The following is a 232783-nucleotide window of genomic DNA, read 5'->3' on the forward strand; positions in this document are numbered from 1 at the left end:
AATTCTGTGGCTTGTGTTATGCAGGAGGTCATATTATAATAGTCCCTCCTGGCCTTAAAATCTAGCATCTATTTCACACATTTTGGACAGAGCATAATTTACTGCTCAGTCCTCATGGATTATTTTCAATAACCATCTTTGCATCTTGAAAGAGGATGGTTTTAAAATGTGGAGAAAAGCAATTTGCGCACAGGTGCACACACAGAGCCAGAGACACATGGTGTTCATATGTATTTAAGCACAGGGTGTTGAACCCCAATTTCCATTCATTAAAAATAACTCCTGCAGTACTTAACACAAAGGTACACAGGACTATCCCCACCTCCTTCTGGAATCCCCTGGCCTTTAAAGACAAATACGCATCCATCTATCATAGATCAAGATTTGCTAGTGCTCTGTAATCCCAAATAGGGCCTGTTTGTACCATACCATGTTCTAGGCAGTACAAATGTTCTGGGGCAGACCTGCTTTTGATACCCCAACAGCCACTCTCCTAATCAATTCCTGTCCCTTGGGGTCCTATCACAGTGCAAATATTTAATAATAATAACAGCTGTTCTCTGATATAACCATCCACTTGAGTGGAGAAGATCATTTCGCTTACCAGATGGAAGCCTGTGCTGCATTTAGGCTTAATGCAATGGGAAGCATTGGCTGATGACCTTGGTATGATCTCTCTCTTAAATCCCTAAGTGACAGTATGACTAGGTAAATGACAAGAGCTGATTTTTTTAGTTGTAAAAAATTAGCTCTTAATATTACATTTCTTTTCCTTTCTACATGTAGATAGTAAATTCTTGCCGTTTCAGTCAGACCAGTGGTGCTCAACCCACGGGATGCTTGTGGCCTAATCAGCACACAGCTGCAACCCATGTGACCTCCTTAGGCCATACAGGTAGTATAGAGAGAGAGTGGATGCGGCCCACATAACACATGGAGAGCTGCATGTGCGGCCCACAATGATAAATAGGTTGAGAACCACGGAGTCAGACACTCATTTAGCAATGCTGTGAGCTGTTAAACAGCTGCTGTGTTCCAGAGTAGACTGAGTTTCAGGGATAGCTGAAATGGAGCCTGTGCATGAATGAGTTGTTAAGTGCTCTGGGATCTGGTTTGCAGGAACTGGGACTTCAAGGAAAACAATAATTCGCATGAGACTCATGACAAAATCATGAGAGCTGGTAACACCGCTGCAGCAGCATCGTTTAGCAGGGATGTGCTGCTTCCCACAGTTCTGCAGGGGGGTGGCTGCCCACTGTGCCAGTGCTGGCCAGGCGTATAGGGCCCGTGGGCCCCAAGAGGATGTGGGTGTGGGGGGCGAATATGCCGAATGCCCACGGTTACTATGGCCAGTGTGCAGTGTTCACGATGAAATACTGTCTCTGGGCATTACCAACATGTGGCTTGTCTTGGAGGGGGGGGAGCATATTCCTGGAGGGCACCAGAGCCCTAAACAGCTTGCCAGCACTAAACATGGTCCAACACCTATCCCTTCCTTTGAACCTAACGCAGTGAAGGCCATTCCCCTTCTCTGCCAGGATCCAATATGGCCTCCCGCAGCCTTGTCACTGCTGAGGTCCGCCAGGCCCTCATCCAAGATGGCGGCGCCCCAAGTCAACATGGCAGCTCCCACGCACGCGGTTGCCAGTAACTGACATGGCGGAGAGAACGTGTGGTTCAGACGGGCACTGAAGCCTACGAAGGAAACTGCCAGGACTTAAGATGGCGGCAATAGAGATCCGGCTGCCGGTGGCCCGCAAGCTGGTGGTCCAGAGCCTGGCACAGGGGAGCGACAAGCACTTGGTGGCTCCCGGGGACACGATCACCACAGACACGGGCTACATGAGGTGAGGGGCCTCTCCCAGATTTCTTCTTCTACTGGTAGGGCCCTCCCCCCCATCTCAGAGACTGAGGCTGTGGGGCAGGGTCCCTTGTCCCACCAAACTTGAGGCTATGGCGCCGCCACACGCCCCCAGTGCATGGGCTATGGGGCAGGGTTCCTTATCCCTCCAGACATGTAGCTAGGATGCAGCCCAGCCCCCTTCCTCAGGGCGTGGGTTATGGGGCAGGGTCCTTTTGCCCCCCTGCATCCCAGTGGCAGCCCTCCCTCTCCCCCCCCATCCCAGCAGCTAAGGCTATGGGGCAGGCTCCCTTATACTGCACAGAATGGGGCTATGTTGCAGCTTCCCTGTCCCCGTTCCGAGGGTTTGGGGATAGGGTCTCTTCCCCCACAACATCCCAGGGGCAAGGGTTACTGGGAATTAACAGAGGAGTTCTCCTTCAATCCCAGGTTTTTTGGGGGGCTGCTCATTCCTCCCTGCCCTTGCTTCTACCCCCAGAGTCGAGTTGCAGAAAACAGCTTCTCCTGGGGGCTGGGGCCGCAAGCAAGAGTCATTGTGGTTACTCAGGGGACCCCTGAACAGTTGTTTGTCCTGCTTTGGTTTCCCCCCACAGCTCACCTTGCCGGCGAGGAGTGGGGTGAGGTCTGGTGGGTCTCTTTTATCTGGCTGTAAATTTCTCAGTGCCCCCACTCTGTTGCTCGTCTCATGCTTAGAGCTGGCCCCAAGTCACTCTCCCTATCTGCAGTGTTGGGAAGGGGCTTATCAGTCTCACTTAAAGCTGGACCACTAGTGCACATGAGGATGGAGGCTGAGCTGTGTCACCACCTGCAGGTATCTTTATTTTACAGACTCTTCGCTGCGAACCGGGTAGAGAGAGAGACAGACCTCAGCCCTAGAGTGGTGGGGAAATAGCCCCCTTTCACTTTCCTGTTTTAATTCTAGGGAACTTGGGAACTCTTTTCCTAATAATTCTGTGACTGCTCTAAGCCTGGGATGCAAAAACGTGGGTGGGCCAGCCTCAGGGTGGTCGGGATGGCAGATGGATGTTTGATGTATTCTTTTTCGGCAGGGGCCATGGCACGTATATGGGAGATGAGAAACTTGTCGCATCGGTAGCAGGCGCTGTGGAGAGAGTGAACAAACTGATCTGTGTCAAAGCTCTGAAAACCAGGTGAGAACAGGCTTTGAGTCAGAAGCCATTTTCTGAACCTATTTAGAAATCAGATGTTCCTTCTGTGTAATTCCTAGCACCGCGTTTCCCACTTAACGACTTTAGAGCGGGTGGGCATAAACCAACAGATGGTCTCAGTGTGTGTCCAACAGTGGGAGATGTTTGGAAATGAGTTGGGGTGAATGTAGAAATTGTCAGACTTTATCAGATCAATGCTTCCATCTACACCAGATTGGTGGATTTCATAACCATATTATTCATGGATTGTTAGACCAGAAGGGACCATTCATAGATTCTAGGACTGAAAGGGACCTCGAGAGGTCATCGAGTCCAGTTCCCTGCCCGCATGGCAGGACCAAATACTGTTTAGACCATCCCTGATAGACATTAATCTAACCTACTCTTAAATATCTCCAGAGATGGAGATTCCACAACCTCCCTTGGCAATTTATTCCAGTGTTTAACCACCCTGACAGTTAGGAACTTTTTCCTAATGTCCAACCTAGATCTCCCTTGCTGCAGTTTAAGCCCATTGCTTCTTATTCTATTCTCAGAGGCCAAGGTGAACAAGTTTTCTCCCTCCTCCTTATGACACCCTTTTAGATACCTGAAAACTGCTATCTGTCTTCCCCCCTGTCTTCTCTTTTCCAAACTAAACAAACCCAATTCTTTCAGCCTTCCTTCATAGGTCATGTTCTCAAGACCTTTAATCATTCTTGTTGCTCTTCTCTGGACCCTCTTCAATTTCTCCACATCTTTCTTGAAATGCGGTGCCCAGAACTGGACACAATACTCCAGCTGAGGCCTAACCAGAGCAGAGTAGAGCGGAAGAATGACTTCTCGTGTCTTGCTCACAACACACCTGTTAATACATCCCAGAATCATGTTTGCTTTTTTTGCAACAGCATCACACTGTTGACTCATATTTAGCTTGTGGTCCACTATAACCCCTAGATCCCTTTCTGCCGTACTCCTTCCTAGACAGTCTCTTCCCATTCTGTATGTGTGAAACTGATTTTTCCTTCCTAAGTGGAGCACTTTGCATTTGTCTTTGTTAAACTTCATCCTGTTTAACTCAGACCATTTCTCCAATTTGTCCAGATCATTTTGAATTATGACCCTGTCCTCCAAAGCAGTTGCAATCCCTCCCAGTTTGGTATCATCCGCAAACTTAATAAGCATACTTTCTATGCCAATATCGAAGTCGTTAATGAAGATATTGAACAGAGCCGGTCCCAAAACAGACCCCTGCGGAACCCCACTTGTTATGCCTTTCCAGCAGGATTGGGAACCATTAATAACTCCTCTCTGAGTACGGTTATCCAGCCGGTTATGCACCCCCCTTATAGTAGCCCCATCTAAATTGTATTTGCCTAGTTTATCGATAAGAATATCATGCGAGACTGTATCAAATGCCTTACTAAAGTCTAGGTATACCACATCCACAGCTTCTCCCTTATCCACAAGACTCGTTATCCTATCAAAGAAAGCTATCAGATTGGTTTGACACGATTTGTTCTTTACAAATCCATGCTGGCTATTCCCTATCACCTTACCACCTTCCAAGTGTTTGCAGATGATTTCCTTAATTACTTGCTCCATTATCTTCTCTGGCACAGAAGTTAAACTAACTGGTCTGTAGTTTCCTGGGTTGTTTTTATTTCCCTTTTTATAGATGGGCACTATATTTGCCCTTTTCCAGTCTTCTGGAATCTCTCCCGTCTCCCATGATTTTCCAAAGATAATAGCTAGAGGCTCAGATACCTCCTCTATTAGCTCCTTGAGTATTCTAGGATGCATTTCATCAGGCCCTGGTGACTTGCAGGCATCCAACTTTTCTAAGTGATTTTTAACTTGTTCTTTTTTTATTTTATCTGCTAAACCTACCCCATTCCTATTAGCATTCACTATGTTAGGCATTCCTTCAGACTTCTCGGTGAAGACTGAAACAAAGAAGTCATTAAGCATCTCTGCCATTTCCAAGTTTCCTGTTACTGTTTCTCCCTCTTCACTGAGCAGTGGGCCTACCCTGTCTTTGGTCTTCCTCTTGCTTCTAACGTATTGATAAAAAATCTTCTTGTTTCCCTTTATTCCGGTAGCTAGTTTGAGCTCATTTTGTGCCTTTGCCTTTCTAATCTTGCCCCTGCATTCTTGTGTTGTTTGCCTATATTCATCCTTTGTAATCTCTCCTAGTTTCCATTTTTTATATGACTCCTTTTTATTTTTTAGATCATGCAAGATCTCGTGGTTAAGCCAAGGTGGTCTTTTGCCACATTTTCTATCTTTCCTAAACAGCGGAATAGCTTGCTTTTGGGCCCTTAATAGTGTCCCTTTGAAAAACTGCCAACTCTCCTCAGTTGTTTTTCCCCTCAGTCTTGATTCCCATGGGACCTTACCTATCAACTCTCTGAGCTTACCAAAATCCACCTTCCTGAAATCCATTGTCTCTGTTTTGCTGTTCTCCCTTCTACCCTTCCTTAGAATTGCAAACTCTATGATTTCATGATCACTTTCACCTGAGCTGCCTTCTACTTTCAAATTCTCAACAAGTTCCTCCCTATTTGTTAAAATCAAGTCTAGAACAGCTTCCCCCCAGTAGCTTTTTCAACCTTCTGAAATAAAAAGTCTACAATGCAGTCCAAGAATTTGTTGGATAGTCTGTGCCCCGCTGTGTTATTTTCCCAACATATATTTGGATAGTTGAAGTCCCCCATCACCACCAAATCTTGGGCTTTGGATGATTTTGTTAGTTGTTTAAAAAAAGCCTCATCCACCTCTTCCACCTGGTTAGGTGGCCTGTAGTAGACTCCTAGCATGACATCACCCTTGTTTTTTACCCCTTTTAGCCTAACCCAGAGACTCTCAACACTTCTGTCTCCTATGTCCATCTCCACTTCAGTCCAAGTGTGTACATTTTTAATATATAAGGCAACACCTCCTCCCTTTTTCCCGTCTATCCTTCCTGAGCAAGCTGTACCCATCCACACCAACATTCCAATCATGTGTATTATCCCACCAAGTTTCAGTGATGCCAACAATGTCGTAGTTGTATTTATTTATTAGCACTTCCAGTTCTTCCTGCTTATTACCCATACTTCTCGCATTAGATCATTTAATCTGACCTGTGTGACACAGGCCAGAGAATTTCATCCACTTACTCCTGTATTGAGCCCAATTACAAATCCCTGGAAATAAACGTTAGTACTGGAAACACTGATGCTACAGTTTGCACAGACTCCAGTGCTATGACTCGGCCCTGCTTTTTTTTTAATGCTGTGTTTTTAATCAGTGTCATGCTGATACATGTACCTGAGTCGAGCGATGTATCTGAGCCAGTCCGGGAAGAGGTTTGCATGAACAGAATTTCCCTTTTTGTCTTGCTCCCAGGTATAACGGGGAAGTTGGTGACATTGTGGTTGGGAGAGTCACAGAGGTAAGGCGAAGGAGATCCCAGCCGCTGTTTCCTGCCAATGACTCGTTTTCCCTGACAACGTACTAAAACCAGAATTATGCTTGTCCTACATTTAAAATGTAAGAGTGTTAGTGAGAAGTACGGTTCAGTAGTGACAACATAGGACTATCATTGGTGCGTCTGTGTCTGATGGATGACATTTCTAGTGCGCCCAGCACCTTAGCATCCAGGCTTTTTAGGGCCTGCCACTGGGCATTGAGGGAATTCAGCATCGTACTGTATTGGACTTTCCTTTTTTAAGATCCTGAATCCTATTCCAGGCTGTGCTGCTGTGTGACATTAAGGAAGTCATTGCCCATCTGTAGAATGGAGATGATATCAGCCTTCTGGATTAAAGGGAGACTGTTAATGTAACATTTAGTTGGAGTCCTAAAAATTGAGTTAAAAGTCGTTTTGTGTGCTACATCTGTGCCTGAGACCCCCTGTTAATGTTCTTAGTGGATGTATGTACCAGGTGGGGTATGTTCACATACACAGAGAACGGGACAAATCTCGTCACTTACTCCTCTTCATGAAGTTCTTCGGTTGGTGTGGATTGGTGGGGACTGTGGTTCTACTGGCCATTGAAAGTCCTGCTCCACTGGTAAGCACATGCTTGATGTTTCAGAATAACAGAGGAATTTCTCTTACCTCCCACTCAGGTTCAGCAGAAACGATGGAAGGTGGAGACCAACGCCAGGCTGGATTCAGTCTTGCTTCTCTCATCCATGAACCTACCAGGAGGGGAGCTGGTGAGTGAAATCCCAAATAGTGTGTTGCTGGATTACTTTCTTGCTGCTCAACGGCAGCAGATGTGAGGAGCTAGGCGCTGAGATGAGCTGCAAGGCTGTGTGTCTCTTTCCTCAGTTGCTGTTCAAGTGCAACATTGGTGCCCAGCTAATTCATCTATGCGTGCAAGTCTGCAGGTTAATCTGCTGTACCTCTTTCCAGGACCTTCTGCACGAAGGCAGCTCATCCCATCAAGTGTCATTCCTTCTACATACTGATACCCTCAGTGGGTAGGACTACACTTGAAGCTGGAGATGTAATGCGCAGCTGGGGGGAGACATACCCACGTTCGCCCTGATCAAGCTAGCATGCTAAAAATAGTGTGTAGCTGCAGCAGCCTTGAGTGCGTGCCTGCCAGAGGCACTAGGTATGTACTTGGGCCAGGTGGCCCCTCCTGTTGCTCGTGCTGCATTTTTAGCATGTTAGCTCAATCAGAGCTAACACAGGTATGTCTGCTCAAGCTCAGAATCCCATTCCCAGCTTGACGTGTAGACGTGCATCTGTTCATGTAGCTGTTGCATGTTTTACACTTCTGGGTTATGGGAATCGTGGCACTCTGAGATAGAAGAGACGTATTGGGTCCCATCCAATCAGCTGCCCTCATCCTGGCCAGGCAGGATTGTTCCTACAGTATATTCTCCAGTGCCTTACCCTACTGCTGGACACATTTTGATTGGGTATCCCTTGATCTATAGAAAGAAGCAGGTGGTAGGATTAGAACTGAAGGACAGGTGCTCTACCTGCTGGTCTAAGAAGCCGTGCCCCCTAGCTTGTGGTGGCAGAGCTTTGAGAGGTGGGCGGAATTAAAATGGATGGTGATCAGTTACTTTTTCACATAACTTTTCCTCCCTTTGTGCTTTTCAGAGGAGGAGATCAGCGGAGGATGAGCTTGCAATGAGGGACTATCTACAGGAAGGGGATCTTATCAGTGTATCCTTCCTTCATTTGCATTTAGGCAGGAGATCTCTGAGGGTCTTTGGTGGATAACCAAATGTCGGCAGATTAACTCTCTCTGTTAATCAGAACATGAGCTGTCTTTCTTCATATGTGTGACCTGATCCACGAGTTCTCTCCTCCACCACTGACTGAAATAGGTGGGACAGGAAGGCAGGACATGAAGGGTGTTTATACTCACCTTTGTTTCCACCTGACATTTGTCTGCCTCCCCAGTTCTGTCTGGCTTTAGGTCCCATTTTTGCCTAAACAGTAGGTGTATCATGGTCAGGAGCACTGGACAGCCTCTCCATGAGGCTCTAATCCTGTTCTGGGATACTTGCTTGAAGGAAGCATCTGTCCTAGGATGGCTGCTGGAGGGGAACAACTTTCATACACCATCCCTGAAGGCAGAGATCATCTGCTGACCATTGTGAGAGACACTCAATCTTAGACTTTATAATTTGTCTTATCTGGCGGTCTCCCAGGCTTATCAGGCTGATCTTACTCCCGGTCTGGATGCTGTTCCCCAAATCCTTCACCTCCAGTTTGCTTCTTCTGCACATTTGCCCTCCCTCCCCACTTCCCAAGGACTAATTGTTGGTGTGCTAGCTGGGGGATGGACCTGGGCTTGTGGGCCTGTGTTGTCTTGGGGGCAGATATGCCACTTTGTCACTCCGTAGCCAGTATTGCATGGTCCTGTGTGAGGCTACCAGGCCGAGAAAAAAGACTGAGCTTTGAGCCCCTAGGCTGGCCTGAAATGACAAGGAAAGTGCCATCAGACAGCAATGCTGGAGATTGGTGGAAAACTATGGGATAAAGGGAAACTCCACCTGAATATTTCATTTGGGGGTTGCACAGTGGGAGGGATGGGAGGTGGGGGAATGAAGGCTGGTGGGGCTGGTTGGAAGCAGACTTCTCTTTTCCTTAAGCAGCACTACCAGGCAGAAGTCCAGGCAGTATTTTCTGATGGGGCTGTATCACTGCACACGCGGAGTCTGAAATATGGGAAGGTGAGGTACCGAGCAGACTGCTACTTTTCCTTGTCACTGGAATTTGTACAGCTGTACACCAGCGTAACTGAGAGCAGAGTTGACTCCCGAGTGAGGGGTCCTTCAGCATGAAGGGTTCTAGATAAGAACAAGATATGGTTACTAACCTTTATCTTCAGGCTGGGAAGATGAAGGGACCGGGGCCCAAAGTGAAATAAAATGCAGAGTCCCCCCAGTGTGAAATGAATCTTGTCCATTTGCCCTTTAACCCTCCCTATCAGCAATTACAGATTGTGAACCCCTTCTGGGTATCAGAACCCTGGGGAGAAATCGCCCTTGGCTGAAACTTCCTGATAGCTCTTCCTGCCCAGAACCGCCTGTGACTTTTCCTTCTCTATCTTGCCCCAGGACTCTGGGGCTTTATGTGCCTGGCATTTATCTTTGGTCTTGAGTGTTGAAATAAGCCAATGGGCCGTTTGTACTTAGGCTGCAGTTCAGGGTTATCAGATCCGGGATATTAGCACTTCAAAGCTGAAAGCGGAGCGGGATTACTGTACAAAGGGTGAAGGACGGCGATTGGATCAAATGTGCCGCTAAATGGAGCCTCTCTCATTCTTTGCCTTTTGGGAAGGCTGGATGGCGTGTTGGTATGATCATGATATATTCTGGTTTCTCTCACTGAATACTTCCATAACACTGTGTCTTCAAAGCGCTGCCTGGGCATTAGTTAACCCTCCCAGCACGCTGGAGGCAGGCAGGGTTGATATCCCCATTTCCCAGATGGGGACAGCAAAGCACTGAGTTGAAGTTGGTTGGCTCCCAGACCACCAATGGAGTTGGTGTCAGTGGTCAGGCCACACCCCTCTCACGTGAAGTGTCACTCTCCTCTTCAGCTTGGCCAGGGTGTGCTTGTTCAGGTCTCTCCCTCCCTCGTGAAACGCCAGAAGACTCACTTCCATGATCTGCCCTGTGGCGCCTCTGTGATCCTTGGCAACAACGGCTTCATCTGGATCTACCCAACGCCCGAGCAGAAGGATGAAGAGGCAGGGGGCTTTGTCACCAATCTGGAGGTGAGGAAACAGTGCTTCAGCGGTGGTTGGGTTCGTTAGTTGCTCGTCAAAAGGCCTCTTTATCAAGCTGTATTTCAACAGCCTGGCACCAAGCAACAGGACCCTGGTATCCACGGTAAAGGGAACCCGTGTCCAGGGAAAGTGCTTACCTAAGGGCTCTCTCACATTTCATAGCATGGCCCACACCTGAATAAAGAGATTGTCACCGCAGCATCTCCCCTTCTGTTCACAATCACGGAATGCCCCGGGGGACACGACAGCAGTTGCTTTTATGTGGAACACAATAAGGAAATATTTATATCCGTAGCTGTCTGCTAGTGTGAATTAGCAGTTGGAAACAAGGAAGGGAACCACCACACGTGGCTCAGTCAGCATCTCTGTGATTTGTTCATATACCTAACGCACGGTGAACTGCTAGCCGAATTCCTCGCTCTTTAATATTGACCAGCAAACCGCATGCATCCTCGCTGAAACACTGGACTGTTCCATTAGTACTGCCTGTGTGGAGTGAGTTGGCCTGTGTGGGGAGATGGCCAGGGACTCTTCCTTGCACAGACAGCTGCGTAGCTTCATGGTCATAGTCTGTGCTGCCCTGTGGGACGCCCGGGTTTAGTGCTCGGTCCTGATCTCTCTCGTCCCTCTGGTGTGTGCTGCAGGCATGGCGCACTCAGCCAATGTAAGGAACAGCGTCAGTGGGCTACAAAAAGCTGCAGTTCCACTTTTGGATGGCAGAACAGTGCCCGAGACGTGGAGTTTTAGGTGGGGAAGTGGAGGGAGGTACAGATGGGGAATTGGGGGAATCTTCAGACAAAGAGTTGTCTGTCTGAACATCCAGGCTTCTTTTATAGTGGAGCATATCATGGGCATTGAGTAGCTGTTGACCAGAACTGATAGACCACATTCCTTACCTGGCAGTGTGGAAAGAACCCAAGATTCCTGGCTCCCAGTCCTTGCTCTAATCACTAGTTCCCTTGTCGCCTTAGACATTTGAATTCACTCTCAGGGAGAGAAGTTGTATTACGTAGATGATGCAAGTAACTGGATGAGGTTTTAGGTTTGGAGTGACGCTTGCATTGTCCTAGACCTCCAGTATTTCCTTGCAAATTCATCCCTTTCTCACATTCCGTGTCTTTTCCTTTTTATCCTTGCTTCCCTGTCAGCCAGTCTCCTTACATGACCAGGAGGTAATCTCACGACTCCGGAACTGCATCCTGGCTCTGGTTGCTCAGAAGCTGATGCTCTACGACACCAGCATTGTGTACTGCTACGAGGCCTCCCTTCCCCATCAGGTATTGAGTCCAGTTGCTGCTTTCTTCACTCCCTGCTGCACAGGCCACACTACTTTACCCCAAAGCCAGTAGGACAGTGCATGATTTCATTTCCTGGGATCCACCCAGAAGATCCTTGTCGTAAGCGGCAATATGATGTCCTCTGTCGTAGCGTGAAGCAGATAGCTGTGGAAAGGTTGGGATGGGGATGGGTTGAAAATCCCTACATCAGGTAATGTTCAACTTGGGCTCTATAGAAACAACTATCTCCTTCACTAGCAATGACAAGTTTTCTTCCCTGGGTGAAAGAACAGCCCCTTCCTCTCTGATCCCGGTCAAACCAGGGTTTGGAATTGCACCAGGGTAGGGTGAGGTGAGGAGGAGGTGTCTCACATACAATGGAAGGTCAGAGTTTTGTCTTCTCTTTCCCATATGCACATCCCCTGCCAATGCTGGAAGGTTCCTGGTGCTAGACTTTCTGTAGCTGGATATGGTGCAGTCAACACCCCTTTGCCCCATGATTTGTTAATGATTTTAATGCCATATGCTATCACTGAGATCCCATCAACAAGCCTTCGTTGTTCTCCTGTCCTCACCAAACAGACAGAGACTTAAAAGGTCTCCTGCTTTCATGTCCGGTGTCAGCCTCCCAGGCACGATGGGACATGCAGTCAAGCTCCACCTTCAATATAATGGTCCTTCTTAAGTACCGAAGCATATGATTTCGGAAGGGTTGTGGTGTCTCTGTGCCCTCAACTCCTCAGTAGGTATAGAATCATAGGACTGGAAGGGACCTTGAGAGGTCTTCTACTCTAGTCCCCTGCACTCGTGGCAGAACTAAATATTATCTAGACCATCCCTGAGAGACTAGGCACGACTCACTTAGTTCCCTTCTCCTGGGTAAGTTTGCTGTCAGGACTTGGGGCATCTGTCGGGATTGTTGCCAGTAGAGCGAGTCTGCTTGGGCCACAGCCCCCGGTGTTTCCATATGCTGCATTAACCCCTGCCTGCAGTTCATTGCCCTGTGCACCTGGCAGGGCCTCGTCCACTTCATGTGTGGGGGGTCACAACTGCAAACGTTGCTCTTCTCCTTTTCACTGCAGATCAAGGACGTTCTCAAACCAGAGGTGATGCAGGAGATTGTGCTGGAGACCCGGCAGAGGTTGTTGGAACTGGAGGGTTGAGGGAAGGAGACATGGCAGCTTGGAGTCCCACCAAAGCAGCATTGACTCCCCAACTTCCTGCATCGCCCCAACCCCCTAAATGTCTTTCCAGAGCTCAGAAAATACCTGACTCTCCCTGTCTCACTTCCGGATTCCTTTGGTTTGTAGGGCAGTGTAAACCCCTCAACCTGCAGACTGGACGTATGGTCTTTGTGAAGAGCAGCTGCCACTGGGACGTAGCTCGCTAGACTAGTTGCCATGGTGGGCAATGTGCTTCTAAAGTGCCCCTAACGTGGTCCACGTTGTTAGAGGACAGAGGAAACAACATATTTTTGTTTTGCCTTATGGTTTCTCCTCCCTCACCCCCACCAAGATCGGGTTAGTGGTTGACCTTGACAGTGATAGGAGCTCTGCCAATGTGTCCTTTATTCAAGATGCACATTTTACCCCTCAAGACCCACATTGCGGCTACCCATCTCCAAAGGACAGGACTCGTTGCCAAGCCTGTGAATGGTTATGTCAGCGTGCTGTGCGGATCTCTCTGCCCCCTTCCAAACACACACTGGATTTGGATGTTCAGTTCTTGCATTTTCTGTGCTTACACTATAGCTCATAGAATGGTACAAAAACCCGCTGGTGCTGGGTGGCCATCTCACTGCATATTGAGTGCCCATAGGTAGTAGTCAGGCAAGGTGCCTTGATCCTCCAGAGCAAAAGGCGTCTTCCCATCCCATGCGTGGAAGTGATGATCCCAAGCGTTTTATTTTGTAGGTCTGATACTGTGAGCTCCTCTGGTCGTGAAGGATTTAGCTGTTGTTTCCTACTAGAGGTTTTTTTTTTTTAAATCTTCAATAAAGAATGGTTTTTGAGAGAGAATCTGAGAGTCGTTTGTTTGGATGAGCTTGTGTCCCACCATGATGAACTGGGTCTCACTAAGGAACCACTCTGAGGTCAAGGCCTTCCTGTACAAGGACATCAGTGGCCGCACTACGTCCTGCTGGGTCCCATCTCTTCATCCTGCCTGTGCAGAAGTGGCTGAAGCATCCCTTGCTAAGGTGTTGCTGGCTGCCTTTCCCTCCACTCTCCATCAAGACTTTGCCCACCTCCCTCCACGGGGCATCTTGCCCCGCATGGTACTCCTGTGTGGTGTTCGTGTGCTCAGCGTGGCCTTGCTTGCAGTGGCTCCTACACAGTAGTTGCTTCCCTGAGATCCCTGGGGGAATTAGGTCAAGACCATCCGTGCCATCCTAAGGGAGGTGGGAGGACACCTCACCCCTTAAAATGTGGGTCCTCCCTGGGATCCTCAGGAGGGTGTGAGGTTAGTGGGTAGAGCAGGGTACGTTGAGTCAAGACTCGCGTTCTGGTTCCTGTTTGGCCACTATCTGCCATTTCTCTGTGCCTCAGTTTTCTCTGTAAAGTGGGGATGATGCCAGTTTCATAAGGGGGGTCAGAGACTGAATTAATTGGCTTGTAAAGTGCTTGGATATTCTGGCTGCGATGGGCCCATTGCAAAGTGAAAAGCCATTGATAGAACCAAGAAACTTGTCCTGTTTGTCGTTTAATCTAATACTGATATTGAAAATCCTCAGCTGAGCCCTTTCCTGCAGGAGCCTTTGCTCCAAGACTTTCCATGGGAACCAGAAATATGCCTCAATTTGCCTTCCATCTCCTTCACGTTGCCCCCTGCAGTTGCCTTTCACTAAGCGCTAGGTGGCAGTTTCCACTCAAGTTTGCAGAATTTCAGCCTGCTGCACTAAGCTTTCTATTGCATCTTCCAGCTCACAGCTGTGAAAGGAGTATGTTGCCTGTTCCATGTAACGCACGCCATGCAACAAGGCCCAGGAACCTTGAGCGACCAGAGCTACTATCTGCAGCTGAGGTTTGAGAACATTTCCTACTACGCACTGCGGCAAACACATCGTCCAGCTGGGAAGAAAAGTCTGGAGAGATTACCTCCTTAAAAGCTGCAGCCTGTGAACGATGCAGGCACCTCTGCCATTCAAGTATTCATGGAGAAAAACAACCCAAGAAGACTTAACCACAGGGGTGTCCTTACACCGTTACCCTGCGCATGTTAGAATTGGTTAGCAGCATTTCTGTTCCTTGTATGATAGCAGATTGTATTTTTTTACCCAAGTCACTGAGTCAAGATTTTGTTTGTTGCTGGAGGGAGGGAGTTGGGGGATTTTTTGCCGAGCTTTAGTACGTAGCTTTCAAATGCTATTGGGTGTGGAGCAATATAAGTAGCAAGACAGTATTCAGCAATGGTTCCTGCTTTCCAAGGGGATTGACTCAAGTAAAAGGAGGCCAGGTGAATTACCCACATTCTACCCTGTATCCTTATCTAGTCTCTCTGCTTTTAAACCACGTTCAGCACCTTAACCTGGTTTAAAAGTGGGCTGAGGGATGAAATTACTGCTCTTCCCTGCCTCCCAGGAGGGTTGGGTCAGCTGACATCCAGACATGGCTTGATTGGAAATTGTTATGTGAATGTAAAATATTGCCATGTTTCTGGACCTCTGGCAACCTCACACTACACCCCGTAATGGTTCTTTGAGGGAGGGGGAGTGCAGATGGGCTTAAGCCTTTCTTGAAAGTGGTTTAGCTAATCTGGTTGAAGGATGTGAGAGAAACCAATTTCCAAATGAGATTAGTGCCAGTGGAGACTGACTTGCTTGGCTTGAATTTAGAGCTCAGGACTATCTTTCTACTGTAACCAGGGGACCTCCTCTTGTCACCAGCAGGCTCGGGTTCAGGAATGGAGGAAGCAAGGAGCATGTGATGCCTCTTCTTGAATGGCTCTCTAATCAAAATGGCCCATGTTCAGGCTCAATTTTCAGAGGAAGTACAAGGAAGGGCATCTATCTAACAGAAAATGTGCAATGTCTTTGCCTGCATGTTATAAGACCATGTTCCATGCTCCAGTTTGTCTTTCACCAGTCCCATCTCCCTCTCACATGCCTATGTGGGTCACACAGGTTGATATGCATGGATCTACAGCCAGAGATGGGTGAGAAGTTAGTTAAAAATCCAGCCTGTCTGTTTCAGATCTGAGCTTTTTGTTTCCTTTTGGTTTTAGCAGAGGAAGTTTCTAGCTCTTAGTGAGATTCCTTGGACATGTCAAACAGGTGAAGGTGTGTGAACATATCAATTACTATGAAGCCAAGTAACTAACCCACATGAGCACAGGTAAGGGGCTATTTCCTTTCATGTGTTCTAAGAAATATAATCGGATATTTTTCTAAATGGCCGCTAGAGGTCTCCAGTGGTCTATGCAAATCCTGCTAGTGCACCAACCCATAACTAAACCCTGAAGGCTATTTGCAAAGGGCATTTCTGGGGTTCACATAGTCTCTTTATTCAATTCCTGAACCGACATGTTCCCTTATCTGAGTAGGTCACTTTTGATTCCTGCCCTTCCCCATCACTTGCACTGAGAGGGAGATGAATCTAGGCTGGCATTTTCAAAAGAGTCTGAGGTTGTTAGGTGCCCAACTCCCATTAAAATGGGGTACCTAACTCCCTTAGGCACAATTGAAAATCCCAGCCTTCGTGGGACGAGGATCCATCACTGTCTTCTCATGAAGGACCATGAGTCTGCCCTGTCGGCTACCCTGGGGGATGGGCAAAGAGTTTAAAACTCGGAGCGGATTGTTTCAGAGACTTGTCGCTGTGCTTGTCCCTCTCTGAAACAGAGATGGAGCAGTCCCTGCCCCAAGGAGTTGACAGTCTAAATGACTGAAATAGCCAAGAACAGGATTGATATATTCTGCAAACAGCATTGAAAAACAGATTGGCTTAAGGGGATCAGCTGGATGGCTGCATTCAGAGAATGCTGCCAGGTTCCTGAACTTGTGCTTTTGGAAAAGAAACCTCAAGCTTGCAGCCCATCCTCTGGGAAGAGCAAATAAGCAGCAGTGAGATAAGAGAAATAATCCCATGCAGGACTTCATTGAGATCTCTAAATCAAGGGAGGAAAGCTCATGTTGCCAGATGCCCAAGACAGAATTACAGGGAATAATGGGTAGAATGTGGTGGGATACAATGGAATTTGTTGGTACATGGTAGACAACATAGATGGGGTTAGTCATTTTACAGAGTCAGTTGTAACCTAATGGGAGAAGGTGACATTTATGGCTTGTCTACACAGGGAAGTTGTCCCAGAATGAAGTAGAAGGTGAATTTAAAACAGGATAGCTATTCTGCAGTAACTCCCTGTATGGATGTTCTTTTTCCTTGAAATATAAGAATGTCTTTTCCTGGTTTAGCTTAATCCACTTCCAAAATGGACTATGCTAAATCAGAAGAAGGCAATCTTTTTCCAGCATAACAGTGTTCACAGGGGGAGTTCTTCTGGAATAGTTTATTCTGCAATAGTTGTTCTGGTCAATTTCCCCATGTAGACAAGTCCTTTGAGGGAGCAGTGAGCCAGCAAGTACGATGGGTCAGATGAAAGATTCAACCTGGGGAGCAGTCTGAGCGAGAATTGCCAGGAGGAGTGGAGTTGCATGGGGTTGCCTGGAGGAGCAGACAGGAACAGCATTGAGTGAGTAGACATAGAGAACAGTGGGCACCATTGAAAACAAATGATCATTACTGCTTATGTAATTAGGTTTATTGTAATTAGGCCCACTCAGTGGGCCTGATCCTGTGCAGTGCCAAGTACTCTCTGAGAGCAACGTCAACATGGCACGCACCTGGGTAAGTATAATGTCAGAGAGGAAGGCTCAGAGTAGGTCTGTAAGGAGGTGTCTGGCAAGCAGGAGCCCACCGTTGTGCTGGGCGCTGTGTGAACACATAGCAAAAGTCCTTCCCCCACACATCTTACAATCTAATCCCCCCCGCCAGCCAAAGGGGGAAAGGAAGGAAGTGGTATTGTCCCTATTCTACAGGTGGGGAAACAGAGGCATGGGATAGTTTGACATGCACTTGCTCAAGGTCCCATAGGAATGGTAAAGTGGTGGTGGGGGGTCACTCCCACTAGAGACCCCCTCCCCAAACTGAGGGGGGACTGTGGTACAGTTCCTCCCTATCGACTCTGGTCTCCCTCCCCCCCGCGCCACCTCCCCTCCCCCTTCTGTTACCTCCTCCCCTTCCCCACTTCTCTCACCCCTCCTCCCCTTCCTTCGCCCCGCCCCCGCCCCTTCCCTGCCCCGCCCCCGCCCGCTGCGTGCCCCGCCCCTCGCAGCCTCGCTCGGGCGCCAGCAGGTTCCCGTCATGGCCGCCGTGTGCCGGGGGCTCCTCTCTCCCTGACCGAGCCGGGAGCGGACTCCCCCCTCCCCCCCCGCCCGGTGCCGGTGAGAGCCCCGCGGCGGCGAGCCGGCCGGGAGGCGGCAGGCGGCGGCTGGCCGGAGGCAGGGCGGGGATGTGACTGGCCGGGGGGAGCCGGGAACTCGCAGCCGCCCCAGGGGGGGCCCCGGCCCCTTAGCCCGCCTCACCCGTCAGTGCCCCCGCTCCCCCCAGACGGCAGCCCTGCCCCCATCCCTCTGGGGTTCCCTCCCCCCAGACTGGGGCTTAAACCCTGCCCTGTCCTCCACACCAAGGGGCTTCCTCCCTCCTCAGACTAGGCCTTGACCCCCCGCTTTGATTCCTCTCTATCCCCCCCCCCCCGGGGTGTTTGATCTCCCCTCTCCCCCACCAGCGCTGAGCGTCCTCTTTCTTTCCTCCCCCCAGCCCAGACTGGGGTTTGACACCCTCTCCCCGAGGTTTCTGCCCCTTGTCGTATTGGAGTTCCTCCCCACACCATTATTCTGGCCCCTGGGACCATTCAGGGCATGTGGGGATTAGGGTTCTTGGCCTCTCTAATTCCCTTGCCAAGATTTGGGATGATCAGAAGCCATAGCCTTGCTATAACTCACCAAGCAGGCCTTTCAAAGTGTTAAGCTCCCCAATTGGGATGAAGCCTGCCCGGTCACCTCAGCTTGACCTTTTCTGGCTACTGTGCAGAAACCTTCCTCCTGGAGAGCATCACTGGACTAACGGCGCTTTCCTGCCACCAGCATCGAATGGCCTGAGTAGAGTGGCATCTATGTCCTTCATGAAACAATAAGGAACAAGCCAGGGTTGGCTTCTCTGCCTTATAAGCAGCAAGCTGGTGCAGATGGGTAATTCGTTAACCATGTTATCGTGATGATTGTTATTGCTTCTGTTCCAAAATGATCCTGAAGTGCCCCATCACCTGCTTCACTTTGCCCAGAGCGTCGGAGAGGTAGCAGTGGTAAGAGTGGCAGAAAACTTGTTCTCGGAGAAGGCAGATCTGTTGGGCTTGGATGACTGCAAGTTTCACTGAAACATCCACCTCACTCAAAAGTCATTATGGATCCTCAAAGACTTTGAACTGTCTGCACCTTGTTTGGAAATCTAAAATGACTCTAACACACTTGACTCTCTCCGACTTTAGTAATACTTGAAGCCAAATCACTGGCTTTTTGGCCTTTATTAACTAAGTGCTATGCAAAAGAAAAGGAAAAAAAGAAACCTTGACACTGATTGCAATGGGAATGACTATTTCCTGCCTGGGTGACCCTATATGTGGTTTTCTTATTGGTAAGATGAACTAGTTCCCATTTACTCAGTGGAAGACTCATTACAGACAAGAACTTGAAACTTTGGGAACACTTGTTGTAGCTGCTAAGTAAATGGAACATCTTATAACTCACAGCTTTGCATAAAGCCACCTGAAGAGTCTTGTTGCAGTTTTTAAAGTGTAGAAAGAATCTGTGCAGCTGAGTGAACTCTCTGCTTAAAGTGATCCGTTTGCTGATGCAGTAAACGCAACAAACGCACACGTCTAAAATATTATTTTACTTCCAAATTCTCTGCCAACCTGGAAGATCAGGGATCTCCGTCTCCACACCCTTCTTGTCCTGGGAAAGATTGCCTATCGTTACTTTATGGGGCAGCAGCCTGGAAAAGTTCTTGGGGACCAGAGGAGGCCAAGTCTGCCTGCCCTGCACTTTATCAAAGGAGCAGGGAAGAAAGAATCATCTAGGCATGGAGGCCCACATTGCAATGTCTTCGTGGAACATGGTAGGTGTTTTGATTGGTGTCCCGTTTGATTTGTAGTTAGCCTGCAAATTAGTATTTTGTTAAATTGTATGAAATGGTTTTAAAAAGAAGGGTATTAGCTGTTGTGTCTTTCCTCTTCTGCTCCCTAAGGTTGCTGGTGACCCCTCTGTATGATCAGCTGGTAAGATGTTGCTGTTTCCCAGTTTTGTGAAACCCCAGTGGGCATTCTTATATAGCTAACTGCAGGGAAAGCAACTTCTTCATAATGTTATCCAGGGCAGACATTTTAGAAACTTTTTTTTTTTATTTTAAATCCTTTGAATTTTGTTTGTGAACAATTTGGACCAATTGACTCTAGTGAGGATGCTATGCTTAATGTCATGACTAATCTTTTTTGCATCTATTTAAAGGGCAACTGAAATATCACGCTTCTGTTGAGACACTTGTATTTACTATAGTAGTAACACCTAAGACAAAGAGAACTGCTTTTTTTGTTTTTTACTTTGTGTATTTGACAACTTTTGTGGATGCTCAGTTTCATTGTGCTCCTAGGTAGCCGGTGAGGCCTGTATTATGATGCTCATGGAAGCAGAGGTGTTAGCCTGTGTGAAGCACCTTGCAGGACTGGGAGCTTAGTGTCACCTTGTGTTTATGTGGGCCTTGCACCCAGTAACAGGGAACAGAGAAATGTGATTTTTAAAGCCTCCCCCCCCCCCAAAAAAAAAAAAAGGGGGCAGTGGGTTTCAGGGGCTGTTTAAATATATTTTTTAATTAGTTTTTTTAATTAGATTTCAAGCTATGGTTCCCTGTTTAAAAGACAGACACAGAAAGAAAAGTATGTTGCTGAAATGTTTTTTACTAAATCTCTATGCTGCATTTACTTTGAATTCAGAAGTTCTTCTGAGACAACATGCCACAAACTGCTTTCTTAGGCTTGAAAATATGATTCTGACCATGGCCATTTAGCATTTTGATTCTACTCAGGGTAACTTTATTCAGGCATGAAACAGACCAGTGTTTGTCATCTTTGGCCATTAGATAACTTTGAAAGCTTTGCTTTCTCTGGGAACACAGTTAAATAGCAGGTGAAAAAGTTTATTAAAATAAATGTGCCTGAGACTTATTTTGTAAGGGGACTTAATTTGTGAAACTATTCTTCATCCTGAATTTCCCAGAGAGTTCAGGAAATTCAGTAGCATTCTTAGTATTATTTCCAGATGGCTGCTGTAGAAGTTTTGAGTGTGTTAAAATAATCAATGATTAAAAATGATTTGTATTTCTCCCCTCTTCCCACCACAATGTGTCTGTGCACTGATTGTTTGTAAAGTGAAGCTAATTCTTGGGAAGCTGGATGATAAGTCTATGACAGCTGTGGTATCAGTGGCCTGTTCCCACTGCAGAAACACTCCAAACCAAGTATTTTATTAATTTTTAATCAAATATACACATCTGCCCCATCTCTGTTGCCTCTGTGCTTCTCTATACAGAGCTTCAAGCTTAGATGGGTTGGAGCGAGAAACAGAGCACTAAACTGCAAGTAACACACTATTCCAACCAAGTTTGGTGTTTTGATCTGGGAGACAAGGCAGAAATCCTGCTTTTTGATCATTTAACAGGAATAGACAGAAGGTAACTTTTTGTTAGGATGACATGAGGTCAGAAGAACCCAGCAGGTTTACAAGAAAAAAATATTGTCTATAATGGCAATACTCCATATGTCCACAAGAGACCTCAGTGTCTTGATTTAAAAAAAGAATACAACTTGAAAGGGAACCTCAAGACTATTACATCTGTTAAGGGGACTGCAAAAGTTCAGTCTCACTTATCCACATGAGGAAAAGCTTCTTCCCTTATAATCTCTCTGAGTATATGAAGTGGCTCTCAGTAGCACAGCTAGTATTTAAGACTCTATTGCTGTTTCTAGTTATTCATCCCCGTTTTGGGCTTGGCATAAAAACATAGCTCGTGGCTGAAACCTTGCCTACAAAATCTTATCTTGGGAATGAATTATATGTAATTTAAAAAAAATAGTCTGGCTGTTTAGGTTGTGGAGAGGAAAAAATAGCTTCAGGTGCTCCCCATCTCTCTAAAATTGCATATCAGTAGTTTTCTTGCCATGTAAAGAAAATAGTCCTTAATCTGTCTTTACAGCCTTTTTGGTATATGGACAGAGAATGATTCATATTTCATATCCTATTCATAAAGCTGCTGTGGCTCGTATTGTATAAAAACAAATTGGGATTCTTTTCAGGATTTTAAAATCTAATTGTTTTATGTAATTTTTCTTTAGTATTTTCATTACATGGTTTCCTGTAAGATCTAAATCAGTGTGTGCATGTTCTCTGCCATATTGTGTGCACCAGCTTGTCCGCAGAAAGTCGGGTGTCTCGTTTTCTGTCAGATCTAATGCGTTTTTAAAGAAAAACTGAAGGCTGGGCTACCCAAGGAAGGTCTCAAGGCAGGCACCTATGTCAGGAGATAGTTGAGAGAGGAGCAGCTGGAGTGGCTTGTCACCCTCAGCATTGTCCGTTTAAAAGAACATTATATTTGGCCTTGGCACAAAGGTGATCTACTGAACAATTTTTAATATTCTTTTTATAAATCTCTTAGCAAAGTCCATGTCAGTCTGTGTCTTTTAAAAATGATTCTGTCAGTCTTAAAGTTCTAAGGAAGGAAAGCTTATAAAAATAATTAATGGCAAAAATGCATTGATAGGTTTAACTCCTAGAATGTCCCCAGGAGAGAGCAGAATCCCATTGAGTGGACATTATGTATGGGACATCTGTCACCCTTACGTCAAGTAGTGCCTTATTTAATAAGCTGTCCCATTGATTTCAGTGGAGCCACTTTCAGAGCTAAGTTCTATTTAATATAAGACTGACAGAATCACACCCATATGCAATGTTTAAAAAAAATCTCAAATGCCTGAGTGTTCTGCACTGTTAGTTGGTTAGCAATGTGGTTAAAGTGTAAGTAATTTTGGATATCCACAATGTACATCAAAACAGCCTTCATGAGAGTAACTCCATTTTTTTAGCTATTGTTAATTATTTACTGCCAATAATGTCCTACATGCTCTCGACATGTAAAAAGACAAATCATCAGACCCTTGGACCCACTAATGTCCATCTGTTCTACTGGAGTGGTGCAAAGGGGCCTTAAATCTCCCCTAAGTGGGCAGTTGAAGCTTTCCCCACCATGGGGGAATCCTCAGCTGGTGTACAGCCATCAGAGCTTCTCACCTTTCCTTCTTCCCTCCCTGCCCCGATATCGGAGCTGTTCTGTGGGCTGGAGTTCATTGTGATCCTCACCAGCATAATGGCTTCTAGAGTGGGCAGTTCCAAGCCAGTTACAGCATCCCTTAGAGTCAGGGCCGGCTCTAGGCACCAGCCCACCAAGCTTGTGCTTGGGGCGGCACCTGGACGGGGGTGGCACGGTGCTCCGGCCGCCGGGGAGAGTGGAGCCCCGGCTGGGCTCTCCGGCCTCCCCCCGGCACTCTGGCCGCCGGGGAGAGCGGAGCCCTGGCCGGGCTCTCCGCCCTCCTCCTGGGGCTCCGGCTGCCAGCGGAGCCGCGGCAGGCTCGCCACCCTCCCCCCGGCACTCTGGCCGGTTGGGGAGAGCGGCCTGCGGCCGGGCTCGGTGCTCTCCCCTGCCGCCCTGGGGGAGTGGGGGGTGGCAGGAGGCTTTTTTGCCTGGGGCGGCAAAAAAGTCAGAGCCGGCCCTGCTTAGAGTACTTAAACTTGCACCATGAGCTACTTCAGTTCCTGGCCAGCCTAGGATTAGGGGAAGTGGAAAGGCCACCTGTACCTCTCCTCCTCATATGTTGAGTTTATGCTTCTTTCAACTGAGTATTGAGCCCAGGGTCACTCCCCCTGAAGAGTGTACAATCCATGTCTGCTCTCTCTATTAAGAAAAGCTCATTCCTCTGAGGCATGCAGTATTTTGTACAAAATGGAACGACATATGGCTTTTTTAGCATTGTAAGACAGTTGTACATAATAAAACAACCATATTATATTAAGTACAAATGACAGTTAATGGAATGCTAAAGCACTCATGTCAAAAAAATGCAAAATTGAAGTTCTCATAATAATCTTAACTTGCCCTTTTTGCACTCATGGAGCCTTCATTTACCCTTGGTCTACAGTTGCTCAGCTCCTTTTCAAACGAACTGAAGTGCGAGTGCATATCTGAGGGCAGAACTACGCCCACAGAATATTAAAATATACATTTGGGTTAGTAATAAAAAAAAATCCATATGTATGATGGGTGGAACTTAACCTTATTATGAGACCTTTAACCTTTGTATTGTTTTACTTGAGTGTAATGTAAGATTATTAATTGTAATTAGTATATATTTTTGGATTTAATTCCCTTGTTTTTTTCCCGAAGGCTAACGCTACACACTTTTTATTAAGAAATGCTAGGATACAGAGAGATACTTCATTTTTGTTAGTATCTTTACACCTTGCCCAGAAATGTACATTGAACAAGTGATTATGGGACTTCCATGTTTTCCTGTTCATGCAAGTAGAAGACTTCCATGCACTTAGGTAGCTTAAAGTCTACTTAACAGCAGTTTGAAATCTACTAGACTTGTGAGATAGTAGTTAATTTCCAGCTGCTATTGGGAAAGTCCTGCAGTGCAGTGACCATGCATGGTTGTGCTTCATGAGCCTCCTTTGCTGCAAGGCTCATTTAGAAGTAATTGAAACTAAGGGTGGGGGTGGAGGGGTGGGGAGAGGCAATGGTGGGGAACTTCCCAAAGGAGCCCTGAATCTGAGACTTTCTCTTCTGTCCTTCACCTCATTTTAAGTATATAAAGAGCTCCCTGGTAGACAAGAATTAAACCTGGGCTCATGATATTTTCATTACCTTTCATGTTACAAATCTGTGATTTATTTTCTACCTCTGACGTATCCTGTAGTTAATGCAAACATGTTATAAAACTGAGCCTGCCTGTTTAAACCCCCGGTTTGTGTTGAGGGAGAGGGTTTTATCTGAAAGGGAGGTAGGAGGGAAGAAACATTTTAGTCAGTATTGCTTTATTGTGCTAAAAGGGCTTTTCACCTCATTTCATCTGTGAGCTTTCTTTCAAATATCTGTTGACTATACTTGGGAAACTGAATATGAAATGAGCTCATACAAGAATTAAGTGTTTCACGTCCTCTGGTAGTGGTAAAATATGCTGTCCTCTTTTCCAAGACTGGACAATGAAAACATGGGAAGGTAATCTACAAGAGTTCTTTCTAAATAAAGAGGTGAGCTGGTGGAACCTGTCGTGTTTTTTTTATTTGCTGAGATTGTGGAAAAGACAGGTGGGAAAGCAGAGTGTTATAGAATCTTTGCTGCTGGGTCTGGGCTCTTGTTACAAGAGAGCACAGAGAGTGTTCCTTGGTATTTTAATCAGGAAACCAACCACCCTACTAGCTGGACCTATAGCACACATTCACAGAAGGCATCCAGGGAGAGATCTGTCATGGAAAACTGCCATAAAAATTCATAAAAACTCTTTCAAAGGGATGATATCAATTTAAACAAAATTCTTGTTACTGATAACATTGCTTGTATTTTTAATAGTCGTTCAGCTTTAGTAATCTGACTTCTTTTACACCACTTAGGCTGTTTACATTTTATATTTCACTCAGTGGTGGGCCATGAAAATGAGCTAGTTCCTCCTTCAGTGTTTGGTGGGTTGACTCAGCATATCACTAGCTGCTGTGCTACATTTAGAGTCTGCATTGGTTATGTTCTGATTTTACAGGAGATATATTGACCTCTTGTTTTGCCATGTAGAAAAAAAGGCGTGATTTTGAGTTGTACAATTATCATCATTTTATTGTCATAAAACTCATTAAAGTTAATATTGAGGCTATTGTAGAGAGAGAATGAACTTTCAGAGGCCAGGTGGTTCAGATCAGGCAGTGATCAAACAATTATATAAGCCCTTGGCGGTACATTCTAGGCAGTACATCCTTCATCCTAATAATTCATTGGGCTGTAATGGAATGACTAATCCTTTTCCTGAGCAAAAGCTATTCTGTTTTGCAGACTAACTAATCTCCAAGAAGTTGCTATGTTTAAGCAGTTTGTCTCTATCATGATGAATAGGTAGTAGTTGCCAGCATGCTAGACTTTCATTAATAGATTGTGCTGGTTCTGCATTCTTTTTATGTACCTTTTGTCATAAAAATCTTGTGGGACAAGATCAGTATGGGATGGCAGGAGAAGGCTGCAGATCATTAGAATGGGAATTAATGTATGTAAGAGATCATTTTACCCACTGCATTTCAGAATATGCCAAAACAAACTTTTAGTATTTTAAATGGCAAAGTTAAAGCTTAAGCTTTTACATTAGGGAGGCAGCATGATCCAGTGGATAGAGCATAGCACAGGTCTGGTGGCTTCCTGTCCACTGTTCCTGGCTCTGCAACTGACATGCTTCGTACTTTGGCAAATCACTTTCACCTGTTTCCCTTGCACTTTCTGTCTGTTTTGTCTATTTAAACAGTCAGCTTGTTGGGGCAAAGATTCTCTCTCTCTCTCTAAGCTGCACAGAGCTCTTTGCCAGAAGCTGGGAATGGGCGACATCGGATGGATCACTTGATGATTACCTCTTCTGTTCATTCCCTGTGAGGCACCTGGCATTGGCCACTGTTGGAAGACAGGATACTGGACTAGATGGACCTTTGGTCTGACCCAGTATAGCTGTTCTTACAGTGCCTAGAAAAATGGGTCCTCAATCTCAGTTGGGCCTTTAGGCACTATTGTAATACAAATAAGAATAGATTGCAGCTGCTGGAATCACTACCACTACTACTGCATAATCATGTTAAACTTATCACTTGTGAATGTAAACAGAACTCCTTTTAGTTGACTTCAGATAATCTAAATGTGTATCTGGAACAATAACACTTCAATTTTCAATAGCAGACCTGTGCTAATTGAATATTCAATGAGTGGTAAATTGATAAATCTGAAGCCTTGAATTACAGTATTGTTGACTCATAATTTTTAAATCTCACAACTGTTTGTAGAATGTTGCTGCAGTCATGTTGATATACTCCAAATGTGTAGCATTCTAGGATTTAAAGTATTTTAGTGTGATGCCAATGACATTAGCCTGTGTTCACAATGTTTCTTCTACACAGTGTTGTGATTGGTTTGTTAACTTTTGCTTCTGTCTGTATGAATGTAGTAAAAGGCCAAATATACTCTTGAAAATAGGAATTTTTTTAGAATTATTTACTGTTTCATATATCTTGCACTTTCCATATTTTCTGGCCTGCATTTTATGTACTATACCTATTGGTATCATTATAAAGAGAGCCACTGTCTTCACCTAGTAGTGTTTTGTGATGCGGATTTACTGTTGCTGCGCAAGTCTTCTTCATGTGCATGCCAGATGTATTAAAAAATCTGTTGTGAATCACTGAGGAGTATTGCTGTAGAAATATAAAACCAATTTAAGCAGAAGTTACAAAGGGTTTTGTTGGATATTCTATCAAATCTTGTTTCTGTACTGATGGAACTCAAATTAAACTTGAACTGTAGGAGTCAGTCTGCTTATCAGTACTTGCAGTTCTAGTTTAAAGGAAGGTGAAGGACTAAATATTGGACAGAAATATTAATCAGTGTCCAGAGAATTTTAGTGAACAAAGCTGCATAAAACCAAATTATGATAGCTCTTTCCTACTCTAGTTCAATTATTCTTCTTTAGCTACTGTATTTGTCCCCGGTTCTGTTCTTAAATGCTCAGTGTGAGTTTTGTTGAAGTTGATAGGAGCTGCAGACACTGGAGGGCACCATTTGGTACAAATTGTCTAACATTGGTTAAGTTTCTCTTTTTTTTTTTTTACACTCTAGGAAGATTCCCTTATCCACATACTTAGTTTATCTGTCTAGAATGACATTCCTGCTGTAATGACAGGTTTCAGAGTAGCAGCCGTGTTAGTCTGTATCCGCAAAAAGAACAGGAGTACTTGTGACACCTTAGAGACTAACACATTTATTTGAGCATAAGCTTTCGTGGGCTACAGCCCACTTCTTCGCATCCGAAGAAGTGGGCTGTAGCCCACGAAAGCTTATGCTCAAATAAATCTGTTAGTCTCTAAGGTGTCACAAGTACTCCTGTTCTTATTCCCTGCTGTGTGTTTACTAGGAGTTCTAAATGCAAGTTTCTTTGAGATTTAGCCTTCAGTGCTGCCTAAAGTCTACAAAGTCAGGTCTGCCCATACCTTGCTTTGCTGTTCCCTTTCTAGGGTGTCTGTCTTTATAGTTTCTTATTGTGTGTGGAAAGCATGATTCTGGTCTCTTACAGCAATTTAATTCCACTGTTTTAGTGGGGTTACTGCTAATTTACACAGAAGTAGGGGAGATCAGGATTCACCCAGGAATCTAAAGGCTAGCTGATCAGTATTGTAACATATCTCTGCTCTGTCATTTTTACTGAGTGATGGATTTTCTTTGTAGATTAATTACAAAGACTTCTTTTAATTACTTGTATTAAAGAACCAGTGTTGCTGCATATGACTGTTTTGAGCAGTCATTTATCCATAAATGCAGGTGTGCTGATGCACTGCAGTGCATTTATATTCTGGTCTAACTTTTCTTCCTACCTTATCTCTGCCATGTCAACTAAAGCATTCTCCATATTTATGTTCAGGGACTTGAGTATGTCCAGTCTGCCTCTGAGTAAATTCCTCCTGTAAAATGCTTTCTCAGGCATCAGTAAAGCAAATCCTGATAGCTCTGTTCTCTTAAAGCTCATCAAATAGTTTCTGTACTGAGCATTATTGTATTCTGGTTTGTGTTGCATATTTACATAAGGGACAAAATAATGTGAGCATTACATATGATTAAGGTGGTGCTGAATTTCATGTGACCACTTCCCTTTAATAGTACATGCTAAAAATTTTTTTGGGGGGATACTGAAGTTTGATAAAATGCAGGAATTCCCCCTTCCCTGCCGTATATTTCCTGTGTGTGTCAGATTTTTATCACAATTGGGAGTGTGAAGGGAACTGCTGTGCATGCTCCCTGTATTTCCTGTCATATAAACACTGTCCAGGAAGAAGCTTTATTTACTGTACCCATCCACCATCTAAAGTGCTGAAGGCAAAAACTATCTATTAACTTAGCACTGTCAACTGTTCAGTACAGTATAACCACTAGTCTGATCAGCTCCTGATTTGCAAAGAAAGATAGAAATTGGCACAGCTGTTGTAGAAATTGCTAAAACTTTTAATCACTGGTAATTCCTTGTCTATATCGAGAACAAATACTGCTATTTTTCAAGCATTTGGGAGTGTCAGTGGTAGATGGCTGAAGATCTAAAACTAACTTGGAAGTCATTCAGATTTCCTGAAAATATTTCTCTTTGTTTGTTGAAACGTCATGTTTTCAAAAGGCCATCTCTACTGACTGCTAGATATGTTTAATGACCCACTAAGATGCTATGTGTTATGTTCTTGATCTCATCAGTTTCTCTTATAACTGCAGCAATTGTCAGTGAGGATATGCTGTAGAAAACTCAACTACAGGTGTTACTTTTTTATTTAATCTATTGTGACATTTTTTAAATGAACCTGGAGAAATTTTAAAACCTAGCCACTAGATGTCTTTTCTGGATCTTGAATAGTATTGTAGTTGGAACAATTTCTGTTCTGATAAAATGGTCTGTAGCCCTTTAATGAGAGGTATATGCCAAAGGTGGTATCAAAAACTAATGGTAAGATCTGGGGGCAGAAGTGACAATCCTGAATTAGAAGATGGTGAGCAATCAGGTCTTTTAAATTAAACACTATTATTAAAAAGTTGCTAAAATAATATTGTAGCACTATTGATCTTAAAGTCTTATACAAGAATTACTTTTAAAGCCCATAATCCTGACTGGTTTGAGGCCTTCTTTCTGATGATGCATCTCTCTTTGATATCCCTTGCACTAAGGGATTGAACTGTGCATTTTAGGTTGTAAGGTGATGGTGCTTTTTCACTTATCATAAGGATTTTTTTGTGGGGGGGAGCATGGGAGCACAGCATTCATTTCAGTCTACACTTCCTTGCTTTAAACAGTAGAAACACAATTTTGAAAATATTTTTTCAGCACTGTCTTCAGTTTGTTATTGCTACCTCCTGCCTAGCGTCTCGTCTCCCCATCCTATTCAATTGAGCCACATTATTTGACTTTTAAAATATTGTGCCTGTTTCAGTATTGTTTCATGTTGTTTGTATTGTGTATTAGATTGTTTTTAACTCCTTTGAGGAAGTTAAAAACAACTCTTTTGAGGAAAGCGGCTTTGTAAATATTTTTGTAATAATATGTATGTTTAGAAACTTCAACAATTCCGAAGACTTAAACTTTTGTCTGTAAGTGGGATTCATGGGGGTTATCTGGGGAGCACAATTCAACCCATTGTATTAATATTGTCTTAAAGTCAGAAGTCTGATCATAGGTAGGTAAAGGGACAGTGAAGATATTGTGGGGTTTTACTCTTATTAGTGTTGTTTTATGGACTTAAAAAATTAAACTCTGTAGCCTGGTAATATCCCCATCTTAGTGAAGTTTTTTTTGGAGAGATAATAGTTATGAAAAAGATGAATGCATCTAGCAATGTAGTTTGGGCTACAAATATGCATTCTCGAATGTGTTTGTATGTTGTTTTTCTAACTGTAAGCCTTCTGCATATCCTCTGTAAGGCTCTCCAGGTATAAAGTTGTTTTAAAACTGTACATTCCAGGTTAGTGAGAGTGATTGCAATGGCTGTTAGAGAAAGCAATGTGTATTTTATCTGGGTATGTTTAATGTTTGCAAACAGCTTTGGAATGCTCCAGTGAAAAGTACTAAATTAAATGTGAAACTATTATTTCTATTAAGATTTAGATAATTTGACAGAGGCCAGTGAGTAAACTCAAGGTTCTCTGCATTCTAACCTTTATGTAATGATGACTCTTGGTGGATCCTACTAAATGCAATTCCTATGTACCTTTTATGGTATTACTGACTGTACAGTTACTTGTAGGGAGTGAGAAAAGCTTTTTGGGCAAGGATCATCTCTGTTATGTGTTTGAACAATATGTAGCACAAGGGGGATGCAGCCTCTAGGTACTAGCATAATTCAAATAATTACCCCTACAATATGAAAGGCATGATCATATATGTCACTTTAGATGTTGTTTACACCTGTATATGCCACATCTGTGAGAAAAAACGTATATTGGTAGAGCCGTAGTGCTCCATTTTTGACTCAGACCTCTTTCCAGGTCCTCGCATCCAGGCTATATCAATACCTTGCCAATTCTTTCTATGTAACGTGTCTAAGAGATAGCTTGCATCTTGTTTACTGCTGCATCCTTCTCTCTAGCCTTGACAAATGCAATCTTGCTCCCCTCATATTCTTTCAGAATGCTATTGCAATGATGATTTTCCTAACCCGTCGCTTTGATCCTGTTACCCCTCTCTTTAAATCCCTCCACTGGCTCTCCTTTCTCTGTCACATCAAACATAAGCTGTTTGTATTAATTTGCGAGGCCTTTCACGGTGAATTCCCACCCTACCTATCATCTCTCATTCGCTATACAGTTGATTCTCCCCTCTGATCCAGGGGTGCCAACCTCCACTCTCCATTTGTTTCTGTCAAATACCTTCATGCTTTTTTCCCATGCTGTCCAACATGCTTGGGCGTGCTCCATACATATTTGCAAAGCTACCTCATTGTCTATCTTCAGATTCCAGAGACCAATGGGTATAATGCTGACCAGTATTGTCTCATTGTTTACTTATACTTCCCCATCTGTCTCTGAGACAAGGTGGATGAGGTAATATCTTTTATTGGACCAGCTTCTGTTGGTAAAAGAGACAAACTGTAGAGCTACAGCTGTTGTCTTATAGTTAGATTGTTAGCCCCTTAGGGCAAGGACAGTCTTTCTCGTGTCTGTTTGTACAGCACCTAGCACAATCTGGTCCACAAGTAGGACTCCTAGATGGTGCGGTAATACTGCTACTGCCGATAATAATGAAAACTACTATGGAATTTGTTGACCAGCATAGTTAAGTCCTTAGAGAAAAAGACTATCTCATTTTGCCCTGCTTTGTCTCTGGATCAGAGCTGAAGCAGCAAGGTATTCTTTGAGGATTGGGATGATGTAGTAGTTCCTTTGTTGTTTTCCTTGTGGCTTTCTGCATTAGAATTCACAAATTTAATCTGTGGATTCTGTCTGAACCTGCAGCAGAAATAGGTCTGGAGGAGACCACAGAGTGCTAAAGCCTATTGGACTGGTTAGCAAAATATACAGTGTTAATAACATTTTTTTATTTAAGTAGGTAATCTTCTGAGCCATGCAGAGGGCAGATTAGAATAATAATGGTTGGATTTTTGGAGGCAACTGCTAGCTTTAAACACTTTAATCATTTTGGTTGCTGTAATTAGCAAAGCACAGGCTTCTGCATTTCAGCTGAATAACTGCTGTGGTGGTGATAAGCAGACATCACTTGATGGTACTTGGGAACTTCAAAGAGGAGGATAATGGCTTTGCCTAGCTCTGGGTAAGAACACAGAACTTGAACATTAAATATAAGTGAACTCAACACTGTTTAATATCAGGTAAGGACTCAAAGAAGCTAAAGATGCTATATTCAGTTTAATGTAGTAAATAATGTAAGTAAAGTGAGAACCATTAACAGAGTGTTTAGTTCTGTTTTCTTCCCAGTAGATCAGTGTTAAAACATTTTGGTCCAGTTCACATTATTTAGCCTTACCTAACAACAAAGGCGTTAAGAATGCACAGGTCAAGGTAAAGCCTGCTGTTGCTCTCTGGCTCAGACAGCCCTGTAATGTGCAGCATTTCCAAATTAGGAAGTGGTGGGCCTTAGCAGGACCTTTGAACCTGATGATCTGAAGGCCCTGGAATGATGCACATATCATGGATGCTAGTTGGGTTTGAATCATCCTGTAGTAAGGATGCCTCATCATCCTAACCTTAGTGAGTCATGGAAGAGATGATGGAACATGGTCTGTCTATTGATAAAGCACAGATTTTGTGGCTGAAATGTTGAAATTATGAGTGAACTGCAGTTGTAATAACTGTATCGTGGATTATTTGGAGTGCATGGGATTGATTGACATATTATAACCATTCTACTATTAAGCGGCTTTAGATGGTTCCCTGGGATGTCACCGTTTTTAAACTCGGGCAGTAAAAGACAACATTTGTATGGCTATGGTGCTTTCATCCACTAAAGTTGTTTCTAAACGTTGATGCAGGTTGTGAAATGCTCCCCCTAGGCAAATGGAGCCCTTTGGGGAGAGCGACTAAGGACTATAGCAAATCAGACAGGCATTTTAGGTTTCAATTATTAACACAGTACATTTTTATGACTCTGAAATTGAAATTGCTAGCAGCTGAATTTTAAAAATGTACTACTTTGAAAAATTTTAGAGGCAAAATTGACCTGTTTAAAGTAAAGGAGCACCTGGCCACCTTGGAGACATTTTGCTGCAATCTTACAGTGTGATTGTGTGGTTTGAGTTCACCTTCCATTTACTTTGGTTTGTATGATGGCTCCATCCTGCACCCCAGCAACAATCCGAGTATACCAAGATTGTGCTTACATAACAAGTGGTGCTGCAAAACTATTGCAGCTTCCTTCTCAGCAGTGTGCTGTCAGAGCTATATCAAGCAAATAACTTTAGGTGAATTGAATTCCTTGATGCTTAAATCAAGAAGAACAAACAATAGGATTTATTAACGTTTTACAGAATGATGTTGAATGGGTAGTTATAAAAATGTGCCTCTTTGGACAAAAAAAATTGGAGGAGAGGATTCCATGTTTATTTAAAAACCCTTCCAACCCAGCCATATGAATCTGATGCTTTATAAGTGAAGTACTGTTAGGCATGGGGAGAAGGCTCTGAGCAAGCATTTTCTACCCAACTCTCCGAGTGCACCTAATTCCTGACATGTTGTTCCCCTGTTATTCTAGTCTTGGGTTCACGATCTTGCAATGAGATCACATGAGTGCAGATTTCTGCCTGAGTACCTGTCCCATTAAAGTCATTAAGTCTCTGCTTGGGTGTGGGTTCTGCATGCATGTATTTCATTGCAGAACTAGGACGTTGGACCTCTCTTGAATGGAGACTGTCACTAGGGTGAAGCCAAATGCAACCCCTGATTCGAGAGGCTAATGCATTTGATCCAGTTCACATCAAAGCTTCTCTATTGAGAGAATTATTATTTTAAATCATAGTCCTGTTTGAGTTATTTAAATAAGTTTAGTTTAGGAGCTTGACCCCTGATAGTACTTTGCGTAGAGCTGTAATGTTCAGGACTTTTCTGCAGAGCTGGTCTCCTGTTTCCTGCTGTGTGGGTGGTTATGAGCCATCCTGGATGATGGAGCTCCCTGTTATTTTGTTACGTTGTGTTCCACAAAAACAATGACAAGGTCCTTGATTCCTCCTTTCCCCTATTCCACCTACACTTTCCCTCCCACATCTGAGTCTTGCACACACTAGAAATGGAAATTCCTGCTTTGGGGGAAAAAAATCACTTCCACATTCAACTGTTCCTTTCTTCACCTCAAGTTCTGCTTTTGAAATTGTTACTGCTCTTTTCAGCCTCTATCCTCTCCCCATTCTTTTTAAAAAAAAATGTCCTTGAATAGGTAAAATGTGCATATTGATGTTGAGAAGTTACAGTATTTTTGTAATGCAAGGAACTCAGCAGTGCTCAGTTGTTTCTGAAGTGATTAAGATTCCATGTCCCTGCTTGTGGTGGTAAGAAACACCAATACGCACCCCAGAATGTTAATAAATGGCCCTGACACAGGGCTAAATATTGATTTTTAAAAGTAGAAAAAATCCTTTTCTTTCCAATCTCTCTTCAAAACGACTACTTCTACAAACCCTGCAATTCTGACCCTACGATATATAGAAGGTGAAAAACAGTATGGCGGGGTTGTACTTCCCCCGTACAGTATTCCATGTTGAATTCTCTGTTCCTCCCAGTGCACTTTGTGTTGTGTATTTAGATTGGAAGCTTTGTGGGATGTGTCGTATGTCTTTTATGAAGCTGAGCGTGTCAACACATAATAAATAGTAACATGGAAGGAAGTCATGGGCAGGTCTGTTGCTTTGATTTTCACAAAGAGAGCTCCAGCTTTGCCAGCCTGTAATGCTCTCACTAGGTGCCCCCCAATCTCCAACTATCCTTTTGCATAATGCATCCCATAATGCTTCACACTTGTCTTGCAGTTCCCTACCTCACGTTATCTTTGTGCTAAAACTTTCTCTAGTCTCCATTTCTCAAACTGCTGCTCCTGGAGCTACTTCTTCCCATCCTCCAATTTGGCTGCTTTTTCTAGGTTGACCAGTTACTTTCCCATTTTGTTCCTCCAGGTTAGTAAAATAGGAGTGGTGAAGGAACTGAAACCCCATCTAGAAAAAAAAAATCTTAATTTTTTACTGTCTGCTGAAGATGATACTGATCTGCACCTACAGGTGACCTGCAAAGCATTTAAAAGGCAAATTGGGTGTGTGCTCTTTTTGTGCTGTTGCAAGAAAGCAGGCCCTAAAGGTGTGTTTTGTTGTGTTCCCTTCCCTCTGCCCTCCCTGCTTATATTTTACTTTAAAAGTATCAGAAATGTGAACTCTGGTCTTCCCTGTTTTTTTTCTGGAGGCCTGTATGTCCCAAGGATGTATATTGTTAGATCTGACATCTTCATTAAAGGATTTGAGGGCATTGAATCTTTAATAGGCCTCGTTTCTCCAGAATATTAGTAATTGGACTTAAACAGATGTAAAGAAAAACTGATTTTAAATAGACTTGACTAAAAATCCCCCCCCCCCCCCCCCCCCCCCCGTTGGTCAGCTTTCATTGTCTTGACTCTTGTATTGTATTGTCATCATTCCACAGTTTTCCAGTTACTGCAGTGTTTTTCAGGCTAGACAGGACCTGAATTTCCAATGTAAAAATGCCTCATTTTTTCCCCCCAGAAAAACCAACCATAAAGCTTTTCATACATCTTCAAGAAGCGCCCCCCCCCCCCCCAAAGGAGCGGGGAGGCCCAATTTTTTCCCTTTGCAGGTAACCTTTAAAGTTCCTGGGTGGATTTACTGAGTACTGAATGTAGGGTAGCAACCCACACCACTTCATTTGTTCTACCTTTGTTGTGACAAGGGAGCTAATGACTTACCTATCCAGTCTTATTGCAAAGTCGTATATGAGATCTGGGTTGACTTTAGACAAGTCTACATACGTTTCTCCTGTTGGTCTACATCTTTCAGACTATTGATCTGTGCAGGATGAAGTGGTTGTACTCTCAACTTGCTGCTTCCTTAATTAACACACAACTCCAACAGGTTCCTTGTTTTTGGCCACTAGCTGAGTTCTTAGTGTGTATTTGTTACAATATGCAAGGTGTGTTACTTTTTATTTACAGGAAGTAAATTCTAAAGCGTACATATGACGCTAGCCTTCTGGTTCAGAGGTATTGATCAAAGTTTTCTTACCTTGACTCACGTGTATGGTTGGATTATATTGTCTGGGTAAAGTTCAGAGTGAGTTAGATGGACTGAAAAATGTTGTGCTTCATAATCAAAAGCATAGTTTTGAAAACGTGTATTTTTCTTTCAGGTTGCAATTACACTGGATGAGTCTTTGATTTCCACTTTGTTCTTGCCAGTTGTTGAGACTTGACCTAGAGTTCACTCGAAGGATGACAGTGTGATTGCAGCATTTTAATGTAGAACAAACACTTAGAGTTCCAGGACAGATACTACTTTTCTATTCAGTCTATTGATTTTTTACCAACAATAACCGAAATTGAAGAAGTGGTAGCACACACATCCAACCCTCACTCCCCCTTCTTCACCTGCTCAAACCAAAACAGTAGAGAACGGAACGGGGGGTGGGGGGGGGGTGATGGGAAGGCACTGAATTGTAACTAATAAAATGTTAGGTGGCGACTTCAGAATGTGATCCTGAATATCATGGCTGTGCTTATCTGATCCCAAAATGCACTCTGGATGACCCTTGGACCTGTCCATCTTGTCACTAGTATATAAATCATATTTTCATAAAATGCCATCTGAGTTAATGCTATCCATTCTTCCTTCCTAGGTGAATGTTTATCCTTCCAGTGTCATAAAATAATCCTTTCAGATGAGATCAATCTTATCAGCCAGAATCCATGTTCAAAGGAAATGTCTTAAACATCAAAAAATGTATAGGAGGCCATCTTGTTCCTCTGGGCTTTGAGATTTTGGTTCATAGCAGTTGGTGTTTTTGTACCTCATGTCTAGGGACTTTTTATCTTCCTCCTCCTTCCTGTTCCAAGCAATTACCATTTATTTTTTATCTTCAAGCAGCAGCCTGTGGCAATAAATTTTAGGAAATTCCTTCCCACCCTTTATTAAGCTCTACATAATAGCTTCCGCTACTCACTCATACATTCATTAAGAAGAATTAAATGAGTGCTGGCGGCCATTAGCAGAGCTAATAACCTCTCCAAGGGAAGGTGCAGCAGATTGGAATAAATGAACAGGAGCAAAAACAAATGAAATAACTTTGTAGAATTATGCTAAACTAATTTTCTCCTTTTAAAAATGACTTATTTACGTGAATTTAGTGCTCGTGAAAGGAGAGAGATTGACAGTTCTCACAGACCAGAGTCCTCTCTTCATTAAATGGTCATGCAACAAGGCGGCTGCAGCAGCACTCGCTTACCCATGATGCCCTGTGCATAAACGTCACACATGCCCCGAAGCGACCATCATTTGGGGTTAGAGGGCATTTTGGTCTGTTCCTACTCATTTGCCTCACTGCCAGCTGTCTCAGCAAGGGTGATGGTTGTGCTGGTGTATTTTGATGAAGACAGCTGTCTTGTAGGAACTGGACCGTGATCATCAGTTTATTTCACATCTGCTACAGACCAGACTTCAGATGATAGTGACATTTGATCTCTTCCCATCAGGGCTAGGTTCTAACTGATGAAGTAGAGATGAAAGACGGTATATTCTGTTATCAACCCATTCCCTCCGCTCCCCCCCCCCCTTTTTTTTTTGGTTCTAAAGCAAACTTGCTGTGAGCTTGGCTTACAAGGGATCTAAATACTTGCATTAATCCTTTTCTCTTTTAATTTATTTTGTTATGAGCATTTAAAAAAACCCCAAGATGATATTGGAAAACAATTTGTATAATGTATTTCTAAACTGGCAAAGCATCTAAACCAGGCCTACTATCGCTACCAATGTTTACGTATTAAAATATTGAAAATATCTTTTGCTGGAAGTTGTGGCTCTGTCGTACCCTCTGTTCACATTCTAAGGCCTGCTCCTCCAGTCTGATCCAGGCGGGTGGACTGTAGTCATTGGGGCTCTGTGTGGATACAAAAGTCCATCCTCTTGGATCCCATTACAGGATTGGAACCCAAATGTGCATCGAATAAATGCAAAAAAAATTAGCCTTTAATACAGCATTAAGATTGAAAAGTAAAACCATCAAAAGCCAGGAAATTCCTAAAGTTAAATTTCTACAGCAGTGTCAATTTAATCATGTTTACTCATAAGGGTAGAGACTAAACAATGTATTACTGATGGTGGTTAACAGGCAGATTAAATACAACATGATGATGATGGAGTCTGATGTTGATTTCGACGTACAAGAATTCAGCAAACAGTGTTGCGTTCTGAATCAGCTGGACTGTGATTGGATTATAGTGTGAAAGGTGTGTGCAGTTCCAGTCCCACTCTCTCCTCCAGGCAAGTCACTTGCTATACTGGTGCAGAAATGCAACGTACTGTGTGTACAATGCAATTTAAGTTAACATTGTGGCAAAAATCTTAAATTTTGGAATTTCCTGACTTTTGAGTGCTATTTTTTTCAGATTTGACAATACATAACCATTAATTCAATTAGTGTATATTAGTAATATTAAACACTGATCTTACACTAGTGTGCACCAGCCCCAGTCAGGATTGAGTCTCCATTATTCTCGATGCTGTATAGAGATAAAGAGACGGTGCCTGCATTGGAGAGCTTTGTTTCTGCATTGCTAAATTCCAGTGCACCTATAAGAGATACATTCTTTCTTTGAGGCTGCAAAGAGGAATAGAAAAATGAAGGTGCCAACTTTAAATTCTTACAACTTTAACTGCTGCAATTAATTTTTTTTCAACTTCTTCAGTTGTCTCAGTGAGGGGCTACAAAACCAGATTCAGCCATTTGTGTGTGATGAGGGTGCAAACCTTTCTCCTGGGACCTGGGAGTAAAAGTGTGTATTTGGCACGCCTAGCCACAAAATGAATGTTGTTTTAAAAAAAAAAGTCACTTGTGAACTGGGACAAAGCATGAGTAATTTTGTATTTAAAATAATCTGCCTAGGTCAGTTATGGACTAGCAGGAAAAGGGTTTAGAATAAAGATGAAAATCTTTTTGTTCATTTGTATTTTGCGGGCATAGGGAAGGAGATTAGTTGCTGACCTGCTACTTCAGTGTTTCATGTATTGTGTGGGGTTTTTGTTTTTGTTTTGCTGTTAAGGATTCTGGGCCCCAACTTCTTTAAAAGAGCCAAGCTTCTTCATCTTGAATTGATTTCACATGGAGTTATAGGTGCTCTTCTTTAAATGTCTTAGCCAGATCTTACTAAAATCAGCGGGAAATTTTTCCTTTGATGTCATTGAGCTTTGTATCAAGTGCTCTTTTTAGTTATTTGTGAGGGTGTTTAGAGCCTGGGGGATACATTTTTGTTTTGGATTGTCCTGAAATAAACTCAATCTTAAGAAGAGTGGATGCTACCAATGACTATTTTACATGAATACAGCTGGAAACAGTCATGTATGGAGGGCACTGAAGTTTAATCTGTAAATATGACGGTTGGGCGTGGTAGTTCAAAGGACCACATGTTGTACAAGTTTGGATTTTTGTTGGAGCAATATTGATTTCATTTCACATTTGTTCAGGAGTCATTTGGTGCATGAGGACCTAACTCTGCCATGTTGTTTCAGTAAAATAATTCATAACTTTTTACTAACCCTTATTTTAAACATAAAAAGTCTAGTAAATAGAAAAATGCTAAGACTTTCCAAATGGTGGTTTTTATGACTGTTTTTTCATAATGGAAAAGCTGACAGCCTTAATTCCATTTCATTGTTTCCTGGTTTTAGGGGTATAAATATCTTGATTCAGAAGTAATTCAGGTACCAAAGATGAGATTTTTGTTGTTGAGGTTTTGTGTTTTCCGCTATAGTTATTTCTGATCTCATTTGAAGAACTCAGCAAGTTGAGAACAATGACACAATAATTGCTGCTATTGAGGGAGAGATGCAGTTTGAGGTTTCTACCTGGATCGCTACATTTGATTGATATTTTAATTTGTTTTTTTGGCAGATGAAAGATAATGAAAATCATCTTGTAGTTGGAGCAGTTGCAGCAGAGAATACTTAATTTTTTATTCCCTTCCCCCCCACTTCCTAGTACATACAGTTTCCCTGCCTTAAGTGGCCTCATATAGCATTTCAATAATTTGTAGGACATTAATGTCGTTAACCTGTACAAGTAATTTTACTCTTCAATGCATTGTTAATATTTTCAAAGGTAGCTTACTCGGATCTCTGTGCCAAACGTATCTACAGATTTTCAGATCTGTTATAAATTGAATTGGAGAGATGGTATGGAAACTTAATTTTAATGTATAAACGTGCACATTAGCTTGATCGTTTGTATCTCTTAAGTGACCTGATCACTTTTAATTGAAGAAGAGGGTGACTGGGGTTGAGGGATGGTTTCAGCTTTGAACGTTCTTTTTGTGTGTTGCCATATTAATATCACTTGCACAGAGTAGCCTCTAACCCTAACATTAAAGAAACCAGTATGTTGCTTAGCAGAGGAATAGGCACAAATGTTGGTGACAAACTGATGAATTCAGACCTGGTGACTTCTCTGTTTAGCAAACGGCAGCTTTGCTAATTCGTGAGAGCTTTGCAATCTTGGCTGGTGGTCAAGTCCTAGCACCTGAATTTGAGGCCTTGGCTACACTTGCGGATTCACAGCGCTGCTGCGGCACCGCTGTGAAGCGCGAGTGTAGTCGCGCCGCCAGCGCTGCGAGAGCTGTCTTGCAGCGCTGCAAGTACTCCACCTCTCCGAGGGGAATAGCTTGCAGCGCTGCGAGCGAGCGTGCAGCGCTGCAGGCGCTGATTACACAGGCACTTTACAGCGCTGCGCTCAGGGGGGGCTGTTTTTTCACACCCCTGAGCGCAGCAAGTGCAGCGCTGTGAATTGCCATTGTAGCCAAGGCCTGAGAGAATATCTGTTTTCATTAAAAACAAAACATTCTGCCCCTCATTGTTGTGGAGAAAAGCTTGAAAACCTGAACCCTAAAGGCTCAGAAAGCAGGCAAAAAGAGCCTAGCTGCTGCTTCTTACTCTTTTTAGATGTCTTTTTTTGTTGTTAATGCTTCAAGTTGGAAATACTCTGCCCCTTCTGATTTTTGCCAGAAGCTTTTGTCCTAGATCTGAGAAGTTTAAGGGAGGAGGAGAATAGGGACTGGTTGTCTTCACACTTGTAAAAGCTAAAAATTGTAATACTCTTACCTGTGGGAAAAAATTCCCTGGTCCTCTCATCCTGCTCATGTAATATAACCCACTCTGCTCTCTGACATTTGATCTAGTGGCAGGGGTAGAAGCAAGCACAGCTTGCTAATGGATTTCCCATTGTTCTCATGGTTCATTCTCATATTGAGAAATGGTGCAGTGTGTCTGCTCCTACAGTCTGGGGAGTTGATAAAAACACTTTGCCATCATCATTACATTTTCTCAGGAGAGGAAAGGAGCAAGTTCTGTGTGCTGTCCAAGTATCTTGTTCTGAGACTAGCACAAGGGCTAATATTCAGTCTCCCTCATCTGGCCAGGGGAATCTGTCCCTTGAACAGGAGAGAGTTTGAAAAGGCTTTCCTAGTTTGTCTCACTTTGTGAGGAGCAGTAACTCAAAAGCAATAATTTCAGATAACTGGCTGCTGTTGTGTCCTTCACGGTAGAGAGTAGGTGGAATTTGGGCAATTCTTTGACTGCTTTCAGAGTAGCAGCCGTGTTAGTCTGTATCCGCAAAAAGGTGCCGCAAGTACTCCTGTTCTTTCTTTGACTGCTGGATATCTAGTGCTCACCTAGTTCTGCCAGACTCTCTGGGCACATCTACACTGGGGTAAAATAACCTGCAGCACGGAGTCTCAGAGCCCGAGTCAGTGTTGATGCTCGGCCTGGAGCCAGGCTTTGAGACACTCCTCCCGCACGGGGTCTCCAAACCTGTGCTCTAGTCTGAGCTTGAACATCTACACTGCAAATTTATAGCCCTGCAGCCCGAGCCGAAGTCAGCAACCCCGGGGCAGCCACAGCTGTGCCACGGATCTTTTATCACAGTGCGGATGTACCCTCTAGCAGCCTGTGCTGCTTAGTGTCACTACACAGGGTCTCCCCAAGTTCTGGTTTGGACAAAGCGGTTATGGAAGGGGCCACTGACTGTGCTACAACTAATAATTTATTTGTTTACACTTTTACGAACCGGGCTGTAGACTTTAGGTGCATACTTTGATCTCAGTTTGAATTCAGTGGTTAAAGCTCTATATAAAACATGACATTTTAAAATAAAATAACAAGCTAACAAAAATAACCCATGGATTTTAAAATGGGGGGAGGGGGGTGTAGGGGGAAGGAACCCTCACAACCTTTCCTGCCCCAAGCAGCATTGTCCAGCCCAGCCTGTCCAACCCTCTTAAGCAATCAGTTCCTTTCCCCCAGGATGAATTGGTAGAGTGAATTCCATACTCAGCAATATTTAAAACCTTGGTTTACTTCTGATTTGCCAACATGATTGTGAAAGAGGCCGTGCTTTATGGCTCCTTTCACCACAGTGCTCTTGTACATGCAGGCATTTCAGAGTACTGGAAACTTATCTTTATTGATATGAGTAAGTGGTACCGGTATGCAACCCTTAGACTGCTGGAATAAAGCCACATCGTGGACCAGTGGGATTCCCTTAAGGCTGCACTTGTGTTTTTTGTTTTCTGCAAAATTCCCATTTCATTTAGACATCGGCACTGAACTTGTAGAAAATATCTAGTGATAGACTGCTGTTTAGCAGACAGACATAACTATTAATGATAGCATACTGTGATCCCTTTTACTCCCATGCTGTTTGAGAAATAGCTGTTGAGTTAGCATTGCTTTCTAAAATGTGATCTTTATGATTTTTCCACAAGCTTCCTTAACAGCGTTTTCTAAATAGTTGGCTTGGTGCGGTACTGTTGGCTTTGAACTCCGATTATATTTTCTATTCATGCACACACCATTTTATTATAATCAAGGGCTATCTACATTCGCTTTTTTCAAATGAATAATATTGGTTTATAATGTAAACTAGTCGCTGAAAGCCTGTGCTATTGCACGGGTGTAAATAGTAAAATCATATGTGTAAAAAAGCCAAAAGTGAGAGTCCTGTTCAGGGTTATTGTGTGTGGTGGTGGTTGGGTGATTGTGTGTGTGTGTGTGTGTGTGTGTGTGTGTAGGCTGTGTTGTGCTGTGCTGAGAGAGTTGTGTGGATTTGTGCAGGTGGCAAATAAGGCATGTGTACTGCAGTGCAGGGCCATGTGTGTTTGGGGTTGTTGTGCATGCGTGTTGTGTTATGTGGGTAGTTCTCTTTTGTTTTTGGGCATTATGCTGGGAAAGTTGCATGGATTTGTGCAGGTGGCAATTTTACGCACCGGTATGTCAGGTGGGTCAACAATCCACCACTGTGTTGTCTCCCTCATACCAATGAAATTGTTGCATGCAAATTAGCTGTAGTGCAAGGGTGCTGACTGGTTGAGTTACTTCTGATATCACAATGGTTTAAACTCTTGGCATCACATAGATACACACATTACTGTAGCTGTACACTGCATCGATGTAATTCGTAAAGTCAAAATGCTGAGAACTTAAAAGTTGGGTTGTAACTGAAACCCAGTGATTCATCCTGGTGATACTCTGAACAAGGAAAGCTATCGGTCATGTTTGCAGCTGGTTCCATCACTTCTTATTGATTCTACAGACATTCTAGGCTTCGGAGTGAAATGCAATGACATTCCTGGAAACTTCTTATACGGATATAGGATTGGACTTGATATTGTCAGTCTACAGGGGCGCGGGCCAAGGGACATACTGGCTGCCGCTTCCAGCAGCTCCCATTGGCCTGGAGCGGCGAACCGCGGCCAGTGAGAGCCACAATTGGATGGATCTGCGGACGGGGCAGGTAAACAAACCGGCCCGCCCGACAGGGCTTTCCCTACACAAGTGGCATCCCAAGTTTGGGAAACACTGGTCTACAGGAAAGAGAAATTGTAACTTGGTTAAATCCAACTCTACTGCCAGCTGTCCCCATGACAGAGTGAACGTACAGTATAGAAGTGCAAAATAGTGTATACTGTGTTCTGTGTTTTTATCAGGAGCAGTATTTATGGCGAGACATATCCTTGTGGTATGAATACTGTTCAATCAGCGCCTGGTATCTTCTGTTGGGCAGTTCAAATGATGCTTCTTTGAAAGTTTTCCAAATAAGAGAGCTCCTAGTAAACTCAAGGCCAGTTTATTCTCCTTTCTTGCTAGGTTAGACATTCATTGTGACTAGCATTCTTGACATTCTGATTTTTTCCCCTCTTCTCATGATCTTCCTGCCACTTCATTGTCACCGCCAGTAACTACAAAAAGTGCAAGTGAGTGTGATTTCCTGCACATCAGCTTCAGTTGTTAGCGTGTTGATTCAGAGCCACTGTTTGAATGTGGACCCACTGAGCTCTCTCACCACAGGAGAGCTAATGTTCATGAGCAATAAGTCAATTAAGCCACATTGCCTAATTCAGTACCTACTTGCTGGGACACTGGGCTAGAATTCTCCATTCTGTTCTCTCCTGTTTTACGTTTCTGATAGTGACAAGTTGATTGTTTCAACTTCTGACAGTTCCATTACAATCCTGAGGACAGGTTAACTGTCGAGCTCTGTATTAGCTTAAGTCTCTCTGCATTTGTGGTGCCAGAATTTTTTGGGAATGTGGTTCTGTTTTCTGTGGCTCCCCAGCACTTAGTTTTGGTTTAGTAACTTTACTTGGGTCATGTTCACTGTTTGGACCCCTGCTGTTTGGTGAAGGTTAGGTTCTTTTTTGAAAGGACGCCAGCAAAGTGCATATTCAGATGTTTCCAAACTTTCCCGATTAATTGCTCTAAGGAAAATAAACCGCTGTGTCAGAACCACCAGGAATCTCTATCATCATCCAGCCTTTTTCTTTGGTTACAGTTTAGCTGAAGGAGTGTATTTTACTTTACGCAAATGCTCCACTTTACTTTTCCCAGAATGAAATGTCATTTTATATTGGATTTCAGCAATCAGTTTATCCCCATGTGCGCTGGAATAGGTGGGACACAGCAGATCATCTCTTTTCTTTGTTTCCTACTAAACTATTAAGAAATAATATATAAATTTATTTCTGCTTTTGAGCCCCCTAGGGAAATTATAGCATATTCCTTGTCCTGGAAGCAAAGGCAATAAGACCTTTGAATATGTCAGGGGGAATGTCTCTTCATCCGTGTTAGTACAGTGCTCTGCATAACGAGGTTCCAGTACGGGTCCCTTGGGTGTTACCTTAATATAAATGAATATCAATAAACTTGCCTCTTCAACATCAGAAACTAGGTAATGGTCAATGTTGCCAGGCATCTAAGTGTTAGATCCCTGGCTAAGAGCAGCAAAGGGGCTGACAAACTAGGACAGTATTTAGGTGTGCTGCCTAATTTTCATGAGAAGCATCTTTAGTACTTTAATAAATGCATTTATTGCAATTGCAGGTAATTTACTGCCCATCGGAAGCAATTGGGTTGTACCATTACTCAACAGATGGCTGTGTTGTGGTTATGGGATTAGTGTTCAGGTTTATTGCTTGCATAATAGCTTGGTCTTCAACTGTTTAATCTGTTTAGTAGTAATTTAAAAAGGGAAATGCCCAACGTGAGGACCTTATTGCAAATCTGAAATGACTCTGTAGAAAGGTGGAAACCTTAATGACTGCAATGCATTAGCACACCAACATTGTGTGTGCAAGGCTAAAAAAACCTTCTCATTATATGGTAATGCATTCTCACTTTTGATACAAGACAAGCGTAAAGTATAATGTTTTGCATGAGGCTGGAGCAGTGGACGGAATTACAGAACATCAGCAGAATTATTGAGAAAAATATCACTGAGGAATCCCATGGTAGGCTTGAGGCCAATCACAGTCATGTCACAAGCTGTTTTCTGAAGGAAAGCGGGCACAGCAAAGAACTGACTTAATTCATCCCATTGTATTTGGGATATGCTAAGCATAATGAAGATAAAGTGGGTGCAGGTCATCGCCTACTGTGAGTTTCCCAGGATTTCAGAGAAACCTCCATCCATGAGTTGCAGAATGCTGAGGGGCTGAAACGTGTGGCATCTGCTGGTACCAGTTCTGGAATGTGACCCCTGCTGCATTCCACAGGCTAATTCCAGGCATAACTTGGCCTTTTTCTCCCCACCCCCTTTCCCTAGCTTGTTCATGGTCATGCTTGAGAACCGTGGTAACCCAGCATGGCTGCTACGTGATCAAGCCTGTTGCAAGACAGACAAGTTAACTGTTTGCATGAAGACTAGAGATCATTTTCTTATTTGAGTATTCATCATAGCACTGTAGAAATACTGCTATAGGGTGGGCCCTATCATTATATATGAAAATCTATTGCAAGGGTGGCCAAACTGCAGCTTGCAAGCCGCATGTGGCTCTTTTAGTTAAATTGTGGCTTGCGCAGCACCCCACGCCCCTCCATTCTCCACCTACCAGACGGGGGGTGGGGTGGGGGAGAGCTTGGGGCTTCTGCCCTGCGGTGGGGTGGTGGGGCTAGGGGCTTCTGCCAGAGACAGCTGGTGCCTGCTGAGGGTGGGGAGGCAAAATTTAAAGGTTCAGCCACCCCAGCAGCTTGAGTCACATTCCTGCAGGCAGCCCCATCCTGCAACTTCCAGGTGTTAGTGCCTTGTGGAGAGGCAGTGACTGACAAACAGCTGGGAGCTGCAGGGAGAGGCCACTGCTTTAGCTCCATGGGGAGAGGTAGCAGCAGCTCTCCCTGCAGCTCACAGCTGTTTGCCACTCTCTCTCCCCAGGGCCTGCGGCACCATGCGACCAAGCGGGGCTACTGTGTCACCTCTGGCTTCTGCCCAGCTGGGAGGGGCCCCCTATGGGGCTGAAGTCGTCACCCCTGGCAGGTGCACCCTGGCTCTTGGACTTCTGAAGATTGTTATATGCGACTCAGAGGGCCAATAAGTTTGGCTATCCCTGATCTATTAGGTTTATTTATAATTTGTACTGTGCATACAGGTCTGCCAAGTGCCTAATTGAACAGATGTTTAGACAACATCCTTGCACGAGGTCTATATTCCATTTTAAATTCTCTGGGGGCAACAGCTGAGGGTCAGAACAGGTGAAAAGTGGGACAGAGTAATGCTTGACAGACTTACAATGAGTGAATTTAGGCCTTGTCCACATGGGGAAAGTTTTTGGTCTGTGTTGCTTCAGAAGGGGTTTAAGCTACACTGAAAAAAAGCCACACTATATACTGGTTATAGTTATACTACCATAACGACTCCTGTGTAACTGGTAAAAAAGTCCCTTATGCTGGAATAAGAGTGGCCAGATGGTGGATGATACTGATTTAACTATACTGGTTTAAATTCATACCTTAGGCTATACAAAAACATTTTTTTCTGTAAAGACCAGGCTGTAATTTGGTCCCTGGTTTCCTCCAGAGGTACTCAGTGACATGGGAGTAGATGTTTGGTGTGAGGCAAGTTTTAGGTTTGGTGGTATTGATCAATAGAGGAACAAAGGAATTAAGACTGTTGGAGAGAGTTCAGAGGAGTGTAAACCTTGGCATTGATGACCGTGAATGTAAGGAGAGAGAGGAAGGATTAAGCCAGGGGATCAGCAACCTTTCAGAAGTGCTGTGCCGAGTCGTCATTTATTCACTCTAATTTAAGGTTTCGCGTGCCAGTAATACATTTTAACATCTCTTTCTATAAGTCTATAATATATCACTAAACTACTGTTGTATGTAAAGTAAATAAGGTTTTTAAAATGTTTAAGAAACTTCATTTAAAATTAAATTAAAATGCAGCGCCCCCCCGGACTGGTGGCCAGGATCCAGGCAGTGTGAGTGCCACTGAAAATCAGCTCGCGTGCCGCAGGTTGCCTACCACTGGATTAAGCAATGGGGAAAGTAGAGTTGTAGGTGGTGAGGAACCAGACAGGAGTGATACTAATGAAAACGAGTTGGTGATCAGAAAGCAGGAACTCATGAGATGGAGAGGTCGGAAAGGGAGTAGGGGTTGTATTGGTGTGTGCGAGAACTGGAATGTCCGTATGCAGGTTGGAATCCCTTTCTGATGAGGGTGGTGACGTGACCTGAAGTTGGAGAGGAACTGGGAAGTAGAGGAGTGAGGGCATGCACGTGACAGCAGTGTGTGTGGAGAGGTGGCATAAGAGTTGATGGGGTGACATGAGGAGAAGGAGTGGTGGAGTAGTTTTGTTGAAGGACTTTCTGTAGTTCTCAGAGGATGTATATTAGCCCTCATGCACTAATTGAAGGGGAGAAAGTGTTGAATCTTTAACAAGAGGTCTTTTTTCCCAACTGTCACTCATTATGTTGCATTAATGTCATAGTGAAGTTAAACGGGAGTTAGCAAAAATAAGTTTTAAACACTCTCACTAAAATCCCTTCACCTGTCAGCTGCTCAGTCTTTGCTCTTGTGATGTTATTTCTCTTGGGTCTTGTCTATGTTAGGGATTTTTGTACTATTGTAGCCACAACAAAGTTGCTACACAAGAGCAGCCCTGCAAGCAGATGTATAGCTCTGTTAAGCAGTGTTTGCACATCACTTTTTGCAAGCACCTACACTCATGGCTTGAACTAGTGCAGCTACATCAGTGCAGAAATACCCCAGGTAGACAATCCCTTAGCCTCATATGGGGAAACTGGGGCACGGAGCGGTGAAGTGACTTGCCTAAGGAAGTCAGTGTCAGAAGTGTCCATGGACTGGAGGAATCCCCCAGCTCTTCGTTTCAATTGTATTGGATCTCCTAGGATGTATAGCCCAACAGAATCTAGCCAAAATAAAAATCGTTCCTTCAGATAAAATATTTAGGCAGAATATGTGTAAAACATCCCCTGGAGTTTCCTTTCCTGTAAATCATATGCTGAAACAGGTTTGAAAATTCTGCTGCTGAAAGTTGAAAATGTAGTGTTCATCTTGCATGCTAGCAGTCTTTGTAGAATTTCCTAATTATGAGCAGCTGTATTTTTGCCTTCAGAGTTTTCATCAGAACTTTTGTCAAAGCTGCTTCATGCTTTTTGGAAGAGAAGTCCCTTGTTCTAAGAACCTTATCAGAGCTGAAATTGTGAGAACAGATTGAGTATCGTTTGAAGAGAAGGTTAGGGTCTGTAGCCTAGTGCACAGGCTCTCAACCTTTCCAGACTACGTACCCCTTTCAGGAGTCTGATTTGTCTTGGGGGTATGTAAGTTTCACTTAAAAACTACTTGTTTACAAAATCAGACATAAAAATACCAAAGTGTCACAGCACACTGTTACTGAAAAATGCTTATGTTCTCATTTTTACCATATAATTATAAAATAAATTAATTGGAATATAAATATTGTACTTGCATTTCAATGTGTAGTACATAGAGCAGGATAAACAAGTCATTGTCTGTATTAAATTTTAGTTTGTACTGACTTTGCTAGTGCTTTTTATGTCGCCTGTTGTAAAAGTAGGCAGCTATCTAGATGAGTTGATGTACCACCTGCAAGACCTCTGAGTACCCCCAGGAGTACGTGTCCCCTTGGTTGAGAACCACTGGCCTAGTGCATAGAGCAAAATCCTGGGAGCTGTAAGAATCCAGGGCTGTAACGCTCGTTCGAGCCTCTAACTTTCCTCAGTCTGACGTCAGACAAGTCCCCAGACCTTTTTGCCTATTCATCAACGTAGCTGGAAAACTCAGGGCTTGTCCATGTGGTGCGTTAGTCTGCCGCAGAGTGGTGTAAATGCTAGTGCACACTAGCGTATGGTGCACGAGCTGGCCCATGTGGACCCTGCTGGCATGCTCTAAAAGTTCCTTAGTGCACATTAACATAGTACAGTTTGAAACGGGACTACATTAATGTGCACTAGGGAACTTTTTGTGTGTGCCAGCAGGGTCCACATGGCCAGTCAGTGCACAACACACTACTGCACACTAGCATTTACACTGCTCTTGAGTGGACTAACACTGTGCAGACAAGCTCTCAGTAGACAAGCAGGAACCTTGCTGGAAACCAGAAGCCTCTGTCTGAGTTACTCTATGGAAATAAGAAAAGCAGAACTAATCATTCTGCATTAGGATTAGATGAAGAACATACTCATCAGATTGGACATAATTAAAAAGGAGTTTGTTCAGAAACTATCCCGAACCCCTTTAATAGGATTTGGTTTGAAGTAGTAAAGCCAGAGTGATTGCTCAGTTCTACTCTAGAGCAGTGGTCTCCAAAGTGGGGTGCGCGAGAGGATCCTGCGGGGTGCGGAGCAGGAGGAGCACTTTTTTGTTGCTTTGGCAGTTCGAGCGGGAGAATCCGAGCGGCCTTTTTTTTTTTTTTTTTTTTTTTTTTTAAGAGCCAGTGTGGCAGGGGGTGCGTGCTCAAAATTTTTTTACTGATAGGGGTGCACGATCCAAAAAGTTTGGAGACCACTGCTCTAGAGCAAAAAGAAATCTTTATCTGTGCTTGCAGTTTTTTTCTTTTATCCGAGTTTTTATTTATAGTGTCTGTAGAACCCTAGTTAATCAATATTTCTGTTAGAGGCACATTTGGACCGCATGTCACACACAATCATTTTCAGACTCTTCAATCTTGTATCATTTATGGAGAACATATTGTCAGAAATGTTGGGGCTCTAAATAATTTATTTTGCTGTGGGTGCTTTTTCCAAAGGCCTGGATGCAATATTACATTGTGCCCTGAGGAGTTCTCAGGCCTCCAGATCTGTTTGCTTTGGCTAAGGGATTTTTTTCTTCTTCTTCTTTTTTTTTTTTAAATTGCATAAAGGGTTGGATGGTTCAAATAACTGGTTATTGCTTCTAGGTTGCTAATTCTAATTCAGACCAGGTCAGTTAATGAGTGGAAATCATTGCTCTCTGATGTTTCATGGTCTATGTGGAATGAATTGGTGGTCTCAGCGCAGATCTTTGGCCTTGTCAGCAATGATGTTTTCAGTCATCTGTGTAGCTGCCTCGGTGCAAACCTCTAATGTAGACTCACTGCACCGGTATAAACTATGCCTTGCTCCAGTGTGACTTAACCCCTTTTGAAAATCATGGTTTACATAGTGCAGTGTGTCTATAGTACGGGTTTGTGTCAGTGCCCATACACTACTGGCTAAAATGCGCAGACAAGTCTGTAGTGTACAGGAGTCCACGTCACAAGCACAATTGACCTACTCTTAAGCAAAAACTCAATTCAATTTCCAGGCCCTTTCAGTCCTTACCTTCATTTTGCTAGAAGTGGTTCTTTTGGGTCTGGATTGAGGCACACTAGCATGGTATGAAAGCTTGCCTGCCACTGTCTGTGCTTTATCCTGTGGATAACTGAACATCAGTCTTGAGGACTATCTGTCACATCTTTCAGGAGACCTGAACTCCTATCTCATGTAGAAAGTCTTTAAGGAGTCTGCTGTTTACTCCTTGTCTATGTCAGGGGCCTCAACCTTGGGAAAATGGAAAAAACCTATTTAATTAGTATCCTTTAGACCTGGCAGTATTAAACCCTGACCTCAGTAACTAGCTTAGCACTTTCACTCCCTCATGCTTTTTGATCTGCATTGTGGTAACAGTCCTCTTCTCTGGTTCTATTCAGGTTCACACACTACACTGTCAGCATGGAGATATTTAAGAGTAGGTTAGATAAATGTCTATCAGGGATGGTCTAGACAGTATTTGGTCCTGCCATGAGGGCAGGGGACTGGACTCGATGACCTCTCGAGGTCCCTTCCAGTCCTATAATCTATGAATCTATGAGTGCCAATTCAGAATCGGGGGTAACTTTGGCCATAAACCCAGTTGGGCCCTTTGCTATTCTGTATACTAAGTTTCAATGCTTTTTTTGCCCATCTGATTCTCTAATACTTCCACCTTTCTCTTAAGTGATGTTAGTCTTAATTAGGTTCTTAGTTATTGAAGAATGTTTGGCACCCTCTGTCACTTGCCTTTTCTGGTTCAGACTTCATGGCCTACTCCTGCCTCTGTACCAGGCAGCTGTGGAAGTTACTCAGCTGGGCAGACATGTTTTCAGTTGCCCTCCACACAAGTAACAGAAGACTGAACTCTGTCATGCTTCTCCTTCAAGACCTCTATTATATCTCTTGGGGAACTTTGCTTATTGCGAAGCAGAAGACCCTATAGCATGGCTAAAAGATAGCATCTGAGCCTTATGTTGGGGAAAGGTGGCTTAGAACAGTGGTTCTTAACCTTTTTGGCCCAAGACTCATTTGTAAATGCTGATGGTTTGTGATGACACAGAGATGCTCTGAGACCTGATTTTCCTCCCTCCACCCCCCGCAGGGGTCCATTGGGGATGGGCAGCTTGGAGCTAAGATTCCATACACTCCAGCTAGATATGAACAGCTGAGGGAACTCCCCTGTCCCTCACTGGCAACTAGGGGGAGGGGCAGTGATCCAAGACACCCCAAAAATACACAGGACCCCCCCAGGCAGGGGAGTAAAGAAGGTAAGAGGTGGGGGGATTTGGGGTTCTGGAGGCAAAGAGAGGGTAGCTGGGGGGAAGGGGTTGGGGATACATTGGAGGAGGATCTAGGGGGCTTGGGGCCAGGATGGGTTGTATGACGAGGGAGAGTCTCCCACCCATGGGCGAGGGGTACATTGGGGGCCTGGGATGACAAGCAAGGCAGGAGATATGGAAGATTGAGCATCATCTGTCTGAGGGGTGCAGGGCATATTGGGGGGCTGGTACTTAATGCAGAGCATGACACCCACTCCCTCCTGGCTCCTCTTCTCTGAGGCTGGGTGGGCTTCGCTCCTTGCTCTGGACATTGTGACCTCTTAGGCTTGCAGCGCCACTCAGATTTGACCAGCTCCCCTAATTTGTGCAAGTGCTATTGGTGCATGGGGTCTCAGAGGCACTCACTCAAATTTGGCCCTGTCGTCATGACAGAAGAGCAGCTTGCTCAACCCTGAGCAGTGCTGTGGCCTCATGCACCAGGTCGCTATGCCTGGAGCGGGCAGCTGAGCCCAGACAGCCCCATGACCCTTTAATGCATTCTGGTGACCCCATTTTAGGCTGCAACCCTATGGGTTGAGAAACAGTGGCTTAAGAAATTCACTATGTTTAGAAAAAATCTTCCAGAGATCATGCCAACTGAAGGGGTTTATTAGAGTTCCAGGGGAACTACCAAAGAGAACCAAAATAATTCCTTAGAAGTTAATCCACAAATTGCCCTATTCCTGAAACAATGAGTGAGTCTTGAAATGTAGAAGTCAAGGAGCTAACAACCTGCTTTTTGGCAAGCATTTACACAGCTTTTAGTTATTTAGTTGGGGATTGGTCCTGCTTTGAGCAGGGGGTTGGACTAAATGACCTCCTGAGGTCCCTTCCAACCCTGATATTCTATGAGCACAGAGTATCCCTGCAAGATTAATTTACTGACTACTCAGAACTAATTATCTAAATTAGCTTTTGCCATGTTATGCCAGTGCTGTTTAGAACATTGCACTAATCCTGCAGACACAGTTAGGTATGAGCAGGCATGCGCCATCGTTTTCAGATTTGACTTGCAAAGACAACACTGATTTATATTGCAATAGCTCTGTAGATTTTACTCATTGCTGGACATGTCCACGCTGGAGTTTTACCTTTTAATTATAGACCAATAGAAATGTAGGGGTAGAAGGGACCTTGAGAGGTCATCAATTCCAGCCTGCTGCACTGAGGCAGGACCAAGTAAACCTAGGCCATCCTCAACCAAGGGGACACGTACTCCCTACTATCTAACCTAAATCTCCCTTGCTGCAGATTAAGCTCATTACTACTTGTCCTACCTTCAGTGGACATGGAAAACAGTTGATCACTCTCCTCTTTATAACAGCCCTTAACATACTTGAAGACTATTATCAGGTTCCCCCCTTAGTCTTTTTTTCTCAAGACTAAAGATGCCTAGTTTTTCAAACCTTTCCTCGTAGTCAGGTTTTCTAAACCTTGTATCATGTTTGTCGCTCTTCTTTGGACTGTCTCCAATTTGTCCGCATCTTTCCTAAAGTGTGGCACCTAGAATTGGACACAGTACTCCATCTGGGTCCTCCCCAGTGCTGAGTAGAGCGGGACAGTTACGTCCCATGTCTCACATACAACACTCCTCTCAATAGGGGTTTGTTGTCTGAGCCTGGCAGTATTGCCCAGTGGCGTGGGTCTGAGCCATGTCACCCAGCATGAGGGTCTGGGTCCACTGGTAGGAGAACCTGGGCTCTCCCTGCTCCACTGGATTCCAACCCAGGGCTCTGTGACTGGCTGGTTGGATATGTGGCCTGCAGGAGTGAATGCCATCAAACCTACTCCCTTAGTTATTTCTTACTGTGTTTACAGTGCCCTCCAAAGTCACAACAGGGGTTGGCTTATGGATTCTTGCCGGGGATGCTCTGACAGTGATGTAGAGGCTCTTCTCTTTCACTTGTGGTCCCCTATTCCTGATCTTCACAGGGACCTTCAGCGGCTCTGCAGCAGGGTCTGGTCGAGTAGGTGTGGAGCTCCTGTGGCCTCTCTGCAGGAGCTACCAGTGTAGGACTACTCCCTTGCTCTGACCGAGCTGGGCCACTGCCTTTTTGAACTCTGCCTCTATTGCGAATATTCTCAGCAGTTGCAGCTGAGCAGGGCTTGCTGGGCCCAGAGCTGCTCACTAACCCTTGGTTTTGTGCTGTGGGGATTATACACCCCATCACACCACCCCTATATTTTTATATATATATATATATATATATATATATATAATATTTTGCAGCTGCATCACATTGTTGGCTCATATACAATTTGCGATCCATTACAACCTCCAGTGCCTTTTCAGCAATACTACTGCCTAGCCAGTTATTCTCCATTTTATAGTTGTGCATTTGATTTTTTTCCTTCCTAACTGTAGTACTTCATGCTTGTCTTTATTGAATTTCATCTTGTTGATTTCAGACCAGTCATCTAATTTGTAAAGGTCATCTTGAGTTCTCCAGTGCTTGCAACCCCTCCCAGCTTGATGTCATCTGCAAATTGTATAAGCATACTCTCCATTATCCAAGTCATTAATGAAAATATTGAATAGTACTGGACCCAGGACTGATCCCTGCTGGACCCCACTAGATACAGTCTCCCAATCTGACAGGGAGCCATTGATAACTGCTTTTTGAGTGAGGTCGTTCAAATGTTGCACGCCCACCTTATAGTAATTTTATCTAGACCACATTTCCTTAGTTTGCTCATGAGAATGTCATGTGGGACTGTGTCAAAAGTCTTACAAATATCACGATGTATCACATCTACAGCTTCCCCCCCATCCACTAAGGCAGTAGCCCCGTCAAAGAAGGAAGTTAGGTGAATTTGGGATGACTTGTTCTTTATAATTCCATACTGGCTTTTGCTTATAACCCTATTATTCTCTAGGTGCTTACAAATAGATTAATTTGTTCCAGTATCTTTCCATGTATCAAAGTTAGGCTGACTGGTCTATAAGTTTCCAGATCCCCTTTGTTCCCCCTTTTAAAGATAGGTGTACTGTGTGTGTCCTTCTCCAGTCCTCTGGGACCTCACTTATCCTCCATGAATTCTTGAAGATGGTTGCTAACAGTTCCAAGATTGCTTCAGCTATTTCTTAAGTACTCTAGGATGAATTTCTGGCTTAAATACACTACAGAGGAGCCCATGGGGTCAAATCCCTTAGACTGTAGGCACCTTTGGGTCATAGATCATGCCTTGCTTTGTGTGTGGACATACCTGTGTGTGTGGGTGCTACTGTATTATAAAAACGTAGAACTGATCGATGCTTCCTAAAGGAAACCGTGGTGTGTATGGTGGAATTGAGTAATCTTCCTCATTTTTGTGTTTGATACTTCTTATGGGAAGCCCTGTGTGGCAGGTGGTCTTTTGTTAACAATTTAGGTACCAAGACTAAGCAATAGTTTCTTTAAAAAAAATAAAATCTACAAGTTAAAAGCTGGTTTTGCCCACATGTAAGCGCTTTAAAATATCATCACCTTTCCAGTAGTATGGTAGAAGGAAGACATAACAGCAGGAAATAACTTCTTTATTACAGCATATTATATACAGTACATTGCATTTTGACTGGCAATGTGGGCTAGAGTGGAAAACTGTTACTTTGCAGATTGATAATGAGAACTGACACTGCCCCATTTGCCCTCTCAAATGTTCCTCATTTCAGTCCCAAAGTTACCTACATTTCATACAAATGAGGTGTCTCTCTCTTTAACTGTGGAAAACCATTTACATCGGAAGTAAAGAATTATGAAACTGAGGTTACAAGAGTTTTTTACTCTAAAAGAATGAATCCCACAGGATGTTTCCTGCATGAATAATTGTTTTGCCTTGCTCATTTTGTTTTTTGTCACACATTGTGACATACATCTGGGCCTTGGCAGGTTGAGAGGTATATGTCCCAAGATTCAGACTTGTGTTTGTGCATATAACATGTTGAGACGTTGATTATTTTGATCTTTATGCTCCCATTGGTGCTACGTGGGGTGGAGTATTTATGCCTCTTTTGTTTCAAAGGTGTAGAATGCTCAGATGAAATTTTGTATTGGTCATTTTATAGTGGCAGTTCATGATTTCTACCACTTGGTGGCATCCTTCAAAAATAAAAATATCACTACTTTAAAAGACATTTTGAACAATGCAATATTGACTAGTGACAGCATAAGCCTTGAGTTTGTACCTTCTTCCTAAACAAATCAAATCCACAATATTTGTGCCTAGAAAGGGAGCAAGGGAGGAAAATTAAGTGTGGTCATGTTTTTATATCATGTAAAATATGTCAACAGCACCTTAGTCCTTGCACAGTTCCGTTGCCATTGCTGGCTCTGTTTGAAAAGCTCATAACCGATAAGTTACAGCCAGAGGAAATTTTTAGCTAAACTTATCTTTTTTTAATTAAAATGCTAATGGACCCTTATGTAGAGCAATGCAGATGAGGCTAGGGGTAAGTTTCTGTTGTTGTTGGAATCCCCACTGATGGTGAGGAATACAAGCTCAGAACTTCTGAATAGCAGTGTGTGTTAGGGTGCATGAGCAGCTTCATCTAGGCCCTTGCATTCCCACTCAGACATATATAAATGAATCAAGGCTCAGCTGCCACCGAGTTCCTTCTGACTATCGGCAGTGAGCTGCGTCCTGTCTGTCCCTTTCCCATTGGTCCTCTTTTTCACTTAAGGAAAATATAGTCTTTGTTGTACTAGTAGTTCTATAGTTCGGATAGCTATTGTAGATGATAGGATTTTCAGTTCTGATGGTCATTTAGTCTCTGTTAAGGATTCACTGAGCTGCTTCCGTGGCAATGGAGGTCAGTGTAAAGATGACACGCACTAAATCTAAGGCCGGAGCCTCAAGCAGTGCCCCTCTTGCAATGACAGTATGTCCATCCCTGATTAACATACTTGGAACCTGTTTGGTCTCCAGGAGGGACATATTCCCAGCAGCTGTTCAATATATGAATTGTTTACCAGTGACACGCAGCCAGGCAGAGGTGTCTCAAACTTCACATACAGGTGGCTATGAGGGAATCGTCCTCTGGCATTGGTCTGTGTGAGGAGTCGGCACTAAGATCTCCATACAGAAACTTTTGAATGAAGGCACCTAAAATTAAGCACCTAACTTTATATTTAGGCACCTAAATAAGTATCCTGATTTTCAAAGGAGGGAGCTGCCGGTGGTGGAACAAGTTGCTCACCTGGGATTTGAAAACTTCTGTTCACACCCTGATCCAGGCTTTCTTGTCATCTTTTAGCTTTCAGGCGCCCTCATTCAACGCCTAAGGATAGAGAATCAAAGGGAATGGGTTTTTGTTGGGGAAAAGTCATAATATGTTAGCTACTATCTAGTCTAGTATGACTTTCATGTATTGGACATCATGTGTCATTACTCTCATAAGGAATCATTTTCTCTCTGAGCAGGAGAATGCTGTCCCATTCTGTAATATTTCTTTTTCTATATCCTCCAGTTTGATTAGGAGGAACTAGCAAGCATATGTTTAACTGGACAACTCCAAGCAAATGAGAGGTGCATTCTGCAGTGTTGCCATCACCTCTGGGGCTTTAATTTTTGTGCAGAGGGCGATTATCCTACTACTTACATTTTTCTTGAGGGAGAATTTCTATTTAGCTGCCACTGCTATTACTATATCACTTCATCTTCTACACCCTTCTGTTTATCTTCTGTTCAGTCCTTCTCCCTGCCATTTTGTTTTTCATCTCGCTTCATTCTGCCCCCCCCCCCCCAATATAGTTTGTCTCTCTCTCTCCCAGATCATCCCAACAGTAGAAGAAAACCAGCATTAGCAGTTCATTCATGCCCGTGCTTCTGCACTGGAGCACTTTGCTGGCTGTCCCAGCATTTATGAAACTATCTTGGATGGTGCTATTCTCATTAATTTCATGCTGTTGGTGCCAGGAGAGCCCTACTAGCAAATACAATCCTGGAGCAAATCTGCAATCTCAGGAATTTAGGAGCAAATTACTTGAGATCCTACAATCTTGTGTGTTTAAGAATAGTTACCATACCAGAGGACCGGTGTTATGTCAATTACAGTGCAATATCCTGCAGCATGTCAGTAAAATCAGAAAACTGCAGAGCTCTCTGAAATGTATATATGCCTCACATGACTCTAGATGACAAGAATAATTGTCTAAATATTAAGGGCTAAGTCTCAGCTGATGTAAATCAGTGTAATTCAATTGAAATCCATGGAGGGACACTAATTTACATTAGCTGAGGATCTTGGCCCTAAGATTTTTATTTATATATGAAAAGTTCTCAATTTTTTTTTTTTTAATTTCCCAAACTCCCAGAACTGGTGCCATTAAATTTCTGGAATGTCAGTGTAACTGGGATTCCAGTTTTTGGAATCCCAAGATCCGATTCTTTTACGCTGGATGATTGAGGAGCACAGATACAAGCATACCGATGGCCAGTTCAGCAGGGTTTTCTCACTTAAGTAGGGTCCAGATTGCAGGAGGGCAGAAAAAAACTGGGATTCCTGTGACCCCGCAAGAGCAATTTTCTTAAGTTTCCATCCTATTTGACTCCAGACAGAAATTCATCCCCATTAAAACTCCAGGAATTTTCTTTTTGCAGCCTAAGATCCACACCAGCCTACCCTGATGATGTCCAGAGCCTGTCCTCTGATAATAGAGGCTAGCTAGTTTTAACCTGCCCCTCTGTCTCTAGCATCACTATATTCTCTGTCTATGCAAAGACTACTGTCTGCAGCGCGTCTTTTTCAGCTGCTGTTTTCCAACAACATCAATTCTTTGCTCCTGACAATGTTATGGAAAGAACAAAAGAAGATGGGTGGACGGAGAAGTCCTGTAACTGCCATGGCACCTGATTGACTTACTCCTCCTGGTTGGGACTTACTTCATCTATGTGGAGTTTCTAGCTTAGAGAATGTTACTTAGAAAATGGATCTTATCTGTATGGTTGCAGAAGATTCTGGGATTGTCTCTGTTTTCCCACAGTGTCTAAGGAGGTAAAGTTTCTCTGAGCCCTGGATTCCCCAGCAGCATCAGGTTCACCAGTCTGAAATGCCCATTTCATGAGGTTTATTCTCAATTGCCAGGTCTCATCCCTCTCTGACTACTTGAAATGTGTAGTTTTAGGTATGTTTGGAGTATATATGTTGTTGCTAGAATAGGACAGTATACTATCCCTGCAATAGAGTGAGGTGATTTATTATTGGAAGAGAATTGTATTTTAGTTCTGCTCATCCCATTTGTCTCAGGTAGGCAGATGAATAGCCCTTCAGTTTAAGACCAGTGCTGCTCCAATGGGCTGAAAGCACAGACAATCATGCCATTGCCGTATCGTTAGAACCCAAGTAATACATATCCACAGGATGCCTGAATTTTCCCTTCTCTCTCCTTTTTTTCACTCTTGTTACTGAGCTGATCCCTTGAAGTATTAACAAGTCATCCAGATTTGAAATCAAAATCAGTTACTAATCACTGATGTCAATGAAGCAGTTCCCCATCACTGGGGCATGATGACTTTCTTTGGCCTGCAGGGCTGCCAGGTGAGTGAAAGTCGATCTGGAGTTGTGGAGTGAGTGGAAATAGCGTGGCCGGAGACATGTGTATGCAATTTGTTCAGATGATTCAAGTGGCAGCCATGGCAACTGAGATAAACAGAGGAAAAGATACTGGAAAAGCAGCAACAGCTTCATTTTAATAGCATAGCCAGTATTCCAAACTGTTCAGATGTTTACTAGGAGAGCTCAGCCTTCCTGCAAGGTCTCCTCCTCTCTCCAACTTGCTTATGCTTTAAAGTCCTGGGATTAGATGGCTTCTCGAGTAAAGTGCTCTGGGCCAAATTCCTCAGTTCCTCTTTGAGCAAAAACACCCTTTGACTTCAGATGACGTTTTTCTTGAGTCAGGCTTGCAGAATATGGCTCTCTGTTTCCAGCTCTGGGATCGAAACGTTCTTTATAAAATTTTCTTCTTCTCAGAGTCCACTTTTCTAAAATCATCACATGTAATTTGGCAGTTTGTTGTCCCTGCTTGGGTGAGACTTGAGACCATATTGTTAATGGAGATGAACCCATCTCCTAAGTGTGGAGTGTTTGCTATCTAAATGTCATTCCTGATGTGAAACTGAATGAGGTAAACCACACCACAACTGTACTCAATGTTTGAATTTAGAAGGGACGTCGGTTTCCATTGGTGGCAGCCCCTGGACCATCACAATCATATCTGTTAACACGGTTAATTTAAATGAATGTTCTGATCAGAGAGGATCTGGAAGGATTTAAAAAAAAATACTCCTTTAAATCATTACAGGACTACTAGTGTCCTCATAGTTTATGAAGGGAATTTCCTTTAGCTTAAGATATAAGCAGTAGATGAAGAATAAAAAATGTGTTGACTTAAACTTGATCCTAAGTGACATAATCAGTAGTATATACCAAGGATTATGGGACTTGTTTAGTATTGGACTACCAAACTGCAGCCACAACTGGGGTTTTATACTGTGTGTAGTCTACACCTAATACATTTGAGTACCTGTGTTGATGATGACAAAGGTGACAGGCCTGAAACTTCACCAATGCCGATTTGTTGTTTTTAAATGGTGCTAGTCATCCTTCTTCTAGCCTCGAGCTGAGTGGATTCACAGAGCTATCTAAGTTACCTTACAGCACTAATGCTCCTCTTCCTTAGCCCTTGACTCTGGGGAAGAAGTTGTTCCACCTTGTCAAGTTGTGAGGCTCCCAAAGAAACTTTATATTACCCAATCCCTTCATGTTTCTCTCTTGTCCTTGGACCTTCTCTTGGAATACTTGAGTGCTCCAGTCACTCCAGTTTAATCATTTGTATTACAGTAAACCCTAGAGGCCCAACAATAGCTCTTTGGTATTTAGGTGCTGTACAGACTCATAGTAAGAGACAGTAATTGTCCTGAGGAGCGCATGATCAAATAGACAAGATGGACAAAAAGTAAGAAGGGAAATGAAGACACAGATTTAAGTGACTGCCATTAGGTAACAGCAGGTTGGTGGCAGAGCTAGAAATAGAGCCCAGGTCTTTTGACTTTCATTCCAGTGCCCTATACACCAGACCACACTGTGTCCATATAAATGATCCTCAACCCTGCTCTGAATGATTGGAGTTGCATCATTTTATAAGGCTACGGTTGTGGTGTATACTCATACTAAATTCCTCCCAAGGGTGTTGATGGTGGTGACCCACCTCCATGAATCACGCTTTCCAATATTTTTCTCATCACTGTCCTCGGTTAGCCTTGCTTTACAAACTAGATCTGAAAATATCCTTTGAGTTTTGACTGGAAAAGACGTAAGTCTTTAAGCATTGAGAAAATCCATTCAATTTTTGTTTTTTGACATCACCATGCTGTGCTCGTGTCAGAGAGTTGCACGTGTATTTCTAACTGCGTTTCTCCTCTGTGTTGCTTTAAAGGTGGGCTAGGAGACTCCAGATTGAGTTAACTACAGAAATACATAAGTATCTCAGTAATCAGGATGTGGGGAGGGGGATGCCAAGCATATAGGTTTTAAACTTGACTTAGAACTATATACATTTAGCTTCTAGGAAGTCTGCTACTTAGTTTTGAGTTGGTTTGAGTCGGGGGGGAGGGATAGCTCAGTGGTTTGAGCATTGGCCTGCTAAACCCAGGGTTGTGAGTTCAATCTTTGAGGGGGCCACTTAGGGATCTGGGGCAAAAATCAGTACTTGGCCCTGCTAGTGAAGGCAGGGGGCTGGACTCGATGACCTTTCAAGGTCCCTTCCAGTTCTAGGAGATGGGATATCTCCATTTATTTATTTATTTTTATTTGCCCCAGAATGTATCATTCTGGGTTATTGCAGATTCTGAGAAAATGAGTGGTTGCATGAAGGTCTGAGGCTCTTATAGGTGAATAGTTTGCATTTTTTAGTTTCTTACAAAGCAGTTTCTACAAAGCTAACTTTCACCAGCATCTGGCATTCTAGAGTGCTGCATTCTGGGGCACTGAACTCAGAACAAAGCAGCAGGTCTAATGGAAGATTAAGAAGAATTTTTAAAAAGCCACGGTCATTTTAAATGTATTTATTCTAAAAATCCTTCCTTTCTTCATTGCTTGATGTTCAACTTCTTGACACTTTTAATGATGTTGTTTGCAGGTCTTGTCTACTCTGTGGTGACTGGATAACCAGAAGTCCTCATGTAAGAAACAAGCAGAGTCTAAAACTTGTCAGGCCACCTTTATATAAAATATATATAGTAAAGCAGCAAACAAAAAGCAAAAGCCCAGTATTTTTCTCCCTTTGCTGTTGGCTGTAGGCAAGAATTCTTACACCTGAGATATAGTGAGTAGAGGAGAAAAGCATGAAAAATTTAATAAAGGGAAAGTGCATAGGATTTAATCTCTCTCCACTGAAGATTCCACCTCCCTCCCACTGAATTCACTTCCTGAGGGCTTGACAGGACTTCTACAGAACCCACCCATCAATACGTCTCCCCAGTCTACCAGAAAGGTGACTATTGAGGGACACAAGGCACAGTGCTTCCTCCATGTACAGAACCCCCTGCTTCCTCTCCCCGCTTCGCTGATGAGTAGAGTGAGAAACTGGGAACCCAGGGCTCACTCACTCTCTGACATATCAATGCAGAGAACTCAGGACAGGCACTGTACGTTTATGGAAGGATTTGAAGAGCAGGCACGAGTTGGAAAAAGGGCACTATGGGTATGAGAGAAGTGCAATTGGAATGGCGACCTACTCACCCCCCCCAAGAGAAGCTAGGGTGAGAGGATGGATATGAGGTCACTGGGTGGATGGCCAAGATGGTTAGGTGTTTCGGGACCCGTAGGGCCATTTTTGAACAGGATTTAGGATTTCAAAATGAAAACCTGAACAGTCCTAGTAGTGTTTCCCAGGAGTAAAAGTGCCACTGATCAATAAGTTTCCAGTAAAGGAAGAAACTTGACTGCTCCCTGCCTGATGGGGACAATGCCTGCTCAACAAGATCACCCGGATTATCTGGCTCTTCAGCGGCCAACTTTTGACTGGAAACGTTTGCAGCCTGTTTTGAAGTTGTGCAGAAAAGCACACTTGCGTCATCCAGAAAATGCTGTGAGTCAGTGCAGTCCCAAGGGAGCTGTAACAGCCCCAAACAGAAACTTGGAAAAGGAAACCGGGATGGATTTAAAGATACAGTATTTTTGATTATTGCTTTGTTTAGGGGTGTTTATGCTGAATTCACAAAAATGTGTTGGTGACAAAGAAGTTTAATAGGGACTTTACCATTCTAAACCTAAATGAAGCTTTACAACATAGTGATTCCCCCCAGGGGCAGGGTGTGGAGCTGGAAGAGGGTGTTAAACTTGTTATACTTGCTAATATACTCAGTATTTTGGTATTCAGGAAATCTCTGTAATTCTTCTTAATCATTTCTCTTCCATTGCGTGGGCCTCTGTCCCTCCTGTACTCTGCCTGTGGCACATAATAGTCTAGTCTCCTGAGGGCTGTACTACTTTGGTCTAATTTCGGTTGTTGGGTTTAGTGTGTGGTTACTGGGTGCTATTGGTGGCCTGTGATATGCAGGCAATCAGACTGGATGATCTGATGGTCGCTTCTGGCCCTACACTTTATAATAGGTGTGTTTTGGTATGTAAATGAATGACGGGAGGCAGGGTGCAAGGGAGGAAGAAAGACAAACGGGCAGTCCTCTGGGCTTACCATTTTCTCCTCCATCCCTCCTTAACCTTTTCCATGCACCTTCAAATTTGGAACTATTTCTGCAATGTATGTAACCAGGCTGAGGCACGCGGGGCTAAGCTATGTTTCACAGCCATAGTACAGCCCTGTAAAGACGTACATAATTCCGTACCATGGTTACAGCAGCAGATGAAGCTGTTGCTTGAGGCACCAGTGTTTATGGTGCCCCCAACACAAGAACATTTGCTGTTTGCATGGGTTCTTGCTCCTCTTTACAACAGCCTTCCTCCATCTAGCCAAAGGGGTTAGATGCCACTTCCTTCAGATGCAGTTGCAAATGTTGGCTCATGAGAGCTCATTTAAGGCATTTGACCTTCAAGGGTTGAGCGGATAGCTACTTAAGCATTCCCAGTCCCTGCAGCTAGAGAGGGTGAGGGACCCATGATTTTATCCCTCTGCTGGCATTCTCAGTGCATTATTTATTATATTTCATTTTATTTACAGGCTTTATGATGCTCATCACTGTAGTGTCTGAGTACCACACAGACATAAGCGAATTTATCCTTGCAACACCTCTGATGTAGGCAAGTATGATCCTCATTTTGCAGATGTGGAAACTGAAGCATGGGGAGGTTCAGTGAGTTGCTTGAGGTCAAAGGTAGGCAGGAAGACTGGCAGAGCAAGGAATTGAACTCAGGTCTCTAGAGTCCCAGTCAAGTGGCCTACCCACAAGATCATCCTGCCTCTAATTATGCTGCCACCTAGCATGTATTAGCAAGCCTTCCCTAATTCACACAGACTGGGAGACCTATTGCAGGTTAGCAAGTGAATAAAGAAATGCTCTAAAAATAATTTGACAAGCATAATTTAGTTGAATTTCTGATTAAGATAGGTTGGTTGCTGTAGCAAAAAACACGAGAGTCATAATTTTGGTTTTAAAAAGTCAGTGTTTGTCAATGGAAATCATTAGAAAAGACAAATTCTTTAATAAAACACAGTTCTTTAAAGCCATTTAATAATTTTAAACACTTTTTTTTTTAAAAAAAAGCCTACTCCAGTGGACACTTGAGACAAATTTGTAATAATTCATGGTGTAGTTGTTCTTCATATCTGGCTTGTTGAGGCGACAAAGACCATGATTTTATTATGAAAACCAAAAAAAAAAAAAGTCTCTTTTAGAGGTTAGGGAAGTTGTTGTCATGGCAAATACATAGCCACAGTGATAAATATTTTATATAATTGTGTACTGGTAAATGTGCTCTAGCATATTTTGTAAATGTAACGAAGTTCTAATAATAAAAGACCTCCATTGGAGCACTGTTGCTGCTGCTAAATCTTTGATCAGTGGGGAGAGCCTGCAGTGTTTCCAGGTGCAAATTATGGTATCTATTGATTAGCAAAGTGTGGATCTGTGAGGTCCTCTTATGATAGGAAGGGCAAACAGTTTGTAAATTGCCAGTATTCTGACCTCACCACTGACCCTGGACATCAGGTCGCAGATTGTTAAAAGCCTCATATGGAGATTATGGTTGGTGCAGCACACAAGTTGCCCTCCACCTAAACAACAAAAACAGACACATCACATGTTGCTCCACAAATCCCACTGGCTCCCTATTAATTTAAAATCCAAATTCAGAGCCCTTTTCCTAATTTACAAGGCCCATATTGAGTCCACCTCATTATCCACAGTCCACTGAGGCTTGGTCTACACTACCCCCCCTAATTCGAACTAAGGTACGCAACTTCAGCTACGTGAATAACGTAGCTGAAGTTCGAAGTACCTTATTTCGAATTAGTTGAAACTTACCTTGGTCCACACTCGGCAGGCAGGCTCCCCCGTCGACTCCGCGGTACTCCTCTCGGCGAGCTGGAGTACCGCAGTCGACGGCGAGCACTTCCGGGTTCGACTTATCGCGTCCAGACTAGACGCGATAAGTCGAACCCAGAAGTTCGATTTCCAGCCGTCGAACTTGCCGGTAAGTGTAGCCAAGGCCTGAGACTGTTCCACCCCATGGAGATAATGGAAAACTCCAAGTGTGTTGCTTCCTAGGCCTATGTAGGGTTGCGAGGCACCTTGCTACCACCTGTGCTTAGCATGAGGAAGTGTTGTCTCTGTCTGCTGTGGATCAGCTCCCCGAAACCACCAGCCTCTGGCAACACAAGCACTATCTTTCAGCCCTCCAGAGGCCTCATTGTCTGTGTACAGGTTAGTGATAGGGATTTACCAATCCCTTAGTCCTCTGAGAATCCCTCTGAAGTGCTCAACCACTGTTGCACTGAATGCTCACAGAACTCTCATTTGCTGCTCCCAAGGGAATAGTATACCCCAGCTTGCAAGATTCAACTTAGGATCCCCACTCAACTTAACACAGCGCATGCATATATACACGTGTGTGTGTGTGTGTGTATACATATCTATATCTATATACACACACACACACACACACGCTGTGTTAAGTTGAGTGGGGATCCTAAGTTGAAAAAATATATATATAATATGAGAGAGAGAGAAATTTATTATCAAGGCACAGATATTTAAGTGATAGGAAGTTAAGAATATTGGATATACACACAACAGAATCATAGTACACTTTCTAGACCCTAAATTTAACTAGCAAGGTTTTCTCCTATCTTCTACCAGATGCTTACATCATGTCCAGTGTTTTCAACCAGTTTGGCTGAGATCCCTTCTCATTTAAGATCGAGCCTCCTGGCAGCTTGTCCTCACAGACTGAAGGAATAACTGGGGGTTCATCTGCACCCCCTAAACAGGATAACCCCTACTGTTTGTGTTGGTTCCTCCAGCCCCAGCAATCTGCTGATTAGCATTTTGTTAAGATTATAAATGGGCATCCATTGTGAACCATACAATACTTTAATATCCACATGACCTGCCAGAGTGGGATGAGCATCTCTTCCCACCTGCCTGACTGGATGTGTGGATCACCTTTCAGTCACTTGCCTTAACGCGCCAACCTAAAGAACGTAATTTTTAGTCTATATACATCTCTTCACATATTTTCTGTACATACATATCGCAGTGATTATGATGAGCATGACACAGGCTTTCGTTAGAGACCTTACTTGCCATTCTTCGGTGGACTAGAAGGTAGATGCCAGATCCCGGGGATTTCTGAAACCCATATGTATCCCTGTGCCCTCTGTCAATTGGCATCAAGAGGTTCTTGGGTCACGTCAAGAGTAAGGCTCTTTCACTGTTGGGGAAGACTATTCTTGGTATAACTTCATCAGTTGAAATTTTGCTGGGGATCAGAGTGAGACCAAGTCTGACTGTTCAGATCAAAATGTAAGGCGTTGTTGGCAAAGCCTTCCTCCAGAATAGAATAACTTCCTTCCAAAACACAAAACCCCCAACTCTCTGAGGAGCAGAGAGAGAACTTAGTGGATGCTTTGGTCCTTGTTAAATAAGACTTAGAACTTCAGGGAACTTAAGGCAGTTAAGCATGGTATTTGGGCTCCAAACTCCCTTAGGCGCCTTTGAAAAATCCCATGTAAGTGGTAGACCCTTAATCCTTAGATATGAAGGTGATGTGCATTTCATAGGAGTTTCACATAGACAGATATTTCCCCCCTGCCCCTTAAATTCATCAACATATTTTTCAGCTCACTCCCCATACCTATCTAAAACTAGACTAGACTTATTTCTAAACCACATGGTTTGCCACAGTCCCTCTGCCCTTAACTCATTTCAAATCCCACTTCTTTTGAATACCTGGCACGTGACCCCTAACTCTCTCTCTAATAAAACAGTCTAAATATCTACTTGCTGGGCTTTATAGTTTTTCTGTCCTCATTGATTCTCTGAATCTTTGTCCATTTCAAATGTTTACCCCTGTCCTATCAAATGTACAGATACTCCCTTTTGGATATACCAATCTCTGTACTTACACTGTGTTATCAGCATTACAAAAAACATTACACTATCGGTTTTGTGATTGTACTTCATACTGAAATGTGTGTACATCAGAGATTGGGTTTAACTGTCATGCTGAATTCATATAATCATGCAACCTTACTTGCTCATTTTGATCGAGGAGTGATCTGGAGTGCAGGAGTGTATATGCAGCTCTATATGACTTTTTAAAATATTTTTGGAGCAGAAATTAAAAATGTATAAATTGAGATTTATAGAAGTAATTGAAATATACTTTTGCACCTTCTGCAAAAGGTTTTTCTTACACCTAAAGCCAAATTTCAAATCTGACCTCATGATAATCGAAGCGATTTCATTACATCATAGCTGTGCCATTTGACTTTGATGGTTGACGCTTGGATTTATGTTGGATCCATTAAATATATATCTGCTTAAAAATCTTCTGGCCTTAAAACATGTTGGCATGTAAATGTAAAAATATGGGTATTCTCCTGGCCTCCTCTTTGCAGGCGGTTTTGGTGAAAACAAATGAATCACAGCTTTCATTTCCGTCGTCATCCTTACTTGGTTTCCCGAGTGAAATGATTAATGGTTCTCTCTTCACAGCTGCAGTGCTTGATTACAGTCTGACTGCATTGGTGAGCCATACAGAAATACTTCTCAAGTTAATTGGACATTATCTGCTCCAGATCACAGGACTCGGAGTATGTACAGATGCAGTTGCCAATAGGAAGCCCTGCCGTAATAGGCAAGATCTTGGATAATTCCCTATGAATAGTAACTTTGCCACTCTTTGGTCAGTGGTACTCGGGTCACCATTAGTATTGTGCAGGTAAATATTTGGATAGTTTAAGGTGTATATAACACCATCAATACCACTCTGAGCAATCGAGACCACAGACCAGGGAAATAACCCACTTTCTTCTGACGAACCAAGGGACGCACCCCACCCATGTACTTATTCGCTACACCGATGCTAACTTGGACTCTTAATACATTCCATGGGTGGCGTACCCTAGCCCACTTATCCAGTGACGCTCTAAAAACCTCCCGCGCCCCAATCTGGGTCTATCCTGGTTATGTGATGTGTATGTATCTCTTCATCCTTGTAACAGATACCTGTAATCCCTCATAACTCAAGCCTGACCCCAGATGTACAGTACCATCCCTCTTAACTTGTGTATATTTAATTTTAAACATTAACTTTAATAAAAATTGTATATCTTTAAAATGCTACAGTGGCACAGTTCATACTCCGCAGCTGCGCCGCTGTAGCTCTTCAGTGTAGACACTCACTACAGCGACAGGAGGGGTTCTTCCATTGCCATAGTTAATCCATCTCCCTGAGAGGCAGTAGCTAGGTCGACGGAAGAATTCTTCTGTCGACCTAGCACTCTCTGTGCTCGGGGTTAGGTTGGATTTTTCACACCCCTAAGGGGCATAGCTATGCTGAGGTACGTTGTCAGTGTAAACCAGCCCTTAATAGCTGAGGTTTGACGACGTTCATGGTGAAGAGATTCTATAGAGTAATAAACGTAGGAATTGTTATACTGGATCAGAGCAGTGGTGTATCTTGTCTCTGACAGCGGCCAACACCAGCTGCTGCAGAGGAATGTGGCCAGAAATCCTATGGTAAGGAGTTATGGGCTACCCGGCTACCCATAGAAAGTTTCTCCCTGGTCCCCAATAGCTGATTTATGCCCTAAAACACTGGGTTATATCCCTTACAAAGCTCTTTATTCTATACTTCAAAAATACTTAGTATCCTAACTTTGTATGAATATTATTGTTATCCATGTAAATGTCCAGCCTTGTTTTGAGTCCTGTTCCGCTCTAGTGGTAACAGACTTTGGTGAAATTAGTGTAAATACATTCTTAATTATTTTATGTCTCAATTTTTTAAAGTTTGAAACTAGTCAATTTTCCAGTCAATTTAATTAGTCAAGTCCCTTTTTGACATCAGGTCTTATGAAAGCATCATCCCATATAATGCAAGTCAACTGACCAGCAGTGTATACTGAGCCAATCAGTAGAGACTGCCTCTCCCTCTATTGTGATGAAAGAGCTAGCAACCTTTGCATAACCCCCTCCTGACTATTTGTTGTACTAGTAGGTAGGATGATCTGTGAATGGCGTTGGGGAAAGCATTGTGCTTAGAGGGATGAAGTGGGCAATGACATTATTAATACAATTTTTTAGCAATAAGATGAACACATTTTGATAGCACACATAGAATTGCCATAGATACGGGCATTCATCATCCAGCCAGTCCCTTTAGTAGTACCACCATACAGCTATTATTCATATTAAATGCGAGGGATAATTACCCAAATGTTGTAATCCAGCTAGTTTTCAGCATCCAGTCTCAGATGGCATTGACCCTTAATACAGCTGCTTTCACTTAATACATTTTGTTTAAACAAACCCTGTTCCTGGAAGTGGGTTCAGAATAGGCTGTTCCTCATAGCTGTTCTAGCTTCGTATAGTATTATAAGAAAAAGCAAACATGAAGAGAGCAGACTCTGAAAAGGGCATTGTGAAATCACTATTGACAAGCATTTGTGGAAGCCTTTGTATTTTCCAATTAACCGGTTGCCATTTAATTGACTTCCTAAAATCTTCAAGAATGAAGTGAGCTAGAGCAGTTGTCATTACAGTACGAAGTCCACCAAATTTCCTTTTAGTCCTCAGCGTATGTTTATCAAATTCAGACCTTGGGGAGCCCAATACATTCATATAGAACAGCTTGCTGTCTGAAGTTTAATATATCTGCTTTCCACTTTTTCCCATGGCATTGTTTTCTAGGGGTTCTTACATATGAAAATCTTCCCTCCCTCTTTAGAGACAAAAGAAGCATTTTCATAAGAGAGAAATAGGCTGTTATCCTTGGATTTCAGATCTTCTGATTGTCTGTTGCAATTTATAAATCTGAAGGCTTTTTGAAGCTTATGCAGTGTTTGTTTCAACATAATTCATTTAAGTTCTTATTGTTCTTTATATCCTGTTCTGTGTCATAGTCATGTAGCTGTAGCAAGAAGTATGTTAACTTCTTAAAAATAAAAATTCCATTTGAGACGTAGATAGCGGAAAGTTTTGTTTCAGCTGGAACCTGGCATGTAGCGCAATACTTAACATTTATAATGCTTCACGAGCCTATAACGCCTTGCCTCCATGGATTTCAAAAAGAACAGGAGTACTTGTGGCACCTTAGAGACTAACAAATTTATTAGAGCATAAGCTTTCGTGGGCTACAACCCACTTCTTCGGATGCACATGGATTTCAAAGCACTTTAACAATTGTTAGTGAAACGGAAAGGGCAATTGATTTGCTTAAAGGCACACAGGAAGTCTGTGGCAGAGCTGGGAACCCAGGTCACTTGACTCCTAGTTTTATGCTTAATCCATGAATCCATTTTTCTTAAAACCATGGCCTATTTGGGGCTTGACAATCTAGGCAACAAAGAGCCAAGCTCTCCAACTTGTTACAAACAACCTAGCTAATCTTCACAACAGTCCTGTGAAGGTGCCAGCTGACTATGTAAGGATTCAGTGCCGGGGTGTAATTTTATTTTTTTAAACGATATATCACTTTAAATCTGTAAACATTTCCCTTTTTTGTTAGATCAGGGTAAAAACAAAAATGATATGTAACATGATTTAATTGCTTTTTACTTCAGATCTCCAACAGTTTTCATCAGCCCACACTAGGCAAAGTGCTGGCTTCATCCCTTCTTGACTCCAGAGTTCCAGGAGTTTTCTAGTAAATTTCTGTTCTCTGTCCTCTCCTATTCCTTAGGCGGAATGTTTTTGAAATGGGATTGCCTGGCACCCTTAATAAATCTCCCTTAAGATGTACTGGATGTCACTCTATGAAAATCCTTTGGACATCTTCCAGGTGTACAGTCTTATAAAGGATCTGAGCTGAACCACCAAAGCAAGGAAATCCAGACCTGAGCTTAACAGAGCAGTTGTCCTTAACTCTGGATTTCCTCACTTTTGTTGGTTTAAATCAGAACCTTTATTTCTTCATAATGTTGCATTTTTTTCTTTTCCCAGGAATACCTTGAGACAATGTGCCCAACTGGGCTTTGCAGGTAGTGGAACTGAAGTACAGTGAATTATTATAATATATGACTCAATGTTAAATCTGTATTGTAACTTTGGGCTTTAAATGCCATATAAGACATGCAAACCATCCATACTAGACCGATTGCGTGGCACTGGAAAGAAGGGGCCTGTAAACTCAGGCACAAGATTCAAAATAAGCAATTGTATTTGCAGTAAAGCCCTGCCATTAAATTCGAAATAGTAAAAGTTGATGTGTAATTAGAAACTGCTTTGTAGCCTCACATTGCACTGGTTACACTGCGCTCTGTCATTTCTTCAGACACTCAGGAAAAGCATGATAAATCTCCATCTTTTTGTAGCATGTTGGCAGGGAGATGAATACACTCAGCTTCACAATGCATTGAACACTGTATTTTTGAGAACATTTTAAAGATCATTCTTATTGGAAGAAATGAAAGGTGAGAGAGGATTATAAAGAATCAGTTTTCCTGGTAGAAGTCAGTGTTTCTCTCTGCTTGTCGTGGTTAAATTGAACGCATGCAATCTACTGCTATCCAGTGGCGTTAACTTGACTGAACATCGTTCTGAGCACTCCAGATGTTTGGCTTTGGAAGAGAACTTAAGACAAGTGTGTGTTTTTGGGTGGGGGGATCCAACGCACCCAGCCAGATCGTGAGCTACAGTCAAGGAGTGCTTATTGCAGCTTGGGGGTGAAAGTTGTGCAAAGGAGGCCTTAAGCCACCTTTGTGTGCTGTCCTTCCTATGGTAAGCTGTGCTGGGTTAGTTCCCAGATCCTCTGTTTCAGTAGCTGTAGATTGCTGGAATATAGGGAGACCCTTGCTTCTCCCCCTTCCAACAGCCTTTCCGCTTCACCAACTACAGACAGGGGGTGGTGTTAGAGCCATTATGACAGCTCTGTCATTGAAGGATTCCCCTACGCAGAGGGAATTGTCCAGGGGGACAAAGACACCGTTAGTGCAGTATTGCATCGACAGTGCTTCACAAAGCTACCCCAGAGCTGCTGAGGGCCTGACCCACTGTGTGTTGTACTAATTTTTATCATGTTCAGAACTAAATTAACTGTTTGAAAAACCAAATGTGCCTGATGCACGTCTGTCCCACCAGTAGTTAAAATCTGTAGGCTGATTTGTCCATATACCTGGATTTGTGATCGCCTTTTAAGAATGTAGTATAGGTGATACGTGTTAAGAACAGCAAGAAAGCATTAATGAAAGCATACACTAGTGGTTTACAGCTTTTCCAGAAATGAGTTTCTGCAGTTTACCAGAGCTTCATGTCACTGGAATAAAAACTAGAATAAATATGCGTTGTATTTTGATCAGAGGTGGAAAAAAGCTGTGCATTTATTTATACAATTGTTATATATAATAATGAAACTTTTAGACAATATCTGCAGGGATAGTTGCAGGTGGCACTCCTCGTTTGAAAACAGGTCTCTCACATGTAAGTACTTCCAAAGAGGTTTTAATAAACAGCACCCCTCTCACAGATCTGGATTTCAGTCACACAGCTCTCTAGAAATTCAAGCAATTTCCTTCACCATACTTGGATTGGAACAATGTAAGTCACTCAATTCTAGCTGAACTTTGCATGCAGCTTCTTGTGATTCAGATGGAAGTAGGTCTGTAAACACCACAAATGTTTTATCCCCTTGAAATTCTCTGAACGGTTGATCAAATGAGTCTTAATCTTTCTTGGTCCGTTCATATAGCAATGACTATCAGTCTCATGTTTCTGTAGGATTTGTGGGCAAATCTACAAGCAGGATGCTGAAGCTGTCTATTTGAATGCTGGCAGTTGCATTCAAAGGTCCATGCTTCCTTGTCTCCTTCAGCTGCAGCAGGTAAAGGTTCCCTACTTTGAAGTTTAATATTTTTAAATATTGGAAAATAATATTTTCTCAGCTGTTTCAAAGCCAGGAAGTGGCTTCAGACTGGCAGAGCGGTGATCATTGCTGAGTTTCAGAACAGCTTCTCTATCAGCCTGCTGCAGCAATCCCTAAGTGTGCTAGACAGGCTGAACAAAATCAGGAAGTCTCATATACTTCGTACCTACTCTCTCCTTTGTGGGTTGTATACTGTAGAACTAATGAGTCTTTTCCATCTCTAACTTTCGGGATATCCAGCCATTCTGGATAAGCACAGTAGCTGGGAATTTCTGCTAAAATGATAAGCAGCAATGTAGTTAATACTGTTTGCATATAATTGGTTGTTAAAAATCAACACCTCACCATTGAGGGGAATGGATTTAGGTCACCTATATAAAAACTTTGGTTTGAAGATGGCTGCCCACAAATTCAGGAAGAGAGCATTGCACTCGTGTATTCGAAGGTTAGCTTCACTAGACTATTTTTTAGAAGAATGAATTATTGTGTGTCACCAAAAATAGGTGCACCACAGCTGTACATTTTACATTTTAGTCTCAGTTGAGTCACTTGATGGTTTCTAAAAAAGCAGATTTTTGAAATCTTACACAAGTAATTAGAAATAAACTAGTCAGGTAAAATGTCTAGATGCATTGTTCTGAATACTTGATTAATATAAATCTATGAATCAAGTATCCAGAACAATTAATCTATGAATCAGGTATTCAGAACAATGATTTAGGCATTTTACGTGGCTCGTTTGTTTCTAATTACTTGTGTAAGATTTCAAAAATCTGCTTCTCTTGGAAACCATCAAGTCACTCCATTGAGTCTAAAATGTAAGACTTGGCAACTATTATTAGGCCAGCATGGGAACAGAGTCAGATAACCTCTGGGTTGCCCGATGTTGCTATTCATTTATACTTCTATACTTTGCTTTATTTTCTGTGTACGATGTGGACTGGAAGAATCGACTATCTCTATTCATACCAACTGCTGTAAACCTCTGACCACATGTAACGAATCTGCCCTATGAATGGGTCTAATTAATGGTAGATAGGTAGGGAAAAGAAAGAGGGTGAAAGGAAAGAATCTCATATTCCTTGTGAGCTGGAATACAGAGTTCTGACTCTCCAGAGATCAGGAATGTTGATTTTTTTTTCTTCCTTTTTTCAGTCTCTATCCTTGCCTTTCTTATTCTATCTTTCTCTGCCTTATTTTCTGTATAGTTAAGATCTTAAGTGGACATACTGCTTACCCTCGTGCAATTTTTCTACATCTAAAATCAAAAACATACTCACTCCCATCAAAGAAACTCATCCTGGAAAGAGATTAATTAAAGAACTTTTCCCAGTTATGTCTATATTGGACCTCCGTTTCATTTTTAACAATGCACCGCACAGAAAACAATGCTAGACAGGATCAGTTTACTTTTGCAAAAGACTGCAAATTAGAACCTGTATTTTTCTTCAGTGAGGCTTTGTTTAGAGATTTAAAGTGTATTCTCTTGATTTTTATTTTCATTGGTTCATTTTTCCACATTTGAACTGCATCCCTTGTGTCAATTCACTAAGTAATAAGGAAGCATGATGGACAGTTTTTCTTCCGCACCAGTGCCCCAATTTGCACGTGAACAAGAGTTGCCCATTTTTGCTATTTGCCTTTGACAATAAAGTAGCTGCTATTTTTCTCAAATTTCCCCCATTTAGCTACAGTCTCAGTAACATTACCAATCAAAGTGAAATACTAGTCCTGCCCCTACTGCACATTCCCGGCATGAATCCTACAACATTTGTATTGTCTCCAGCCAACAAAATAAAATGCTGAAATATTTGAAGGGGAGCATAGCCACAGGCAAGTCTATTTAACTGAAATCTTTTTCCTCTAAGGGGTTTTTATTCATTTTCTCAAACTGGAAATAATGAGTAATTAATACTTCAGGTGAACTGGGATTTTGTAAGTAAATCTGTGGGAGTCTGAGACAAAATATATACTGTGGTTTAAAAAAAAAAGTCACTGTAGGGGGAAAAAAATCTTGAAATCAGGATGGTTGTAAACTCACCTCTGTTTTCTCATAGAATGTACGCACACCTCAATTAAAGGCTTATCTCAGCCTTGAGTTTCTGGTTGGAAAGCACTGGCTTGTAAAGGAAGCCATTTTGCAATCCTCATAAAATGTTAGAAAATATATAGTCCCTGGTCTGAAAGGCTTCTGTCCAGGGATAATGTTACTCCATGTGGGAGTAACTGCATACCCAGGTGTGAACCTTTGGAGCCCAAGAGAATAATGGCCCTTGTGATTTACTTTTTACCATAAAGTCTCCAGATACTGATGAACTATGAACAGATTGTCTGTTTGTGGGATTTTTAAAGATAGAAAAGAAATTGAAATTTGCTAAAATTAGCATTGTGTTTGTTCTTAACTCTTGCTGGATTTGCCAGCAAACATTGCATTAGTGTGTAAGGACTAATTTGAGTGGAATATTGGCGAGCAGTGAACCTGCGCTTGGAAGTTGCTGTTAGCTACTTGTAACCCACCCTTTTGCTGTCATGAAATATAGATGAAAATGTTCATACTGTACTTGGAGATATAAAGTTGTCTATTCCTATGTGACTTAATTTACCTTGAGAATCTTCAGGGCCAAAGAATTGAACCAACACTAGAAATGGTTATTTGCTCGGGGAAGGTGGAAATATATAGACTATTTTTTTTCTGTATTTTAGGAATTTAGGCAATGAGGTCTCTGAGCAGTTGGTGATTAAGAAAGTGCAACAGAAATGTTTAGACTGAAACTATGCCCCAATGGCTTATCATTGCGGTCACAGTCTTCTCAAACCTCACAGCTGTTTATGCAGTGCGTTTCTTTGCAAGCAACTAGCCACTGACGAGGTTATTTCCTCCTGAGGTGGCCAAAGGTTTAAATCAGGGGTTCTCAAATTGTGGGTCAGGACCCCATTTTAATGGGGTCGCCAAGGCTGGTGTTAGCCCTGGGCCTCAGCAAGGCTGAGCCCAAGCCCCACTGCCCAGGACTCAGGTTACATGCGCCCTCTCCCCCACCCAGGGCAGAAGCCCTTGGGCTTGAACTTTGGCCCCCACCTGCTGGGGCGGCGGGGCTCAGGTGGGCTTGGCCTTCGGTCCCCATCCTGGGGTCATGTAGTAATATTTGTTGTCGGAAGGGGATCACGGTGCAATGAAGTTTGAGAACCGCTGGTTTTAAATTAATGAGAAGGTTCCTAATGCTTCTCCAGTGTTGACCAAGGTCTTGGTGTGCACGATTGATGATTAGGTCTGGATGCGTTATCAATATGTACATTCTCTTGATCACTCAGGCTACCCTTCAAATGTTATTGCTTTTCGAAACTTGACTTTCTTGTGTGTACATGGTAATAGTGCTATTGAGCAAACTAATAGCAGAGCACTCTGCTGGTTTCATTTCCTCCTTGAGTGTTTGTTTTTTTAACCTTGAGGACAAAATGAATAGCAATTAAATGGGTGGGGGTGGGGGATGGAGATCCTCAACTGCTCAAACCATTTTTAAAAAGTAATTTTTGTACCATAGTTGTCAGTGCCGGCTACAGCCGGTGGTTCCTATCCATCTGAAAATATTTTAATAAGAAGAAGAATAGCATATATGTTTACAGTCCATTTCAACTGTGCTGGAGAGAACTTGGATAAATATTGGCTCCTCCATGTTCCTCTAATCCCTGCTGGGTCTAATACTGTGCAGAGGTTCAGAATACTTGTTTTCTTTTCTTATTCTCCCCTTCCACCCCCTCCTCAGATGTAATTTGATCTTTCAGGCCTGGTCTTCTGCTTTGGCAGGTTTTTCAGCCCTTGACTAGAAGAAATTAACTACTTCCTTACCATCAAGAATCAACCACACTTTTACAGACTTGCTGCTTGTTGTGTGTGCTGTTGTACTAAAAATCATGCAAGGTTAAACGATGATCCTTACATGAACCCATCTGTTTTGAACAATGCTATTTTGGTTTCACCCCTGTTGGTGTGTTTCATTTAACCCTTCCTTTCCTTTCTCATTTTCTTAAATTACAAAAAATGTTCCCACAATTACCAAAGAGTCAGTACGTGGTGGAAAAGCTTACTTTTCATTTTCTGGATTTTTCCAGGTATGTATCTGTTTTGATTATGTCCTTGTTGCCTTAAAATATGTTCCATGTTCTCTGATCTGGCAGCAAATATTATAGTACACACTTAAATAAAATCCTCAAACTAGCAACAACTCTCCACATCACTCTCAAACTCCCAATTTCCATTCCCTTCTTAAAACTTATTTGATAGGCTGTCCAGATAAAGAAAGCAAAGTCAATACAACAAAGGTGTGGTTTTGTGATTTTTGCCTTTCAGAACTACTTCCATCTTGATGCTAGAAATTCCAAAGATCCTCTTTCCTTTCTTTGTTTACAGATGTTTCAAAATCTTTCAATGGATGCTAAAAGGTTTTTCATGAACATAAAAAGCCTTGTCTGATTTGGGTTTTAAAACCATAAAGGGTTCAAACGCTGATACTAAATGCAATTTTATTTCTTACTGACACTCTGAAGTTAGAAAGGAGGATATCATTAAGTGGTGACTTCAAGATCTTACGCTTCAGGCACAGCCCCTTTGCCACCACCTTGAAGACAAGGATTCTGGCATGTTACTTGAAAGGAATTTCAGATAGTTTAACAGCCCATGTCTCTAATCCCACCATTTGTCAATTGACTCCTTCAGTTGTGAGAACTGCAAATAACAAACATCTGTTAGATGAAGGAGGTAAAAGCAACAAATACACATGTATTGCAAAAGGTTTTTGTTTTTCAGTTGAACTGCTTGGTGTGCTTTATTTTCATGATTATTAGCCCAGAATTCTTTTCTGGGCCTCATCTATTTTATCATAGTGGCTCTTGGAATATCTAACTTGCAGAATTGCTAACATTTCATTATGCTTGTATGTGCTTTTATTTATTTTATGTCTTTCCAGAAGTACCCACAATACAGTTTTCAACAGTAAACAAAGCATTGTCTTGCCCCATGGAGTTGACAAACTAAAGTCAGACAGACAGGGGGAAGCGGTACAGCACCTCTGTAGAGTGGTCAGAGTAGAAGTATGCGGTTATGCTCACTAATAGACTATATGAAGTATTCAGTATTACTCCTCACACTTCTTAGTCATCTATTTTTTTTAGGCGTTGCAGCCAAAGTGGGTCTATGAAGGGTCATAATGCAGAGAAGGTGTAATGGCCTGTGGATAGGCTTAGGAAAGGTGTTTCATGCATGTAATTGCATACAAGGCATAGAGATGTCTGAATGAGAGGCTGAAGAAAGGTAGACAACACTGGCATCAGGCAGAATGGGCAAAGCTGATATGAAACCAGACAAGGATTCAGGGGTGCCGGAACAGGAGGAGCCAGGGGGCCATGCCCCCTCCCCCCTTTTTACTGGTCATAAGGGCGAGCAGCAAAGGGCAAGAGGAGCGAACAGAGCATGGGGACTCGGGGAAAGGGGCTGTACTGGGGCTCAGGGAGAAGGGATGGGACCTGGGGATGGGTGGGTGTGCTGTGTGGTACGGCAGGGGGTGGGGCCACTGTTCAGGTGCCTGTGGTCCCTAGGGTTGCCAGTTTTGGTTGGAGGTATTCCTGGAGGTTTGATCACATGACATAATCTCTAAAGATTAATCTGTGATTCCTGGAGACTCCAGGGCAATCCTGGAGGATTGGTAATCCTAGTGCTGCACCCCACACCCACTTCCACTTCCACGGCGCTTCTGCCGCTCCTGCAAGGATGGAGAAGTAGGGAGAGGTAGAGTTATGTAGTACTTTGAAGGTGGTGGCAAGAAGCTTCAGTTGAGCAGGTTTTCAAGACATGTTGGAAAAATACCTGAGCTATATCTACACTAGTGCATACACCGTCGCTACCAGTGATTTTCAGCTGCACTGTTCCAGAAATGGTACTAAACTTTCTATTATAGACAACGCCAATGTGGACAGACCTTAAGTATAGCAGTGAGAGAGTCCCATGTTTACCATTATGGGGAGAGATTGAAAAGAAGGATTCTGCCATGTTATTCACAAGGAATTTTTCAGGTAGATTAACAGGCCTATAGTCCCTCTGCAATCTACTGCTGCTGACCCATAGGGTAAAACATCTATCGTATGAATATTCTTGTTTTGGTTCCTTTGTGGTAGTGTGGGGATGTGAATTCTAGAAAAAGTGGCATGTATGGAGAGTGTGATGTTTCCTAGTGATGATTCCTCTGCTCAGCTGTATTAGATTATGGGCCTGAACCAGCGAGGCGATGAGTTTGTATCTCCAACTGAAATCAGTGGACGCTGAGAGTGCTCAGCGCCTTGGTGGATTGGGCCCTATTCTTGGGCTTGCCCTACGCTACATAGTTAAGTTGACGTAAGGCAGTTTGTCAGTCTAATTAGGCTGTGGTGTGTACGCTGACATTTCCCCCACCAATGTAAGTGCCCTACTACAAGGACATAATAACTCCGCTTCCATCAGAGGCATAGGGCTTATGTTGGTGTAGTTAGGGCAACGCAGTGTCCATGTAGACACTGCGTTACTTATATCGGCTGTTGGCTGTCATTCTTGTCAATTTCACAGCTCCAGCATGAAGCCTGGCTGGCCCCCTGGCTCCCCACTCCCAGCCAGGCCACACGCTCTCCGTTCTGAGCCAGGCTGCTCCCTCCACTCCCGGGTCCCAGTTTCCCCAGCCTGGCTGCTGCCTGGGCTCCCCACTCCTAGGTCCGAGCCGGGCTGCACCTGCCCAGAGGCTCCTAGCTCCCCCTGTGGAGCCCGGCAGCTGCACTGAGACTCCTGGCTCCGTGCTGGGAGCCACCCAGACTATGGGTGCAGTGCTCCCTGACTGGCTCCCAGCTGCAGCGAGGAGCTGGGAGCCGAGAGCCTGGGGGATGGGCAGCCCAGTCTATGGAAGCACTCCTGGTGAGGACGCACACCACTGACGGAAGGAGGGTAGTGTGGACATGGGTTGTATGTCGACCTAAGGGCTAGTCTACACTACCCGCCCGGATCGGCGGGTAGAAATCGATCGCTCAGGGATCAATTTATCGCTTCTCATCTAGACGGCTAAATCGATCTCCGAATCGACACGCGTTCTCCCATCTTGTCAGGAGAAGTAAGCACTGTCGCCGGGGGAGCCGCGGCAGTGGATTTGCCGCCGTCCTCACAGCGGGGTAAGTCTAATAGGATACGTCGAATTCAGCTATGCTATTCGCATTGCTGAATTTGCGTATCTTAAATCGATCCATTCCCCCCCAGTGTAGACCTAGCCTAAGATAGGTTGACTTAACTTTCTAGTGTAGACATGCGCTAGCTCTGTGAACAAACCCAAAAGGTTTGGCTCAGTAATATATGCTTAGCATGTTAGAATGCTGAGAGAGCCTTTTCTCACAAACTACCTGTGCTAGGTATTAAAAATAAAACATTGTCTCCAGACATAATTGCCTTTTAGTATAGTACAGCAATTGTTAGGGAAGCAGTAAGCAAGGAATGTTTGAGTATGCATTAAAACAATAGTCTTATGGGATACGTTTTGCGTGTTAACAAGGTGTCAGTGAGTAATGATCAGGACTAGAAAATAATTGAGTCAAGAGAGATTGAGATTATCTTTAAGGCCTTGTCTATACTACCAAGTTTTGTCACCAAAAACTGCTTTTTGTTGACCAAATAGTGCGTGCGTACATTCTGCAATGTGACTTTTGTCTGGAAAAATGCCCCGTTTTGGCAACTAAATACATCCACCACAACGAGAGACTTGCATCTTTTTCCTCTACATTTTTCTCAACAAAGTGCCAGTGTAGACATCACGCTTGATCTCATCACTTTAATTGACCTCTAGGAGGTGTCCCACAATGCCCATCCTGACCACTCTGGTCAGCGGTTTGAACTGCACTGCCCTGCAGCCAGGCAAAGGACCATCTGCCACTCCCTCTTAGAAGCCCTGGGAATTTTTGAAATTCTGTTTCCTGCTGTCTCAACGTGGAGAGGTCTCATCGCGTTGTCCCAGGTGACCATAGCAGGTTATTGCACCAAACACTCTCCTGCTTGGACCGCTGCGGAGCTGTTGGATCTAATCAGTATATGGGGAGAGGAGGCTGTGCAGTCCCAGCTGCGCTTGAGCCATAGGAATTGGGATACCTGCTGGCACATTTCTCGAGGCTTGTGCAAAGAGAGCTATGTTGGAACCGGCTGTAGGGCAGAGCGAAGATAAAGGAGCTGAGGCAGGCGAACCATAAGGCAAGGGAGGCAAACTGTCGCTCCAGTGTTTCACCTAAGACCTGCCGGTTCTATAAGGAGCTGGACGCTATCCTCGGTGACAACTCCACTGCCAAGAACCCTGTGGATACTTCGGAGGGAACAGAGGCGGCGGAAAGAGGACCTAACCCGGAGCACGAAGTTATTGATGAAGAGGTGGAGTTAAACGAGGATGTGCAGCTCCTGGTGGGGCAGGCAGTCAGGAAGTGTTCTCCACTCCAGAGGTGTCTAGCCAGTCTCAGCAGGGAGCAAGAAGTAGGAGATGAGATACCTGATAAATGGCTGTGGCTTGTGTAGCGTGGAGATGGGTTCAGGATGTAGAAATGTGGGAGGCTGGCTATGTTTCTGTGAGGTGGACATTTCCCTGTGTAGCTAATGGGTACGGCAGAATGGTGTTGATGCACACAGAGATCTCATGGGAATCCTCCAGCGAGATCTCCAGGAAAGTTTCCTGGAGGTACTCTGTAATCCTCCGCTGAAGGTTCCATGGCAGAACAGCTTTGTTCCTTTCCCCATTGTAGGAAACTTTCTCGTGCCATTTGGCAATCACTTGTGCAGGGACCAAAGCGGCACATAGGTGAGCAGCATAGGGAGCAGGGCGGAAGCCACAAGCATGGAGTAGATGTACCCTCGTTTCCCTGCTTACCCTTAGCCGTGAGATGTCTGCTAGAATGACTCCCGCCTGTGGAAAAGTGTGGGAGAATTTTAGAATTTTTTCCATAGAATGCTGCACCACAACCCTTGCAGAGAGAGTGCGGTCTTTTCCCCATACAGAGCAGCCCCTCCCCTCAATCCCCCCCCCCCGCCTCACCAACACTCACTATGCTTTGGCTGTTCACGGAGATGTGTGCCTGGCTAGGGTCAGTGAGAAAGTGATTGCAGTGTTTCAAAAGGTATATTTTACTGAAACGTTTCAATGCTGTGCGTGAATTTAACAATCCCGCTTCTGTGCATTGTCCCCTGTGCTTCACCAGATGTGGCCTTCAGGAACACCCCACGCACTGCTGCTGAGCGTCTCCGCCAGATAAGAAAGTGCCCAACATGCAGCAAAGAAGACATGTTCTGGGAGGTATTGCAGTGCTCCAATGCAGAAAAAAGGGAACGTAAGGCGTGCTGGGAAGCTGAATGGCAGGACAGAATAGAGAATCAAGCATTTGTTAAAGATGCAACTGAGAGGATGATTACTGTAATGGAGGAACAAACACAGATGCTGCAGTCCTTAATAGGGCTGCAGACTGAGCAGATCTGTCTCGCCCTCCCCTGCAGCACATTCAGAACACTTTTCCATGACACCCCCCCCCCAAACTCCGCCCACACATTCCTTTTCACTTTCTGGGAGTTGTTGGTTTCCCCTTCACTCCACCCCCTCGAACAACTTTCACAATGATAGCCGGACCTACACATAGTTGTGAAAGTCTGTCCTTCCGTGGTTCCTCCTTTCCCATCAGGCATCTGTGTGTGTGTGCTGTTTCTTGTTCAATAAAAGCAAAGTTTTCTAATGGTGAATCACCTTTATTTTTTTTTCTACAAATGGAGATTGCAGGCACTACCACCAATACATGCACAGGCATTGTTATCCTTGTCTTACAGGAATATAAGGCCCAAAATGACAGCATTGTGTCCTAGGAAAACTAGCACCTCTGACAGAGATATACATTACTGGTGCTTCTTGTCAAAGTGCTGCCTTAAAGCCTTCCTGATTCGAATTGCCTCCCTCTGGGCTCCTCTGACAGCCCTGGTATCCTCGAACAAACCTTTCACCCTTATCTTCATAGATGTTATGCAACGTACAGCACACGGCTATGACCATGGGAATATTCTCCTCATTAAAGTTTAGCCTACCATAAAGGCATCGCCAGCTCGCCTTTAATCTGCCAAAGGCACATTCAACTGTCATCTGGCACCTAGTGAGCCTGTAGTTGCTGCCAGGTGTCCCGTGGCTCATGAGCCACGGCTGTAAAGGATATGCTGGGTCTCCCGGGATCACTATGGGCATTTCAACATCCCCAACTGAAATCTTCTGGTTTGGAAAGAAAGTCGCCGCTTGTAGTTTTCTGTCCCGGTCAGTGTTCCTGAAGATGCGGGCATCGTGCACCTTCCTGGACCACCCTGCGTTGTCAGTGAAACACCATGGAGAAGTACCCCTTCCTATTGATGTACTCTGTCGCAAGATGGTCTGGTGCCAAAATTGGAATGTGTGCCATCCATCGCCCCCCACACACAGGTAGGGAACCCCATTTCTGCAAAGCCATCCACTATTTTATTCACATTTCCCACAGTCGTGGTCCTTCATAGCAGGATGCGATTAATTGCCCTGCACACTTGCGTTAATGCAGTCCCAACGGTCGACTTCCCCACTCCAAATTGATTCGTGACCGACGGGAGCAGTCTGGAGTCACCAGCTTCCACATAGCGATTACCACACTCTTCTCTACCGAGAGGGCAGCTCTCATTCTGGTGTCCTTGTTCCGCAGGTCTAGGGCGAGCTCTGCACACAGTTCCAGGAAGGTGACTTTCCGCATCCGAAAGTGCAGTAGCCACTGCTCATCATCACACACCTGCATGACGATATGATCCCACCATTCAGTGCTTGTTTCCCGAACCCAATAGCAACAGTTGAACCTATGCAGCTGCTCTGTGAATGCCAAAAGCAATCTCAAGTTGCTCCTATCCATGTCACGCAGAATGTTGGGTGCCTGCGAGTCGTCTTCAGTTAGGAACTTAACGATTAACTGTCTTCATGACAGTTAACAGAGCATGGGAGATCAGTGTGGGATTCATCCCTTCCCACAAAGATGCCGGGGTGCAGAGCAGAAAATGGCCGATGCAAAACTGCGGCGAAAGCAAGCTGGAAGCCCATGGACTGCTGGGACACAAAGCAGTGCATCATGGGACATTTAACCAGGTCCCAAGATGCGCCTTCCCGCAACAGCTAGCAAAAGGAGGTGTCAAGCTGGACTATAGGATAGGTACCCACAGTGCACTGCTCACATTGTCAGTGGTGCCCCCACTGTGGATGCAAGCTGCTGACAAGAGGGAGCAAGTGTGAACATAAGATCTGATTTTATTATGTCGACTTTTGTTGACAAAAATTGATAGTGTACACATAGCGTAATTAGCAGGCTCTATGATGACGGGGGGGGGAGGGGGAGGAATCCCAGCTCGGTGAGCCACATGCGGCTCTTGTACAGTCGAAGTGCAGCTTCATTCTCTGCCTGCCAGACTGGGTGGGGGCAGTTCACGGCTTTTGTCCTGCAGCAGGATGCTGGGGCTAAGGCAGTGGTCCCCAAACTTTTCAGGGGTGGAGCTGCAGCCAGGCCGTTGGGGGGGGGGAGCGGGGAAGCTGGGCCCGCGGCCGGGTGTAGCTCTGTTCCCAGCCCCGCCCTGTCCCTGCCCCCAGGCTGGGAATGGAGCCGCAGCGAAGGGCCAAGGCTGGGGGTAGGGGCAGGAGGGGAGTGGCAGCTGAGCCATAGGTGGGGGCCATGGCTGGGGATGGGGCCAGGTGTGGGAGCAAGGCTGGAGCAGAACTGGGGGCGGGGCTGGGTGGTGCTCCCTCCTCACCATCCGTGGGGGCTGGCCTGGACCCATTGCGCCCCCCCCCCCCCCCCGAACGTTCATTGCACCCTTCTTGGGAGGCGCGCCCCACAGTTTGGGGACCTCTGGGCTAAGGGCTTCTGCCCAGTCTGGAAGGGAGGTTGGTACTTCAGCCCCGCGGGGTGCACCTGCTGCGGCTCAGCGCTTCAGCCCCAGGGGGTGTGTTCGGTTCTCAAACGTCTGAAGATTATTGTATGCAGCTCGGAGGGTCAGTAAGTTTGGCCACCCCATATGATCTGCGCTAGCTTTAACTTTACTGATCGTGGTGAGTCCAGTCTAAGATTTTTCCATGTTTTCCTTGGCATATAAAAGTGAAGTTCTTGTTACCTAATTATGCATAGTGCGCTGAAGTTTTATTCATTGCAAGCTGGTTTAAAATTTGGTCTGCATCAGACAAAGAATTCTGTGCTGCATGGGACTGATGACATCGCAAGTCAGAGTTAACCCCACCAGAGCTCCTCAGTTGCTAGTCCCCAGTATCAGAGACCTCGGTATCTGCCAAAAAAAATTGACAAATGGAGACCACCACAGCAGTTTGAGGACCCTGGTTGACCCTTACAGTTAAATCCGTGTCTAAAAGAAGGGTGGACTAGCCCATGGAGGGGAGGAAACATTCCATTTGCGCTGGGATCAAAATTGTACTGGCTACAATTGTATTTTAAAACATAGTGGTTGCTCACAAGATCTAGCATGTTTTCCATGATCAGTGTGGACAGTGACTTTTTTGTGGGGGAGGCGCTAGGGATGGTGTTAAATTATGTTATAAATCCCATTTTATAGGGTCCACCTGCACTGTGAAACCTTCCATGTCACAGCAGAGCAGTCTAACACGGTAATTCTTTGACTGTGCTATAATGCAATTTGGTCTTGCTTGTGTGGATCATAAACCAGGAGCAGTGGCATATTAAGATGTGTATTATTAATAAAGCCTTTCTAGTTCTGTTGCCCTATCCTTCCAAGGATCACAAAGTGCTCTCCAATCAATGAATTAACTCTCCCTAACACTTCCTGTGAAGTGATAAGCCCCATTTACAGATGGCGTAACTGAGGCACAGAGTTTAAAATGACACCAATCAAGTTTGCACCGAAGTTGGGTACAGGATGTCTGTTTTCTCATTCAGTCCCTTTCTTTATCCTCTAGCTTATGCTGCATGTCTTTCAACTGACTTTTTCCATCCTTGTGCATTTAACACATGTGTTCAAAAAACAAACAAACAACTGCTACTACTCTGGGGACTCAAAAGCTGCTGCCTTTTTAAAATCTCAGATGCGGATTTTAAAATAAAGTTCAGCTGCACTTGAAAATGGGTGAAAAGCACGGTCTGCTTTTAATGTGATCATAGCAAAATTTACGCCATCTCCTCTTTACTGTGAGATCATCCCAGAATTCACTTTCTGCTTATGGAGTCTGATCCTCCCATTGCAGCCATCATGCACGTTAGTGGTGTTTAACTTGCATGGTCTTCTGGAAGAATTGGTGCCCAGACCTCCGGAAGTAATTTTAAAAAAGTAAGAAATAAAATAATAATTGCATATTACAAAAGCTCATACAAGACTTGCATGAATGTTTTATGCTCTTATGTCGTAGAACAACTGACTTTACGGTTGAATCGGTCACTATAATCCTGAAATCAGCACACTTCTGTTGACCAGGTTTTGTGTGTGTGGGTTTAAAAGGGGTTAATTGGTTTAACAATTAGAAGATCATTGTGCATGTAATGGCACCACTGTGATTTTTGTTTATCCAGTACCCATTATTTTTACAGCACAGTATAAATAGAGACTAAGGTCCTTGCCCCCAATGCTTACAGTCTAGTTTGTCCTGATCCAAGTGAGAGTAACACACAGTAGGGAAAATGAGGAGGGAACCGATGAAGTTGACAATAATGGGATCACAAAGGGCTTGTCTATGTGGGAAGTATAGCCAACTTAACTATTGGGGTGAATTGAACGTGCGTGAGTAAAAGCACATTAAACTCTCATTCAGAAATAAAGTTGTCTTAGGCCAGATCAACACTACAGACCTATATCAGTATAACTATGTTGCTCAGGTGAAAAATCCACACTCCTGAGGGACATAGTTAGCGTCCTGCCAAATTCACTGTCAATTTTGGTCAGTTTCACGATCGGAGGATTATAAAAATTGTAAACTTCATGATTTCAGCTTTTTAAATCTGAAATTCCATGGTGTTGTAATTGTAGGGGTCTCAACCCAAAAAGGAGTTTGGGGGGGGGGGGGAAGGGAGGTTGCTGTACTGCCATCCTTACGTCTGCACTGCTGCTGGCGGCGGCGCTGCCTTCAGAGCTGGGCAACTGGAGAGCAGCAGCTGCTGGTCCGGAGCCCAACTCTGAAGGCAGAGCAGCTGCCAGCAGCAGCGCAGAAGTAAGGCTGGCATGGCATGGTATTGCCACCCTTCTGTGCTGCTGCCTGCAGGGCTCGGCCCTCTGTCAGCAGCCACCACTGTCCAGCTCTGAAGGCAGTGCAATAGTAAGGGTGGCAATACCATGACCCTCCCCCCCCATAACCTTTTGACCCCCCCTGCAACTCTCTTTTTGGGTCATGACCCTCAATTTGAGAAATGCTGGTCTCCCCTGTGAAATATGTATAGTATAGAGTAAAATCACCCAGAAGACCAGATTTCACGGGGGGTGGAATGGGGGGGGGGATCAGATTTTGCAGTCTGTGATGCGTTTTTCATGGCTGTGAATTTGGTAGGGCCCCAGACATAGTTATACTGAACCCTGTGTAGACGGTGCTATGTTGACAAGAGAGCTTCACCTCTCGACCTAGCTACTGCCTCTTGAGGCTTTGGATTAGCTACACCGTCGGGAGAAACTCTCGCGTCGATGTAGTAGTGTCATCAGTAAAGTCCAACTATTGGCTACTCAGGCCTCATCTATATAGCAGTGTTACATCAGCGTAATTGTAATCAGCTCACCCCGAAGTGCCTCTCGTCCGCACACAACCTCTTTTTAAACCAAAATGTCATAGCAGTCTTGGAACGGGGGAAGTCCACTTCATGATGAGTGTGTTCATTCCTAACTATATCACTTCTGGCAGTCCCTCCATTACTATTCCACACTGCATTGCTTCACACCTGAATCGACCTGTCTGTGTACCTCTGTGCCCCACCATTGCTTTGGGATCATCTTGTCCTGATGTCATCTCTTCATTGAAATGGTGGCAGGCAGCCATGAGTAATCCTTTCTGATACCAGGTAGTAATGAATTTACGTATCCGATATAGCTACCATGGCCCCCTGTGCCTTTCATGTAGACTCCTTCAGAAGTCCTGGACTTAATTGCCCTCTTTGGAGAGCAGCATATTTAATCCAATCTGGAGAAGAGTCACTAGAATGCAGATATCTACAAGACACTGTCAGAGCAAATGAAGACAAGGGAGCACTCCTGGTGCAGGTCCCATTGCCAATTTAACTATATTTGTATGGAAGCACTTCAGATCACTTGGTTTTGCTAGTGTACTTTCCTTGTTAACCAAATGCACATGCATCATCTTGTTTGTATTAATTACTGCCATGATCACGGCACTCTGCAGTGGGTCCTCTACCCTATCTGATAGAAGTTCAAAAATGGCAGTGGCAAAATTAATGAAAGCCAGGATATGAATCATGGGAATTTTAGTTTGACCCTGCCCCCATCAGTCCCAGAATTCCTCTAGTTTCCAGTAGCCATCCCACAATGCCCTGTGAGAAAAGTCACAGAGCTGAGCTGAGGAACATTGCACCATGGGATATCTGCCCAGAATGCTGAGCAGTTAATTAGAACAAGGGTAGAGCTGTGTGGATGCAATGATTAACAAGGAAAGTACCTTAAACCAACATAACAAAGAGGTTTAGGCTGGGTCTACACTACCCGCCTGAATCGGCGGGTAGAAATCGACCTCTCGGGGATCGCGACGGGAGTCGTGACAATCTATCCCCGAATCGACGCTCTTACTCCACCAGCGGAGGTGGGAGTAAGCGCCATCGACGGGAAGCCGCAGAGGTCGATTTTGCTGCCATCCTCACAGCGGGGTAAGTCGGCTGCGATACGTCGAATTCAGCTACGCTATTCACGTAGCTGAATTTGCGTATCTTAAATCGACCCCCCCTGTAGTGTAGATGTAGCCTTAGATGCACTTCAGTTTAACATAGTTAAATCACTGCATAGAGAGCAAACAAACTAGATAGCTGTAATATCATTGTGTCAATATGGTCTCATTCTTTGTATATTAAATGCATAGTAACAATGAAAAGGAAAAGCAACTACATTAGTTGACAGAATATCCATGCCACATACTCCACTCAATCACTAAAAGGACTGTACTAGATGGAAGTGTCTGTAATCTTGACAAGGAAATTTAAGAAACTACTCAGAAATCTTGAATATACCCACCCATTTTAAATGTTCAGATTTTAGTAATAGGGAATTGAATGTGCTCTCTTCAGAAGTATGTTTAGGTGTTGATATAGCTATTGCCTGTATCTAAGGAAGGGAATAAAGAGAATTTGAAACCTGGCTTAAAAGCATTGAGCACGAATCACTTCACATCATAAATGTAATCCTTATTCATTCCATTGGCATTGCTTGTATTGCCTTATTCATAATGAGGCTGTTGAGTGTTAATGGAGGCAGTCTTGGTAATTCCACTGGAATTCTGCATTCCTGCAGCTGCAGTCGAAAGGATAGGATATTAGAGAAGATTCATGACATGGAAAAGTAGAATAGGTCAGTATAAGTAAACATTACAACATGAGATTCAGATCCGTTATTTGCTGCTACTCCATCATAGTTCCCTAAACATGATACTCCTAGCATCAGCACGTGATGACTGGGTCACTTGTGTGTCTTGCATAACCCTCCTCGCAATATTTTGGTTTAATCCTTTTCACAATTCAATGGCTTAAATCTTTCAAAAGTGTAAACTCGGTGCATACAATATCTATTTGGAAAATAAATGGTCTCTGAGTGAGTAGATAGCAAAGATCCAAGAGCAACTGAGGGCTAAGTTCATTTACCTCCAGAGCACAGCTCAAGCAGAGCCTTGAGTGAATTGCAATAATCTTTTTTCCTTTTTAAGGGAGGTAGCACTGGGCAGTGGGCTGGGCACTATACTTGATGTGAAGAGATCAGAGTTTTGTCCTTGTCTCTACCACTGACTGTGAACTTGAGGAAGTTACTTAAACTGAGTCACAGAGTTAGGGATAATAGTGCTCACCCATTTTTTTTTATTTTTATTTTTTTACAATGTTTTGAGATGTGTGGATAAAACCAGAAACGGGGGTGTAAAGTGATTTATGCTATAGAAATAATGCATCTGGTGGTGTGATCAGTAACTGTTTCTTACAGTTTTAAAAAATGGCATGGGTTGAGGGACTGGTGATTTCTTTCCAAGCTGTGCTGTTAGGAGAATGCACCTCCACAGACCAGAACTCTGAAGCAAACCAATGCTCTAAAATAATGTATATGGAGAATCTGGACTTTGTGTTTGCTGTGTTAGATACATGCTTCTCAGATGCTGGAGACATGCAGAGTTTCCCTTTAAATATTAAATATTTGGAAACGTTAGAGGGAAGGGAGAAGTGCAATAGTTAGTTTATTTTGGCGCGATTACTTATTAAAACAAATATGGAGAGACGCTTTCAGGGCAGGGAACACATGGAGGGAAAATATGAAGTCATGCTGGGGTCACTCCTCTTTGTGAATCCCAAGAGCTCTAGTCATGTTTGCATGGTGTGTACCTATGTGATCTGCTGAAGTGTTTTTTTGTTTTTGTTTGTTTAAGAATTAGAAGAATACATATTACATATATTCCATTTTATGTCTGCTGTGGTTTTCAACCTGTGGTCCACGGACCTGTGGAGATCCACAGACTACATCTAAGGGATCCACGAAAGGTGGCTGTTACCATAGAACAATGGTTTTCAACCTGTAGCCTGGAGACCCCTGGGGGTCTGCAGATTATGTCTGATTTCCAAAGGGGTCCACACCTCCATTCAAAAACTTTTAGGGGTCCGCAAATGAAAAAAGGTTGAAAACCACTGGTGTAGAACAATGTAAAAGCATGTATGTATTTAAACAAAGGGAGGTACATCAATGTAGACAACAGAGGAGCCGAGCCACACATGGGTTGGACATACCACAAATACAAAATTGGGGAGAGCAGCAAGCAAAATCATACCCTTCACAAACCTGCAAAGCAAAGCAGAGTTAAGGGTGGGAGAGGCCATTGGGGTTCTCAGAAGTATTGCCCCTCTGTGTAACAATTATTCAGAAAGTATCATTACTTGAGGTCTAGGTATGTGAGTCTATACAACCGTAAATATCACAGTGGTGTCAGAATTGTACGTCCTGGGGAATAATGCCTATTCCTCTCCTGCATTCTACTTAGTGTGGTGAATGGGAATGCCTGCCAGCGTTGCTCCTCTGCACAGGAGTAAAGTTCAAAATATTAGTGTAAAGTGCTGTTGCTCTTTGGCACTGGGACATTGTCCTTTGCCAGTCTGTGCATTCTTACTGCTGTAAATGCCCATATACACCTATGGGGTTATATAAATAATAATAATTAGCCCCTACTTTGTTTTGCGTTTCTTTGACTCTAAGGAAATGCCTCAAGTGACGCTGTCGTTGCTCCCAGGGCAAGGAAGACGTGTTGATTTGTTCTCTGGACATGACTGAAGAAATATGTTAGTAGAATCCTGCTGTTGACCTGAATCGTAGGCAAGTTGGAACAATGAGGGGTTAAGTATGCTGTGGGCGTTACTAGCCTATCTGATGTCATGAAGTCAGACAGCCAAAGCCTGAAGGGGGCCCTTTGTTGGCAGTTTAACGTAAGCAGCTCTGCCTGCACGAAGTGCCTAACGGAGTGAGAGTATGAGGGAAAGAATGGCAGAGTTTTGGAGCTGCCGCAAGAAGTAACCGCTTCCAACTTTGTAGGATTTTTTTTTCTCTCCCAACAAAAGTTAACAAAAGGGGAGCAAAACTTGAGTTAAGTTTCTGGGACTGGTACTATGGGCCCTGTGGATTATCTGTCTCTCTGGCTTATTCTTTTCATTATTTTAAGAGTGCTGGATTTTTAGATCTCTTAACGGGAAACTCTTTTTTGTGTATGTGAAACCTAAGGGGGAGGGGAGAGAACACACAAGCCGAAGCCAAACTAACAAATGAAAATGTTGGAGATTTGCTTGAAATTGGTGGGTTGCAAATCGAAAAAAGGACTTTCCTCTTCCTCCAGCTGCTATTTGGAAGGTAAGTTCAAAACTGTGGCTGTTTGAAGTGGATTCTGGGGGAAGTCTTGGCTCCTTTAGGCCTAACAGCTGGATTCCTAAAGTCTGGAATCCCTTTGCTTAGGCCTCTGGTATATTGTGTGACTCTGCGTTGTGAGAGGAGCAGCCAGATTGTGTGGTCGTGGACCTTAACAGAGAAGTCCTTCCTCCACTTTTGAGTTGGAGCTAGAACCGAGAGACTTCTCATTTTCAAAGTTAGCCTAAGCTCATCAGTTTATTCTCATTTACGGGGATGAGGAGAATTTTCATGGTATATGTGGCTCCATGTGTTTTCAAAACCAGGTGATTTTCATTAACTACAGTATACAAAGCGAACATGGCTCTACCATTTATGGTTGTAAAATTTCAAGGGATCATACTGCTGATAAAATAAACAAAGCCATATCTGCAGGCCTTGAATTTAGTTTTGCCTGCAGAAGGGTCTCTCTTTTGGAGGGGAAAAGGGGATGGGGGAGAAGCCACTCTTGAAGTTAAGAATGAAATCTAAAGGAGCCTAGATGCTTGAAAAGAATCTTACATTTAATTTAGATCACCAGAGCTGGTTGAATACTGCAAAATATTTTCTTTCAATATTCAGTTGTATTGTTTTAATTCATTTTGATCAGACCCGTATGCCTTTTGTGTTTGCTTTCCTCAAGAGTTCATGCAACTGAGTTTCGCTTCCACGAATGCTCATGGAAAGCGAATTTCCAAGTCACATGTATAAGTATTTGTGGAAACCTGAATTTTAAATTTGTATGCATGATTAGATAGAGAGGATTGGCCTTGTGGTTAAGGCACCAGATTGGGAATTGAGAGATCTGGTTTCCTGGCTCTGCCACAGATGTCCTGTGTGACCTTAAGCAAATTACTTAATTCCATCTGTAAAATAAGGATAACATTGCTTTTCTTCTATCTTTGTCTGTCTTATTTATTTCCGTTATAAACTCTTCAGGACAGGGACTGTCTTTCACTATGTATTTGTACAGACACCAGTGCAGTGGGTCCCTGATCTTCTTTGGGGCCTCTAAGTGCTACTGAAGTTCAAATAATATGCATTCCAGAAGTATGTTTGTTCACTCATCAAATCAGGGAACAGAAACCAAACCATGTGACTTAACTTGACCAATCACGGCTAACTGTTGCTCGAGAGTCAAATATTCACCAGAGAAATGTTCCCAATTAATTTATAGATGAAAAAAATCACAAAAGACATGAATAATTTCTAATACATCAAATTGAAGAAATTGTGATTTGCTTGTAGATATCTAAATAATAGAGTGCAAATTTGTAAAATATGGTTGCTGGTTCTGAATTACTCGTTCAGCTCTAATATCAGCAAGAACAAGTGGCAGAAGCTTACTTTTCCCTGCTTCTTTCTTTTTCCATCCCTTGTAAGATTTTTTCCCCCCTATGTTAATTAAAAACTATCATGTTGGGAGATCCAGTAGTGGCCAGACTTGGATATAAAATAGTTTTATTTTGCCTGTGTAGACAGGGCCGAACCAGTCTACAGAACTACTAATTCTATGCAATGCAGGTCTGTGCCACTCTTCTTTAATACTGTTGTCATTCATAGACATTGATTTCAAGGCCAGAAGGGACCATTGTGATCGTCTAGTCTGATCTCCTATACAACACTGGCCATAGAACTTCTCCAAAACAATTCTGAGAACATATTATTTTAGAAAAAAATCCAATATTGATTTTAAAATGGTCAGTGACGGAGAATCTACCACAATCCATGGTAAATTTTCCAATAGTTAATTACCCCTGCTGTCAAAATATATGCCTTATTTCCAGTCTGAATTTGTCTGAATTCAGCTTCTAGCCAGTGGATCATGTTACACCTTTCACTGCTAGATTGAAGAGCCCACTATTAAATATTTGTTTCCCATGGTAGGTACTTACAGACTGTCATCAAGTCACCCCGGACCTTCTCTTTGTTAGGTTAAATACATGGAGCTCCTTGAGCCTGTCACCATACTAGATGTTTTCTAATGCTTTAATCACTCTTGGGGCTCTTCTCTGAACTCTCTCCAATATATCAACATCCTTCTTGAATTATGGGTATAAGCACTGGACACAGTATTCCTGGAGTGGTCACACTGGTGCCAAATACTGGGGAAAAATAATTCTCTACTCCTACTCAAGATTACCCAGTTCATGCACCCCAGGACTGCATTATCTCTTTTGGCCACAGCATCACACTGGAAACTCGTGTTCAGCTTATTATCTGCCAAGACCCCAAATCTTTTTCAGACTCACTGCTTCCTGGGATAGAGTCCCCATCCTGTAAGTATGGCCTACATTCTTTGTTCCTAGATGTATACGTTTAGCTGTATTAAAACACACATTGTTTGCTTGTGCCCAGTTTACCCAGAGATCCAGATCCCTCTGAATCAGTGACCTATCCTCTTGACTATTTACCACTTTCCCAATTTTTATGTCCTATGCAAACTTTATAAGGATTGGTTTGGATTTCTTCCAGGTAATGGATAAAAATATTAAATAACGTAGGACCAAGAACTGATTCCCGCAGCACCTAACTGGAAACATACCCTCTTGATGACAATTCCTGGTTTACAGTTACATTTTGAGATCTGCAAAAAGAAGAACAGGAGGACTTGTGGCACCTTAGAGACTAACAAATTTATTAGAGCATAAGCTTTCGTGGACTACAGCCCACTTCTTCGGATGCATATAGAATGGAACATATATTGAGGAGATATATATACACACATACAGAGAGCATAAACAGGTGGGAGTTGTCTTACCACCTCTGAGAGGCCAATTAATTAAGAGAAAACAAACTTTTGAAGTGATAATCAAGCTAGCTCAGTACAGACAGTTAGATAACAAGTGTGAGAATACTTACAAGGGGAGATAGATTCAATGTTTGTAATGGCTCAGCCATTCCCAGTCCTTATTCAAACCGGAGTTGATTGTGTCTAGTTTGCATATCAATTCTAGCTCAGCAGTATCATCATAGGACCTAATCACATCAGCCATACCATCAGGGGCTCGTTCACCTGCACATCTACCAATGTGATATATGCCATCATGTGCCAGCAATGCCCCTCTGCCATGTACATTGGCCAAACCGGACAGTCTCTACGCAAAAGAATTAATGGACACAAATCTGACATCAGGAATCAAAATACTCAAAAACCAGTGGGAGAACACTTTAACCTGTCTGGTCATTCAGTGACAGACCTGCTGGTGGCTATATTACAACAGAAAAACTTCAAAAACAGACTCCAACGAGAAACTGCTGAGCTAGAATTGATATGCAAACTAGACACAATCAACTCCGGTTTGAATAAGGACTGGGAATGGCTGAGCCATTACAAACATTGAATCTATCTCCCCTTGTAAGTATTCTCACACTTGTTATCTAACTGTCTGTACTGAGCTAGCTTGATTATCACTTCAAAAGTTTGTTTTCTCTTAATTAATTGGCCTCTCAGAGGTGGTAAGACAACTCCCACCTGTTTATGCTCTCTGTATGTGTGTATATATATCTCCTCAATATATGTTCCATTCTATATGCATCCGAAGAAGTGGGCTGTAGTCCACGAAAGCTTATGCTCTAATAAATTTGTTAGTCTCTAAGGTGCCACAAGTCCTCCTGTTCTTCTTTTTGCGGATACAGACTAACACGGCTGCTACTCTGAAACTTTTCATTTTGAGATCTGTCAGTTCACCAGTTTTTAATCCATTTAATGTATGCCATGTTAATTTTATATTCAAGTTTTATAATCAAAATGTTGTGTGGTACCAAGTCAAAGTATGTTATATCAACACTATTACCTTTACCAACCAAACTTGTAATCTCACCCAAAAAAATCAAGTGAGTTTGACAAGATTTATTTTCCATAAACCCATGTTGATTTGCATTAATTACATTACCTTCCTTTAATCTTTATTAAATCCCATATCAGCTACTTCATTATCTTGCCTGGTATTGATGTCGGGCTGACAGACCTATAGTTTCCCAGGCCATCCCATTTTACCCTTTTTTTTTAAATTGGCACAACATTAGCTTTCTTCCAGTCTTCTGGACCTTCCCCAGTGTTCCAAGACTTACAGAAAATCAACATTAATGGTCCAGCAAGTGTCTCAGCTAGCTCTTTTAAAACTCTTGAATGGAGGTTATTTGGGCCTGCTGATTTAAAAGTTTTAAACCTTAGTAGTTTCTGTTTAACGTCCTCCAGAAATACTAGTGGGATGGAAAAAGAGATATCATTATCATATAATGAGACTATATAATCTTTTTCCCCCAAATGCAGAACAGAAATATTTATTGAACACATCTGCCTTTTCTGCATTATTATTTGATAATTCTACTATATCCATCTAGTAATGGACCAATACCACTGGAGGGATTCTTTCTGTTCAATATATTCATTCATATATATAAAATAAAACATCATATGGTCCTTAACAGTGCTGGCCATAGATGTCGTCTTGTGTCCCTTTGCTTCCCTTATCAATTACCAACTTCTGATTTATATTAATTACTAAGAGTTTCCCGTTTCTTCCATTTGTTTTATTTATATATAAAATTCATTTTTATAACTGCCTTCACTTCCCCTCTAAACCAGGTCTTTTTTTAAACCAGTCTGGCTGCCTTCCTCAGTTGTGACTTTTTGCTCATCCAGTAAGGTATTCTTAAATGATTCCTAATTATCATACACATTTTTCTGATTAAATTCTTCTTCCCAGCTCAGTTCACTCATAATTGTTTTCAGTTTTGTGAAACTGGCTGTATTAAAGCACCGTGTGTGTGTGTATGTATGTGTGTATATATATAATATAAATAATGTTTGTACTTTATTCTGCTTGGACATTATAAATATGATCAAGGTTAATTTTTAGTTCTGTGGTCAGTTTCTCTTTCTGTTAGGACATGGTCTAATAAAGAGTTGCTTGTTTTGGCTGGAACACTTTTTGAGTTATGAAATTGTCATCTATACTGTTTAAAAAAATCCAAGGATGTTTTAGTACTGGCAACATGAGACCTCCAGCACGTGTCACTCAAATTGAAGTCCCCACGATCACACAGTTTTTTCCCCCTACACATTATAGATGGGTGCATAAGGAGATAGTCATCTTGTTCCCTATTTTGATTTGGTGGTCTGTAGCAGACACGAATACCCTTGTTTTTATGGGAAGACTTGAACAATGTGGTCTTACATGTGTGGATCCAATCAAACCATGTTAAAAAGATGATATGGAAATGTACTGCAGCCTTTGTCTTTACAGTTCCAAAATGGGGTTATAACACAGTTTGACTTGGTGCGCACAGGCAAGACCAAATTGCTATGAGGTGGTCCCCTGATACTATAAATTATGTCTTTACTTCAGTTTCTCTAAAACTGCATCTATATGCTCATTTCCTATAGTGGACTGGGAAATGAGTTTGGAAACAATGTTTAAACACTCTTCCAGCAAACTGATATCTAGACAAATTTATTTCCCAGCCCAGGATAAAGCTGAAGTCAGCATCCGAAGATAATGATGTAAACGAACAAGCATTGCAACTGTAGTTTTAATAATCTTTACTCTTCTGCTGGGACCAAAGAGTCAGGGAATACAGATAGCATCATAATCCTGATCAGTTCTGCATCTCTCTTGAGAAGGGGATTGAAGAGTGGAAATATAACAGCATCATAGGGAAAAAAATAGGATTTGTGCCATCCCTTTCTGAAGCTTAAAGCCTGATCAAGTATTTTAGATACCTTTCAATTCTATTGTAATTTTAAGACGAAAACTACAGCATCTGTTCTATGCTGTTCCATTTCTCTCTGATGGACACACTTGAGCACCAGGTGTGCTGATCCAAACCACAAATTCCAGAGGGACAGGTGCAAAGCATTTGCTTATATTACACAAAGAATGAGGACATCTGTTCCGCACAAGGACTTGATCATTTTGATGGAAGCAACAGGTCCTCACCTGAGCCTATGGTCTAGTAAGACTATCTTTGTAAAGAGCACCAGGAGATAAATATTCCTCAAGGGCCATAAATTATGGACTGTTGCACTTGAATCCTTACAAGCTGTGTGCCATCTTCTATTCCTCCCCAATTACATTGCTACACAGTGACACAAGACTCTTTCCTCCGCCCCTCCGCCCCCGGGATCTTACTGTGCTCTCCCTGTCTTAGCAACCTGTGGAATTATAGGGGAGAAAAGAGAGGAAGCAAGTGGCAGTCTTGTGCTTTCATGACTAACATAGACTATAAAGCAGGGGTGGGCAAACTACGGCCTGCGGGACCGTCCTACCTGAGCTCCTGGCCCGGGAGGCTACCCCCTCCCCCTCGCCCGCAGCCTCAGCTCGCTTACTCCGCTGCCGGCGCAAAGCTCTGGGCGGTGGGGCTGTGAGCTCCTGGGGCAGCACAGCTGCAGAGCCTGGCCTGACCCGGTGCTCTGTGCTGTGTGGTGGCGGCAGTGCGGCACGGCTGTAGCACTGCCAGCCACCAGTGCTCCAGGCAGCATGGTAAGGGGGCAGGGAGTGGGGGGGTTGGATAGAGGGTAGGGGAGTTTGGGGTGGTGGTCAGGGGGCGGGGTTGTGGATGATGGTCGGGGGGGGAAACGGGGTTGAATGGGGGCAGGGATCCCGGGGGGCAGTCAGGAAGGAGGGGGGGTTGGATGGGGTGGCAAGGGGCAGTCAGGGGACAGGGAGAAGGGGTGGTTGGATGGGGACAGGGGTCCCAGGGGTTTGTCAGGAATGAGAGGAGGGGTTGGATGGGGCGGTGAGGGTTCGGGGGCAGTCGGGACAGGGAGCGGGTGTGTGTGTGTGTGTGTGTGTGTGTGTGTGAATGGGGCAGGGGTCCCAGAGGGGCTGTCAGGGAACGGGGGGGGGGAGGGGTTGGATGGGGCAGGAGTCCTGGGGGGGGGAAGGGGAGGGCAGATAGGAGGTGGGGGCCTGGCCACGACCCCCCTCCCCTAACCAGCCTTCCATACAATTTACGAAACCTGATCAGGCCCTCAGGCCGAAAAGTTTGCCCACCCCTGCTATAAAGTCTCATTGGTAGTTGAGAAATAAAATTACCATTAGTTGTGTGGGGAAACAGTTGCAGCCAGTTACATCTGAAGATGCATTTCCTACTGCACTATTTGTAGAGCTGAGTGCACTTACTTTCCAATCTCTTTGCCTAGGATGAGGAGCAAGTAGAGGACTGCTCTGGGAGTCCACCCAGAAGGGTGGCTGTGTTTGGAAAAATTGTGATAGTGCCCACACTGACAACCCCATTTTGTTCTCTCTAACATTACCAGATGCTCAGCAAGGAAGAGAATCAGTGTAATTGTTTTATGCTTGTATTATAGATGCTGTGACTCTGAAACTGCTGTTTTTAAACTAATGAAGGTTAGCTTAAATGTCACATTTTCCCTAAATCTGCGTTGTTTGAATCATAGTCGAACAAAGCTGTTTGGTTTGGTTTTGTAAAGGGATTCTGGTTGAAAACCATATCTAAAATGGTGTGTTGCTAAGAATACCTGGAAAAATCTGACAAACTGAATTCACTTTTCAGCACTGATGCTGTTTACTGTCTGCATTTCTGTCAGCTTGGGTAATGAAAATAGACCAATCGGTTAACTTTAATTTGCAGTTAGTTTCATTTAACTTTATAGTTCTCATGCATTAGCACAATGCTGCAGTGTGTTGCTTGCAAGCACTACAGGGGAATATAACAGAATAAACCTGTATTCATTCAAATTATTAATAAATTCATGAACATATTTTATATAACATAATAGTCATAATTTTTTTTTGTAAAAACAAAGCCTAAATCTTGGACATACTACTGTGAGGAAGTTTACTACCTTAAGGCCTGGTCCACACTAACCCCCCACTTCGAACTAAGGTACGCAAATAACGTAGCTGAATTCAAAGTACCTTAGTTTGAACTTACCACAGGTCCAGACGCGGCAGGCAGGCTCCCCCGTCGATGCAGCGTACTCCTCTCGCCGAGCTGGAGTACCGGCGTCGACGGCGAGCACTTCCGGGATCGATTTATCGCGTCTAGACAAGACGCGATAAATCAATCCCAGAAGATCGATTGCTTACTGCCGGACCCGGAGGTAAGTGTAGACCTACCCTAAGTTGGAACCATTCGCTGTTATTTCTGTTGTGCTCTGTGAATGCATCCGCTCATGTGTTACTACTAAACAATCAGACATGTTGTGTCACAGTGGTCTTGTCCTACAAGACTTGAAGTTGTAGGAGACTTCTGTTATATTGATCATTTAGTTTCTAGGAATGAAGATCATTGAGAGTCTTTTTTGCATGTTTGTGGGTAGGTGGAAGGGGTTGAGTATTGCTTCAAAGTGCTTTGCTCAGTAGGGATGGGCTTAAGCATGTGCTATAAGTAAGCATGTGCTTAAAGGTATTGCTGAATTGGGACCTCTCAGATTTTTCCTTGTTTGATTAACTAAGTAGTTCTTAAACTAGTTTTAATGCCGATTTCTCATTTGTGATTTAAGCTGGACTTTTTTCTCTCACACACATTCTTCCCACTGGGAAGACAAGGAGACTCTGTCAGGGAGTATGTCTTCACAGCAAGCAGGACCCTGTGGCCACTAGTCTCAGAACCTGGGTCTACAGATTCAAGTTCATGGGGCTCATGCTACTTCGTTAAAAATTGCTGTGGAGATGCTCAGGTTGGAACTCCGGCTCTGAAGCCGAGCCCGAACATCCACCCAGCTATTTTTAACTCCGTAGCGTGAGCCTGTAGACCCAGCTTCTGAGACCCACTGCTGCAGGATCCTGCTTGCTATGTAGATATACTCTGGGGGGCCAGCCAGTACCAAAGGTACAGATTTTCATGTATCTAGATTCAATACTATAGGATAATGGTGAACTCAGCAATGGACTTACCTGTAGAACTGGAAAGCATGGACTAAATGGAGAGAAATGAGTGGAGTGATCTGAGATAGAAGGATGCCTATCAAACTGAAAAGGTCAGATCTACAAGACCGTAATTAGGCCTGCACTTTTGTATGGCTCTGAATGCTGGCACTGAGGAAGAGACAGGAACAGATCTTGAACACGGTGGAAATTAAAATGTTAACATGCATAGATCGTGTTCAGAACAAATGAATTAAGGGAAGTCTAAAAGTGGTACTAATTATAGAAAAGATGAGGAATCCAGACTTAGAGAGTTTGGACATGTATAAAAAAGATCTGAAGAATGTATAGGAAGCAGGATATTAAATTTAAGAAGTGGAGGGTAAGAGAAGGTTTGGGAACCCAGCTGTGGAGATTCTGAAGAACTGTTTCAAGACCGACTGTAATGGAGAAGAACTCAAAGAGCTGACCCCATATGAATGAGACTAAGGCTATAAGAAGATATTATTCTCGCTAGGAAATATTTTGAAGTGGGAGGAGAAGAAACGTTTGTCATCTGCTCCACCTCTCCCCCTCACCCATCCTTATTTTTGCCAGTTTGCAGAGGCATAGTGAGTACGTGTGCCAATCTGATCTGAAAAATGGAGCGAGTCCATGTCCCAAATTGGGTCTGAAATATTCTTGCTTCCTTTTTTGGAAGGCTGCTGGTTATAATGCTATAAAGCAGAAGCCTTACTTAAACCTGTAAACATTCTCTATAATGTGGAAAACTATTTTGTGCATGCTGGTAAAATCCTTTGTTTTCTAAAGTAACCAAAGACGTAATTTCTAAACTTCTAGCCATCAGATTATGTGGATATTTTTTTTTTTTTTTTTTTTTTTTTTGTAAAATGTCTTTTTTTTACAGTTGCACTAGACCAGCCTAGGTTTGGAGCAGCCCATAGTCATTGTCCTATTCTTGGAGAGAGCTTCTCTTCATGCACTTCATAGGTACCAGGCCAGATTCTGATCTCAGTAACACTGACTGAAATCAATGGATTTACTTGTGTAACTAAGATCAAAATCTAGCTTTGTGGTGAATACATTTGGAACAAATAACGTGTATTAAGTGGCCATTGCTGCTCATGGAAGCTCTTTCATTTTGTTTTACCCAATCAAATAATTTTGGCTGCAGACCAATACAGCACGTGCATTCAATCTGTCTCCTCCTTTCCCATCCTATCCCCTGGCCTCTCTTCTCCCACTGACAGTATGGTTCTTTGCATCACTGTATGTTTCTGGTTTTGTTATGACCTATTAGTTATCCACTAACTCCAGTTGTTCCTGCCCTGTTGCATCTTTGTTACAGACCTGGATGCTGCTTGCTACCCTTCCACATTGGGCTGGGATGAGGAAGGTGGTATAATTTCATGGGAAGAGTTATATTTGATTTCAAATATAAAACTGATCATCCAGGGGCTGGTCACGCATATCCACACTTTCTAGGAAGTATGTTAAGTGCTTAGCTCTTACGTAGTGCTCTCCTTCTCCACAGCTCAGATGTGGATGAGCATCATTGTTCTTCATCTTAGAGAGGAGGAAATTAAAACAGATTAAAATTTTCAGAGTTGCCCAAGTCCCATTGACGTTCATTGAGAGTAAGGCACATCTGAAATGTTTTACCCTAAGTGATTTATCCAAGATCACATGACAAGATAGTGCCAGAGCCAAGAATGGAATCTTGGTCTCCCTTGCTGTGTCTTATGTCCTAGCCTCTGTGCCATGCTGCCTGTCTAAAACTATTAATGCCAAGAGTTAAGAATTCTTTGCCATGGTATCAAGGGTCTATAAGCAGAATTAATGTGATGAAATTAAAAGGGGAAAGTGCCAGGAAAAAACACACCCTGATGATGAAGCCTATTAAAAACTATAGAATTATCTCCCAGAGGAAGTGGTGGAAGCAATAGCACTGGGAAGGCTCTGAGGCTGGACTGGAAAGAATACTAGAAAGTACACTGCGTGGCTCATGCCTGCATTGTTGAGAGAGGGAGGGGAGGAGTAGAAACCCTAATAGGACTCGTTTGTCAGAGTGGGAATGCTTTCACATATCTCAGAACATGACCATAGTTAAATCCATCTATAGATTTGGGGCTGTGGCTTTTTTTTTTCTTCTGGACTCATTCCAGCTGTCACCCGCTTGGTTAGTAGGGCGTGCTGTGTTATAGAAAGTACTTATTGAAATGTATAAATCGTGTGTGTTCTGTGGAAGCTCATTTTTAATCTCTGGAGTGTCCAAGCCTTTTTTCTGACTGTGCCGATGAGAGCACGCTGGGTCTGACCTTCCCCTTGTGAAAAAAGGGAATGACTTTTTTAAAACGTATCTCTCAGCCAGTGGAGTTATGATGGAGCAAATATGGAAGAGTGTGACCAAATGTAAATAAAATAGTTTAGGTTGAGAGAGTTTGGATCTGTGCTGCTATTCGTTTAGAAATAGGTGACACTTCAGGTGAACGTTTGTTGTTGCACTGACTATATTAGACTAGACTAACGAAATGTTAACTAGCAGCACAAGTTATGGTAAAAAGCCTTTGTTGCAGAAGGTTATATGAGACTGTGCTATAAACTGGTTGACAGAACAGGCTGAGCATGAACTCGCGGAGTGGGATGGGTTATGAAATAAAAACTGGAATCTCCCTTCTCTTTGGAAGGATCTGTTTTACAGATTTTTTTTTTTTTTAAAATACAGATTCCATGAGGCATAGAAAATCTGTGAGTGGCCACTAAGGAAATAGTGGGGATAAAGAGGCAGCTATTCCAACAGTCATCAAGTATGTGCAAAACTCAGGAGTATTTAATCTTATTCTGTCTGTGTATCTATTCTGGCTCAGAGTAGAAGTTTTTGGGGAGTCGGGAAGGGGGAACCCTTCAGATTGATTGACAGTGTGACACAAGGTGATTAATAATCTATTCTGTGTCCTCCAGCTACTCCTTCACTCACATGCCCATGTGAAAAAGTGCTGGCAGAGTTTGGAAGTTCATGGGATGTTTGTTTTGTTGGAAGATGTGGTGTCTCTTCCTCCCCAAGGGACTGGCCAGCTGTCAGCCTTGGAAGCTTGTTATAATGCTTTGCTTCCCCCTTTGTTTTCCAGTCCTGTGCTTTAATTATTAAGGAAATCTGCTCACTTTGGTCTAGACTGGAATTCTTTGCACCCAAGAACTTTTTTTTATACATGGTCTCTAAAAGTGACTCACTACCTGAAGTAAGCAGTAATTAACGAGACTGCTAACCCTTCTAGATCTTTTAGTGTATTAACATGATTGACTGCTATGTGAGAGAGACACTTCTTTTAGAAGAGATGGGGAAAGTGTTTCACCAAATACCTGACTCTCAAGAACTGCAGCAACTGTTAAAATTTATTAATTTAGTCTATATGTGGGCATCTATCCCAGTACAAGGGTGCTATAAAGAAGCAAGTAGTTGTGCTGGTCACAGCGGATATTTGTACAACAGTAGAGCCCAGGGGCCTGGGGCAAGAATCCGGCATCACCGTGCAGGACACTGTACAGATAGATAACAACAAAAAAGCACTCCTACCCCAGAGAATTTGTCATGTAGGCCTATGACAGGACACCATTGATGAATGAAATAGAAAAATGGGAGGGCTTGGCACACCAGTGCACGACAAGGTAGTAATAAAGCGAGTTCTTGCAGAAGAAGCAGATGTCTCCACTCACCACCTGCCTTGTTGTTGGCAGCTGACAGCATTCAGTCGGCATCACGGCAGAGGTAAGTTGTGGAGGGATCTGACTGGCTGAATGGCTCAGTAATGCGTTATAAAGTTTTTCACCTCCCATCATTGGTTCTAGCCCAGAATGTTTGTGACTGAAAAGAGGGCTCAGTGCTTTACAAATACAGTGAGATGTAGTCAGTGCCCCAAGAGGTTCTCATTTGGAGAGGTACAGTGTGGATATTTAAGGGATTTTGCTGTACAGTTGGAAATGGAAATCATGGTAAAAAGAAGATGATTGTTCCAAGTGTAGGGAGCAGCAAGCAAGACAGGATAAAGGCCACAGCCAATAGAGGAGCAGAGAGAGTAAACGAAATCTTTAAGGAAAAGGGAGAGTGGCAGAGTGGTGCTAATAGGACTTTTACTTCTGCTGTACACCCTAGTAGAAGCAGAAGCCTGAGTGACTGTGACAGAGAACTTTTTTTTAATCGATTTTAAGCCCCAATAGGAGAGAATGTGAATAGGTTGTGCTGCACTGAGTATCAGAACATAACAGTGTCTTGCAGAGAGAGTTTTTAGACATTCAGAAGTCCAGACAGGATATGTCTATCTCTGTGTCAGGTATGGATAGTTGAAGCCTGTCAGCTTTGTTTTATATTTCTTTCACTTATTCCTTAGTAAGTTAGCCCCGATGTTCTTGAATTGGAGTTTCATTTTTTTGTGTGCTCTGTGTGTCTCCCATTGTAAAGTTCTGATAGCTAATGGGTCAAGAAGATACCAAGGGAGTGGGGTGGTATTCATCTCATGTGTATAGCATGTACTGTGTGATCTGTGCTGGTTTAAGCCATAATTGTATGGTCCGGGAGACTCTTTGAAGTTTCCTATTATAATAATCTCCCAGTTTAAAAGAAAAGAAGAAAAAAAGCCCAGCCAACAGTTTACATTGTTCAGTAATCCCATTCTCACCAATCTCCAGGCTTGTGGAATGTTATCCGTGAAGGTTTGAGGCATACCCCACAGAATAACTTCTCACAGGCGGTACTTGCAAAAATGTATTATCAAAAAAACTAGTCTTCTAGACTTTAGCACTGTAAGTTGCAATTGCTTTTAATGTTTTGAGAGTGTCATCTGATGGTCTAAAAATAAACAAGTAACTTGGTATCTATACATAAAGAATCAGTTTTGACATCACTGTGGACTGGGGGTGAGAGCAGGACTTTTGTGGGGTACTGTAGCCTCACTCCAGTATCCTGATTCATGGACAGGCCCAAGCAAATCCCCTGCTCGGCCTCAGTCATGTTCTAATTGGAGGTGAGACTACCTTGGATTTCCTGCCTTCCTGTTGAACAGTCCTCAGTGGGAGGCCTTTTCCTTCCTATCTGAGGTTATGGTACATCCCTCAGCATAAATTGCACTGCCTGCACCGTATTTGGGGGGAGCAGCTCTTTCATGATAGAACCACTTCTTACTGATGCTGTGTATCAGTCACCTCCAGCTGTTTGCTGTCTGTTTATTCCAGGTGTTTACCACTCTGATGATGTAACTCACTTTGGAGTAACTCCAATCAGTGCAGCACCCTGAGTTTGATAAGGGGATCTTAATGGGCTTAACAAGATCAAACTATTTTCATGGTAAAATGACTATAACTTAATTTTCTGTTTCTTCCTTTTATTGTCCCTATTAAAGCAGGCCTGGAGCATTAAAATATGTATCAGCATTACACAAAAAGGAAGTATCAAGGTAGCCGTGTTAGTCTGTATCCACAAAAACAACAAGGAGTCCGAGGGCTTCAGATCTGCTTTTTCTAAATCTGTCGTTTTTTGACCTTTCAGCATTTTATATTTTTTCTTTTGTGAAGAAATATGATTTGACTTCTTGATCTGCTACATAAATATACTTCCCAATAGCAAGTATTTGGCTAAGAAAGGAGGCTTAATTATGTGTGTAGATATCTTTGAATTTAACCAGTCCAAATAATAGTAAACTCTGTTAATACTACAGACTCTGAGCATATATGGATCTATCTGGCTGACTTGCACCAACATGCTGAGATTACTGAATTTTTGTCAGTTGTTGAATAACTTTTTTACCTCCACATACCCTAAAGCAAGCAGACCTAACTTGATGAAGTCTGGATTTTAGCCATTCTCCAATGTAATAACAGTCACTGCACTTTCACTCCACTCGTATGTAGTATCTCTTCTACACAGAGTTTGAAACCTCCTTTCCACTAGTGTTGGATCACTTTGTAAATAGCTCCCAGCTTTTTTCAAAATCATGTTTCTAAAAGTTTGGAGTGATTCCCAAATTACTATTCCCCACTTGCATCTGAGAAACTCCAGCTGGCTGTGGTAGTAATGGTCAATCCATGATCATTACTGAGCAGGAAAGGGGACCTGAACAAAAGATTTCTTGGAGCTTCCTGCATCACAAAAGGGAGCCAGGGAGGATGTGAGAACTGGTATTTTCTTGGAAATGTAGAAGTTTTCTTCAGATCAAGGGCATTACACTCCCTGTCCTTGTCTTGGGCATCACACAGCTGGAGCTCGACTCTAAGGCCTGATCTACCCTAGAAAGGGTTTGCCAGTATAGTTCATACTAGTTCCGCAACCAAAATAAGCAATACTATCAGAAGGACTCTTTTGCTGTATAACTGCATCTATACTAGGGCTTTTTGCTGTTATAAAAATGTCATGAAGAATCACACCCCTTACTGGCAAAAGTTTGTGGTATAGTAACTCCTCGCTTAACGTTGTAATGTTCCTGAAAAATGCGACTTTAAGCGAAACGATGTTAAGCGAATCCAATTTCCCCATAAGAATTAATGTAAATGGGGGGGGGGGGGTTAGGTTCCAGAGAAATTTTTTTCACCAGACAAAAAACTATATATTTTTCTTTCACTCTTTGCACATTTGTAGGTGTCTGTGATGCTTTCAAGCGGAAAATTCCTGACAGTTGGTCTTCACAATGAAAACAGAGTTTCAAGGCCTCCTGTACGAAGTGGCACATTATACTGCTAGTATTCAATAGAAAGAGCAACCCAAAATTTCAAGCTAGTCCAAGCACAGCAAAGAACCTTCAAGCTGCTGCTGCAAATGTCTCCTAACTATTGTAGAATGGATTAGTTCAGCATACACCCAACCCCACCTCTGCTGCCACAAATAAGTTCTACGCCTTTCTTTCTGGGGTTCACATGGCAGCAGCTTGGAGGGGGGCGTCTCAGGCCAGGAGTATACAGTAACTCTTCACTTAAAGTCGTCCCGGTTAACATTGTTTCGTTGCTGATCAATTAGGGAACATGCTCGTTTAAAGTTGTGCAATGCTCCCTTCTAACGTCGTTTGGCAGCCGCCTGCTTTGTCCATTGCTTGCAGGAAGAGCAGCCCGTTGCAGCTAGCTGGTGGGGGCTTGGAACCAGGGTGGACCGGCAGCTCCCCGCTCCCCTAAATTCCCTGTGCTGCAGCTGCCCAGCAGGCTATCAAGGCAGTTCAGCTGTCCCTCCCCCCACTGCCATGTGCTGCTCCTGCCCTCTGCCTTGGAACTGCTCCCAGAGACTCCTGCTTGCTGTGCAGGGGGAGGAAGGGGGGAGCTAATGTCAGGGTGTCCCCCTCCCCCTGCTCCTGCACCCCGCTTACCCCTTCTCCATATAGAGCAGGGAGGGGACATGGATGGAGAGAGACAGAGAGAGCTTGGGGCAGCAGCTGCTGTCTCAACTTCCTGATCCACTTAAAAAGACAATGCACGTAAGAGTGGGTCAGCTTACTCAAAGGGGCAGTGTGCATCTCTCTCTCTCTCTCTCTCTCCCACACACCAGGTGTGTCTCTGTGTCTGTCTGCTATGCTGTCTCCCGTCCCTCCTGTTCGTGCTGCCTTGTGTGAGAGGCTACATTAACAACAATGTGTTAATCCTTGAGGGCTCAGCCGAGTGCTAGTTCATCATTTAGCAGCAAGGCATTCCCTGGGAAATAACCCTCCCTCTGACTCCACCACCTCAACCAAGCTTCACAATCATCATAGCTGTGAACAGTATTAAATTGTTTGTTTCAAACGTATACTGTGTGTATATCTATATAATGGTCCCATCTCTGCTTTGTGTATGTCATCAGCTGCTGTCGGATGAAACACAGCCTTGTACTCTGAACTCGTTAGGTAAAATAATGAAGAGGGAAGGTAGTTTATAATTTTTTTTAAAGTAGAAGTATTTGTAATGGTAACCTCTGTATATTGTGCCCCATAATCATTGTCCTGTGTGTCTTATAATGATTTGGGATCTTTGATGTTTTGTATTTATTAGAAAAAATTAGCAGATTTACCTCTGTTCTTAAATAAATAAAATAAATAAAGAAATAAATCTGACATCCAGTTAGGTATTTGAGCTAAGACAAACACCTGTCAGGGATGGTCTAGATAATTTGTCCTGCCATGAGTGCAGGGGACTGGATTAGATGACCTCTCAAGGTCCCTTCCAGTCCTATGATTCTATGACTTGCAAAGCAGCAGGCAGGTTGCGTGAATAGAAATTTATTGAGAGGGAGAAAAGATGTCTTCTCTCTTCACCAAGGCAGGGAAAATGCCTGTTACAGAAAAGAATGTGGGGACCCTGTTGCACAAAGCTTTGGAATGAGAATGCTCCATATGCTCCATAAGATTTGTATTAAGGTAATGACCATTTTTGCCCTCTGCCCATGTACATGAGGACCACAGATGTCAAGAAATGAAATAAACGAGAAACTCATAATGGGTGCAAAAAACAGATGGCTTTTATCAGCAAGATTGAACCTATTTTTTCCTTTTTTTTTTTTCTCTTCTCCTCCAGAAGCCCTTCAGAGGCCAGTAGTATCCGATTTTGAGCCCCAGGGTCTGAGTGAAGCAGCCCGTTGGAACTCCAAGGAAAACCTCCTGTCTGGTCCTAGTGAAAATGACCCCAATCTTTTTGTTGCACTGTATGATTTTGTGGCAAGTGGGGACAACACTCTCAGCATAACTAAAGGTAAGAGATCTCCAGGGGGTGTTTTAGAGCATCTGTGCCAAGGAACAAGAAAATGAAGTCAGTCAGGAATATTTGAGTTCATAATCCTTATGAAACACATCAGTGTAATCATTGTAGTGGAAATTGTCCTAAAACAAACGAAGACACAAGGAAAGAGCCTTTTAAATGGGATAGTCTGCTTAAAGTGTGCATTGGAGGAAGAAAATTGTATACTAAAATTAAGCCCTTCAGTGGAAGCAAGGATTTAAAGCTGGATTAAACCTTAACTGTACTTTTAAAGTACTTTTTAGAGTATGGTCTGTAGCTTTATAACTGTTTCATTAAAATGCAGCTCTTCTCTGAAAAGTGACTATATAAAAATATCCCCTCCTTACTCAGAAGTTCTATGCCATATGTGTACTTGAAACCACATCTGCTTGCCTTGCTAATCAATACGTTTTTAACTCCTTTTTCTCCCACCTGTTAGCCCTGCAGAGCCAATGTAGCTCAGGTAGAGTTTGTTGGATTCTATTCTGGTTCATGCATTAGCAAGAGAGTTGTGAACTTTAGGCCTTTAAGTCTACCAAGGCATTTAAGCACGTATGTAACTTTAAACATGTGAGTAGTCCCATTGGCTTTGATGAATATACTTGTGTTTAAAGGCATGCACATGCCTAAGTTCTCTGCTGAATCAGTGCCTATATTCTGATTGCAGAACTTTGGATGGTGATGTGTGAGCCAGAAGGGAACGTAGCTTTTCTCTCAGATCCCAGGTTTGCCATGTCTAATTATATTTTGTTTTTATGTGAAGGTGAAAAGCTCCGTGTCTTGGGCTACAATCATAATGGGGAATGGTGTGAGGCCCAAACAAAGAATGGGCAGGGCTGGGTACCAAGTAACTACATCACCCCAGTGAACAGTTTGGAGAAACATTCCTGGTACCATGGACCAGTGTCGCGCAATGCCGCCGAATACCTGCTGAGCAGCGGAATCAATGGCAGCTTTCTGGTGCGGGAGAGTGAGAGCAGCCCAGGACAGAGGTCTATATCACTGAGATACGAGGGAAGGGTGTACCACTACAGGATAAACACTGCATCTGATGGAAAGGTAGGAGTTAAACCTCACAAACAGCAAAGGAAAAACCATTCTGGTCCACTTCAACTGCTTGCTGTAGAAAGGGCCCAGTGCAGATCCCACTGAAGTCAACTGAGGGTTTGCCATTGACTTCAGCAGGGTAGAATCGGGTCCTACATACTGACCTACAACATCTAAACAAAGAGCACTTCAGATGATGATATAACCATTTGTCAGCAGAGTTTTGGGAAAATGTCTCCTTTTAACAAGCCCCTAATAGGTGTTAGTCTGTCTCAATTGTGAAAACCTTGGGCCAGATTAATCGTGCTGTAACTCCATTGATGTCTTTAGTGGAGTTATACCAGGAATGAATTTTGCCCCATAGGTTCAAGTAGCATAATTTGGACTTAAAAGGACACTGTCAAGTTAAAAGTCATGTCTTTTAAAAATAGTCTCTGTATCTATGTTACTAACAACACTTCAGGTTATTGGAACCAAAATAATTGAAAAGCTATCATGTTCTATCATTACAGAAACAAGGTGGGGGAGGCAACATCTTTTATTGGACCAACTTCTGTTGGCAAGAGAGACAAGATTTCAGGCTTACCCCGAGCTGTTCTTTGGGTCTGGAAATCCCAGTTAAATGACACTTTTAAACAAACTGGGAATCCCAGACCTGAAGAAGAGCTCTTTGTAAGTTCCAAAGCTTGTCTCTCTCACCAACAAAAGTTGTTCTGATAATCCACCGTGTCTTTCTTATATTCCGGGTCCAATACAGCTATAACAACACTTGATGTGCTATCGTTGATTACTTTTTGCCTCCTGTTCTTCATTTCGTCTTGGGTAATGAAAGGAAGGTTTAGCACTGTAGTTTCACTTTTTGTATATGGCCGGTTTCTCGTCTCATTCACTTTCAAGTTCTTGTGCACTAGCAAGTGCTACTGTAAGCAGCTTGTGAATGCTGCAGAGAAATGTTGGTTTTAAAGTGTTATTTTCCTTAGGTTTTTGTTTGAATTGCATCAAAACATTTCTACTGGCGCTGGGTTTTGGAAAATATTGTTTTTAATTAATCTAAATTTTAGGCCCTGTTGGATCATGCGGTGTTTCTTTAAATCCAGTCTACATGGGATTTTGCAGTATGGCTCGGAGGGCATAACTATTGCTGTTCTCCGTGAGGCCCTTTCTGCCAACAGCTGGTAGTTTACAGATCCTTGGCCATTTAAAAATACATACATTTTAAAAAATCAGCAACATGGTGTTCCATGGTCCTGGTCCAGGCCAGCTTTCCTTTGCCCAGTGAGGGCCTGTTCCCGTTGACTTCAGTGGCAAAACTCTCTTTGATTTCACTGGTGCAGGGTCAGGTCAGTAAAACAAGCTCTAGTTTCTGCAGTGCTGAGTATTTAATGACTTCTCTATTTGTCGAACTCATCGCTGTGTAAAACCATTTTAAGACACTTCAAGTATGAAAGAAGCTTATATAAAAGCAAATGTTCTGTAATGAAAATGCTTCTCAGCTGCTTTAATGAAAAGCTTTGTAATTAGGGTAATGTTGTAAGGTTTGTCAAGGCAATGTCTAGGTACTGTGGTCTTTTCCCTTTTCCCGTGCTCTTCTCTTATTCAGGATGCAGCCAAGCTCTGCATGGTTGAAATTAGCAAAGTGAAATGGTCTGTGCTATCTATATAACACTTAGTTTGTGGCAAGCTGGGGTTTGTCTGTCTCAGACTAACCTGCCCCCACTGTGTCCATGTGGACCCTTACTCCCACGCACTAAAAGTTCTGTAGCGCTCTTTGATCTACCACACTTCGAAATGGGAGTAGATTAAAGCGTACTAGGGAACGTTTAATGCACGGCAGGCTCATGCTAGGTAGATTTATGTCCCAGCTTGCCACGAACTAAGGATGTGTCTACACTGCATTATAAGTCTGGGTCTGTGGAACCTGGGCTTATAAACTCAGCGTTTCCAAGCCCGCACTTGAGCGTCCACACTGCATTGTAAACCTGGGTTACAGTTGTTGGACCTGGGTGTCTCAGCCCTGCTAACGTGTCCATACTGCGCTTCTCAGACCTTCTGACTCAGGTCTGCGGCTTGAATTGTGTCCACGCTGCAAAATGATGGGGCTTGGACCAGAATCACAGAAGGACTCGGGCTCTGCCCCCTTCCCCCCCTTTCCATAGTGTCCTAGAATCTGGGTCCTTCGTGCTCGTGTTTGGACAGAAGTGGGGCTTGGGCTCCAACCTGAGTCTGAGCCTGTAGTTAGAGTGCAGTATAGACATACCCTAAGTGTTCATATAGACAAGCCCGCTTAAAGGATGGTCGGGAATATTATCCTTTCTCTGTGTCTAGAAGTTTGATGTTGCTTCTTTCCGAATTGGTATTGGGGCGGGGGGTGTTGCTTGTGAAGATGTCGAGCCAGATCCTCATATGTTGCAAATGAGCATAGCTCTGACCAATTCACTGCAAGGCGTCATGCCACGTGATCCCCATGGTAGCGTTTGAAGGGTTTGGTACTTGGAAGCTTGCTGTGACGTTGTGCAGTCTATATGGTTTTATAAAAACATAATAAGAAGTGAATATAACGTAACTGGGATATGCTTCATGCAAAAGGTCTCTTGTAAGGTATCATTACAAAGCTTATCTACTGAGTGTGATCATCCCATTTGTATAAATGTACCTCTCTTGTATCTAAAACTAGAAATATGAAATATAACTCTGAGGACCTACTGTAATTATGTAAGGTGTGGGCCATTAATGATGGTTTGGAATCTTGATGACTCCCATTAACAAGGACCATTGTCTGCAGATGGCTGTTTACACCTGTTAGTCTTCCTGTATATGTGTGTGCTGGCAAGTGGGCAATGAAGTCTTGCAGTGACATGTGATCATGTCACCTGAACTGGAATCCATCTTTAACCTGGTGCTTTTCCAGTGGGGGGGGGTGGAAACCCAGAGGGACAAAGGGTTCCCGCCTTATGCAAAAGATATATAAAGGGGTGGAAGAGAACAAAGGAGAGAGAGAGAGGAGCCATCATGAAGAATCCCCTAGCTATCACCTGAGCTGCAACAAGAGCTGTACCAGGGGAAAGAATTGTGCCCAGGCCTGGAAGGTGTCCAGTCTGAGAAAAAACTTACTGAAGCATCTCTGAGGGTGAGATTATCTGTATTCAGTTTGATTAGACATAGATTTGCGCATTTTATTTTATTTTGCTTGGTGACTTACTTTGTTCTGTCTGTTACTACTTGGAACCACTTAAATCCTATTTTCTGTATTTAATAAAATCACTTTTTTCCTTATTAATTAACTCAGAGTATATATTAATACCTGGGGGAGCAAACAACTGTGCATATCTCTCTATAAGTGTTATAGAGGGTGAACAATTTATGAGTTTGCCCTGCATAAGCTTTATGCAGGGTAAAATGGATTTATTTGGGTTTAGACCCCATTGGGAGTTGGGCATCTGAGTGCTAAAGACAAGCACGCTTCTTTGAGCTGTTTTCAGGTAAACTTGCAGATTTGGGACAAGTGATTCAGACCCTGGGTCTGTGTTGGAGCAGACGGGAGTGTCTGGCTCAGCAAGACAGGGTGCTGGAGTCCTGAGCTGGCAGGGAAAACAGGAGCGGGGTAGTCTTGGTACATCAGGTGGCAGCTCCCAAGGGGGTTTCTGTGATCCAACCCTCACACTTGCATCTTGGCAGCGCTATTTATCCAGGGAAAGAGTCAAGCAGAACTCTGGTAATCAGCTCAGATCTCTACTAAGCAGGTTAATGGTTTCTTTTCCCCAGAGTTGTTTTAATCGACATTGTTGAGAATAGGCACAGACAAGCAGAATTCATTAAAACAAACCTGTAGCTGACAGTCACATGAAATCCAAAAGCTATGGTGGGGGAAGGGAGAAGGTGATGTGGTCTCTACCAGGGACAGCGCTAATGTCCAAGTCCTTACCAAGTGAACTGGCCAGGCCGGACGCCTGCATTTTGAACTGCTGAGTATCAAATTGTATTAACCATTAATCGTCTCTCTCCAAAAGGAAAAGCAAATGGCAAAGCCCTTCCCCATAGCTCTCTGGGCATCTGGGGCCTTCTCAGCTTGCTGTATCATTAGTCAGCCCATCTGAGGAATTTAATACTGCAAGCGCTACAGTTAGGATGAATGGTGGTGGTGGGATCATATCCTGTGACTGAGTGAACACAGTGTCAGGAGAAGGAGGTATTACAAAAATGTGTGGAACAACTGCTGCTTGGCATAAAAATGTGCCTTGCATAGCACAGCTTTTATTCAGCTTTTTTTCCAAAGGAAAATTGAAGGGTATAGGAAAGGTCAGATAGAGATGACTACTTTTTAATTTTAGCACCATTTAAATCAAATCCACTGGGGTTCCACAGCTTAGAAAATAAGATCTTCAAGATGTTTTCACTTCCCACTTCACTGGCTCATCTTCACCCAGACCACATCTGCCTTACTTTAAGGAAGGTATTAAAAATGTTCCTTCTTGGCTGGTTGGCATAGGGCAGCCAGGTTCAGGGTATAAGCCACTTCCGTGCTCCAGAGAGTTTGATTTTCCTGAGTTTGGTTGCACTTGAGGCCAAGTCCTCCTATTCAGTAACCAAATCAAACAAACAGCATTGTCGTACTGGCTTTAAAATTGCGTCATTCTCAGCATATAGGGTCACAGGACTGTGTATCTTATATGGTTCTCTCTGTTTCCTCTTGGACTTCCAGTAAGTGACCTTGACGGAAACCCATCACTGAAACCCTGATAGTTTTATCATGGCTACCTGTGCACTTTTTGTTTTGTGGTGATGTTTATATATTTTAATTTTGTTTTTGCAGTTGTGGATGATGAAATCTGTTGAGGTTACATATGCATCAGAAGGCAGGGTGGGTCAGCCCTGGAATCCAATGAGACTTTCCTGGGAGTGGGTGAATGTTAAAAAGCCTTAGCCAAGAAGGGAATGCAGCTTGGTGAGCAGCTAATCTGTGCAGGCAGAACAGACAGGAGACCCTCGAAGCAGGACCAGCATCACGGTTTTTCTGAGGATCTACAAGAATTGCCTGGGCAGCGTATCAGCAGTGCAGCCAGTAAACAATTTATATGAACATTCCATGTGACCCCCACACATTGCAGAAGCCTAAAATCCATTATGTCTATACAAGGACTGCTGTCAGCAGCAACAGAGGGTCCCTGGTGCAATTTCTTTGACAAACAGGTGGGGTGAATATTTGGGGAAAGAGGTCTGAGGAAGAGAGAGGTAGTGAATATTTGGTCAGAATGTGTATGTGGCTTATTGCATAGCCTAGCCATTCATAGCTGCTGTTTGTTTCATTTTCTTCTGATGCATGCCACAAATTCCAGATGTAGATTTGAACACACCAGCATAATTCTGGTTTCCATTAGTGCTGATGGGAAGTAAGGCGTTCAGGATTGAATTTAGGATTTGAGCATCAGGATAGAAAAGCCCTGTCTATAGAAAAGTTGTACAGTGAAGTTTTTATTTTGGATCCATTCGTGAATAGTAAATTTTGTGCATGCAAAAATGTGAGGAAGTATAGTTTTGGGGTCTGAGCTGAGGACAGAGGAATCTATTTCCTGCTTTGCTGTGGACTCTGTGAAGTCATTTTAACGTCCGTGTCTCACTTTCCTCATCTGGATTTAAAGAAACACTGTACCATCCAATTTGGCCTAAAATTTAGATTAATTAAAAACAATATTTTCCCAAACCCGCTGCCAGTAGAAATGTAAAATGGGCATATAATCTGCCCCACAGGAATATTGTGAAGTTCAATTCCTATATATGAAGTGCTTCGAGACTGTAAAATGAAAACCAGCAGTATAAGACCAAAAGCACAGTTTTTTAATGCAAAGGACTATCAGCACACTGTATGCCAGAGGGATCTTGAACTATGGTCTAATTACATTCTTTGTTGCACCCATCAATGTGGTGTCTGAACAGTTAGTATCAGAGGAGAAGTTGCTTTCATACAGATACTGTCTGCTTAAAACATTGGTTGTAGTAGCTTGGAATAGTTGCTAAAGGAGTCTGAGTCCCACTAGGCCGCTCCACTAACAGCTGGCTGTTTCTTGCTATGCTGCATTGCATCATTTATGTTGGTTCATTATTCTCTGCGTGCGCTAAAAGTGCTTTCACCTCTTCTGTTCTGAAGGTTTTTTTACACTTCACTGAAGAGTGTTGTCTTGACTTTTGTAGGGGGTTAGAAAATGTCCCCTTTTGAGCCAACTCTGCCTTCTATAGATAGACTTCTTGCATGAGCCTTACCAATGGCGAAGGCAGCTAAAGAAAAGGAAGAAGGGACTGTAGATCTCCACAGTTCATTGTGCAAAACTCCCCAGCTCAAAATGTCTATATGCGTCCATTAGTCATTGTGTTATCCCCTGAACGGTTAATTTTGTGGCTTCTATTCAAATGATTTAATAGAAAGACTAGCAGTTGGGCATGTACGTATGCCTCTCTTCCAATAGCTCAAAGGATATTTTCCTCAGAAGAAATGCCATTTTAGACAAGGATTATGGCCCCATATCAGTGGAGGAGGGTGTCTCTACAGCACAATTATTTTCTAGGCACCAAATTTTGCATAGATGTTACATTTCCCAGAAACTTTACGGAGGACAAGACTCCTGTAATTCTTGTTTAGCCTGAAAGATAATAGACACAAAGGGCTGCAACAGCATAACGTATTTGTGACTCATGCTGCGGTACAGAGACAGACAGAACATGGGGCCATCACTGCAGATTACACATTTCAGTTTTGCCCTCTGGGTTATGCTGTGTCTGGTTGAGCTTTTACCTTTTTTGCATTGTTTCAGATAAGTCCCTGGAGCACTGGAAGCTTCTGCCCATTGTGACTAACCTTAAGGGTTACTATATGTATTTAACCATTTGGCTGACCTGTTTGTGTGTTTCATGAGATTTGGGGGGGAGGAGGGGATGCTGGGAGAAAACTTTTCTTGCACCATAAGGCTTCCTCGTCTTATGCAACTGCTGTCTGGTTTCCCTTCTCCTTATTCCCAATCTCTTCCCTCTCACCTTCTCTAATTCATTCAGAGACACATTCTGTCATCTCCAGTCCCCAGCCCTCCCCCTGCTTGGGTGCACTGAACCAAACACAAATCCAGAAAGCCAGAGCCTGCATAGTGGGATGAGCAGGGTTTAAACTAGAGACTACGCTAGGCCTCACTTTCCCCATCTGATTCCCGTCCGCTTCCCTGCTGCAGATGCATCTCCCTTGTCTGATAGGCACACTACTGCTCCTCCTCTTGCTAGGCTGGTGATGATGTTCTTTGAATTGGCTCCATGACAAGGCTCCGTCCTTCAGTTGAAAAGAGGAACTCTGCCACCTTCAGCATGCTGCTTCCAGCGCAGACCAATATGCTGGTGGAGTGAAACGTTCCCCTTCTCTACTTTGGGGATTATCGGCATCCTTTCCCCATGTTACCAGCTTCCATGAGCCCAAGGGATAGAGAGTTGGGTTGGAATTTGAACACTGGGAATGCAGTGTGTTACTCTGGAGTCCCTTATCCAGCATTTTTAAGGGATTTTTAGTTTCAAAATGCATCAAGCTTGCTAAATGTGTAAGAGACCTAGAGAAAGGCATGTGCAGCATACTGTTAGGGTGTTCCACAGGAGGCTCACGTTCAGTGGCAATGGTCTTACATCTGTGTAGCATCTTTCATCCAGAGTGTGGTGTTGCTCTGCAGCCATCACTGGATTGGAACAGCCCAGCTGTTTAATGCCACACAGCAGCACTACACAATCTTGTAGCACAAGAGTGAAGAGGAATATGGTGTTCTACTGAAACTTCAGAGGGAATTTAGGAAGGTAGAAATTTGGTCAGGACATTGGGGCTAACAATCCCACTTTTCAGAAAAGTGAATGGGATCTTAAATGACCACAAGTGGCCAGGGCCTCCTTTGAAAGAGAGCACTTCCAACAGCAGCAGGGTGACCCACAACACTATTTGAGGCCACTGGATCCATATTGACTCAGAGGAAAGATTATTGCCTGCTCAGTCATCTACACCAGAGGTTTTCCCATCCGAGTGTTGGTCATTCTCAACTCTGCTTAGCTTGTGAGATGCTTGAGATGGTAAGCAACAGTAAAACAAAACCAAAATATAATGTCAGGAAAGCAAAATATGATGTGTGTGCATGTTAAAGCAATTTTATCAATACCCTGTTTGTGTTGTGTGATGAACCCTCTCTCTCTCGTGGTTGCTTTTCAGCTGTATGTCTCCTCCGAGAGCCGCTTCAACACTTTGGCAGAGTTGGTCCATCACCATTCGACTGTAGCAGATGGGCTCATCACCACTCTACACTACCCAGCACCCAAGCGCAACAAGCCCACTATCTACGGAGTGTCTCCAAACTATGACAAGTGGGAGATTGAGAGAACCGACATCACCATGAAGCACAAACTTGGAGGGGGCCAGTATGGAGAGGTGTACGAAGGAGTCTGGAAGAAATATAACCTTACAGTGGCTGTGAAGACCTTAAAGGTAGGAACTAAAGCTTCTATTCATAGCCTTCCAGTTGGAATGCAAGTTTTATGCAACCCCTTCTTAAGCCTGGTATTGGGTAGTGGTCTCTGTCTGTCTTCCTCCGTCAGGGTCAGATGATGCAAATTGTTGAAAATCCTTCCTTTGATGACATCTGGTCTAGAACATCTGTGACTGTTAGTTAACTGTATTTGTCAGCCTCTTCTAATTATTTTATGTTTATGAGAGAGTTGGACCATTTGTACTGTTAGAGCCCTACACAACTGTGGATATCTACTTTATATCCACAGACCAAATTTTGTATCAGCACAGGGCTCTGTATTGTTTTCCAAGGCTCCATCTACACAACAGTTACAACCAAGTCAGGGAAGCGGCTTACAATGTTGTTCCGACTTGTAATATAGGCCGGACCTTATTGTGTCCAATAACCAGGCTAAAGTCTTGGACATGTGTGTTTCTCACATTTTGGGGAAGGAGAGCTGCAAAGGTGAGCTGTCACATAACTGACACAAATAGTAAAGATTACTGTGGGATGTGAAACAGGCAATGTAATGAGAGATCATGCTTCACTGGTACTTCAGATACATAATTGTTCTAGTCACATCATGTGCCTTCCCCAAAAGACGAGCTCCTTGTCCACCTAGAAAATAGGCATTTCAGTAGCTGTTCACTGTTAAAAGATTTAGGATGAGGGGAAGGAACTTTCTGGATTAATTATCCACAACCAAAATAGATTAGACTCTTATGCCTGGTCTACACTGGGGGGGATCGATCTAAGTTACGCAACTTCAGCTACGTGAATAACGTAGCTGAAGTCGATGTACTTAGATCGACTTACCGTGGTGTCTTCACTACTGTGAGTCAACTGCTGCCGCTCCCCCGTCAACTCTGCCTGCGCCACTCGCCGAGCTGGAGTACAGGAGTCGACGGGAGAGCGCTCGGGATCGAGTCTAGACATAATAAATCGATCCCTGCTGGATTGATCGCTGCCCGCTGATCCAGCCGGTAGTGAAGACCTACCCTTTGTGGCTTGGACTGAAAGTCAGAGAATCAGGTTCTGTTCGTGCCTCTGCTACTTAGTCTCTCTATGCCTTGGTTTCCCATCTGTGAAATGGGGATAATACTTACCTAGCTCACAGAGGCATTGAGTTTTGATTTTTATAAACCAAAAAAAAGCACATTGAGATCCCATAGTGCCTTCCATCCACATAGCGTAAACTCTTACTATTAGGAATTCAAATGCGAGCTTCAGACTATGCCATCATTGCTGGAGTTGCAGTGTGGTGTGGTGGGGCGGAAACAATAACAAATGAAAGCTTTCATGTTGGAAATCATTAAATGGAGAGGAATGTATATATGCTTTATGTCTGTGAATAAAAATGTGTCCTGGACCTGGGGAAAGTGATTTTTTTTTAACTCCTTGAATTCTGGCTACCAGAGTGTTCCTGGGTTATGGTTTCAGAAGGTGATTATTTGGGCAATTAGTTGTTTTTGAAGGTTCCTGTTATAAGTTACTGTTCCCCACTTGGTTTCATCCAAAGAAAAATAACACTTCAAGTCCCCTTTCCTCTTTATATATGGAGAGAGTGACACCTAGTGTTAAAGTGTGATTCTGTCTCATTTGCACAGGAGAATGCTGGGAAGAACTCTGCCTTGAACCCCATAGTGTTGCTAGAAAAGGGATTTGACAAGCAGAATGAAATATCTATTTAGAGGAATAATGAGAGACCAGTTGTTTTCCTGAAACACTGAGTTTATTGTAGCCATCTCCAGTCTTGCTGATTTTGTGGTATTTGAGGGTTAAGGGGTGTTTCAAAGATGTTTTTTTCTCCCTTACCTCAAATAATTTTGCATTCCTTTCTTGTTTGCTTTGATGAAAACCTCTAGCAGCAAAGGCACAGTGTGTTATCCCGCAAAATCTCCGTGTATGTGCGTCAGAAAAAGCTACCTTGATAAGGACCGTGACTGTTTCAAATATGCCAAGTAAATATTTTATGACTGAAAATGGTTCATAATGTAATTCAGAGCAGCATCCTCCCCTGGGAAATGTTCGAACACCCTAAAAGAGACTGAAGAAGTGCTGTAATCTGAAATTATGCACACTAAACCATACTTAAAAGCAAATTCATAATCCACCTTCCTTAAATCCATCAGTCTACTGTCTGACAGATGGGATTATGACTATCTTCAAAGTTTCAGGGAATATTTGAATACCTCACATTTATATTCCAACTCCAGCAGGAATACCCAAGTGTTCAGTTGCTTCTTTAGGGGAAACCCAAAGCACTCATTTTATTGTCCGTTAAGAGAATATTTTCCGAAGCTCTCTTGCCTTTCCTTGTCTCCCTCCATGCCCTGGATCTGTATATTAGAAATAATAATGAAAAGAAAAACTAGGGGAAAAACATCCTTGGTTCTTCTGATATCCTTAGTGCTTGATGAATTATTTCCCTTGCATCTCACTGCAGCCCGTTTGTTACCCAGTCTTCTTTAAACTGGTTAGAAGTAGTTCAGAGCCTGCTGAACCAAAGTAGTTTATACAGAGAGAAAACAAGGGCCTAAAGTGACATGTTCTGTGCTTCTATCGCATTTAATTCATGGTGCTAGAGAATCTGTTAGTGCTTGTGCATTTCCCACTAGCCTATTCCACTGTACTTGGGTATAGTAATGTCCCACACAGATCTGAGATAACAGAAACACAATGTTATTGGTGGAGGATAGCTCAGGGAATGGATTGGCAATTGGAGACGAAGCTTTCTAACCTCTAGGCCATTAGTTTGAATCCAACCTGCTGCTGATCGTGACCAAAAATTATTGCTGTGTGAGGGCACTTTCACGTCCCGTTGTAAAATGGACTGATCATCTCAGTCCTTTTCATAGTGCAGAGATATCTAGTTTACATCTGTCATGACTGACGTGATGAAATCTTTGTTGTTTTTCTTAGCAGAGAGGCTGGTGATTTGAACTGGTCATGCAGCCTTAGCTACCCTGATGCCCCTGGAGGTAGTCTCTCCAGGTCAAGGTTGAGATATTACTGTGTTGTGCTAAGGAAGCACGTCATGCTGCTGACGCTGCTGTACCTGATCTGTGATGTGATCTAATTGGAAATTGAAATTGGATAAATCTGGTACTTTTCATGAGCACTAGATTATCAAACCATTATTACAGTCATTCTTTGTTTCCTTTCTGTTACCTCTTTCTTTGAAGAGATTTAACACAAAGGAACAGTTGCAATCTTCTGTACAGAGTGATCCTGGTGGAGTTCACATATCAAACATTCGATGAACAAGTATTTAGGATCATTTGGAAACTCTGATTATTAACACAATTTCCTTTGCCAAAGGAAATGGTTTAAATTTCTGTTCCCAAGAACCTCACAGCTGTGTAGTATTGACAGTGTCAGGAAACTACAGCTGCCAATCAAACAGTACCAATTCGTAAAGGAACAGTAAATGATGGAGTGAAACTGTTTGAATAGATTTCATATGCATCCGAAGAAGTGGGCTATAGTCCACGAAAGCTTATGCTCTAATAAATTTGTTAGTCTCTAAGGTGCCACAAGTCCTCCTGTTCTTCTGTTTGAATAGAACGATCAGTGCTAACAATGAAATAGGTCTACAATAGCAGCCAGACCTGTGTTATCAGCCTTACCAGCAGCAGCAAATCCCTTGCAATCCCTCCTTAAAACACTTCTTCTATGAAGCCTATCAGCATTAATCCACCAGTGAAAGAAACATTGATATAGGAAGAATAGTTGTATTTAAAAATATATTTTTGAACCACTTTGAAATGACCTTTTGGCCTTCCAGTGCACATTTGTTTTGAAATATTTATCCCGTCAAATAAAGATAGTATCTTCCTTTGTTTTGTATAATTGCGAGCAACTTAATGACACTCAACAAATACGCAGCAACATCTAGCCAGAACATTTACATCACAGATTAGACTCTAAAAGCCAGGAACAAATTCATAAGCCATAAAACCTGCACTCTTCAGTTGTGAAGCAACCACCATCAGTTGTCACAGACCCAATCAACAGAGACGACTCTTTGAGTCGTTGAAATGGTGGTCCATAATGGATGCAGATAGCCTCAGGCATCTGCATGTGTAGCATTTTGCCTTTTGTTCTCATCTGTCATCTTGCCTCATTCACCTCTTGTCACCCTAATACTATTTCTCGTGGCATGAGCAAGTGCCCTCAGTCTTTTTCTAAAGATGTGAACTCTAAATGGGCTTCTCTAAGCAGATAATCTCCCTGCAGGAGAGGGCCTACCACAAAAGGGGAAATCGGTTTTTTGTGCCAAAAGAGGTGGTATAAGAATGACAGTAGACCAGTTAAACAGAGGATCGAGCCCCACCCAGCAGCGTGATGCAGCTGCAGTAAGGAGCAGTAGTTTTGGGACAGTCGCAGCTTTACCCCTTCAGTTTGCAGTGATTCTTCAGTCCACATGCTAAAATCTGTTTCCACCTTGTGCATATTATCCTTGCTGAAGCTTTTCTTTTTCCATTCAGGAGGACACCATGGAAGTAGAAGAGTTCTTAAAAGAAGCCGCAGTCATGAAAGAGATCAAGCATCCTAACTTGGTGCAGTTATTAGGTAAGTGATAGAAATGCCAAGCAAAGGGATTTGAATTAAACCCTTGTGCAGTGATATGGCTGTTAAGGAGCAGATAAGCTGCTTACTGTACCAAGGCTGCAAATACAGATACTTATTCTCTCGCAAAATTCACAATTTGTAAAAGTAGTACACCTCTACCTCGATATAACGCTGTCCTCGGGAGTGAAAATCTTACCGCGTTATAGGTGAAACCGCGTTATATCGAACTTGCTGTGATCCTCCAGAGTGCGCAGCCCCGCCCCCTCGGAGCACTGCTTTACCGCGTTATATCCGAATTCGTGTTATATCGGGTCGCGTTATATAGGGGTAGCGGTGTATTTGATTTCAATTATTTTTTCTTCCTTGCATTTAAGATACAAGAGCCTAAAGCAGGAAATCTAAAACAAACTGCTAACCAGTTTGTAGGAAACTCTCTCCTCCTTCACCCCTCACCCGCCCTCCCATATACACACACTTATAAATTGCCCAAAGAGCAGAATCTGCAGACATCAACATTCCAGAAGAAACGCAATGTGTTCAAAACTGTGTTCCGCAGGGGTATGTACACGGGAACCTCCGTTCTACATCATCACAGAGTTCATGACTTATGGGAATCTGTTGGATTATCTGCGCGAGTGTAACCGGCAGGAGGTGAATGCGGTGGTGCTACTGTACATGGCGACTCAGATCTCCTCAGCCATGGAGTACCTGGAGAAGAAAAACTTCATTCACAGGTAAGAATGACACTGAGAGCTCGCCCACTTCTCAAGCTCCAGAAAGCCCTTGAATTTCAGAGTGTAGCAATATGGGATCTAGGTGCATTACATCTTATAACTTACACTAACACCTTGATGTGTTGCATTCTGATATGGGACACTGCACTGTAGAAAACCCTCTACAAGAGGCAGTCTCAAGTCTGCCATGGTGGTCGTTCTTACCCACACATGCTGTGAAGGTATTGCCGTGTAAGGTGAGGTAGTTAAATTGGCCCATCTGTCATTTAAAGGTACAGAGATTCCTAAAAATCATGACTCTTTGTGAAATAGATCATCTCTCATTCCTGTTAAGCTAATGGTCAGCAGAATAACCTCTTCCCCAGAGCTGTGGGCATTGTTATACTCAGACTGGGGTTCCCAGCAAAGCCACCTTGCTGCCTTTTCATAGTGCTTTGATTTGTCCCTCTCCTTGTTTGCATCTGCTTTGGCGATTCTTTTCCTTTATTGCATGAATTGCGTGTATCTCTGTATTAAGCATCTTTGTAGTCTTAAAGTCTGGCGATTTTGACCTTTAAGTGTGCTGCAATTATGATCAGTGCTTTGCATTCTTTGTCTGAAGAAATGACCTCCTAGCAATGTAATGAGACAGCCTGGATGGAGGCTTGAGAGTCTTTGCTGTTTTATTTAATACAAGATCTTCTCCATGGCACAGTTGTGACCTTTCCCGCCTAATTAGCTAGAATATGAAATCTGTACATATGACTTCATAGAGACGAATATAAGGATCATGTATGAAATGCTAAAGGTTCCTTGTAAGACACACGTTTCCTATGTTGCATGAGAGCTGGGTTCACGTGCTCCTGTCCATCAAAGTTAACACCTATTTGCAGCATCAAATCAAAGTTTTGAGCTTTTTGCGCTGTTGTAAGATTGTAGTCCCCTCAACATGTAGCAAGTGAACTTTACAAAATGTTTTGCAGAATCCCGTTTACATGCTCTTGCACTTCGTTTCCCATTATTGCTGATGACCCAGATCTATTTTCTGAATATGAGTTTTCTTCCTTATAATCTGCCACTCCCGCATCCTCCTGCCCAGTTATTTCAGAGGTGTTGTCACAGTCCACATCCATGGATTCAGATGCTGGGCTGTGACCTCATTGAATGAATCAGGCAGGAGTAGGAATGGGGTTATAAAGAGGAGTTTTTATTTAGACAAACATGGTAGAAATCAGCACTGATATGGGGATATTCAGACCACTGCCTGACAGCTTAATGGGCCTTTGGTAAAATGTACTATTTTTTTTTTAAGTTCTGAGTTCTGCAAGCGACTTTTTAAAGAGTAAGTATCAGAGAGAGGCAGATCTTGCATGGATCTGAAGTAGACTCTTACTTTAGCTTTGTAGTGAAATCAATTTCTAACATAATGTGACAAAATCTGGTAGGTTTTTACAAAATCTATTACTAGCAGAAATGCTTTCATGTACTTTGACCATTTTAAACACACAATGCACTTTGACCATATTAACATTATACATGACCTAGTGAGCTGCAGTCGGTACATCCCTTACTCACTGGTATATAAATAGAAGGAAGATTTCAGTCAATTGTTGCCCACTGTTCTGCAAATCAGAATCCTGCGTATGAGGCATGGGGAATTGTTCCATAATCAGATTTCCCTAGATTATGATTGTCCATGTTGACCACCTTTGACCGTCCAGGTCATCAGGATACACTTTTTGTAGTCCGTGTTAAAGCTCCTGCCTGCCCCCTAGGTGGTGGTAGAATTGATGTACCTAGTGAGCATATTTCCAGAATAAAGGAGAGTGTTGTGTCCTGAGGAGTGCACTAGCTGTTTCACCAACTTCATTCCAGGAAATACTATTACACCATGACACACAACTAACCTGTGGAACTCATTGCCACAAGATATTGAGGCCAAAAGCTTAACAGAATTAAAAGAAGACTTCAGGGGTAACAAAAGCATACAGGTTTATTATAGTAAAGTTTTTAAGCGATTTGAAAGGTTGAAAGCTTGAACCAGTTGCTAACTTTTAAGAGGAAATTTTCCCTGTGGGCCAGTTATTCCTTAACTATTTATGCAGAGATTCTTGCACCTTTCTCTGAAGCAGCTAGTGCTGGCCACTGTCGGAGACCAGTCCTGGACTGGATGGACCCACTGGTCTGATCCACTGTGGCAGTTCTTTGGTGTGCTCATTCACATCAGAAAGAGAGACACTGTATTTCCAGTTGCTTGCATTTTGTACAGATATTTTCCTGCTTTTTACAAATTATATTGTATACTTATGGTAAAATAAAACTTCTTTAGTACAGTATGAGAAAGCACTGCGTTGTGTTGTATATTATGTGAGTTGGTATGTTTGGGGAAAAAAATAGTTTGTGCGGTTGAGATTTAAACATGGTAAGCCTGGGAACTGTAGTGAAATTGATTAGAGATAGCCCTGAAACTGATTAGTACATTTTCATTGTCTAAGCTGAGTGATATGTAAATAATAAACCGCAAAACTGGTGAGGATCTTAAACGTCCTTTGTTTCAGTAATCTCAGATCATTGTAAAATGAGCACTGACACTTGTCTTTATTTTTAAATGATTTTTATCCTGACAGTGGCAGCTTTTAATTTTTCTAAAAAGTTTGTATTCTAATTAAAAAAAAAAAGTTTTAATGACAGCTTTATAAAGTGGAGAAAACAAATAATCTCCCGCTTTCTACATCTCTAATACAGAAAAACACATACAAAGACTTGGGTTTCTTCAATAATAAGCCATGTCCTCTCCGCTGCTAAAGGTGTGATATTGTGAAGACCTTTCATGGCCTATTTTTTCTTGTCTGCTTTCTTAGGGATCTTGCAGCCAGAAACTGCCTTGTAGGGGAGAACCACCTGGTGAAGGTGGCAGATTTTGGTCTGAGCAGGCTGATGACAGGTGATACATACACTGCCCATGCTGGAGCCAAGTTCCCAATCAAGTGGACTGCACCAGAAAGTCTGGCTTACAACAAATTCTCCATTAAGTCTGATGTCTGGGGTAAGAACTTACATACGTGCACACGAGACGACAGCCTTTTTATTTCCTGGCTATAAAACCAAGACATTAAAAACTGTTTCTTCAAGTAGATCCCAAAGAGAGAGAGGATGATTGGTGGCTGAACCACTTTGGTCTGTGGCCTGGTCACAGCTAATCAGGTGGTTCAGTGTTTGAATGGAAGACCTAAAAGGAAAACCCAGGAGCTGCACACTTTTAGTCGGTCAGGACTTCTCCTTCTGAGGTTGCAATCCTGCAGATAGTTAAATACATGCTTAACTTCACGCACGAGAGCGTAGTCCTCACATGTGAAAATTAAGCAGATGCGTGTTTGCAGGATAGGTGCCCGAGCTAGCTCTGAATCAATGCTAAAGCACAGTACTTTGGGGCATGATGCTGTTGAAGGTTACTGGCTCTGTAAGCTACTTTTAGGATGAGGATGAGAGTCTGAGATGTTTAAACATGATCTCTATGTACCTAGTGAGAGCTGAGCTCATTTTTCTACATTTTTAAAAGAATCCTTTGAATGAGATGAGAAGCAGAGAGAGAACTCGAAGACATGTTGATACTCTTGAAGAGCCTAGAATACTTTTGATAAGAACAGGATAGATAGCCTGTATGATATACCCTAAGACTATCCATTCAGACTCCCTAAATTCCCAGTGCACTTTCAGTCTGTCTGTCTCGAGGTTTGATGTTGCTGCTGATCACCACAGTATCTGAGGGGCAAATTTTCAAAAGTGTCTAAGTGACTTAGGGAGTTCAAGACCCATTTGTATAATTGATCTTAGGTATTTAGGATTCCCGGCATGTAAGAATTTCTGAAGATTTGACCCCAAGTGCCTTCCATATAAAATCAGTTTGGCAGTAGTGAAGTGTCTAGTGGACTTCTGGCTGTTCTCCCTTTTCATCTTATGGAAAGTTCTGCTTGGAGTGGAGTTTTATTCTTAGGACGTTGGAAAGGGATTGTTGAGGCTGTGAATGTTCTGGTGATGGCGGCAAAGCTCTGGGTACTGTATTATTGGTTGAGGTATTGATTTTTCTTTTTGCTGTCCTAAACCGGTGTGTGGTGTTGCTGTCAACTGCTGAACAGCTGCCATGATCCAGCAAAGATACTGCTGTACTTGAGTGGTGGTTGGGGTGATCCCTATGTACATTGAAATGATAAAGCGCTTGGGGAGAAAAGGTATTCTAAAAATGTAAGGTTATTTTTAATTAATATTGGGCAAAATCCTGATCAGTAGGAGTTAGGGCCATGGTCCTTGGGATCTGACTCAAAATAAAGTGAGCCCTTTCCCAGTCACTCACTCACTCACTCAACTGCAGTGGTGCAGGATTTTGCAAACTTTCATTCCACTGCCTGAGGACAGAATTCAAACAGAGATGCTGATGGAAGTGTCTGGTTTAAATTGCCCTTGGTTGTTTATCATGGAATATGATGTGATTTCCGTACTTACGCAGGATTGTAATTGCCTTCTCTTTAGGCTAAAAACAGAATACAATGACTGAACTAATTACATGCAGGTTGTTGAACTGGTGCTAGGTCTATCGTTTGTACTCTGAATCCCAGTTTAGTTGTCTAACCATGGGACTCTCACACATCCTCACCACAGTTCAATACAGAAAGGGCATCCCGATCATTAAAGTTATTTTTATTTGACTGTGGTGCCTTCTGTTAAACTTTCCTTGTAACCAAACTGTCTCACTTAGTTCTCGCCTAGTTGGCAGTTATCGCTGTGAATTCCATCACAGTGTTGGGACTGCAGCTTTCTCCTCTGTATATCTTGATACTTCTAGAATTGGGGGCAGCCCATAAACAGTGAACCAATTGGACATGGGAATCCTAAAGAGAAAAAGGGGAAATAAAGATGAGAAGAGCTGTCAGATTTACAGCGAGACTGCAGTGCAGCAGAGAAGCAGTTTCAATTAATCCACAATGGCGTCTCTTAATTGTGCCTTTAATAGGACTTGAAGGATATCAAAACATTCAGGTTTGAGACAGCTTAGTCTAATTCTATCTTGTCGTATTGCAGGAGACTTGTCTGTGTTGATGAAAAAGCTCGTTACGTTACTTTAGTTTCTGAGCTGCTGCTGAGCGTGGAATTTGAGCCACCCAGAACAGGGAGCTTGTTTAAGTGCCAGGGAATGTTTGTTTCGTGCATCTACCGAAAGCAAACTTGCAAGATTAGTGGTTTGTTGGTTTTGGTTTTCTTTTTTTAAAAAAAACAATCCTAAAGCCTTTTGATTTCTCTATTTCAGCCTTTGGCGTCCTGCTATGGGAAATCGCAACATACGGCATGTCCCCTTACCCTGGAATTGACCTGTCTCAGGTGTATGAGCTGTTGGAGAAAGACTACCGCATGGAGCGGCCTGAAGGTTGCCCTGAGAAAGTCTATGAGCTCATGAGAGCATGTGAGTCTTCTAAAAGCATATAGAGACAAATGTCAAAGCTGATTAAGCTCTGCAAAGATGTAGTAGCACTATACAAGGGTATGGTTAAAACACTATGGCACAAGGAGCCTTCGTTAGTTTTCCATTAAAGTTGCAGCACTTAGTTACAATCTTAAACTGCGCTGTCCCAGGAAGATGTAAATGTTCCGGAGTTACCCATGCTTGGCTTGGGGGCATTTCTTCTCGACTAGGAGTGGGAATTGTCCAGGTCTTGGGGAAGGTGTTGTTTAACTCAAGTTTCTTTGTCTCCTCTTTCCTGGGAATCTAAATAAAGGATTGTGCATCCACGTTTGTCTAGGATGGGGAAGGGAGCCTTGTTAATTGTCTTGGGAACGACTTTTCTTAGTCCCTTGGCCATTAGTATGTCATTTATGGTTGGGTTTTTTTGGAGGCATTGAGTAGGCCTAGCTCCCACTGGTGTCAGTGGGAGCTGAGGGTGCCCAGTATCCTAAAAATCAGGTTGCTAACATCTAAATCTCAGCTTCCCTGTCTGTAAAAGGGGGCTGATGATATTGAACTTGTTTCACAGTGATAGTGTGAGGCTTAATGAATATTTTTAAGGCTTGTTAGAAGTCCTGAGTAGTAGTATTCTTTCAGGCTGGCAGTGGAGCCCTTCTGATAGGCCCTCGTTTGCTGAAATCCACCAAGCATTTGAAACGATGTTTCAAGAATCCAGCATATCAGACGGTAAGTCCACTTGCACCATTCATCACGCTGTTCCTAGGAATGGGGGCGATGGCATAAGTGCACTGTAACTTCGTTTATTGCTTTATCCGAACATCCCCACAAAGTTGCTTTGCAGTGAAGCTTTGTTTGTAAGTTGTACCTCCCAGTGTAAAAAACATGGAGCAGGCAGATGCTTGTATTATTTTTGTTACCAACGGGCCTTCCCTCTGGCTGAGCCCCCTTCCCCTGGGTGCTGTCAGCTTGTCTTTTTTCCCCTGTTATCCGTTGATAGCTTAGTATTTTTACCTTTGATCTCTACCCCACTGCCACCCCCCACTTTCCTTGTGATCATTCGTTTCCTTGCCTTCCAGAGGTGGAGAAAGAGTTGGGGAAAAAAGGCATGAGAAGCGTCGTGAGTAACTTCCTGCAGGCTCCAGAACTACCGACCAAAACGAGATCGTCCAGGAGAGCTGCTGAAAGCAAAGATGCCAGTGAGAACATGGAGTTGGCACATCCTAAAGGACAAGGGGAATGTGGTATGTTCTAGCTACAGCCATTATTTCTCTCCTGTGAGACAGATTAAAATAAACTGGAGGCCCAAATCCAGAGAGAACATGGGAAAAGTGCATAATGATAGGTACCTGCTCTCTGGATGTGTCCTCTGTCATTAGACACTTCTCTTCCTAGGTTCGCTATGGGTTTGGGACTCTATTCCTGTAGCTCCTGGCACTTCTTGTAGATGGCTAGCACTCAGTATTACTCTTGGGGATTCTGAGCTGCAGCAGCCGTGCAGCCCAGGAAGGGGGGGGATATCTCCTCTGTGTTATCTCTCCACCTCCTGAATTCCTAGTTGGTTCAGGGAGTGGTGCAGCCCCTACTGAAAGTTAGAGCAGCCCCGAGGGCTGTTTTTAGCTTACAGCTGCTGCCCATGGCACCCAGTGGAGCAGTGCCAGAGCACAGAATACTCTGAGCACACCGTCTCCCTCACCCCGATAGATCCCTGTGCCAGGAGTTACCAAAGGGATAGGGTAGGACTGAAACTGCTCCAGTGCTGGGGGAATTCCCAGCAGAGAGGAAGCTGCCTGGCTGCCAGCCCCTTTACATCACCAGAGTGGTCTAAAGAGGCTGGCTCACTGCTCAGGTTCAGAGCTCTGGTATATGCGGTACAGACTCCACCCCTACATCATACCAAGTGTCTGTTTTGAAACACTGAAGAGGATTACTTTTGGCAGATATCAAATATAGTTTCAGCAAGGGACGCTGAGGTATTTACAAAATCTACCATGAAATTAAACAACCTTTCAATCAGTTTTTCAAAGCGTGTAGTTTCCATTTTGAGGCAGTTGAAACAATGAGAAAACATGGAGCATAGGCAGTTAATTTGTACCCAGAGCATTTTAAAATGCAAAGTTTCAAAAATAAAGAACTCAATACGAATTTGATCTCTTGGTTCTTGCCAACTCCTGTTAAATGTGCCTGCTCAGTTGTCCCATCGGGAGTAAGCAGGATGTTCTGTGGGCTTGGGATCTCTGAGATCTTTAGTACACCTCTACGAGAAGTAGCACACGTGTGCATATGCAGATGTGCATAAGAGAAAGAGAAGGTCACCACTGAAACTCCTCTTTGGGGTGGCTTTTTATTTAATACAGACACTGGATGGTTCTTCTGGAGAAGGTGTGTCTTGGTGCCATATCTGAGCCTGGAAGCTGTTTACTGTGCGTCAGCTTCACAATAGGTGCCTATAGAAGGTCCTTTGTCCCTTCCTATTTCCAGTTGCTTACAGGTGTCCAAGACCTGTGAGCATCACTTCCCATCAGTAGCAAGCACTCCAGTGAGAAATTTTGAGTTTAGGTCTTGATCACTGAGATGTTGGTCCCTGGGAAGGGATGTTAGGGACCTGAGTCATTGTTTTCTTGAAAAATCAGTGTTGAGAAGAAACATCTTTCATGTTCGTTCCTAAATGATCAGAGAGGCTCACGTACCCATATCTGCTCTCAGAAATGGGTGTCCCCTTCCAAATTTTTTAAAAAGCCCTTTTTGCTTATGCCCCTCCAGATTTGTTCAGGTGCATGTGAATGGTTTAAATATACAACGTCCAAAAAAGTGTAATTTTGCAATCCTGAAATTACCCTTTTTTTCAAGAATTCCTCTCAACCCGGATCCAAATCCCAGAATATTTTCCAGTATATGACTATGTAGCATCCTCTTTTCCCTATTTAACCCTGCTCCATCTCCCCCTCTTGCTGCCTACTCAAGCTGTAAATGTATACAATACCCTGAAGGCATCTCTTCTGAAGTGGGGTGCTGTCTGAGCACTCCTATTCTAATGCCTGACCTGTGAACGAGAGACCCTGTTGTTCAAATATTGGGACCTTCAGGACTCCTGACAAATGTATTATAAGCCGCTATTCATTTTTGAAGTATTTCTCATGTAAGTGGGAAAAGGGTCACCCCACTCTCCTTCCAGAGCAGTTCCTCTGGAGCAGGTTGTTCTCTCTGGGTTCCTCCATTGTGCAAGGCTGCCTGTCTTCACAATGACATGGTTAGGGGTATTCTGCTGCTGGAATGACCTTGATTTCTGCTTGTGCCATACACTCCACCAGAGGATGCTATCAGATGGGGATTATGGACACCTTAGAGTAACCAAACAGGGAGATGAGTGTGTGGGTACAGACAAACTTTTGAAAAATGAACCTTCAGTTACATGGGAGAAAACAAAGGGACCAAAAGAAAAGCTGACCTTAGTGTTCACTTACCTCTACAAGGCAGCAGGGCTAGAGAAAACTCCAGATGTGATGTCAGGAACTCTGGGATAACGAGGGTTAATTTGTGTTTGTCTGAATTTCCAATGTAAATTCCTGTCTGACTTACTTAGTCAGAGGCCTGCTTGAGAAAACAGAGGGTGAGGTATTCTGGCAGGGCATCCTATAAACACTCCCCTACCCCCAAGAATTAATGTGTCCAAAGATTCTGGACCAAATCCAACCTTGGCTTCGGTGGAGCAGCGCCTGCTTGCACCACGTCTGAACTCGGCCCTGTTTACAGAGCCTGCACCTGTTAGGAGGTGCTGCAAAGCGACCCTGAAGGAAAGCAGACTGGTATTTCTTTAAGCAAAGCTCAGTAGAATCTTTTGTTCCTTGCAGACCCTCTGGAGCATGAACCTGCTGTTTCTCCCTTGCTCCCGCGGAAGGAAAGAGTTGCCCTGGAGAGCAGTTTAAATGAAGATGAGCGGTTGCTTCCAAAAGACAAAAAGACCAACCTCTTCAGTGCCCTTATCAAGAAGAAGAAGAAGACTGCCCCTGCCCCTCCGAAACGCAGCAGCTCCTTCCGGGAGATGGACGGCCACTCGGACCGCAAGGGTGGGGGGGAGGAGGAAAGCAGGGATGCCAGCAATGGGGCTTTCATCATGCCCCCTGCAGATGCCATCGATGCCTCAAAGTGCCAGGGCCCGAGCAATGGGGCTGGAGTCACTAATGGAGCTGTCACTGGGAACTCGGGCTTTTTATCCCCCCACCTATGGAAAAAAACCAGCGCCATGACGAGCAGCCGGCTGACAACCGGTGAAGAAGAGTGTAGTTCTAATGCCAGCAAGCGCTTCCTGAGGTCCTGCTCAGCATCGTGCGTACCCCATGGAGCCAAGGACACGGAGTGGAGATCCGTGACGCTGCCCAGGGATTTGCAGTCCACAGGGCGGCAGTTTGATTCCTCCACCTTCGGCGGGCACAAGAGCGAAAAGCCAGCCCTGCCTCGGAAGCGGGCGAATGAGAACAAGACGGATCTTGCTGTCAGGGGGACGGTGACACCCCCTCCCCGGCTGCTGAAGAAAAACGAAGAGACAACTGACGATGTATTCAAAGACACAGAGTCCAGCCCTGGCTCCAGCCCACCCTCTCTGACACCAAAACTTGTACGCAGGCAACCTATAATCGCTCCTTCCTCCAGCCTGTCCCACAAGGATGATGGCATCAAACCCAGTGCCTTAGGTACCATTGGGATGGCAGACCAAGGTCCTACTGTCAAACCCAACTCTGCTGGGGTTGTGGTTGCCAGCAAGGCTTCCACGGAGGAGCCAAGGATGAGGCGGCTCAAGCAGACTTCCGAGTCGTCAGGAAAGGACAAGGTGAAGTTATCAAAGCTTAAACCGGCCCCTCCGCCTCCACTCTCCTCAGCTTCCATTGGGAAGCCTGGAAAATCATCCCACAGCCCCAGCCAGGAAGCAGCAGATGCAGGGTCTGGTACTAAATCTAAACAGTTGACTCAGGTTGCAGACACTATAAGCAGTGATGCCACCAAGCCAAACCAGTTAGGGGAGGGTGTAAAAAAGCCTGGGCTCCCCTCTGTACCAAAGCCACAGTCCTCCACAAAGCTGCTGCTGACCACAGCGGCCCCAGCCCCCTCTTCCTCATCTGCCTCATCTGCCCCGAGCGGAGACCAACCATCGTCAACCGCCTTCATCCCTCTCATATCCACCAGAGTCTCCTTGCGCAAAACCCGCCAGCCTCCAGAGAGGATAGCCAGTGGCACCATCACCAAGGGAGTGGTATTGGAAAGCACTGAGGCCCTGCGCATTGCCATCAACAAGAACTCCGAACAAATGGCGAGCCACAGCGCCGTCTTGGAGGCCGGCAAAAACCTCTACACGTTCTGCGTGAGCTACGTGGACTCCATCCAGCAGATGAGGAACAAATTTGCCTTCCGTGAGGCCATCAACAAGCTGGAGAACAACCTTCGGGAGCTCCAGATCTGTCCAGCCACCGCCAGCAGCGGCCCTGCAGCCACGCAGGACTTTAGCAAACTTCTCAGCTCGGTGAAGGAAATCAGCGATATTGTTCAGAGGTAGCAGAAGCCAGGTAACACCCTTTTTTTTTCTTTTATTTTTTTTTCCTTTTTTTGTTTTTAAAATAACGGGCCAAAGCCAACTGCAGAGAGAACTACAGCATAAGCGCCATGGTAGACTGACAAAGGACCCAAGGGCCTTCAGTACAGGGATGTGCAAAAGGCACAGACTGTGGAACAGCCCTATTGCCTAAAGTAGGGTGTTCATCAAGATGCACTTTCCTCCCTTTCACCGAGGTGCCCTGTCTCTCTCATACTCCAAATCCTCTGGTCTGTGGAGTTCTTGCCTTGTGGACTACAGGTCTAAATGCTGAGGTCACACCAGGCCTTTTTATAATATTTTATTGTTTTGGACAAAGCTTTAAGATGGAACCCGGACTGATGGACACGGATACTCTGCCCTCCTCCTGGAGGATTTCCTACTGCAATTTGATTCCCTCCCCCTGCCCCTGGTGTACATGAGGATGAGTGTTTGAATAGCAATATACACCCTGCTTTCCTGGGGTCTCAGTGTCCCCTCCCCCGCAGACACATACATGACACTAACACCACACATTTGGAGGTGGCGGGGGAGTTGTTAATGAAACAGACCGCTACGAAATACGTTTACGAAAATCCTCCCGGTGGTTCTGTCGGTGACCCGTAACTGCTGGTCAAGGAATCCATTTTCCTCATGTCCGAGAGCCCCTGACGAATGGGTTCGGAATGGCGTGGATGGTCCCTGTGAATGCAGCGGTACAGGAGTCCAGTTGTGGATCTCTTCTGGTAACGATAAAGGAGTGATGTTCTAGAGGAAGAGCACAGCCGTGCTTTGGAGATACACAACACTAGCCAGGCTCAAGCTTGGGGGAGCGGCAGATCCTTTGTGAGAGCAATGAGCCGACTGCATCAGTGAATGAGGGAGAGAAGGGTGGCAACAAGGGGAGGTGGATTAGGATGAGTTTAAAGATACCACTGTGCCTCCAGTAGTGGTTTTAGTTGTTTGTGCATCCCAAATGTGCATCAGCAGAGCTGTTGTCTAGTTCAATTTCCAGCCACGTCAATTACATGGGAGTAATGAGCTCAGATAAGGGCTACATCAGACCTGGACGGGGCTCACTCATACAGTCTCTGTTGGAAGAGGAAAGCAGCTCGGCGAGCTCTTCCTTTCAGTGTCCGTACAAAATACCACGGACGAGTTTAAAATCTATACCTAGGGGTTTGAAGTAGTTTAATTCCAGTGGAAACATTGATCACCCTAATGATTAGGTGGTTCTGTCCAGGATTAAGCAGGGATCGGAGAAGCCAGTGGACACCTTTTGGCCTGGGTGCACCTCTCAAGGGAGCAATCTAAGGATGCCACAAACTTCTGAAACCATGACTCCTGGGCAGCCTTTCCCAGTTCACTTTGACCTTCCCAATTAATCCAATGGATTTGGGGACTAACTGTGACTCATTGTGTTATTGAAAGGACGAGACTTTAAGACAATTAACAGTGCAATTTAACTCCTTTCAACTCTAGACAAGAGAAGAAAGCGATCTCCCCACCCCTTTCCCCCAGTATCTCCTGTGAAACCCCACCATGTGTATCTTAAACACTAATTGCTTTGGATATTTTATTTTTCCTCTTACGAACTGTTTGTTTTGTAGATGATTTGATTGTTCTTTTCTATGCTCACACCATTCTCACCCCCACAGATCACCTTGGCTTAACTCGTGACCGTAAAATTAAAAAAAAACAAAACACCATAGGCTGCCTTTACAAAATACAAACATACCTGCAACAAAAAACCCACAAGCAAAAAAAAAAAAAAAAACCACCCCACCAAAAAACCCCACCCCTTGGACTATCTCTTTTCTGAGGTACTGTTTTAACTTTGTTGATAACATATTGTGCCACTATATTATACATTTGTATCTCAGTATTACACACTTTTGTAGACTTATCTTTTTTACAATGTGTAAATAGCTCTGTCCTTCGTTTCTGTAATACCAAAGGGGCTGTTTCCCCTTTATTTTGGTCCAATACAGATTGTTTCTGTACGTGGCGCTCTCTCTGATTTTTATTTTTTTGGGTTTATTTTTTATTCTGCGCTCTCTTGCATAGTATATTTAAAAATAAATCTGTGTCAAAGAAAACCAGGAGTGCATTGGTCTACTGACAAGGCTGCTTCAGCTTAGATGACCTCTGTCTGGTGTATGGTGCAAGCATTTCACAAAGGCCTTTCTGCTCACCATGCTGATCAGAACCAGAGGGCAGCGAGTTACCAAAGTCTTTTGAACTAGTTCTGAAAATCATACAGGGGGAAAAAAGATACAGAATAAAGATCTGAATGTGGTCCCTTTTTGAAGTCAGGGTTTTGCCACTGACTTCAGTGAGAGCAGGACTTGACCCTAGACTTTTCTTCTTCTGCCGTGTGTTTTGCATTCAAGACCTAGTCTCTGTTCTCTCTTCCCCTTTGATGTGGAGTGGCCAGTGTCTCCGTTCTTCTAAAACAATTTCTGGCTACTCCATAGTTGGTTCCAATGTATGTGCTCATGGTGAGGCAGGCATGGTTTGGTGGCCTGAACCCAACATTGGAAACAAGGATCTTCTGCCTCCTAATCCCAGTTTTAACACAGACTCACTGTGATACCTTGTTGTCTGTGCCAGTTTTTCTCTCTGAAACTTGGGGATGATACTGCTCCAGAGAGAGCAGCTGCCAGGATTCTCCCTCCTGGCTCTCAGATTCTTAGCGCGAGATTGGCAGAAATTCCCAAGCTCCTAAAGAAGGGCATGGAGTGAGGGACGAGCTAAGACCTCTGTTGACCATCGTGTGCTGCCCTCTGAGCTTAACCACTGCTGATGGAACAGTCCAGAGGATTCCTTCTAGACCAGTCAGCAAATCTCAGCTTTGTCATATCCTTATACCCATTCTACTAGGCGGCATGGAGACACAGAGATAGTCCCTGCCCCAGCTAGCTTATACTCTAGACAGACCAGATCAAGGGTGAGAAGGCAAAGAGAGGTGAAGTGACTTGCCCAAACTCACATAACAGGTCAGTAACAGAGCTCAGTAAAGGACCAGAATCCTGACCACCCGAGAGATCTAGCTTGCATGATAAAGGGAGTGGAAACCTTTATATGGAGCATAGGGGTTCATCAGAACGTTTGGCCAGCTACAGTCGCTGATACGCAGGTGAGATCGGACCATTACGTTCTTTAATGAGCAGAAAGTTGTTTTAAAACAAATAATAAAAACAGGGATGTGCAATAGGTAAGAATAAATGTTATTAGTGAAAAAATTGGTGTCACTCTTAGCAAGTCCTGGATGAATTCTTTACTAGACTGATGTCGTCTAACAAAAAATGCACACACAAGTACAGGAAGTTCACAATTACTTTATGACAATGGCTCTTGGAGAGGTCAACACCTAGAATGGTTTAGATTTACATCTCTGACCTAACGCCATGGATACAGTTAATAGCAGTCCATTGTGGGTCGATGCTGCGCTGGCTTTGGATTGGGGTAGGAAGGGTTGTAGAGCAGGAAAGAGGTGGTGGGGCTTCATGCCAAATTAAATCATTCCTGAAACTCCTTATCTGCCCTAATGTGGACCATAATCCTTGGGAGAGGGGAGGTCAGTTGGCTGGGTGGGGAAAGCACCAGGAAATACGGGATTGGAAGAGGGAAAAGGAGGTAAAACACTCAGGCCTGGTCTGCACTAGAAAATGGGGTCAGCCTCACTACATCACTTTGGTGTGAAAAATCCACACCCCTGAGCAGTGTCTAGGTCGATGGAAGAATCCTGTTGTCCAAGTTACTGCCTCTTGGGGAGGTGGTTTACCTACGCTGTCGGCGTAGGGACACTGAAGCGCTACAGCTGCGCCACAGTGCTGCCATAGCGTTTTAAGTGTAGACAAGCCCTACATTTAGCCAGATACAGTGGGAATTGATTTAACCGATTGATGCATTTAACAGGTTGATTGCTCCAATTTTCAAGGTTATTGAACCTGAAAGTGTGAGAGTGCTCTGGGGAGAAAATACGTTTGTTTTGTTTGAAATGGTAATGCTCCCTGTCAGGTTTTCCTCAAATGCATCTTGCCATTTTAGGGGCAGCTTTGCTGAGGAAATCACTCGTCGCAAGATCCAAAACATGGTCAATGTTCATTTACAAAAAATAAATAGAAGTCCCTCTACCCGCACAAAGCCTCCTAACCTGCAGAGATGCTGCTAGACAAGCACCTCTCCCAATGGGGGAAAATGTTGCCAGCTACAGGGAAATCTTGCTGCCAATGCTTCTCTGGCAGTATCCCACATTGTTTGGCGTGAATTCTCTGCTGATCAGAAACTCCCGAGCCTCTATTACCACCTTTCCAGCAGGGGTTCTAGCCGTGGGGAAAGCTTTTCTGAGAACGGGCTACCCCAGCTAGTGCGCCGCTTAGGACGGATTTTAATAACACAGTTCTCAGATAACAGTGCAGAGAGACAACGTTTATACCTGCCGCTGTATCTTCCACTCCATGCATCTGATGAAGTGGGTTCTAGCCCACCAAAGCTTACGCCCAAATAAATGTGTTAGTCTCGAAGGTGCCACAAGGACTCCTCGTTGTTTCTGCTGATACAGACTCACACGGCTACCGCTCTGAAAGTTATAACACAGTAGCTCTGCCCTTCCCCCACAACACGACTGAAACGCTGTTGGGGCTTGCTATGCGGATGGACCCATCTGGGATCCCAAACTCTGCCACCTCCTTGGACTTTGCAGGGCTTCAGCTCTGCTCAAACATGGTTGGTTAGCTCCAGCTTACCCTGCAAGAACAAACCCAGAGGGGGGGGCTGTGACTCGGTCTCCCAGCAGTGTAAAAGGGACTTGGTGCAGGAAGTCTGTGGGTTAGCAGTGTGTGTAAACCAGCGTTGACAAGGTCTGATGTGTGGCTATTTGCAGAAGAGGCCAGGAAAGTGAATGATCAAGAAGGGGAGCAGGGTCTGAGATGAATTTGAAAGGCCCCAGGCCCGGTTAGCCAGAGTGCCCCGGCTCTAACAGAAAGGCTGGGCCGCACTCTTCCCCTTGAAAAGTCTTCCCGCGGCGTGAGGTCAGCCAGTCCCCGTTCAGAGCAAGCTCCTGACGCTTGAAAAGGCTCTGGCAAAGCTGTAAACTAGCCTCTCCCTTGCATTGTCGATCGTTTTTATGGGTAAGGGATTTCTTTAAAGAAAAGGGCCCTTCCCTGGCACTTGGCACTGGTGCTCTTGCTGCCACCAAAGGCACGCTGGCCTTGGCCTAATGGTCAAAGGCGCTGGGTGCTTCTGAACACCACCACCAGCTGTGCCCCTGTGCTCTAGCGCCATCTGGTGGTCTCTACTTGGAGCAAAGCCCTCCGTTCCCATCAGCAGTAAGGAGCCGCCATAAGGAAGTGGGGGAACTGGTGTCCCCAGAGTGAGTAGGACTGGGAAGAAAACCTGAAGTTAAGTGACCCTTTAGGATGAGGGGCAGTGGAGGTGGGCCCTTCCACTGTCCTGGGAATTGGCCGCGGGGAGAGGAATAAAATGTTCCAAGCAAATACAAAACCGTGCTTCAAGGAGTTATTTTCCATTCCACTGGTCCCCGCCCCCACCACACACTTCCCCCCAGCTGGCCCCTCCATCACTATGTAGTGAAAACTAACCTGAAGCAAGAATGACCTGCCCGGAGCATCCCTTTGAACCCAAGCCAGCGAAACACTTGCCTATCTCCCCTCCAAGGAAGCACTGCTTAACCAGCAGATCCTGGCCAGCATGTGGCACATCGCAGCCATGCAGGTGTCTCTTTCCTTCCTGCTGAAGATGACAATGCAGCTGTTGCCCCTGCAGGATGAAGCTGCCTGAAACCAAGCTCGGACACACCTAGGTCTGCTCCACTCACCAGGTCAGCAAAATGAAAGTCTCTGGCTTGTCAGAAGTTGCCCTAATGGCAGGTAGTTTTGTCCCTTTATAATAATCTTGTTGTACAAACATATGCATACAGTCCCCTGTTCAAGCCACTAGATCCTGCTTCCCTCCCAGAGCTGGGAAGAGAACCCCCGGAGTCCTGGCTTCCAGCCCCTGCTCTAATCACTCGACTTCACTTCCTCTCCTAGAGCGGGCAAAACTGCTCTTCCCTGCCGAGTGTCACCGCTGCAGAGTGATGGGTTTTCACTGCCAAAACGCAAGGTTCTAAGGGTGGAATATTTAATGCTACCGACTCTCGCTGTGTCGTGTGTAAAAACGCAGCTGTCCCCCGGCAGCTCTGCATAAAATTGACGAGTGGATATTTATTGAGGATTTGAACATTCACAAAGGAAAAAGAGAGCGGGGTTGCCATAGTAACATCAATAACCGCTCCCCAGCTCTGCTGTTCAATCAGACTGGTGCATGCGTGTTCTCTGAACTCGGGGCCTGTCGTGGGATAGGATTAGAGAAGGACCAAAAGTGCGTTTCTAAATGTATCTGACGCCTTTCCCCCGGTTGAGTCCGTTTTGGCTTGGACCCGCTGAATGCTGCTTGCAGTGAGAGTTCAGTTACAGCGCTGGAAGGTGAGGAAAGGAAAAACGCCCTGCCTCGCCTCGCCCCCGAATAGCAGCCGCCGTCCAAGTTAATCCTGAGGGTGACCTGGGTGTGGGTAATGTGCATATTGTACTGGGCGAGGGGGGGGTTCTGCCCTCACATCACTGCAAATCCAGTTTTACAGCAGTGTAATTGAAATTGGAATCGGGTCCACTTGTCTAGCCAGAGCAACCTGCACTAAGCCACCTCCCGTAGCCATCCCCAGGCCTCGGGTAACCCACTGGAAGTATTCTTCCGCCGTTTCTCCACTAGGAGAGCAATTTGTGCTGGCCTCTGAGGGAGGCGCTGCTTTTGAGAGGGCTGCCTGCATGATGTGCGTTACAATGCCCCTTTTGGAGCCTGGCTTTTCAGCCAAGTCTCAACGTGCTCTCTGCTTTTGCGGGGGCAGCTCAGCACCTGCAAATAATTGCCGCTACTTTTTGTGTGCCTGCGGTGAAATATTAGTAGCCATTAGCCCCTTAGCAGCTGCAAGCCAGGTAATCAGACCTCTAATTATTCATATTTGTGCCTGCCGTTGGTGGAGGGCACAGAAAAGCTTGCACAGTAGGTTGCAGTTACAAAACACTGTCTGCAAAAACAAGAGGCGAGCACTGAGAATCAGGCTCACTCTGCAGGGCCTTTGCCGACACGGTATTTTTTTGCTAAGCCCTCCCAATGGTGAAGCTTCACTAGTGGTAGAGTTGGCGGCTGTGCTAGTGTGCACCAGCCACTGGCATCTCCACCACAGTGTCCCGGGGGTAGATGACGCTGTGCTTCAATGTTTAACAGCCAGTAAACTGCATTGGGGGCTCTCCGCACTTTGCCAGCACTGGGAGCGTTTAACCACATGTAGGCAAGGCCCAAAGGGTTAAAGCGGGAACAATTCAGCAGCAAGGCAAAGATCTGGGTTTGCTCTGCAACGCGATTGTCCGTCAGCTGGTCCCGCATCGGTATGCTGGCGGGTAACAAAAGCTGCCCTAGTCGGGTCTGGGAGACAGCAATGCTCCGGGATCCAGCCGCTGCAGGGCGGGAGCAGTTCTGGCCCCTATCCGATGCCTGGCCCGGCATACTCGCTCGGTGGGATTTTGAAGGCTGACCGTTTATTGGGCCATTTTGCCTGGTCCTGGTTTGCACGCAGGAGCAATCCTGTTGTAAATGGCATCTTGGCACTGAACAGAATTTGCTGCCGGAGGGAGTTTGTGTTCATGAGAGGGAGAGAGAGAGCAGGAACTTTTAGAATTGTATCCAGTGCCCGGTGGGACCTATTCCTCATTCACAGCCATATTCCAGATGCCAGCTCCAGGCAGTCCCTATGGAGACTGTCAACACTTTGATTATCCCCCTATAATCATTCAGTCTCTCTACTTTAACTTACAAGCGTGGCAGCGCCGGGTCTGCCGATTCTTATTCATAGCAGCGCGCTCCTCTCAATGCACTGACAGCGGCGACGGCTCAGAACAATCGGGGACAGCGTGAACGCAGCTCGGCCCACGGTCGCTTTTAGTGAGCTCCAGCAAAGGCAGCACAACGTGCGGGGGTTTTAAGGCCATCTTTTATAAACACCCGCCCTCCTTTTCTCCCCCTCCCCACCCCCAAGTCCCCGATCAGGGGCCTGGCCTAGCAGGGACATGGACAGTGAGGTGGGGATGTGAAATCTGGGACAGAGTTGAAAGTGATGGAGAGAGCGTGGTACCAAAAAATAGCAACCTCCCCCAGCCCTCTTCTCCAAGGGAAACTAGCTGGCAGGGTAGAAAAGGATGGGACCTGGAGCACTTCTTTGGCTGGAGATGGCAGGAGTTGGGAAGGGCAGAGTAAAGGGTAAGATCCCCCCCGGGGGTGACTCAGTCAAGTCCAGTCCTTCATCTTCTGCCAAAGCGGAAGCTGAATCCCCCTTTCTTCCTGTTGTAGCCATTGAGCTCCTCCGCCAGGTTCCCCAGGGTGCCGCTGCGCTTCTCGCCGTCCCCCCGCAGGAAACTGACCCCTTTGCCTTCCTCTTCCCGGCTCTCCTGCCTCCCGAACCTGAACCTGAAGCCTGCCCTCTCCTTGCCAAAGCCCTGGAGCTCCTTGGCCACGCTGAACAGGGAGCTGAGGTCTTCAAATCTCCGCTGCCTCAGGCCGCTCGGGGAGGTGTCGTCTGCCGTTTCCTGCCAGCTTGTCTCAAACCGGACCCCGTCCCCTGGCTCTCCCGTCTCCTTTCTGGCGTCGGGAGGGACGCAGGCTCCCAAGCTGAAGAGGAGGAGGCAGGACAAGGAGTAAGGAGCCTTCATCTGGGTGGTGGGAATGGAAAAGAACAACGGAGGCATGTGCCGGTAAGTGAACCTCTCCCCAGATATCAGCACCTCCTCTGAAAACAGCCACAGCTTAATGAGGCCCCCAGTGCAGAAGAACTCCCCAGCCCCAGCCAGCCACTCCCTGCGCAGGGTGGGAGAGAAGCAGCACCCGAGAGTCCAGCAGGGGACTGGTCTGTCTGAGCCGAGACGCCTTCCTGTCTAATGTGGCACCTGGCAGAGCAGGATCTGGCACAACGGTCCCTAGGGGCCTATTTGAAATCTTCCCCAGCATCCAATGGCTCGTGCTGGAAGTTCCTCGCCGAGCCCCGCTTCCAAGAGCCACTCAATGGGGTCTGGGGTCGGATGTGTGAGGGGCGTCTCTTTAACAAGCTGACTGGCCTGGTGCCCTTCTCTGCTACACTCGCATTCTCTCTAGGGGCTTTGGCCTCTCTGGGTATTGACTACGCGGCAGCCGAGAGCGAGGGAGATAGAGCACAGCCCGAGCGGTCGTGTCCACGCTCAAGCCCTGCTAGGGCGGGTCTGTGTTCCGAGGAGACTCTCACCCAGCTGCAGTGTAGCCGTCCCCTGGGTACTATGAATTCAAATCCTGCTGCACTCGCCTGGTTTGCAGCGTGGGAAGAGCACAGCTCGGCCTGGGCGAGGGTTGACTGAACGAAGGCCATTACCCTTTCACTGGAATGATGGGATTGCAAGCTGTATGCTCCTCCCAGGGGCACTGCAAGGAAAGTTGAAGTGCACACACCTGAGCAAGCCTCCGCTTTCTACTAGCACCTGCTAATGGCATTCAGTAAAGATGCTCGATGTCCCTTTTGATGAGGCTCTGAAGCCCCCTGCTGACATGGAGGCAGCATGTTCTAGTGATCAAAGCAGGGAACTGTGCCGTACGTACTGGAGAGAGCAGGAGACTGAGATGGCATTCTTACATCTACTACTGTGTGACTTTGGGCAAGTCACATGATCGCCCTGTGCCTCAGTTTCCCTCTCTGTAAAGGGGAGGGGGAGGGTTGGTCTAAGGGGGAAGATGTCTTCCCAGGAAAGCCTTTCAATTAAAGTCGCTGCACCCGGAGCCAGGTGGGGAAGCTGCGGCTGTCTAGGGCTCTGTCGCATGGGCGGGTGGCGCATCTCCTTTACAGGTGAGCATCCGTGCCACAGAACCCAGGCTCTGCTGGGCCGTGAAGGCTGAACCCCCATGTCTGCCTCTGTGCTGCTTCCCCCAGGATTGTCAGGCGGCAGGGGCAGGGGGGGTGAGGAACAGCCGTGGCTGTACAAGCCGCACCGGGGCTGTGGCAAACCCAGCCGGCAGCAAGAGGCCACGCCCACTCCTCGCTGGCTGTTGCAACTTCAGAACGCTTAAAATCAAACCACGAGGACCTGGAATTAACTGCCCAGGAGCTGCTGGGGAGGAGACAGGCGGAGGAGGGCTCCGGGGGCACAATGCTTTCCCGGCTCCTCATTCGCGCCCTGGGCTCTGGCCCTCCGGTACCGTCAGCCACTTGCAAAGGAGCTCACCAGGCTGCCAGGTGTTGATGTAAAGGCTGGACTGGCTTGGAAACCTCCTTAGGGACTCTACAGCCGGCCTAATAGCACCTCGGCTGAGGGCCATGAGGATACGTGGAGCTCTCTGCTCCTTACCCAGCCCAGTGCCATGGACGAGGGCCCATCTGGCCTGGTCCTGGGAGCTTGCAGCTCCCTCACTGACTCCAGCGAGATTGGAGGCTGCTCAGAGCCCCCAGGGCCTACAAGGGGAAGAGCATCTCCTGGAGCAAGTCCTTTCTCCCAGGGCGGATCCCTGCTTACCTTGCTCTTGCTGCTTGGGCGGCCAGTCTATACGGAGCTGCACTGGAGACCAGGATGAGCCAGGCTGCTGGGCTTTGCCTCCTTTAAATAAGCTGCACCGTTAATGACCAAGTTTCCCCCCCCAGCCACGCCGGCTCAGCGGGTTTATTGCTGCACATTCCAGAGGCTGGGATCCCATTGGGAAGCCGGGTGGAGATGGAGCGCGGGACCGCTGACTGATTGGGCCTGTCTGGGCAGCCACAATGGGAGCAGTGAGCTGGCTCTGATTAGGGTCCTTAACGCACTCTCTTGATTTGCCACCTCATTTGGAGAAAGCAGCGTTAACTAGCTCTGAGTCACCCTCCGTGACACCAAAGGCAACGGGCAGCCCTGGCCAGTGGAGTTCCTGCCCTGTGCTCAGGGATCCGAGAGTTACTCCTGGATTGTACCTGCCTGCTTGACGGGTTCTTGTCGTCATCTCTCCGAAGGGGTGAGCAGGCTCCAGGTGTTCATGAACCGTGCGACGCACCCCTGGGACCTGAAACTACAGCAACTAATGGCAAGAGAGATCCCTTCAACTGCTATCTGGCTGGGACACCCACTGGCCACCCATCTGGAAAAGCCCCCGTGGCTAGTCGGACCTCGTGTGCCCAGATGGCAAACCAACTCTGCTGGGCCAAGGAAGAGAGGCTTCCAGATCAAGGGACGGTCCATTCCTACGTCATGGCTGGGCTAGAGCATGAGGAGTGAAGCATCTCTCCAAAGCACGCAGCACCCACACCCTGAAGGGATTCGTGGTTTCAGATCACCGTAAGGTATTGCACCTGGAGAGCCGTCTGGAGCACAGGGTGATGTGTGTCCAGCCACGAGCCGCTGCGAGGCGAGCAAGCCAGCTGTGTTCTGCACCAGTTGACGTTTCCAAGTGTCTGGGCCCGGCTGTGGGCACAGCGGGAGGAGTGGCCTTGCTAAGTGGAGATGGACAAAAGGGCTCACGGTCACTGCTGGTCTCTTACACCCCCTGCTGCTTCGGGGTGTCCAGAAGGCCCCCCTGGATTGCACACTCCTGCAGTGCTGGGACTGAAGGTGCTGGGTGGCATCGGTTGTTGAGACCCTCTGCCTGGCCCCCCAGTCCACCCCTGCTCCATGACAACAACTTTTCTCATTGACGTTCCTCCCTGGCCAACTTTTCTGGGAATCGTCCCTCGTCCAAGACTTGTCCGAGTCCCTCCCTTCCCCCATCTCCCATCCCCCCCCTCTAGCCAGTGTCAGATGCAGGAGGCTCAGCTGTAGCACCCACCCCAGCAGGGAAGGGCTGCAGGGGAAGATGCTATTCTGCACTGGCTCCAAAGCTGCGCTGCAGGGGAAGGCCTGGCCCATGGCTGGTGGGCATGATGTGTGCCCAGCCTCTCTGTTAGCCTGGCAAGGCTGCTGTTGAATGGGCATTGCCCCTCAGTGTGCGACGTCCCGTCCCCCCCAACCTTGTGCCCTTGGCCCACAGCTCGAGGGGGGGTTAGCAGGAGCAGGGAGGTGGCTGCGCTCTTTGGCAGCATGGGGTGTTTCCTGTGTGTGTCACCTGCCTCAGCCAAGAAAGCCTGGGCTGGGTTCGTATTTCTGGCATTGATGTTTCCTTCCCCCAAGCCCATGGTGCAGGTTGGGGTTTACCAACCACTACTCGGGCTCCTTGTCTTCTAGCAGCATGGCCTAGTGGAACAAATGTGGGCCTGGGAGCCAGGAACCCCTGAGCTTTGTTCCTACTTCTGCCACCGACTCTCTGAACAGCCTTGGCAGGTCACTTACTCTCTGTGCCTTGGTTTCCCCATCTGTAGAACGGGGATGTTAACACTGACCTGTGTCACGGAGGGGCTGAGAGACCCAGCTCGTTCTTGTGAAGGGCTTGGAAATCCACCCGAATGAAGGTTAAGCATATGAGCCATCTCAAATTTGGAGCCAGACCCTCAGCTACAGTAAATCAGCAAAGCTCCCTTGACGTCTTCAGCGCTATGCTGCTGTACACTGGGAGAGGAGCTGTCCCTTTAAGACCCTACATGTAGAAATGATCTGGGCTTTTATATTTAGAAAAGCAAATATGCTCGTTTAACCTCTGAGGTGAAGCTGCTCCTCTCTCAGAGCGGCTGCCAAGGTGCAGCAGATGGGTTCCCAGCAAGTTCAATGGTGGGAAAGGCTGCCAGGACGGCAGTAATTAGTCCTCGTTTTCTTAAAGTGAAGCCACTTCCTCCTGCCAGTGTGGTAAATGCCGACGGAGGCTGGCGCCGGTGCGGAAACCCGGGTGGCGAGAGCCGGCATACGGGAAAGGAGCACGCAAGGGCCGTGTGGGGCGTTAGCTGGGAGTGCGGCCCTGGGGTAATTCTAAGTTGTTGGCAGCAGAAAGATACCTGGGCCCGGCCCTCTCTGGGATTGGCATGAAAGGGAGAGGTGGATGGAGACCCAGACGCAGGGCATACAGAGTGATGAGTTCCTTTTATTAAGGAGTTTTAGAAAGTCCACATGTACAGCGTTTGACACCAATCACACACGAGCTAGACTTCATTGTACTGCTAAACAACATGACCTGTCCACTAGCTCAGACCTGAACAGACATAGTTGTGACCCCAGCTCCTCCACAGGTACACGGGCTGGCCGTGTGAAGGGCAGGCCTGGGTGCGGCACCTGCCTAGAAACACGTCCGTATCCTCTGGCTGGTGAAGTTAGGCCAGCCCCTACAGTGTGGAAAACCCGTCCAAAGGCCGTGGGCTGGAGAAAGGGGCTGTCAGCTGAAGCAGCCCTGCATGACTCTCTGAGGGGCAGCAGCCAAAGGCAGCAATCCAACAAGCATCGGTTAACGGGGCTCCCATCTAACCTGAGCCCCTGTTACCCGCCCCTTGGTCAGCGTGCCATGCACTGCTCCAGACCAGCTGGAGGCCTGAGCCTCCCTACGCTGCAGGTCTGGAGGCTGCACAGACCCTTAGGAAGCTCTTGGAGGGGCATTGTATGCACGGCAGTGCCCACCATCTGCCTCCTTCGCCCAGCACCTGGTGTCTGGCTGCAATTGTCCTGCCCTTCCCGGACCCCACCCGCTTCCTGCTTCTCTCCAGGGGAGGTGTCATCGTAGACAGGGTTTAGTCTAATGCCAGGCTGCAGCTTGATCCGTGCACTCTTAGAGCTAATCCCTGGGAATCCTGGGGCCACTGATTGTATTAAATACCTCTCATGCAATTCAAAACAAACTTATTAAGGAGTCCTGGGTGACACAGGGCCAGTTACCCAAAGTGCCCAGTGCCGGACAGCACACAACTTTCACCCTCCCCGACCCCCAGGAAGAATGGCCCCGGGAGGAAACACGGGAAGCCAACACACCTCTTTCCCCCACTGAGCAAAGTTCCTTGAGTGCTACCATGTTCCCAGGCTGGCTGGACAGTCTGGGTCTGTAGCCAGGAGTTCCCATCTGTCCTGAAGGCAAATGCTATAAAAACTATTTACAGTTTGTTCTAGTGAAATAAAAAACCAACCGAGAAACGTTCACAGTATTCCCCTCCACCAGGACAGCCCCTTCTCTCGCTCTGCTCCCTGGCAATGCTTGGCCTCCCCTCTCCAGCAGACAGTTTAGGTCAAGGTGGAAGCGTACATAACCTTTAGGTAGGTAGCTTAGGTCTTTCCTTGTGCAATAAAAGTCAACATCGGATCTGAACTGATGTCATGTTGCTTAATGAAGCTAACCCAGCCAGTGTGCAGCTCTGTACAGCAAGTGTAGAGCTAGGCTGGGAAGGATTAGCTTGTGTATCTGTAACTGTGGCAGTAAATGTCAATTTCACTGTACCCACACAAACTGAGGAGAAACTGTTTCCAGTGGTGATCATTGAAATTTACAGATACACAAAGTAGAACTCCTTTGAGTTGAAGGATCTTTGTGTGATGTTGACAGCTTGTGTTTTAATGGCGGTGAAGTTTTAACTTTTTGAATTTCAACATCTGTCATTCAATCATTGTCTAATCCTCCCCTCCAGATAATTTCCCATAACTGTGGACGTTTAAATTGATCATCTAAAATAGATCTTAAAAATAACCCTTGATCTTAGCCGTCACCGTTCTAAAGCAATGAAAATCGAATTCTGCCAACAAGCCTCTGTCCAGTGCCGTCTGGGTGGAAGGAAAAGACGTATTTTAAAGCTGGTGGGTTTGACAGCAACAGAGGTGCTACTGAACTGAGGCAGCCGGACCCAGACGGGTCTCAGATGTTCAGTATGGAAACTTGGACTCCACCAGAGGGAAAACCACAATAATCCGAAACATAGAATGCACCCTGCCCTGCCACACACACCACTCAAGAAAATCACCTCACTGTGAAAAAACTTTCCCCAAAGGCTCCCTATTAGTTCACCTACAGCTTAACAGAGAATTTTTTTTTTAATGTGGAGAGAAGCGTAAATCTCTAATCCACCACTGCTGCTTGTATGGCTGCAGGATCCTACAGCCCGAAACACACGTAATCACTCTGCCTCAGCTCCTCATCTGTACAGTGGGCATAGCTCGAGCTTTCCTTCCCCTCACCCAACTGTCTGTCTGGTCTAGACTGTGAGCTCGTCAGGACAGAGACAGTTACTATGTGTCAGCGCAGCACCTGGTGCACTGAGGCCTCCATCCACTGCAGTAGACACAGTGAACAATAACTTAGTGAATTTCATTATCCTTCCAATTATGTTCCTTTCCTCCCGCTCCCCACAAGCCCAGCACAAAGTGCTCTGACCCTGGGCTGTGTAGCCTTTGAATCTTTTTGTCCAGCAACCAACCAGAGTAATTTGCAGAGGGGTTGGGTGAGGAGGGTCTATGGGCATTTTCTCTCAAGGACTACTTAAAAAAAAAAAAACACCTCCCTTGGGCCGGGCACCTGGTGTCTTTCAAAGGCCAAAAGCAACCCTCTGCCCCAAGGATGGGGGAGAAGGCAGCCCCAGCAGAGGTAACGAAATGCCCCATGCTTTAGTAAGCTTAAGAACTCTGATTTGGATGCCTGCTTTACAGCCCTAATCCCCCTTTTAAATCAAGCTGTTTTCTTGCCTACCGGAGTGTCCTACAACGAAGAGTCAGCTGTCCTTGGGCTATTCTTAGACGCCTCAAAGCCCACACCTGGTTCTGTTGAAATCCGTCAGATCGCTGCTCAGGTAACTAATGGCCAGTGGCGGAAGAGGAGTAAAAAGAACACAGCCATGAAATGTTAATGCCAGAGAATCAGCCTGGCCCGTAAAGTGGTGGGAGGGAAACACAAAGACGTGTGGAGTCGGAACAAGCAAAGCACAAAACTTCTTCGCACTGCTCTTGTAAATGATGCTGCCAAGTGCCAGCAGCAGGGGGCGTTGGCACCACTGCGTTGCAGGGATGGTGTCTCCAGATAGTGATGCCACACAAACTGGAAGGCTTTGAGCATTTTTGTGTGGTTTGGCATTAAACAAAATCCAAATGAGTTCCTGATTGAGACACCTGTCTCTAGCGTGCTCGGGTCTGGCACTAAGGGGGTTGGGTGGAGGGGAGGCTTCCTTCTCACGCACCATTTAACCCTTTTACACTACAGCGTTCAGCGGCACGCCCTCCCATTAGAGAGTCCAGCACAGACAGAATAGAGCCCGATTGTCTCTCGTTTCCTGCACAGCAGATTGGGATGGAGTGCGTCTGTGCTGGCAGGGCTCTGCTCCATCCTCAGCATCTCAGTCAGGAGCAGGCACGTTCCCATTGGCCTAGGGTGACCAGATGTCCCAATTTTATAGGGACAGTCCCGATTTTTGGGTCTTTTTCTTATATAGGCTCCTATTACCCCCCTCCCTCTGTCCTGATTTTTCACATTTGCTGTCTGGTCACCCTACATTCGCCCCTCCCCTCTCTTTCGTTGTAAGCAGCTGGATGTCTACCTGCACCATGGCTTCTGCAAAGTGCTACCAACAAAGCAAAGCCCTGAATGCTGGGGGATTGGGCCCGGAGAAACCTGGGCAAGGATTCCGCTGCTGACCATCTGGCTTGACGCTGAACAGCTTGGGCTGTGAAGTGCCTCCTTGACAAGGGAGCGGGAGAATTGGCTGTGACTTGTGTGCTCCACACAATGGCTCCTCTCAATCCTCTTTGCTCTTCCCTGTTTTCTGTGACGTCCCAGAGGATGAGGATTCTTGGAGTCCCTCTGTCGCACGTCACGCCGCCTGGGCTGGTCAGCCGCTGGGATGGGGCCACGACACGGTTAGCCACACCTCACAGATATGATGCCTGACTCAGGGGATTTGGGGGTGGGTGGGTGGGGGGTTGCAAAACCTTCATGGGATTTGAAGAAACAAGAGGCTTGAATATCGGCAGGTGCATAAGCCAGCGCAAGGTTCGTGTGGGCTGGCAGTGAAGGGCAGCTCCCCATCCTCTGCACGTACAGGTCAGGGGCAGGAATTCCCCCGTGGAGAACCAGCTGTTCTTTCCTGCAGCCAGCCTCCGAAGGAGCTGGGGGAAGGGCACAGCTACCGTAGAGCTAAGGTCACGTTTCCACAAAGGGGGGCTGGGTTCGCCCCCTTCCGAGTGGGTTTGGTTGGCAAAAAGACTCCATGAAACGTATCCCCTAAGCGTCGCCTGGGAGCTTCAGCTGGCTTCCCGCTTGGAGCCCTCCCACCTCCAAAGCTACAGTCGTGAGCTTTGCCCCGTCACCTTGGCCAACACAGCTGATATGGGGCAGTGCCAATCATCCCTTCTGAGGGGTCCAGCCAATACTCTCCGGGTGTCTAAGCCCCAGGGCTGCGTGGTGCGCAGTGCCAAGCGCACCCACGTGGCGTGTAGTGATCCAGCGAGCCCCATAGGGCAGCAATTGGGCTGGGAGAGCTGGTGGACTGTTTGGGGTCACCTCCATCTCAGTTCCAAGGTTGAATTACTGTGTTCCCCCTCCCTCCCCCCCCCGCGCCTGGATGGCAGACTGCGGGAGGGTGTTAGTCGTTGCTGGGCGTGGGAATGTCACAGGGTGAGAGGCTGAAGCTGGCGAGCACCAGCAGAAACTGGCTTTGGGATGCGGGGCTGTTTTGAATGGGAGGGGGAATTGCTCATAAATCCAGAGGCACACCTGGGCTAAACCCCAGCAGAAGGTGTCATGTCATATCCCCTGCCCCAGACAGATACAACCCTCCTCCCTGCTGGAGACCTGACGCCCCATCACCAGTGGAGCCTTGGAGCCAGAGAGCGAGTGGCTGGTGGGGAAGAGGCAGCTTCAGTGACCCCAGGGTAGGTACGAAGAACTGTGCAGGATCTGCACTGTCCCCTTTCTGCGGCCTTCATGTACCATCTGCTGAGCCCCCTGGGGCTGCATTTTGTACATGCCACCCTTCCGGCGTCAGCTGGGGCACCTGCCAGCTCAGCCCTCTGGATGTGCTCGGAGCCCAGCTCAGTCCAGGGAATCAACATGGGGTGGTGTTTTCTATGGGGCCAGCTGGTATTTCGTGCAGGGGCTGGGAGTCGGGCCTCCTGGGTTCTGCCCTCACCATGGCTTCCCCTTCTCGGTCCCGCTGTACCCCCTTGGCAAAGCCCATCAAGAACTACAGGCCAGACGCTGTCTCCTGGGACTGTCGGGTGGGTTGATTCTGGCTTTACCAAGGGATTTTCACCTGCCGCCTCGCTGGAGCTGCCCTGTAATGACAAGCCAAAGCCCAGCAGGTCCGTGCCGCTCCCCACCCCTACGCACACCTGAGCCCAGGGTGCCGCTGGCTTGCTGGAGGGGGGGAGGCCAAACGCAGGAGGGCCGACTCCATCGCCGGGGGGCGCGTGTCCTTGGAAGCGCTCGGAGCAAGGAGGCGGCAGCGACCGCCTCTCCCCTGAGACGCATCCTCGGGGGAAGAGCCGCCCCTCCCCTGGCAGGGGGCTCCGGCTGGGCCCCCTGTCCTGGTGCTGAGCGGGGCATTATCAGAGGGGCTTTTCACCCTGGCTGCCCCCTGACTCACGGACAAGACAACACTGAGCTGAGGGGGAGGGGGAGAAAGAGGGAGTGGGGGAGATGTCGCGCCGTTAGGCTAATTCTCCTCTCTGACAGGCCGGGTCTTCATCTCGGTGAATTTGAGGGAGTACTGCCAGCCCGTCCAGGAGGACCACTCGACTCCGTCGGCGTAGGAGCTGTGGTGGCCCTTGAGGTACTGCCCGTTGAGGTTGGAGGTGTGGCAGTTGCGGTACCACCAGGCCCCGTGGTAGAAGGCGGCGCAGTTGTTCTCCGAATGGTCGTTGTCCAGGTCTTTGGTGGTGAACTTCATGCCGTTGTGCTTCAGGAAGGAGTCTCCTGCCAGGGGAGGGGAGAGCGCCCTCAGCAAAGCGCCTGCCAGTCCCTGCTGGGCCCTGCTCGCCCCCCTGACCCTGCTTTTCAGCCTCCTGCATCCCCTAGATTCAGCCTCAAGCCAGCTTCCCTTGTTTAACGGCTACGTAGGTGAGCGGGTGCGGGTCAGGCCTCAGCTTTGCTTTGAGCTGCTTGTCTACAGACCTCAGGCAAAGCCGTAGTTTGCACCAGCGCAGTGAGCGGCTCTGGCGCAAACAGCGGCTTGGAGCGGCTTTGCCTCTCTGCCCTCTGGGTCTGCCCTGGCGACAGGGACCTTGGAGGTCAGGGACGCGAGAGAGAGACGGGCTGAGCAGACCCAGGAGACCCACATCCAACAAACTGTGCAAACTCCCCTTATTGCTACAGTCCTGCAAATGCACCTCAGGTCTGACCAGTTGCTCCCCCTGCTAGTCCACTTTTAGGCTCCCAAATGCTTTGCTGCTGTACCTCACTCCTGACCCACAGCTTCCCTCCACCCCCACCCTACGCGCTATCCCAGGTCTCCCTATGGCTGGTATGAGCTTGGTTTCCTCTCTTAGCAATATGGAATGAATGGCAAAGGTCGGGGCTCATCAAAGGCACGAGCCTGTGGGACTCAAGGCAGCGACGGCAGGGAGGAGTCTGGCTGCAGCCGGCTCTGACACAGCCCCTCAGAAACAAGGCCTCATCTCCCTTTCCCACCCCGTTCTTCCCGGGAGATCTCCTCTGGGCGGCGTGGGGACCGGGGAGCGACCCCTGAGCAGCGCAGACCGACCTGCTGTTCCGGAGTAGTCGGCGATGGTGACTGGGTAGCCGTCCTCCTCCGGGTCCACGGAGAACAGGCCCACGCCGAAGGTGCCGTACTGGGCGAAGGCCGTGCCGTTGTCGAAGTCCTCCAGGTCAATGCGCAGCTCGTAGCTGGCCTGCGTGGTCAGGGCGTGGACCCGCGCCAGCCCTGTGGCGGCAAAGCAGGAGAGTCAGTCATGGGCACAGGCACCTGGCTCACCACGGAGCTGAGGTGAGTAATGAATGCTGGGCAGACAGCAGAACGCTTCAGCCATCGCCCCGCCCGGGGGGACCCTCCAGAAAGGGGAGCTGGGGAGGAGGACTGGGGGGCAGAGGGAGTAAACTGGGCTCCTCCAAACAGGCTGCTCCTCATCTCCAGAGATGAGGCGTCCTTTATCCAGCTGAGTTCAACCTGTCAGGTTAAGGATTCACCACAGCTAACAGTCCCTACAGGGGTGGTGAAGGACGGGGCTTTTGCTGCACCTCAGTCCTGGCTTGGGGAGCAGATCCTCTCTCCCGGACACGCAGGCACATGCGGGGAGCTCTGCAGCCCGTTGGCTCGCCGACTAACGAAGAGGGTATTTAATTAAATGTCTCAGGAGCGGTCAGTGGCAATAAGTGACACTTCCCAAGGTGAGTCTTGGGTCTCTTTCAATTCTCTCCCGTCCCCTCCTCGGTCTGTTTTCCAGGATTCGAGGCCGCGCTCACCCTGTGGAGCAGAGTGCGCGCTGCGGAGGGTCTAGTAGCACCTGGTGAGTTCCACCACCCACGCCCTGGGGTGGGGAAGGGGCCCCCACACCGCACCTCCTGGCTTCAGCCGCTGAGTTCGGGCCTGTCCCGGAGGGAGCGCTGGGCATGGATTGTAGCAGGGGGCTGTGCCCGCAGGAGCTGGGGGAGGCAGGCACTCCTCAGGGGTTGCCCTGACATCTCACTGAGCAATGAGTGGGGGGAGGAGGGGAAGGATCTTTAAAGACAACCCGGAGCTGCATTAGCAGGAGCTGGGTTTAAAAGATCAAACAATTGCAATTGTATTGGGAGACTTAACATCTTCCTGTCAGCCAATGGCGACTGCCTCCTCACCTTCTCCCCAGCCCCAGCCTCGCTCTGCTGTTCAGAAAAGGAGGCCAAGCGCCTGCTTTCCACAGCTCAAGTGTGGCCCTTGGCTTGTTTGCTACTGATTCCCTCCCGCCTGAACCTCCTCTGCCTGCCCCTTCTCTCCTGAACCAGCAGCCCCGCCCCAGCCCTTCATTGATCAGCTGCTATATTACCCCCCCAGACAGCCAGACACACACAGAGCAAGCCCCTTTAACACTCTAATTAGCAGCTCCTCCTCAGATTAGCACCTCTGACCCTAACCAGATTCAGAAGTGCGTGCACACACACACACACCCCGTGGAGGTGGAGGGCCCTGGGCCCCACTGCACAGCAGCCACCCTGTTCTGCGTTTGCATCAGGATGCCAACCGTGCCTGGGTGCCCGTGCGGCAGGGATGGCTAGTGAGGGGCTGGGCTGAGCATGCTGGTTGCTGAGCAGCTCGCCTCGCCCTTTGTGAGGCTTCTGGTGTCCGTTTCCTCAGCCTCAGGGAGAGCCAAAGAACCCCAGAGGCCTCTGCTGGGCTCGTCTCCTTCCTCCTGCGCCCTGGCAGTGAGATCCCTGCAATGCCACCTTACCTCCGGGCCCCCTGCCTGCCGGCCGCGAGCTCCCTAGGCAATACCAGCGCCTCGGCACAGAGCACAGGGCCAGTCCCTTTGACGGGCTCTTGTAGGATGTAGGGGGTGGTACTGCCTGCAGGGGTCAGCTTTTCTTGTCTCCGCTGGGCCAGAACCTAGAGTCTCTGGGCAATGCCCCCAGGGGGCCAAATGCTGCCCCACCCCGAGGTGATGCTGTGACTTTGATAGTTACCTCAGGGATGGATTTAGCCTTGAGTTTTTTAGGCCGGCTTTCTGTGTTGGAGTCGGACTTGCTTGACTGTGTCCTAGGCCCTGTACTGCTAATGGGGATTCTCCTATAGCTTAAGAGGCTTCAGGAGTAAGAGGCTCTGCTGAGCGGATTAGTGACAGCTACACGGCGCTGGGCACAAGGTATCTAGCCACCTTACACAGCATCCTATTGTCTCCAGCTCCCCACTCCCCTCCCCGCCCCACCTTCATATCTGCAGAAAGGGGAGTGGGCTGCTATTAGCCACAATACACCCACTCCTGCTGTCTCCAGATTGGGCCCCAGCTCTGCCCCAGGTCCCCGCCATTGCCAGGAGGAACCGTGTGTTTTCCCCTTCCCCCAGTGCTCTCTAGCACTGTGGATCCCAGTGGGTCCAGCCCACATGTGCAACCCCCATTCCCCTCCCCAGCTGCTGGTTTGATTCATCGAAGGACTTTTCTGTTCTTCTCCCAAGATAAAACACCATGGACGAGAAAAGCAACCCCTGCCCCTCTCCCCACAACATGCCAAGGAGAATTTAAAAGGACCCTAGGCTGATGGTTTTGCTAGCCCCTGTGCAGTGGGCTGGAGCGGCATACCTAGCCAGTGCTCTCCCGTCAGCTTCCCGAATCCATCCCGGTATGCTTCCCATCCACGGAAAAAATTCACCGAGCCATCCTCCCGCCGCTGGAAAACCTGGGGAAACAAAAGGCACAGATGGGGCTGGATTTAGGGGCAGGGGACAGCCTGGGGTGCTGGGCTTGGGGGGCGCCAAAGTGTAACAAATGGAAGGGAGGGTGCCAAAGACGCTCTTCGCATGGGGCGCCATTTGGTCTAGGGCCCTGGGAGCAGCAGCTGTGATGTGAGAGTTCTGAGCCCATCCCCACTGCCAGCAATACCCGTGAGGAGCCAGGTGTCCCGCTGCCTTTTCCACGGCGTGGCGCTCTGCAGAACCGTCTCGCTCCAGGAGTGCTTTATGAGACCTGGGCGCAAATCAAACCCTGTACACTCGCTAATTACGTTGGAACTATGGGGTGTAGGGGACATGCCATGCCATTGTCGCCCGTCTCCTAGGGATGGGAATCAGCTCAGAGCAAAGAACTCACTTGCTCTCTTGCCCAGAACGCCAACTTTTATTGGTGTCTGAAACCCTCTGGGTTAACGTCAATAAAAAACTGAGGCACAAAGCAACTATTAGTAGGAAGTCTGTGGCAGAGCCCGGAAGGGAACTTGGGTCTCCCAAGGGCCAGGCTAAAGCCCTAACCACTGATCCATCCTTCCTCTCTTGCCAAATGAGCTGCAGCCATGCAGTGACTCCCCTTCTTTGCATGTGACTGTGGGGATCTGGCTGAGGAGCAGCCGTTCCCCCAGCCTCCCGGCAGGCAAAGGCTTGTCTGCAGGAACATTCGTCAGTGAGAAGGGGCACACTGACCATGGTCTGGCCGAAGAGCCATACTTGGCTCAAAGCGACGCTCCCCAGCACCACTTTGGTGCTGAGAATTAGCAACAGAAGCAACCCAAACCAGCAGCCGCTCCCCCTCCAGTCACCCTCTCAGAGCCGGGACTGTGAGCTGGGGTGGACTCTCCTGATATGGCCCCCTCAGAACTGGGGTCAGATGGAGCTAAGATGCCCTTATATAAAAGCTGCTGCCCCCAGCGGCTGGCTTGGGTGCCCGTGATCTATGGCTGATGAACCTTCGGTCTCTCAAGTGCTAATCAATGTATTGTCCCCTTGGATTATTTCCCCCCTTCTGTTGTATCATTGGACTAAAGTTTGGCATTAAAAAAAATCCCAATGAGTTCCTGACTGAGACACCTGGCTCTAGCGTGCTCAGGTCTGGCACTAAGAGGATTCGGGGGCGGGCTTCCTTCTCACACACCATTTAACCCTTTTACACCACAGTGTTCCAGTTCTCTATTGGTGTGTCAAGGAGTGGAGTGTGGGAATGGAGCAGGGAGAGACAAAGGGGGTTTCAAGTCCCCTATTCACTCTCACAGCCTGGGCATGGCATGGGCCCATTATATCAGTTAGAGCAGCCCCGGGGTTGCTCTAACTTCGGCTTTGCTTCATGTGACTCCCTGTAGCAGTGCGCTCTGGCAGTGCCTCCCACTCCCTCCCCAAGGCCTGTGCTGTCCCGGATGCTGGGAGCAGGGCTAGGACAGAGTTTGCTCCAGTAGTCAGACACCAGTGAGCCAACCCCCTTTATGCGGGGGGGGAGGGAGGGGGGGAGGGGTGTTCCCATCAACGTGGCATAAAGGGGCCTTGGCACAATGGTGAGCTGGGCCCTACTCTCTAAATACATCACAGGGATAATGTCAGGGCGGGGAGGAATTATTTAAGTTAAGTGTCAATGTGAACACAAACAAATGGATATAAACTGTCTATCAACAAGTTTAGGCTTGAAATTAGGCAAAGGTTTCTCACCATCAGGAGTGAAGTTCTGGAACAGCCTCCCATGGGGAGCCGTGGGGGGCAAAAAACCTAACTGGCTTCAAGACTGAGCTTGATAAGTTTATGGAAGGGATGGTCTAATTAGACGGCTTGCAATGGCATGTAGCAGATCTGTGACTGCTAGCAGCAAATATCTCCAACGGCCGGTGATAGGACACTAGCTGGGGAGGGCTCTGAGTTACTACAGAGAATTATTTCCTGGTGTCTGGCTGGTGAGTCTTGCCCACATGCTCAGGGTCTGACTGATCACTATATCTGGGGTCAGGAAGAAATTTTCCCCTGGGTCAGATTGGCAGAGACGCTGGGGTTTTTTCACGGGTCACCTGTAGGTTTAAACTAGTGTAAATGATGGATTCTCTGTAACTTGAACTTTAAACCATGATTTGAGGACTTCAGTAACTCAGCCAGAGGTTAGGGGTCTGTTACAGGAGTGGGTGGGTGAAGTTCTGTGGCCTGCGATATGCAGGGGGTCAGACTAGCTGATCACAATGGTCCCTTCTGGCCCTAAAGTCTATGAGTTTAGAGCTTCCACATCTGTTGAATGGGGATGTAGCTGCCCTTTTTTATGGGGTGGTTGAGCTGCGAGATCAGATTGTACCCTTGCATGCCCTGGCGTAAATCCGGAGTCACTCCAGATGGCCATCGGGGTCGCTTGGTAGGGAGTCTGGTCCTCGGACGAAAGGTGCCCCAGCAGTGCTGATTGGGTTAATGCTGGGCATTGCTGTCATTAGCTACACACCCAGCTCCTGTGCACTCCCTGCAGGGCTCACCCTGAGCAGATGGGTAACTTCATGCCAGCTCATCTGGCCGGGTTTCTGGCGGCATTGATACACCACCACTGGCATGCATCACCCCCTGCACAGGCTTCTCTAGCAAGACCCTGCAAGCTAGCGTTTGGCAGAGGTCTGCAGGCCCGACTTAAGGATGGCGGGTGGCGGGCCTGGGGGTGGGGGAAGCTGCCTGGAAGAAGTGGCCAGCGTTCCCTCTGATCCATGCTGTACTTACCTTCTAGAATTAGAGCCTTAATTTTTATCCTCGCATTGAGCACTTGAGAAGCTGCAGTTAAGCCCTTTTAAAAGGGCTTTCGTCGGACTCCGCTGAGGGGAGGAGGCCGCGTGGCTGGAAAGGGGCCCAAAGCTGATTTCCAGGAGGGATGTCGGCTCCGATTGGCTGCCATGGTCCTGTGCGTGGAGGGAGGGAGCAGGGCAGGGGCAGAGGCAGCCATGAGGCTCCCCTTTAATCTGCTTTGACCTTAACTTGTAACTAGGCCAATTGCCTGTGCGCTGCTCAGGGCAGCATGAGGGGCCCGTCTTCACCAGCTCAGGGCCCCAGGAGGGCTTGGCGATTAGAGAGACGCTTTGGCAGCTTAGTGACACGCAGAGCTCTCTCGAGAAACACTACGGGGGGAATCAACAACCCTTCCTGATCCTCCGGAGTCCTGAGCAGGGTTCATCGCCGCTGTGGGGACAGCTAGTGCTGGCTTCTAGTGTGGATCAGAGCAGGAGTTGCTGCTGGTCGGAGCAGGGGCCTGGATTCTATTTCAGAGCCAGGAGAGCGTTTCTAATGGTTGGAGTAGGGGAAAGGGAATCCTGCTGCGGCCATTGGCCGTGTCCCCACTCAGGGCCTCGGTTTCCCCCTCACTTTGAGATCCTTAGATGACACCGGCTACTCGAGTGCAGAGTATTAGTCCATGGCCCTGCTTGTGGTTCGGTCCGTGCTGGTCTCTGCCGTGCGAGCACAGATCACAGCGAGCCTTCTCGGGTGAGGTGCTGCCTGTGGGTGTGCGCGGGCTATGGAGTGGGGCACAGAGGGAGGAGAGGAACAGCATGTGGCTGGCTCCAGACCTGAGGATTCAGGGGCTGAGATGTCTGCTCCTAGCCTAGCGAGGACAGGGTCCGACTCCTCTGCAGCTGAAGCCAGAGCAGGGGGCTGAGGAGAGTGGTGGAAATCTAGCCAGGAGAGAGGGGAGACAGCAGGCCGAGGCGTGTGGGAGAGATGGGGCAGGTGTGGGGGGGATGCTGCTCCTCTAGGTCTCTCCAGCCTCAGGCAGGCAGGCAGCAAACAGGCCAAGTGGGGTGGGGGTGGGAGCGTGGTAGTTGCTGTAGTTTCAGCAGCTCCATCGCTCCTCTTCTCCATCTCATAAAATATGGATTTCCCCCTCTTAAGCAAAAAGGATTTGTTCCCCCTTCCCGTTAAAGTCAGAACTGAAATATTTATCTTTCCTGCTTACTGTCACCCTCTCTGCCTGGAGTCGCTCGCCTTTCAATTGTCACTGCAGAGTTACTGGTGCGCAAAGCACCATCTCCGGGGGCTGCAGCGGGGCCCGGGCAAAGGACAACGAGATAAATAAATCACCATGCCCCAAACCATTGACAGCACAGCAACGCCCAGCATCCCTGGGGGCGGAGGGGGGGCGGCTCCCTCTCTATCCAAACCGGGTCCCCTTCCTCATCGCTTGACTCTGGGGAGGGGTTGATTAGTTTTGGTCTGTGCCCAGAGCTCTCCGGGGCGGCTGGGTGGAGTGACAGTGCTAGAAATGGATCTGAGGGCGTCCCAGACCACACACTGCCGCTCCGGGCCCTTCCCTGGGGCACCGCGTGTGACCGAGGCTCTGACCCCAGCCTGCCTTTGTTTGCTTTGGGATACAGAGCAGTCCCGAGGCACAGGCTCTCCTCTGAAGCCCTTGCCCTAAAGGAGACCTGGTGCTGAGCAGTTCACAGAGAATTTGCAAAGGCTTCCAAGGCAGGAAGTAAGTAGCAGCCCAGTTTTCTGAAGGCCTGCTTGGGTACCCTTTAGTCATACGATTGCTACTCCACTAAATGACAGGAGGTGTTAATCAAAGGTGTGTGTGGGGGTGTCACCTGCCCAGGCAGCAGGATTTGGGTCAGCCCGTAAGGAACTTCCTGCCAGGAGCCTGGCGAAGTCGTTAAATGCATTGAGGGCAATGCTACCTTGCAGGGAGCGTGAAAAGGATTGAGCTCCACACTCAGATAAGAAATCGCACATTCCAGTTCCAATCCGCACCAATCAACGAGGAGAGGCGAGCTCTGGGCCCCAGACACCCAAAGAGGTTGTGGAGGGAAGGTAATGGCTGATGGGCACAAGTAAAGAGAGAACAACATGGAGTCCGTCTGAATCTGGGATTCGTAAATACCTTGCTCCTACTGCAGCCAGGAGAAGTTTGGGCCTCTCCCCTCCAGCAGGTGCCCTTTTAGAATATGTTTTAATCCTAGTTATTAACTCTGTTATTACAGTAGCACCCAGATGCACCAGCAGAGGTCGGGACCCCACGGTGCTAGGGGATGGACACACCTGGTCTGCAGAGTGTAAACTAAACAGGGAAGATGGAGAAACTGAGGCATGGGGAGGGGACCTGAACCCGGTCTCCTGAATCCCAGTGCAATGCTGTACCCACTAGGTCACGCACTCCCTTTTCATGCTGTAAATCTGACCCACTCCGCTGCAGGTTGCAAGTTATTTGACCTCCACGCCCTATACATCTGACCAGACACATGGCAGAAGGCAACAGGGGAACCTCGTTCTCCAGTCAGACACCAGGTCAGCACTGGCACCGACTGGGCTGTAGCAGGTAAGGAGCCCAGGGGCAGACAACAGTTTGAAAGCCCCCGGCCTGGACTAGTGGGCTGAGATTGGTTCCCCCTCTAGTCTGGCCTGCCCCCTGACCAGATGTCCTTGAGATGTGCTGACTAGCATGCCTGGGCTAGGGCCCTGGAGGAATCCAATTTCTTTGCCTGCCTGGTCTTTGTTGTCTCTGAGCCTTGCATACGACCCAGGGCTTAGCTCAACAGCTCTCCAGTGAAATTGGTTCAGCCACTGCCAGCACGTCCACCCACCCGCATGCAAATATCCCCACACGTCAAAAGGAATAGCTGAAAAAAATCAATCCCAGGCTGCATGACTCCAAGCGGTGCCTGTGACTTTACTGCAGCCTCCGTGACTCAACACCCCAAGGACCCAACGCCCCCACATATCGCCCCCCTGCTTCCAGCTGAGCCTGACACCTCTTTCATCCCTGAGTCACTGACACCAGCAGTGTGCACAGTTCAGTAACCTTCAATAGCCAAGTAGGGATAGCCCCGGATGGGGAAACTGAGGCACAGAGAGGGGAAGGGCCTTGGCCAAGGCCACCCAACATGTCAATGGCAGAGTGAACCCCGGAGTCCTGGTTACCAGTCCCTTGCTCTAACCAGTAGACAAAACTTCCTCCCAGGGGGTGGTGAATGCTGCTTTCCTCTCTCCCCACTGGCACAGACCATGGTGCTGTTCAGTGCCAGGGTAGGTCCCGATCCTGCCAGCCAGGAGGTTCTAATTGCAGGATTGGGGCTGTGACATCACAGGGGCCTTCCTGCTCCCACGAGCAGAGCTTGCTCCATCTCCGCCATCCCCCCCGTCCCCCACCAGCAGGGCTGTTCAGGGAGTGCTGCCCCTGGGCTGTGCCTCCAGTCACAGCTGGCCCCAGGGCAGGGCCGTGCTGACTCACCGCTGGCCTGGCCCTTCGAAGTACTCGGCGCAGGTGCAGAAGTTCTGATGCAGCCTGACGCTACATCATTTTCTTTAGCTCCCTCGGCACTGAGTATCCAGCTCAACCCCGGTCCCACTGACCGGGACGGCTTTGGAGACGGTGTTTGGCTAATCCTCTCATCCCACCCAGTAGGCGGCTGCTCCCGCAGGAGCCAGGGCTGGCAGCCGGATTCTGGGGGCCTCACGCACAGGTCTCCTCAGGGAATCCTCCTCAATCTCTTCACCCCCTTCCCAAGCTGCCTCTCTCCCTGGCGAGGCCGAGGAATTTCCCTTTGCCCACCCAGCGCCCCACCAGGCAGGCGCCCTAACATCTCGTGTTTAAGGGAACAGTCCTGCCTCAGCCACGGACCCTGCCAAACCCTGGCACTGCCTGTCTCTGACTCCCAGCGGAGCCCTGCAGACATGGCAGGGCGACGCGGCTCTCAGGCAGGGATCCTCAGCAGAGCTCAGCACATGGGGTGCAGGTTTGGTACTGAGCTCTTCTTGAAAAGCTGGCCCCCCTGCTGCCCTTTCAGAAGCCCCCGGGATCCACCCCGACCCTGTGGTTGGGGGTTATATTACCAGGCAGTGTGGTTCAGTTAATTGGTGACGAGTGCAGTGGTCAGGACTCCTGGGTTCTCTTCCCAGCTGGGTGAGGTTGGGTAAGCCCTTTGGCCTGATCCTCACAGGTGCGGAGAACTTGCAGCTCCCCATGACTTAAGTGGGGTTATGTGTTCTCAGCATCTCTGAAAGTCAGGCCTGCCTGCTCGGTGCCACAGTTTCACCATCTGTACCAACGGCACGATGGTAGTGGCCCTCTGCTGTGATCTGCACTAAAAGCCAAGGCTGATGGCCGCTGTAGGCCTGGGCTCCCCAGAGGAGCCAGGCACTTGCCGCACACGCTGCTGCAAACCGCATTGGTCTCCTCACAGCAGAGCAGCTAAGCTCCTTTCCCTCCCCCACTGCTGAAAGCTGCTTACAGGCATCAGATCTTGGGGTTTATTTCCTCCGGCACCCAGCTGGAGGGGCATTTCACAGCCCAGCGCCAAGGGGCTGGCTTGCCAGCCGAGCGTGACCTAACAGGGACACGGCCCAGACTCGGCCAGTTCTCCCACCACCCAGGGCACAGCACCCACCAGTCCAACCCGAGGTGCTCCCAACTGCAACGTCCCCCACAGCCCGTCTCTGAGACAGATCTCCTGGCCTCGGCCTACCTCTCCTGGGTTGCCTTAAGCTTGCCCCGAGTAATGCGTCTTCTTGGGCAGGTGCCACTTCGCACCTGGGGAAGCCCTGGCTGACCTCGCAGCCTGGGTGAGGAGGCGCTCGGGGAAGGCCAGGCCGGGATTTTCAGGCCCTTCCAGGGCAGTCTCAGCCTTGGGACTGTGTTGTGGTGTCTCCCCTACTGGCCTTCTTTCTCACCTCACAGCCAGGGGTGAGGGCAGCCTTGCCTCACCTGACCCCCGGCTGAGTTTCACTGCCCTCCCCTCGTGTGTGCCCTGTCCAAGGTCTCTCCCTACTGACTCCTAGCTGGCCAGCTCCGTGTCATTGGCAGCTGCACACTGTTGGGATTAGGTGGCCTTCGTGTCACACTGCATAAAGACAATAAGACAGCGTGAGGGGTGAGGAGAATCTTCAGCACTTAGTGCAGGGCCAGCTGAGCTGTGGGGTAGCCAGGAGCGTGCGTCAGTCAGTAGCACTGCCTCCGGGGGGCTTGCTTCCCCACACTGGCTCGGAGTGAAATCTTGCCCTGTCCGTGAGCCAGGCAGGCCCCCCCAGTGCCTCCCTATTGACAGTGTAGGGGGGACGGGTGAACCAGGAATCCTTGGCCCTGTATCTTGGCATGTCTCCAGGGGAAATGTATTGGCGTTATACTGGTTCATGTACATAATCTGACCAGTGGAGTGACAGTAAATGTCATGTGTAGACAAGCCCTTAGGGTGTTCAGGTCAGGGGAGGGTAGCATCTGCTCTGGGCAGTGGGGTTGGCCCCCTCAAGGTGATGTGGAATGTGGGGCCCGCTTTGGGCGGTGGCACAGGTCCCTCGGGATGTCAGGGAAGGCAGGGTTAAGTATGGGGGGGCAGCGGAGCAAAGCCCGTCACCGTGACAGGGAAGGTGGTGCCATCTCCGGGCATCAGGCCTGGGCCCCTCAGCATGCCAGAGAAAACTGGACCAGCTCCGGGCCGTGGTGACCTGTGAAGGGTGAGTTTCGAAGGCCAGGCTAGTGGAGCTAGGAGTGATGAGAACGGATGGGTCCTAGGGCCAGACTTTCTCCGGGCTGCTTTTCCAGAGAAGGGGAAAAAGCCCAGGAGTGAGTCTCCCCCAGTTCCCATGGGCAGGTCTCTAAGCTCAAGCGGTGTCAGGATGGCACTGAGGCAGATTGGATCTGACGGAGGGAGAGCAGCTGTTGCAAATTTCTCCTGATGCTTTATGGAATCGAGGCCTCGGCTCCATCGATCCGCAGGAAAGAGCCGCGTCCAATCAGGATTCCTTGCTGATCCTTTTGCCTGAGGCTGCCAGTTCTTGGCTACACCTCCCATTTTCTCCCCCAAGCTTGTCTGCATCCTTCTCCCCCGGCCACGCTCCATTCCACGCCCAATCGCTGCCGCCCAGCCCCTCTTCTCCTGCCCGTGCTCTCTCGGAAAGCTGTGGAGCCCTAAAAGTGAGGGGGTTCTGGATCCCCCCCCTCCTCCCGCAAGCTGGCTACGCATACAGCAAGAGCGCTCAGACGTGCTTGTTAAGCGAGAACATCCTTTCTGTCTCTCCTCACCTCGGCTTTCCCTCTTCCATCCCTCCGGATCAGTCATTTCACCTCATCCTACGCTTGCTTTGCCAGCCTCTCCTGCCTCCTCGGCCCCGCCACGGGAGTGCACTCACCGCACCGCCCAACCCTCCTCTGTCGGCTGGCACAGTCCTGGTCCTGCCACGCCGGGGGCTGAGGAGAAGGACCGTTCAAGACTCTTTAGTGTGTCTCAGCTGATCATACTTTGTGCCCCGCCTCTGAAAGTGGCAAAGCACTTTCCAGACAGGCCCGCCCCGCGAGGCAGGTGAACCGTCATGGCCACGTTACAGCTGGGCAAACGAGGCGGGTACTCGCCCACGCTCAACCAGCCCGGCCGTGGCAGAGCTGGGAATGGAACCAGGAGTTGTGACTCCATCGGCTGGTCTGGCCACTTAACGCCCGGTCGTCTCCTGCTGCCCTTTATGTTTATGGAGATACAGGGCAAAATATACCCCCTGATCTGTGCAGTGTCCAGCTGCTCCCTCTCTTTCCCTCCCTCCTCCAAGCGCTGCATTGCAGCGGATTACTCACTCTGGATTACACTAGCCCCAGTGGAGAGCAGGACTCCACGTTGCTAGGGGCTGTACACACAGTAAGGGTATGTCTACACTGCAATTAAAAAGCCGGCTCGGCCTCACAGGGCTCAGGCTAAGGGGCTGTTTAATTGAAGTGTACACCGCTCTTGGACCCGTTGAGGTGGGAGGGTCCCAGAGCTTGGGCTGCAGCCAGAGCCGGAATGTCTACACTACACCACGAGCCCGAGTCAACTGGCACAGGCCAGCCATGGGTGTCTAACTGCAGTGTAGACATACTCTAAGAGCCAGCCCCAGCCCCGAAGAGCTTAGCTCCTACAAAGATAAGGCAGACGCAGGCTGGGAGGAAGGAAATATGGCCCTCCTTTCACTGAGGTACAGACGGATGCAGTGACTTTCCCAAGTCCCAGAAGCAGTCTGGTACAGAGCTGGGATATGAACCCAGCTCGCATGAGTTAGAACAGCAGGGGAGAGTTTGGTTTAGGATTGTCTTTGGCCCGACCGAGGGCAGGAGAGACCAGGAGGGGTGCCTGGGTTGTTCTACTGAGATGTCCAGCCCCACTGGTCCATGCGATGGAGCTGGATATGGACGGGCTGCCTGACTGCACAGAGCCCTACACTCCCACCATGGGAACCGAGTAACGCCGAGTGACTTCTAAACCCAGGCAAGGCGACAGGGCCTTTGGTGTACAGCTGAACCTCACAGAGCCCCGCCACTGATCAGCACCATCTGTCTACCTTCAGCACCGTGCCCCCCCTGTACCAGCAGCACGTGTCCAGCTGAAGCTCAGGGAACCGCCTTCTCCGTTCCCCTCTGGGCACAGCCCTTGGGGGTCTGTCCTGTGCCATTGCTCCCGCCCCACCATGCCAGGAGGTCATGGGCTGTTACTTGGCAGGGTATCTCGTAGGTTGGCAGAGCTGTGCCTCAACGAGTGCTGTTCCCCATGTCAGAGCGATTCAGCAATGCAGGCAACCGACTTACCGTCCAACCCCCTCCGTCCGTCGTCATGTCGCAGTAGACCTGGAAGCCTGAGGGATAATGAGTGGGGAAGATGGAGTAAATGCCGTCCTCTTGTTGTCCGCTCGCGTAGATGTCAAAGCAGTCCCGGGGCCGCGAGCCTGGAGCGTGGCATGGGAGGGAAGGGAGAGCAACGCAAGGCTAATTAATTGTTTAAATTAGAGCCTCCCCGTTGGTTTCTGGCTCTCACCCCCGCTGCCTGATCTAATTGGCTGCTCACGGCCCACTCAGCCCCCTCTCATCTCATTCTCTTTCCTCCTAGGCTCCGGGCAAGCAGCGTCCTCGCTGAGGTCTCAGTGGCTTCTAGGGACCATCCGTGGCAGTACTAAGGCACTGAGAGGGAGCCTGCTGGAAAGCCATGGCCAATCCACCACACGCACTCACCCCTCTCCCAGCACCATGTCACCAAGGCCTCCCTGCCAGGCAGATGAGTGCAGTGGAAGGGGCTGCTTGCTCCCACAGCTAGTGAGGGCATCTGTATTGCATTGGAGAGAGGGTATCTGCAGGGAGTGCAGCGTAGCTAGATGCGGTGTGTGTGTGTGTGTGTACACACAGTGTATATGTATAGCGCACACAGTATTTGTGTGTTTATGTTGGCACAGATGCAATTATAATATAAAATTAAAGTTGAAATTTAAATGGAAATATTTCGATAAACCCAAATTGAATTTTGTGGGAAGGGGGAATTTTCCTTTGAGGATTTCAAAGTTTTCAGTGTGATTCGGAACAAAGCCAAAGTTCAAATTCTCGAAATTCTTCGAAATCTCGAAACAGAACGGCCGGCCTGTGCACGGCTCTGTATACTATACGCCAACCGCTCGGCGAAAAGAACACTAGTAAGATTGCAAAGTCAAGTGGTCCAGCATTAAAGCTGCCTGGGTGTCCTTACTCTGACCCCCTTGTGCATACGCAGTATGATACGGTCTTTAATTACACGAGCACATATTTTTTCCATAGGACCTCTCTGCCTCATTACGTGCACAGGATGGATGGCACTCACGTAATGAGAAGCTATTCAATATTTCTTTTTGTTGTTCAGCATGTGGCCCAGGCCGTATTTATTGCACGCTATTCACCCTGCTGTGAAAGCAGAATAAACTTCCTCCCGGGCTTTTCTGTGGTGCACATCACCATAGTATCCACGTGCTTCACAAACATTCGCTGACTTTCACAACATCCCTGTGAGGCAAGCGGGTGGTATTCTCCCCATTTTATAGACGGGGAGCTGAGGCACAGAGTATGCACTGATTTTGGGTGGCCGATGTCAGACATTGCACAGGCAACCTTAACTGTGGGATTTCCTAACGTCTGCATGCTTGATTTTGCAACCTTAATAATGGTCTTTTATTTTAGTTATGTTGGGAAATTCCCTAGTTTTGTTTGTTTGTTTAAAGCAAACTGAAAAGACAAATTCCATCACGTGGCATCATATAGAAACTCACATGGTTCATCAGCAGGGTTAGAACCTTTAGTTCTGCTGCATAGATCAGCCACTTGAGGTAACTGATAGTAGTAGTAGTAGGCTGTCGTCCTTTGTGTGGACCAGCACGAGAGCAGCAATTGCAGGGAAAGTGCATTATGGAGCATTCTCAGTGTGAACAGACTCTTTGGAGACTCTAGCTGCTAAAATCTAAGCAGTCTCGACTGAGCATATGCAAACTTATTTTTCAAAGGTTTTTAACCTGGCCAAATTGTGGCAGCTTTTCATGGGGTCAGCAAAAGGCACATGCCTGACACAAAGGTCCAACCCCTGCCAAATTTCATGTATCTGCTGCAAAGCAGGAGGATGCCACAGCTCTTCAAAGAAAAGGTCAACAGGATTGTTTTTAACATGGGCAACACAGTGTACGTTTTCCTTAGACTCATTCTCAAACACATCTGCACTGTTTAGGTTGAAATTTCCCATAATGATTCAGCCTGAGGCCAACACCTGGTGTGGAAAATTTTGGCCCAAAAGGTTGAAGTTTGGAAAAGTTCTAAGCAACTGAAAATCGGATCAAACAACCTTAATAATAGCCATGCCTACGATACAGGTGCATGTGTGATGGGATGTGCAGCCCCACTGGGGCACGCATCTCAGTGTCCCCAGTAAAGGGAAGTGACCTGGGCCTTTACAGCAGGACAGAAGGGCTCCAGGGGTAGCTAGGACCCAGGAATATTTTTCCACTGCAGGCAGTAGAGAGGAGACACCTGGGTCCCTCTGGTGTTTGATTTGCTAAAGGTGATTACACTTCCCTATCAGCAAAGAGACCTGCGCCCAGCAGCAAGAGGGTGCTAGTGGGGAGGGGTCGGGGAGCTGCCTTCCATTGCCCCAGGGGCAGGGCTGGTGCAAGGATATTTTGCGCCCTAGGCAAAACTTCCACCTCGCGCCCCCCCCCCCTCTTTCCCCCGGAGCATCGCTTATTATAAACTTTCAAAAATGAATACAGTGGAGTCACATCTTACACGAGGGTTAGGTTCTAAGGGCAGCGCGTAAGAGGAAAATCACGTATAGTGAAAATTACCATAAAGTATAGTACACACAGTATACACTGTATACACTAGAACAGGGGTTCTCAACCCGCAGGAAAGGAGAGGAGGAGGCTGTCTCACCATTGGAACATCCCCGGGGCCGGGCTCCCCGGGCTGGAGGTCTCTGCAGGTCGGCTTTGAGCCGAGGCCTGGCCATGCCTCGATCCTTCTGCAGCGTGTCCAGGACGTCGCTGACAGAGCTCACCAGCCGAGCCATGTTGGTCTGGCTCTCCGAGAGCAGCTGGGAGGGGAGAAGACAAACGATCTGAGTGAGTCACCAGTTCCTGGCTTTACCCCTTTCCGACACTGCGGACAGCAGCGTTGAATGTATCCCTCAAAGGCAGGTGCTGAGCCTGGCTGGGTCCAGCGGGCTGATCCCCTCACGTAGTGCAACGTGCTTCCCCCCAGAGCGATCACTTCACCTACTGTACCCCTGAGATTCTGCCGCCAATAGGGGGCGGGCCTCCTACGAACAGGGTCACAGACCACATCTAGGAGCCATTTTTCCTACTGCCAATGGGGAGAGTCCTCACCCCAAATGCCAGACTAAAAGGAGTGGGGCCGCAAAGACTGAGTGTAGAATGACATTCACCAAACCTTCCATTTCCATCCTCTGGACTTTGGCGTCTCAGCCCAGATTATATTTCCTATACATAGTGACAGTGATCTGGTGGTTAGTCCGGACTTCTTCGTTCTACATTTAGCTCAGACTCACTGTGTGAGCTAGGGATACGTCACTTAGCACTCTGTGCCTCAGTTTCCCCATCTGTAAAATGGGGATAATGAACCACTCCCCTGCCTCACACAAGGCATTGGGAGGCTTCATTGATCAATGATTGGATTGTGCTTTGAACGCGTCAAGGACTTGTCTGTGCTGCAACTCCTGGATGAAAAGGGCTGCAGAAGGGTCAGTGATGCGCTCGTATTACATCAGTGCAAAATCTGTTTGATGGTGAATTCAGCTGGCGCAGAATCCAGACTTTGCCTTAAAATGCAGCTAGCACTGAGACCCGGGATCCAAACCCCAACAAACTGGGAAAGCTCCCATTGAAGCTCATGGCAAAACTTCTGTTGGGAGCAGGATCAGGGCACTAATGTCACTTAAAAATAATACTGAGGCTATCAAATGGAGTTATTCTGTCTTTACCCAGTGGGGCCTGGCCTCTGCCGAATGACGAGGGCAAATCCCAGACAAGCCCACAGCACATCTGAAAGATTAACTCTGACCTGCTGTAGCTCCTGACCCCGTGTCTGCCATTTGGGAGATAAAAGGCATCTTTAGAGAAAAAAAAAAAAAAAAAGAGAGGATTCCCGGTCGGTTTAAAAATATCTGTGCCCTGCTGCAGCCAGATTGCAGAATGTTTGGCCTTCCCTGAAATGACCCGAGCAGCACAAGACATTCAGCCTCTGACTCAGAAGTGGGGGGGCGAGGGGAGTCGCACCGCTGGGGGACAGATATTGGAGGAAATGCGTATGCACAGTGAGACAAAATTCAGAACGGGGGCTCCATCGCATCCGTTCCAGCATCTGGCCACCACCTGGAAGAAACGGGTCTTCCCAATAGGATGTGCACACAGGGTCAGCCATTTTTTTTTTAGGATGTTTGGGTCATGTCTTTGCATGTGCAGTTACCTACTGTCCCATGGGGAATTAATGTCGGATTTCTTTCCCCCTTCTCCCCACGCATTAGGGTGGAACTGTGGCAGTTCGTTTGCGGCTGATAACACTGATCTACAATTTTTGAGAAGTTGTCTGCTTCAGAGATAAAATGTGCTATTTATTATGTATTTTGATGTGCTGAATTCAAATATGACAATTAAAACAACTGATTGGCTACTGTTTCTAAGATATTTAAGTTTTTACATTTTATGTCTATGTATATTGTGTAGATAGTAGAGTTTTAATCATAAATTGTAAACCTAGGTCTTTTCATGTGTATATGGTTGCTTTACATGATAATATTTCACCTGTCCTGTTTATGTAACACTTTAAAAATCAGCAAAAGGGTTATATAAATAAAATTTATTATGAAACAAAAGGCAAAAAACTATTATGTACATAGTTTAGTCCTATTCAGTGTCTACTTGGCACTTCTTGGCTTGTCTCTTGTATTCATTAAATGGAGCATCTCTTGTCACTGTCCAGCAATAGTCTGCGAGCATTGATGGGCTCCATTTGCCCTGATAGCGTTTCTCCATTGTTGCAATGTCCTGGTGAAATCGCTCGCCGTGCTCGTCGCTCACTGCTCCGCAGTTCGGTGGAAAAAAATCTAGATGACAGTGCAAAAAATGTATCTTTAGTGACATGTTGCAACCAAGGCTTTTGTATGCCTTGAGGAGGTTTCCCACCAACAACCTGTAGTTGTCTGCCTTGTTGTTTCAGAGGAAATTTATTGCCACTAACTGGAAGGCTTTCCATGCTGTCTTTTCCTTGCCACGCAGTGTGTGGTCAAATGCATCATCTCGAAGAAGTTCACGAATCTGAGGACCAACAAAGACACCTTCCTTTATCTTAGCTTCACTTAACCTTGGAAATTTTCCACGGAGGTACTAGAAAGCTGCTTGTGTTTTGTCAATGGCCTTGACAAAGTTCTTCATCAGACCCAGCTTGATGTGCAAGGGTCGTAACAAAATCTTCCTTGATTCAACAAGTGGTGGATGCTGAACACTTTTCCTCCCAGGCTCCAATGACTGTCGGAGTGGCCAATCTTTCTTGATGTAGTGGGAATCTCTTGCACGACTATCCCATTCGCAGAGAAAACAGCAGTACTTTGTGTATCCAGTGTGCAGACCAAGCAAGAGAGCAACAACCTTCAAATTGCCACAAAGCTGCCACTGATGTTGGTCATAGTTTATGCACCTCAAAAGTTGTTTCATGTTGTCATAGGTTTCCTTCATATGGACTGCACGACCAACTGGAATTGATGGCAAAACATTGCCATTATGCAGTAAAACAGCTTTAAGACTCGTCTTCGATGAATCAATGAACAGTCTCCACTCATCTGGATCGTGAATGATGTTGAAGGCTGCCATCATACCATCGATGTTGTTGCAGGCTACAAGATCACCTTCCATGAAGAAGAATGGGACAAGATCCTTTTGACGGTCACGGAACATGGAAACCCTAACATCACCTGCCAGGAGAGTCCACTGCTGTAGTCTGGAGCCCAACAGCTCTGCCTTACTCTTGGGTAGTTCCAAATCCCTGACAAGGTCATTCAGTTCACCTTGTGTTATGAGGTGTGGTTCAGAGGAGGAGGATGGGAGAAAATGTGGGTCCTGTGACATTGATGGTTCAGGACCAGAAGTTTCATCCTCTTCCTCTTCCTCGTCTGACTCAAGTGAGAATGATTCTGGTGCATCAGGAACCGGCAGTCCTTCTCCGTGGGGTACTGGGCGTATAGCTGATGGAATGTTTGGATAATGCACAGTCCACTTTTTCTTCTTTGACACGCCTTTCCCAGCTGAAGGCACCATGCAGAATTATCAATTGCTGGTATGATCTGTTGGCTCTCTCCAAATCATTGGCACTGCAAAAGGCATAGATTTCCTTTTCCTGTTCAACCACTGGCGAAGATTTGTTGCACAAGTGTTGCAGCATATGTGTGGGGCTCACCTCTTGTCCTGATCTCCAATTTTGCAGCCAAAATAAAGGTGATAGACTTTCTTAACCATAGTGGTTATACTGCGCTTTTGTGATGCAAAAGTCACTTCACCACAAACATAGCAGAAGTTATCTGCACTGTTCACACAAGTACGAAGCAACAGAGGGTCCTGTGGCACCTTAGAGACTAACAGAGGTATCTGAAGAAGTGAGGTTCTTACCCACGAAAGCTTATGCTCCCAGTACCTCTGTTAGTCTCTAAGGTGCCACAGGACCCTCTGTTGCTTTTTACAGATTCAGACTAACACGGCTACCCCTCTGATACTTGACACAAGTACGAGGCATCTCTGCTCACTTTGGCTAAATAGAAATGTGTCCCTTTGCAAAATCAAACACTGACAAATAAGAGAGCACGACACTGTATGATTTCTAGAGCTGATATAGGGCAATTTGTTCAGCAGAGTGATGTAAGTTTTGTTATGATTGCATCATCCATGACTACTAGGAATAACATGATGCAATTCATATCATGTATGACGCAATACCAGCTTCAGTTTGCATCATTCATTGTTTTGCCTAAAAAGCAAGTAGTGTCCAAACCCAGTCATAGATTTATTCATAGATCCAGTCAAAGATGTATTTTAGTCATTTCTGGTTTAAATTGAGATCCCTTCCCTTTATAACTCACTTATCCTCCGCCATTCCCAAGTCAAGGGTCATATATACTGACCCAATAGCATATCTTGAAAACTAGAGCCAATCAATAATTTTAAGCATCATTTTTGTTCTCAGTGACCCAGAATTAGTAAAGTTTGACTACATTTATTTCAGAAGCATTTTGGCTGTAGAGCAGTGTAATCAATGTGGAAACTTGCAACAGGAAGCACAACTCAGACACAACTCAGACACGCCAAGCGTAATGGCGGCCGGAGCCAGGACAAGCTGCTGCCCAGGGACGTGAGCCGAAATGACAGGTAGCAGAGAGTTTTTAAACCCTGAGATGTTCTCTTTGGGCAAGTCTTGCCGAAGAACCCGCTGCGCCAAATTACCTGCTGCCGAATTGCCGCCGAAGACCCCTAGCTGCCTGTGGGAAACCCGCGCTGGAGCTGCAAGATAGCAGGCGCCCCCCAGCGGGCACAGGGAGGAGTGTCACCCGGCCGCCACAAAGCGAAGGCGGGGAGAGCAGGAGCCGCCACCGCAAGATGCATGCACCGGAGCCTGAAGACCTGGACGTGCTGGGAAGCGCCGAGTGAGTGCTCAGGGGAGCGCCGCTCCCCCCCAGCTATGGTACTGAGCCCTTCACAAGGTAAGGTTCTTTTTCAGATGGGGAAACTGAGGTACAGAATGGTGAATTTGCCCAAGTTCACTGTGACCCAGGGAGTCCCTCCAGTGCCAACCGTCAGAGGGCACCCTATACCATAACTCACATCAGGCCTGACGCATTTATTGCCACCACACACGTGTCATAATCTGTGCCTAAAAGGTGAGGTATCGTATCCAAATTGGTAACACGCTGGTCATTAATATTATTGTGTGATGTATGTATGAGTGGTGTATAAAGAATTACAGATGTGTGATGGCAATATGTTCTTAAAAGGAGTTTTGCAAGCAGTGCCTAAGCCCAGCATGTCCTAGACAAAGGAATGTTGTAAACCGAGCCAGGTAACACCTCAGAAGACAATGGGAGGTACATCTACATCTACGGTAAACAAAGCCAACAAGCTAAATGAGCTGGGGGAAAAGCTGCTTAACGATCATGCCCGGGGATGGAGCCTACACCCTCAGGAAGCCTTCCTGGCTCTTGAAACTGAGACAATCGACTTTGTGAAATATAAGCAAAGGCAGATGGCCATTTTGGCATCTACCACCCCGGGGGAGCAGAGCCCTTTGAGCTCAAGAGAAGTGGATCCTCTTGGCCTGAAAACCAAGAGTAGCTGGAACTGACGGCGTGAGACCCCTGCCTAGACAAAGCCTGTAACTCACTGACGTGACGTTTTAGTCACTAGACTAAACAAGCGATGTTTTGTTTTACTTGTCACCACACCTGTGTCTCCTTTCCTTACCTGTTAGCACTTACATCTCTGTTCTTTGTTAACAGACTTATTCTTGTTGTATTAGAGAACCACCTCAGTGTTGTGTGTTAAACCAGTGGTTGTCAACTTTTTTTTCATTTGAGGTCCTATAGAACATTTTGAACGGAGGTGGGGAGCTCTTAGGAAATCTTAAAACCCCCAGGGATCCGTGGACCACAGGTTGAAAACCACTGTGTTAAATTGAAGGGTGCAATCCTCAGGTAACTACCAGGCTGGAGTGGGCTCTGTCACTTTGGAGGCAGCCAACTTCATAACTTCTGTGAGTATCCAGCGAGAGGGACTGGACACTGCAGGAAAGAGCGTTTGGGAGAGCCTCAGGCCTGGAGGGGCTGTTGATGTCACCCTGCAAGGAGTAACCGGGATGAGGCCATTGTATTGTGAGCCGGCTGCTGGTGTCAGGGCTCTGAGCCAAAGCTGCACAGCACAGAGGGCCCCCGGGTTACCGGGCAGGCGGTGACACAACCCCTTACTGGCCTGGGTGAACCTCCAAAGTGTCACAGTCACCCAGCAGGTCAGCGGCAGAGCCGAGATGAGACCCCAGCTCTCCAGAGTCCCACGCCACCGGGACGAAAAGTAGCAACTGGCAACTGTGCAAAGGGGGGAGGTGACCGAGAGGGGTGGGGTGTTTCTGGGATTCGGTGAGGATGGAAGAGGAAGTGAAGGGCTGCAGTTGGAGAAAAGTTATGGCCACCGTCCGTCTAGGAGGAAGGCGGTAGGGATAGTGGAATTGGTCCTTTGGGACCGGCCCCTCTTGATACAATGAGTCTTTGAATCATCCAGTTATGCTGCTTTCTCCCTCCCTCCCTGGCCCCCCAATGCCTCCCAGCCCCAGCCAGCAGCACGCTGCATTAGCCTTACAACAATGGGGTGGATGGCTGCCTTCTCTGCAGCTGGTCTCTAGTGGGTGAGAGCGGTACCAGGGCCCAGCCTCGCATTTCCCACCTGCAATGTGTGCCCCTGGGCAGGAGCATGGTGAACCTGGAGGTTGTAGGGGACTGGAGCCCTGTGTGCAGCCCAGGGGGGGGTTCTGACTTCACCATGCCTTCTCCAGCCCAGAGTCTTCAGCTAACATTATCTAGGCTGGACCATCCTGCAAACTGATCCATCACACTCCCTCTCCAGTGCCAGTCTCTGGCTCCGTGCTGCAGTCTGCCAGCCTGGGCAATGCCTGCAGGCCTTAGCCGGTGACCTCCCACACTGGCAGGTGCCGCTTACCTGTATCAGCCGCCCCTGCTCGTTCTGCAGGGCGTTGAGTTCCTGCCCCATAGCGTTGTGCCCCTTCTTCAGGCTGTCACAGTCGGCTCTCAGCTGAGTGGCGTGGGTCAGGAGCTTGGCCACCTCATCTGCCACAGTGACCAGCAGGGCCCGCTCCTGCCCCTTGGATGACTTCATCTCAGTGTCGTGGTCTGTCACGGCCCGCAGCACGGAGGACTGGAAGCCCTCCAGGCGGGTGAAGCTGCCGGCTTGGTCCGGACAGTTGGGGTCAATGAAGATGTTGATGCGGGAGCTGTCCACCTTCTCGATGGTGACCAGGGCATTGGCCTCCTCGGGGTTGGTGCTGATGATAGGCGGGGACTCCGTGACAGGGGTGTGATAGTGGTTCATGAAGAGGATGGCGCCGGTGACGGTAACGGCCAGGAGGACGGCCACAGACAAGAGGACCGTGCACAGGATGTAGCCGCAGCTCATTCTCTGGGGGGACAGAGCGCGTTAGTGGAACTCTTTGGCCCAGGTGGCAGATTTAAAAGGGTTTAAGCTTCATGTATAGCAGAGAACCACCTATGATCACAGACATCCCTCCCTTCCATTACCCCACCCCACTGTGTCCCCATTCAGATATCTTCCTCGCCCTCCTGGGTTTAATGAAATCCCTAACCAAACCCTCCCCTGCAATCTCCCGGGGGGATGAATGGGATGATTCACCCTTCCTTCTGGGCCAAATGCTCCTGCCCCTCTTTCCCCCATCAGGAGCAAAGCCTGCACTACTGGACCTTGCACCAAGGAGCTAAGATGGCCGGAGAGCTCAGAAATTTGGCCATGTCCTTCTGCCCCCTGGCAGTTTGTGCAGCCCAGAGGCGAAGGACTGCTCCCCCCCAGCCAGCGTCTCTCTCCTCCTGAACTGTCTCTTCCCCTGTGTCAGTTCTCCCCGCGGTACCTGTTGGATTCACCCGCAGGACTCTTGGTCCTTACAAACTGCTCCGGGAGGGAGGCAGGGAGGATCACCAGGCACAAAGATCTGATCCCCATTAGCACCAGCTCCCTTCTGCCCTGCCGTCAGCCGGCTGCCACGTCGCGACTGCATTAGCTCCCCATGTTCCCGCTGGCTGCCGCCCCCTTTCATTACACCTGCAGGACTGAGGCTATGATTTTCCTCTGACCCCAGCTGCAGCTGTCACAAGGAATTGAGGGCTGGGGAAATGTTGCATATTCAAAGAGACAAAGACGACTTTCTCCAGGAACGAGACAAAAACTGCTGCATCTGCAAAGATTTCCCAGGCCCTGTCCCCTCCTGCATGTCTATCTGGAGTGACACCTTCTTTCAACCACCCTTCATTCACGGTCCTGCAGCCATTTGCATTAAGGTGACTCAAGCTGTGGGTTGGATGAGTACATGGAAGACAGAGCGGAGGCCTCCCAGTACCTCCGGCCAAAAATAACTCCTTCCCTCTTCGAGACGCGCAACAGAATTCAGGATGGATTTATCCACCCAAAGGAGAGCAAAGCAGCAGACATTGAAACGCACCCAGCACTCGGCTGTGTGGGAAGCCAGTCTGCAGGGACCACCTTAAAGAGGCAGCCACGTGCTCGTCCCAGACTCCAGCTTTCTGTGCAATAAAAAGAAATATGTCAAAGACAATAAGGCAGGCTTTCAGTGAGAAGACAGCTCGGCGTTTGTAACATATTAAGCCAGACCTGCACCTCGGGCAGAGGTCTGTTGGTTCAAGGAGGACAGTTCAGGTTAGTTTGGCAAATCAAGGTGTAGCTTGGGGTATGTGAGATTTGGGTACATTAGGAGAGGGATTTGGGGTCATTTGCCATTGCTTAGAGTTGGAGGAGCTTTGGGTCAGACCCTCGAGGATCTGACCCATTACGTCTAGGAGTTAGCTCTTCGGACATGGGGTACCACAGAGAAATGGAGGTCCAAGCTGGAAAATATGGAGTCCAGATTACAAACTCTCCCCCCACTCTCCCTCAGGATTTAATGGCGTTTGAATCTGGGGGGTTAGTTCAACCCATCCTGAAATCACTACCCAAGTCCTCCAAAGATCTCAACAAAATCTGCCAACAGAAAGGGAGGAAGCGAAGGCCTGATATTTCCAATGTAAAAACCAAAGAGGAAAAATTGGAGGCCATCTTTACACATCTTAAAAGACGGTGTCTTGCTGTGTGGTTCACCTTTAGCTATCCAATTAAATGCAAAGCAGAATTTTAGCTTCTTCCCCTTGGTAGAAGATGGTTTAACCTCTTAGTGCCCCAGGCCAAATGCAAGAGCAATGACAGACACACTGGAAGAGACTCAATTATCACCATTCAGTCTGGACTAACAACCGCCTCTTGCAGACGGGCAAGGCAGATGCCTTATGAACTAGTGCCTCTCACAAGGCCTGTTTTAAAGCAGCAGTGGGCTGCGGGAGCTGTGCTGGTGTGAAACAGGAGATGCGCTGCTTCTTCACTCTCCCCCCCTTTTCTAGCTCTCTCTCCGAGAAGGATCGGAGTGTTGCTTTGACTGACAGATCACATTCTGGGAAGGAAAGTAGCTGTGAGAAGAAAGCCTCTCTTGCCACTCTGGGACTGAACACTGAAGAAAGAAGAAGCCGTTTCACCAAAGGGGAAAACAGCGAGGTTTTGATACAAGTGCCTTGTCTCATCCTTCCCGGGAACATGAAGGCAAAAGGACGAAACAAGTGTTCACTCAAGGCAAGTCTCTGGTAGGTTTTGATCTGAAGGGCTAGCAGACAGCATGCATGTCATCCATAGAGCTGCCGGAGAGGTGACCTGCCTGGGACATATTTAGATCATTGCGATTATAAAGGGATCTTACTGGCATGGAAGACGAGGAAGAGAACACAATTCCATGCCTTCTTCTATCCCCCAGCAAATCCTAAGTGCTTTCACATCCTCCTCCCCAGCCCTAATTCACTCTATGCTCATACCAAGCTATCAACCAAGTTGGCAATGACGGAGAGACTAGACCATATACCTGGCGGTTCCTATAAAGTGGAACCCAAGTACCAACCAGCCTAGTTTGCCTTTGGGCAAACCCCAGTACGCCTATATTGGCAAACCCAGATACTCCAGCTTTGCCCAACATTATTCCTATTTCCAGCCTCCTCAAGGGGCACACTGAGACCACACACCAGCTTCTCCCCCTGCCCTGCATGGTGGGGAAGAAGAAATCCTCCTTCACAGACGAGGACGTGCACATCTGGAGACTACAAAAAGGCCAGATCTGAGTTCATGACTGTTTTCAAAGTCCAACAGAATTTGCCTCACATTGGTACTGTTACCTAGCAACGTGATCTTAGATTCAGGGGGAAAAAATCCACCAAGCTGATGCTAAGAAATCTCTTAAATTGGCAAATTTTACGTAGGCCAACAAAACCCAATGTGCAGTGCTCCCCCTCCTGACTGGACAGCAGCAATGTGCTTAAACTTACGCACCAACACAGATCAGTCTCTGCCACAGCCGGTACAACTCCATGAATGTTACTGTGTCACAAGCCCTTTCATTTCTCCGAGAAGCATTCCACCCCTCCTGATGCCAGTGGCTACTGCTGCCCCGTCTTGGTGTCACCATGCTGTTGGCATCCCGTGGAACTGAGCAGGGGGCCGCTCTAAGGATGCAGTCGGGCACCTGGTCTGCCGGGCAATTCCAATGGGTTAAAGACTTAATTAAATGGTTCCTAGTAAGCGATACAGCTGCTTCCCATGAGAGCTGCCAAGACAACAGCCTTATTCTAGCACAATACAAAGGCCTCGGACGCAGCACACCCTGAAATATCGACAGCAATACTGAACAGCCCTCACGTCTGTTTCTTTGACACTGCCAAAAGAGGGCTGAAGGAAGAAATAAGACATGGGGATCTAGAAAATATGCTGGCTGTTCCGAATCTCCCCCGGCACTCCTGCTGCTGAGCTCGGGGTCATACTGAAAGAGAGCCCCTGAATACAGGATCAGACTCGGATGCCTGCCACCTCCATCTACTGACCTTCTCTTGGTTGTTTCCTGGCTAGCAATGGCTGCTGGGAATCGCCTTGCAATCATGTGACCTGCGATCTATCTTCCCTGAGTTTTTAAGTCTCCTTGTCTGCATCCATTTCTCCCAAGTCATCTGTCTTCCTTCAGTAACCCACAGGCCCTTCTCTTCTTCAACCACAGACCTGTGCCGTGTCTGATTTACAGTGAGACTGACGTCTGCAAAGCAGCCTAAGGGATTTAGAAGCCCAATTTTCATTACTTTTGTAGTGGGAGTGGGGTGTCCAAATCCCTTGAGTTGAGGTTTTCAATGTTGCCTAAGTTCTTCATAGCAGGGAGTGAGCCTTAGCTCTGTCCTGTTGATGCCATGTCTATTTATGGCACTACAGAAATATTTCAGCGCACTACCGCTCTGTCCCAGAATGGCATGGCCATTTGACCTTGGTTTCTTCTGAGCATTTTGCCCTTTTTTCTCTCTCTAAAAGCCAAGGTCTGCTTGTGACTATTTATTAGCAAATACATTCACCGAATTGTTCTGAATGGACTTTGGCCTATGGATTGAGGTTCCTTTAAACATCTGAGCTGCACAATTGGTTGCCTAAGCCCCACAATGCCGTTTTTGCCCCAGACTGGATAACACACCTTTATAAACTAACTTCTGCCCAGTCAGTTACAGAACACATTTAGACTCTAGACGTAATGAAACTCTGGGCCTAAAATTTGCTTTCTGTAAACAGAACTTCACTTGCATGACTGTTCTGTGAACCTACCTTACTCTAAAGAAGCTGGAGCGGGACACTGGCTGAAACAAAATACCAGACCAGGAGTAGTGCAGGTCTAAACTGGTGTGGTAATTGCTTGGGTGACGCAAAGACAAAAGCAGCAAAATTCAACACAGAAGTCACTGTGACACATGCAAGTAAGTTCTCTCCCCCCCAGCTACAGCTGCCACTCCCGTGCACTGCACAAGCATAGAAACGAGCAAAGAAAGTCAGGGAAATGTCAAACTCCAACCATGGCCATTTGCCCAATGGAGGAATCGAACAACTGGTGAAATGAGGCGACAGCAAGCGGAGAGGCTGGTTTCTGAGTTAATGAGCAGGGCTCCCAGGCTCCAGCAGGGGGCTGGCCCAGCACACAGCCCCTCTCACTGCCCAGCGGCTGGAGCTGCAGATGGGCTCTCTTATGGTGGGAGCTGGGTCACCAAAGCAGGCGTGTGTGGGATCCTCGGCATTCTCTCAAGCTCTGCCTCGTAAGCCGCTGCTGGTGAATACACGAGAGAGACAAGACCGTGGGATTGTCCCCTTCTGAAGAGCAGGCATCCGCCTGGGAAGTAAAGGAGACAGCCCAGGAGCTCCGCTGGCAGAGCCTGGGTGTGATGTGTGAATGCAGGGCAGTGTTCAGCCAGCATGTGAGGGCAGAAGGGGTTTCCCTGCTTTCGGGGTCCCTCCCCCCAGATCCTGCTGTGTCTGACTCTTATCCTTGGGTCCAAGATGATTCTGAAGAGGAAACCATCTGAAAGGGCCAGATGGTGTCAAAGGGCCCAGATTAGCCAAAGAGGGTGGCTCCCAGGGACTGATCCCAGGACCCCTCTACAGGGCCTGTCTCTGCAAAGGACTGTACTCCAGCGATTCAGTAAAGGCTAGTGCAGTGCCTGTATGTACTGCCTATTCCCCCCACCTCCCTTGCCCATGAGCCCTGCAACGGTTCAGCTCGTGCTGAGTGAGAGAATTAGGGGCTCACAGTCACTCAGGACATTCGTCAGATCACAGCTTGCCGAGACACACGCCCAGCAGCAGAATGGAAGATGCACTTGGGACCTTTGGCTGTGGAGCAGAGAGAGTCCTCCAGCCCTGCGAAACAGCACAGCCCCCTGCTCCCCTCCGCCGGTGTGCCATGTGAGCGAGTGCCAGAAGAGGGTAGCAGCGCCACACGGAATGCAGGCTGTCTCTCACACGCATGCAGCTGTTCCGGAGCTGCCTGTCGGGGGAAGGAAGAAGCCTGTCCCGAGGGGCTCACTGGCTGTACTTGGTGGCTGGGAGGCTGCAGCTGCTCTTCTCTGACCTCAGCAGCAGGTGTATCTGCCACCTCTGGGAGCGACAGTGGAGAGCGGCTGGTAGAAGAGCTGGAATCAGGCAGGAGACGAGGCAGATGCTCAGAAGTTTCCTTAGAAGTCAGATCCTCTGACGGGGGGCCAGCGACGCTGGCTCTGGGGGATCGTCCTTCTTGACTGATACATTAATCAGTCACCAGGGCGATGGGACACTACCCAACGTAAGGCGGTCCTCGCCATGCGCACCCACCCATCACAGCAGCATCATGCAGCACGAAAAACATGTTCCATACACAGCCAAACGCACTGAGCTCTGCCCCTCCTCACCTCCCTTACACTCACTGATTCCCCTTCACATCACACCCTCCCATTTCTCATCAGCACTCCTGTGCCTTGTCTCAGGCAGCCCCTACTCCTGGGTTGTCCTCGCTGCTCCTGTACACCCCATAGCCTCACACTCCTGTTTCACGTGCCCCGTCCGTGCCATGACAGAGCAGTGCTCAGGGTCAGAGCGATCGTCCAGGCTTCACCCACTGGGGCCTGGCTATAACAAGCCCCTCTCCCCCCCACCTTCACAACCTCATTCTGGGCATCTGGATGTCCTCTCTTCCCATGTCCTAACCTTACCTAGAGGGCAAGCAAATCAGCACAGAGACCTTGGCTTTACTCTCTGAGGCAGATTCATTCTGTGGTTGCAGGAGTTAGTTCAGCCCCTAGCATAGCTTACTGGCACCCCTGACTAGCTAGGCTACGGGTCCGTCCTGCCCAGACCCACCCCCAAATGCCCCCTGAACCCAGGGTGGCCCCAGAGCCGACTTTGCACCATGGCAGCGGGGTCCCCTGTAACTATCTATCTTTCTCCTTCCTCTGCATCCCCTTTAGGTCAGTCTAGCAGACGGTGACGATGAATAGGGCCCTTTGGATGTACTCGGTGTTTGCCCTTCTGATGCTATACGCCAACGTTATTGTGTTCAGCCAAACAAAGTGGCCTGGGATCTGGGCAACATGTACCGCCTGTGATCAGCCCAGAGTCACGTCCCAGGGCTCATACGGTCTGGGCCAATAAGCATGACCCCATTAACCCTCCTCCAAAGAACTCCGATGTCCCCTGCTCACTTCAAGGGCTACTTCGGTTTTGGTTTTTTGAGACCATCTGTGGATTTGCCCCCAGCTGCTCTCACAAATCTTTTCTACTTCCCTCCCTAGCTCTGGCTGGCTTCTTCTGTCCTTTCCCACAACCTTGTCACCCGTGGCCTGAGAGCCGTCTCCTCAGCAGCCCTTTCCTTCTGCAACCATCCTCTCTGTAGGACCTGGTCGCCGACACAGGTTTCAAATGCATGGCTTGTTTGACGCTGGATCGACAACAGAGGTTTGCAGTGGTGCAGCTACATCTATTATCCCCCTCCCTGCCAGGCTGACACTCCTCCCACCCACCCCCCCTCCATCTCAAATTTCATCTTGAACTAGATCTTCATTTCAACACCCCTTGGGGACTGGCCTAGCAGTGATTAATTTACCCACCCGATCTCTTTACACTGCTCTCCTCTGTAATCCAGTATAAGCCCGAGCCCGCCCGGTCGTGCTTATACACCATAAAGCTCTTTCGGGAGTTGGGGAGATGCTGCAGATGGTAGGAGACCTGCTCTATAAAACAGTCTGCTTGGGTTTAAATTAATAAGAGCCAGGCTGTGGCTTCCAAAGGAATCTCAGGCAGCTAAAACCCAACTCCCCTTGAATCTCAGTGTGAGCTGGCTCCCCCAGGCTTCTTTGAAAAGCCCAGCTTTAATTCATACTCCCCTGATCGTTCTGTTACACAATGAACACCCTGGCTGTTGGGGTCGCAGCCTGGGTGGGGAACTGGGCCAGTTCTCTGTATTACGCTCATGTGCTGAGCATTCAACCTGACCTAGGGGAAACTCCATTTATTGCCATCGGAGAAAGCCCTAGCCCAGACCATAATGCTTCTGAAGTCTACCTTGCAAGGAGCGTGCTGGGACGTGGGGCACAACTGGAGGGGAGCTGTGAACAGAATTTCTCCCCCTCATGGCCCCAGGGCTGGTAGGCTTCTCCCTGTGGCACTCATCCTAGCCAGGACGTGAAAGAAAAGTTGGCGCAGTGAACTCCTGATGGGAATGAGGAGCCCTCAGGTCTGGCAGAGCTGCTGAAGTGGCGGTGACATCCGGGGTAAGTGGGGCAGGGGAATGCTGCCTGGACATTTAAATGTAGAAGGTGAAGAAGAACAAAGCAGCCGTCCCTAGGGAACCCAGACACACACACCCCATCCTCAAACAGTCCATGCTCACATCCATTTCTACCACTCCAGCCCCATCACACGTGGCTTGGTGGCCAACGGCAGCCAGGACCAAGGGGAAGAGATCGTGACAGGGATGGCTCAGGACTCGGCTCCCTTGGTACATTTGGGAAGCTTAGATCCCAACTGCCAGGGCTTCCCACGTGGCCCTGAGTTCTGTGGTCCCTTATTGTGATGGGAGCTGGAAATGCTGTAGGGACGGCGGTCTCTTACCCATCCATCTCAGCCTCCCCAGCACTTCCTCTTTGCTTCTTTCCCTTCCCTAGGAAGCATCAGCCGGAGGTTTGTTTCTTGCTGTGTTCTAGCCCTTTGCAGGTACACGCAGCGCATGATGCAGACTCCCCTCAGCGGTACAAGTACAGGCAGAGGCACACGTTCGCGCACAGTTACACACAGTCTTGCACGCATGTTCCTGCCCATTCACCCTGGGATCTGTGGCAGAACGCGCATGGAGACTCACTTGTGCACACACACATTCAGGCTGTGTCCCGGATTCTCACATGTGTACACACACACTGGCTTGGACCTGCACAAGGCTATCACACACTGCTGCGGGGAGCTGCAGGCATGCTCTGGCACATGCTCCCACATCTGTGCAGGGCAATAAGTGTTGTATGAACCCCCTTCACCACAGTCACCTCCCCCCAAGCCCTCCTCACCCGCTCTAAGCAGCCTGGCAGGGTCCGCTGACTACTCCAGCAGGGGATGGTGGTGGGAGAGTCTGTACATTAACAGGGCCGGATCTGCCCCCAGCATAGACTCGACATGCAAACATCCTCTCTTAGAAAGTGAGTGAAGTGTTTTAAAGGTGCAGCAGTTAGTTAAGGGGAGGAGGCTGGGGCAGCCGGGGCGCAGTTACCTGCTGCCTGTCTGACCCGCAGTTGCTTTCCTAGAGCATGATGTGACATTCACTGTAAATAAATAGCCTCAATAATTCAGGGAGCATTTGCCACCAGCCGGGGACACCGGTTCCTGCTCGTTCCCCACCAAGCGAACAGGCAGCCCTGCCAGGAGCTGCCAGCCCACCCCGGGGCTGCTTTCTCCAGCGGGCACCCCAGCACCCCCATCCCCCTTCGCGGCTGGGGGGCAGGGTAACCCGGGCAAAAAGGGGCCCCCACAGGGTGTTACGAAGTTTTGGGGGCGCTGTCTATCCCCGGCCCCGGAGAGAGGGGGAGGGAAGCCAGTCTCCCCTCGGTTCTCTCTCCCGTCTCACCCGTCCTCTCCCGCGCCTTACCTGGGATTTCTCCTGCTGCCCGTCCTCGAGGGGAGACGCTCTCCCCATGTCTTTCCATCGATCGTTGACCATCTTCTGGGCCAGGGAGGGGGGACGGGAGCGAGTCCGGTTCCAAGGGGGGGCGGGGGGAAGAAGCCGCGCCCCGCGGGGAGCGCCCCGGCCCGGGAACAGAGAGAGCCCCGGGAGCCGGCCGGGCCGCCCCGCGGAGCCCCTGAGCTCGCTCCGCGCAGCGTCGGGCAAAGTTTGCGGCGCGTTCGGGGCTGGATCCGCACCCGCCCAGCGCCCCTCTCTCCCCGCCGGCCCAGCCAGCTGCTCCCGTCGGACTCGGGCTGGCGGCGCGCCGCCCTCCTGCGCCTCCCCTGCCGGAGCCGGGGGGGGGGGGGGGGGGGACTTCGCTTCCCTCCCACTGATCTGCCCAGAGCAGCCCCCAGCTGGCACAGACACAGCCCCGCCGCCCAGACTAGAGATCCGAGCAGCGGGGGGAGGAGGCCTGGATCGATCCCCTCCCTGCCCTAAATCTGCCGGACTAGCCCCACTCTGCCCCTTCTCCGGGCCCTGCGCCCTCCCGTCTCTCTCTGCCCTTCTTTCCCCCTTCCCTGCCCTCCGGCTCGTATCCCTCTGCCCTCCCCACCACGGCTTCTACCCCTCTGCCCTGCCCCCTCTGCCTGCCCCACCCCGCTTCTATCCCCCTGCCCTGCCCCCCCCGGCTTCTACCCCTCTGCCCTGCCCCCCTCCCGCTTCTTTCTCTCTGCCCTCCCCACCACGGCTTCTACCCCTCTGCCCTGCCCCCCCCGCTTCTATCCCTCTGCCCTGCCCCCCTCCCGCTTCTATCCCTCTGCCCTGACCTCCCCACCACGGCTTCTACCCCTCTGCCTGCCCCCCTGCTTCTATCTCTTTGCCCTGCCCCCCGGCTTCTACCCCTCTGCCCTGCCCCCCCCGGCTTCTATCCCTCTGCCTGCCCCCCTTCTACCCCTCTGCCCTGCCCCCCCCCCCGGCTTCTATCCCTCTGCCTGCCCCCCTTCTACCCCTCTGCCCTGCCCCCCCCCGGCTTCTACCCCTCTGCCCTGCCCCCCCCGCTTCTATCCCTCTGCCCTGCCCCCCTCCCGCTTCTATCCCTCTGCCCTGACCTCCCCACCACGGCTTCTACCCCTCTGCCTGCCCCCCTGCTTCTATCTCTTTGCCCTGCCCCCCGGCTTCTACCCCTCTGCCCTGCCCCCCCCGGCTTCTATCCCTCTGCCTGCCCCCCTTCTACCCCTCTGCCCTGCCCCCCCCCCCCGGCTTCTATCCCTCTGCCTGCCCCCCTTCTACCCCTCTGCCCTGCCCCCCCCCCGGCTTCTATCCCTCTGCCCTGCCCCCTCTCTGCCCTGCCCCCGCCCGCCTCTCCCAGGGCGGGCAGCGCACGAAGTAATCCCGTTGCCCCCTGGGCAGGAGCCGCGCGGAGCGGACCCGGACCCGGACCCGGTCCCTGCCCTTGGCCCGGCCCAGCGCGGGTGCCGCCGGCTGGGAGATGCCCGGGGCCGGCGAGGCAGCCGCAGAGCTCAGGCGGATTAGCAGCCGGCGAGCCCCGCGGAGCAGGGAGCTGTCAATCAAGCCTCCCTCCCGCTCCCGCCAGACCCCGCGCCCCACCCTGTCACCTGGCAGCACTTGGGGCCCCCCGGCCCGGGGGCAGCGCAGCCGGCCCCCGCCGCTCGCATCCCCCGAGCCGCTGCGCGAGCGACGCGGTGTGCGGGGAAGCTGCTGCCATTGCGAGGAACAGCCCCAGCGCCGAGCCGGGGCACCCCCGCACCCGCAGCCCCGGGCGAAGCACACCCTGCCCCGCAGCTCACCGGCCACCCACCGTCCGCAGGGGCCCGGGAGCAGGCAGTGCCTCCCCGGGGTCTCAGCCAGCCCCTCCCAGCCTGCTGCTGCTGCTCCCAGCTCCCCTCCCCAGAGGTGGCTGCATGTCAGGCCAGGCAGCGGGTGCCAGGATTCCTGTCCCTAGGGGCTGCCACCCGGCCAGACGGCGCCAGAGGGGGTGAGGCAGTGGAGCTAGGGGGCGCTGCACTGCAGGGAGGAGTGGGATTGACTCAGTAGGGAGCACTGCCGCCTCTAGTATCCTTGCACAGTGCTAGGGAGGCAGGGGGTGACTCTGCAGGTGCACCCCCCCACCCCCATCTGATGTACTGGGTGGAGGCATCAGCAGAGACCGGGGCAGCTGAAGCTTTCACGCTTACTGGAGTCACTGCATCTGTGCAGTTCACCTGCCTTTTCCTTTGAGCTGTTCTGTTTGAATGGTACAGAGCCCCCCACCCCCGCCAAGGGGTGCTTTCCGGTGCTTTCCATTCCCCCAGCTCCAGGTTGGCTCCCACTGCTCCTTGGCTGGTGTCGGTGCACGGTCCTCAGTGGCAGGCCTGTTGAAAGGTGTGACGCCAACGCCCTCTAATGGCTGCAGGGTAGAGCGTTTACAAGCCCTGCTATCGCCTCCGCTGATGGGGATTCTGCTCTCGGTCCAGTCCTGGGGCCTGGGACAGGCTGTGTCCCAGCTTCGCTGTGAACCACGCACAATCGCTGACGAGCCTGAGATGCGTGCGCGTGCGGCCAGGGGGTTGTGGTGAATGCACGGCGCTGCCTAAGCAGGGGCCACAAGCGGAGATGGGCCCGTGCTGTAAAATTTCTGTCTGGAGCCAGTCAACTAAGGTTCAGAGGTGTTGGGAAGCAACTCCACACTCGCCCAAACGACCGCAGGGCAGCTGCGCTGTCATGCGTAGAGCATGGTGCTGCCTTGAAGCTTGCACGGTGTGCAGGATGGAGAGGCCGAGGATTAGCGTCCAAAGCAGCAGCACCTTCCACTTCTCACCGAGCCAGGACAGAGCCAGGTAATCTACTGGGTATGATTTTATTTGCCATTTCCTCTTTGCATGCTTCCCACAATGCATCACCGCACAGAATAACAATAACGTTTTGCCCTTCTAGAGCCCTTCTCCCGCCCCCCTGCCCTCCCCTGAATCTCAGTGGGCTTCATATATGTTATTTAAGCCTCCTGATCTCCTGCGAAGTAGATAAATATTATCCTTACAGATGGGGAAGCGGACGGGGTAGAGAGTTGCCAGAGTCACATAACAAGTTGGTGGCCAGGGTGTTCTGGAACCCAGGCCTGTGTTTTAACCGCTAAACCACATTTCCAAGTGAGTGGGACAGTGATAGGGAAATACAGCTCTCCAGTGCATTGCGCGAATAAACCCACTGGCACTGATTCTGATCTCACTCCAGTTCCACACCAGGGTAATGCCACTGGCCTCAGGGGTGTAACACCTTATTTACACTAGCATAAGTGAGCTCAGAAGCAGGCCCGTGATTTTCAACCAGAACGTAAGAGTGGGGATTGAGGGAGGGTAAAGGGAAGTGTGGGATGTTGAAAAGTAACAAAGAAATCACTTGGGTTTTATTCACCAAGTGTTTAACTTGAATGTAAGCACAGAAAGCAGATTCCAGGGCGGTTTGCAGAGAGAAGAAAGCAAGTTGACCAGCTGCTCTACTCTCTCCTCAGCAGTTCTCAATCTGCTTTTCTGCACACTCCATGTTAATCAGTTACGCACATGTGCAGACTAGATCATTAGTTGCAACAATGTCATATTTTGCCTGGTCCTAGACTCTTCTAGCCAATAGAAATAAGGCTGGCACCTGGAGGTCTAATTAACTCACTTGCAATAAACACATCAATGACAAAGCATCTAGCCATGGGCTTATATGGCCCTCATTAGTGTAGAATATCAGGGTCTCCATTAATGCTTTTGTTACTGAAGCAACACACTGTGTAGAATAGCATTTCTAACAAATATGTGCTGAGACCACCAGCTACAGTACAAGGTGTATGATGAAGGGGGTTGGTCTCTCTCCCTCTGCTTTGAGAAGCCTTGTCTAGGAGACCGTTCCCCAGCATGGTTCCACTCTATGCATGAGGTGGCATTAGGAACCTAGGCAAGGCTGCCCAGAGAGCCGCTCTGGGTCATTATAAGAACATAAGAACGGCCATACGGGTCAGACCAAAGGTCCATCTAGCCCAGTGGCCTGTCTTCCAGCAGTGGCCAATGCCAGGTGCCCCAGAGGGAATGAACAGGTAATTATCAATTGGCAAGGCTGTACCATCCAAGCCCCACACCTTAGCATGAGATGTGTATGGACTATTTGTAGTCCTGGGGCAGGTGGAGGGGAGGAGGAACCACTAAGCCCAGGTCACCATGGATTTCTGGGGACAAAAAACCAGGAGTGGGAGTGATGTTAAAGATAAAAAATCAGGGATCAAGAGGGACACTGAGCAGAGCCCCCTGACTGCACCCACAGCTCCTCAAAGGTGTCTAGGGGGCCAATGGATGCTGCCCAGAGGAATTCTGCTCCGGGGACAGGACTGAACAAGGGAATGGAAATAGATCCAGTCGCAGAGCACCATCCCATCCAGCTTCCTCCTCCTGGAGATGAGAGCTGGGGGGAGGGGATCCCAATTGGGGAACCTCAGCCCTAGATACAAAAAGGATTTCCCCCCTAGGGTCGAACAGACAGAAACCATCACTAGCTCAGCTTGGCAAAAGGCTGTTATACACTAGCAAGTCCACCATACTCCAGTAGAGGGCAGTAGTGCACACACACACATGCTGGTAGTACAGCTGTGCTTTCAGGTGCTTGGGGAGCTAGAATGGACTCTTTTTTGGCTGCGTTGAGCCTCGATGGGGCCAGAACGATTCACAAGCTGGTGTTTTCATTGCACGCTAGGATCTAATTATCCAATCCACTTGGGTGCCGCAGAGGTTTTTATGAACAAATTTGGCAAACACCTGTCAGGGATGGTCTAATACTTGGTCTTGCCTCATGCAGGGGGCTGGACCACCTTTTGAGGTTCCTTCCAGCCCTATATGTCTATGGTCACTGAGCTCAGCAAACAGGAGTCGGGCAGAGCCGGGAGAAAATGGCAATTCATTCCAGAGGGTCACAGAACAAAAGGCAGGGCCGACCAGCTAAAACCCCTGGAATTTCAGGCATGTCCCTGCAAACTTTCCCCTGGGCAGCTTCTTGCAGTGAAACCGCTGCCCTTCCATGTTTCGCCCAGTGAGTTCCAAGATGGCTTCTGTGGCTTGATAAATTCCATCCTCTCTTGCTGTCAGTTTAATTCAAGGCCCGATCCTGCAAGGTGCTGAGCGTCCTCGATTCTAACTGACGTCAAATGGAGGTGGAGGGCACTCAATGCCTTGCAGGATTAGGACCTCAAATGACAGCGGTCGGTGATCGCTCCTGCCTTTAGAATGTCTCTTCTAGCACCACCCTATCCAGCCTGCGGTGGGTCCTTCACTCACTCCGGGACCCGCCACCGAAGTGCCCCGAAGAACGGGAGCGTGGAAGGACCCCCCCGCCGCAGAATTGCAGACGACCGGGAGCGCGGAAGGATCCCCGCCTAGGGCGCCAAAAACGCTGGCGCCACTCCTGGCTGCAGGTGTTCGGCCAAGTGACAAAGCAGAGGGAGGGAAAGTCACTGATAACTCTTCTTGCTCCCCTCCATCTGCGTCCACCCCCTGTGGCCCAGCACTGGTGAATGTAGGGTGACCCGATTTTATAGGGACAATCCCCATATTTGGGGCTTTTTCTTATATAGGCTCCTATTACCCCCACCCCCTGTCCCGATTTTTCACACTTGCTGTCTGGTCACCCTAGGTGAATGGCAAATTGTACCATGGCTCAGTGGTCTAGGTACCAGTTGGGGTCGTCTTTGGTTTATGTAACCCGTGCTAGGAAAATGCAGGGCTTTGTCTCCCTCTAGTGGCTAGTTCACATAAGAGGTTTAAGAGTGTGCTACCAGCATGGTGGCATGGGACCAGAATCTTCAAAAAGCTCAACCTCGCTTACAGCTGAGGTCAGGATTTCAGCCGTGCTCAGCACCCAGCGGCTCCTATGCTGACACGTCCAGCCGGAGCCCAGCAATGTGCTGAAAAGCTGGTGACTTCACAGACTCATAGACTTTAAGGTCAGAAGGGACCATTATGATCATCTAGTCTGACCTCCTGCACAAGGCAGGCCACAGAATCTCCCCCACCCACTCCTGTATCAAACCTCCGTCTGAGCCATTGAAGTCCCCAAATCATGAATTAAAGACTTCAAGGTGCAGAGAATCTTCCAGCAAGTGACCCGTGCCCCACGCTGCAGAGGAACTTGTTTCAATGCCTAAATGGCAGCTGAGAGCACTTGAAAATTGTGGCCTCGAGTCCTTCGGAGCTCGTGGTAAAAGTTCCTGCTTTTTAACGTCCCGTGTTCCAGTCCTGCCGGTAGCCCAGCTTCCCTTTACACTTACATGCTATTCCCGGTGGCCCTCAATTCAGAGTTGAGGTCGTCCGAATCATTTCACCAGTGGTTCACCCCTCGCCCCCCGAGGCCGGCAGCTCTGACCCTGCGGCTTATCAGCCCCTGGAAGCAGCCAGCCTGTGCACGTAAAGGCTATTTCAACTTAACTCTGACAATAAAATTTATCATTAAAAATAAATTTATCTTGGCTTCATGCGGCCTGGAAATCTACTGAGGAATGATTCAATGGGCTTGTCATACCTCAGCGTTAGGCACGCTGAGCTGAACAACTGGATATTCTCCAAGTCCAGCAACTCATTTGCTGCAGCTGGAGCCAGGAATGTACAGTGGCTCTGACATTTAATTTAGAATCCAACATACCTTGACATAAACCCATAATACAATAGCAGGGGTGGGGGGCTATTGTGGGAGGGGGGGCAAGGCCAATTGACAGAATGGATTTTTTTCAGTTGTTCTTTGTCACCGGTTACTGTGTGTGACAGGCTGAAGGCTGCAATGGAAGGGGGATGGGCAAGGGACAACGTGGAGGGGCGGCGTGCACGTGCACACTTAGCTTTGCAGGTGGGTGTGCGGGGCTGCTCGGGGCGTGCATTTGTGCCCTGTGCAGCTTGAGAGCCGTGTCTGTGCCCAGCGTGCTGGCTTGCACTGTGTGGTTCGTTTGGGGATTGTGCAGTTGTGATCGTGGAGGGGTGGCTGTGACCGGGGGAAGTGGGGAGGGGCAGGTGTGCGATTGGGTGTGTTTGCAGAAAAGACTCCCCGAGTCAAGCTGTTTTGTCTGCAAATGACAGTTATCGGTGTAAATGGAGGTTATCTGTGCCTTGAGTTGAATGTTTGTGGTTTGTGTTGGGAATATTTTTCTATACATAATATACTTTTTATATGTATGTACAAAATATGTTTGTGTATATATATATATATACACACACACACACACACACTCTCCCTTTTGGCCTATATTTGTATTTTTCTGTTTTTTGTTGTGCTGTGTGACTTGTTTCGTGGTAGTGTGTGTGTTTATGAAAGCATCCTTATGTTTTGTTTGTAAGCAATGTTCACTGGTGCAAGGGCCTTGTGTGTCCCATGTGGTGTGTGCTTGGTGTTGTGCATATGCTGTTGTGATGCCTGTATGCACGGACTGTCTCCTTCCATCATGCGTTTTGCACAGGGGTCATGGGTGATTTGGCTCTAACTCTGTTGAAGTGAGTGCAGACATTGCTGTGTATGGCAATGAGGAGAGGGCAGTTATGGGGCCCAAAAGCTCATCCCAAACTCAGACCAGATCTTTCCTTGGGCTTCAAAGAGGTCTGGATGCTCTTACCCGTCCCCCCATCACGTTCTTTGTAAATTGCTCTCGGTGCATCGCTGAACTGCCCCAAGGCAGGCTTAGTCCGGCACACCAGATATCTCATGTACACACAATCTTTAAACGATAGCTTGCAAATCCAGCACAGTCCTCCGTACACCCCAGCTTCTTGTCTCATCCTTTGATTGCAAGGTCTTCCGGGCAGGGACCATCTCATCATTAATTGTTTGTGCAGTGCCTGGCGTCTCAGCCACCTCCTACCACAGACCAATCCGCCAGCCCACGCGCAAGGAAAGGCCCCTCACAGCCCACACCACAGCGCTAAGCCTCAGGAGGGTTGGGCTGCTAGCAATCTTCTTCTATCCATTTAAACAACCAGCCCCTTTTACACAGCGCTGGTTGAAATGCCTGTTAGTCTTGGCTGCTGCCTGGGTACCGCATTGGGGGCAGATTACCCCACCCCCTGCCTTCGCAGCAGCCTCTGAAACTCGCCGCACTAAGCCGGCTATTAAACAGATTCACGGGGAGGCAGAAGGGTTAGGTTAATTGCCGGAAACCCCATTGTCATTGGCCGGGCTGCTTGACCCAGCTAATAAACACACGGCTATGGCAGGGCGTTTGCTGTAGGAGATCTACCTGCTGGGGCCAGGCTGTGTTATGTTCTTTCAACATAACTGTTTCAATTCCCGTTCCCCGGAGTAGCCAGCGAGAAAGCTCGCAACATGCTACAGACGTGAGACGGGATCGCCCAGCTTGGCGACAATGCTTAATGGAGAATTTATCAACGCGCCCACGCTCGCGCACAGAGTTTTATTCCAGCTGCAGTTTTATTCCAGGCAGGGTAAGGCTGTGTTAAAGGAACCCACTGGTGGAAGAGGGAGTTGGAATCCTTCCCCCAGCTGTCTGCCTCTCCCTGCTTATCTTTCCTTGTCCAACGTCATGTAGCTCCGCCAATGATCCCAGCCTTGCCAGCTTGTTTCTCAGCTTCCCCAATGCCCTCTGTGCCTCCTGCCATGCTGGGTCCAGCCTCCCTGAGCCCCTCCTTGTATCTCCTGCCCTGGCCACGTTCAGTCCCACTCTGGCACGCTGCTTGCATTGGATCAGGATGGCATATAGGAATGGTCTAGTTCCTCAGCTGTTTGTCCCTTGATTGGGAGCTCCTCCGGGCCACCCCTGAGTGTCTGGAAAGTGCGTGGCACAGAACAGGCCCTACCGTAAACACATCTGACATAATAACAATCAAAGGCTAGTGCTCTGTGACCAGTGCCCCACAGACCTGCACTTCCCACAGCCAAGTCCTGGCTTGGCGACCCTACATTGGCAGAATCTGGCTCCTCAACTGTTAGCAACAGGGCAGAGCCCAGCAATCAGGGCCCCTGCCACTCCGGGGGTAGCTGTGGGTACATGGCCCCTAGCCATGCGAAGGGCCGACCCCTGCCCTATTCTAGTCTACTCGGATTCATTAGCAACTCACAGCGAGGCTGGCGTTGCTCTAATGACTGACTCATCCTGGCTGGCTGGGAAGGGAGCTTGTGGCACGTCATGTCATGTTAGACCTCCCAGGCCCAGCCTGCGCAGAGCCACTGGAGTCCGGGTGGGAAATGCGGGCAGCTTGCTTTGCACGGCTCTCTGTTAGCTTTGGCAAAGGCACAGGCCTTTGTGAGGAGAGGCAGGGCGAAGGTGGCCCTCGGTGGAAGAAGGAAGGATCCTCAGAGTGGCCAGAGCCTGTGCTCCTTCCTTAGCCCCAGAGACTTGGCCGAGCGTTTGGCCGGAGAAAGGACTGGCCGTAGTCTGATTTTTTCAGAGGTGCTGAGCGACCACGAACCCCACTGAGGTCAGCAGGAGCAGCAGGCGCTCAGCTCAGGAGTTAGCCCCAGAAGTGGGACGGGCTTGACTTGCTCAGACTCCATCCAGACGTGTGTGTGGAAATGTGCACTGAACAGCCGTCCTGTGGGGCCAGACGCTTGCAGCTGGGCGCTCCAGCCCAGCCAGCTCTGTTGGAATCCTGCTTGCTGCACGAGTAGCCGCCAGAGAGCAGCACGTAACGCCCCGGCTGCCATGAAGCTGGAAGTAGGCGACTTGGGCGGGGGGGAGGTTCACCCAGCCAGCGCTCCTGGCCATTGGGTTATTTCTTTGGGGCAGCTCTTATGTGTAGGACGGATCCCAAGCAGAAACGGGCCCACAGGACCTTCCCCACTGTCTCCTTATATTTGATGGGCCAAGGTCTCTGGGGCGGGGAGGGGGGGCTTAGTGAGTGATTCCAAGGGGGCTAGTTGGGGGACTTGGGGGAAAGGGAAGACAATAAACAAATGATCTGGACAAAGGCTGAAGCGGGGGAAGCTTGCCAGCCTGTCCTCCTATGGGGTCAGATTGAACGTGGGATTCCCCCACCTGCCAGTCACTGGCGCAAGGGGGGCAAACAGCCAACGGGGGCTATTGTGGCCCAGCAGGGGGTGCCAAGGTCTCCTAGGGGGTTGCATCCCTTCCCTCCTCCTGCAAGGAGGGGAGAGACTGGGATTCCATTCCTGTTCCATCGCTGTCACTCAGGGCTGAGTCCAGCCCCTGCTCGGACTTGTGCTCCGGGGCGGTGGGGAGCGGCTCAGAAGCGATCAGCGAATGTGCCCCGCCAGCTCGCTGTCACAATAGGCACCTACCGCTCTCGCCCACTTCTCATCTCTGCATTCTCACTGCAGCTATCTGTACAGAGTCTCATCTCCTCGTAGAAAGCACCCAGAGGCAAAGAAGGCAGCCGGCCCTGTTCATATTATTAGACCCTGGGAAAGTATTGCCAAAGAGAGAGAATTCAGCCTTAGCTGTTTGCCTCTCGGCTGTGCAGAAGCCAGCCCCGAGTCCCGGATTACACTGCACCACTCAGGGAGCGTCGTGGCGAGGGGTTCGTTAGCAGGGCCCAGGCAGGCTGGATGTTGGGGGGATGGTTCCATTTGCAGGGATTACTTGCACCCCAGTGGCCCAAGCATTGGCCATGCGCCCAGGGAGTCCTCTCGCCTCCCCATTAGCATCTCCTCTGCTCTCTGGAAAGAGGGTGGAGGCTGCTTGATTCATTCCTACTGAGCTCGTAGTGTTAGCTCCGTGCTCAGCACTGCAAAGCGGGGGCCTCTATTGTCTCTGCGGTCTGTAATTGTCCACCAGGGATTTGAGCCGGGAGCCTTTGAGGTAAAAGCCCAGCAGAAGGGGTTGATTTTATTTTTTTTATCTCCTGCTCAGTCTGGTCAGCTCTTCCCGGCTCTTCTCCTCTTGCGAGGAAAATCCCAGTAAAGCCACAGGAAAGGTCAGGCAAACAGCCAGCGAAGCCCAGTAAGCAGGGAGGATTCAGTGGTGCCCAGGCCGGAAGGGGGAATCTGACTCAGGCCCAGCGTAAGAGGCACATCCCAACCCCACTACTAAGTTAGGAGCCCCCCCACTCGCAGGATGGCCTTTTCTCCCCCAACCTGCCTGGCTCCTCCACCATGCCGGCTGTGGGAGGGCGGATTCCGGACCCCAGGCGTGTGTGGGGACTTAGGGATGGAGTGGGGGAACACGAGGGTGGGGTATCCTAGTTCCCCATTGGGGACTGAGGTTTATTCTCAGCCCAGAGCCAGCACGAAACAGCTTGGGGCACCGGAGTGCAGGTAACACCCAGATCTGGCACTGCTGGGGAGCAGACCCCATGGCGTCAGGCACTCCCTTCAGCGGTGGTTTGGCACAGAGCATGTCATGACACCACATCTCTTGAACCTGGGTCTGCAGGGTTCCCACTCAACTGGCACCACCCTCAGCCCTGCTCCCACCCAGCAGCTGGTTGCTAATCCCTGAGCAGGAGAGACCGTGAGACCTGAATTTACATCAGGGCTGGTTTCCTGGGCCTGATTGGAGAAACACCATGAGCTCTGATTGGTCAGGGCTTCCTATTTAAACCCAAACAGGGGGGGCACACAGTGGCTGCGTAAGTGGGCCCTACCTGGCTGCTACATAGGGCCCTGGTTTCCTGCATTGTTGCCTGACTCCGACCCTTGCTTGACTCCCAACTGAAACTCTTGCTCCAACCACTAGACCCAGCTGTCTGCGTCTTGGCTCCAGCAATTAGGAGTCTAAGTATCTTTGAAGATCTGAGCCAAAGTGCCTAGTTACTTGCCCAGGTGTCTGCTCTAACATGGGCCAAGAGGAGTTAGCTTTTCTTTAAGACACTGACTAAACCAGCAAATCAGTGTGTTAAATCAAGGCCTTTCTTTTTAGTTATTGATTTTAGGTCATGATTCAAAACAGTGACGTGGATCGTCTTGATTGAAATGGACCCCTTGCGGCTGGGAGTCAGGTGAGTGGGTTTCTCTACGTGCTGGCAGAGCTTTGTATGGGTGGGGAAGCCCTGCCCAGGGGAGTCAAGGAGGGCACGAGGAGGTGTAGCTGTTTCAGTCTTTATTGCAGTAAAGTTCTGTTCAGCTTCCTAAGCACTTACATCTGGCCTGTATGTCCCACCTGTTCAGTTCAATACACTCACAGGCACAGATCAACTCAGGCATCACCCCTTGACATGGGGAGGGGGGGTGTCAGCGGAGTGACACCAGTCATGGATTTGGCTCTGATTCCAGTGACTTTAGTGCAGTGAGCTCAGGTCCGGATTTGGCCCAGTCATTTGTCAGCGGAGCGGTTCCCTGCCTCCTCCCTGCGCTCCATGAGGGTTTCTTGCTGGCAGGCATCCTCGCACCGCAGCGAGTTGCTGATCGAGATGCTAAGTGAGGGTGGGTGGGGGAAAGGGGGAGAATAGAGTTGTCTGCACTAGCCCCCTGAGTAGCAGAGCGCACGTTTCTTGGGAAGCCGCCATTAGAGCTGGCAAGCAGTCGCTGCACACACACCTCATCAGCCATCATAATCATATTAATAATGAAAGGGCAGCGCCTTCAAAGATCTTCGACCCTTCCGCTCCTCAGCTGGCAGGAGTGCAGAATGCAAAGGAGATGCGTGCGCCTCATTCCAAACAGACACTGGGGAAAGCACCAAAGGAACCCCCTTCAATCGGTGGCAGAGAGATTAAATGGAGCCAGGGTTTTTGTTTTTTTTTAACCCTGCGTCTCTTTCTCTTCCCCGGCGGTGAGGGCCTCTTGTGCTGTCTTGGCTGCAGAGAGAGAAAAGAAACGTACCTGGCTCCTCGGGGCAGGAAGAAAAGGCTCCTCGCTCCGCGGCGAGGGGAGGAGAAGGCAGAAAGGAAAGTGGCTCTGATAGGATCCCGAATCTGTGCCTTGACCATGGCCTGTCAGCTCCTGTTGCCTGTCAGTGCAGAGTGACTGGAGCAAGCTGTTGCCCTGCTCTCGGGGAAGGGAAGGGACGGGCATAGGCTGCTCTGGCTCCCTTTGAGGTGAAGTCATCCCCGTGTGCTCCTGGCCTGCCGGAGGGGGCTGCAGCCATGTCCTGTGTGAAGGCTTGGCCAGTGCCAGAGCCTCGTAACTGCGGAGGGTCAGGGAGGAGAGAGGACATCAGTGTGTGCCTGTTGCTGTCGGGCCCTCTCTGCCAGGCGCAGTGGGAGTTGTTTCACAGAGGCTTGTCAGCAGGAGATTCCCCCAAGCCCCCGCGGTGCCCCCCCTCTCTTAGGGCTTCACTGCAAAATTAACTCGGGCTCTTCCTCACATGGTGGCCTGAGCCTGACTCCTGGCCACACGCAAAACCCTCAAGCCTCAGCATGGTGCTGCTTGATGCCCAGGCAGCTGCCCCTCGGGAGGGGGGAGGGATGGGCTAAAGCCAGAGAGCTGCCAACACTCGAGCTGCTAACAGGACCACTCAGCGGTGTGCTCTCAGGCGAAGCCTCTCAGGTGCCACCAGTCCTCCAATGCCTTCCCACCATTCCTCCTGGCCAGTATTTCCTTGCCATCTCCCTGCTCCTGCACGGCAAGTCTAGAATGTAGCAGGCAAGAGCCTTTCCCATCCTCTTTGTGTGACCTAAAGGAGCCACGAAGGGCACAAGCCCAGGGTTTGAAAAAACCTTCTTTGCAGTGACCAGGACTGGCCACACTTGTTGGAGCTCCCTCCTGGCCCCTGGGCCTAAGGCACTGCCAGGAGCAAGGCCTGCAATCGGTGTCAGGTCTCCTCAGCGCAGACTGCATCAGTTTTAAATCCTAATGAGGCTTTTCGTACCGAAGCCTTCACGCATCTCCCCCGTAGCGGGAGGGCAGGTTCTTCTGAAGGCAGAGAGCTCAGGCGATTGTTGTGTGTGTTATCTAGGTCAGGGTCTTTGCTCTGCACAGGAGGAATCAACAGTCAAGGCCACAAAACAAATAGACTTCTCAGGCTGGACCCAAAGCCCAGGGAGGTCAGTGGGCTCTGGATCTGGCCCATACAGCACAGGTGACAGCAGACAATATAATGATGAACCCACATGCCGGAGAGGACTTAGAGTTGATGTGTTCTCGTTCTATCCCTCTGTGGCAATCAGCTCTCAGCTCCCTCACCCTTCGTCCCTCGGTCCCTTTGTCCCCCTGGTTTGGGGGTGACAGTAGGAGATTCTCTGGAGAGGGAAAACAAAGGCACTTGCCCAGTTAGCAAATGGAAACCAAACCTCTGGTATGGGTGAGGCTGCAGAATACAGCGAGGGCACGGAGGAAAGATGTTCTGGCAAGAGCCATTGAGATCAGAGGCAGCGTTTTGGCCCTGGAGCCTTCATTGGTCGGGGAAAGGGAAGAGAGGAATAAGCCTCAGGAGATCGCGCCAGCGTTACAGGGACAGAGCAAGAGAGAGGCAACAGTTTGCGGGAGCAGATCGTTTGGCTGAGACTCCTGGGTTGGAGAGAGTCCCACAGGCAGCAAGGAGGTCAAGGGCTGAGACCATCCTGCTCCATGCAGCCCAGAGGAGAATAGCGGCCTTGGGAGCCCATGGAGGGCAGGGTTTGAATCCTGGCTGGGACACCAAGTGACCTGGTCGAGTCCCTTTCCCGCTCTGAAATGGGAATGATGGTGCCCTCGCAGCAGGGCATCCATCCACGCATGTGCCTAACGCCATCCGAGAGGGAAGGCACTAGAGAAATGCACAACAGTGGACCCCACTGGCATGGAGAGCATGCCCCAGCTGCCGAACTTCCCAGAGGGTCACCGAGATAGTGATCAGAGTTCCTCACATCTGTCCCAGCCAGGGAGCCGCATCCCAGGCTCCGCCCCCAACCTTTACCTTCTACAAACAAGATTGGCGGCATGGACATTCTCAGCCTGCGCGAATGCTGCTCTGGGGACTGGCCTGCAGAAGGGGACGCAGGCTTCAGAGACAAACAACGTGGGATCCATTCAGGTTTTTGCAGCGAACGGAAGGAAACAATCTTTCTGAAAAGGCCTGTTCTCTCCTTGCCTCCCATTAGGGCTGGTGGGAGGCAGGAACATAGGGGCTGAGTTGGCTTGGGGAATCCTGGCTGGCTTAGGTTTCTGCCACCAGCAGGGGCTAGCAGCTGTTGCGGTGGAAGAAGGAAATAACCCTGTGACGCGTAGGCAGTACTAGGCACCAGGGCAGGGACTGCCCTTCTTGACTGCCCAGGTGATCAGCTTAAACCCTGGAGCATGAGGTGAGACTGGTTTGACCTGACCATGCCCCGCTACAGCATAAACATAATCACCGGTCGTAAAATGAGCCAGCCCCTTTTTCAAAGCAGTCAGAGGGGCCTTATTCTCCAGTCTCTTATGCCAGTGTAAATCAGGCGTAACCTCACTGAAATCCCTGGTGTGGCTGAGAGGAGAACTGGGCCCGTATATTTATCTGATGCACCAACCTCCCGTCCCACTGTGCCTAAGGGAGAACTGGGCACAGACGGGTAGGAGCAGTGGCACCAGTTGATTGATTTCCACTTGAAGTAAAATGGGCGAGATCCTTAGCTGATTTACGGCAAGGTTGATCCATGGACTGCAGTGGAGCTAGGCTGATTTATGCCAGCTGGGGATCCAGCCCCATGTATTTAATTTTGTACTTATAAATGCTTCAGCATCAGGGCCAGAGGCTGGATCTGGAGACCGAAAAACAGATGCAATACAAAAGCTGCCCCGGTAAAGGAAGTGGAACCGTGGTTGGCAGCTGGGGGCCGGTCGTCAGCACAAGCGCCCACGCTTTTGGGTCCAGAGAGCCAGGTTCAGAGGCATCTTTCCCGGCTGCTCGGTCTCCAGGCTAGTGGAGATCAGGTGTGTGGAACAAGTGTGCCATGGGTCTCCCAGGGAAAGGCATTGCCTTCATGTTTCACAGCACTCCCTTTCCCACCTGATCCATTAGTCAGTGTCGGGAGTCCTTTCCCATCAGGGAGAGGGATGACCATGTCTCCCCTGAAGATGACGTGCTATGACCATCTTGCTAGTGAGGGAGGGAGCAGGGTGTGGTGTGGGGAGGAATAATAGCTGAGTTGGGCTCCATGATGAAGGGGGAGCACATTGGACAGCTGAGTTTCTGCACGTCCCCTCCATGAGGAAGGGGCCCAGATCATTCTCTGGATGTAGTTAGCAACTCCTCGCTCTCTGAAGGGGCCCTCAGCTCTGGTCTCTTCCACCACTGATAGGAATTTAGCACAGTGCACAAGAAGCATTTAGCACAGCAGTAGAGGCAGGAGAGAGCTGGCCAGGGGCAGGATGATAACTGTTGGTATGTCCCACGTCCTTCGCAGGGGCAGCAATCTGAGCGCAAAGAGCATCTGTGCAAGCACAGCCCCAGTCCTCAGCACCTCCGTGTCCTGCTACCAGCTGAAGCTCCAAGAGGCTGCAGAGAGCTTGGGTAGAGCCGTTGTCCCACGGAGGGGACAGTGGGGTCCACCCTGTTGAACTGAGTCTGGTCATGTGGTTGTAAGGGAGAGTCACTGTGCAACGTGGCCCCTGCATTTCTCTAGCGTTGTGCCTGATCTGCTATTCTGCAGCGTCGCACCATGGCACGGTCCGGTACTTGGCATGGAATAGACGGATCCTCTGCTACGAGGCTTCTCTGAATGGCAGCGCCGTTTTTGGGGATGTCCATATTTCCATTGCCGTGGCGTGGTGCTGCGCAGATCGGTCCCGCGAGCTGTTTCGATGAAGTCAATTCCAGTGAATGTCCAGCAGGTGTATTTAGATGCTATCAATAAACTAGGTGCCATGGGGGAGGAGGAATCCGGGATGGGAATCTATTGCACAGGTACCCATATGTTCCACAGCAGTTTTATTTCTTTGACTTTTTGGATCCCCTATTGAAACCTGCCAGCGCTCCTTGGCTTAGGGCCCCTTCGCTCCCGGTAAAATCCCGTGGCCTGCTTGCCCCTTTGCAAAACCTATGAGTCCTTTGAAGAAACATTCTTAACCCTCCACACCCCCATCCCAAGGGATCCCCAGCTCCAATTGCATTTAGTGGCAGCTGAGGGCGCTCAGAGCATCACGTTGCAGGTTCAGGCCCTTAGTTCTGTGTCCAGAAATCCCTCAACCTCTTTTCCCATCACTGAACGCCCCCCCCCCCCCCCCGACCCCGAAAGCTTAAACGCCTCCAGCTTCTTGGTGCTCCGAGTCCATGCAGGGGGGCTCTCTCCCACCCTAATGCGCTGGTGCAGCTGCTGGGGATCCCCTGCTACTGAAGCACTGATTAGTCTGGAGAAATGTTGGCGCCGAAGCCCAGGGTGGGGAGGGGGAGGTTAAATAAATCCCTGAGAAAGGAATACGTCGGGACCGAGGCGCTCTCCCCAGTATTGCATATGTTCCACTGAATTCCAATTAGCAAGGGGAGCAATGGACTCCTGCTTTCTCCAGTGGGAGAAGCTAAGCCAGCTGTGGAAGATTGAGCGCCTGCTGCCCAGAAACCACAGGGGCCTTTGTGTACATTGCTTTAGTTTTATTTTTTGCACACAAACAAAAGAAAAAAACCAACCTCACCAGTCATGACAAATATTTCCTGTTCTCTCTTCCTCTCGCTTTTTCCCCTTTCTCCTTCTCTTTATTTCCCCTCTGCCTCTCTCTACCGCAGCCGCATATTGATTGAACTGTCTTGTTGTAATCCATTGTTTCTATGAAAATTTGGCTTTGAACAGTCCCAGGTGGGAGCAGGAGTATCTGCTTGCTTTTGCGGCTTGCTCGCGCTGCCGTGTTCACGCGCTGGTGGGGCGGCGGGGGGCAGTGTGGTGGGAAGGTGAGGGGGGGGTCGCTCTCAGGCTGCTCAGTACTGAGATAATGTTGTTATAACACTCACCCCCAACCCCTTTGGTGTACAGGGCCCGATCCTGTTCCCATCAAAGCCCATGAGACAGCTTTCGTCAGCATCAGGGCGAGCAGGATCGAGCATGTGGCGGAGAGGGGGGCTGAGGCAGAGATGCTGGTTCAGAGGAGAACTCACTGCACGCTCATGGCTCAAACCACCTATTTCGGCTACTCCAGAGCTTGAGGGGCTCCGTGAGAGGATTTGAGTCAGTCCGTTACAAAGAGGGGGCTTATTTGCTTTCCACTGGGGTCTGGATTTTGAACCTTCCCACGTTTCGCAGGGGTTTGGAGTTGGATTTTGGTTTGAAAACTGTGGATCCAGGTTCTAATTTTAACCCCTTACTTTCCTCCCTCTTTAATATTCTGGGGTGCTTGGATCCAGGGCTTTAATTCCGGCCCATCTCGAGTTCTGAGTTGATTGTTTGGCTACCCAGAGTGCTTTGCAAGGGATCAATCCAAACCAGCGCGCTTTAGCCTTTCTTGCTCAGAGCAGAGAGCTAGCGACAAGGCTGCTGGCTGGAAGCTGATTATATGGCTATCCAAAGGGCTTTGCAGGGGGCAGTACCGAAAAGAGCACTTTAGCCACTCTCTAGTTGAAGTGGGAGCAAGGAGGGGAGCAGCTGACCATGGGCTGAAAGGAGCTCATTATCTGGCTACCCAGACGTCTCTGCAGGACAATGGCACAAAAGAGCAGAGGAGGGCCCACCAGGAACTAGGAGAGAGGATATAAAATAGGAACCCCTGCTGGAGATGCTCACCGTTAACGAGGATTTTCATTTCCAGCCGTGATCTCCCTCGCTGCAGTATTACTCCATCTATAGTTAATGATGGCAAATGGGCTATCGTTAAAAAAACACAGGAAAGATTTTAATGCAAGCCATCTACTGCATGGAAAACAGCATCCCTAGGCCATTTGGAGGAGCATATGCAGGTAAATGGAGGTGAGGGTGCCACTCCCAGGCTCCACCACTGACAGCTGGAACCTGGGGATGGGATGGTGGGGGTTTCCACTGGTGGGGAGCTAAACTCCAGGAGCAGCGGTGTCCCCTGATCACAGGCAAAACCTGCCAGAGCTTCCAGCTTCCCCATGTAAGTTGGCTAGATGCCTCCATTTAATTGCTACGTTTGCATTAAAAGTCATTAGGAATCCCTCTGCCAGTTAGAGTAACAGCCGAGTTTATTGGAAGTTTATCTGAAACTGCAGGCGCAGAGGAGGAAAGAGCCGTCTCCAGGTTGGAGACAGGCAACCCCGATCTGCTCCAGAAGGTCCCCAGCTACCTCCTCACCATGCAGGATCGCAAGTCAATACACTCAGTCAATGATGAAACACAAACTGGAACCATGATGTTGCCAGCACACGCTCCCATTGGCTGATCCCATCCTAAGGGGCAAGGCGCTGTTACCTAGCAACTTCTGGGAGATGCGGCTTTCAACAATTAACCCTTGCCTGAGTATCTCATACTCCACCGGAAGAAACAAACCATTAAGGAAAATCTCCCGCATCTGGGTAGAAGCCTTTGGTGTGAACCTTTGGGACTGAAGTAGATGACAGGAACATGGACAGCAAGGACCACGCCCTGTGGCCTCCCTGCCTGTGAGTCCAGACTTCAAAGAGAAACTGCTGAGCTTCAGTTCATTTGCAAATTTGACACCATCAGCTCAGGATTAAACAAAGACTGTGAATGGCTAGCCAACCACAAAAGCAGTTTCTCCTCCCTTGGTGTTCACACCTCAACTGCTAGAAGAGGGCCTCATCCTCCCTGATTGAACTAACCTCGTTATCTCTAGACTGATTCTTGCCTGCATATTTATACCTGCCTCTGGAAATTTCCACTACAGGCATCTGACGAAGTGAGTATTCACCCACGAAAGCTTATGCTCCAAAACGTCTGTTAGTCTATAGGTGCCACAGGACTCTTTGTCGCTTTTTACAGATCCAGACTAACGCGGCTACCCCTCTGATACCTGGCAGGAGTGTTACTGTCTGAAACAGAAAGAAGTTGGGGTGTTGGCAGACACACACTGATGGGCTTCTCTAAACACGCATTCCGTGATTGCAGTGGTAAAGAAGCAGATTGCAGGTAACATGCCCTGTGACACATTAGCTGCAACCTATATGAACCCTGGCAGTCGGGGCATCGATCTCTAGACTGTACTGCCAGATGTTCCCTGCAGCTGCTATGGTGCTTATAGGACAGGCTCCCTGTGTCTGCAATGTGCCAGCCTAACGGAACAGTCGTGATTCAGTGACAGGCATGTTCAGGAGCCTAATTTGGCCTGTACCTGGATCCCAGAGGCTGGTGATGGAGGGATATGAACTACCAGCAGGGAAAGAGCATGGGAGAAATGAGACTAGGAGGCTGGGTAGGTTGCCTCTCTCATGTCTTTCCTTCGACAGGGTGGGCTGGTGAAAACCCTTACCTCTGCCGAAGGAGTCCTTGGCAGGTGACACAAGAATTTGGACTTGTGTTCAGACTGCCCCACTTTGGCCCTTGACATGATGAGCCCAGAGGGTGCGTTCCTCTCACAGTACACCATCCACCACCTCGATGGCTCCCATCACTTGGCTTGAACTCCTATAGCAACTTGTCCAGCTAGACACCGATGAGCTGGTGATCAGCCGGCCTCCACGAAATCTGAACATCGACGAAATGACTCGGAGTTAACTCTTTGTGCTCGGGAAGACCAACTGGCCGGTATCCGGATGGGTGTGCCTACTTTATTGTGCCTGGCCAAAACCTTCATGCTCCATCCGTCAGGTCATTTAGGCATCAGAAGATGTCAAGAAGACCCACCGGGTGAATGAATTATGGAAGGTGTTAGCGAGGGCAGCATTGCTGTAGCATTAGCCGTTTACGCTGCAATGCAAGAAGTTGAGAGAATTCATCGGCCGAACGGTTAGAAAGTTCACCACCTCCAAGGACCTGGCGCAGGCTTGCAGGCCTGTCTTTGCCGCGGGGACCTGCTGGCCGTGTTTGAAACCGTGAAGCTGGAAGCTGGCCTGCAGCGGAGAACATCATCTGACTCATCATGCTGAATTGCTAACTGGTCACTTTCCCTGAACTTTGAAAGCATTTGCTGGTGGGGGTCTTGTGTCCTGTCACTCACGCAACACAAAACAGTCTCTGCTTTGCTGGTAGCTGCTTCCAACCTATAACTTGTGAAGCGGGGAAGGGGAAGAGATTCTGACTGATGCTGCGATGTGATTTGTAGATACTAAAAAAAATACCTGAAGGGGTGTTCATGCTGACACAGTCAGTCTGGGTAATCAAGTCTTGTTGATTATTCAAGGCTTCGTGTTTTCTCTGGGGGGAAAGAAAAATCCTCAGGTTTATGTTTCAGTGACAGATGTTTGGTTTCTAACTGTCGCAGTCATTTTGAAGGCTTCATTCTCTATGCAGCCAGCACTTCAGAAGGCAGAACACGCCGTGGTTCCGAATCGACCGGTGTAAAACCACGTCATGCATTTGTCGTCGCATTTCCACTTTTTTCTTCTTGGCTGTCATTGGAACAACATGCCACTGTCCTCTCCTTAAAACGATCCATCTCTCTGAAAGTCCCGTCAGCCTGCACTGAACGACTTGGGATCTGCGCTGGCCTGGTCAGATCTGCTTTGATTTCCTTACAATTCATTAGATTTCAACCTAGAAGTTTATTCGGGGAGAACCATTTAGAAGAGCCAAAATCCCCTCCCCCACATTCTATTTTGAGTTGAGATTTCCATCTAACCTATCTATCTTTAGCTATTTAACTACTGACTTTCCCTGTGATTGGTTCTGTGAGCCCCAATGCACCAATGAAGATCTGCTAATTCCATGCCTCTGCTATAGAAATCAAGATAGAAAAGACTCACTTAGGCCGCCTAATGTGAGTGCAGGGCTGGCTGTTCCCTACAGGGTATTATCTAGTGCTTTATCAAGTCATTGTAATAAATGTCTCAAATTATAGCACTTCCCTCGGGAGACTATTTTGCAGACTAAGAGATCTCACTGTCAGGAGTTTTCACGAGAATCAGCTTCACTTTTTCTTTTCTTTTTTAATTTCGCCCCATTACATCTGCTTCTGCCTTGTTGCGTCACCCTCAATCATTCACCTCCCACCAGGGTCTTCACACCCATCCGAAATGTGGTCTTCATACTTCTCCACTGGCCACTGTAGGGCCTGGTCCTGCTGAAGTCAATAGGAGATTTGCCCTGGTCTGACCATTAGCCAGGATGGGCAGGGATGGTGTCCCTAGCCTCTGTTTGCCAGAAGCTGGGAATGGGTGACAGGGGATGGATCACTTGATGATCACCTGTTCTGTTCATTTCCTCTGAAGCACTGGCATTGGCTACTGTTGGGAGACTGGATACTGGACTAGATGGACCTTTGGTCTGACCCACTATGGCCATTCTTATGACCCGCCATTAAATAAACATTGTCAGTGTGCCGCAGAGCACATGCGAGAACAGGGCCTGATCCAGCTCCCACTGATATCACTGGCGGGACTCCCATTGGCTTAAGGAGGAACTGGATTGGCCACGTAATCTCTGCCCCAATGATCTTACTGTCTAAAGAGAAGAGCAATAAAATCCCCCGGCTCTCTCTCTTGCGCTTAATAATAAATAAATTACAGCCTTCCTTGGGAGGTGCATTAACAGTACTAAACTAGCTCCACTCCTAACCTTCTATACAAATAAAAATGTCCTTGAGCGAGAAAAATCACAGGCGGATCAAGTGTGCCATCCCAACCTTACTGTTTGTACAGCGCTTGGAAGATGTAAAGCTGCTATGTATTTTTATTACTATTATTATTACATCTTGGATCAGCTATGGTTTCCTGTTTTGTTTAGAGTCTGGGGGAACTAGAAACAGTTTTCTCTCTAAGAGGAGCTGAAAAAAAAAATGATTTTCTTGGTTAAAAATAACATTTGATGTTTGAATAATCTGAGGTTTTTCTGTTTTGATATTTACAGGCTGAAAATGTATCCAAAGATCAGAGGCAACTAAAAAATTTACTTTTAAAAAAAGTTTAATATGTTGTGCTCAAGATAAAATGTACCATAAAATGACTGAATGGAAATTTTAAATGGGGGAAAAATATCTTCAGGGTTTGCTGCTTCTTATATTTTATTATTGCCAAATAAAATACCAGTATACAATTAAAGAAACATTTTATGCGCCAACTGACACAGATAATATTAGTCTTCTGACTGCACTTTTTGTGTCAGCCAACGAAAATAAATGACACAGGATATCTAGCATCCAGACCTATTGGCTTGAAGGTGGCTTCAGAGCAGCAATCAGAGAGCAAAACAGCGTGATTTTAGTCCTGTTTCAAGTGGAAATCTCAGTGCAGCCGTGACTGTGGATGCATCACCAGTGCCTCCATAATGAAGTTCAGTCTTTATAATGTAAGAGCTCCCCAACGGGATCAATTTGAAAATGGAGACTATTTAAGCAATAATACTTAGCATTTCCATGGCCCCTTTCATCCAAGGATCTCAAAGCCCCTTGCAAACATTATTTAACAAAGACTAACCGCACCTCCAGGAAGTAGATGAACATTCGCATTATAATACTAATTAGGCAGATGGATAAAACAAGTGCATGGAGGTTAAAATAGGCCTGAATTGCAGAGCAGGTAAATGGATTGTGTTGGCTCCCACAGCAGCAGTATGGGATATTAGGGAGGGTTGTCACCCCTTTGCACTCCCGCCTGATCTTTTCCTACATGCCAGCTCAAGGAGATGACTCAAGCCATCTCCACACACTGAATACTTGTGACCCCCACCCCAGTCATTTTTGGGTGGAGGAAGATGACAGAGAGAGCCCCCCCACTCCCGTGGGCTGCCCTGAAACGTCTGGAGCTTTCGCCTGAGCCCTCATTTGCCATTCTCTGTGTCTGGGGCAGCGCAGTGCGTCCCAGCTGGCTGGTGGCAGGAGGCGGGGACCTGTCTCTGTGCAGTCAGGCTGGGCTTTCAGCCTGACACTTGACTCAAAGATTCAGACGTTGGTGGAGGATTTGAGTCTGAAAGGGCTCCTGGCTTGGTCTGAATCTAATGCACCGGCCCCCACTCCTCTCACAGACCATCACACCCAGCCCCCGTTACTCTCCCCTCCACAACCAGGCCTCAATTAGCTGGGTCCTGGGCGGTGTCTGCCTGCCCCCTCCCAGCCCCAGACACCCCGGGAGGGACAAAAGGGACAGAGCTGCTCTGCCCCTCTGTGTCATTAGTGCTGCTCTCAGAGCCGGAGCCCAGCCCACACAGGAGGGGAGAAGGTGATGGCAGTGGGTGCTGAGCAGTGAATGGCGCCTCCTCCAGCGCGCCCATTGCTCAGCACAAAAGCCCCATTCAGTACCCCTTGTACCTCTCTCTCTCTCTCACACACACACACACGCACACACACTCTCTCACACACACACTCCCCCCCTCTCTCTCTCACACACACACACTCTCTCTCGCTCACACACACACACTCTCTCGCTCACACACAAACACACACACTCTCTCTCTCGCTCACACACACACACACACACATTCTCTCTCTCTCACACACGCACACACACTCTCTCACACACGCACACACTCTCTCTCTCTCACACACACACACACACTCTCTCTCTCTCTCTCTCACACACTCACACACACACACACTCTCACTCACCACACACACACACACACACACTCTCACTCACCACACACACACTCACACACACACACACTCTCTCGCTCACACACTCTCGCTCTCTCTCTCTCTCTCACACACACACACACACACTCTCTCTCGCTCTCACAAAATCATTCACAAGCAGCTCAGTGGTGTTAATAAAATCCATTCCATGCTCTTCTCACTACATTCGGTTGCACACCAGAAGCAGCTACACCAGTACGCTGCCATCATCAGGAGAAACAATAAGGAGTCTGGTGGCACCTTAAAGACTAACAGATTTATTTGGGCATAAGCTTTCGTGAGTAAAAACCTCACTTCTTCGGATGATCATCAGGAGGGCGCCCTCTGCTCATTGGGAAGGGAACTGCAGCCCTCTGCTCATTGGGAAGGGCGCTCTGTACACGGCAGTCCAGTACAGCTGGGGTTGGTTAATTTCGGCTGAGCCTCTCTTCCTTGCCGCCTGGGTTTGAGCCGACAGGTGAGTGAAAGGGAGAGGCCAGAGCCAGGGGGAAGAGGGCATTCACCTGACCTGAGCTCGGCGCTGCAGGGAGCCAAGAAAGTAGATTTAAAAACAAAAATCTGCTAGTCGGACCCCTCCCCCTCCCCCGCTGCCAGGGTTTGATTTCTGAAAACAGCTGGGCAGGTAACCCTAGGCCAAGCCAAGGGCCGGAGTAAAGGGGAATTGAAATCAAACTAGCTCCGCCTTTGATCCTGTAGTAAGGGGTTCATCCCTGGAGGCACGGTGCCCCCCTGCCCCATTTGGGCACATGGCCCTTTCTCCTCCCGCCTCACCTTCCATCCGTGCAGCGCTCCTCGCTGGCTAACCTGCCTCCCCCGCCCAGCCAGCTTCATTAGCCGGCTTTCCCTGCCTCACAGGGTGTGCTACCTACTATGGAGCGGCGAGAAAGCACATTTGGGTAAAAACAAGCCCTGGCTAATGTGCTGCTCTCTCCAAAGTGCGCCTGGCTTTAGCCAAGTATTTAATTAGCCTCCACAAACTTCTTTTCCTCACCTGCAGAGTAGAGTGATCTCAGCCCAAGCAGCTCTGGAATGTGATTCCTTCTGAGGACGTGCTCAATTGAAACGTAATGACGTTGATGTGGTGTGCCACAGAACATAGTGAGAAGAGCAAGGAATGGATCTGATGAACACTACTGAGCTGCTTGTGAATGATTTCGTGACTACGGGTATTGGTGACTCTGAATGTCACTGTAATTGGCAGTGAAAGTCGCTAGATTTGTCACTTTGACACTTATTTTCTCACTAGGGAAACCAAAAGAGTCACGAAATCTAGTGACAAAGTCGCTACATTGGCAACACAGTCCTGCTATTCATGGAGCTGAATAAGCTGGCGTAAAAGTGAGCCCCTGAGTGCTGGAGGTCGGTAGCTCTTGGCACTGGAAATGGGCTGGTGTGGGGCCAGGGCTCTGGCTAAGGCCCAGCTGGGAAGTTACATTCCACCTGCTCAACATTTTAAAAATTAAAAACTCTCCTTGTAGTTTCCACTCAAGATGGGGTGAAAGTAACTTACAGGACTTACCGGTACTGCCGGAGTCCTGAGCGGGGCATGGCCTCATCCGGAAAAAGTGTGGCCTCAACCGAAAGAGGCGGGGCCTCTCAGGATTTAAAGGCCCTGGGGCACCGGCTGTGGCTGGGAGCCCCAGGGCCTTTAAATCAACCCGGGGCTCCCAGCTGCAGAGGTGGCTGGGAGCCCCCAGGACTCATGGGCAAATTAAAGGGCCCAGGGCTCCAGCCGCTATGGAGCTCCAGGCCCTTTAAATCCCCACCGCAGCTCCAGCTGGGATTTAAAGGGCTTGGAGCTCCCCGCAGCCGCGGGGAGTCCAGAGCCCTTTTAATCCCGGCCGCGGAAGCCGGTGCGGTCCGGCGTGGCGTACTGGCTCTTGCTGGTACACCAGACCAGACCGGACCGGCTTGCTTTCACCTCTGACTGGAGATGATGTGGGTTCTCACGCCCGGTCCCCACTGAGAAGCAGCATGGCCTAGAGCACAGGGCACTGGATCAGGGGGTCTGCGTGGTAGTCCTGGCTCTGTGGCTATCTGCGGCAAGGACAGTCTCTTACTGCGTGTTTGAATGGTGCCCAGCACAATGGGGCATGGATCTCAGTTGGGGCCCAATAGTGATTCAGATGGTGTGGCCCTCTTCAGCCCTGGAGTCATCTGAGTGTTAGTAGCAGATGAAGGAGCGAAAGAGAGAGAGCGTATGTGTGTCAGGCTCTGTACCTCATTATTCCCTGATCCCTAGCACATAGCTCCCTCTGCTCCCCACGTTGCAGAGGGGAAGAAAAGTCAGTAGTTCCTATCCCTCCATGCTGTATGGTGCCCACTGCTGGCCGCTGGCTTGCCATTGTCGGTGTCAGTAGGAGCATGCAGTATCGGTGTAGCCGCGTTAGTCCCGGGATATCAGAGAGACACGGTGGGGGAGGTAATATCTTTTATTGGACCAACTTCTGTGGTGAGAACGATGAGCTTTTGAGCCATACGGAGCTCTTCTTCCGGGCCTGAGCTGGTCTCTCTCACCAACAGAAGTTGGGCCGATACAAGCTCTTACCTCAGCCACCTTGTCTCTCTCAGTAGATGCATGTCCATCTTGGCCCAGAGCCCACAAGCATTCCCTGCAGCTGTTCCTGGCCCCGGATCCTGTGGTGCAGGCAGGAACATGGGAGTGCCAGGCGGCTCAGGGAATGTGTGCAGGCGGGGAATGCGTGGCCCCGTGTTTGTCAGCTTTGCTGAGCGCTTTGGGGATCCAGGCAGCAGTGATTTCCCCCTGCAGGCTGGGCGGGACGCTAGCTCCCTTTGAGAAGGCTGAGAAGCCCTCCTGCACCCACCCTCCCTCGCTGAGTGACGGCACTTCTATTCCCCCCTCTGCCCCTCAGGTGTGGGCACTGCCTCTGCTGCCCTCTCTTCCCCAGCTGCCTGTGAGGGAAAAGGCAGCGAGCATCGAACCCCATTTCCCTGCGGGGCAGCGCAGGAATTACTGGCCTCTCCCCACTTGATTACTGCTTCCAGGCCATTGTTTGGATGTGTGGCTCTTTCCTCCCAGCCAGGCAGGGCCTAGATGCTGCTGAGCGGTAGCGAGGGGGAGATGGGGACTCAGGTCACCTATATATCCCTTGTCTGAGGATGGCAACAGGGGACAATGTGGTCAGAGACTCCTTGGGCTGCCACTTTCAGTGACCCTGGCCTGCCCTGCCTGGGATTAGTTCCTCCTCAGGGAGCAAAGGTAATTCAGTCTCTGCGCTTTACTTCTCCGGCCAGGGCCTCTTCCATCCTGCATCGCGACTGCTGACTGAACCAAAATCCCAGTGGTAATTGGATCAGGGGCACTCTTTTCCATGAGAAGATTAAATCAGGCTCACAGCCCAAGTCTGGAGCGACACACTTTGGAATATAAAGGCACGGAAGATCACATTACCAGGGTTATTTCTTTTGCTTCAAACCTGAAGCTATCACAACAGCTTCTTATTTGGTGCAAAGTAAATTGGGTCTGTTTTTATTGGAAAGCAGACAAAGGAGGTGATGGAGACTGATATTGTGGACAGGCACAATCTGAGTTGCCTGAGGTGTTGAGCACTTACAACTCATCACAGCCAATGGGACCCCAGGGGCTTGGCACTTCTGAAAACCAGCCCCTTAAAGAATCCCAGCAGGGAAAAGACCTAGCGACTACATGATGATGATGATAAACAAATAATTCTGTGCCCAGTCTGGCTGTCGTGGTGAAACAACAGCACTGGGGCCTAATTGTCCTGTGTTTCCTCAGCTATTTTCAAGCTGCTGGGAGGAGAGGGGTACAGTGGTGGTGCCTTAAATTCCTGCTTTTATTAAAGGGAGAAGCTCATTTTCAGGAGCTCAGTGTTATTCAATGGAGTTCACCCCACAGAGCAGGAATTCACCATTGCAGACAGGTGGAATTTTAAGTTCCAGGGAACGTGACTTGCATTGCAGGTGATGCCTCGTGAAAGGGTTAAAACCCTGCTGGTGACAGCGTCAGCCTCAGGTTGTAATCAGCCAATCAGCATGTGCTCAGATGACCACGTGAGTGACTCTCACTTAAAATCCTGCTGGGGCAGCGCAGTCCATTGAGTTTTTGTAGACTTTGATGGAGCAGGTATTGTCTCTGGCCAGCTCAGATACCATGGTGGTGGGCACTGTATAAGGAATAGACTGGGGTAGACAAGAAGAGCTTGTCCAGTTTGGCTTAAGCTCAGTTGAATTCATCTCTGATTCTTAATAAGTTAAATTGTTTTACTCATTTGCCTCTAGACTCTTCATAACAATCACTCCAACCGCACCGGTAACTTAACAGGTGTGTGGGGAGTTATTTAATAGGGGGGAGCAGAGGCTAATTGAATAGAGGCTGAGAAGGTAATTTAACAAATGACTTGTAACGGGATACAGAGCCTTTCACCTCTAGGTTATTGGTTTAGCTCCTTTTCAGGTTGGCGGTGACCATCTGTTACCATCTGATGGCTGCTTAGCAGCCTATAAATGAAATGAATGGGTCCCAGCCCACTGCCTGGTGCCCACATCACTGAGTATTCCATGTGCAAGGAATTGTGGCTGGCCCCTTTTTGTTGGGAAGAAAGACCAAGGGTTTGAATCGGCCACGGAGTCTGAAATCACTCCTAGAAATGCTCTGTCTGGCTGAGGGATGTTGGTAAGATCTGCTGCACCCGTGCTGGCCCTAGGCTTCAGGTAAACCGAGATCTTCAATCTCAGGGGCCACCTGTCCTGGGTTCTTGGGTGTGGGAGTTAAAAAATGGGAGTATTGGGGGAAGGGGGGTCTAATGTAAGCTTTTGTGGGTATTGCAGAGAGAGTCCGGACGAGCTGGTATTAATGGAATAAAACATCACAGGATAGGAACCTAGTGCTCTCTCTTTGCATACCTTGTCTGAGATGCAGTTCAGGTCCCTTTAATGTCTTGTGGCTTCAGTCCTCACACGCCCCAGGTTAAAAAAATAAAATACACCAATATAAAGAGTCAAGACATCCCATTTCCTGACTGAGCCTATGACCCTGCACTGGGCACATCAGTCACTTCTGGTACATTCCGTAATAGAAGCGAACCTTATTCCAGTTTATACTGGATGGGCTCCTGCCTGTGGGTTACATGGACAGATGTGGAGCTGGTGAAGGGGATGGGATCTGAGTTTGAACTAAACAGCCAAGGTGAACTGGAGTAAGGAGAAAAGACATCCACTCCAAACAAGTGGCCAGACCCTATGAGTGATGAGAGGGATGTTTCTGGGGAGGGACACCACCCTCGCTCTGTAGGATGCAGGGATAAGCTCCAAAGACAGAAGGTACTGGGATGTGCACAGCCCTCCCCGCTGTAGCAGCCCAGTGCCAGGCTTGGGCAAAGCAGGTTCCTATCACAGCAATTCTGAGGACAGCTTTGGCCGATCCCTCTCCAGACTGTCTGGATCGAAGAAGAGCCAGATGAGCCTTGTTAACAAAAGAGGTAGCCTCGGGTTATGCTACCAAGCCCATTAAGGGGGCTTATAAAGGGAGTATGGCTGGACAACAAGGGGTGAATAAGGAAGAGTGGCGACTTTGTCCGGGAGGCTGTTATGGAGGAGCAAGGCTAAGCTGCTGACTAATTAATTAGAAAGGTTTTCTAGTGGTGTTAGGCTGTTTGGGCCTTGCTTGTGAGCTAATACTATAGGGCTGGTGATTGTGGACTCTGAGATTTTTTAGTTTGACTCATTAGGTTACGGATAAGCCCAAACCCAATGAAAGGGCATTTCTGGCTTTATCCAAATCCACAAGAAAGGTCTGTTCCGCTCAGCTGATCCCAGCCAATGCCCATCATTGTCAAGTCCCCCATTTTCCTCAGCCACCTGGACATGATCTTAGAAGCGTAAAGACCTCTTTCCTCCTCTCCTGGGTCTGAGCCAAGGCCCACGGAAGTCAATGGAAAGACTTGCAGAGACTTCAATGGGCTTTGGCTTAGCCTCTCACTGACGGTGGAAGCTTCGTTCTGGTGTGGGTCTGGCAAACCTTGTGGGTAAGAACTTTCTCAAGACAAGATTTCTTCCCGGTGAATATTTTTGCCCTGAGGAACAGAGAGAGTAACCGTGAATGTGGAACTATAGGGTGTATCTGTCTTCCAAAAGAAACTAGCCACTTGAGAATGACCAATGGATTTATACTGAACCACGAGAAAATCTCTGTGATTTACCTATCCCAATGGTCGCTAGGATTTTCCTGATGGCCCTAAGCCATATTGGGACCCGAGTCCGTCCGTTCCTCAATATGGTATTTCCATGTGTTGTCTCCTCCCCTCCATTGTTAATAGTTTAAATGAAAACTGAAAATGGAGGATGTGGGATTTTTGCCCTTTCAATTTTCAGTTCTATACAATATATTTTAAAAAGGTCGCTCCCCCTACCCCAAAAATGAGTTTCTTGGTTTTCTTTTTCCCTTTACATTAGGTTACATTAGAACTCTGGTCCCAGCTTCCTTGGAAGATTCTCTGCACAGGATTAGGACATTATGAAACCTGAGTAATTGAGAAGGGAGGAAACCCTGATTACCCTACAGCTTCCACCACTGCTACCACTTTCAGAGCTGCACCAGAGGTGAATTACATATCCAATTTTTTTCCACGTGTTAAAGCACCCTAGGTAATGGGGTTTAACCAAGGTGGAATCCGCATCACACAGGTAATTCTGGCCTCTGATTCTTTAGGGACAGGTCACCGAAGACTGGAGCAACAGAGCCACTTCCCCATTCCTATTCCTAGTACAAGGACCTGGGTTCCATTTCCAGCTCCGCCGTCGTCTTCCTGTGTGAGCTTGGGCAAGTCACTTAGTCGCTCTGTACCTCAGTTTCCCATCTGTAAAGTGGGGATAACAGCACATTGGTGTGGTGAGGATAAATACGTTTAAGATAGTGAGTAGTTCAGGTGCTATGGTAACGGGGTATGTAAGTACCTAAGATAAATAGATTCTTCTCTCGGATCCCACCATAAATTTCTCCTGCTATTCGAGCCTACGTTTCCCTTGGCTTAATTTCCTTCCGTTACTCCTGGCTCTCTCCCCTTTGTGCCACCCTCCCCGTCCCACCTTGGTGTGGTTCAGCTTGGCATCATTAGAGTTTTATTTATGACAATGTTAATTAAATACCCCCTTCATTCAGCGCTGTGCACAATTCCCTCTGCCTTAGTAGGGATTAGCCCTAACATGCTATTACCGAGCTCGAATATGATTGTTGTTAGCACAGGGAATTCTAATAGTGATTTAGTTATTCCTGGGCCTCACATTTAGCTATTCCCTGACATTTATAAAGTTCAGGTTTAGAAAATAAATCCAGATGAAGAGAGAGCAACTCCAGCCATTATTTACACTTCACTTGCCATTTTCTGTTCGGTTGGCCCTTTGTCCCAAATCTTAAAGGGCCTGTGTGTTGTAGTAAGACCTAAAGGATTTTCATTTCAATTTCTTCATGTGTGCGTTTAGTCCTGGTGAAAGGCGCTCGAATGACCTGGCTGGAGATCACAGAGCAGGTTCAGCATGAGCAACAGCAGTGTTGGCGAGTGTCTCCCAGGGATGGGAGTCCATTACTGGCCTAGCTAGGAAGCCTTGGCTCTTTAACTCAAACTGGGTCATGCTTTTAGCACGGGCAGGCCTTGGTTCAGTCCCCAGGGTTTTGACCAGGACAGGGATCGGTACATAGTCTTCCATTAGACTGCCTTGGAGAGAGCAGCTACATGAGTGAGAGGGGAAGTTAGCTTCCATGGCCCATTTGATCCTTATCTGCAGAAATGGCCGCAAGGGGGCGAATCGGAAGTGACAGTTATAAGTGGTGGAACTGGACGGAGATCATGCAACTCCTTTCACACAGGCCGCTGAGTGGCCCACCATGATAACTTTCCAATGCTATTGGCCTGGGCTAGACTTGAACTGGCAACTTAGAAGTGAAAGTTCTCTGTCCTATTCCCAATCCCCTGCATGACCCGTTCTGCACACACAAAGAGAGGCCATGTGCGGTTGCTTTGCTCGCATGGGGCCAGGGCTGGATCTGTGGGGAAAGCTGCCCCCTATTCTGGTTTAGGCACCTATGTGGAGGGTGTCCACTATTGCAGGAAAGACACAGATCTCCAAGGGCAGGACTTGGGAGATAGAGTAGGGGAGGGAGAATTGATGCAGAAGAATGTAGAAAACCTTCCCCCACCCCAGCATTTGAATTAATGTCTAAAATTAAACTGATTGCTAAGGGGCTGAGTGCTCACATCAGGGAGTTTTTACTTCAAGGTCCCAGCTGGGAAGCTAAAGCTTTGTGGGAGAGAGAGGCTCCGTGGGAGGTATTTCCGCCCATGGCTGGAAGTTGTACAACTTGGAAATCTCACCCTGGAGCCTGGGTCTTAGATGCTCAGGAGTTCCAGATAGTTCTCAGCAGCCTGTTGGGAAGCTTCCCGGAACCAAACCTTGCTCAGGTCAGGGGGAGGGGAGGGAGTGCTGTGTGTGTGTGGGGGGGGAGAACTGGGTAGGGGCCCCCTTAAATGGAATTGGGCCCAGCTCTTCAGTTCCGGTCCAAGGGTGCCCTACTTTGGTGTAATAAGGAAGGCGGGGCTGCCCCTGGGTGTTACAAATGAGAGACAGTCCAAAGGCAAAAGGGAGTTGAGAACCCAGAGTGTGTGCGCAGAGTCCAGAGCCTGGAGAGCAAAGCTGACCCCAGAGCTTCAGGGAGGGGATGCCCTGAAGGTGGGAGTGATGTGAGTTCTCTAGCAAGCGGTGGCACCAGATCACAAGGCAATGCCAGGGGCGGGCAGGTCAACCACAAACCGCCACAGCCCGCGGAGGCTGAAGGCTGACGCTGATGTCTGGGGACAAGAGCCGGAGCCCTATCTGAGAAGGAAACAGGGCAGAGAAGGACCCCAGCTAGAGGGGCTGGGGGGATGCGTGGTGAGAGATGCTGGGGATTTACCTGAGGACTCACGCCTGGTGAGAGACGCCGGAGCTGTACTTGGTGTTGAAGGACTGTTGGGATTCGAAAGATTGTAGGGTTTGGATCCTACTGGGGAATTCTGGGCTGCGGTTATGGGACTTTTGTAATAAATTAACCCCTCAAAGGGCTGTTGATATTTGGAGAGCTTGTCTGGCATTAGTGGGAACCCCAGAAGAAAGGGGAAAACTGATGCAGGTGTGCCGTTTTGCTGCAGCTGCTGCTGGAGGGCACTTCAGGCAGGGTCACCCAGGAAAGGATGAGGTACTAAGTGAGACATGATGGCACCCACGTGGGGAGCCAGGGTTCCCCAGAAATTCTAGAGCTGAGCACCCAGGAACAGGTCAAGGTGGGTTTCCCACGTTCTTGTTCTCTCTGTGTCTTTCTGTTCTCTCCCTTCCTATTCACCTGTAATGCCTCCCTCACCATTCGACTTTTAAGCCATTGACTCTGTTTCCCTTCCGACTGATCGTCATATTCTTGATTTGTGTACATCTCCGGGATGCCCCAAGCACCTTATTATTGTTGCTGCTTGTGTTTGTGCAGACTGCAGATCACCCTCCTTCCAGGTAACACACATGGAGTCATGGATTCCCTTGCTTCAAGGCACATGCTGCTGCCTCTCTTGGCTGGAAAGGTCTGAATGTGACAGAGAAGAAAGGGGACTTTCCCCCTTGTCTATTTCAATGCACAGGGAGCCTCCTGGTTAGAACCTGCCTCTAATCCCATCCCATTGGCGGGACCCTCACAGGGTAAGCTTGGAATTGCAGCTGCGGTCAGGGGGAAAAGAGAGGAGAAACAAACTCACCAGTTGAGAGAGAGAGAATTTTTACCCTCTCGCCCAGAACATGTGGCAGCAAAAGGGTGTGCTGTGGTGGAAGGCGATTAGGGCCGATTCTGCCAGGGAGGCTAGATGCTGATGATTAAGAAATAGAATTGGGGGATCCCTCTAGCTGCAGCTAAAACGAAATGGGGGATAAAAGCAGAACCTACTCTAGAGCAATCTGCTTATATGCTGAATGCCTGGCCCAGGAAGGATGGAGAGTGTTAGCAGAATCCTGTTAGCGCCTGGCAGTCTCTGGATCTCAGCTAGGGCAGAAAAGCCCATTTTAATAAGTAGCTCACGGAGGAAGCATCCTGATCCGTGACTATGAGGTAAAGCACGTGCATCGAAATATCATGCCGGGTGCTGGTAATTGTGGGAGGGGAGAGGGGAGGGGAGAGGCTCCCACTATCACGGACTGTTGGCCAAGACGACAGTAATGCTAGCGACTGGCAGTTAGGCAGAGCTTTTCAGCCAAGGATCCCAAAGTGCCTTACAAATTACGCACGGGGATCGCTGCTCCAGGGATTGAAATGCAGCCACTTCTGGGCTAGGACATGGCAGTTGCTTAACAGCGCACAGCAGTGCTTCACAGCAATTTAAGGTGCGGATCCTGTTTCCTGTTCCCACTGAAGTCAGTTGCAAAACTCCCGTTGACTTCAATGGTACAAGACGGGGCCGGGCCTGAGGACAGGAACGGAAGGAGAATGCCACGTCCAGCTGAACTATATTAACCCCTTAGCAGCGGAGGGACAGTTCTGTGGTGGATCCGGAACGCAGTTACCAGAGTCCTGTAGCTGCCTTCAGTTCCCTGGCCCAGCGGTTGCAGCTTCCCCTCCCCTGAAGGCCTTGCCCACCTCCCCTCCACACCCAGCCATCTCTGCCCCTGCCTGTCAGTCACTAGGAGTGGAGGATGAATGGCACCTGCTAGCACAGGGCCCCAAAGGACACCTGGAAATTGCTCCAAAGACCTTTGCTGAAGAGCTCTTTCCTAGTCCCTCCCCAGCGGCTGCCATGCTGGGAAGAGCAGTCCCTCAGAGCTCTGAAAGCTGCAGGTCCCGGTGCATAGATTGGGCCAGGCCATCCAGGCAACAGGTCTGGTAGCAGCGTGTGGCGGTGAAAACCATCCCAGCTCTAACCAAAGGCTGGATCTGAGTTTGATCAAAGTTGGGAAATTTGGGGGAGGGCCAGTTTAGTGGCTGCGGGGGGGGGGAGATTGTCCCAGCTGTGTCCTGGCGGACGGTCGCCACTGAACTAGCACCCAAAATCCCAGCTCCTCCTTTGTAAATAGCTTTGCCTGGCTCTGATTTCCTGAGGGCAAGGTGGCACTGGCACCCCATAGGCCAGATTTGTAGCTGCAAGGCCAGAGTCTCCCAGATGCACGCAGAAATTTAAGCCCACTTCTCCTCCTCCCCAGGGAGTGAATTGAGAGAGGGAGACCTCTTCTCACTAGCTGCTATGGGACATGCAGCTTCCAGGAGAGATATATCTCCTCAATATATGTTCCACTCTATATGCATCCGAAGAAGTGGGCTGTAGCCCACGAAAGCTTATGCTCTAATAAATTTGTTAGTCTCTAAAGAGCCACAAGTACTTTTGTTCTTTTTATTTACAGGATTTCTTTCCTTGCAATGGTTAAAGGTAGGGAAGGGCCCAGCCCGAAACTCTGCTCCCAAGCATCTCAAAGCTGGCCATGTCTGGCTCCAGCTCCAGACAGTGCCTGGCTCAGCTGTGCCCACCTTTAAGGGCTGTGAATTCCTTCCCCCAGCTACGGATTGCACGCGACCCATTTTTTAAAGATGGGGCCAGTGACCGAAGGGATGGGGCGTGGGGAAAGCAGGCAGAGCTGGAGAAGATAGATGGCGCCTCTGCAATAAAAAACTCCGGCTTGAGGAAAGGAGCCTATAGTTGCCCAGGTGAGTGATCTGCCTTGGAACAGAGTCGGGTTCCTCTTATTCCTGTTCACCTCTCTCTGCACCTTGGGGCTCGGGTGTGACTGCGGGAATACAGGAGCTCAGCGTAACTGTCCCCACTCCGATTCTCAGCACAGCACAGCTCCGGCCTCCCCTGTCCAGACAGAGACCAGAGAGGCAGGTCAGTGGGGTTGTTGGTAGCAGACAGGATCCCCCGTTCCCCTCAAAACTACGGAGAGCCACACTGCATGCAAAGCGATTCCGCCCCCACACCTGAGTGTCCCTTCAAAAGCCAGACTAAGCTCCATGCTGGCTGCACTCCTTGCTTTGAACTGGGGGACGGGGGAGGAAGGGGGATTTTTCTGCTCTCGCACACACCTCGCCTCTGCTGGTGCCGGCATTGTCAAGTCTGATCAGAAGGAGGATCAGTCGGCCCTGCTCCCTCTCTCTCCAGATTTAATTAACGAGCCTTTCATCTCTACCCTGAAGGAATCTGCTATCTTCTGTCTTCTTAATTAACGTTCATTAGGCAAATCAGAGGAACGTTTTCTCCCAGCCGCCTGGAAGGTTCTTAACCCTTGTGAGGCACTCGGTTTGGGTTGGCTGGAGCTGGGTGGCGAAATGCTCTGGGAGGGATCCTGGCTCTGGGGCCTCGTGGCTGTGTGACCCAGTGGCAGCGTATCCATCGTGTGAGAGTCAAACCCTGCAGTCTTCCTCCGTCATGCTTGGAGCAACTGGGCCAGAGCAGATGGGCCAAAGGCTCCTTAGCCCGGCCGTGCAGGTACCAGACTGCGGATCAGTTCCATGCCGTTGGCATCTCGATCTGACAGAGGGAACAAGGACAATTCCTGAGCTGCCCTTTGGGTGCCCTCCACCATTCTTGTCCCACTGCTTCCCCTGCCTTGAGAAGGATGGAGTCCATTGGCTTCTTCCCTGTGGCAGTGGGAATTTCCCATAATTCTTTGAGGTGGCTTGGGGTCTTCCACGGAAGAACACGGCTTAGAATGAGAGGGGGGAATCCTGTAACTATATTCAAGACCCCTCCCCTGCAAGAGGACGTTTTCTTTCCAGGCTCTGGCCACGTGAAATGAAAGGAAGGTTCCTCTGACTATCTTGCTCTCAAAGGAGATGAGATGGAGTTGGGAGGAGCAGCGGGGGCAAGCCCAAAATAATTTTGAATTCAGTCATGAGGCTTATTGACCTGGAAAGACGTATTGATTAGAGATGGACTTGGACCAACCCGCCCCGGCTCAAGCTTGTTTCTCCAATCAGCCAAGTTGAAGCTGAAGCCAGCCGTTGTCGTTTGAAGGGGCTGTAAGTGTGATTACTGACTGAAAACAGGACCACGCGCTCCAGGGAGTTTACTCCCAGGCATGACATGAATAGCCCTGAGGAAAGCAGGCAAACAATTTTGCCATGGTTCATAGTGCGGCCCCTGCTGCAGTAAACCAGCACAGACCTATAACAGGGTTCAAAAAAGAACGAGATAAATTGGTGGAAGATAGGTCCATCAATGGCTATTAGCCAGGATGGACAGGGATGGTGTCCCTAGCCTCTGTTTGCCAGAAGCTGGGAATGGGCAGCAGGGGATGGATCACTGGATGATTACCTGTTCTGTTCATTCCCTCTGGGGCACCTGGCATTGGCCGCTGTCAGAAGACAGGACACTGGGCTAGATGGACCTTTGGTCTGACCCAGTCTGGCCGTTCTTATGTTCTTATGACTTCTCAGTTGGCATCCAAAGTGGAGTTGCCTGGCAGGAATTGCTCTTGCAGCAGGGCAAACTGCTCTGCTGGTTACCAAGCTGTGTGCCAGCTCCACTGCTTTTTCTGTGACCTTTAACTGTGGCGGGATCCTGGCAAAAGGGGTCTCTGGAGATGCTCTTTCTCTCCAAGTGTCTGCCGGATACCTGACAAACAGTGGAGTTCTCTCTGGGACATGTAAAAGATTCTGCCTCTTGCCAGCATGCCAATCAATCAGCCAGTGCCTGACAAAGCCCATTCTGGGAACATGTTAACAGTTCTCTGCCAGGGTGCCAACCGGAGTGTGTCTGATGAGCCATGAAGCACGTTCCAGGACACTTCCATGGTCCTTTGCCAGGCTGCCAGTCAGCAGTGGCATGATAAATCATCACGCACTTTCAGCCATGTCAACGTTTTCCTTTCTCTTGGCCAGCTGTGACAGCCCATTGCTGCAAATCGCTCAGACCCGCTGCTGGTAGAACTTCCAGTCACATCCAGTGTAAGTCGAGTCCAGCCCTACTTATCATCCAGTAATAGTAGCGTGGGCCTTAATAAAGGGCTTTATGTTCTGCTCCTTGGATCTGCGCGGGTGACCGACACTGCCTTTTGCACTCAGTGCTGTTATGCCGTTGGGCAGATGCATCCTTCACCACCGTCATTGTGAACAGCCCTGGCACTTGCCTCTTTGTCTCCCTGCATTGCAATGCTTTCTCATTCAGATTCTCATCTAGCACCTTACCTGGATAAAGTAAAACAGATCTCAACACGCACGTTGGCCTGACTCACTGGTTCTTTCATCTGTGTATCCCCATGAAACTAAACCAATAATGTCGTCTTCGCCGGAGTCCACAAACGGCCATCACCACCAGCCACTGATCCATGGTTAGCAACAACTCTCACTGCCCAGCTGTCGTACTGGCGGGTAGCACAAAAATGTCCTTCTCCTGCTATTGTATGTATTATGGTAGTACCTAGAGGGCCCAACCAAGATCCCTGCCCCATTGCTTAGACTCTGTACAAATACACAGTAAAACAGCCCCTGCTCCAAAGAGCTTACGATCAAGCTAAGCACCACAGACGAATGGTGGAAGAGAGGAAGGATTGTCACCTCCAATTTTCGGCAGGGGAACAGACACCGAGACTTGCCCAAGGTTACACAGTGGGTCTGTAGCAGAGCTGGGAATTGAACCCAAATCTCCTGAATCCCAGTCCAGTACTGTCACCAGGAGCTGCTCTTTCGGTCTCCCTAGTGCTTTTGCAGAAGACAAAGTGGGTAAAGGGGTGGATGTTTTGTAAAGGAGGACCAGGCCCACTGATCACAGAGGGTTTGTGTGCACTTCCACCTGGGCCTGAAGCAGCTGCAGGGGCAAGGAAGAGAGCAGCTCGACAGCCTGTGCCCATCACTTCTGGACAGCATTGGCCACAGGGCTGGGTGCGCACCTTCAGCAGCTCTGCCTTGTTCCAGCCAAGGGGCAGCTCTCTGGCTGCTACCGCTGCAGCCTCCAGGGGCTCTGGGCAGAGCTATCCTTCCGAAGTGCCCATGGTGTCAGTGACTCCCTGGCAGAGGCCCCTTCTTGCTGCTGCAGCTGCTTGACTGACAGTTTGCATTTCTCTTCCCTGCTTTTTTTTTTCCATTTGGAGGAGCCTTCCCCATCCCCTCCTGGACCCAGACAGCTCTGTTCGGCAATGACGTGCCAGCCTGAGAGAGCACGGAGCACACCCAGAGGCCCTGACAAACTGCAACATTTGTTCCCAAATATCCGGAGTCATACAAAACACACTGCGAAGAAGAAAGAGAAGTCGTTCTTCCCTGCCTCTCCCCTTCATCTCAGATCCTCTTCCCGCAGGGCACCCGGCAGCAATCTCTCCACCGCCCCAGGGCTCCTGCAGTGCCCACTCCTAGCTGGCCAGCGTTTCTATTTCATGTCATTTCTCCCAGGTCCTGCCTGGGCTGGGTGGCATTGATAATAAGCAGTGGGTGGGTAAAGTGTCAGATTCTCTTCAACTCAATTCTTACGCTCTGGTTTCCTCGCCATCCTCCCTCCCTGAGCACGGCTGTCCAGCTCGGAGCCCCTCTCCTGCTGTCTTTGTGCAGGCTGGTCGATGCCACGGCCTGGCTGAAGGGCTGGGTGCCGTGGAGCTGCGTGGAGAGGGGAGGAGCGAGGTGGAGAGGGGAGGCAGACGCCCGTGTTGGGGCTTCGTGCACACAGCGGAGAGTGCAGGTTGACCAAGGCTGTGCTCCATGGAGGATGGCTCTCTGCTGAGTCTGGGAGAGTATAGGGTGTGCTCATTCTGGGCGGCTGGAAATAGGACAGCCCCCAGCTCCGCTCTTAGGGCGCGCTGTGCCAGTCAGTTAGTGGGGGTCAGAAGGCCCATCCCGGCACTGGCCGCGAGAGAAGAAGCTGTTGGAATGGGAATGTGGTAGAGAGAGAGGGTAGGAGAAACCCCCCTGCCTGTTCAGCCTCCTTCCCCCAAACCACTGGCCCTGGCTCTCTGCTCTGCTACCCCCCAGCTCAACTCATCCACCCCTTCACCCCACATCACTGGGGATTCAGCTTATCCCACACTCTCCCACCCCACCCCACCTCATTCTCACCCCAAATCCTCTTCCTCCCCGCCCATGATCCTATCTCCTCCCATCCCACTGCCATGCTCCCCACACACCCCAGCTTCCCTCGTCCTCCCCTGCCCTCCCTTTCCCTCAGCTTCAACCCTGCCCCATCTGGCCACCTAGCGGTCCCCTTGTCTCAATTCCCTGGGGCCAGAAGCCCCCTAGCAATGTACTTTGAACAGCTCCAGCCCGAAGGAAATGGTTCCTTCCCACCGGCACAGCCTCCTTTCTGTGGAGAATTCATGCTCACCAACAATCCCATTCTCCCCCTCCCCTCCTCCAAAAAAAAAAAAAAAAAAAAAAATCCATGGGAGAAAAATGATTTTTTAGTTAAAGGGGAAAAAAATGGAGCAAAGGGAAACATCAGCTGCTTTGCTTTGCTACAGGCCATTTCGCCATGAGCAGCTGATGTGAAGTTTCTCAGCCCTGGGAACTCTCCCTTCCTTGAGGATTCAGTTGCAGCTGTCAGAACTTGGGTCGATACATGTTAATGAGGCTTTGAAACTGCAGTGCTGTGGGAACCGCTTTTGGACTCCCTAAGACCTTGGTAATTCACGGCTAGTCTCCAGTGTTTTCTCCCCAGTGCTGAGAGCGAAGCTGTGAGACCAAAATAAATAAATAAGAACAAAAGCGAAGGCGAGGGAGGGAGTTTAAATTATAAATAAGGGCTAAGTTTCAAGAACCTTTCCAGAGTGCTTCTAAGGGCGAGTTAGTCTAACCAGGGAGCACTGCTGTGGGTAACTGAAACAGATTCTAGAAAAGCAAGGAGAGCTTGTCCAAGAAGGGACAGTCTGTTCTCTGTCCTACTCCTTGGCTTGGCCATCGGCTTCTATTTATTTCTGAGTGCACTGATGGGTTTTCTTCTGCTCTGGTGCTTCAGGGAACGCATGGGTGAAGAGATGAATCTTGCAGCGAGGCCTGAAGATGGAAAAAGCTGGACACTTCTTGATCTCCTCTGGGAGAGTGCCTGGCCCCATGCTCTTGAAGGGGCTAGCAGCAGCTCCATCAAGTCTATGCTCTTTCAGCCAACATCCAGTTCCCTTCCCTCCCCCGACCCTATTCTTGAAGGTTGAGACCGAGGTGTATTGGCAGAACTGAGTGGAGGGGGGTCGAGGCCTGGCATAGCAAGGCGTGTTGAAAGTCAAGGTTGAGCTGCAAGGGACAAGCTGGAGGCGAGGGGCTGTAATAGCTGGATGTTGTAGGATGGGATTGAGATGTCTTGGCAAAGCAGCGTGGAGGCCCAGGGCTAGACAAGCTGGGGGTGCTCCGGGGCTGGAATGGGGTGCATGGACAGAGCGGCGTGGTGATGCTGGGATGGAATAAGTGAGGTTGAGCAGGTCTGGGGTGAGGTGTATTGGCAGAACTGTGCAACCTCAGCATAGAAGGTGGGTGCTGGATGGGACGGAGATGCATTGGCAGAACTGTGTATGGGCCTAGGATACCTTTAGAGGTAAACATTGAGCTGTGTGTACTCCAGGGTACAAGATACAACGAATGTGCTGCAAAGCTAAAAAACATTTGGGGACACTGGCAGCTGGGGTGGGAGGGTTGTTCAGGATGGAATCGCAGCCGCAGCCTCACACCTGCCTGGCTGTAGGGAGCGTTATGTACTGGAGTCAGGCGCTGGGAAGTGGTTGGCATTGGGAGTGAAGTTCTCTTAGCAGGACTGAGTTGATGCTGTCATCTCCCCATGGTGAGGCTTATGCTGTCCAATAGCAGTTCAGATGCATGAGCCAAACCAAGTGTCTGTGGCCACCAAAGTGTCCGTGTCTCAGCACCCACTTCTCCACCAGCACCCTTATGGCAAGCCATATCGAATTGAACACCCAGGAGGTTCTATAGAAATTGCTCTTAAAAACACATAGAATGCAACAGAAAATGCGACTTTTTCCATATTTTGTGACCCATCCTATTGAATCCCAGCGTGGGCCACAAAGACTTATATAAAATAACTGTTCTCTGGTAACTTCTGTAGGACACTTCCACAAAAAAACTGAAACCTGGAGGAATGTCCAGAGGCTTCCTGTGGTGGATTATGAAATGACATCTGAGTGGGGGAAGCCTAGCCAAGCTCCTAGCAAATCAGCCAGAGGCCAGCATCTCCTTTCAGTCAGTGGCTGGGGACCATTGGGTTCTGGAGGTAAGTCTCGGGCCTCGTCTCCACTGGGGATTTAGCCACAGGAGAAGCTGAACCGCGGTAGGTGCCTGTGCCCCAGTTCAACCCCCCAGCGGACACGCAGTGCACCAGAATGAACCATGACTTGCAAACCAAAATAAGCTGTTTCAGTGCAAGGACTGGGTTATGTGAGTGCGGCTTCTCTATGGTAGGCATTCGCACGACTGTTGCTAGAGCGGTGTAACTACGTGGGTGACCAAGTACCTCATTACAGACAAGACCTCAGCTGCTATGGGATGCAGGACTCTCACCTAGCCTATGCAGCCTGGGGAGGATGTGGGTGCTTCCCCCATCGGCTGAGTCTGCTCTCAGTGCTGGCGCACTGGCTGACGGACACCATGCTTCTTCTGGTCTCAATCTGAACCTCCCAAGTCCCATGCCCACACAGCGTGTGCTGAGTAGCAAGGGTTTGGCCAGGATGGTACCATTCTGATTCACCGCGGGGCCGGTGCTCTGGGGTTGAGACCCCTCACACGCTGCAGCCCTTTCGCCTCTTGGTTTTAAATCCTCGACTGGTCTCCTGGGTGAGGAACTCATCAGAAATGTGTAGCACAAAGGCAGGTGAAGCAAAATGTTCTTTTTGTCTGAGAAGCTGCTCAGGGAATCACGGCCTGGCGCTCCTTGTGACTCCCCTGGGCTCCTGCTCCCCAGTTCTGGTGACCTATTGTTCCTCTGAGCACCTCCATCCCACCCCAGTAGCATTTCCCTGCTAGCAGCTAGACAGGGATTAATGATGGTCCGTCTCTGCCACCTACTGGAGACACTTTTCAAGTCTGAGCCTCCCTAGAAGAAGAAGAAGCTACCTCAACTCTTCAGAGCCTGGAGGCTTCCTTAAGTGTTTGGGGAAAGGGGCCTTGGAACCCTCTGACTGCTCTGCTCAGTCTCACAAGAGGGAATGGGGATCCTGGAGTCCTGCACCCCAAACTTGCCTTCCTGCGGGGAACCAGAGAGGAGGAGTTTGGGCATCTCAGCCCAGTCCCCGGTGGGAGAGCGCGTGGCCATCACAAAACACAATTCAGCACAGTTGAATAACAAGGGTGCCGGAGGTTAGAGCAAAGGTGGTGTCTGAGTGAGGGGGTCCCCGCAAGCAAAGCTATGCGGGAAGCCCCAAACTAGAACAGCAGGGATGCCCCCGGTCAGGATTGGGGAGCGCTGACGGCGCTGGGGGTGTGAGAGCCGAGGCAGAGCTAGGCATTGGGCTCAGTGACACCCAAAGTCTCCCTTGCAACAAGAAATAGAGGGAGATTCCATTTTCATGTAAAAAAAAAGAAAAGGTTCTTTCTAGCCCTTTTCCTTGCAAAGAGCCTGGAAAATGTGAGAGATGTGAAACATTATAGAGCCATCGCTGGGCTGAGGGGAACAAACTGCTGGGCCCTATTCCCACAGCGGGGCCCATACACCCTTTATGTAAAATGATTTGGGTTTGGGGGTCCCTCCCAGAGAATCCTTCCCAGAATTCTCTGGCTGGCCCTGTGCTTTGTCACAAAGGCCCACAGTGGGGAGACCAGGATGGGGGTGGCAGGGAGTGTCAGGACAGGGGCTTCCAAGGATGTGCTGATGCTCTAGGTGCACCCCAACCGCAGCCTGGTCCAGGCACTTTTGG

At 47.6% G+C, this 232783-nt stretch overlaps 4 protein-coding genes across 6 annotated transcripts; 2 read left to right on the forward strand and 2 right to left on the reverse strand.

Annotated features, from left to right (window-relative positions):
- The first annotated feature begins 1595 nt into the window (after nt 1-1595).
- EXOSC2 (exosome component 2) lies at nt 1596-13554 on the forward strand. The gene is made up of 9 exons (XM_005293332.4): nt 1596-1847; nt 2911-3012; nt 6400-6445; nt 7126-7215; nt 8117-8182; nt 9130-9198; nt 10071-10247; nt 11408-11536; nt 12619-13554. Exons 1-9 carry the CDS (start codon nt 1723-1725, stop codon nt 12697-12699), a joined length of 885 nt encoding a protein of 294 aa, XP_005293389.2. The 5' UTR covers nt 1596-1722; the 3' UTR covers nt 12700-13554.
- A 4301-nt stretch (nt 13555-17855) lies between these two features.
- Nucleotides 17856-138748, forward strand: ABL1 (ABL proto-oncogene 1, non-receptor tyrosine kinase). Of its 3 annotated transcripts, none has more exons than XM_005293330.5 (11): nt 17856-19707; nt 110586-110759; nt 111550-111845; nt 120052-120324; nt 124837-124921; nt 125478-125655; nt 128496-128680; nt 130937-131089; nt 131726-131815; nt 132166-132330; nt 134938-138748. In XM_005293330.5, exons 1-11 carry the CDS (start codon nt 19572-19574, stop codon nt 136632-136634), a joined length of 3432 nt encoding a protein of 1143 aa, XP_005293387.2. In that variant the 5' UTR covers nt 17856-19571; the 3' UTR covers nt 136635-138748. The 3 variants fall into 3 exon arrangements, with proteins under 3 accessions (XP_005293387.2, XP_005293388.2, XP_042710204.2); XM_005293331.4 differs by lacking the exon at nt 17856-19707 and adding an exon at nt 92743-93192; XM_042854270.2 differs by lacking the exon at nt 17856-19707 and adding an exon at nt 107321-107403.
- A 3485-nt stretch (nt 138749-142233) lies between these two features.
- QRFP (pyroglutamylated RFamide peptide) lies at nt 142234-145569 on the reverse strand. Its single transcript, XM_005293480.4, has one exon. It carries the CDS (start codon nt 145451-145453, stop codon nt 145010-145012), a length of 444 nt encoding a protein of 147 aa, XP_005293537.2. The 5' UTR covers nt 145454-145569; the 3' UTR covers nt 142234-145009.
- A 4107-nt stretch (nt 145570-149676) lies between these two features.
- Nucleotides 149677-189027, reverse strand: FIBCD1 (fibrinogen C domain containing 1). The gene is made up of 7 exons (XM_024106068.3): nt 188507-189027; nt 178927-179403; nt 172097-172256; nt 169469-169605; nt 158801-158897; nt 156274-156453; nt 149677-155486 (listed from the first exon to the last, which is right to left on the reverse strand). The coding sequence occupies exons 1-7, from the start codon at nt 188576-188578 to the stop codon at nt 155227-155229; spliced, it is 1383 nt and encodes a 460-aa protein (XP_023961836.2). The 5' UTR covers nt 188579-189027; the 3' UTR covers nt 149677-155226.
- Between the last annotated feature and the right edge of the window lie 43756 nt (nt 189028-232783).

This window comes from Chrysemys picta, chromosome 18 (assembly GCF_011386835.1).
Source record: "Chrysemys picta bellii isolate R12L10 chromosome 18, ASM1138683v2, whole genome shotgun sequence".
Lineage (NCBI taxonomy): Eukaryota > Metazoa > Chordata > Testudines > Emydidae > Chrysemys > Chrysemys picta.

Coding starts and splice junctions, on each gene's coding strand:
- EXOSC2 (XM_005293332.4), top strand. CDS start 1,723: ATGGCGGCAATAGAGATCCGGCTGCCGGTGGCCCGCAAGCTGGTGGTC. Junction 9,199..10,070: donor GGAGTCTGAAATATGGGAAG/GTGAGGTACCGA, acceptor TCTCCTCTTCAG/CTTGGCCAGGGTGTGCTTGT. Junction 10,248..11,407: donor GCTTTGTCACCAATCTGGAG/GTGAGGAAACAG, acceptor CTTCCCTGTCAG/CCAGTCTCCTTACATGACCA.
- QRFP (XM_005293480.4), bottom strand. CDS start 145,453: ATGCCTCCGTTGTTCTTTTCCATTCCCACCACCCAGATGAAGGCTCCT.
- ABL1 (XM_005293330.5), top strand. CDS start 19,572: ATGGGGCAGCAGCCTGGAAAAGTTCTTGGGGACCAGAGGAGGCCAAGT. Junction 110,760..111,549: donor CACTCTCAGCATAACTAAAG/GTAAGAGATCTC, acceptor TTTTATGTGAAG/GTGAAAAGCTCCGTGTCTTG. Junction 128,681..130,936: donor CATTAAGTCTGATGTCTGGG/GTAAGAACTTAC, acceptor TCTCTATTTCAG/CCTTTGGCGTCCTGCTATGG.
- FIBCD1 (XM_024106068.3), bottom strand. CDS start 188,578: ATGGTCAACGATCGATGGAAAGACATGGGGAGAGCGTCTCCCCTCGAG. Junction 172,257..178,926: donor AGCAGGGGCGGCTGATACAG/GTAAGCGGCACC, acceptor CTCCCCTCCCAG/CTGCTCTCGGAGAGCCAGAC. Junction 156,454..158,800: donor GACGGGAGAGCACTGGCTAG/GTATGCCGCTCC, acceptor TTGCCGCCACAG/GGCTGGCGCGGGTCCACGCC.